The sequence below is a fragment of the Musa acuminata genome, chromosome BXJ1-8 (genome assembly GCF_036884655.1).
Source record: "Musa acuminata AAA Group cultivar baxijiao chromosome BXJ1-8, Cavendish_Baxijiao_AAA, whole genome shotgun sequence".
In the NCBI taxonomy this organism is placed as follows: domain Eukaryota; kingdom Viridiplantae; phylum Streptophyta; class Magnoliopsida; order Zingiberales; family Musaceae; genus Musa; species Musa acuminata.
Genome location: NC_088334.1, coordinates 42009307 through 42284633, shown reverse-complemented (window position 1 = coordinate 42284633; position 275327 = coordinate 42009307). Strand labels below are relative to the sequence as shown.

Sequence of the window (275327 nt, the reverse complement as noted above, 5' to 3'; positions counted from 1 at the left end):
AAATCTTAATAAGTTTATTAAACAAAAATCTAAAATAGACAATGAACTTGAACGAAGGAAGAGGCCAAAGAAGAGGAAGGCAACCAAGGATGAATCAAAAACTTCCAAAGGTGAAACGGCGAATTGGGCTTTGACGGGCTTCGACTACAAGGTAAGTAACTCAACTCTCTTGAATTATTTCGAAATTACATGATGCTCTTCATAATACATTTTCTTTTTAATATAGAATTAATTTTCTTGAAAATTACATGTTAAAAAAAATATGATGAAAATATAAAATTTATGATCATGCTAGTAGTTTTGAAAATAATCATGAAAAATACATATTTTATGATAAACAAACAAAATGATTGAAAATATGAAATCATGCTTGATGATATAATGATGTTTTGATACCATGATTTTATTCTATGCATGAGATTTTAAAAATCATGTTTATTGGTTTTATAATTATGGATGATGAATCTTGCGATTTTCGATTTTCACGTTAATGAAAGTGCCTTATTGATCTTTGTCATAATAAAACTTGCACTTTTGATTTTAAAACATGCTATATGTTTGGCATAGATGAAATAAAATCATATGAACTAAAACAACTAAAAAGAGAAAAGTATTTTTCTTGAAAATTTATTTTTCTCTACCGTATTGACTTTTTCACTAAGAGATCAATAAAATTATCTATGCCATTTTGAATCTCTTGAAAGTAATGTTGAGATTTTGATGATGTGTTCTTATTGAAATTTATTGAAATGAATCGTGATTTCTTGGAATTATAACTTGAGAATTCTTTTTATAAATCAAAATAACTTACTATGATTCTTTCTTTTTGCTATTTCAGTTATCTAAAAAGAATCATAATATGTCTTTTAATATTCATAATTTGTCTACATGATTCGTAAATCTTATTACCAACTCTTCTTGATATTCATTATGTGATGATATGAATACATGAAATATTCATTAATTTATTTTGATGTATACAAATGAAAAGTTATGATCATGGTAAGATATAATTTGACAAAATTGATACCATCATGATATGAAGCATTTATGATTTGCAATGATGCATGCAATACTTGAGCTTTTTAATTATGATGTGATGTATTGCATATGATGTAAATCATGATTTAAAATGCTATGAGTTGTTACTAAAATGATATATGTTGATTTAATGTCATGAATACTCTAAATGATGAATGTTTGGTATCATGATCAAAATATTGATAAATAGTTAAAAATTTAAGTATCATGTATGATATGCTCATAATATTGATTGATTTATTCAGTATCATGCATGAATGAAATATAAGGTTTTTGAAATTGTGCATATTCGAATTTGAAAATATAATGATGCACAAATAAGATTGAAACCTTACCTTTGTCATGATTTAGAAATTGATGTAAAGGGTTTTTCCCTTATTTTTGACAATGACAAAGGGGGAGATAGATTGCTAGCACAATTCAAGAAAAAGGCAAAAATTACAAAAGAGAAGAAATTGCTATCTTGAACATCACCGATAATTGCTAGCTTGAAATGTCGAGAAAATGTAAAAACTTGTTTATTTTATTACACATCTAAAGAGAAGATGCAAATGTAACACTTGTCAAATTGTTTGCTTGCCTCATGTAAAACATTATCTCTTGCTAGTTTGACATTTTGTTAGCTTGCACTTTGCAAAGAAAACAAAAATGACACTTCTCAAAAGAGAAGAAAGAGCTTGTTATCTTGAACATCACAAGCTTGCCAAACAGAAATTGCAAAAGTGTTATCTTGCCTATCTCAAGAAGCAAAACTTGCATATCGTAAACATTTGCTAGCTTGCAACTTGCATATTTCAAGAAGCAAGAGTTGCCTTCTTGAACATCTCTAAATTGCTAGCTTGCAAGTTCTAAAATGTTGCAACATTGCTAGCTTGCATGTTATAAAAGTGCTATCTTGTATACTGTAAAACTTGCATATCTAAAACTTGATAGCTTGAATGTTCTAAGCATGATGTAACATTTGCTAAATTTTCTGGCTTCAAAACTGCATGATGATAAAACTTGATATTATGTTTTTCATGCAATGAGTTGAACCAATATCACAAACACTTGATTGTGGTACTTCTCCTTTTTGTTGATGACAAAGGGGGAGAAGTATGTTGATGACATGACATGTTATGCATAAGTTTATGCATAAGTTCATAATGACGTGTTGCAAGTATTCATGATGAATATTGCAATGACTTGAATTCAGTTTGAATTCAAGATTCTATCAATATGCCATATTGATAGGGGGAGTTTGTTTAAACTCCGGGAGTTAAGTTTAACTTCGTCATCAAGTGGTTGTCATCATCAAAAAAGGGGAGATTGTTGAATCTCGTATTTTGATGATGAAACTACTTGATATATGTTTATGATTTAATCTACGTTTTGAGTGACGCAGGATGCCTCGATCAGGATGAGACAATTAAAGCAGGAAAATCATGTTGTGCCGGAGAAACATGTTAGAAGATTGGACGTCAGGCCGGTGGATCGGTCGACGTATCGACAGAAGGCTTCGGGTCGTGGACTCGGGCATCGGGCCAAGAAGAGCGGGTATTGTGCCAAGGATATCGGAGTTGCGGAGCCAACTGGCCGATTGGGCAATAGGCCGTAGGAAAGGACGATGCGCCGAAGAATCGGACGAAGCGTCGAGGGACCAATGACATGCCGGATAACTTGGTTAATTGCTTAGGATTAATTATCTCGATCGAAGTTTTTGTTTTGAGTGTGCAGGATTAACTACGATGGAAGAAAGACATGCAACAGGAGTTGCGCCGGAGTCAAGACAATGATTACGTTGGGAGTTCGAGAGTTCGACGGAAGTTCGGACTGTCGTTGGAGGTTCTGAGGGAACAAATCCGAGAAGTCCATGAGCTTGCCAAAGAAGCTCATCGGAACTCGCCAAGTGGATCATCGCAAGTCCAGGAGTTTGTCGGAAGTCCGCAGGAGCATCACCGAGGGTTCATCGGATGATCGACGGAAGTTCGCCGGAAGCTCACTAGAAGAAGCGATTGACGCACCGGAGCAAGTTGTAGTAAATGTCTTAGGAAAAATCGTAGTTAGCACAATGATTAAGTTAGAAATGGGAGGTGATCCCATTAACTTAATCTTGGGGCAATTGGGCCCCTGAAAGACCCAAAATTGGGTCGAATGGATCAACCCATTCGGACCCTGATTGCTGTAGGAGGTGCAACCGCCCAAGCCAGGAGGTGCAACCGCCTGGGCTCAGTCTCCAAGCGAGACTAGGTGGTGCAACCTCTCCTGACAGGAGGTAGCACCGCCTGAGCTCGGTCTTCGAGCTCTGGCAGGCGGTGCAACCGCCCTAGTCAGGAGGTGCAACCTCCTGATCCCGAAATTCCGGGAATTGACAGTTTTGAGCTCCAAATTTGAACTGAGTTGGGGTGGTCTATAAATACCCCACCCATTCAGCACTGAAAGGGCACTGACATACACCGAAATCTTGACTTTTTTCTGTGATTCTTAGAGCTCAAAATTATTGTAAAAGCCAAAAGTTCTCTTCTCTCTGTTCTTCAAAGTTTTGAGTTGTAAAGAGAGGAGAGAAAATTTCTGTAAGGGTTGTCTCCTAAGCCCGTCAAAAGGAGTGAAACTGTAAAAGGGTGGTTGGCCTTTGCCTATTGAAGGAAGATCTCTAGTTGACGTCGGTGACCTCGTCGGTGGAGGAAGCCAAAAGTGGAGTAGGTCAAGATTGACCGAACTACTCTAAATCTCGGTTTGCATTTATTTTGAGCATATTATCTTTACTGCAAACCTCCTCTGAAGCTTACTGCCTTCTACGCTTTTACGATCGGGTTTCAAGCCTTTTACTTTCCGAATCAGCGTTTAGACGTAAATCTGCTTTTTTGTACGATCATCATATTGCAGATTGCGTTTACGTTTTAAGCTTTACCATAACTACAAACTGCCTTCATACTCTTGTTTAAACTGCATCTTGCCTAATCAAGTGATTTACGAATCAGCATTTAGACGTAAATCAGTTTCTTCGTACGAACGTCGGATTTCAGTTTGCGCCTATATTCTGGTTTTCATCATAGCTGCAAACTGCCTGCATAGATTAACTTTAATATCATCTTGCTTAGAATCGGATTTTACACAGAAATCATTTTTATCGGTCGAACGCAGCTTTCGATTTTAATCGCAGAAAGTTTTCCGCTGCACTAATTCACCCCCCCCCCCCCTCTTAGTGCTCTCGATCCTAACATATATAAATTTAAATTTAAAGATAAAAAAAGAGTCTACGATGTGACTATAAAAAATATGAGATGTGAGTGTAAAATAAATTTATTTATTTTTATAAGTATGAGATGTGACTATAAAAACGTTTCTCTAAGATGACAGTATGATCAAATTAGTTATAACGTTCCTTTATGTTGATAACATATATCAAAACAATCACAAAGAAGTACTATACTAAATGATAACGTGAGCTAATTGGCTGGGAAGCGCTACGTTACGATGACAACAAGTACATAGAGCTGCTCATTTTGATGATATCATGACTAACTTGGTTGGGAAGCACTATGTAATGGCAACAGCATGGTCGAGTTTAGGCTCCACATGTGACAGTATAATTAAATCCACCAACAAAGACTCCAATTAAAACTTGCATCATATCTCAACTTTATTCTGTGTCAACACAAGTTAGGAGGCAAATGATACAAGAAGTGTCGACACTTCATTGCTATTTGGCCAACACGTCAAATTTACCTCACTAATATGGCATTCCCACATGGTCAAACACATTATCACTTGGTTGACACCCCAATCCCATTCGAATGGCATGTCGCATGCGATCGACAATACTATTTATACAAAGAGCTGACTCAGAATGGAAATTAATTTAAAAATCAAAGAAATCTTATAGGACATATCCCAACGTAGTTTTATAAGATTTTGGCTCCAGATTTTTCTTTATCCGACACAACACTACCACACCATCAATTTTATAAGATTTGATTTAACTCATATGTATGATTTATATTATAATTTAATCTGATGCAAACAAGGTTGAATTAGATAAGTTGACTCGTGTATTAGAGAAAAATATCGTTGACCTTCTGGAGATGAAAAATTCGTCCATCCGGCTTCATAAATTTGCATCCGGCTTCATAAATTTGCAAATTCTTCCTCAGCTAGTTAAAAGAATGAAATTGGCTGATATATACTAGGTAGTATAGATATCATTATAGGAGATCGTTGAAATGATAATTGATACGAGAGAAGTACAAACTATCAATTCTTTTTCTATATCGGAATGCTTAAAAGAAGTATATGGACTCATATGGATCTTTGTACCCATTTTGACCCTTATATTGGGAATTACAATAGAGGTACTAGTAGTGTGGTTAGAAAGAGAAATATCTGCAGCGATACAACAACGTATTGGGCCTGAATATGCCGGCCCCTTAGGAATTCTTCAAGCTCTAGCAGATGGAACTAAACTACTTTTTAAAGAAGACCTTCTCCCATCTAGATACAAGTAATAATCCTTTTTGAGTTTTTTTTCATATAAATAGTAAAATGGGGGAGGTAACATGCAATCGTCTTTATGTTTATAACTCACATAAATTATATGTCGAATGATAATTGATTAATAATAATTTTATTTTAAATTAGATTTTAGGATAAATAATTTATGGAGTAGCCAAATCCTCCATACGTAATTTCAAGTGTGACTCGTGCAATTACCGAGGAAGTTTCTGGACCAAAAACAGCAAAGTAGAAACGGGTCGCGTGTCAGATCCGATCCGACGATCCAATTCCAAACGGATCGGGTGTGGGTCTCTTCCCATTGAAGATTTAGCTTGTTGGGCTAACTCAATTATAAGCCCACTTCTATGATTAAAGACGGCCCACGGGCGCACCGCTTCCTAGGGCTACGGTTTACGTAAAAGCAGTTACCGAACACCTTCTACTCCCTCTCTCTCTCTCTTCTTTTGCGTCGCTGCCCGCCGTGTCGTCGCCACCGATGGGAGCTCGCTTCTTCCGCTGCGAAGAAAGAAGAAAAAATGGCGGACGCGAAGGCGGTCACTATTCGGACGCGGAAGTTTATGACCAATCGCCTTCTCTCCAGGAAGCAATTCGTCAGTTTTGAATCCCGTATACTTCTCCTGTTTTCGTACAACCGTTTTGTTGTCCTTATATTGCTTTGGTTATAGGTCATTGACGTGCTTCACCCGGGAAGAGCCAATGTCTCCAAGGTCAGTTTTTGTGGCTAGGGTTTTGGATTTGGCTGTATTTTGTATGATTTGGTTATTGTGTAGGCGGAGTTGAAGGAGAAGCTGACGAAGCTGTACGAGGTCAACGATCCGAACATGATCTTCGTGTTCAAGTTCAGAACGCACTTCGGAGGAGGGAAATGTTGATGTTGATAGGAAGAGAGGATAGAGATATCAAACAGACGAAGAGTATGACAAGCTTTCAATCTTCTATATTTCTCTCAAGAAAAACTCTTTTACAATTTCAGAAACTCTATTTTAACTCATGGCCCAACATATGGGGTTTATATAGTCCCCAAAATACATTATATTAATTGTATTCAGGATGAATCATTCTCTTTCAAGAAACCCTTTTAAGAACCAATAACCAATTTGACTTATCCTTCTATAGACTTCTAATCCATTTTTTCTTCTTGATGTAATGATTCTCCCACTTGATGCAATGAACCTTGTTATGATACTTGAACAAGTTTAAATCCAACATTCTCCCCTCTTAAACTTGTTCCATCTAGCATGCCAAGTTTTTCTTCGAAGTTGTTGAATATATACCTCTTCTTCAAAAACTCCATTAAGAAATACTGATTTGACATTCATTTGTAAAATCTTTCATTTCATTTGAGCTGCTAGAGAGATAAGTAATCTTACTGTCTCCAATCGAGCAACTGGCGTAAATACTTCTTCATAATCAATCCCATATTGTTGTTTATATCCCTTCGCAACCAATCTGGTCTTGTATTTCTCCATATCTCCTTTTACATTTCTTTTTGTTTTGAAGATCCACCTAACACCGATAGCTTGGTGGTCTTCTGGAAGTGTAGTAAGCTCCCATGTATTATTTTTGTTAATTGCATGAATCTCTTCATTCATAGCTTGTCGCCATTTTTCATCTCTATAAGCTTCTTCGAAGGTTAATGGATCATATCCTGCAAAAAGACAAAATAAAGAAAGTTCATCATTGTTAGTATCAATCCTTCGAGTCACATCATATAGGTCCTGAATAGGTCTTGTCCTTCTTATAATTGGACTTCTTGAATCATGTAACCTAGCTGATCTAGGTGATGATTCCGGCACAGCAACTTCGGTGCTTGCTTGTATTATATCATCTTCTTCTGAAACTACAGCTTTCTTATGCTGCTCATCACTTTTCCAGTTCCAAATCTGTTGTTCATCAAACTCAACATCTCTTGACATCACAACTTTATTTGTGATAGGATTGTAGAGTTTGTAACTACTGGAATTTTCTGGATAACCTAGCAAAATGCATTTTTGACTTTTATCATCCAATTTTGTTCTCTTCTCTTCTGGAATCTTGGCAAATGCAACACTTCCAAAAATCCTCAAATGATCAACTCTTGGTTTCTGTAAGCTCCATGCTTCTTCTGGTGTAACATTACCAATTCGCTTTGTTGGAAACCTGTTAAGCAAATAAACTGCACAAGCAACAGCATCACCCCAAAATTCTTTCGGAATTTTTCTTTCCTTTAACATACATCGGACCATATTAAGGATAGTCCTATTTTTTCTTTCCGAGACACCATTTTGTTGAGGTGTGTATGGCATGGTGAATTGATGTAGAATTCCATTATTTCTACAAAAACTTTCAAATTTATTTGATATATATTCACCACCTCTATCTGTTCTTAAACATTTAATCTTACAACAACTTTGTCTTTCAACCAAATCCTTAAATTCTTTGAATTTGCTTAAAACTTCTTTCTTTTCTTTTAACATGTAAACCCAAGTTTTTCCACTATGATCATCAGTGAAAGTAAGAAAATACCTGCTTCCTCCAAGTGATACTGGATTAATAGGGCCACAAACATCTAAGTGTATCAGATCAAGTCGATTCCATGCTCTTTTTGTCCTTCTCACTTTGAAAGGCTTTCTTTCTTGCTTACCCATGACACATACTTCACACAATTTTGCTGGGCGATCAATTTTTGGCATTCCTGTCACCATATTATACTTCTCTAGAAGTTTCAAAGCCTTAAAATTTAAGTGAGCATATCTAAGATGCCAAAGTGTAGAAATATCCTCAATATCAGCTTTAAAACAATTTGATTGATCAAAAATACTCAAATGTAGAGGAAACATTCTATTCTGTGCTATTTTCACATGTGATATCATTGTTTTATTCTTATCACGAATTGAGAGAGCCATATCTTTCATCTCAATTTTATAACCTTTTTCAAGTAATTGTCCCAAGCTTAGAATATTATTTTTCATATCAGGAACATAATAAACATCTGAAATGCATAATTCCTTGTCATTATTAAGTTCAAGGAGAATTTTACCTTTGCCTCTTACTGGTCTTTGAGACAAATCACCAAATGTAATATTCCCGGAATTACTTGTATCCATTTCTGAAAATAGCTCTTTGATGCCACACATGTGATTTGAGGCTCCTGTATCTAGATACCATGTCATAGACTGATCATTTTTCAAATTTTCATAATTCATTAGCAAAACTTGATTTTCCTTCTTTTCTTCCTCAACAAAATTTGCCTTATCACCTTGATTGTTAGGATTATAATAACATTCATAAGAGTAATGTCCATACCTTTTGCAAACATAGCATTGTATTTCAAACCTTTTAGAGTTTCTGCCACGTCCACGGCCTCGGCCACGTCCTCGACCATAACCTCGGCCTCTTTGGCTATAATTTTCTCCAACATCTTCACTGTTTGGAGATTCTTGATTGGTCTGATTTCTGCCTCCTCTTCCTCTTTGTCCTCGTTCTCTTCCTCTTTGAGAATTTGATTCTCTTTTATTTTCAAGAGCAAACTTAGCTTGTAGTGCTTGCTCCATAGTTTTCTCTTCTCCTCTTTTTGTAATCCTTTGTTCATGAACTTGAAGGGAACCCATAAGTTCTTCTAAAGACATTTTTTCCAAATCTTTAGATTCTTCAATCGCAATAGCAATAAAATCAAATTTCGGATCTAGAGATCTCAATATTTTTTCTATTACTCTCTGATCATTTACTTGTTCACCATTTCGTCTCATTTGATGAACAATAGAAATGATTTTTGAGAAGTAATCAGAAATAGTTTCAGAAGTACCTTGTTGTAGTTTTTCAAACTCGGCTCGTAAAACTTGTAGACGAAGTTTCTTTACCTTATCAACACCACCGAATGCTCTTTGAAGCATTTCCCAAGCCTCCTTTAAAGTATTTGCTGGAGCGATGATCTCGAACATTGTATCATCAAGGCCTTGGTAGATTGTGAACAAAGCCTTTTTCTCCTTTTTCCTTCTTTCTTTGAGTTGTTTTCTTCCTTCTGCATTCATTGCTCCTTCTTCTGCTGGACTTGGTTCAGCAAATCCATCTTCTACAAACTCCCATACATCTTGGGAGCCTAGAAGAACCTTCATTTGGATGCACCATATGTCATAATTTTCTTTTGTCAATCTGGGGATCTGAAGTTGGATGGCACTTGAGGAAGAAGTCATAGCTTAACCTATGCTCTGATACCAAATGTTGATGTTGATAGGAAGAGAGGATAGAGATATCAAACAGAGGAAGAGTATGACAAGCTTTCAATCTTCTATATTTCTCTCAAGAAAAACTCTTTTACAATTTCAGAAACTCTATTTTAACTCATGGCCCAACATATGGGGTTTATATAGTCCCCAAAGATACATTATATTAATTGTATTCAAGATGAATCATTCTCTTTCAAGAAACCCTTTCAAGAACCAATAACCAATTTGACTTATCCTTCTATAGACTTCTAATCCATTTTTTCTTCTTGATGTAATGATTCTCCCACTTGATGCAATGAACCTTGTTATGATACTTGAACAAGTTTAATTCCAACAGGAAATACACGGGTTTTGGTTTGATCTATGATACGGTGGAAAATGCAAAGAAGTATGAGCCCAAGTATCGTCTCGTCAGGGTATGCATTTGTATCAATTCCCCTTCCCATCTTTGCTTATGCCATGTTGGTTTATGTTTTCCTTAGTTTGCTTGATCTTTTCTTTTTTACTATTTAATTTGCTTCAATGCCATCGTTATATATTTTTTACTGTTTAGTTTTTCCTTTTTTTCTCCTACCTTAGCAGTAGCATTCAGTTAATTTTGTTTGCCATCTTAGTACCTTGTGTGGAGATTTGCTTTTGGATATTAAGTGGGTTTGACATGCTAAGTTTGTAGCGGTAGACTCAATGTCGACTAGTGCACGTATGAAATCGATACCAAAATGTTATTCCAACACAACATTCTGATAGCTAGGATTATGATTTGATTTCCACTCAACCCTTTTTATACCGGCAAGTTACAGAAGTTCCAGTTTTTGATTGCATAGGTTTAACTGTATCAGGTTGTGGTAACAAGGTTTCTGTATTGGTGGAATTAGACACAGGATATTCTAGTTGGTTTTGTGGCATTTGCAATTGGTTTGAGTCGATTTGAGATCTACTGAAATTCACCAGGGGATGACAAGTTGTGTTGGAAATCTGATACCCAATGGATCATTCAAACTCAGTCATGCCTCAAATATTCCATCGTCTTATCTTAATTTTGATGCATAACCTTTTTTTTGTCTGACTTTGCTCTCTCACCACCTCTGACTTTCAGTTTGCAAGTTCCTATCTGTACATAGTTTCTCCATCATCTTCAGTTCATTTGGCAATCAGATACATCCTTGGTCTCTCATTCTTTCTGTAGCTACTCTCTCTTTCAGGAGACATGTTTACCTCCCAATCGGAACCTTCATTTTTCTATTACATTCTTCTGGTTCTTTATCTAGGATTTCTTGAATTGATTCTTGGCTTCTGACTACAGTCATGTTTATCTTGAGACTCGAAGTCGTCTTATTACCTGTTCTTCTAGTCAACACAAAAAAAATTAAATTCATGTATATTTTTCATCTTTTTTTGTTAAACATATAAATGCCCAGGTATAGTCTTCTTGCAGTTCTGGGTGAAGAGTTGGCAATTAACATCTACAAAAAATTCTATCTGTTCATGTTGATGTTCCCTTTAAACCTGACATTTGAGCTTCCAGCAATCTACTTCACATGATTGAGGTCACTCTTTTTTAATATTTTACAGGGTACGCATGCTAAATAGTAGCCAAAGCATGTTATGTGCTTTTGCAATGCTCTTGGGGTTTAAACCTGTATGAGACTATAGTACTTCTTGTTACGTTTGTGACCGGGGCATTGAGGCGTACGTACCACGATTAGATGTGGGACTGGCATAATGTGGATATTTCACAAGTCATTTTAGACTTCAATCATAACTAATTTAACCTTGGGACTCGAGTACTTTGATAATCCAGTGTGTCGTGGATTCAACATGTTTATGGAAGAACAAGATGTTCTAAAGTTGAGTTTTGGCCTGGTACTGTCTGGAGGTTGGAAATCATTGTGTTGTGGCCTACTTGATGCACTTAGCGACCAGTAGTATTCATTGATACTGTTGGCAATGGTTTCTAATAGAATCTGAGAGACAACTGATATTCACTGATCTGAGCTGCACCGAGTGGCTGATATTCATTGATACTGTGGTTTTTTTTTTTTTCCCCTTGAGAAGATGACCTGATATCTGTAGTATTTGGTTGGCAGAATGGGCTTGCCACAAAGGTCGAGAAGTCAAGGAAGCAATTAAAGGAAAGAAAGAACAGAGCAAAGAAAGTTTGTGGAGTCAAGAAGGTGAGGCAAACATTTTCACAACTACAACCAAAACAAATGAGTTTGTACTTGGATACATTTGTCCAGTGCAAACTGTCTTGTTTGCTAATTGCATTTGGTAGAAGAACTTGTTGAGCTGATTTTGATGCACTTGAAAAAAATGCTTACAGTTCATTTTTTTTGTTGTGTCCAGACAAAGGCTGGAGATGCTGCCGAGGCTTGGGTTGGCCAGTCGATAATACTTGCTAGCATAGAATCGGGACATTTTGTTCTGCTATGCATGTATTGACGTCAGCTTGCACGTTGCCCATCAACACTTCCACTAGGCATTACAAGGCCCGAACATGAATGGGCGGTTAGGATTCAAAACTTCAAGAAGAGATGGCGTCTTAGCACGAATCACGAAGAACGGGTCCTTCGTTTTCTTGCTTATTATTATGAAGCCCAATTAATTATGCAAGAAAAATCTCAGCGGCAGGAAATGTTGTGCATCAGTGTGTATCACAAGATTCCACAAGCGGTCTCCCTCCGCTCGCTTCATGGGAACGACGGTCGCATATGAGCCAACGATCCCGTTGACAGAAATCCGTAAATCCAGGGAGTATTAATTAGACGACTTAAATCACGGTGATGTCACCCCACGCTTTGTTCGTCCGTCTCTGACTCACCACAAGTAAACGAGTAGTAGTATATTAGGGAGGTTTAGTAGATAGGTGAGACAAAACGTGGAACCCACGAGGGAACCTATTCTAAAAATAATGCTCCTCATAAATGTTTTGCATTGACAATTAAGGAAACTCGAAATTAAATCATTGGACAAGAATCCGGAAAGATTCGCTTTTCAAATCCATAATTCCGTGTATAAATAAACCTTCTTCCACCGCCGACCGATGCCAACTCTCGATGTCGTCGTCCCCGAAAGTTGCCATCTTTCCTCGTTTATCCGCCGAGAGAAGGATGTGATGACCCCACACCTCGCACTTCTTTGGCAAGCTTTTTCCTTTTCCGCACCGAATTCCACGCTTTCGAGCGGAGGAGACAGCGCCCTCGGAGTGGAGCAGCGAGTGAAAGAGTAAGCTTTCTTTTGTTCTTCTTCGCGTCTACAGATTCGAGGTCGTGGCCCGTGTGCCACGGCAGAGAAAGACCGAGCTAGCATCGACGACAGAGGAATGCTCGCTCGGTGTTCTTTCTCTTCCTTCTCCGTCTTAAGGTTCGTTCTGCGGCCTGAGCGGCTCCTTGAAGAATGAGAAAAAACTGTGAACTTGGGAATGGTGGGTAGCAGGAGAGCACGCAAAACAGAAGGGGTCGGAGAGTAATCTGCATGTGTAATAAATGTGAAGGTCTGGGTGACTCACGGGACCGTCAGCATGTAGAGAGAGAGAGAGACGACGGCACAAAAAAGTGTCGATCGCAGGTGGGACTAGTGTCACTGTGGTGACCGTAGCTATAGATTTGGGATGGTTGGACGCTGGTTCGCAAAGCTTTTGTGGGAGCAAAACGCGAGCTTTCGAACCTCCGAGGCCGGTCCGTTTCCTTGTTCCTCTCTCTCTCTCTCTCTCTCTCTCTCTCTTTTCCTTCTTCATGGAGTGACGGCCGTGGTTTTCGGGCATTTCACGTGGTTTATGCACGAGAGATAGAGAGAGAGAGAGAGAGAGTAGTGCGTGGCAGATGAGCGCTCTTGCTCGCTGCGCTCTTCTCGTCTTCTCGGCAAGGTACAGAGAGGAGCAGGGAAAAACCATTCTCTCGCCATGTGGAAGGTTGTCTCCTCTCTTCTTCTTCCTACGATCTCTCCCTGTCTCTTCTGCTGGGGTTTTGGAGTGTAGAGGATATATAAGGAAATACCTGCAGTTTGTTTCCTGCTGTGCTTTCGTTTGTTGCTTCTAAATCAGCTGCAGATATCAAGTAAACGACCAAAGCCTTCGCTTCTGTCTTCATTTGAATCCTGACTTCATTTACCCATCTCCCTCATCTACTTTCTTTTCTCCTTTTTGTTTTGTAATGGGTTTCCGATGTGCGGTCTTCCTCCGATTGCGAATCGATCGACGGGTTTGGGTGGTGGGGAATGCACCTGTGTGTACCCCATCCCTTTGTCTTCTATTGGAGTTGTTCACCGCGGCGGGTCTGAGACTTGTGTTCTTCTTCGAACTCCTCATACATTACGAGCGCCTTCTTTTATCTTTTCATCTCTGCGACTCGTGGCTCCTTTTTCAGTGTTTTTACCACCTCCAAGAGGTTTCTTTCTCTCTACATATCCCCCATTCAATTCGCTCTTGTTCTCTGGTTGTAGGACGTAGAGGGAGGAAGCTTCGTCGCCGGAGACCATTAGTTTCCCAGGAGGAATTCCTTTGATTCCAGCGGCCGGGAGATGGGTCGGGCGGCGCGGTGGCTGCGGAGACTCTGGAGCAGTAGCAAACAGAGCAAGGAGCCGAAGGACTATCCCGGTCATGGCGCCGAGGATAGGACGGAGAAGAAAAGATGGAGCTTTAGAAGGTCGAGGGATTCCGGCGATGTGGCGCCGGGCCAGAATGCTTCCACGGCAGCGGCGATCGAGGCGGCGTGGTTCAAGTCCTTCTACGCTGAAAGCGAGAAGGAGCAGAGCAAGCACGCCATCGCCGTGGCCGCGGCCACGGCTGCTGCGGCCGATGCCGCGGTAGCTGCCGCCGAGGCAGCAGTGGCCATGGTGCGTCTCACCAGCAGCGGAGTGGACGCCGTGTTCGGCGGCGGCGTTGAGCGGCTGGCGGCGGTCAGGATCCAAACAGCATTCCGAGGCTACTTGGTATGGAATCTAACGAGACTCCATGTTGATTTGGTCATCAATTGCGTTCTTTTGATGCTCTGTGCAGTCCTTTACGTTTCGTTTTCCAAAAATCTTTCCTGTCGTTTTTGCCGACTAGTTGTTATCTGCCGAAAGAATGCATAGCTTTTATTGCTCTCTGTCCAAATGAGTCCTATCTAATTCTCTATGATATCTCCGGTTTCATCATTTATCTCGTTTTCCATCCACAACGCTCGATGGTTTCATGTCCCGAATCCAATTCGATGATCCGTGTAAATGTTCTTCCCGTTCTCTGTTCCTCGCAGCACGGAAACAGCCAAAGCTTTCTGTTGTATTAGCTTTCTCGCTCAGTCGTTAATGCCTCCATTTGCTTCTTTGCAAGGCAAGGAAAGCACTCAGAGCGCTCAAAGCATTGGTCAAATTACAAGCCTTAGTCAGAGGATTTCTTGTTCGCAAGCAAGCCGCGGCAACTCTTCACAGCATGCAAGCTCTCGTGAGAGCTCAGGCCGCCGTCCGAGCTCGAAGAGCACGTAACCTTCTGCCTGATGATGGAAATCTTGTGCCGGAGATCCGCCGCCGGAGATCATTAGTATGATACGAATCCTTATTCTAGCTGGATTTCTCACGAAACAATCAGTACTAAGCTTCGGTTTCTGTGTTGCTCTGTCACAGGAAAAGTTTGCTGATCCGCGAGGCTTGCAAACGTCGTCGTTCCAGAACAGGAGGTTCTCGACGAGCATCGATAGTCCTATCCTTGCGAGAAGCCCAAAGATCGTCGAGATCGATACGTGTCGAACTAAGCCGAGATCCGCTCGCCGAGCCAGTCTCCCGGCCGTAGATCCGGCAGATGACCTGCCTCTATATGCATTCTCCTCCCCGCTTCCATGCCAAATTCCAGCGCGGATCTCAATTCCCAGCCGCTGGAACCACCAGGAGAACGACTGGTGCATCAACGGTGAGAAGTGCCGGTTATCAGCCACGGCGCAGAGCACGCCCAGATACATGAATTCGTTCGGCAACGTGGCCGTAACTCCGGCGAAGAGCGTGTGTGGTGCTGAGAGTGTTTTCCGGCCGTACTCGAGCGTGTCAAGCTCCCCCAGCTACATGGCAAACACGCAGTCATCCAAGGCAAAGGTGAGGTCTCAGGGTGCACCGAGACACCCGCCGGAATCAGCAGAGACGAGAAAGAGGCAGCCTTTGGGCGAGGTAAACTTGGAGGCCAGGGCTAATTTTGGTGGTATTGGAATGCCCAAGCCCCGCTCTCAAGTTCAAGATGCTGCTTTCAGCTTCAAGAGAGCGGTGATCGGCAGGCTGGATAGGTCCTCAGAGCCGGGCAAGGAAGCAGAGAGGGAAGTTTACTTGCGGAGAATGTGATGATGCAATGGGGTTCACAAGCTCAGCACAAGAGGAAAGACAAAGCGCTCTCTTCTCCTTCTTCTTCTTCTTCTTTTCCTGTTTGTGCGAACAATTTGGATGAGAACATCGATAGCATGGTGTGGAGTAAATTTTTAGCACATTCACTTCATTTCAGTGGGTGTTCTCAATGTGAATCTGAATCCTTCGAGCGAGCGAGGGGCTAAGAATGTGGTTTTCTTGCTTTCTGGGATCATCTCCACGTTTGGCTCATCAGTCGCAGAAATCAAAGCAAGACTTTTGGTCTGTTTAGATTGGATGTCCCAAGAGATTTAAAGCATACATAGTCTTGATTCCAACCTATACATCCTAATTCAATGGCGAAGCATCAAACATTAACCACGATCACATCTCCACGAAGCAGCCGGCGGACTCTATTCGTAGAGATGCCGCCGAAACATTTTGACTCATATAAAACAAATAGCGTACTCAAGAATCATCATCACGCTGAAGAACTCCAAGTGGTTTGTTTGAACTCGGCAAAAATGTCTGAAAGAAAGCTCTCCCGATGAAGTAGGTATCTCATGAGACAAGGAGACCAGCCCACCTGGGGTCCATGCCGATGTAGCAGCTACCACTGCACATTAGCTGGGCCCAGAATGGAGGTCCCAATCGCTCCGGCGGGGCCCCACCGTCCTTCTCCAATCTCCAGCGGCCACTTCGGTGGCGACACCGAGTAGGTCGGGGGTGTTGGCGATCCTCTGTTCCCCTCTTTGCGTTGCGTGGGTGTGGATCCCCCAGCTGATTTATTTCCATTGGAGCCATCCGGTTGGCGCCCGTCGACGCAGGTTGGCCGAGCATCATTTGAATACGAACAGCCTCATCCAAACTGGATCCGAATCATCATCATAATAATAATTATTATAGCCGGAGAGAATCCATCCAATTGCCTCCGTATGTCGGATCTAAGTACCCAACTCGACGGCTCAACGTGAATCGAGCAAAGATCTGCATGTTCCTCCCCCGTTACGGTGTGTTAGACTGACCCCTTTGGATCATGAAAGAACTGGAAAACATGGAAATGAAGACATCTACTCGATTAACAATCTTTTCTGCGGACTGCTGCTGTATTCGATGTGTTTTGTTGGAGAGGAAAATGGCTGCCTGTCTCGTAAACCTAAGTAGAATAATTTTTGATGAGATTGTATCCCAAGTACACTTCATTCCCGAGAAGATAAGAGCTTCAAACAAGTAATTTCGGCTGCACTCTGTCTCTTGCATACGCATGCATGTCTAGATGTATCGGGATTCTGCATCACCAAGATTATTCTTCGAGTTGGTGTTCCTTCCCTCTGCAGCTCTGCTCGCACAGCAAGCAGTACGTGCATATCAGTTCTGTGGCTCTACGTAGACAACAACAGTACGTCAAAATCGACTCGGACACTCTTGTTTGTATGGACGATCAAAATTGCCTTGGATTTGAAACTTAATTTCAGGCAGATGATCATGTGGGAGGCCAGAGATGGAGCAGTAGGTTGATGCTGATGCATGAAGCTGGTCTGACCCTTCTCCCTCTCCTTCTCAAGTGCCTTTTCAGTAATCATTTGGTCCTTATCTGGAGGGTGTGCACACACAACCTGAAATATTCCGTCTTCTTCATCACGCACCCTTTCCTAAACCTTGTCTGCCCTACTACTACTATCCCCCAAAAGCACGAGGGACCATGGCTTGCACACCGAGCCTCGCTCCTGGTGCGGTTCACATGCATGTCTCGGCCGAGCCATCAGTGACGACTAGGGAAAGCACAGAGAGACAGCGATAACTAGCCTACTATCTCGGAGGCTGAGCCACGAGCTCGGTAGGACCATCGGTGTCACCTTCGGATCGAAAGAACCCCGTAGATGGGAGGTCGAGCGAGCTGAAACTATTTCCCCTCGTTCCGAAAGGAACATGTTTGGCGTCTGCGAGAAGTTTCCTGCCATCTTCCTCCGCCATATGGGTGGCCCTGCATGTGTACCGGCCGAGCAACCTAACACAGGAGGAGGAGCGGCTCCCCTCGTTCACCCGGCCACGGGACTTGTCAGGTACTTGGTCCTTTCGTTCACAGTTTTCCACGTAAGAGAGAGAGAGAGAAAAGAGAGAGAGGTATCATCCATCCGAGGGAGATGTTGTTCTCATGTTCCGTCGCCGGTTCAAGACACACACGCAGCAACCGCAGCGGTATAAACCCACACAACTTTCCGGTCTGTCGATAGGAAGACTACCAGTGGATGAAGTCGAAAGGATTCCGGTTCTGTGTACTGACGGGAGAAGTTGGCCACATCACAATGGATCTGTGGATGCAGCTGAAACATGAAGGGACCAAACGGAGAAGATCCCGTCCTTCCTCTGATCCTTCAATAATTTTATCATGTCCTTCATCAGGACTAGCCATCTGCTTGTTATTGTTGTTGTTGGTGGTGGAAATGCATCTCAAGCCATTTGTATTACCAAAGTAAAACAATGACTCGCTCTTAAAGATGTTCGAATTGATTATATCAATCGATCCTTTGCACTACTAATTTCTTTTTCCGTACTGTATGAATTATTGTGCCGTGTTGGTTTAACCAAAATCGAGGTTAAACCACATGATAACAAAAAGGACTGACATCCCATGCACAGGTTCATGTAAACTACTCCTCCATTAACTCTCGGAGGCAGGCCATTTGTTGCCCGCTAATAATTTACAGCTTCGTCGGCTCGGCAAACGAGGCTTCCCTATCTGTGCTCGTATGATTGGCGATATATTATTTGCATTTCAAACATAAAGCATTAAACTGATCTGATATCAGAGATTAACAATATTAAAGAAGATTTCATCGGTAGGACAGTATTGGATCATCGGAATAGGGGCCATTAAATCCAATCTCCTTCATCAAAACAAATTAGACAAAAAAAAAGGAGCAAGAACATTCAAATCCTATCTGATGGTTGAGATACCGATTTAGTCGTCCGAAATATAAGTTTGGATGAGAGCTCAGTGTTGTGCTGCTCGGCAAGATCTACAAGGAAAGCATCACGGTCATAAATAATGTTCGTTCCGGACAATAATTGATTCACCCAGACGACCGAGCATGCATGCACATGTATTGGATCACGTACGCGCTTGTCTCGCCTCAGAATCATGCGCTGGGATTTGAATCCATCCACCCTCGGCTGTTCGTTTTTCTAGCTGAGGAGCAAATGATGCAAAGAGTTGTATGGCGAGATGGGAGGACGACATAAGCTTCTCGAAAAGAAGCAATCGGACGTGGTTTTGTGTGGTGAAGGGAAAAGGCGACGGGAACATCTTTGACGAGGTTTTGCTACACCGTTGGTGGCTCCGACATGAATGGTGAACTTGGGGTGTGTTCTTTTCACCCTCCGAGAACCGTTTGAAGTTGCAGCGATTTAATCTCAGAAGAGGCTGTGATTACTGGAATCTTCACTTTGCTGCAGTCTATGACTAAGTCTTGTCTGGACTGTCCGTGATTCAGTGGATGGCTACTGGCACTTATAGTTCTTTGGTTCTTAGTCCGGTGGCTCTGCATGCTCTGACAGACACAAGTAATGTCTCTTAGCGATAAGGAAGAAGACAGCAAAAACCCATCATTTTTTCCTTTTTCTTTTTGTTGTTGGAGCAGCGGTAGAGCATTCAGCATGATGCATGAAGCTCATCCGAATCTCCTCCGAGTTTCTTTTTCGGCAATCATTAGGCCTTGATTTGTTGGACGAGGGTGTTTGTGAGGGTTACACACGCGCATCGGAATGATTCCTCTCTCCTCCGCTCTTTTCTAAACCATGTCATGTCCTTCCCCCGAGAGCCGACTGCGCCTGTTGCATCACCCCGTCTCGTCCCTCCGACTGAAACCCTACTTCCTAGGAATATTCTCTCGTCTTCAAGAAAAGTGGAGGGGATTCTTCCCAATATTTAATGCTACATTTGTATGGCCGAACGAAAGGACAAAATGTCGACGACCCAAAACTCCTTTCCAGCTTGCGAAAGCTGATACCGTTCGACGCTTGCAGCTGTCTCCTCCAAAGCAGTGGATCAAGGATCCAAGTTGCTGTAGGGATCATGAGCTTCGAAATCCTATACGATTCATTGTCGCTGTCATAAGCTACAAGGACTACACTGTGGAGAGAAGCTCGACTACAGAAAAATTGCAGACTTGTGGTCTACGCTCCAACCGGTACGGCACCAAGACAGATGCAACACGTAATTCAGTCCCCATTTTCCGATAAACGTAGAGAACACGATCCGATCTTACGGATGTTTTATGTATGATACAGTAGGCGTATGCAGGCAGCGCTTTTGCAATTTTAGGTAAGTCAAATTCCACCTATTTTTCTTGCACCGAAACACACGATTAAATGGAGATGGAGTTGTCTTCTTTAAGCAGGGGGGTCGTTCATGAGCAACCCTGCCACCACTTCACCTAGATTAGAGAGCTTCGGACTCAAACGACGAGGCTTGCGATATTGGTGCTTTTGATGGTCATCGATTAATGAAAATAATAGAAGATAAAAATAATTATTAAAGAAGCCTCCGTAAGATGGTGTTTCTGACAATACCAATCTTGGATTGATGCAAAGCAAACAGTTTACGAGCCAGAGGCTTCGTGAGTAGGGTAAGAACAGATCGTTGCTGTTATTGTTACTGCAGAAAGTTGCAACAATAGAAAAAGCTATAGCAATGCTGTAGCAGAAGAAGAAACTATAGTAGAGGAAGAAGTTGCAGGGATGTTGCAGCGATGCTATAGTAGAAGAGGAAGCTACAGCAGAAGTGTAGTAGAGAAGAAAGCTACAATAGAGGTGCAGCAAAGGAGAAAGTTGCAATAGAGGAGGAAGTTACAGCGATGCTACAATAGAGAAGAAAGCTATAGCAGAAGAGGAAAGGTAGGGCAATATTGGTGAGTGCAACACTAGAGACGTCACAGCGGAAGGGAACGAACGTTGACGCAGAATGATAGTCGAGAAAGCCTTTTCTTTTGCCGCCGGAGGTGGAGAAGCAGAGAAGAAAGCTTGAGTAGAAGAGAGCTTACTCTAAGCAAGTAGCTCTGATACTATAATGAAAAGAATAAAAGATAAGAATAATTATTAAAGAAACTTTATTAAAATAACTTTAGCTTGAATATATTAACATGTCCCTCTCCTATTTATACATTTTAGAAGTGTGTATGTTTCATCTCTTTCCCAAGGACTGCGTGCTTGGTAACGTCGGGCATAGCAATCGAATCCATCATCCATCTTTATCAAGAGATGGAGCAAGGAGCAAAAGCAGCAAACGAAACAAAGGAGAGTTATGTCTGATGCTTTGAAGTCAACAACAATCATTGACTTGATTATTTAAGGGCAAATAGATGGTTAAACAGCCGGCCGGCCGGCCGGCGGGCTTTGGAATTCCGGGATGCAGTACATGTGTCACGTGAATCCAGTGGATGCGATGCGATCCTCGGTTCTCGAGCTCCTCCGATGAGAAATACTGTGACCATATACTTTGTTTTGCATGCTCCTCGCAGGACCAGATCACGTACGATTGACTATTAATGGCTCTGATGTCAATGGTGGGGGAAGGGGGGAGGGGGCACCACCCAAGAAAAAGCCCCATTAATTTCGGATGCAATCATCATGGTGGTGGTGCTCTTTCTCGTGATGCTCTACTTTCAAGGAGTGCACTATTTTATATTTTGAGTTTTTTTTTTTAATCCAAAGAAAACAAATCGAAGCCTCCTCCATTCCCAACCAAGTTTTTGATGTTAGGATAGAATTGGGAGCCAATCCGTGTTCGAGTAGATATCATGCGACTCGTTTTCTTTGACAGAGAGAGAGAGAGAGAGAGAGAGAAAGAGAAAGAGGGGGGATGTGATGCGATTAATGGTAAAAACGTGGATGGATGGATGGATGGAGCAGAGTAGGGGGATTGGATGATGGTCCATGGCCAATACAAATTGAATGAATGGTGTTCTGTGCGCTGAGGGCATGCAGACAATACAATTGAATGAATGGTGTTCCGCGGCCTGCTATTAAATTCAATCTCAGCCTGCGCAGACATTTTCTGAATGCAAAAGGGGGAAATCATGTGACTTTTTTACTTGTAGGATTGCAATTTATATCGGCTACTGCATTAAACCAATAATAATAATAATAATAATAAGGGTGTACAGAAGAAGCCATGAAAGCAGCGGGCAACTGCAAGTTGAAATCTCCCTCTCCCTCGAACGCATGCGATGAACGGTATATGCCTGTCCGTCTGGCGTGACAGAGCCAGCCAGGTACAGTTGTCTACTAGTTTCTTCATATGAAGTCCATGATTCTTTGCCAAATCATACTGCTAGCAATTATTTCTACTGGCCTCGATGATGATGACGACGACGACGATGGGGTAGGTATTCGACAGTCATATTTCCACCTCCGAAAAACACAAGATCAATCAATATCTGGGGCCAGTCGATAGGATACGGCTGGAATGTAGGGCACCAAGTGCAAGATCACCGACCGTCCGAGACTTGTGAGATCATGCTTCTTTCCCCCTAACAATACTTTTTTATGCTCAGATAATAATATATATATATATATATATATATATATATATATATATATATATATATATATATATATATATATATATATATATATATATATATATATATATATATGGGCGACTCTCGTTTCAGTGCTGTTTGTTTGAAGTAATATTTATTATACCTAATATATTTCCAGCGGAGACAAAAGAAAAAAAAAAAACATAATTAAGAAGAATCTGATACAAAAGTTTGGACCCAATCTTTCTATTCCTTGGCTGAGGAGCCGTATGAACAGTCCGTCCCAAAGGAATGGGGAACATGCAATTTTTTGTTTTGTTTTGTTTTGTTTGTGGATCACATCCCCGTAAGACCCAAATTTGAGATGCTGCAGTCGACTATCTTCTTCTCATAGACCCAGTATATAACAATGATCGTTTCAGTTTGACTATCGTATTATACTAACTACAACAACAATCTCTTTTATTATCTATCCTCGGTTGGGCATGGAGAAACCCCTACATTCTCCCGTCCCCTATCGCTCATCCCTTGCCGCTGGCTATTTATTATTCTTCCATGTTAATTTGTTACTTATGATTAATCAGATAGATGCCAATGCCCTCAATTCTTTTATCTTCTTTTTACACTAAGCTATCTCCAAACGAATAGACACTTTGGACCACAGGTAACAAAACTACTTCCTCTGCATCTCTTAACCAAACAACAATGCCAATGGTAGGTATTATTACACCACATTAAACAAATCCAAAGAAACCTGAAACAACTACTTTTCTAGTCAGGTAAATATATATTGTTGCAAGAATTTCAGACAGGAAGGAAGACAGACCACCATGCGCATACGTGTCAAATTTACATCAACTCTCCTCCCCTCCAGGAACCCTCCTTGTCCAAGACTAATTAAATAGAAAAAAAAAAAAAAAAAAAAGTCTTCATGCTGACAAACAAAGACCGACAACACTTGCAATACATTTCCAACATGACATCAAGCAGATTAATTACTCATTTGCACTCGAGGTTGCAAGCCCCATTCCACGAGTTACTGGTAATGCCAACAAAATAAATATACAAGTTTAAAAGCACCAATACCAAATTCAAAACCCCTGATCCCAAAGATAATCACCAAGCCTCTCGACAACCATGTTGCACTGTCCACCAGTCATGGGCTCATCATATACACCAATAATCAATGCCAGATTCGTTTTCTTGACTGTAATCCCACCACTGCCCTGAAAGTCATTTGTTTTGACAAGTCAATCATATAAATCATTAATGCTAACACAACTTCTGGTTGGCCTGTGAACATAACCACTGCCAAGTTTATTTCCATCTGTTATACTACTAATTACACACCAAAGAACCAATTGCTCATCACATCTGTTCATGACTTATTACAATCTCAATTGAGCTATGAAATCACCAAATTAATCTGGTCATGCGTCATCCTATTAGACCTTAAATGACATAAACCATGAGAAACCACGACTGCCAACCATATGGATGCACACATACATATTAGCTATGAGTTTAACCTGCCAATTACCAACTTGGAGAATTTTTTTTTATATGAGCAAGGGAGACATAACTGGTTGTCAACATGTTTGTCCATCTTTAAGCAGGTTATAAGCTGCTATAGTTAACATAATGACGGTCTTCTTATTTGTGCATTTTTCAGAAAAAAAGATAAAGAAATTTTTTTTTTATTATTCACCATAAATTGGTAATACATACATTCAGAAACTTTTCTTAATAGGCCTTTATCGACATATAAGCACAAAGAACAATGTCCATCCATGATAACATTGTCAAACGTCTATCTCTTTCTTCAAGTTCTGATGGTTTTCTGAATTTCGATCTACAGGAAACTTTACTGTAATTTTCTGCAAATTATGCATGCTTTCATTGACTCCTGTTCTTTGTTTTTTATTCCCTTTCTATCACTTAATGCCTTCAGGCCTAGAGCAGGCTATTGGTCTAGGGTGAGAGTTGCAAGGAAAGTAAAATCCTTTACTTTTGCTCTTCAACCACCCAACGTCAACTTATATCTCTGTCATGGCCCAGTGCATAATTCTCCCACTGATACAGTATCAGGTGAGTTCTCATATACATAATCATAAGCAGGATGTTAGACATATTATTCGCAACATGTTAGACAATTCAGATTTTATATAAGCAGGATCAGATTCCTAAAATATACTCGTGGAGGCGAAAAAACAATTAGATAAAGTTTGATGAATAGATTAACATATTCCAAATTTTAGTTTCTGAAAAAAAACCCAAGTTTGTAATTCATTTATTTAAATAATTCATAGTGTATGTTTTTAGCTGAAACAACTAGAACATCCTCAAGGCTGTAAACATCTAGACATTTCAGAAATTAATGTTAATCCATGTTCTTTACTTCTAGACGAATATGGTTAGCCACTAATAAGTTTGCTAGCAAAACAAGTTTGTATTCAATGGCAGCCACCAGGATTCCTAAAAAATGCCCAAAAACTAGGAGTAGAATATTCATGAGGTATGACTACCATAATAATAGATAAAAGCTGCTTAAATAACAAACAATGACATCTTTGAAGATGGAATTATACAGCAGGACTAGTGTTTCTATGTGATTTAGAAGATCAAGTATATATGTTGGAGCTCATACGAAAACAATATACAAATGTAAATTAGACATCAAAGAAACTGCAAATATAATTTAATTCATAAATAACAAATAAATCACTGACCTTCTTCCCTCGAATCACAACACCCGGTTCACCTTGGATGACCATGTACTTTGTTCCACCAAGAAATAATCCAGTTGGTGCAAGAGATCCAGGATCAACAAAGTCGGTCATGATTGCAGCGATCTCCTCCGGTTTGAACTGTAGCATTGAGATGGAAAGTTCACCAATGAATGATGGACATCAAAAGAAAGCAAGACCAGAAAAAAATGCTCTGTGACACAAGACTGGATAAGTGTCCTGTTAGAACATGTTGGCGGTCCAGGATAAGAAGCCGCTCAATGGTGCATATAATTTCAGAAAACTGAGAGCTAAAACAATTGATTATTTCCTTAATATTCATTCCAAAACCCCGACCACGGCCACCCCAACTGAAAGGGGAATCCAACATTTTTTTCTTTCCACATGCACAAAATTTCTAGCAAGTACCAACCACCAAAACAATATTTGCAGCGTAGTGGATCTTCCCTTATCTCACCTGATCGTTTTTCCTTCCCATCCCTTCTGCACATGAACTACAAGAATACTCTGTGTCTGAATACTTTCAATTTCAAGATGACAAACTTGCACGAAGTGACAGCAAGAATACTGTGTCTGAATACTTTCAATTTCAAGATGACAAACTTGCACCAAGTGAGAGCCAAATGTTGTTTATTAAGTGCATAGCATGCTAAGAAAATCATAATGTGACAACTTAATACCAACACAAAATTCAGTTTGGGATATTTTTGGTACGTTATTATCATGCAGAAGCTAGTTTCGTTACATTAAAAATGCCCACATGATTTCATCACCATTCCGTCACCGAATGAAGCTTCCTGGTAACTTGTACAAACAAAGGCATATAAGATGTGAACTGCAAGGCTAAAGTAGCAAAGCTGTAGCTATAGTCTCTTTTCCAGGGAGAAGACACAAGTTACTCATCTATGAACTATTTGACAATTCGAACCAGCCTGAAAATAGCTCCATTATAGATAACAGAATCCGTAATCTAATTAATGAGAAAAGAAAAATAATCGCAGACAATAAGAGACACAAAAAATCGTTCTAATAATGATCGGTAGGGGTTGGCACCATAAGACCAATAACAATGGATTAAAGAACCAAAATGAAAAGGAAAAGGACTAAAAAATTATGCATGTTATGAAGATAAAAATCTATGGACAGCTCATTATACTTTCGTTGCTTTAATCGGGGGAAAATGGAAAGAAAATCCTAATTCTCAAAGAACAGTTTACTAATGGTGTCGCACGTATAAGAGCACGCATTCACCAGCCCATGTAAACCGTCCATCAGGGTAACCTTGGTCATACCACAAACGAAGGCGAGGGAGGATCGCATATATCCATGTGTTAGAAACGTTTCTGCTGCTGCAGCCATACGAGCGTTATCTGTGATTAGCATAAATCGAGGCGATGACAGGCCAACAGGTCCGAACACCGCCGACCAATCAAGAAATCGCTGCGAGCAATCAAAACAAGAAAAAGACACGAGATCAAGAAAGAAAGATTTAGCAGAGCATCCCGGGTCCCATAACATGAGCGCCGCCTTCTTTTTCATGATTCTGATCCCCCTTCTCAAAAGAAAAAGGAATGCGAGAGGTGAGAGATCGCGGGCAGCATATTGATTTCGTTTTCAATTGGTTACAATTTATTCAGACCCTCACAAATAAAACCCTAATCTCCGTCATACTGCACACAAGAAAAGGAAAACCTAAAGAAAATTTAAAAAAGGTGAGTCCATAAATCGAGTAAAACCCCAGTTGTGTATCGGTCGACCGTCAGATCTGTCAGATGCATCAAAAACCGCAGCCAAGAAAGAACCAATCCGATCCCGATCCAACATGCACAAACAAGAAAAAAGGGCAAGACCGAAGGTAGAAGGAGAAAATCAACAAGACACGCAGAGAGTGAGGGGGACAGAAACCTGGGGGAAGGAAGCGCTCACGGCCCAGACGCTACCGTCATGGCCGAGGATGGCGGCGGCGGTGAGACGCTGGCCGTCAATCTCGCACATCAGGTGGTCGTCGACATAAGTTTGCCACGACATCCTCCCTTCCTCTATCAACTTCCTCGAGAAGACACTTGGCTCTCCCGTCTCTCTTCTCTACCGAGAAGGAATCGGACGAGGCGGAGGAGGACTCATAGGACCCAATTAACTTATTGTCACGTGCGCTAGGAAGAAACAATGGCGTGAGGCTTCCGAAATGCCACGTTAAATAAGAAAATCATTAAAAATTGTTTGCTCTTATCCTATTTATTTTTTTTATCAGAAATATATTTTAAGGTAGATTGATGTTATTATTGATTTTTTCACTTAATTAAAATTATTTATTTTTATTTTTTTTTATATTTATATTTATGTATATTATAGTTTGAATGTGATATCAAGATTATCTTAACAAGATAAATTAAAAACATATTATAAATTATATTAGGAATGATGAATAGTAGTGTGATACATAAAAGATAATATAATATTAATATTATATAATTAGTATTGGTAGTTAGACTTAATGTATAAAATATTAGTTTGTTTTAAAATTTATAGTTATTACGTAGCTATAAAATTTTTTTAATTTTTTTAAAATCTAATTAGGTAAAATTATTTTTAAATAAATTTTATTTTATTTATTTTGATTTTAAATTTTTTATATCTTACTAATTAATAGGTTAAGTGAGAGAATATTAGATTATGTAATCTTATCTAATTATGCTCATATTAATCATGATTTTGTATTAGTAATCATCATCAAAATCTAATCATATTTATAATATATTTTATTTAATTAGATAGAATTATATAATCTAATATTTATTGATCATATACTTACTCGTATGTATATTGATTATGTGATCCTATCTAATTATTATGTTCATATTAATTATGATTTTATATATTAATCGTTCTTAAAATTTAATTATATTTATAATATATTTTATCTAATTAGATAGTATCATATGATCTAACATTTGTTGACCACATATTGATCATATACTTATATAATTTGAGCTTATTAATTGTGAATATTAAGATATATATTATGTTTTTAGTATGTTTGTTTGAGCTAAAAAAAAAGGATGTATTGGCACTATTGAATATAATCTTCACCCACCGATGTTGCAATGAACAAAGGAACAATAATTTTTTCCATTTTTTAATGTTTACATGCATGGTTTTCTCTATATCAAAAACATTAGAATGCCGAGATGTTTATGGCATCAATCCGAGTTCAAGTTTACATTCTGACCTCCATCTTGGATCTCCTTCTACCAACGTGAAATCCTTCTACCAACGTGAAAGAATCAGAGATGAGGGTAGAAATATTGGGGACTGAAGAGCAAGGAAAAAACAGAATACTACGATACAAATAAAAAGAATCCTTTCGACTCAAGAAAACTAATATAGTATTTAAAAAATAAGAGGATTAATAAGAATACTTACAAGATACCAAATGCACACAAACTACGATCCTATTTATAGGATCTAATGACAACCACCCTATAACTACTAGATTGAGGTAGTTATTGAAACCACCCTATAACTACTAGATCATGATTGAGGTGGTTATTGAAATCATCATGTAACCACTAAATCATGATAACTATCTAGATAAATAACTATGAATCAAATCTCAACACTCCCCCTTAATTCATAGTTGTATACACCAATTTACGACATAAAATAAATATGCTTTCGAACTGGAAGCGATTTGGTGAGGATATCCGTAACTTGTTCATCCGTTCCACAATACTTCATTGTTATGGCTCCACTTACTATAAGATCTCGGATGAAATGATAGTGTATCTCTATATGCTTCGTTCTTCCATGAAACGTTGGATTCTTCGTCATTGCAATTGTGGCTTTATTGTCACAAAATATTTCCGTTGCTTCTTTTTGTTCTTGATGAAGATCTTCAAGAAGTCTTCTAAGCCATATTTCTTGACAAGCTGCTGATGTTGCGGCTACATATTCTACTTCCGATGTCGACAATGTAGTTGTTGCTTGTTTTTTAGAACTCCAAGATATAGCTCCCGATCCGAGGCTAAAAACATTGCCTGAAGTACTCTTTCGATCATCTAAATCTCCTGCCCAATCAGTGAAACCATATAATTTAAAATTAAAATTATGAGAATACCAAATACCATAATATGTAATTCCAACAATATAACGCATAATTCTTTTAACAGCTCCGAGATGATGTTTGCTTGGGCTATGCATAAACTTGGATACTACACCAATAGAAAATACAATATCTAGTCGAGTATGAGTTAGATAGATCAAACCTCTAACCAAACTTCTATAGTATCTTGCGTTTGTCAAACTTGTACTATCTTCAAATTTCAATTTCTCATTTACATTCATGGTGTTGCTGTAGCTTTGTAATTAATCATGTTAGATTTTTTGAGTAGATCCATTGCATACTTTCTTTGTGAAATAAAAATTTCATCTAATCCTTGCTTTACTTCCAACCCAAGAAAATAGTGCAGTAGACCTAGATCTAACATTTCAAACTTATTCATCATGCATTTTTTAAATTCTGTCACTAAAGAGTTAGATGAACCCATATATATAATATCATCAACATAGAGGCAAACCATTAGAATATTATGTTCACCTTCTTTCTTTAGATAAAGAGTAGGTTCATTATTACTCCTCTTAAATCCATTTTGAAGAAAATAATGATCAATTTTACTATACCATGCCCTTGGAGCTTGTTTAAGCCCATAAAGAGCTTTCCTTAGTTTATACACCTTTTCTTCATGTCCTTTAACTAAAAAACCTTCAGGTTGAGCAACAGAAACCTCTTCATGTAAATCTCCATTAAAAAACATAGATTTTACATCAAATTGATAAACAGGACAACTTAAGTGAGCAACTAAAGCTAAGAAAGTTCTCACGGTTTCGAATCTAGCAACTGGAGAAAAAGTTTCATCAAAATCAATACCTTATTGCTGTGAATATCCTTTTGCTACAAGCCGAGCTTTATGCTTTTGGATACTTCCATCTGCATTAAATTTTGTTTTGAACACCTATTTTAACCCAATCGTTTTCTTTTCTTTCGATAGATCCATTAGCTCCCAAGTTTCATTCTTCTCAATTGACTTGATTTCCTCCTTCATTGCTTTTCTCCATTCCTCTTTTTTAACTGCTTCCTCAAAGGTTGTTTGATCCGAAATAAACAAAGCAAATGTTGAGTTATAAATTTTTGTCGGTGATCTGAAATTTCTTGGAGAAGTTTCATCTGAGGAATCAGAATTTGAACTGCTATTGGGTGAGGTTGATGATGAACTTGTTGGAGCAGGATCTGTCACTTGATTCTGCAGAGTGTCTAGTTCTACTGGAATCTGCATTTGTTTTTCACCTTTATTGGTCTCCCAATTCCAACTTGTCATTTCATCAAACATAACATTTCTGTTAATAATAACTTTACCACTAATAGGGTTATATAATCGATATGCTTTCGATTATAAGGAATAACTAATTAAGATATAATTTTCAGATTTTTCATCAAGCTTGTGATAATTTTATGAATTAACCAAAGCATAAGCAATATAACCAAACATTCTTAGATGTCTAACACTTGGTTTCATACCATACCAAGCCTCAAAAGGAGTTCGATTCATAACAGCCTTTGTTAGTGAAATATTCAACAAATAAACTGTTGTTGTAACTGCTTCTGCCCAAAACTGATTTTGAAGATGTTTTCCTTTAAGCAAACTTCTTGTTATTTCAACGACAGTCCGATTCTTATGTTCAGCTACATCATTTTGCTCTGGTGTATATGGTGCTGTCAATTCTCTATGAATACCATTTTCTTCACAAAAAGAACTAAACTCATTAGATAAAAATTCACCACCTCTATCCGTTCAAAGTGTCTTTATATATCTATCACTTTGTCTTTCTACAAGTGCCTTAAACTTTCGAAAATTATCAAATGTTTCATATTTCAATTTCAAAAAATATACCCAACTCATGCGACTATAATCATCCGTAAACAATAAAAAATATTAATTTTCACTAAATGATTTTGTATTCATAGGCCCACATAAATCAGCATGAATTAATTCAAGACAATTAGACGCTCTCCATGCTTTTCCAATAGGAAATGGTTTTTTACTTTGTTTGCCATAAATACATCCTTCACATACATCAAGTGTATTAATCTTAGGCAATCCGAAAACCATTCCTTTTTGATTTAACAACCTTAAACCTTTAATGTTAAGGTGTCCATATCTTAAATGCCATAAACTAGACTTATTCTTTTGAGTTGTGATAAGCACATGTCTTTCAATATTTGACACGTCAAGTGGAAACATCTTGTTTTGTGTCATGCAAACATTTACTATAATGAAACCAAATTTTTTATCTCTAATAGTGCATGAACCATCATCGAATATTATTAAATATCCATCATCTACTAATTGTCCAACACTCAACAAGTTATGTGATAAAGTAGGAACAAAGAAAACATTATCAAGGTATTTTACCTTCCCTTGATTTATCTTCACCTCAATTGTTCTTTTCCCTTCCACTTGGATTTGCTTGTTATCTCCAAATCTAACATTCAACTTGTGAGCAAATCTCTAAATCTAACATTCAACTTGTGAGTCTCATCAATATCTCTAAATATTGATTTTATGCCTGACATATGATTAGAACATCCACTATCCAAAAACCAAATATCATTTGAGATATTATGAATTTGTGAATGAGTCATAAACAACTTACTATTTTCTTCATTTTTCTCCACATAGCTTACTTGTTTTTCTCTTTTCCAGCAATCTACCTTCATGTGACCAAACTTTTTATAATAGTGACATTAAATTCCACTCTTGCAATTTTTTTGATCATAATTTGATTGCTCTTGTTCATCATGCCCACTAAAGTGTCATCTTCCTCTTCCATTTCCTCTACCACGAAATCCTCCTCTGCCACATCCTCTTTCTACTGATTTTTTATCTGCTTTTGAAGTAGAAGACTCCCCCTTAGCCTGAAATGTTTTTTCTTCACTTTTTTCAAGTGACCTGTTCAACCTTACTTCATGTGGTTGCAAGGAACCCATTAGTTCATCAAATGAATATATAGATAAATCTTTTGATTCCTCAATTGCGGCAACAACATGATCAAATTTCAAAGTTAAACTTCTCAAAACTTTTACAACAATTATATGATCAGGAAGATGTTCACCATAAGATTTCATTTGACTAATAATTTCAGTCACTCGAAAAAGAAAATCTTGCACCGATTCATTGCTTTTCATGAACAAAATTTCAAACTCACGACGGAGGGTTTGAAGTTTTACCGTAATCACTCTTGATGAGCCTTGAAATTCATTTTGAAGTATCAACCAAGCTTGCTTTGAGGTTGTCGCTGCTGTAATTCTTGAGAATATCATCTCATGTACAGCTTGTTGAATGAAGAACAATGCCTTTGAGTCCTTCTTTCTATTATCCCTCAGTCTGATTTTGTCATCTGGATCCGCATATTCATTCTCTATTAACTCCCAAAGATCTTGAGATTTGAATAGAGTCTTCATCTTGATACTCCAAAATTCATAGCTTTTGCCCGAGAAGATGAGGATAAGGGGTTAAGATATGAAATTACTCTCTCTATCTCTATACCTTGTTACATGAACTACGATTCTATTTATAGGACCTAATGACAATCATCCTATAACTACTAGATTAAGGTAGTTATTGAAATCACCCTTTAACTACTAGATCATGATTGAGGTGGTTATTGAAATCATTATGTAACCATTAAATCATGATAACTATCTAGATAAATAACTATGAATCAAATCTCAACAAGAAATAGAACCAAAGCAACTCCTGGTTTCAGTGACAGTCGGTTCCACTCGGCTACATAACACAGCATGCGCAGGCAAGCATATAAGAAGATACTGCTGCAGTTGTGAGTTCTGCAGTTCTTTAGGAACAGAAGCTTTTTCTGTGTTAATGCACCACACATCACCCATAATACCTAAGTTGAGGATTATGTGGAGAATGGGTAGTCAGTCACTCACCATAAAGAAATCTTGTAGGATTGATTGAACTTATGATGTTTTCTTTGTTTGACTATGTGGTGCAACTTCTGCTATTGGTTAATTCATGTGCCTGTGTGTGCCAAAGAACCCATTCTCTTCCTTCCTGTGATGGCCTTCGACGAGAAGGGGAGTCATTCTAAACACATCACTTTCTGTACCGAAAATTCTTATTAACAAGAAAAATAAAAAAGCAAAAAATACGTGAGCTTACCGCTTTTATGGTTGATTAATCTTCAAATGCATGCAGCAAACGTTGAAGTCCCAAAACACAAAGCATCCACCACAACATATCATCGAGGGAAGTCTCGAGGAGATATGACAACTGTGCTGCTGCAAATGTGAATCATAACATGTCAGATTCGATCGGGACCCATGCAAAAGTCAAAATTAAGGCTTTTATAGGTCAACCCAAATTTTAACTTGAATCTCATATGAAGGGTAGTAACACTACTCTACCACGTACCATTCGACCGTATCTTTGATGCCAGTGGTAATAGCATACGTAAATCCAAATAAGATTCGACCTACGCATGCACAACCCAGTTAGTCAAAGTATTTGCACCTCTCTTCGAGCTATAGGCTCGAGCTTCCTTAGTCTAGAGGAAAAGAAGATGTGTTTGCACCTCTCAGGAGATGAACCGTAGTCTCCTCTCACGAGGGAGAACTCCTTTTTACCACTAAACCTCCCATACTTTTATGTATCTAAATCCTCCATACATTTCTCTCTAAAGGAAGAAGATGAAACTGTGCTTTTGTGTCATTACTATGTGATGTTCATGTTGATAAATCTATTGCGTTAAGATGCTAAAAGACATACCTTGGAGATGGCAAGTTTGTCGTAGAAGACGGAATGCAAATTTAAGTTTGGTTTATGAGAGAAGTCTTTGAGAGAGAAAAATTTTGTTCATCATTTAATTTAATGTACTAGATTTATCCATGGGTTCTATATGAGATCAGACATTGCATCATGACTATGAATTGAAGGGAAAAAAAGAACAAACAAGATTGTCTTGTCCAAACCTGTGTTCTAGCTGATGAAGCTACACAATCTTTGTATAAGAAGAGAGAACAGCCTGCAAATACTATTGATTGGTCTGCTAATTTTCCACTTCGAATGAGATCTCCTAAAAGAAGAAGAAGAAGAAAAAGAAACAAAGTTCTCTTTTAGATTTAGCCCATAGAATGCTGCTGCTGTGTACAACCGAAACACATGAGGCTGTAATGCAGAACAAGTTGGATTAAATTAAGCTACCTTTTTGTACCTATAAATCACATACAGAGACGTCCAAATGAGCATAAAACTATCCTACACTTCCACTTTCTAACCTTTTCCCTTGGCATATGGTTCTCTTTTGTTTCAATAATATAAGCTGATCTAAACACCTCACTTCCTTTCAAAGACACTTAATGATTAAGGTTCTGCTAGTATATTTATATAATGTAAGTGATTACACCAAGAAATTGTTGAATATTGATTATAAAACCAGGAAAGGTCTTCTTCTGTCTGGCAAAGAAAAGAGGCAAAGATTACAGGTGGTGGATGCCTTGACTTGATTTCCTTCACTCATTGCGTCCACCAAACCATGCTTTCACAGAGAAGATGTAGAGGAGAACAGCTTGCAGTGTGCAAAAAGGAAGGGAACGCTTTTGAAGAACATCAACCCTAAAACCAGCCTTCACCAATCAATCCCTCGGAGCACTTATTCAAAGAGAACGAAAAAAGCAGCGTGTTGATTCCATTCGCCAATATCTGCATGCACCATAAGAAGCTTTGTCGTGGATCATCGAAGTCGAAGGCCGAAAAGAAGCACGATGAGCTATTGATCTGATTAGTCTAAGGCACATTCGACGGCCATTTTAATTCGCAGAGAAATCTCACCAATGTGCTCCTGCTTTGTAAAAGTTGAGGAGGTTGATTGGGAGTGCAGATGATGCAAAGTGGTAGTCATCATTTGCATTCTTTGTTCGTGGTAACAGAAGCCCGACTTACGTACATCTCATGTAAATGCATGCAGTGTGCACACAACGGAAAAGTGGATGATATATAGCAGCAATCATTTACCATGAATCCTCGTGAACCCAAAGATCTTGTTTTTGCTACTCTAAAGTTGCAGAAAGCTTTGCTGGTTGCTTTCTATTTGATCCTTGTCCTTGGTGACTGAAACCCCACTTACGTAAACCACATGCAAATTGGTGCAACTGCAGTGTGCATATATTCTTTTGCACTCTTCAAATATGATTTTTTATTTCCTTATGCGAGTTCAGAAGACGTGTACCTTAGCTAGCCGTAAATGATTTTTTTAGGTTATTGTATTACATAAGTTATACTTAAAGAGTTTAAAAGAAGAATTTAAGAGCATAAGCAAACAAGCAAGAGATCGAATTAATGCCTTATAAACCTTATATATATATATATATATATATATATATATATATATATATATATATATATATATATATATATTGTGTATGTTATATTGAAATTTGATTGTTCGATTGGAACGATAACTATTCTATGTTGGTCTATTGGTGTCGAGAGATGTTGAGAGTTGAGAGTAATGAGTTGAATGTATATAGAGGGTATGAATATTTTGTTTAGAGGATGTACCTAAGTTAGTCTTTTATAGTATGGCTTTAGTATCGTTACACTCGTAGATTCGTATTGATATTAAGAATGATTATAAACAGCCCTAGTGGAATCAAACTCTACTGATTCTAGTGAACATGTGACATCGATGATGTGATTTTTAACATTCGAGAGATAGGATCATGTCGATCATACGTGGTTAAAATGATAGCGATATATCATCATGATGTCGATCATGTAACATCAAAATATCAATAACGTAGCATCGAAATATCGGGATATTGGCCACCTAGCGACTAAGCCGGTGTTGACCAAAGTCATAATTTTCCTATCAATAAATATACTTCTGCTGCCCTATACATCACAGCAAAGATTCTGATAAAAGTTGAGAAGAGAAAGCTATAAACTATTTAGGAATAAAACAAATCATCCGATCACTTCCTTGCGGCTATAAATTGCAGAGTTGGGTTGCCTCTTTCTCCAAGTCCATAGAGAGAAGAGGAAGTAAATGGGAGGAAAGAGGTACTCCTCCATGTCGTTCTGCACTCTTTGCTTCGGGAGGTCGCCGCGCGGAGACGACGAGGTGGAGTGGGAGTGGGAGAGGGAGAGGGAGAAGAAGCACACGAGAAGAGTGCGTCCAAGTGATGAGGACCGAGGTCGATGGATCGGCGAGCCGGACGTAGACAAGAAGGCGTCCGACTTCATCGCTAGATTCTACGCGTCACGTTTCATGGACTCCGAGCCTCGAGCAATCGTGGTTTAGCTTCCAAGTTCTCTCATTCATGTTTTTATTGATCTGCTATGTAATAAGTCGAACACAATTAACTGCTTTTCAGAAAATAAAATTTGCCATATTCGAATTCTTCTCAAGAATTCTCGAGCCTTTCAAGTGAAGCCGTGAACTGATCATGAACTGCGTTGGACTGCTTGTTTATCTTCTTCTCTCGTTGTAAATAAGATGATAGAACATATACGAACTGCTAGGATTGAAAATTATTACATTGTCTGTCCTAGAAAATGATGAAAATGAAGGATATTATCTTTTCTTTTTCTTTTCTGTACCGTGAGCTTGTGATTGATTCTATCAAATTGAACCCTTCATCGATGGAAAATATAGATTAATGTTATGAAAAGTATATTAATACTAATTACATATTATCTTTTATACTTAGATTTTATTGACATCGTGTTCTCTTCACTTAAGAAATTTACATTGAGATTTTTATAATTCTAAAAATAAAATAAATAATTTTATTTGTCCTAACATGTATTGACGAAAAACAGTGACACTACACGTGATTGTGAACAATCGACGTAAAAGTGATGAGTAAAAATATAATTTTAATATTCTTTTTATTTTCAACATATGAGATGTTAAAATTATCTTTTTATCGATAAAGTCATTAAAAATAAAAAAATATTGAAATTATCTTTTTGCCTATCATTTTTACATCAAGACGTCATATGTTGTGTTTTTCGTCGATGTAACCAATGGTATTAAGGTAAATGAGATTATTTGCATCATTTTTAGAACTATAAGATCTCAGTAAAGATTTTTTGAAGTACATGATCATGATATTAATAGAGTCCAAATACAAAATGTAATCTATAATTAAACCCCTCGACATAAAATATACAACAAAATATATGGTTGGCAAAGATTGGATATATTTTGTACATCAAAAACATCTTCTGATGTTGTTTCGCTTGGACGAACAGAGGCAAATTAATCGATTGTCAAAGCCAGGCTTCTACCTCCTCTTCCACCCTTTCGTCACTCTAATACTCCTCAATCATGCCTGTATCTCATCTTCAACATCAACCCAACCCCCTCTGCTCCGCCACCACCTCATTCTACGAAGCCTCTCTGCTGTCGAGGCCCAAGTCTTGGAAACCTCTCGATGCTCTGCTCCAACCATGGCCGCAAGTGCACCTTCTCTGCGATCAAAAGCTTCGGGTTTCACGCCATTTCTCCACTTGCTTAAGCTGCGAGGTTTCCTATAAATGTTTCGAGGATGACACGATAAATGAGAGTCCATGACACGGATGGAGATTACACTGAATACCTGATCCAATATGTTCATTCTTTAGCTTTCAATTTCAAGTCTTTGATGGATTTGGTGTACTTAATATAATTTTGTTGATGACATATTAAGATCATGCAACAAACATGGCTCAGAAAGTGTTTCTTCAATGGCCAAGTGATGTTTGGCACATCATTAATAACTTGGTAGATGACTTGATCTATGTTGAATGTGCAGGAGACTTTTCATCATTTTAATCTCCTTTTGTTTAAAGGATAGCAGAGGTTTATATTCTCCAATTATCACAGTGCAATCCAACAATTTTGACTGAGGAAGAACAGCATGAAATGACTTGACCTATGTCTTCAGGGATGCTCATTTCATGTTATATTTCATCAACACAAAATTGGTAATATCCTGAAGTCATATAAAAAAAATAAGAATATGAATAATCAAAATACGTTCTAATTCTAGAACACAAAGAAACTTGAAAAGGTGAACCCAATCTCTATTTGAATCGCGGAAGGTAAAAACAATCGATGAATCAAATGGAAAAGGATAAGAGAATTATAGAAGAATTCATGGCATTAAGAATCCACTCTTTAGGAACGAAGAACAACAATCCCTGATTCTTAAAACCAGCACTGTTAAGATCAAAAGAGTAATCAAGCCATCATCACACTTCCATAGTTCTAACCTAATCTAGTTGTTTCATTTTCTGTCACACAACATGCACATCATCCAATCTTGGACTGCTTGTGATTTACATAACACCATCAGTACTAATCCCATTCTCATCATCATCAGCAACAGTTCAATGATTTATATTGCTTCTGGATCATTGTTGATATTTTGACATGAATGTAGCACTTCATTACCCAGCTAAAAGAAAAAAAGAATACGTGCCTGGTCTCTGGGAGCACAGCTCCCAAATGATGACCATATTTGTCAAACCTGTTGATAGCATATCTTGCTGTGAGCTCTGCTCCCAGACTCAAGTATTTTCCAAGACGGTTGATGTATCTGAAAAATCTTTAATCGAATGATAAGCCATCAGTGGTGTCAATGTCACCAAATAAAATAATTTCTGAAGATATGCTGATGACATGATCACTGAAGCAAACAAAGGCCAAGTCATATTCAGATAAGAAAGGGTTTGTCACCCAGAAAACTCTGGGTGGTGTTTCCTCCCACAGGCCACATCAGAACTGTGAGAGACCACATCACCACAAAAAAGTTGATCCGAGTGATTCAAGCAAAATTCAAATGATTGGTCATATAGTCCAAGGTAGCCCAGCAACTTCAGGTCATGCAGTCAAAATGTAAAACCAAGCAGGAGGATCTACCCAGCTTCGCACCAACATACCAATGCCAAATTGAGATACCAAAACTTGCAAATGCTTGACCAGAAAATAATACACAGTATGCCGACAACAATCATCAAATAATTAGGAATATTTACTGTAGTACAGACCCAGGCCTTGCAGCAGCTACATTCAAATTGTCTCATTAGCATGGATGATAAGATATTAAACAGAGAAGACCAACCAATATTGTCAAGGATGAACTAACAGAAGCCTTTCTCAGCAAATATTAGCCTTGCTTTAAAAATATGGAGGATCACTTCTATATGTTCCACAATAAAACAGTGCAACAAAATATACTTAATTTTATACAGGTTCACAGAATTTTTTAGAAAATATTGCCAATTTAGAGAATATAACATGGAAACAAGGATCTAAAACTGCAGCTTTCATGAAAGGTTCCCAACTCTGGCCTTCCCACAAGAGGACCTTTTTAAAGACAACAGGAAATTACCTGTTATAGCTTCCCTATTTATCCTAGTCGACATACATCAACTTTGCCATCCAGAATAAACTCCTCTGGTTCATCGATATCTCCTTTAAACGTCCAATTCTTTCAAAATTTTCCAATATGGTTTTAAAGGCCAAAATTACTCTAAACAAACAGAAACGGCCATAATTAACCTAAAACACAAAAAAAAATGGTATATCTGATTTTAAATAAGATAATAAATAGAGTATAATATCATGATTTAAAATTTTGCTCCAATACCAATTTCAATACCTTATCAGACTGTTACAAGACTAAATACTAGATCATATATTGACTTGCATTGCCTGAAATCATTAAAAGAATAATAATAATTGAATGTTGATTGATACTGAGCCATATCGTGTGATAGTGACCCTTCGGCAGCTGGTACTAACATATTACCTTACATACACTGAACCATGTAATATTACCTTAACAAATAATAAATGTTTACAACATGATGGTACACAATAACTAACAGAAGCCACAAAATGTAAATAAATATTAAATAAAATATAAAATCATGAACTAGAGCATATATGAAACTGAAATTATGTTAAGCAATAATATTATCAAATTTCAAAATTGTGATCAAAATATTTAAATTTTACCTAAACACAGCTTTCACGATTTCAACTCTATAATAATAGATTTATTTACAGATATAAGTTAAAAATATAATTTTTTCTGATAATCCTTCATTCTGCATTGGCTGATTGGGCAGATTTCATCCATCCTGATTTTTCTTTGAATGACATATCTTGCTTGTTGATTCCATTCTTCTTAAGCCTGGCACTCATTCAAATTATCTCAAATGATTTCAGTTATTGTGCTAGTTGGACAACCTACTATCCCTTCTAGTCCCCACCAACACCCTAACAAATTTTGGTCGGGGTAGAAAACTCATTGCCAAGGACTAAACGATAAATAAAAGAATGCTAAAGAATAAGAAGTTTGTATATATTGCATCCAAACTCAATAAATCCCTACTTGCTAAATTTCAGAAAGTGAGATGGTTTCTTAAGTTCTATACATGATAATTTGATCTTGTTAGTTCTCAAAACGTGTCCACTCTGTAAACATTAAATACCATACTAGAAACATAAAGGTAAACAAGAACTCGAGTCTAGCAGAAACAAGGACTTGAAGAAAATTTGAATACACATACAGATTAAGAAATCATAGTCAAGGTCCAAATCAATGTCCACCTATGCAAAATCTGATGCATATAACTTGATGAATTTCTTCTTAATCCAGTAGAAATAAGAACTTGGAGAAAATTTGGACACAATAGCGAGGGCTCATATCAACATCCATGTATGCAAGTCCGATGCATACAACTTGATTGATTTCCTCTAAGTCCAATGGCTAAGAATAACTTGTGCGAATTGCAAAATAAATCTGGAAAATATTGTTGAAATATATGTTTCAGAATTGTAAAACTGAGCATAATGAAACAATTAAAAAGGTTTAGAAGGCCCAGACAAATAAAAAATGCTGAAGAAGGATATAAAAAGTGATACAAGCCAAAAGAAAATTTGAAAAATGGAAAAAATGATGTTGCTAAGTCATAAAGGAAAAAGGTACTGGAGATAGGCTTCCAGGTCCCACTCAAGTGCATTTCTTAACTTCATCACAAAATCTTTTCTGATCATTGGTATTAGGGTTGCTGGGGTTGGACCATTGTCCACTGTCATATTGATACATAAAACTATTTGGCTTTAGTAATTTATATTAACTAAGCTAATGGATTCCTGATTTCACTATGTCAATAATCATACCAATTTAGCATCCAATAGGTGTAAAATATTGACAGAGGGCAGCAGACGTACCTAAAAGAAATCATCCAGTTCACATTTCATATATCATATATCTCATAACACTTTATCAAAACCCTCCACCCTACGCAGATGAAGAGGCAGTAGATTGAATTTTCCTATGTCTGTTGAACAGAATACAGTTTGGATTGTGAAATCTCAAGAGACGATAAAACATTGTGTAGAATAGATGTGTAAACTGGCTAGATCTAGATCTTTACAATCTGTTTGTACTGACAAATCCAATGATGAGTTTGGAAGAGAACAAGGAAGGTTATATAATTTAAAGACCATCTTTGGTGAAAGAAACATGAAAAAAGTAACAAAAGAATATAATTGAGTTTTTCTTTAATAATCTTTCTTTCTCAACACCACGAGTGAAAAAAAAAATTCTCTTGTTATTATCCAAAATGGAAACAAGAAACCTTTTTATAACATTCTCTTCTCTCTTCGCTTGCTTCACTCTTTTTGGCTTTTCCTTTTTACATCTTGCACATGAAAACTCAGAACAGAAAAATGGAAAGATTAGGTACCATTCTAATGTAAGGTGTATGTTGGCCAAAAAGAAAATTCGCCATAAAAAAGATAAAGATATTCTTTGAAAATGTAAAATGTGAGAGATATACTAGTCTCATGTCTTGCATTCATTTGAAATTATAACTACATAGCTGAGCCTCCAGACTTGGAAAGGCAATGACGACAACAAGTTATAGTGCCAAATTATTTGGGGTCACTTCATGTGCAGACTTGGTCAGAAATGTGACTAAATCTGCCTTTATTTGATTCAGAGTAACCAATATGCAAGAGAATCACAGAGGTTCTTATTATTGGGTTGTTCATCAAGCAACATTTCAATGTCAACTTTTGGGCAATCATTCCAACATCACTTGAAAAAAAACAGTAGAAGGCTTAAAATTTGGACGACAAAAGACAAAAGCAACAAGATGACTGCTTTAGATAGCAAAATGTCACAAGCCATGTTCAAGAAAGAGAAATAACTAGCACTAAATGACAGAGCAGGTTCGACTCAATTGTTTAGATGCTTCATATAAAGAAATTTCAAAACCAAGATATTTTGGGTGCTCATCCCAATCAATTTACTTGGAAGTATGTCATGAGAAAATTAGATCTATCTATCCAAGCTCAAATCCTCCCATTGTAATTCTTGACATAACTTTGATAACACAACCTCCCAATTGACTTCAAAATAGTTCATTAAGTTCAAATAAAAAAAAATTCTTTTCTAGCCAAGAGATATTTAAATCTAAGTTACCTAACTTAAGTAACATAAATATGTAATAAAATACAGGAACGACAATTTTAAAATCAACTTTAACTACCAAAAGAGCCCTGAAAAGTCAGTCCTGACACTCAAATGTGAAATAGTGCTCGAGGTTTATACACGTCGACAATGTGGAAAGAGTCGAAGAAAAAGAGTAAATTTTATTTTTAAAACCAAAACAAGCTCACTATACATACATTGTTCTTTCTAAATAAAAAGATAGCAGCCTCACAATATTGGAAAAATGATTGCATACTGACAAACCTAAAAAGACTTTAATAGAAATTATAGATAAAGATTTAAGTACTCTGAACTTAACTAAACATATGACTTTTTATAGATTTCAATGACCACAAAAGATTCATGTAGCTGGTCCCAAATAATTAGGACTTACGATTTTATTGTTGTTGGTTGCATACTGACAAAAGGGGGTTGTTGTAACCAAGCCAGGGTGATTATTTACCAAACTTTGAGGTATGAAGTTTTCAAAATCTCTTTGATTGGCCAACTACTTGATAAAAATTTTCAAACTAACATCAAAGCCTGCAACAAAAAAAACTGAAATACAGAACATTTTTGCTTGTTTAAGAACTGAGAACACAACAAAGTTATTTCCACGTAAATTTAAGAATGCAAAAACCTAGTAATTTCTCAATACTAATTACTAGCCCAAAGTTATCATCCGATCTTGACATTGATCTATTTAAGATAAATGTAAAATGTGCACAGAGAGCTCCATGAATCAGTGGGCTACAAGTGGATGATACAAAAGAAATTAGCAAGACAAGTACTACAATTCTCTCCATCTCGTTCTAATACAACCAAAGATGATAGATAATAACAGACAAGAACTATATTCCGTCGGGTTTACACAGAACCAACAAATACTAGATCATATAAAAGACAAACCTTTAAATGGATATCATATAATTAAATGAATAGCAGTAAATTCTTTTGCAACTAAGGGGTTCACCCTGACCACCAACTGGTATACTGCAAGATCCAACTTTTCTCTTCCTAAACATAACTGTTTTCACTTACTCATCAATGAGACCCATTGGCACTCTCAATTTCGACCACTGGCAACACAACATCTTGATGCTGCTTGGTTTGTTTCGTCTCTGCTGCCTCAATTTCTTCTTCTTCATCTGAATCCAATGTGAAATTGGAAGGGGAAGCATCTGTCATTTGCAACTCCTTGCTCAAGGGTCTGTAACCAGCATTGCCGCCCGTCCTCCCGGCTAAGACCCCGTACGCTACCGCCCCCACCAGCATGAGGAAGGCAAGGTGGCAATTGAACTGGAGTGTAGCGATCGCCCTGCCCCGGTGGTAATCCTCGTGGGTCTTGCACTTGATGGTGTAGTTGGTGGCGCTCCTCTCGTGGACGGAGCACCCGTGGGCGATGAGATTGGTGAAGAAGGAGAACCCCATCTGGATGAGCCAGGTGCCATGGAAGGCGAGGCCGGCCGCACGGGCGACGCAGGGGGCGGGGGATCGGGGGCGAGCGATGGCGAGCAGGGTGGAGATGGCGCAGACGAGGATGGGCACGAGGAGGAGATCGAAGTAGCGGTTCTCGACGCCGTCAAGGTCCTTTCGGCGGAAGTGGAAGAGGAGGAACTCCTGACCGAAGGAGAAGAGGAGGACGAGATCGAGGAGGGATGAAGGAAAGGGATTGACGAGTAGAGAACTGGAGGGGAGGGAAAGGAGGCCGGCGAGGGAGTAGAGGAGGAAGGGAGCAGCGGCGGTGAGGGAGGAGAGGGGGAGGGAGGGGCCAAGGGGATCGGCGGCGGACTCGGCTGAGGAAAGGGAGGAGACGAGGGAAGAGAGGAGGGAGAGGGAGGAGAGGAGGAGCGCGGAAATGAAGCGAAGGCGGAGGAGGAGGGGAGGGGGGAGGAGGGCCGGGGCGGTAGAGATGGAGAGCGACTCAATGGCGCCCAGGAAGAGGAAGCCGAGGCCGGCTAAGGAGAAGGCGAAGAGGCCCGCCATTTCGGGAACGTTTTCCGGATCCGATGCTGCTATGCGACCACGAGAGAGAGAGAGAGATTGGGGGTGGGGGAAGGGGGGGTTTGAACAGCTCTTTTGGTCAGCAGTCGCGGTCGCGGCCGCCGGAGACAGGAGGAGGAGAACACCAAGGCATATATTTAATTTAATTTAATTTTATTTGTTTTGTTTCATAGTGACTAACACATGGGTACTGAAATAATTAATTAACTTTAATCAGGGATGCTTTGGGCTTCACCTTATAGTAAATATCTCAGTTTGATTGATCTTATATATATATATAAGACAATCTAAAATCTTATGCAATGCATATGAACCAAGATATATATATATATATATATATATATATATATATATATATATATATATATATATATATATATATATATATATATATATATATATATATATATATATATATATATATATATATCCATCATAAAAAAAGATTAATCAAAATTTTATAAGAATAAAATAAAAATATTATATTATATTTTTCGGTTGCATATTATTTATTTAATTTTAGAGAAATTATCTTTCCAATACATATTTTTTACAAGTCCTTGTTATGGACTTTTATCTATATTAAAATATACAATAAAACTCTCTAAAACATTTAGATTTTTAGCAGCTGTATAATGTATCTATTTTTGTCTTTTTCTTTAATGTTTTTATTTTTGTGCACAATTGTTCTTACATGGAGCTTATTATTGAGTTTTTTTACCGTTGATAATCTCTTATTATTTATAATTATTTTTATAATTTTTTAATTATTTATAATCTCTTTAATTTTGATTTTCTTTTTTCCTTTTAGCATTTATGATCATTGCCTACATATTTTATTGATGTAAATCTCCTTGTGTTCTTTGTGGACGATTACCGTCCTCCCAACTTGTGTTTTTATTGTTACCCTTTCATATTTCGTTCTTATTTATTGTCCCTTTGATATTATTGTTAGAGTAGAAGTAAAAAGAAAGGAGGAGAAAAAAAAGAAGGCTAGGAGGAGGAAGAAAGAGACGGGCAAACAAATGATAAGGAAGGAGAGGAGGATATTTATCTTTATTTATAATATAGTAATTTTGATGTACTAAAAATATTTAACATGAAATTATAAATATTAAAAAAGGATTATAAATAGTAATTTTCTTCTTTTACATATTGATTCAAGAGACTTACTTTTCCATCCAACTATTTGTATGAGATTTTATTTTCTAGGCCAAACTCTTTTAATATAGTAAAATATTATAGATAATTGACTTTTTTTAAAAAATTTAATTTAATATAATTAATCTATTTATTAATTGTCTTATATTTTATTTTCGGCTATATGACTTAAATTTGCTTATCAATGAGATTTCTTTGACCGTGTATTATGGAATATTTTAGTAATTAATTTCCCAAAAAATTAGGTTTCATATTATGTATAATTACTCCACTTATGTAATTGAAATTAGTTTATAGACAAGATCATATAATATAAGTTTTATAATATTTCTGTAATCAATGGCCATATGGACATTTCCTGTTCATCAATTTAATTCTACACACGTCACATATGTATTTATAGATTTCACTTTGAGATCGGTGCTGCAGCTTGATTTGCACCTTCTAATGGGTTGATTGGGCCTTTGTTTGGCCCAAACAACAGGATTTGAATCGTCGTCACCTGTCGCCTCGCATCAATATGCGTTCAGATGCGAGTCACAAAGGGTTGGATGGTTGAGATGCGTCGAAGTATCTTCCGAAAAAGCTCAGGTATCGGAACTGCTGGGAAAGGGGTAGATCTGATGACACTTTTCTTTCAGCATCCCAAATTATCCATCGATTTTACAGTTAATACTAACCAGTAGTACTTAACACCATCAAGTGATCTTTGCACAAACTATATCCTGAGATTTTGAACCTTTTGCTTAGAATTAGTACTGCTGACTACTGCAAGTATGAAGACATAGTTTAGGATGTCAAAATGGCCAGCTGACATCGATCAAAGTTCTCAAAAATTCACAGGAACTGTGAAGTTGCTCGGCTAAGGAGCTGCTGATGCTGATAGTGACTCAGTTTTCAGCTGCATTCGGATGATTGTAGTATCTACACAAACATGCAAAGATCAGAAAGCTAATGGAGCTTAACAGAGCCAGGAACCAGTAGTAGTTGTCCAGCCTCCCCTCCCTTGTGTCATCGGAGAACCAGTTATGGTGCTTCCCACTTGTGTTGCTGATCGACTCCAGGACTGAAATCAGAAGAGCACTCAGGAAGCTGCCCACACCAAACACACTCAGGTACAGAGCTATTCCAATTGTTCTCATGGTCGTCGGCACCTCCATGTAGAAGAACTCCTGCATGCCGACGACGGTGAACACGTCGGAGATCCCCAGGAGGACGTACTGAGGCAGCAACCAGAAGATGGTCAGCTGCGAGTCGAGTTGCGACCCCTCTGTCCTTAGAATCCCGATCCTTTTCGATTCTACCACTGCGGCCACGACCATCGCGACCACCGACAGGCACATCCCTATCCCGATCCTCTGCAGCACGTTGATGCCCTTCTCCTGCCGAGTGAGCAGGCGCAGCAAGGGAATGATGAGCTTGTCGTACAGCGGCATGATCAGTATGATCGAGATGGTGATGGCGCTCTGAAGCATCGCCGGAGGGATCGTGATGCCGTCCCCGATGCTGCGTCGCATCATCATGCCTTGCCTCGTGAAGAACGTCACAGGCTGTTGGAAGATGACGGCAAACATGAGGAGCGTCGTCCATATCGGGAGGAGCCTCAGGATCGTTTTCCCCACACCAGGTGCTGCTTCATCCGCAGCGCTGTTGCTTCTACCTGAACTCGTCGAGCAATCAGATCCATCCCTGAGAGGCTTTTCCTGCAACCTGCATAGAAGACGAGCAAGCAAGTTATTCAAACAACAATTTAATGTGCATGCTTTGCAGCTCGAACAGTAGCTCACTCGAGCTCCACTGCATCTCTCGAAGGTAAACCGTGGCTTTTGGACTTGATCTTCGTCACAGCGAGCTTCACTGCTTGGATGATGCTCTCCACAGGCCTGTTGGGGATCTTGAGTTGCTTGTGGACGTAAAACCGAGAGCCGCACAGGAAGCAAGCGACCGAGATCGCCATGGCGCCTGTGGGGATGGCGAAGCCCAGTCCCCAACCCAAGGTGTCCTGGATGTAGGACATGATGGAGTTCCCCAAGAGGCTGCCACTGCAGATGCCGAAGTACCACCACTGGAAGAAGAGGCTCTTCTTGTCGCTCTTCCCTTGCTCTGTGCCACATGGCAGACCATCTTCCAACTCCAATTGATCTGCTCCAAACGCCTGTAAGGATGGGTTGTATCCACCTTGTCCAATGGAGATTAAGTAGAGGGGAAGAAACAGGGAGGAGGTTGGCATCCATGCACACAGTAACGCCCATGAGGTCAATCCCACCAGTCCCTGTGAACGAGGAGAACATGAACAACAACTTGTTCTCTGACAACTTCAGAAAATTGAAGCTGGAATTTGTCGAGAAAATTACGACGATGTAGAGCAAGGATGAGGCCATGATCGTAGAGTAACGATCCCAGTAAGAATCAGCGAGGATCGCGCTTGCGAGAGGAAGCATGGAAGTCACCCCACTCCAAGTGCTCACACTCTTGGCCGCCGAGGAGGTGCTCATCTTCACATGGTCAGTGAGGTAGCTCAGCAAGTTGGAGGCCACACCTTTGTATGCAAACCTCTCCACACTGGCCACCGCTGCATCAAGCAGACTGCTATATCAGAAATCATGGCATCCTTCAACGAGTTAACCATCACAAGAATGCAGAAGATGATGATGAATTCTGAGAGAGATGGTACCTATGATGAGAATACATGACTTGCTAAGGCCTGATGAGCTCTTCTCCGAAGCCATGACAAAAAGAGGATTAGAGATCAGATGCTTCTTCCATCTTCTTATTGTGCAAGATTAGAGAGTTTTGGATGCATTCCCCTTCGAAGCAGAAGTGTAACAAACACTTTCCTTCTACTTCATCAATACCATTAATGCAAGGAAAAAGCTCTAAACCAAAAGGCATGAGTTAAAGAAGGGCTAAACCTCTTGCTTTTGAGTTGGTGGTGTCTCCATAACTCTGACGCAGTGGAGGCAGTGTGAGAGCGAAAGACACTGGCACACCCATCGACATTTCCCTTTGCTATATACTCAGCTTCATCATCAATCCACTTGCGAAAAGTATGGCTATCTTCTTGTCTCGTGGCAAACACTTTCGACATGGTCTGGTCGCAGTGTGTTGCTCCTTTCGATGCATTCTTCATGAGGATTAAAGAGTGATTTTAGAAGGGAAAGATTTCTGGTGACACATTGAGGATGAAAACACAGGTTTAACATTTACAAGGATTAAAGTAAAACATCCTTCTAGTCACTATGAGATTCATCATCACTTTCTCTGTTCCTTTCTGTCTTCCTCATTGTCCATTCATCATCCTAAATGGAGCCATGAAAGCATAGTTTTGCATTAATAACACAAATTTTTTTCTATATTTCTTGTGAACTCACTATTTCGGGACAATCTTGAAGATTCAGAATTCATGAAATCAGCTTCCGACAATTCCCATCGCTCCGGTTATACAAAACATCTGATACACTGCACGAAACAGGTCCAATGGTTATCAGGCAATTGATTGTTCAACAGCAAGCACATCATTCATTCACGTTAAAGTTTGAAAGGCTTCATGACAAGCCCCATTGATGGATACCAGAACTTTTGTAGCGGCACACAAAGCACCTTGTCGGTACAACTTCAACAATGTAGGTCTTACTGGTGATTCTACAGCCCCTTGCCTCTTGACAATGAAGGAGAGCTCAGCTGAGCATCATCGCATTCATGGCATGTAAGAACCACTTGAGCAATCATATCATCCTTTCGTCGATCGATCTTTATTCCAGCGTCTTTTCGTGATTTTCTTTACCAAAAACATGTTCTTGTTTCACCATTGCTCATTTGGTGATATCAAGCGAACTCGGGAGTGGAAGAACAAAACGTACAGTGTCGCAGCATCCCCCTGCAAGTGGATGGCTCTGTGGCACCTCCTTTCAAGTAATGGTGGGGCATTCAGGGGCCAATCTAGTGACAATGAAGACTACAAAGTGGACGATGTCAACATAATATTGTAAAGATGATGGTCATGAAGATGTTCTAATAGACACTCTCCACTGTCTCCCAATTATGCACACAAAGTTTCGAGGAGTCCCTTCGATTAGCAGGCAGCAGATTTCTGCTCTCTGTCTTGTAAAACAACATCTATCCTTATGATGTTTGATCACATTTGGAGTCTGCATTCACTTTGAATCAGTAAGGCAATGACATATGCAGCTATGACAAGAAGACAGATGTATCAAATGGCAGTGTGCGTGTGCCCATCAACTCCAACACAGTGCACAAATCTCGTATCTTCATTCAGGGAACAGTTTCCCTGTTCTGAATTAATCTATGATAAATCAACATGGCTTCAAATCTTCTCTTCGTCCGTTCAATGCCAAATAGAAAGTAATACAAAAAAGATAGAAAAAAGGTCAAATATGGATCATAAAAATGAACCAATAAAGATCTAAAAATGACAGTCAAACGTATCTAAAACTGAAGTTTTGAAATCTGATATTATTAATCAGAGAAAGAAAGAGAAATAAAGACCAGCATCTACAACTTGAGCAACCCTTTTGATGGCAGTCCATTACTGGTAACCCCAAGGAACAATCATTTGGTGATATCATTAAACAAAGAGCGAGTCAGATGAGACAACCTCCTCTTTTTCTAAGGTGGAGAAGAAAGCATTTGGAAGCAAACGCAGGTGCGGTAGTGCCGTTCTGGCTTGGAGAGCATTTGAGACATGGACTGGTGAGAGGGGAAGATGGATACAGATTGAGGAGAAGCCATTGCAAAAGCTTCTTTTATCGAACTTTTGTTGCTTTGCCGAGGTGGACTTCACTCATGGTGGAATCAGCTGGTGTCTCTTTCCCCTGGCCAGGATTATTGTACATGATGATGATGCGGACATTGCTTGTGACAAGTGTGATGCCTACTAGGATAAATTGAACCTTATTTGGCTACGCCTTAATTTGAGTTCGAGACAAATTTGATAGGAAATTACGGATCTCGATCCAATTCTTAAATAGGTAGTCGATAGAATAAAATTATTGAATATCAAAATTAATTATCTTTTGATATATTGTTATTGGAGTGCTAATATTATCTTTTTGTTGCCAAACCACCAATGAATTACTTGTAATTAATTCATTTCTTATTGACTTCTAAGAAATTAATTGCTCCAATTTTGATCTGAGCCAGTTATACTATTTTCAAGAAATCTCATAATTGATCATAACTTTACTAAATTGCATCAAAATTTACTCCAATTCTAAAAGGCAGGCAGGTCTTCTTGATAAGAAATTCTAGATAATTGATGAGAGAAAACAACTTCATTCACATTAGTGCTAACCAAAAAGTTTAACTATGGAAAGAAATGAATTCCTCCAAGAATTATCTTTGATCTATGTGTTACTTTGCTAATGGCTATTTACTCATAGAAATGTATTTGAACTTCAAATACTGGACTTGCTTTTGAATTAAAACCGAACTTACTCTGACTGATAATAACTCTTAAAGTGCAATATTATTATTAGTTGCTTGCTGTTAGCTAAAATATAAATATAGAAATACTATGTAGGGAAAAATAATAATTTCAATTTTGCTATCAAAACAGAGAAAAAAAGATTATTTTTAAGCCTGCTACGAGTAAAAAGAGAGTTTCTGGGACTATTTTAAGTGATTTTTTTGCATAAACCCAGGAAAAATCAATGCAAAGTGATTTTGTTTTACTGAAAAGCTGCTAATACCTTGGGAAAAAGGGTTATTTTAGGGTTTCTTTACTCATTTCTACCCCAGTAAATGAACTCAAATTGATTGAAAAGTTGCTAATACCCCAGTAAAAATCTACTACTTCTGCTGAAGATCCTTATAATTCTCCTACTTCTTCTGTTGTCTCGTATCCTATTCTTATTAATGATGTTTCATCTCCTTTCTTCAGAAAGAATCAGGATATTAGATAAGAAGATCATAATTCGTAATAAATTATTATCATAAAATTTTAAGTTTAGATTAAATTCATATAATTCGTAATAGATTTAATTAATAATAATAATAATAATAAATAAAATAAAAAATTTATTATCATAAAAAAATTTTGGGATGAATTTTGAATCAAACATATTTAGATAAAAAAAATTAATTAATGATTATTATAATTGAACTGAATAAACTCAAGTTTCATCTTAATTAAATGACCTAACCAACCATTTAGGTTGAAAAAATATTTTTGATGATAAATTGATTACTTAACATATTTGCTCATATGGAAAATGCATTAGAAATTTTGCAAGAGTACTTTACTTATCTAAAATTATTACATACATATATATATATATATTTTTAACTCAAGAGTAGAGTTTATTGGACCATAGCAAACTTCCCTTCAACGTACTAATTAACACAACACATACTACTATCATGCAAAAGCTGGAATTTGTGACTTGTTCACCCCCCGAAACACAGCATCATCAGGCGCCGTAGAGATGAGCCGGAAGCTTTGGCTCGACCACGGCCTGGAGCCGCACCTTCCGCGGCGTCGTCAGCCCAAAGATCTCATCCATTTTCAGCTCCTCCGCCGTCATCCCCGGCGGTAGCCTCCATTTGAACCCGTGCAGCAGATTGGCCAGGCTCAGATGCACCATCTTCAGGCCGAGGCTGTTCCCGGGGCACATCCGCCGACCCGCCCCGAACGGCAGCAGCTCGAAGTGGTGTCCCTTCACGTCGATCGGGCTGCCCACGAACCGCTCCGGCCGGAACTCCTCCGGAGCGTCCCACACGGCCGGGTCGCGCCCGATGGCCCACACGTTCACCAGCACCCCCGTCCCGGCGGGGATGTCGTAGCCGTCGACGGTGGTGTGCTCGCGGGAGAGCCGAGGCACGAGCAGGGGCCCCACCGGGTGAATCCTCATGGTCTCCTTGACGATGGCCTCGATGTACGGCAGGCGGTGCACGTCCTCCTCCTCCACCCACCGGCCGCGGCCGATCACCCGGTCCAGCTCCTCGGTTGCCTTGTCGAAGGTCTCGGGTCGTTTGAGGATCTCAGAGACGGCCCATTCAATGGTCACGGTGGAGGTGTCGGTGCCGCCGGCGAACATGTCCTGTTCCGTCAGTCCAAGTGGAACAATATATTACCTAAATCGATCTGCGTAAAGACAACCACAACGGAGACAACGGATATATGCAGACCAGAATGAAGGCCTTGAGGCAATGCCGCTCGAGCTTGACTTCCAGACTGTGATCATCGGCCAACTCCAAGAGCACGTCCACCAGGTCCCTGGGGACGAACGCCTTCCCTTCTCGCCGACGCCGCTCGTTGTGCTCGTCGAGCACGTGCTCCAGGAACCTGTCGAACCTCTTGCCCACCATCTTCATCCTCTTCACATAGCCCTGCAGGTCCAGGAAGTTCAGCCAGGGTATCAAGTCGCCCACGTTGATGACGCCGTTGAGCAGCATCAGCTCCTCCATCATCTCCTTGAACTCCTCCTGCGGGACGATCGCCGCGGGCGCCCCCGACGACACCGACTGCTCCTGCGTGTACTTCCTTCCCAACACGATGCGGCTAATGATGTTGAGGTTGACAGTGAAAATGCGGTCCTTGAGGACGATAGGCGTCTCTGTGGACCTGAAGAGGTCCCGGAGGAGGCCGCGCACCTCCTCCACCCGAATGTATTGGTAGGAGTCCAGCCTCTTGGGGGTGAGGAGCTCCATTATGAGGATCCTGCGTGCCTGCCGCCAGTAGGGGCCGTAAGGCGACCAGCTGATGTTGGAGTGGTTGTAGAAGGTGTACTTGCCGGCGACGGTCTTAGGGCGAGAGACGAAGGAGAGGTCATGGGTCTTGAGGAAGAACTTGGCCATGTCAACGGAGGAGCCGACGACGACCGGGAAGGAGCCGAAGCGGAGGTGCATCAGTGGGCCGTGCTTTTGGGAGAGGGCGGCGAGGGAGCGGTAAGGCAGAGGACCAATGAGGTTGAGGTTGCCAATGACAGGCCACGGCCTCGGCCCAGGTGGGAGGTTGAGTTTGTGGCGGCGGCGGCCGCGGTAGAGGCCTGTGAGGAGTGTGAAAACTAGGACAAGGGCCAAGTATATGGCCGACGATGGTATCTCCATTGGTGACGAGGAGGGAGGAAGAGGAGTTAATTACTTGTTGTTGTGATGGAGCTCATTTAGAGGTTTATATATAGATGGCCAAGCAATAATTTAGACATTATTGGTGATGACGAGCAGTCCTTAGCTGTTTGTCGATATATATGGTGATGACATTGATAATCCTTATATATAAGTATGTATAAAATTTAATTTACAAGGATAATTCTGATGTCTTGTCATCTTTTCTTTTCTTTTCTTTTCTTTTAGTGCTGTTCTGAATATTAAATTTAGTTCCACTGAAACGATGAAAACTACAATAAAAATTAATATATGTATGTAAAATTCATCAGATGAATTTGTCATGAGATTTGTTCAATCTTCAAGCCCTAATTTAGTTGTGATTCATCAAACTACTCCTCAGGAGCATGATAAGAAGATCGGCTAATCTTACTCGGCAAGATATAATTGATTGTTATTTGAAGAATTATCATATGTAATTTTGATATTAAAAATAATAATATAGTCTATGAACATAGCTTATGTCAAAACTAGAGATAGTAGGATCTGATTAGAACACGTTACTGAAGCTTATTTTTGGTCTTGCTATTACAATGATATCAACTCCTTCACCATGCAACAATTTACTATAGTTTAAAACGTTATCAGAGAATAAGATATTATCCTTTTCATTGTGTGATGTATGAGCGACATGTTGACAGGATAGAATTGAGTTGACATCTCTTTGGTTCATGTGGTCCTTTCGTACATCTAATCAGCTATCACCGACTAAATGTGTGAGCTAATTAATGTACGGATGCTTAAAAATGACGTAAGCAAATCTCAATTCTAAAGAAACATATCTTCTTCTTTTTTGAATTTATATTTTTGTTTCATCATTACTTTAATTTTTTTTAGTAGTTGTTAAAATATCTTTTAATTGGACATACAAAGTAACTTGTTGCTTCTTTTGCAACAGATCGACTTAATTATAATATTTTTTATATATTTATAATATTTTTTAGAAATATCAAAACATCATAATTGATATAGAAGTCAAATATTTTACATATTCTTATGGTCATTTTACTATGTGAGGTCCCAAAATCTAATAATGAGGGTTTACTACCGTGAGGTCTTTATTTTTTACTTTTTTATTTAAAATTTTAAAAATGTCTTTACAATTGGTTTAATTGTTTACATTGATCTGGTTAACTTAATTCGAACCCAACCGATCTAAGAGTTGTTTTGTCCCATTTTAATCATGGTCTGGGTCGAATTGATATAGGTCAGATTTTACGAAACGGATTATTTTATTCTTCAACTGCTAAGAGATAAAAATTCTTTTTTTTCCATTCTCGATTGAGTAAGCAGAGGAATAAGCAAACAAGCTAGGGTTAGAGTTCTTGACTATAGCTAATGTGAGTTCTGAGAACAAGCAACTAAACAGCTCAAAGAGTATATTATAGGCTTAAATGCATTAGAAGAGCTAAGGCAACATAGTTAATTTGCCATAAGACTCATTGAACATGGTTTAAAGTTAGAGAAATCAGGGTCCACAACAACTCCATAAATGTGATAAGTATTGAGTTCCAAAAGTCAACAAGCAATGGAACAAGCAAATAAAGAACTCACTGATACTTCAACAAACTCCTAAGACATAATAAACAAGCAATAGAACAAGCTTTAGTCAATAATATATAATATAGTACTTGAGTGAGGAATCAATCCTACATACATTACATTCAAGAAGGAGGCAGAGGCATCGCGAAAAACTCAACATTAATACTTGAATGAGGAACCCTATACACATTTAATAATGTGTAAACTGTTTGGTTACCTATTTCCATAAAGTGTCCCTAAACAGTAATATATATTTATTTTCTTAGTGGAGTCTCAATGGGTGCTTATGCTGTTGTGGATAGAATAAAAAATGCTTAGCCCACTATGCTTCTAACACTCACGGAGTTCAACACTTTTGGCAGGACAAACTACTTAGGCGACCTCTCCTATCATTGTTGTTTCGTTTTGTACTGCTTTATATTCGTATCCCGCATTTGCTCATATTGATTCTCTTGCATCACATCTAAGTTCTTCAGATTACCCTATATACTCAACGAGAATGATTGAGACTGGACTATCTTCAAAACTCATTTCATCTTTCGATTAGCGAATCAATATTGAATTTATAACTCCTTACGATTGACGCCATTGAGTCAGATCCTGATCTTACTTTTGTTGAAACTATTTTAGATCTTGCTTTTGTTTATTCTGTTGCTTCTTCTTTCTCGAGATGAACAACTTCTTCTTGAGTTGACTTTCCTATCATTGCTACTAATGACTTAACCTCTGATTCTTGATACCATAATAGTCAACTGAACTCTACTTTTTCAATCAAAAACAAAAGCACCCAAGGCGCCATCCGGATTTGGTTGTAGCCCGTGAACGCGTCTATGAAAGTAAGGAGCTCATAGCCCGTGGTGGCGTTAACTGGCTGGTCGACTCTCGGGAGTGGATAGCAATCTTTGGGGCATGCTCGGTTGAGGTCGGTGTAGTCAACGCACATCCACCAGCTTCCATTAAGTTTTTTTAACGAGGACTACATTCGGCAGCCACCGATGATATTTCACTTCAGTGATGAATGCTGCTTTTTTAAGGCGGTCGACCTCGTCGCTGATCGCCTTCTGCCGGTCGGGAGTGAATCTCCTTGGCCTTTGCCTCACTGGCCGAGCCATTGGGTCGATGTTGAGCTGGTGTTGGGTCATGCCTGGGTCGATCCCGGGTATCTCCTCTGGGGACCATGCAAATACATCGGCATTTTCCCTCAAGAAATCAATGAGCTGGAGCTGATTCGCTTCGGGGAGCGTTGCCCCGACTTTTACGGTCTGATCAGGCCAGTTCCTTTTTAAGGGTACCTCGGTGATCGGCTCGGGTGGTTCCAGATGCTCCGACGCTGCTGCTCCTTCTCGGGCATCCATAACTTGGCGGGGGCACGACTTTCTTGTGAGGGCCACTGCTGTAAGATAACACCGTCTGGATTCTCCCAGATCACTTCGGGACTCCCCGATCCCCATTGGGGTTGGAAATTTAATAGCCCGGTGATAGGTGGACACCACTGCCTTCAGTTTGTTGAGTGTTGGCCGGCCTTGGATGACATTATAGGCCGAGGGTAGATTGACTACCATGAAGGTGGTCATTATCGTTTTGGCCCTCGGCTCTTCCTCGATGGTAACAGGGAGGGTGGTGGTCCCGAGTGGGGAAATAGAGTCGCCCGTGAACCCGGTGAGCGCTGACGCCATGGGTTTAAGGTCCTCGTCGGTTAAGCCGAGTTTCCTGAAGGCGTCGAGGTAGAGCATGTCGGCGGAGCTCCCAGTGTCCATTGTTACCCTTTTGACCTGAGCATTGGCTATCCGGACGGATATTACCAAAGCATCATTGTGATGGGATCGCTCGGCCTCTTCTTGCTCGAAAATAATTTCAGGCTTGAGCTCGATTCAGGGGCGTTTCTCAACCGTGCTCCGAGCGTAGGCCTTCTGTTAGTTTAGTAAGTCCCATAGTCCCACATCGGAAAAATCAGACTTGTTGTCTCGTCTTGGAACTATAAATAAGGGCCTGAGCTTTGAAGTTAGATGCACCACAAGAGGTACCACAAGTGGCACCACAAGAAAAACCTAAGTGTTTGCTTTGGTTTAAGTCCATACTCATTTAAATAGTTTGGACTTATAGTTTGGTTTTTCTTGTTTAGTATTTTCGGGTGTTTTATGGCCTAGGAACATCTTCCTAAGGCATTTGTAATTGTCCCTCTTTTGCAGTAGTAATTTGCTCCTCTTTCGTCCGTGGATGTAGGTCAAAGTCAATTGACCGAACCACGTATATCTGGTGTTCTTGTCTCGCTTTTATTCTTTCCGTTTTATTGTCTTGTTGGGTTGCCAAAATTACCTTGTGGTAAATTTCCTAGGGCTAGCTCTAACAAACTGGTATCAGAGCTTGGTTTCGGGATCTTTTGGCAACAATGACAATAACAAATATCGTTGTCGAGAAATTCGATAGAAATGTCAACTTCGGCTTGTGGCAACTCAAGATGGAGGCCATTCTAGTTCAAGACGGAGTTGATTTGGTGCTATAGGGAGCCGAGAGCATTCCAGATGATATGTCAAAAGAAGAGCTTGCGGGTATGGATAAGAAGGCCCGATCAAGTATCATTCTAAATCTCTCTGACGAGGTTTTACGAGAGGTAGCTACGGAGACTACGGCTAAGAGCATGTGAGACAAGCTTAAAGCCTTGTACATGAAGAGGACAGTGGAGAATCGTCTCTACTTGAAGTAGAGTCTGTATATGCTTCGGATGATTGAAGGTACATCTATACTCTCGCATCTTGATAAGTTTGATTCTTTGGTTATGGATTTGGAGAATATAGATGCAAAAATTGATGATGAGGATAAGGCTTTGTTACTCTTGTGTTCTCTTCCCCAATCTTTTAAGCATTTCCGTGATACTTTGATTTATGGAAAAGAAACAGTTTTGTATCAAGAAATTAAATCTGCACTGAAATCTAAGGAGCAAATAGACAGGAATATCACTAGGGAAAGTAGAGAGAATCAGGATGAGGGTCTGGTTATTAGGGGGAGAATGGAAAAAAGAGAATTTGACAGTAGTAGATCTAAATCTAGATCTAAATCCAGACATAGAAATTTGGAATGCAGATATTGTCATAAAATGGGGCACATTAAATCTGATTGCTTTAAATTGAAAAATAAATTAAAGCAAAAGAAAAAATTTGTTGAAAAAACTACTGAATCCGTTGAAGTTAGTGTAGCAACTGATGAGATTGTTGGAAATATTTTTTCTGCTATTGATGACAGGACGAGGTCTAAAAAATGAATGGATTTTAGATTCAGGTTGTTCTTATCACATGTGTCCCAATAGAGATTTGTTTTCCACATATGAATCTTGTAATGGTGGAATTGTTTTGATGGGCAATAATGCCGCATGTGATGTTGCTGGTAGAGGTACAATCCGAATTAAAATGCATGATGGTATTGTGAGGACGCTCACTAATGTTAGACATGTTCCTAATTTAAAAAAGAATCTCATCTCTTTAGACACCCTAGAGGCCCTTGGGTGTAAATACACAACTGAAGGTGGAGTTATGAAAGTTTCTAGAAGTGCCCTTATTGTTATGAAAGCTTGTAGGTCTGGTAGCTTGTATATTCTGCAGGGAACTACTGTCATAGGTTCGGTTGCAGTTTCGTCATCATCATTGTTTGATTCTGACATCACCAAATTATGACATATGCGTTTGGGTCATATGAGCGAAAAAGGTTTGAGCATATTGAGCAAAAGAGGTCTACTTTACGGACAGAGTACTGGGCCACTTGATTTTTGTGAACACTGCATTTTTGGAAAGCAGAAAAGAGTCAGCTTCACTTCTCCGGCAGTTCACAAAACAAAAGGTACTCTTGACTATATTCATTCAGACCTTTGGGGTCCAGCTCATGTTCAATCTAAGGGTGGTGCCAGGTATATGTTGACTTTCATTGACGATTATTCCAGAAAAGTTTGGGTTTATTTTCTGAAGCATAAAAATGATGTTTTTCTAATATTTAAACAATGGAAGGCTTTGATTGAGAAGCAAATAGGTAAACAGATTAAGCGGCTTCGAATAGATAATGGCATGTAATTTTGTGAAGGTGATTTTGAAGAATTCTGCAAAAATGAAGGAATCGTTCGGCATCGCACTATTAAGATGACGCCTCAGCAAAGTGATGTGGCCGAACGTATGAACAGAACACTCTTGGAGAGAGCAAGGTGTATGATCTCAAATGCAGGGTTGACAAAGGACTTTTGGGCAGAGGCGATTAATATGGCCTGTTACGTTGTCAACTGCGCTCCTTCTACAACACTTAACTTTAAAACTCCGGAGGAAGTTTGGTCAGGTACTCCTGCTGATTATTTTGATTTAAAAATTTTTGGGTGTCCAGCATACATGCATGTAAATGAAGGAAAATTAGAGCCTCGAGCTAAAAAATACATTTTCCTTGGGTATGCTTCTGGGGTGAAAGGTGTTAGGAAATCATTGGGGGGCGACATCATATGCGCAGCGGAAGAACAAGAAAACAAAATCCCCGATTCCCAAAAAGATGTTCGTCGTCGTGCGAAGATTGGTGCGCAAAAAATCCGTAAAACACAAAACTGCGTATAGAGATTGTGTTACATAGGGAGATCGTATATCCCTGTTTCCTTGCAGATCCTTAGGAGAGGGTGAAGGAGGTCAAGCGTCCTCCTCTCTAGCGGTGATTCACACAGTAGGGTTGCGACGACGCTCCTCAAAACTCCAGGCCTACTCTGAGGTGGAGAGGGAGAGGAGAATAGGAAAGGCAAGCAAAGACTCTAGCCTATGAGGCTGTGAATCCCTCCTATTTATAGAGATCCCGTGTCAAACCCTAATGGGTCCTTCCCCAGTGGGTATTGGATCTGCATCCAATAAGACAAGGGCTCCGTCGGATATCTCATATCCGAACCTCTACTCATCGCAATGCCTACCATATGTGTGTGACCCTCTAGGCCCAATATCGAGCTGGCCGTGAGTCATACCTGTCAGAACTCCTTCTAACTCAGTGAATTATTATCTTTATAATAATTCACTCGACTCATCGACTACGGACGTACTAGGCCACTACGCCGTAGTCCCCAGACGATACAGGGGAATCCAATCCATTGGACCTGTCTGTCCTCAGTTACCATGTACCTATAGTCCCTCATCCATCTAATATCCCAGAGATCGTATATCGAGCATGGTGCTGTCAGACCCATACGGTTTCTACTCGAGTCTCGCTCTAATCGGATTCTCCCGGAGAACTCTTTCTCTCTCAACCCGAATGACCCTAGCCAGGGATTTGTTTGAGCAAGAACACATAGGATATTCCTCTCATGACGCCGAGAGTGGATGATCCTCTATTGACACTCAATAGCCCTCGTAAGGTCGACTACCACTCCCAATGACCAGCTGTACTAGATCTGGGGACAGCCAAACCTATAAGTCTGGTATCAAAGAGTGGAGCACTCATACAGGACATCCTTGGTGTCTCAAGTCTAAGGACCAGATACACCACTAGGACTACGGAATCACTGTCTGACAATAAGACATCATCAACCATCCAGCATTCCGTAAGCGGATCAATCAGTGAACTCATTCTCCAATGAGCACCTGTACTGTATCCCTAGTGTCCCTACACGAGCAGCTATGAGACCAGCTGCATCCATCATATGGACGGGTATACAGCACACCAGTCTGTCCGGTTATCACGATATCCCTCTCGAGTAACCTATGACCGGGATTATTTAGGATATGTGTTTAAAGGTGAATCGATCTCATTATCGTGATCTCATCACGATCCGATTCCCATTGCACAAATCCAAGGACATCACAATATATATATGCATTTATGCAATAGTTATAAAGTGATATACGCCAAAATATAATAAGCAAAAAGATTCTGTATCAAGTCACACGTGCCATCACTCACGTGATTGGCTTGCTGGGCACCTATGACTAGCAATCTCCCACTTGACCTAAAGCCAATCACCTATGTGTCTGATCCCCATCAGACTCCTGTGACGCTCATAGACAATTTGAGACAACGGCTTTGTCAGTGGATCTGCAATGTTATCTTCGGATGGAACTCTTTCCACTACTACATCTCCTCGGGTTACGATCTCTCTTATAAGCTGGAACCTCCTCAGAACACTTCTGATGAGACCCGGGTTCCCTTATTTGAGTAATCACCCCATAGTTGTCGCAATATAAGGAAGTTGACTTGTCGCTATTTGTATCGACTCCCAAATCTGTGATGAACTTCTTCACCCAGACTCCCTCCTTTGCTGCATCTAATGCGGCAATGTACTCCGCCTCTGTGGTCGAGTCAGCAGTGGTATCTTACTTGGAACGCTTCCAGCACACTGCTCCTCCATTTAAGGTGTACACATACCCTGAATTCGACTTGCTATCATCGACATCAGACTAAAAACTTGAGTCAGTGTAGCCTTCAACCTTAAGGCTATTACCTCCATATACTAGTAAAAGATCCTTAGTCCTTCTCAAGTACTTAAGGATACACTTTACTGCTTTCCAGTGCTCCAAGCCTGGATCCGCCTGATACCTGCTCGTGACACTCAGAGCATGCACTATGTCAGGCCTAGTACATAGCATGACATACATGATAGACCCTATTACTGAGGCATAAGGTATCATATTCATGTTTGCCCTTTGGAATTTTCCATGCCAAACCTTTTGACAATGGTTTCTATGTACCTGGACTGGGACAAGCCAAGCATCCTCTTGGATCTATCTCTATAGATTCTAATCCCCAAGATATAGGATGCTTCCCCTAAGTCCTTTATGGAGAAGTGTCTAGATAACCAAGTCTTTACTGTGGATTGCATTCTTACATCATTCCCAATGATGAGGATGTCATCCACATATAACACCTAAAAGGTGATAGCGCTCCCACTTACCTTCCTGTATACACAAGGCTCATCTTCGTTCTTAACGAAGTCATAAGATCTGATTGCCTCATCAAATCTTATGTTCCAACTTCGGGAAGCTTGCTTTAGTCCATAAATGGATCTAAGCAACCTACACACCTTATCTGGGCAGTTCTTAGACACGAATCCCTCAGGTTGCATCATATACACCTCCTCCTCGAGGTTCCCGTTGAGGAATGCGGTTTTCACATCTATCTGCCAGATCTCATAATCATAGTGTGCTGCAATAGCCAATAGAATTCTGATGGATTTTAGCATTGCTACGGGTGAGAAAGTTTCGTCGTAGTCAACACCTTGCCTTTGACGATACCCCTTAGCCACTAGCCTTGCTTTATAGGTCTCTACCTTTCCATCTACTCCAATCTTTTTCTTAAAGATCCATTTGCAACCGATGGGTACAATACCTTCGGGCGCATCAACTAGGTTCCAAACCTTATTGGAGTACATAGAATCCATCTCAGAATTCATGGCTTCTTGCCACTTCCTGGAGTCTATACTCATAATAGCCTCCTCGTAGGTCTGAGGATCAATATCCTCAGCATCCTCTCCTCTAATATGTCCCACATATCTCTCAGGAGGATGAGATACTCTATCAGACCTACGTAAAGTTGAAACTTGTGTATTAGGTACCTGAACAGACTCGGGCTGTAGAGTGGTGCTTGAGCTTGGTTCTCTAACTTCGCTCAACTCTATCATTCTCCCACTGTCTCCGCCAAGAATGTGTTCCTTCTCAAGGAACACTGCTCTCTTAGCTACAAAGACCTTTTTGTCCTCGAGATGATAGAAATAATACCCACAAGTTTCCTTGGGGTATCCCACAAATATGCATCGCTCTGTCCTTGATTCTAACTTATCGGGGTTGTGTCTTTTAACGTGGGCTGGGCAGCCCCAAATCTTAACAACCTTAAGATCAGGCTTCTTCCCTTTCCATATCTCATATGGTGTAGACACTACCGACTTAGTTGGAACTCTGTTCAGAAGGTAAGCTGCGGTTTCTAGGGCATATCCCTAGAATAAGATGGGTAGGTCAGCGAAACTCATCATGGACCGTACCATATCTAATAGCGTACGATTCCTCCTTCCAAAGACACCATTGAGCTGAGGTGTATAAGGAGGTGTCCATTGGGATAATATCCCATGGTCCTTGAGGAACTGAGTAAACTCTGTACTTAAGTACTCACATCCTCGATCTGATCGAAGAGTTTTGATACTCTTTCTAGTCTGGTTCTCCACCTCATTCTTATACTTTCTGAATTTCTCAAAGGCCTCGGACTTGTACTTCATTAAGTACACATATCCATACCTTGAGAAATCATCAGTAAATGTAATGAAGTAGGAGTAACCTCCAATGGCATGAGTTGACATGGGTCCACATACATCACTATGTATGAGTTCCAACAAGTCAGTGGCTCTCTCTCCAGTTCCACTAAATGGAGATTTGGTCAGTTTTCCACGAATGCAAGGCTCACAAGTTGCATATGACACATAGTCGAATGGATCTAGATATCCATCATTTAGCAACTTTTGAATCCTTCTTTCATGGATGTGACCGAGCCTACAATGCCACAGGTATGCACTGTTCAACTCATCTCGTTTTCTTTTGGACACATTTACATTCATGATATGTGGAGTGGTGTCTAACATAAATAAACCATTATGCAATGTTCCTTTCGTGATGATCTTATGATCTAATAATATTGAACAACCATTGTTCTCAAAAACAAATTTATATCCACTAACTGTTAAACATGAAATGGAGATAATGTTTTTGATAATAGAAGGAACAAAATAACATGCATCTAATGCAATAAAAGCTCCACTAGGCAGATGTAGGGCGACCTCGCCAACAGCTAATACAGCAACTTTTGCTCCATTACCCATCTTGAGGTCCATCTCGTCTCTCTCTAGTCTCCTAGGCCTTGCCAGAACCTGCAACGAATTGCATATATGATAAGCACTACCGGTATCCAATACCCATATGTTATCATAAGAGTCTGACAAATGGAGACTGATCATGAATGTACCTGAAGCTTCATCAAGCTTTTGTTTTGCCCTTTCTGCAAGGTACTCTTTGCAGTTTCTCTTCCAGTGCCCATCTTTACCATAGTGGAAGCACTGGCCTTTGTCCTTTGTTGGGTCTTTCTTAGCAACCTTTGCTTTACCTTGTTTGCCCTTGCCCTTTCCCTTCTTAAGGGACCTTTCTGCTATCCTTTTCTTTCTGGTCTCACCAGTGTAGAGAACTGGCTTCTCTTTCTTAATAGTACTCTCTGCCTCCCTCAACATATTGAGGAGCTTTGGGAGAGTCACCTCAAGCTTGTTCATATTAAAATTCATTATGAACTGTGAAAAGGAATCTGGTAGAGACTGAAGCACAATGTCCACACACAAGTTATCCTCTAGGACCATTCCTAGACCTGTGAGTTTCTCTATCCACTCAATCATCTTTAGGACATGGTTCTGAACCGGTGTCCCCTCAGTCATCCTAGCGCGGAAAAGGCTCTTGGATATCTCATATCGTTGAGTCCTTCCCTATTCCTCAAACAATTTGCGGACATGTAGGAGAATGGATCTGGCATCCATCTTTTCATGTTGTCTCTGTAACTCTGGAGTCATAGAGCCCAACATATAGCACTGAGCAAGAGTGGAGTCATCAATGTACTTCACGTAGCGAGCGATCTCATCCTCGCTTGCCCCTTCTTCGGGCGTAGGCATCACTGTATCAAGGACGTACATGATTTTCTCCGCTGTGAGAACAATTCTCAAGTTATGGAGACAATCCGTATAATTTGGACCAGTGAGGCGGTTGACATCAAGTATGCCACGTAAGGGATTTGAAAGCGACATTTTCTGAAAATAAAGATGTAGCAGAAATGAATAACATGCAGATTTTGCAAGAAATAAACTATTAAGATATGGACTTCTATCTTAATATGCTCCCACTATTTTACTATCGAGTCACGCGACATCCTCAGCACGTAAAACGGAAGTCTCCGGCAGACTTCTAGTGGGGATCAGGATCCAATCAGCGTCTTAGTGTAACCTCGAGGGACTCGACCAATCACACTAAGCCTAAAAGGTAGGCAACTCTTGCCGATCACAACTCCTTGTGATTCCCGTCCTGTTCGGCCTCCGAATCACCATGGCCTCGAGGGACTCGACCAACTATGATGCTCGGTTAAGTCAACACCTTCGTTACAAGATGAGTCTGATTTGATGATATACCCTCGAGGGACTCGACCAAGCATACCATGCCCTCAGGTCACCGGTGACATCTCTATGTCGTAAGCAAGATAGCGAATCGCGATATAGGTGAGTCTCGAGGGACTCGACCAACTCAACCTACACTGGGAATCGGTTCCTACTCATAACGATGGAAGGCCACGTGGGTCAATCTAATTACCTCACGTTTACCGACTTAATATTATCGAGAGATGTTTCTATAATTTGGTCTCCTAATATGACATGTCACACATATACATATTTAATATATATCTACATCGCATGCAAATATATATACATATCTAGTATGTATATAAGCAATCACACCAGATGATCATGGACCACAACCTAATATGATTAGGCCCGAGCCAGTAGGCCTAATCACTCACATCAAGATCTATGTGTGCAACGGTGCATCTCCATGCCCTGTGATCATCCATCTCGTCCTCGTCGGTTTCGTCGACATCTTGATGCATCTCCATGCAACACGATCGTCCGTTTCGTGGGTCCCGCTATCGCATCCACGCTCCTGCTGTGCCTCCTCATGTGATTACAACTTAATCATAGGCACGCAGGCCCGACAATAAACGAGAAATATAATGGAGGTTCGCAGACCTCAAAAATAAAAATCGCAAGTACACACATCACACGGTCTATGATCATCCGTCCATACATCATACATCACATGTATAAATAATCATCATCATGTAGGACTACTAGATAATAATAAAAATAATAATCAACTAAACCTTTTAATTAATTAATATTTTTCTGAAATCAGGGACATGTAGTGAATTTCTCAATTCCTAAGGGTATTTTCATAATTTAGACAAAAGATAGAAACTGGAATTTCTCAAATTCCGAGGGGCAAAACTATCTTTTTCCCAGAAAACCCTAATTCCCTCTTTCTGCTGCCGCTGCCGCCGCTGCCACCCTGCTGGCGGCGGCCTGTGCGGCGGGGCTAGGGCGCTGCCCTCGCCTGCAGGCGGCACGCCCGCTGGCGGCGCTGCCGTTGCAGGTGGGCTCCCCTTTCGGGCGCCGTTGCCTCCGCAGGCGGTGTTGTCCCGCCGGGCGGCCGCCCCTGTGGGGGGGGTTTCGCCCGCGGGAGCAGCGGCGGCAGGCGCCGCTGCCCGTGGGCTGCCAGCCCCGCCAGCAGCAAGCATGCTGCAAGCAGACCGCCGGCCGGCTGCTGCAGGCACAGCGCTTACGCATGCGCCAGCGCTGTGCTGCCTGGCTGCGGCTGCGGCTGCCGCTGCAGGTGGCTGCAGGCATGCAGATCGAGGGCAGCAACTGTTGCTGCCCTTCCTCGCTTTTGCGTCAACGATTTTGACGTCAAATTCTTCCTAAACACAATACACGCAGTTCAAAACCAATCATTCGCACGAACAACCTGGCTCTGATACCACTGTTGGGAAATCATTGGGGGGCGACATCATATGCGCAGCGGAAGAACAAGAAAACAAAATCCCCGATTCCCAAAAAGATGTTCGTCGTCGTGCGAAGATTGGTGCGCAAAAAATTCGCAAAACACAAAACTGCATATAGAGATTGTGTTACCTAGGGAGATCGTATATCCCTATTTCCTTGCAGATCCTTAGGAGAGGGTGAAGGAGGTCAAGCATCCTCTTCTCTAGCGGTGATCCACACAGCAGGGTTGCGACGACGCTCCTCAAAACTCCAGGCCTACTCTGAGGTGGAGAGGGAGAGGAGAATACGAAAGGCAAGCAAAGACTCTAGCCTATGAGGCTGTGAATCCCTCCTATTTATAGAGATCCCGTGTCAAACCCTAATGGGTCCTTCCCTAGTGGGTATTGGATCTGCATCCAATAAGACAAGGGCTCCGTCGGATATCTCATATCCGAACCTCTACTCATCGCAATGCCTACCATATGTGTGTGACCCTCTAGGCCCAATATCGAGCTGGCCGTGAGTCATACCTGTCAGAACTCCTTCTAACTCAGTGAATTATTATCTCTGTAATAATTCACTCGACTCATCGACTACGGACTTACTAGGCCACTACGCCGTAGTCCCCAGACGATACAGGGGAATCCAATCTATTGGACCTGTCTGTCCTCAGTTACCATGTACCTATAGTCCCTCATCTATCTAATATCCCAGAGATCATATATCGAGCATGGTGCTGTCAGACCCATACTGTTTCTACTCGAGTCTCGCTCTAATCGGATTCTCCCGGAGAACTCTTTCTCTCTCAACCCGAATGACCCTAGCCAGGGATTTGTCTGAGCAAGAACACATAGGATATTCCTCTCATGACGCCGAGAGTGGATGATCCTCTATTGACACTCAATAGCCCTCGTAAGGTCGACTACCACTCCCAATGACCAGCTGTACTAGATCTGGGGACAGCCAAACCTATAAGTCTGGTATCAAAGAGTGGAGCACTCATACAGGACATCCTTGGTGTCTCAAGTCTAAGGACCAGATACACCACTAGGACTACGGAATCACTATCTGACAATAAGGCATCATCAACCATCCAGCATTCCGTAAGCGGATTAATCAGTGAACTCATTCTCCAATGAGCACCTGTACTGTATCCCTAGTGTCCCTACACGAGCAGCTATGAGACCAGCTGCATCCATCATATGGACGAGTATACAGCACACCAGTCTGTCCGGTTATCACGATATCCCTCTCGAGTAACCTATGACCGGGATTATTTAGGATATGTGTTTAAAGGTGAATCGATCTCATTATCGTGATCTCATCACGATCCGATTCCCATTGCACAAATCCAAGGACATCACAATATATATATATGCATTTATGCAATAGTTATAAAGTGATATACGCCAAAATATAATAAGCAAAAAGATTCTGTATCAAGTCACACGTGCCATCACTCATGTGATTGGCTTGCTGGGCACCTATGACTAGCAAAAGGATACAGATTATGGTATTCTGATCCCAAATCCCCAAAATTTATAATCAGTAGAGATGTTACTTTTGATGAATTATCTATGTTATCTTCCAAAGAGAATTCTACTAGTTGTACAAATGATAGTGCGCAGAAGCAGGTGGAGCTTGAGATTGGTAGTTCAGATTCTTTTAAGTTGAACTCTTATACTTAAAGAATGCCAGTTGGTGGTCCTGAGCCTATTGACGCAGTTGATCCAAAAGAAGAGCAATATTTCATAGCCAAGGATAGACCACGAAGAGAAATTCGACCACCACAAAGATATGCAAATTTGGTTGTATATGCTTTGTCTATTGCAGAAGAGACAAGTGAAGTTGGTGAGCCTACTTCCTACTCAGATGCAGTTTCTTATGATAATTCCGTTAAGTGGTTGATTGCGATGAATGAAGAAATTGAATCTCTCAATCGGAATAGAACTTGGGATCTTGTGAAGCCGCATTCGGGTAAGAAAATTGTTGGATGCAAATGGGATACCATTGCTGAGGGAAAGGTCCTTGTTCAGAAATTTCATACAAAGGACAATTCAGCTGATATGTTTACGAAGCCTCTTCCGATTTACAAGTTCAAGCAGTGCTTGGACTTGGTTGGTGTTCATTGTTGGTGATTGCTCGTTGGGGCTGTTATGAAGAAGGTGGAGCAAGTTTTGTTGGGACATGCCAAGGTGGAGATTTGTTAGTTTGGCAAGTCCCATAGTCACACATCGGGAAAATCGGACTTGTTGTCTCGTCTTGGAACTATAAATAAGGGTCTGGGCTTTGAAGTTAGATGCACCACAAGAGGTACCACAAGTGGCACCACAAGAAAAATCTAAGTGTTTACTTTGGTTTAAGTCCATACTCATTTAAATAGTTTGGACTTATAGTTTGGTTTTTCTTGTTTAGAATTTTTGGGTGTTTTATGGCCTAGGAACATCTTCCTAAGACATTTGTAATTGTCCCTCTTTTGCAGTAGTAATTTGCTCCTCTTTCGTCCGTGGATGTAGGTCAAAGTCAATTGACCGAACCACGTGTATCTAGTGTTCTTATCTCACTTTTATTCTTTCTGTTTTATTGTCTTGTTGGGTTGCCAAAATTACCTTGTGGTAAATTTCCTGGGGCTAGCTCTAACACCTTCCTCGCCGCTGAGCTGCTACCGTCGGCTGCTGGTCTCTCGGAGATGACATCGATTTGCCTCTCGATGGGCCCCCTGGGCCGCGGGGTTGCTTCTCGAGGTTCCTTGAGGTAGCGCCCGAGGTGGCCTCTTCGGATCAGGTCCTCGATTTGATTCTGGAGGTCGTAGTAGGTCTCTGTGTCATGGCCGTAGTCTCGGTGGAACCTGCAATATTCAGACTGATTTTTGTGAGTAGCTTTCAAGGGGTTGGGCTGCCGCAAAAGGTATTTTTCCCTGATTTGGAGAAAGATCTCGGTACGAGATGCGTTCAGGGGGAGAGGCGGTGGTCTCGGTAGTGGCAACTCTGGTTGGTCGGGCCTTCTATGTGGTCACACCGGGGCTATCGCGATCGTTCCACAGGATTGTTCCACCCTTGGCCTTTTCCCATCCACGCGTTTTCCCGCCACTAGAGCTTCGACGGTGATGTACTGGTTGGCGCGCTAAAGCATCTCGGGGACGGTTGCAGGTGGCTTCTCGACCAGTGACTAGAAGAGTCTTGAAGGCTTCAATCCCATTAGGAACGCCTGCGTGATTAAAGAGTGGTGAGCATCCGGGAATCCCCGGATTTCAGTGGCAAAGCATGCCACAAATTGGGAGAGCGACTTGTCTTCGCGTTGAGACAACGCGAGTAAAGCAGCCATGGAAGGCCTGGGCCGCATGCTGGTGAGGAAATTCTGTTCGAACTCCCTTGCGAGCTGGACGAAGGATGAGATCAAGGAGGGGCGTAGCTGATTGAACCGCGTTCGGACTGGTCCCTTGAAGGTAGTCGGAAATGCGCGACACATTAGGGCATCAGACGTGCCGTAGAGGGCCATATGAGCTCGGAACGCGGCGACGTGCTTCGCGGGGTCAGAGTCATCGTCATACACCTCCAATGCTGGTAACCTGAGGTTGAGGGGGACAGGCTTGTCCCGTATTTCTTGAATGAAAGGTGATCTGCCCGAGTTGCCTTCGCCCGGCTCGCCCCGCGACTTTTAGAGCTCGCGTTGGAACTCGTCCAGGCGCTGGTTGACCTGGGATAGCTGGGTCCTGAACGAGTCATCCGCTGAGTCAAACGATATGGTTTCAGGCTTGGAGGGGGGTGGAGCAATCCAATTGGGTGTGGGAGTGCCCTGCTTAGGCGGGCCTCTCGGGTTCGTCATGTGCTCAAGGGCTTCTCCTATCCCGACTTGCTCCTTGCTCGGCCCTTGCAGTACTGGATCGACCGAGGGAGCTGCTAGTCGGACAATCTGAAGAATTAGGGGTACGAGCATCTACATCATCTTAGCCATCACTTGCACTTGCTTAGTTAAGCTGAGGAATGCCTCGAGTGTTATGGTCGAGGTTCCCATGGCAAGTCCGGGAGGTGACCACCCTGGATCATTGAATAGGCGCCAATAGCGATTTGGCGTCATGGCCGGGATCCCCCGTCTTTGAGAATGGATAGGGACGGATCTCCGGACCCGACAGAGGGGGGACCCGACAAAGGGGTGACCCGTCGGTGGTTCTCCCTCGGGAAAAGCCTCTGCGGGATGCTCCTGTGACATGGCTCTCCTTCTAGCGCTAAAAGTGTTGGGGAACAAATGTGCCATGGCTGATGAGTCAGCACGGCTTGGTCCACGGGTCAATGTTGGGAGCCTCCTACCGGTTGAGCTGGTTGTCAGAGCCGATTAGATCCTCGAGTCGGGGGGTGGGTTGGTCGATGACTCGCCACGAGGGCGTCGGTCCGCCACTCCCGAGGTTGGGCTGCCTTCCTAAAAAATAGCTTTCGTCGGGTGATCCCTGACTTTGGCCCCTCCGACGAGTGTTGGCTTTGATGAATCGACAACAAAAGCACCCACCGCATTAGCTTCAACGTTAGTACTATCTGTTAGAAATCACTGAAACCAACTTGTGTTTCCAAATCGTTATAATAGAAACACAATAAAAACTTATGCGGAAACGAAATAGCGTACCTCCAGCCATTGTCACTAAGAATTTCTGCAGAGGTTTCTTCTTGAACTTTGGTACTTCTCGGCTCAGAACTCTCGCTTTAGATGGTGTAAGAAAGCCTTTCGCTTCAAAGAGATGATTGAGCCCAGGGACCAAAATCCTCATATATATAGATGTTCTCCCATCAAGAACATTTATTATCACCAAATCATAACGTTCAAGAATTAATTCAGATTTGTAACGTTTGGACCATAATGAAGAACTTTAATGATATTAAATATTTAATTTAATAATAACGGTTTCATGTTAAAGAATAAAAAAACTGAAATCATTTAAACCATAATTAATGAAGAAATTCATGATAATGAATTATGAATCTTAATGATAACAGTTATATTATTATTAAATTAGATATTTAATAATAACAGTTACATTCTCCCACTTAGTCCATACGTTTATCTTAATAATTTGAATTAATTTTTCTTGAACAACATTCTTAAGAAATAAATACACGAATCATAGCGATAAGTCCTCTAAAAGCGAGTATTGTCATCCATGTATCACGATGTATTTAGTTTCTTAATCTTAATATGGTAATATTACTTAATGAATAAACCTTATGTTTATTCTTGGTCCAGTAACAATATATTTTCTCAAAATAATGTGCACATGAATGAGAAAATTGCATAATATATAAGACTTTCAATATCATTACAAAGTGGAACTAAGTCCCATTTTCTCTACACGATCCTTGAATTTCAGAGGTGGCATGCCTTTAGTCAAAGGATCAGCAATCGTCAATTCAGTGCTAATATGCTCAATGACCACTTTCTTTTCCTTTACACGTTCTCTTATGGCTAGATACTTAATGTCGATATGTTTACTTCGACTTCCACTTTTATTGTTTTTAGCCATAAAGACAGCAGCTGAATTGTCACAGAAAATTCTTAATGGCTTAGAAATAGAATCCATGATTCTAAGCCCAGAAATGAAACTCTTAAGCCATACACCATGTGAAGTAGCCTCAAAACAGGAGACAAACTCAGCTTCAATGGTAGAAGTAGAAGTCAAGGTCTGCTTAGCGCTTCTCTAAGAAAATAGCTCCACCGGCCATCATAAAAATATATCCTGATGTTGATTTATGAGAATCAACACAACCGACGAAGTCTGAATCTGAGTAACCAATCACATCCAGATTGTTTGTATGTCTATACATAAGCATGTAATCTTTGGTTCCTTGTAGATACCTCATCACTTTCTTTGCAGCTCTCTAGTGGTCCATACCTGGATTACTCTGATATCGACCTAACATCCCCACAATAAATGCAATATCAGGTCTAGTACAGACCTGAGCATACATAAGGCTTCCTACGACAGAAGCATATGGGATGTTTTTCATTGATTCCCTTTCAAAGTTGTTCTTTGGGCATTGGTTCAAATTGAACCTATCACCTTTCACAATGGGAGCAACACTTGGTGAACAATCCTTCATCCGAAATCTTTCTAAAAGTTTATCAATATAGGTTTCTTATGATAGACCTAAAATGCCTCGAGGTCTATCTCTATGGATCTTAATGCCAATGACATAAGATGCTTCACCCATATCCTTCATGTCAAAATTTTTAGAAAGGAATTGTTTCACCTCATGTAGCAAACCCTTATTGTTGGTTGCAAGCAAAATATTATCTACGTATAAAACAAGGAAACATATTTTACTCCCACTAACCTTCTGGTATATGCATTGATCCATGGGATTTTCAACAAATCCGAATGAAGAAATCACTTCATGAAATTTAAAATACCATTGGCGGGAGGCTTGTTTTAAGCCGTATATAGACTTCCTAAGCTTGCAAACCAAGTGTTCACCAACACTAGAGGAGAAACCTTCAGGTTGTTTCATATAAACCTCTTCCTCTAGATTAAATGCCGTTTTCACATCCATTTGTTGTAATTCAAGGTCAAAATGAGCAACTAATGCCAAAATTATACGTAGAGAATCTTTCTTAGATACAGGAGAAAACGTCTTCGTATAATCGATTCCCTCTTTTTGAGTAAATCTCTTTGCAACAAGTCTTGCCTTGTATCTCTCAATGTTGCCTAACGAATCTTTCTTAGTTTTAAAGACTCATTTGTAACCAATGGCCTTTGCTTCATTAGGCAACTCTACAAGATCCCAAACTCCATTGCTCATCATGGAATTTATCTCCTCTTTCATGGCATCATACCATAAATTTGATTCTTTGCAACTCATGGCTTGTGAAAATGTTTCAGTATCATTTTTGGCTCCAATATTATAATCAGATTCTTGTAGATATACAACAAAATCACTAGGAATTGCTGATCTTTTATTTCTAGTAAATCTTCTTAATGTTGTACCAATGGTTCCTTGAGGAACTTGTGGTTCAACTAGTTGTTCAGGAGCTTGTTGTAATTCCTGAACTGCTTGATCTATTAGAATACTATCAACAACTTGTGGAATTTCAATGATTGGTTGTTCAGCACTAGTTTGTACTTGAGGAGTGCTATGAACTATAACCAATCTATCATTTGATGTGGAAGGTTGAGATTCTATATGATCATGTGCGGAAACTATGTTTTTGAAATGATCGCTCCCACTAATCACATCATCCTCAAGAAATTTAGCATTTCTTGATTCCACAATCCTAGTTGTGTGAGATGGACAATAGAACCTGTAACCTTTGGACTTTTCGGCATATCCAATGAAATACCCACTAACAGTCCTTGGGTCCAGTTTCTTCTCTTGTGGATTATATATCTTGACTTCAGACGGACATCCCCAAATGCGCATATGTCGCAAACTCGGTTTCCAACCTTTCCATAATTCAAATGGTGTCTTTTGGACAGCCTTAGTTGGAACTCGATTTAATATATACACAGCCGTCTTTAGTGCTTCAGTCCACAAGAACTTAGGAAGACTGGAGTTGCTTAGCATACTCCGCACCATGTCTAATAAGGTTCGGTTTCTTTTTTCTGCAACACCATTCTGGTCTAGAGAACCAGGCATAGTGTATTGGGCAATAATCCCATGTTCTTGAAGAAACTTAGCAAAAGGACCAGGTGCTTGTCCATTTTCAGTATATCTACCATAATATTCTTCACCCCGATCTAATCTCACAATTTAATTTGCTTACCACATTGGTTCTCAACTTCAGCCTTAAAGACTTTGAAGGCATCCAATGCTTCATTTTTGTTATGAAGCAAATATATATACATATATCGTGAGTAATCATCTATAAAAGAGATGAAGTATTTCTGACCATGTATGTCCATGTCTGGACAACATATATCAGTATGAATTATCTCTAATAAGTCTGAACTCCTATTAGCACCCTTTTTGGACTTATTGGTCTGCTTTCCCTTAATACAGTCCACACAAGTCTTAAAATTAGTAAAATCAAGAGTACTAAGTACCCCATCTTTAACTAATCTTTTAATTCTCTCTATGGAGATATGTCCTAATCTCCGATGCCATAATATAGAGGAGTCCTCATTAATATTACACCTCTTAATGTCAACGTGAACATGCATTGAACTTTGAGTATTATCATTTTATAATAAAATATGATAAAGACCATCAGACAAAATACCATTCCCAACACAATCAGATTTATGTAATAAACAAAATGATGTGTCTTTAAAATTAAAGGAATACCCAAATGGTACGAGTCTGGAAACATAAATTAAGTTTCTTGAGAAACTTGGTACATAAAAGGTTCTTTCTAATTTTAAAACAAAACCACTACTTAAAGTTAAAATGCATGTTCCAATTGCTTCCACATGTGAGCCCATCTTATTTCCTGATAAGATGCTTTGCTCACTTCCCACTGGCTTCCTTAGGTTTTGCATACCCTGCAAAGAGTTTGCAATATGGATTGTTGATCCAGAATCAATCCACCAGGTGTTAATATTAACATTGACCATATTAGATTCATAACATTCATATGAGGTTGGTTTACCTTTCTTTTCAAGCTATTGTTGGAATTTCGTGCATTCCTTCTTCACGTGTCCCTTTCTTTTACAAAAGAAACACCTTACTTCTTTCTTGATATCAGCTTGGGGTGGTATTTTACATTTTCCCTGCTGATGAGCTTTCTGATTGGCTTGATGTTTGTCGGTTTTGTTTTTCCCTCGAGTGGTTACTACCAATGCACTCTCACCCAATTCCATCACTAGCCTCTCTTCTTCTTGAACACACATGGTCATTAATTCATTGATTGATCATTTATCCTTATGTGTATTGTATGAAATTTTAAAAGGGCTATATTGAGGTGGAAGGGTGTTCAGAATATAGTGCACCAAGAAGGATTTTGACATATTAACCTCAAGTTTTTTAAGTTGAGCCGCAATATCTCGCATTTGCATTATGTGCTCACGCACACCCTTTATGTTGGTGAGTCTAAGGGATAAAAATTTCATAATAAGGGTACTTACTAGTGCCTTATCCGAAGTGACGAATTGTTCATCAATAGCTTTTAGCAAGTCTCGGACATTTTCATGCTGGTCAACAGAACCACGTATGCCAGCAGTCATCTTAGTTTTGATAAACATCATGCTGAGCCGATTGGATCGCTCCCATCGCTCATATAACGTGATCTCAGTTGGAGTGCTGGTATTAGTGACTATAAGTGGTTCGTCTTTCCTGATAGCATAATTGATATCCATCTACCCTAAATGGAGAAGAACCCTCTCCTTCCATATCTTATAGTTATCACCATTAAGTTCAGGAATATCACATCGAATATCAGCGAAATTAACAGTTTGAGAAACTGCATAAAATCAAACATGCTTATGTCAAAATTTGAAGCTTAATAGACTAAATTACATGTTTTACCAATGTGAAACATGCCAAAAATATGAATCTCATGATATAAAAATTGCCTGTGGGCTAAATTCTTAATTCAAATAGATTCACATGGTCTTTATGATAAAACTATCAAATTATATTCCAATTCATAATCCCTGTGGGTAAATTATGAAAATAATCTGATATTTTATCCTGATTAATTATATTAAATATAATAAAAGATCTTGTGGGATAACAATTATTATATGAAATATAATCAGTCACAATATGATGTCTAATTACTTATGTGATCCTTATTTTAACTTTATATATAATTTTAATTAATTAAGGATGCTGTGGCTAATTCTTAATTAATTAAGATTATATGAATCACTAGACATTTTAAACATAAAAATTTGCTCATATGCATAATTTAATATAACTAAATATGCATACATAATATGAGCATTTTATCAACTAAAATGTTGAAAATGATATTTCCTCATTATTTTCAATAAAATATATCAAGAAGTTTCCAAGAAGAAACCAAAATCAGATCATTTTCATGGCATAAAAAATAAAAACTCTTTCGTATCAAGGCAGAGGTCAAAAGGCTCTTATACCAAATGTTAGAAATCACTGAAACCAACTTGTGTTTCCAAATTGTTATAATAGAAACATAATAAAAACTTATGCGGAAACGAAATAGCGTACCTCCAGCCATTGTCGCTAAGAATTTCTGCATAGGTTTCTTCTTGAACTTTGGTACTTCGCGGCTCAGAACTCTCGCTTTAGATGGTGTAGGAAAGTCTTTCGCTTCAAAGAGATGATTGAGCCCAGGGACCAAAATCCTCATATATATAGATGTTCTCCCATCAAGAACATTTATTATCACCAAATCATAACGTTCAAGAATTAATTCAGATTTGTAACGTTTTGGACCATAATGAAGAACTTTAATGATATTAAATATTTAATTTATTAATAACGGTTTCATGTTTAAAGAATAAAAAACTGAAATCATTTAAATCATAATTAATAAAGAAATTCATGATAATGAATTATGAATCTTAATGATAACAGTTATATTATTATTAAATTAGATATTTAATAATAACAGTTACACTTTCCTCTTAACTTTCACGTTAACTTTTGAACAGTTTCTTCTCTTGTAACTATAGATTCTCTTGAAATAGCTTCTGATCTAGATCTTGCTTTTGCTGAAGATCTTTCTTTCACCTTCAGATCCAGATTCAGATTTTTCTTCTTCTCTTATATCTGATCATGATTGCCCAATTCTATTCAATACAATACTTTATTCCCTTCCGTCAAACTCCCCCGGTGCAACTCAAATCAACGTTTCTTCACGGACAAATGAAACTCATTCACTTGGGGCATCAAAGCCAATACTTGATTCTTTCCTGGCCCAAACTCCACTCTAAGTTTAAGCTAAACACCTTTCCTAATATCATTATAATAGCAATACCAAAAATAAGCTTCATTAACGTGTTCTAATCAGATCCTACTATCTCTAGTTTTGACATAAGCTATGTTCATAAGAATAACTCAGTCAGGCAATTTATAGAAAAGATAATGGATAGTTAAATTACACACAATCATCACACATTATTTAATATGCAGGAAAGAATTATTAAATTGTTTCTTATATTAATGAGGAAAGAAATGCCATGTGACATGTTGGGATGAGTAGACATCTATCATAGCATGGAGCTGTTTGATAGATAGTAATGTGATGTAGCATCATATTATCTGTGTACTGGATCTTTTATCAAAGAAAATTAAAATATACATATATATATCTAACAATATCATTATGTTTGCATGAGGACTCAATTTCAAGTGTCTGGAATCCTTCAATCCCATGTTTGATAGTGACCATTTACTTTTTTGATTTGACACAGTCTCATGATTGGACTGTGTTGTTTCTTAGATGCAGAAGTTTACAGTCCATTATCAATTTGTGCTTTTACTCTCCCTCCCCATTTGCAACCGTTAGGAGTATGAGCATCAATTACTCTTCTTCACATTTTGTTACTTGCTTCAAAGCTTGCTACGTTCTCATAATTTGGAGAGTGCTGCTTCTCACAAATAATTTTCTATCATCAGCTGTACTTCCACATTCATCACAATCATGGAGGAAAACGATTGGTGAATAGTGAGAATGCATATCACTTGTCTTTCATTCAATCAACAGCAGGCACAGTTGAGGCGTGTGGCTTCTTGTTGTTTTCATCTCAAATGTTCTTTGCAAATCTATCGAAAATGATTTCTTTTGAGGGTCTTTTCTTCTGTTTAATATCAAAGACTATATTATTATTTTTAATATCAAAATTACATATGATAATTCTTCAAATAACAATCAATTATATCTTGCCGAGTAAGATTAGCCGATCTTCTTATCATGCTCCTGAGGAGTAGTTTGATGAATCACAACTAAATTAGGGCTTGAAGATTGAACAAATCTCATGACAAATTCATCTGATGAATTTTACATATATTAATTTTTATTGTAGTTTTCATCGTTTCAGTGGAACTAATAAACGGAAATTTAATATTCAGAACAGCACTAAAGTAAAAGAAAAGAAAAGAAAAGAAAAGATGACAAGACATCAGTATTATCCTTGTAAATTAAATTTTATACATACTTATATATACAGATTATCAACGTCATCACCATATATATCGACACACAGCTAAGGACTGGACAAAACATGTCTTCATCATGATTACTGTGAAAAAAGGGATCTGGATGACACATCCAACATTGCTGAACTTTGAAATATATATAATGTCTAAATTATTGCTTGGCCATCTATAAATAAACCTCTAAATGAGCTCCATCACAACAACAAGTAATTAACTCGTCTTCCTCCCTCCTTGTCAACAATGGAGATACCATCGTCGGCCATATACTTGGCCCTTGTCCTAGTTTTCACACTCCTCACAGGCCTCTACGGCGGCCGCCGCCGCCAGAAACTCAACCTCCCACCTGGGCCGAGGCCGTGGCCAGTCATTGGCAACCTCAACCTCATTGGTCCTCTGCCTTACCGCTCCCTCGCCGCCCTCTCCCAAAAGCACGGCCCACTGATGCACCTCCGCTTCGGCTCCTTCCCGGTCGTCGTCGGCTCCTCCGTCGACATGGCCAAGTTCTTCCTCAAGACCCATGACCTCTCCTTCGTCTCTCGCCCTAAGTCCGTCGCCGGCGAGTACACCTTCTACAACTACTCCAGCATCGGCTGGTCGCCTTACGGCCCCTACTGGCGGCAGGCACGCAGGATCCTCATAATGGAGCTCCTCACCCCCAAGAGGCTGGACTCCTACCAATACATTCGGGTAGAGGAGGTGCGCGGCCTCCTCCGGGACCTCTTCAGGTCCACAGGGACGCCTGTCCTCCTCAACGACTACATTTTCACTGTCATCCTCAACATCATTAGCCGCATCGTGTTGGGAAGGAAGTACACGCAGGAGCAGTCGGTGTCGTCGGGGGCGCCCGCGGCGATCGTCCCGCAGGAGGAGTTCAAGGAGATGATCGAGGAGCTGATGCTGCTCAACGGCGTCATCAACGTGGGCGACTTGATACCCTGGCTGAACTTCCTGGACCTGCAGGGCTATGTGAAGAGGATGAAGATGGTGGGCAAGAGGTTCGACAGGTTCCTGGAGCACGTGCTCGACGAGCACAATGAGCGGCGTCGGCGAGAAGGGAAGGCGTTCGTCCCCAGGGACCTGGTGGACGTGCTCTTGGAGTTGGCCGATGATCACAGTCTGGAAGTCAAGCTCGAGCGGCATTGCCTCAAGGCCTTCATTCTGGTCTGCATATATCCGTTGTCTCCGTTGTGGTTGTCTTTACGCAGATCGATTTAGGTAATATATTGTTCCACTTGGACTGACGGAACAGGACATGTTCGCCGGCGGCACCGACACCTCCACCGTGACCATTGAATGGGCCGTCTCTGAGATCCTCAAGTTTGTTTAATAATTAAGAGGTGAAGGGGATCCATGAGAAAGAAAACTGTCGGCCTCGGTGTACTCGAGAAAAAGGACATTCTATCAATGTAAGTGCAGTCAACACCGACTGTGAGAGTTTGTGTTTAACGAAGGTATTGGCTAAACATGTTACAAGATACGTACGGTCTACTCTAACCCATGCATACATACCCTATTGTTACATCAAGTAAAGCTCGAACCACTAAATCCCGAATTCTGAAGGCAAAACTTCTAAATCAAATCTTAATAACCTAAACAATAACCAAGATCTCCCCTGATAATAACCTCAACAACAATAGCCAATATCTCCCAAACTACATGATAAGATATCAGAAAGCTGTTAAGTAAAAGCCTCCTCTGTTGAAGAAAATTTTTCCTTCTAAACATGTATAATGATGAGGATAGTAATTACGATAAGACTCGACTGACGTCAGCCGACGCCTCACGCCTCGATCGGCGTGACAACACCCGGTCAAACGAACCAGAACACCGGCCGAGACGCATTAACGCCTACTCAGGCTCGGTTCTTCATGCCACGCAATGCTAGTGTTAGACGCCACCATCTGCCCCTGCAAGCGGGCACATCAAACAACAACATGCTTCCCTATAAAAGCTCTGGCTTCCGAACAGGAAAAGGGGCCTAGCGGATGAGAAAAAACTCTTCTTCTTCCGAAATCCCCTCCACTATCTTCTGATTCGATCGTCGGAGGGGTCGGGTCGAGCTTCCCGACCCGACCTTTGTGCAGGAGCGAAGCCGAAGGCCTCCGCTGGACGCGCGGGCGAGGAGTTCCTGCCCGGAGGAAAAGGCGATCCCGTCCCGATCGGACACCGAGTGCGACCACCTCGGCGGACTCGAAACCCGTCATGGGAAGATCCTCCGTCATCCGGACCCGGACCGAGCCGCGTAGGCCCCGAGGCCACGGCTCCAGGTTGTTTACCACAATATTTTGGCGCTAGAAGGAGGGCCCGGAATGTCGGGTGATCACCCGAGCGGCTCAGACGAGCCCACGACTGACAGGTCGCACCCGATTGAAGCCCTAGGGGAACATCCCCCACATGGAGGCCATCGTGACGAACACCCCGCCTCGACCTCCGAACGATACTGGAAAATATTCAACGACCCGGGTTTATCGCCGCCCGACGGCACCCCCGCCGACTCGAGGCCCGTGTCACCCAAGGCCTTTCAGGACCTCGCCCGTCAAGTCCGAGCTCTGATGGATGTGGTGCAAACCATCATCCCGCTCATTCCTCATCCGGCGCACCCACCCGCAGTCCAACCACTGCGACAATACGAACCGCTCGTTTGGGCCCACACAACACTTCCGGAGCCCCCCACTTCACCTCGGGTCCGACCGACCCCATTCGGGGATCCAGTGATGGCAAACCCGAGCGGCCGCCTGGAACCCGAGGCACTCTCTTTGGACTCCCTGCGGGCCCAGTTGCGCTTCGTCAGTCAGTGACTCGACGAGGTGCAGAAAGAGGTTCGCAGGTCCAAGGGAGAGCTCAAGGAGGACGCACACCAAGGGTCTCCCTTCACGCTTGAGATACGGGATCAGATAGTCCCCACGGACTTCCAGCTCCCCTCTTTGGACGCTTATGATGACTCCACCGACCTGGCGGACCATGTAGCTGCTTTTCGCACCCAAATGGTGCTATGCGAAACCTCTGATGCCTTGATGTGCAAAGCGTTCCCTACCACTCTGAGAGGGCCGACCCACGCGTGGTACGACGCCTTAAAGATCGGAACGATCGCTTCCTTCGACCAGCTCGTCAAGGACTTCGAGCTCCACTTCGTGGCCTATGCACGACCGAAGCCTTCCGCGGCACTCCTCCTCGGACTCAAACAAAGGGAGGACGAGCCCCTCTCCCATTTTGTGGATCGTTTTGTCACGCAAATCTGGGGCCTACCGGGCACTCACCCCTCTCTGTTAGTGCAGGCGTTTATGATAGGCCTGCGACCTTCCAGATTCCTCTGGTCCCTCGCGGAGCAACCTCCCACCACGGTGCCAGAGATGCTCCAGCGCGCTAACCGGCATATCGCGGCGGAGGCCTGGGTGGCCATGAGGAGAAGCGATGGCCCCCGACCGCGGGCTCAATAAGAGAGGTCAAGCACCCGCGGTGGCTACCCGATGTAGTCCTCATGAAAAGAAATCTAAGCCCTGCCTTAGCCTCTTTTGAGCCAAGGTCCAGTATCTACCTGACCCCCTCTCGGCTCGTGGTTAGCCCCGGTTTAAAATCTTCTAAATCTGCATCTCTCGGCCATAGACTGCCGAGCAAACCTCAGGGTGGCCTGCCCACCTGAGTTGCATTCCTCGGCCGTAGATTGCCGAGCCCCCCCCCCCCCCCCCCCCCCCCCCCAAGGCGACCTCTCAACCCGAGTCATGTCCGTTGGCCATAGACCAGCCAAGCCCACCTCAGGGCGGCCTTCCCGCCTGAGCTGCACCCCCTCGGCCATAGACTACCGAGTCCATCTCAGGGCAGCCTGCCCACCTGAGCTGCATCTTTCGGCCACAGACCGACCGAGGCCACCTCAGCGTGGTCTGCTCGCCTAAGTCATGCCCCTCGGCCCGAGACCACACCTGCGCGGCCTGCCCGCCTACGTCGTGCTACTCGGCCGCATGTTGCCCGAGACCACACCTGCACGGCATGCCCACCTGTGTCGTGCTACTCGGCCGCATGATGCCCGAGACCACACCTGTGCGGCCTGCCCGCCTGCGTCGTGCTCCTCGAATCATGCCCCCGAGACACACCTGCGCGGCCAGCTCGCTTGCGTCGTGCTCCTCGGCTTCATGCCCCCGAGACACACCCGCGCTGCCAGCTCGCCTGCGTCGTGCTCCTCGGCTTCATGCCCCGAGACACACATGCGTGGCCAGCCTGCCTCGTCGTGCTCCTCGGATCCTACTCCTCGGCTTCATGCCCCCGAGACACACCTGCGCGGCCAGCCCGCCTGCGTCATGCTCCTCGGATCCTGCTCCTCGGCTTCATGCCCCTGAGACACACTTGCGCGGCCAGCCCGCCTGCGTCGTTCTCCTCGGATCCTGCTCCTCGGCTTCATGCCCCCGAGACACACCTGCGCGGCCAGCCCGCCTGCGTCGTGCTCCTCGGATCATGCCCCCGGCTCCATGCCCCCTGGGACACACCTGCGCGGCCTGCCCGCCTGCGTCGTGCTCCTCGGATCATGCCCCCGAGACATACCTACGCGGCCAGCCCGCCTGCGTCGTGCTCCTATGCTTCATGCCCCCGAGACACACCCGCGCGACCAACCCACCTACGTCGTGCTCCTCGGCTTCATGCCCCCGAGACACACCTGCGCGGCCAGCCCGCCTGCGTCGTGCTCCTCGGATCATGCCCCCGGCTTCATGCCCCCGAGACACACTTGCGCGGCCAGTCTGCCTACGTCGTGCTTCTCGACTACATGCCCCCCGAGACTGCGCCTGTGCGGCCAGCCCGTCTGAAAGCTAAAGCCATGCCTTGGACTCCCGTTACAACGACCGATGCATAGCTTCTTTCCGGGGGGGGGGGATATGATGAGGATAGTAATTACGATAAGACTCGACTGTCGTCAATCGACGCCTCACGCCTCGATCGACGCGACAACACCCGGTCAAACGGACCAGAACACCGGCCGAGGCGCATTAACGCCTACTCAGGCTCGATTCTTCACGCCACGCAACGCCAGTGTCAAACGCCACCATCTGCCCTGCAAGCGGGCACATCAAACAACAGCAAGCTTCCTTATAAAAGCCCTGGCTTCCGAACAGGAAAAGGGGCCTGGCGGATGAGAAAAAACTCTTCTTCTTCTGAAATCCCCTCCACTATCTTCTGACTCGATCGTCGAAGGGGTCGGGTCAAGCTTCCCGACCCGACCTTTGTGCAGGAGCGAAGTGAAGGCCTCCGCTGGACGCGCGGGCGAGGAGTTCCTGCCCGGAGGAAAAGGCGACCCCGTCCCGATCGGACACCGAGTGCGACCACCTCGGCGGACTTGAAACCCGTCACGGGAAGATCCCCCGTCATCCGGACCCGGACCGAGCCGCGTCGGCCCCGAGGCCACGGCTCCAGGTTGTTTACCACAACATATAAAATGGAGTATTATGTATTATTTCAATCAATATAATCTTCTTATTTCTATTTTATTTCTATCATGGTATCACGAATCAGCACTCTCGTCGTGAAGGCCACTTCTAAACATCTCGAAGTAGACCCGTCTCCCCGCCGGACTCTACCGAATCTCGGCTCCTTCTCCAACTATCTCATGGACCACGACAGCTAGTCATAGGTGCCCAGCAAGCCAATCACGTGAGTGATGACACATGTGACTTGATATAGAATCTTTTTACTTATTATATTTTGGCGTATATCACTTTATAACTATTGCATAAATGCATATATATATTGTGATGTCCTTGGATTTGTGCAATGGGAATCGGATCGTGATGAGATCACGATAATGAGATCGATTCACCTTTAAACACATATCCTAAATAATCCCGGTCATAGGTTACTCGAGAGGGACATCGTGATAACCAGATAGACTGGTATGCTGTATACCCGTCCATATGATGGATGCAGCTGGTCTCATAGCTGCTTGTGTAGGGACACTAGGGATACAGTACAGGTGCTCATTGGAGAATGAGTTTACTGATTGATCCGCTTACGGAATGCTGGATGGTTGATGATGCCTTATTGTCAGACAGCGATTCCGTAGTCCTAGTGGTGTATCTGGTCCTTAGACTTGAGACACCAAGGATGTCCTGTATGAGTGCTCCACTCTTTGATACCAGACTTATAGGTTTGGCTGTCCCCAGATCTAGTACAGCTGGTCATTGGGATTGGTAGTCGACCTTACGAGGGCTATTGAGTGTCAATAGAGGATCATCCACTCTCGGCGTCATGAGAGGAATATCCTATGTGTTCTTGCTCAGACAAATCCCTGGCCAGGGTCATTCGGGTTGAGAGAGAAAGAGTTCTCCGAGAGAATCCGATTAGAGCGAGACTCGAGTAGAAACCGTATGGGTCTGACAGCACCATGCTCGATATACGGTCTCTAGGATATTAGATGGATGAGGGACTATAGGTACATGGTAACTGAGGACAGACAGGTCCAATGGATTGGATTCCCCTGTATCGTCTGGGGACTACGGCGTAGTGGCCTAGTACGTCCATAGTCGATGAGTCGAGTGAATTATTACAGAGATAATAATTCACTGAGTTAGAAGGAGTTCTGACAGGTATGACTCACGGCCAGCTCGATATTGGGCCTAGAGGGTCACACACATATGGTAGGCATTGCGATGAGTAGAGGTTCGGATATGAGATATCCGACGGAGCCCTTGTCTTATTGGATGCAGATCCAATACCCACTAGGGAAGAACCCATTAGGGTTTGACACGGGATCTCTATAAATAGGAGGTATTCACAGCCTCATAGGCTAGAGTCTTTGCTTGCCTTTCCTATTCTCCTCTCCCTCTCCACCTCAAAGTAGGCCTGGAGTTTTGAGGAGCGTCGTCGCAACCCTGCTGTGTGGATCACCGCTAGAGAGGAGGACGCTTGACCTCCTTCACCCTCTCCCTAAGGATCTGCAAGGAAACAGCGATATACGATCTCCCTAGGTAACACAATCTCTATATGCAGTTTTGTGTTTTACGGATTTTTTGCGCACCAATCTTCGCACGACGACGAACAACTTTCTGGGAATCGGGAATTTTTGTTTTCTTGTTCTTCCGCTGCGCATATGATGTCGCCCACCATGATTTCCCAACAGTGGTATCAGAGCGAGGTTGTTCGTGCTAATGATTGGTTTTGAACTGCGTGTATTGTGTTTAGGAAGAATTTTGACGTCAAAATCGTTGACGCAAAAGCGAGGAAGGGCAGCAACAGTTGCTGCCCTCGATCTGCATGCCTGCAGCCACCTGCAGCGGCAGCCGCAGCCGCAGCCAGGCAGCACAGCGCCGGCGCATGCGCAAGTGCTGTGCCTGCAGCAGCCGACCGGCGGTCTGCTTGCAGCAGGCTTGCTGCTGGCGGGGCTGGCAACCCACGGGCAGAGGCGCCGCAGGGCAGCGGCGCCTGCCGCCGAAAGGAAGCGGCGCCTGCCGCCGCAGGGCAGCGACATGCGACGCCTGCCGCCGCTGCTCCCGTGGGCGAAAGCCCCCCCCCACAGGGGCGACCGCCCGGCGGGACAGCACCGCCTGCGGAGGCAGCGAAGCTCGAAAGGGGAGCCCACCTACAGCGGCAACGCCGCCAGCGAGCGTGCCGCCTGCAGGCGAGGGCAGCGCCCTCGCCCCGCCGCACAGGCCGCCGCCAGCAGGGTGGCGGCGGCGGCAGCGGTAGCAGAAAGAGGGAATTAGGGTTTTCTGGGAAAAAGACAGTTTTGCCCCTCGGAATTTGAGAAATTCCAGTTTCTGTCTTTTGTCCAAATTACGAAAATACCCTTAGGAATTGAGAAATTCCCTACATGTCCCTGATTTCAGAAAAATATTAATTAATTAAAAGATTTAGTTGATTATTATTTTTATTATTATCTAGTAGTCCTACATGATGATGATCATTTCTACATGTGATGTATGATGTGTGGACGGATGATCATGGTCTGTGTGATGTGTGTACTTGTGATTATTATTATTGAGGTCTGCGAACCTCCATTATATTTCTCGTTTATTGTCGGGCCTGCGTGCCTATGATTAAGTTGTAATCACATGAGGAGGCGCAGTGGGAGCGTGGATGTGATAGCGGGACCCACGAGACGGACGATCGTGATGCATGGAGATGCATCAAGATGTCGACGAAACCGATGAGGACGAGATGGACGATCACAGGGCATGGAGATGCACCGTTGCACACATAGATCTTGATGTGAGTGATTAGGCCTACTGGCTCGGGCCTAATCATATTAGGTTGTGGTCCATGATCATCTGGTGTGATTGCTTATACACATACTAGATATGTATATATATTTGCATGCGATGTAGATATATATTAAATATGTATATGTGTGACATGTTATATTAGGAGACCAAATTATAGAAACATCTCTCGATAATATTAAGTCGGTAAACGTGAGGCAATTAGATTGACCCACGTGGCCTTCCATCGTTATGAGTAGGAACCGATTCCCGGTGTAGGTTGAGTTGGTCGAGTCCCTCGAGACTCACCTATATCGCGATTCGCTATCTTGCTTACGACATAGAGATGTCACCGGTGACCTGAGGGCATGGTATGCTTGGTCGAGTCCCTCGAGGGTATATCATCAAATCAGACTCATCTTGTAACGAAGGTGTTGACTTAACCGAGCATCATGGTTGGTCGAGTCCCTCGAGGCCATGGTGATTCGGAGGCCGAACAGGACGGGAATCACAAGGAGTTGTGATCGGCAAGAGTTGCCTACCTTTTAGGCTTAGTGTGATTGGTCGAGTCCCTCGAGGTTACACTAAGACACTGATTGGATCCTGATCCCCACTAGAAGTCTGCCGGAGACTTCCGTTTCACATGCTGAGGGTGTCGCGTGACTCGTTAGTAAAATAGTGGGAGCATATTAAGATAGAAGTCCATATCTTGATAGTTTATTTCTTGCAAAATCTGCATGTTATTCATTTCTGCTACATCTTTATTTTCAGAAAATGTCGCTTTCAAATCCCTTACGTGGCATACTTGATGTCAACCGCCTCACTGGTCCAAATTATACGGATTGGCTCCGTAACTTGAGAATTGTTCTCACAGCGGAGAAAATAGTGTACGTCCTTGATACAGTGATGCCTACGCCCGAAGAAGGGGCAAGCGAGGATGAAATCGCTGGCTACGTGAAGTACATTGATGACTCCACTCTTGCTCAGTGCTATATGTTGGGCTCTATGACTCCAGAGTTACAGAGACAACATGAAAAGATGGATGCCAGATCCATTCTCCTACATGTCCGCAAATTGTTTGAGGAATAGGGAAAGACTTAACGATATGAGATATCCAAGAGCCTTTTCCGCGCTAGGATGACTGAGGAGACACCGGTTCAGAACCATGTCCTAAAGATGATTGAGTGGATAGAGAAACTCACAGGTCTAGGAATGGTCCTAGAGGATAACTTGTGTGTGGACATTGTGCTTCAGTCCCTACCAGATTCCTTTTCACAGTTCATAATGAATTTTAATATGAACAAGCTTGAGGTGACTCTCCCAGAGCTCCTCAATATGTTGAGGGAGGCAGAGAGTACTATTAAGAAAGAGAAGCCAGTTCTCTACACTGGTGAGACCAGAAAGAAAAGGAAAGCAGAAAGGTCCCTTAAGAAGGGAAAGGGCAAGGGCAAACAAGGTAAAACAAAGGTTGCTAAGAAAGACCCAGCAAAGGACAAAGGCCAGTGCTTCCACTGTGGTAAAGATGGGCATTGGAAGAGAAACTGCAAAGAGTACCTTACAGAAAGGGCGAAACAAAAGCTTGATGAAGCTTCAGGTACATTCATGATCAGTCTCCATTTGTCAGACTCTTATGATAACACATGGGTATTGGATACCGGTAGTGCTTATCATATATGCAATTCGTTGCAGGTTCTGGCAAGACCTAGGAGACTAGAGAGAGGCGAGATGGACCTCAAGATGGGTAATGGAGCAAAAGTTGCTGTATTAGCTGTTGGCAAGGTCGCCCTACATCTGCCTAGTGGAGCTTTTATTGCATTAGATGCATGTTATTTTGTTCCTTCTATTATCAAAAACATTATCTCCATTTCATGTTTAACAGTTAGTGGATATAAATTTGTTTTTGAGAACAATGGTTGTTCGATATTATTAGATGATAAGATCATTACGAAAGGAACATTGCATAATGGTTTATTTATGTTAGACACCACTCCACATATCATGAATGTAAATGTGTCCAAAAGGAAACGAGATGAGTTGAACAGTGCATACCTGTGGCATTGTAGGCTAGGTCACATCCATGAAAGAAGGATTCAAAAGTTGCTAAATGATGGATATCTAGATCTATTCGACTATATGTCATATGCAACTTGTGAGCCTTGCATTCGTGGAAAACTGACCAAATCTCCATTTAGTAGAACTGGAGAGAGAGCCACTGAGTTGTTGGAACTCATACATAGTGATGTATGTGGACCCATGTCAACTCATGCCATTGGAGGTTACTCCTACTTCATTACATTTACTGATGATTTCTCAAGGTATGGATATGTGTACTTAATGAAGTACAAGTCCGAGGCCTTTGAGAAATTCAGAGAGTATAAGAATGAGGTGGAGAACCAGACTGGAAAGAGTATCAAAACTCTTCGATCAGATCGAGGATGTGAGTACTTAAGTACAGAGTTTACTCAGTTCCTCAAGGACCATGGGATATTATCCCAATGGACACCTCCTTATACACCTCAGCTCAATGGTGTCTTTGGAAGGAGGAATCGTACGCTATTAGATATGGTACGGTCCATGATGAGTTTCGCTGACCTACCCATCTTATTCTAGGGATATGCCCTAGAAACCGCAGCTTACCTTCTAAACAGAGTTCCAACTAAGTCGGTAGTGTCTACACCATATGAGATATGGAAAGGGAAGAAGCCTGATCTTAAGGTAGTTAAGATTTGGGGCTGCCCAGCCCACGTTAAAAGACACAACCCCGATAAGTTAGAATCAAGGACAGAGCGATGCATATTTGTGGGATACCCCAAGGAAACTTATGGGTATTATTTCTATCATCTCGAGGATAAAAAGGCCTTTGTAGCTAAGAGAGCAGTGTTCCTTGAGAAGGAACACATTCTTGGCGGAGACAGTGGGAGAATGATAGAGTTGAGCGAAGTTAGAGAACTAAGCTCAAGCACCACTCTACAGCCCGAGTTTGTTCAGGTACCTAATACACAAGTTTCAACTTTACGCAGGTCTGATAGAGTATCTCATATGTGGGACATATTAGAGCAGAGGATGTAGAGGATATTGATCCTCAGACCTACGAGGAGGCTATTATGAGTATAGACTCCGGGAAGTGGCAAGAAGCCATGAATTCTGAGATGGATTCTATGTACTCCAATAAGGTTTGGAACCTAGTTGATGCGCCCGAAGGTATTGTACCCATCAGTTGCAAATGGATCTTTAAGAAAAAGATCGGAGTAGATGGAAAGGTAGAGACCTATAAAGCAAGGCTAGTGGCTAAGGGGTATCGTCAAAGGCAAGGTGTTGACTACGACGAAACTTTCTCACCCGTAGCAATGCTAAAATCCATCATAATTCTATTGGCTATTGCAGCACACTATGATTATGAGATCTGGCAGATGGATGTGAAAACCGCATTCCTCAACGGGAACCTCGAGGAGGAGATGTATATGATGCAACCTGAGGGATTCGTGTCCAAGAACTGCCCAGATAAGGTGTGTAGGTTGCTTAGATCCATTTATGGACTAAAGCAAGCTTCCCGAAGTTGGAACATAAGATTTGATAAGGCAATCAGATCTTATGACTTCGTTAAGAATGAAGATGAGCCTTGTGTATACAGGAAGGTAAGTGGGAGCGCTATCACCTTTTTGGTATTATATGTGGATGACATCCTCATCATTGGGAATAATGTAGGAATGCAATCCACAGTAAAGACTTGGTTATCTAGACACTTCTCTATAAAGGACTTAGGGGAAGCATCCTATATCTTGGGGATTAGAATCTATAGGGATAGATCCAAGAGGATGCTTGGCTTGTCCCAGTCCAGGTATATAGAAACCATTGTCAAAAAGGTTTGGCATGAAAAATTCCAAAGGGCAAACATGAATATGATACCTTATGCCTCAGCAATAGGGTCTATCATGTATGCCATGTTATGTACTAGGCCTGATATAGCGCATGCTCTGAGTGTCACGAGCAGGTATCAGGCGGATCCAGGCTTGGAGCACTGGAAAACAGTAAAGTGTATCCTTAAGTACTTGAGAAGGACTAAGGATCTTTTACTAGTATATGGAGGTAATAGCCTTAAGGTTAAAGGCTACACTGACTCAAATTTTCAGTCTGATGTCGATGATAGCAAGTCGAATTCAGGGTATGTGTACACCTTGAATGGAGGAGCAGTGTGCTGGAAGAGTTCCAAGCAAGATACCACTGCTAACTCGACCACAGAGGCGGAGTACATTGCTACATCGGATGCAGCAAAGGAGGGAGTCTGGGTGAAGAAGTTCATCACAGATTTGGGAGTCGATACAGATAGCGACAAGTCGACTTCCTTATATTGCGACAACTATGGGGTGATTACTCAAATAAGGGAACCCGGGTCTCATCAGAAGTGTTCTGAGGAGGTTCCAACTTATCAGAGAGATCGTAACCCGAGGAGATGTAGTAGTGGAAAGAGTTCCATCCGAAGATAACATTGCAGATCCACTGATAAAGTCGTTGTCTCATTTTGTCTTTGAGCGTCACAGGGGTCTGATGGGGATCAGACACATAGGTGATTGGCTTTAGGTCAAGTGGGAGATTGCTAGTCATAGGTGCCCAGCAAGCCAATCACGTGAGTGATGACACATGTGACTTGATACAGAATCTTTTTGCTTATTATATTTTGGCGTATATCACTTTATAACTATTGCATAAATGCATATATATATTGTGATGTCCTTGGATTTGTGCAATGGGAATCGGATCGTGATGAGATCACGATAATGAGATCGATTCACCTTTAAACACATATCCTAAATAATCCCGGTCATAGGTTACTCGAGAGGGACATCGTGATAACCAGATAGACTGGTGTACTGTATACCCGTCCATATGATGGATGCAGCTGGTCTCATAGCTGCTCGTGTAGGGACACTAGGGATACAGTACAGGTGCTCATTGGAGAATGAGTTCACTGATTGATCCGCTTACGGAATGCTGGATGGTTGATGATGCCTTATTGTCAGACAGTGATTCCGTAGTCCTAGTGGTGTATCTGGTCCTTAGACTTGAGACACCAAGGATGTCCTGTATGAATGCTCCACTCTTTGATACCATACTTATAGATTTGGTTGTCCCCAGATCTAGTACAGCTGGTCATTGGGATTGGTAGTCGACCTTACGAGGGCTATTGAGTGACAATAGAGGATCATCCACTCTCGGCGTCATGAGAGGAATATCCTATGTGTTCTTGCTCAGACAAATCCTTGGCCAGGGTCATTCGGGTTGAGAGAGAAAGAGTTCTCCGAGAGAATTCGATTAGAGCGAGACTCGAGTAGAAACCGTATGGGTCTGACAGCACCATGCTCGATATACGGTCTCTGGGATATTAGATGGATGAGGGACTATAGGTACATGGTAACTGAGGACAGACAGGTCCAATGGATTGGATTCCCCTGTATCGTCTGGGGACTACGGCGTAGTGGCCTAGTACGTCCGTAGTCGATGAGTCGAGTGAATTATTACAGAGATAATAATTCACTGAGTTAGAAGGAGTTCTGACAGGTATGACTCACGGCCAGCTCGATATTGGGCCTAGAGGGTCACACACATATGGTAGGCATTGCGATGAGTAGAGGTTCGGATATGAGATATCCGACGGAGCCCTTGTCTTATTGGATGCAAATCCAATACCCACTAGGGAAGAACCCATTAGGGTTTGACACGGGATCTCTATAAATAGGAGGGATTCACAGCCTCATAGGCTAGAGTCTTTGCTTGCCTTTCCTATTCTCCTCTCCCTCTCCACCTCAGAGTAGGCCTGGAGTTTTGAGGAGCGTCGTCGCAACCCTGCTGTGTGGATCATCGCTAGAGAGGAGGACGCTTGACCTCCTTCACCCTCTCCTAAGGATCTGCAAGGAAACAGGGATATACGATCTCCCTAGGTAACACAATCTCTATATGCAGTTTTGTGTTTTGCGGATTTTTTGCGCACCAATCTTCGCACGACGACGAACATCTTTTTGGGAATCGGGAATTTTTGTTTTCTTGTTCTTCCGCTGCACATATGATGTCGCCCCCCATGATTTCCCAACAACGACTCCATCTTAAAGTAGTGCAACATTTTCCACGGACGTCCTCCAGGATTGTTGTGTCGGCCTCCTTCGAAGTTGAACAAGGGCCACCACGCCACGCCCTCTTCTCTTCCCTGCGCCAGCGGCATTCTTTACTGTCGCCCTTCCTCTGTCTCTTCCTGCAGAAGCAGAGCCGACGTAGTCTTGCAACTAAAGAATTGCTGTAAAGAGACTGCAACACTACTGCACAGAGATCTACAGTTTTATACAATATTGATCATTGTCAATATTGATTAACAACCCACAGACTGAGTGCGCCTGGGATGTTAAGCATCGCCGGTGGACAACGAAGAGAGCCATCAACATAGCCTAAAAGATTATAGCCAAATAGTAGTTTAGAGAATTGAGCATGCCAGGATGCGCAGTTGCCACCTTTGGGTAATTTGAAGGGAATGAGGGTTACTGCATTTATGGAGATAAAGCTTGTATATGGGAAAATACTGTGGTTCCTTGCAGGAACAGTAATGGGAGCATCAGAGATAGATGGTGAGGACATATCTAAGATATGCACCAATATGTCGGAGCAACTAGAAGTCTGCAGCGAGACAATGATCAGGGAGGAAGAGGTGTTAGTGGCAAATGGTGGTAATCTCATCCTTCAAGCTATTCAAGCCTCGGTCGCTAGATCCCTCGCCCCACTCATTTCTTCATGTGATACTATTGCCGAAGCTTAGTGCAAGTTACAAACCACCCTAGCCAATCATTCCCGCACTCGCATGCTTCGTCTCCTATTCGGTCTCATGATGATAAAACAAGAGGAAAGTATTGTTGCTGATTATCTACATAACATAAGGATTATCATCGATAATTTGGCCTTGATAGGTCATTCCCTCAGTGATGAAGAAGTTACTATCCATATCCTCAACGGCTTAAGAGACGAATATAAGGAATTGGCAGCAGCAATACACGCACGTGATTCGCCAGTATCATTTGAAGAACTCTATGACAAGTTGATTAACTATGAGATATATCTCAAGAATGAGGACAAGTTGCCAGGACCATCCATCAGTCAAAAATCTAATAAGAAGAGCACCCGGCATAACAAATCTATCAACAAAGGTTTGGCTAGCATGCCTGCACTTGTGGGCTCCAAACAAACCTCTCATCCTCAACATTTCAATTACAACCATCAAGGTGGCTACTTTAATTATCCTCAACCTTGGCGTCTTGATCACATAAATCAACAAAGAATTGTCTGCCAACTATGTGACAAAGTTGGCCCCTCTACAAAAGTCTGTAGAACTCGACCCAGACTTCCTCCTCCGTCGCATTGACCTCGCGCAAATCTTATAGCTACTCCGACTACTGATCATCAAAATTGGATTGTGGACTCTGGTGCATCTCATCACATCACCTCTGATTTACAAAACTTGTCCATCCACAACGACTATGGTAGAAACAAAGACATCATTATCGGTGATGGTAACGGACTCCCCATTACTCATACTGGTTCTATAATGCTTAATTCACATAGCATTTCGTTTACGCTAGATGATGTTTCGTGTGCACCCCACATCAAACAAAACCTCATTTCTGTTTCTCAATTATGCAAACAGAATCATACCTCAATTGAATTCTTTCCTAACTCCTTTCTTGTCAAGGATTTGAGCACGGGAGCACCCTTGGTCTAAGGCCAGAGTAAATACAACATTTACGAATGGCCGTCAGTTCCACAAATCACCCAACCCACTGCCTACTCTTCGATCGTAACTCCAACTAATGTGTGGCATCGTTGTCTTGGTCATCCCTCAACTTTTATTCAGCAAAAAGTACTTTCCCGTTATTCTCTTCCTACGCTTACAACCAATAACATCATAACTCATTGTGATACTTGTTTAAGTAATAAAAGTCATAGACTTCCCTTTGAAAAATCCTTCATATCTTGCTCTAAACCCCTTGAGGTCATTTACACTGATGTTTGGGGCCCTGCTCCAATCACTTCCTTTGACAAATTCAGATTTTATGTTATTTTCGTAGACTACATTACCAAATACACATGGTTATACCCTCTTCACCATAAATCTAAAGTTTTCACAATCTTTACCAACTTTCGAAGATTGATCGAGAACTTCTTTCAATCTAAAATTAAAACTGTTTACTCCGATGGTGGCAGTGAATATCAACCCCTCACATCCTGCCTATCTGCTTGTGGTATACAACACCTCAAGTTGCCTCCACACACTCCTCAACTCGTCAGTTCTACTGAATGCAAACATCGACATATTTGAAATTGGTCTCACACTTCTACAAAGCCCCTATGCCACCAACTTTTTGAACTGTAGTATTTCAAACTGCCATCTACCTTATTAATCGTATGCTCACTCCTGTCCTTGAGTACGAGTCACCATTTGAAAAATTATTTTACAAATCCCCAAACCTTCAAAAACTCAAAGTGTTTGGATGTTTATGTTATCCATGGTTCCATCCCTTTACCTCACATAAGTTAACATCAAAATCTAAACCTTGTGTTTTCACTGGATACTCCCTTGACCATAATGCTTTTTGATACTATGAACCCCAATCTCGAAAAGTCTTTACGTCTCGTCATATTATTTTTATAGAAACTACCTTTCTGTTTCACAACCCTAAGTCTCCTACTGTGCGACCTACTCCATCACATATACATCATTGGAGTACACCATCAATCCCGTCAACCGAGTCTCCCATAATATCATCCAGTCCTTCTCCTCATGATCCACACTCTCTCCTTCTCCCGGTGTAACAGCTCCTCACCCCCTCCATTGTGCCTCTCCTTTCTTCATAAGGTTCCCCTACGACTGAAGGTATTCCCTCGGAATCATATTCACTACCTTTATCCTCTTCTGAGACCAATGACACTGAAGTCTCTCAGCCTACCCTAATTTGTGCCCCTCCACAGCCCATACCTACAACACCCTCTATAGCTCCTGGACATCCAATGATAACACGCTCCAAAAGTGGTGTCTTTAAACCATGACAAATCCTTGACCTACATACCATCACAACATCCTCATTAAAGACCATTGAACCTACCATAATTACTCAACCCCAAAAATATTCATACTGGCGTAAAGCCATGTGTGAAGAATATGATGCACTCCTCCATAATTCTACATGGACCCTTATACCCTCTCATCCCACACAAAACATCATCGGGTGTAAGTGGGTCTTTCGAATTAATCGGAACCCAGATGGATCCTTAGCTAGATATAAAGTGCGTCTAGTGGCCAGAGGGTTTCATCAACGACCTGGTGTTGACTTCACAGAGACATTCAGCCTTGTTGTTAAACCCACAACAATCCGACTTATTCTGAGTTTAGCCATCTCAAAAGGCTAGCATTTATGTCAACTCAATGTTAACAATGCCTTTCTACAGGAGACCCTAACTGATGATGTCTTTATGCAGTAGCCTCCTAGCTTCATCCACCCTCAATATCCAAAGCATGTTTGTAAACTACAAAAAGCTATTTATAGACTTCGTCAGGCTCCAAGAGCTTGGTACACCGAACTTGGTTCATTTTTGGCATAAATTGGCTTCATCAACTCTAAGTCTGATACCTCCTTATTTCTTCATCACCAAAGTGGCAATATATTATATCTTCTGGTATATGTAGATGATATTATTGTCACAGGCAACAATCCTATGGAAATCAAGGCATTCCTCAAGCATTTAGCAGATCGATTCTCCCTTAAAGATCTAGGAACCTTGAGTTATTTTTTGGGAGTGGAAGCAACATACACATCTTCCAAGCTCTTTCTATCACAACGAAAGTATATTCAAGATCTATTATCTAAAACGAACATGCAAGATGCAAAGGCAGTTACAACACCTCTGTCTACTGGCGAGTCACTCAAACTATGTGATGGAAGCCCTGCTACAGACCCAACTCAATACCGTCAAGTCCTTGGCTCCTTACAGTACTTATCTCTCACCCGTCCAGATATCTCATTTGCGGTCAATAAATTGTCCTAATTTATGCATCGACCATCTACTATGCATTGGTCTGCAGTCAAACGAATACTATGATATCTTCACGAGACTATCAATCATGACCTCTTTTTTCGTAAACACTCCCTCATTCATCTCCATGCCTTTGCTGATGTTGATTGGGTAGAAAATTTTGATGACAGAACATCCACATCGGGGTATATTCTTTTCCTTGGACCTAATCCAATCAGTTGAAGTTCCAAGAAGCAAAAGACAATTGCACGTTCTATAACTGAAGCTGAATACCGTGTCATTGCCACCGTTGCTGCAGAACTCAATTGGGTCATGAATCTCCTTAAGGAACTTGGCATCAATATCAACTCTACCCCTATAATATATTATGACAATGTCGGAGCCACTTATCTATGCACCAATCTGGTATTCCACTCCCGCACGAAACACATCGCCATTAACTTTCACTTTGTACGAGAACAAGTTGTCAGACATCAACTACGTGTTTCTCACGTACATACTGCTAATCAACTAGCGGACTCCCTCACGAAGCCTCTCACCCGCAAATCGCTTTTATCACATCGGTCCAAGATCAACGTCCTTGACACAAGCACCGTCTTATGGGGGCATGATAACAATGAAGATCTCTCATGATAACAACCTCAATAATAACCAAGATCTCCCATAATCCATAATAATAACCTCAATAATAACCAATATCTCCCCAACTACATGATAAGATATCAGAAAGCTGTTAAGGAAAATCCTCCTCTGTTGAGAAAAATTCTCCCTTCTAAATATGTATAAATATGAAGTATTGTGTATTATTTCAATCAATACAATCTTCTTCTTTCTATTTCATTTCTATCGGTCCGAACCAAAATATTAGCAGAAAAAACATAAAACCACCATTTTTATCTCCTCAGGAGGTCGAACTATAAATGAGTTCTGAAAGAGTATTCCAAAACTAAGTTGTGCTACACGAGAGATGCGTTAGCATAGACATGAGAAAGAAGCCACGGCATCTCATTTTCATTCCCAAAATGCAAGTCTTGCATAAGACGTTGGGTGACTTCAAAGAATCCCTGTCAAAGTTATGTGTTCTTTACCGAACCGTAGGTGGTCTGTCTTTGTTCAAACTCAACTCATATTATCTTCCAACTTCATTTCTAAGTGATTTGTGACTAGTGCTTTCGGATTTTTAGATTCAAAAATATTTAGAAAGCATATTGATAAGAAACGTCTACTCAAGCTCATCAAATTAACCATTCTTTTCATTATTCTGTTAAAAAAATTATCAAGTATTAGCAAAATTTATTTCCAATTGTGAGTACCTTTCTTTCAATTTTGGTCAAAATTTGGGGTTTGTGGATTATTGTCAAAATATATTTAAATCCTACTCGTTGTTCATATACTTAATAAAATAAGTTACAAATTTTATTTTTATAATTGATGGATTTTATATATATATATATATATATATATATATATATATATATATATATATATATATATATATATATATATATATATATATATATATATATTTGGAGTGATCATTGGTAAATATACTCGAATCACATATCATTAGATCGATACTGATTGGACCATGTAAAAAAAAATTATTACATTTATAATTTTTAATAAATGACATACTATTGATAATATCTATATAATCATAAAAACTATTTTCAAATAGTATCATTTGTTTTTTAAATTTTTTTAATTAATTTTGATGATGAGTTTGTAAATACTACATCTATTTAGCTTTTGGTGGTGTTCTTTTTCATATAAGATGTCCATGTCATGTTTTAAATTTTTAACATTTTTTTTCTCTCAGTAAATCAGCTATTTCTAATTCTTGTGGACTCATATTATGTAAGTAATAAAAGAGCATGCTAGATTTTAATAAATTAATTGATAATAAAATAAAATAAAATAAAATAAAATTCTTGAGATGTACCTACCTGATGGAATTCAATTTATGAACTGTTTAATAAGAGCTTGAATATAAAGAATTATTATTATAAAATTTTATTGCAATAAGTTTATACGCATGACGACATTGGAATGTTTGTAAAAAGAATTAAAAATCATTAATAAAATTATATATTAATATTATTAGAACATTAGAAGAATATGACTAATATGGAAATGAAAATTAAATAGTTACATTATTATCTCGAGTAGATGATTTACTTTATTGATTGTTTTCTTAATCCTCGTTGTAGAGTAGCTGATTTGCATGATTATTTAACTATGATTGTTTATATTTCGATGTTAATATTAGTAAAAAAATAATTATTATTAACTTATATGATCATTATAATAGTGCAACTTATAATATATATAACAAGCTACCTCCCAATCTTTGAATCAAGTTAGTGATCAGAGTATTAGAACTAATAGATGGGAGAAATTATTTATTGCAGAGATAAAAGAAACCTAAGCGATTGTTAGGCTTGAATTCTGAGCTTGACGTTAATCTAATGACTTCTTTTAAGTTTGATTATAATATTCAAATTTATAATTCTTTAATAGTGGTCACATCATTCAATAATATTTTTAATTTTAATCATAAATAAATAAATATTATAGAAAGAGTGATTGACAATAACTTTAAAGCAATTCACATTAATATTAATCATATTAAATCTCAAACCAATATAACATCATCAAGCAAATTCTAAAATCAAACAATTTAATTTATTCAAATGTTTCAGTCTTGCCACACAAATAACAACAGTCATCCATCCAATATAACATTAACAATAGCATCTCTTGTTGGCTAAATTTCATATCTTTGCCAATCAACAAATGATCCATATATTTATTTCATCATAAACATCATACAATCATTGTTACAAAAATAAGGATAAAATGGATTAATATAATAATCACACGAGTTGACCAATGTGAATAGCATGATTCATTTAGATTCATCTTGTTGAAGACATTTGTCCAACTTTATCTTTCATATTGTCTAAATAAATCAATTGTGGACATATCCTTGAATTTCTTTACATGTTTCTCAACAAATAAACACCTAATATAAGATAAAATATTTTGATAGCATAATTAGTCTAATTGGAACACTCACAATTAATCTAAATATATTTGAATATAATATTTTTAAGAAAGAATTGTAATACAAGTAGATCTTCTCCGGAAGATGATCTATCACCATGAGATACCAATGGTTATCGCTATATAGTAGAACCAAAATATATTGAGCAGAGTTATCTATCTAAGATGATCCTTAGAATAGAGTTTGTAATTCTTCGTCCCAACATGATGATGATGTGTCACCTACAATTGAAAAAGGATAAAAATATTAGTTGATCTATCACAAAGTAAAATAAATTAAGGAACAAAAATCAAGTATATTAGTTTTCCTTAAAGTATATTAGATATGACCATAATTTTTATCCCAATTGTGTAATTTCATAACAAAGAATAAAATGATAGACGTTTATAACTTCATCAGTAAATTCTCCCATGGCTGCTAAAAACTAAAATAATTTATATTCAGTTCCATCTTTCTAAAATTAACAATGGCTACAATTAATTAATATGAGTGTTATGAATGATTATTAGGGATAAATATATTATTTCAAAAATTTTCAAAAGATAGATATGTAAAACCATCAACAAAAAAGATTATATGATCACATGAAAACTTTAGATAACTATATATGGAATATTATCCATAATGCAACCTTAAATTCAAGAATAATGTTGTCATGACATGATGAACAAGTCACAGTAAAATAATCATTAACCGTAACAAAGAATTGAATACGAATCCATACTTTGTCACCATGTAGAGAGAGGGGCTAAGACAGGGACAGAAAGCACGCTTCCGCCTCTCACAGGGACAGTGAGAGGATAGAGCGTGTATCTTCTTGCTTCGGCCCACACAGATGATCTCCATCCGGATTTGTAGTTGACTAAGCTCCACTGTCTAAGCCATACTAGATTATATTATATGAACTATATATATATATATAGTTGGTTTATATGTATCCTTTAGATTATGATGAACATATTGACTATTAATGACAATGACCATACTATTAGATAATTGATGTTTGCATTCGTTGCCTTTTGACTATATATATATATATTTTTTAGATGACATTGTCTTCTTTAGCTGAATATATATATATATATATATATATATATATATATATACGTCAACTTGCACCTCCGAAAGCTGATGGGATGACTATTTGATGTATCTCTGTTTGACTTCTGCACATACAACCAATCACATTAGACTACCAATAGTGTCTCAGCAATCCCTCCGACTGCAACCATCTCCAGTTTTTTATGGGGCGGATCTTCCCACGTCCTTCTCAATGCCACTCCATCCTCGCTGTCGCCTGAGAACCATTCGCGCAAGCATCTCCGCCCTTGAAATGGCGGTCGCCGCCAATGGAAACGCAGCAGCACCCCCGCGCCCCCCCACAGTTGACTTTCTCCCATCGACCGCTAGATATTTCACCTCGGCTTGGCGAGTACAGAGAGATCAAGTCAGAATCTACCTGCTGTTGGCTTGAGCCCATGGAACCTCGCGTCCAAGGGCCTGCACCGCCTCCGGTGGTCGACGAGGAGTCGCGCAGGATACAGAAGAACAAGCGGAAGCCGGTCGTCATCTACACGGTGTCGCCCGAGGTGATCCACGCTGAGGCCAGCGAGTTCATGGCGTTGGTGCAGCGCCTGACCGGGCCTGGCTCGTCGCGACCCGGCGCGGCGCCCGCGAGGGCTCGGCCGTTCCCCAAAACTCGAGACCAGCAGCTGCCGGTGAGGGTCAAAGCTCGTGCACTGAACGGGTCGGGATCGGAAGGAGCGGCGTCGGCTCCTGATGTACCCTCGCCTTCGGTTGCTGCCTCTGACACGCTCTTCTTCCATGGCTCGAGTCCTCCGTCGCGTGCTGTGCGTAAAGATGAGCCGCCCATGGCATCTCATAGCTGGCTGCTTCATGGAGAATACTTGGATCAGAGCCCTCGCCATCAACCTGGATTCCCGTAGGCCTTGCCATAACTAGATATCTTCCGCCAAGGTTCAGACCGGTAGGGTTTGATCGCTTACAAGAGTTGATTAGCGTGCGTCTCCACAAGGCATTTGCGTTCATCACCTAGCTGGCTTTTCTGAGGTTTAGCAACACGTCAAGTTTACCTGCAGCAAATGTTCAGAATGAGATGATGGCAAAGCTTTCCTCACTGTCAATCTCATCATTGTTCAAACCTAATCCATTTATGTTCCTGTTCTGTAACAAGGTTTGTGATTATGCTGGTTGTCTTCTTCAACATGTAAATATGGAATCAGATGCTGGCATGTACAACTCTGCTTTCAATGGGAATTTGGTTTCATGTTCCATAGCTTTGGCCCTTTTTTATCACCAATATATTATATAAAGAAAGGCATGGATGGAGAATTTCCTGAATTAGAACATTTCCAGATGAAAAGTATTACCAGCCAAACTTAACATCTGCCGCAGACACAGTGATCAAAAGTATCATCCAACTCTGCAACCACAACAGGGAAATCGAGAGAGCTTCAATGGTATCAGAGTATGTAACATCCAGAAGCCAAAATAGAATTGGTGTGGAGAACTATTATGGAGGGTTGCTAAGTCCCCGACTGTTGACAGATCAACGAAGACTATCGTGGTGAGGAAGCTGAGGATTGGCCGTGAAGCCTCTTAGGAATTTGGCTGCGAGGATTTTCCTCAACAGAATGAAGCTAGCATGCGAGACTGGTGTGAGGCGCGAGCTGATGTGGAGAGCTGGCCTACGAGGGCAAGTGTGAGGTGCCGACGTAGAGAGCTAGCCTACGGGGAGCTAACGTGAGACACTGATGTAGAGGGCTAGCATGGAGAACCGACCTATTACGGTTAGTGTGAGGTGCCGACATAGAGAGTTGGTGTAGAGAGCTTCCTACTTATGATAAAGTCGCCTCACAGTATCTCATTTTCTACGTCAGAGATCCTGCACGATAGGTCAATACCGAGAGTTATCTCGACGTGACCCCTTCAATGCTTACGTCAGAAGGATAGGGGTAGAGAGAGTTAACAGTATTCAAGAAAGTATAGTGTTCACCTGCCTGTTCTTGTTTGGCCTGAGACTTAATTTTTATACCTGGACACCTAACGAGGATTAGTGAGAGTCCCTCTTACCTTATTTATCATGGGCAATTAATGGAGGCAGCTAACTGATGTGCCATTCTAAGGCCAGTATTGACGCTGCTTCAATCATCCAAAAGGAGATATCGAGGAGGCAAATCATATTGTCGGCCATTAATGTGTCAACTAGAAATGGTCTTGCAAGCTCTTTTTGGGAAGCCGGGACCGAGTGGGCTGATGCCTTATAACAACTGCATTGAGTTGGCGAGGGTTTCTATACTTTTGCTTGTGTGACTTGCTCAGTCCGGGCGACAAAATGAGTTAGTAGAGCTGACGCTTTCCCTGGCAGTCGACTTGCAGCATTATTAAGCAAGACATGATGACATGAACTAAACTTGATCTTAACATCCTCTAATTTTGGAATCCGGATGTCATCAGGAGTAACAACAAGCTGACAAGTTCTGTGATTTCTTCCAGATAAGAGTAGACAAACTGTAGCTGTCATATCACCAGGATATATTGGAAGGGTGCTAAGGTTTTCCTTGCTAAAATAGCTCAATCTCATATCTTCTCTCGTGAGTTACATAGACACAGTGACAACAATTACTGTAACACCCTTATCAACGAAGGTTTCATTGATCTTCAACCTCAACCTTTGTCAAGAATTGTGTTAGGACCGAGAAACAAAGAAACAATTGAATACTACGATATAAGTAAAAAGAATCCTTTCGATTCAAAAAAACTGGCGTAGTATTTAAAATAAAATAATTGATATAAAACACTTACAAGATATTCTTAAGTGTATTCTGGTTCTATTCATAGAACCTAGTAGTAATTATCTCACTCATGGTTGAGATAATTATTGAAACTATCCTATAATATTTAGATCATGATAATTATCTAGATAACTATTAAATTATAGTAACTATCTAGATAATTACTATTAATCAATTATTTGTTTGATGACCTCGATCAGCAGACCGGTTCGGACAGGCCGAAGAACCCGTGCTGCTGCCCCTCGACCTCCACCACCTCCACCGGTTTCCCCACTCCTTCAGCCACCTCGCGTACTCCAGCGTCCAGTCCCTCAGCAAGCCCCTCTCTGCCGCCACCACCAGCATCGGACCCAGCTCCGCTATCTCCAGGCTCGGCGCGCCCAACCCGAACGGGTTCGACGCCGGGTGATCCGCCTTCGCCCCCGCCGGAACCGCCAGTACGGTCGCTCAGCTCCTGGCTCAGCATTGCGTCCTGGGGACACTCCGCCTCCGACCTTGTCTGCTGCGCTCCGCCAAAAAGGGGCAGCAATAGGACGAACCCGCGCACCAGTACCGGTCCCAGCTTGGCGCGGCCTTCGGGCGAGCTGAGCCGGATGGCGAGGTGGTGGGCGATGTTCCTGCCGGCCGACTAGCCAGAGACGAAGACCCGGCCGAGGTCAGCCAATTCAGCGAGCCAGGGGTCGGCGGCGCCGGCCTGGGAGCGGAGCCAAAGGAGGGCGGCGGCAGGGAGGCGGTGTTCAGGGGCGAAGGCAGCAGTTGTGGAAGCCGGCCAATCGCGGGCGCCGAGGCAGTAGCCGCCGCCGTGGAAGTAGTAGAAGACGGGAAACTTGGTGGCGGGGCCCAGGGGGAGATTTCGGGGCTTGTACAGGCGAAGGTGGAGGTCGTAGGAGGAGAACCGGACGTCCTTCCAATCGACGGGGACAGCACCATCCTCGCGAGAGGGGGGGGTGGTGGGTGGGGTTCGGCGAGCGGAGGATGGAGCCATCGCTGAGGACACGGAGGATGCCGCGGCAGTCCTCTACGACGTGAGGAGAAGGAATAGCAGGGGAGTCGGAGGGGGCCATGGCGGCGGAAGCAGTGGTGGCGGTGGTAAGAATGAGGCAGGGAAGGAGCCCACGCGAGGAACCACGCTACGACCAATTATTATGGTATGATTCCGGCAGCTGCGGTTTGGGAATTTAATCTTTCTGTTACATAAAGAAACACAGAGAACAAGCTCGACCAGCGTTTGTAGTCCAAAGGTTAGGATAATTGCCTTCCAAGCAATAGATCCGGGTTCGATTCCCGGCAAACGCAGTTTCTTTCTACAATAATTTTTGTTAAATGTTCTCCGATCATACAGATACAACCAACCAATCACATGATGAATCGGATTGAACAACCCACCATTAAATTCTTCTGCCGTTTATGATATGTTTAATTATTTTTTAATCAAACACAAGGAAACATTGGAGTGAGTCACTGTGAACCCCATTTAGAAATGAAGCTACGATTAACACAAATCAAAATGCAAGAATTAGCAAGTATCAGCCAGAGAGAGGATGATGAGGCGAACACCTTAGACGACTCTCCTTTGCCATGGTCTCAGATATCGAGAACTTTTTGTACTCCCAGATGGTGGCTCTCATTCAGAGCATGTCTTCGATTCAGGCAACCTTGTTTCGACATTCTCCAACAGGGAAAAGTGATAGCAAGGAATAAAGCCTAAAATATGAGCTCTTACGGGCTTCTTTTTGAAAACTAAACACCACCACGCTGAAAACACAGCAACAATAAATTATAATGGATCCCATAAAGCTTTGGTTTCTGTTAGTTAAACATTTCGAAAAAGGACAATTCCTACAGCAACGAGCAAAATCCTAAGCTAGACTTTGGCAGATGAAATGTGCTGAGAACTTGTCCATCAAACAATCTTCGGATAATCTTGGTTGTTTCCGGCAGCATCATCCACCAGCAAAATCCTTACATCTGCATGCTTCGCCTTCCTTGCAATATCAACGAAGTCTCATTCTTTTGACATGTACATGTCTTGAATGTGGCCTGCCATAAAATAGTTCATACACGAACCTCTTACTTCCCCATTTCCACCACACTGGTCCAACCAGATGCCTCCTCTTCTTCATCTGGTCTCCTAACAACAGCAAAAAAATGTTTGATCCGAGAGAAAGGAACTTCAATCAACAATCAAACTTTAAAGTAATGTAAGAATAATAATGGTTAATATAATGATCAACATGGATAGTTCTAGTGTTGCAGCAACATACAGAAGTGAAAACCATCCACTGTAACCATACTTAGCATCTCTTATCAGATCTTAATTTTTGTCCCATGGGCAACATTAATTTTGAGCCCAAAATGTCTGACTCAAAGATATAGATAGCAACTTCTGGAGAAGATATTTCGGTTGTAACTCAAGGAGAGGAGCAAAAATGCCTCCACATTTTGACAAAAGAAGGATAAAAATCCATATATTACAAGTTCATGAAAATGCTATAACCTTGATAGTAACAACATTTGAGTTTATCCAAACATTTTAAAAAAAGGAAAAAAGATATATATAGACATGTTTAAGCAACCGATCAAACTCCATGTTCTAACATGATAGTGACTAATATAACTACAGACACTGACAAGTAATCATAAACCACTCATATGATGGATCTGCAGATTTTTGCAGGAACTATTTATATATTAGCGACAGAAAGATCTAAAGTTTAAACGGTACTAGTAGCAAAGAGCACAAAGTAAGAAAAGATGTTTTCCTACTACACTGTTGAACATCTCAGACAATATCCAAACAATGAATCCTCATATTGTAGAAATCACTCCTAGATCTTAGCTCATCCAAAAAAGGGCCTACATAAGTTACTTGGTCCTCATGTTCTATAATTTCTTCCCACTAGTAATTCATCATCCACTAAAAATCACATGTTTCTCTTAAATTTCTCAGGAAGAATAATGCCTAAAAGAAGCATTTAGACTTTACACTATGCATCAAACGCTTACAAATTTAATCCTTCAACTTAATCCAACAGCTCTTTGATGCCCTCAACTTTTCGTACACATTGCTACTTAATCACCCTTATATTAAAATCCGAATTGTTACTAACTTATAAAAATTCTCCAATCTAAAGGACACTCGTTGATCACACAAATTTCCCAATGTCCATCTCCACCTTAACCATCTAGTTTTTCTTCTGTTGCACTTAACATGTTCTTTTTCAGTAGTACATGTTCTTTGACATCGTATAAAAGTAGCACATAACTTCAATCCTGTGCACCAACAACCACTCTTTCTTCTACCAAATCCTTAATTTCTACTATCTAGATGCATCCCAGCAATCAGTTTGTCACCATTTTCCGTGGGATCTCAATAGAAAATACTTTAATCATATAATTGGTCATGATGCACAGATGAAATATCAAAATAAACAATGCTAACATCATTCAGATCACCATCAACTCTGCTGTTTCCCAACATTATAAATCAGGTATATAGTATAAATTAAGCTCAAGTGGTATACATCAACAATTCAAAATTTTCTCATGACCAACTCACTAGTGTAAACCCTCAACATCGAGTAGTGTGATCAAAGTTAAAGATTAAAAGCTAGATAAGGAAACATATTTATCATCAAATAAGTATTCACAATTAGTCCTAATATTGTTGGAAAGGCCTCCACGAAATTCAACATGAGTATGGGTAGTTGCAAGCATAACATGCACATAAAAGTTGAGCGCTAGAAGATGTATGCTTCAAGCCTATGAGAAGAAAGTCTGCAGATCATGACAGAGGTAAAGACCTCCAAAGATGTTAGCATAAATAACATGAAACTAAGCAAGAGGCAAAGGTCTATAGAAACAGAGAATTCCTTCAAGAAGAAAAAGGAGGAGATGGCTCCATTCTTCTCCTTTGAGCTTCCAGAAATATAAGTTATAGAAAAGAGAGAATCTGTGTCCATTGTCGTCCGCCCAACTCAAAGTTTTAGTAGAGATAAATTTTGGTGGAAATACAAATCAACTTCGCTAAATTGTATCCTCATAATTCGATCCTACTCCTTTGAGCAAGCATATTATACATGGTTATTGAATCACAAATGTAATATTGAACATAGCCACTCACTGTTATCAGAAGCAACGAGGCCCCATTGTGACTGTAGCACCAGATAGGTTGCTTTTAAAATTGGCCAATACTTCAACTGAACTTTCAAGACTTGAAGAATAGTTTGCAGGCCTGCTCTTGAAGGCACGATGTCACTCATCTCACAATAAGGATCGTCACCAAGTAACACCTGTTAAGTTAGAAAGATAATGAAGTATGAAGCACATGAATCTAATGCCAAATTTGCAAACCAAAAGTCATTTGTATGCTTGATGTCATAACTTGCAAGATTAAAAATAAACTGTCACTTCTCGGTGGCAGATGCAGATCACAAGTGAAACAACCAAGTAATCTTTTAAACTATGGCAAACAGAAAAAATTAGAACAATCATGCTATCATCACATAAGATACACTTTTTGTCAGAAAGGTGCTGAAATGTTACATGTAGGAAGTCTCCTGTAAGTAAAGATAATATTTTTCCAGTTTTTGTTCAAAGAATAATATTATCAATGCATGACTGCATTAGCTAACATAATTTCTGCAATGATAATACTTGAGAAAGAGTTCATTGTCATCCATTCTCTATTAAACTGACTGTACTTTGTCTATGTATTATCTCGGCGAGCTGTTGGACATAGATCCAAAATCCACCTTATCTCAAGATATACCGAAACACAGAGTGGCCAAGTGTAAGTTACTATATTATCACCATGTGAGGGAGAATCAAGCTTTCAACTTAAAGCCAGTAATAACTTAGTCATCAATAATCACATTTCGAACAGGAGGATACCTTGTGGTTGGCAGCAGAACCAAGATTTCTATGAATGGCTTCAAAGATTTGTTTATAGTAATTGTTCTACATTTGATATAAGGAACAAAAGCACGCATCCCTTAAATGAAATAAAAGAATGCACAAAATAGATCTCATGTAATTTGCGTCATGTATGACAGACACTTCTATTTAGCTGCTGTTTGATTTTTTTAGCTTTAATGCATACTAACGGCACACTCATTATCAATGATACAAATTCATTAATCATATCAACAGAAAATTAAAAAATGATATTTAAAAATATTACTGTGGTCAATCATAATCACAAGAAAGCCAAGAGTTACTCTAACTGCAATGTATAAGATATTACTTGTACTGTTAACCAGTTGAATGTACCTTAACCACTGCTGTAGCTGAAGTGGATATTGAACGGAGATTGTAGCTGTGAATGGAAAAATAAAATAAGTTCACTAACAGTTAAAAATGAAAAGAAAAACATTAATACAACCCAACCAAGTGAATGAGGTACAAACCCTCCTTCAAGTATGACCAGCAATTTTCCTTCAGAGATAGAAGTAAGCAAGTGTGTCATCTGAGCATATCCAGCAGGTGTTACCTAATACCAAAAAATGCATAAATAAATGTAGAGAAATGAAGTGGAACATGTAGTAGCAAAATTGTAACAAGTAAACACTCGAAAAACATAATCAGGGTAATCATACCTCCTAATCATACAGTAATTAGTAGTCGATAATCAATTGCTAAATAATTGAAGAAACGCATAGATGAACAAGATCTTAACAATCTGATAATATGACTAAGATTTCTAATATGTTTTAGTTAAGAAGCTGTAAAACACCACTTGCAAAAACCTAGGGGAACCATCATTAGTTCAGAATGAGGAAAATGAATGGAACCAATTTTTGAGATAAACAGGATGACATGCAAGATACAAAGCAGAGGTTGCACAAAAAATTGCTCGAGTGTAAAATGCTGTTAGGTCATTCATGAAACCAAAGCCCAAAGTCATCACCTAATTGAAATAAGTAGATCTCTCCATCCTTATGGACAAAAAAATTATGATAATTGTTAATGTAATAGGCACTTTAGTGTAGTTCGCAAACCATTGTTCACCCAAAAATTTTGAAGGTGGGCTCTTCTCTTACTTGATCATGACCTACGAAAGTACAAAATCGTCAAAAATTCAATAATATCCATTTTACAAACAAATGATATAGTTCCCTGGTTTGATCAGAACATCCCAACTTTACATTTTGTGCATGCGCCAACAACACGAGGCATTTCATGGAGTTTCTTAACACAGTGAAGCATGTATTAATGCAAATAGGTGTTTAGTGGATCAGGTTAAGAACCTCAAAGACTAATGTTTGCAGGATTTTGGGTACCAGGTAAACAGTAAATCCAACCCAATATTAAAGTTTTGACTCAGTTTACATGACAAAACTATAAGATTATTTGGAGAAAATTATTAATCTGCAGATAAATTGTTAAAAGAAGTGTCAAACACATAATAACACAGTCAGTTAAAGATTGGTTTAGACAATAAAACAAAAAGAAGCATTCAACGATTAAGAAATTGATAGAATAAAAAAGAAAACCGATGAGAAAATGAGAATAAATAAGAAAAAAATAAATCAAGAAACTGGGGGCTAACAGCATTCTCATTTGGCTAAGTTTTCATATGTTGATTATAAGCATCTGATGATTTTAAGTCAACATGCCATAAGTTAGACTACTCATTCAAGTTTCTACTCTTCAACCTAATTTTTAATTGGCTAGTTCTCAAAAAGACCAGGAGACTTTCCTAGTGATGCATAAATATGAACTGTAACCATGATCAGGTTGAAAAGTCCTTACATCACAACAACCAAGGGGATCACCCCTTGCTGCATCAAATCCTGCTGACACAATTGTAATATCAGGGGCAAATTCTAAAGCTGCAATTAAGCATGATCAATATGTCAGACATGGGACCAACTCCTTGTAAATATAGCAAACAAAAAAATCCACGATAAAGAAATTTTATGAAACCTGCTGCTCAGTTCAGACAAGGTTCAAGCATGAAATGTAGACCACATTACAAAAAAGATGGATATGCATGAGCTGCTAACACAAAATCATGTTGTCCACAAATATTTTCATTTACAACTCACAAAATCAAGAAAGAAAATATTTTTAATTAAACAGAGGGGGAACATTCCTTCACAACCTGAGTGGATAAGGTTCAGATCAAAAAAATCTATTAGTAAGGATATGGTTGCATGTTTTGGCAGTCCCTAGGATTCCAAAATATTTAGACCTCGTATAATGGGCCATTCCCATTTATCTTTTGATGGAACCATTTGACCCTGCTTAAACATACTGGGGCAATTTGCAAAATACCAGTCATGACCTGTTCACTCATGCTTACACCAACTGATAATAACTCTATATTACGGACTGTTACAAGTGCCAAATAATAAAAAAGGCTTTAGATCTATAGTGAGAGCAGATGTGATTGAACAATAACTTTCTTTTTACTTTATACATGCAAATATATCATCGGAAAGCAAAAAAGAAGAAAGTAAGAACAATGACCTATAGGAAGTACAACATGTTGAAAGGCATAAATGTAATCATTATCTCCCACACCCCCACAGCTCCAAGGAATGTTAACTGAGAATCCTTCAGCATCCATAATTCCAACCTGCAGGTTCGAGCAACAAGAATTAGCCATCCAAATAATACGACTGAATTCTTCACAATCAGATATAAAAGAAAAACTTAAACACAAAACAGTTAGTCATACAAAATATAGCAGAGAGTTGGCATATGCGGTAAGCCTGAATATGTAACTGCAAACAAAATATGTTTTACCAGCAACAAAAATTGGGGACAGGTGTTCTATCACAGTATCACTAAAGCACTTTAATTACAGATTATCAATCTAAACTCAGATTACTAATGGACCAAAAGCACAAGTAGCAACAGACAATTGACAGATAGAGCAAAACATAGTGTTCAAACCCTTGAAATTCATCTTAAAATTTCCAATCAACTTCTTTTTGTTTGTGGTTAAATATAACCATCTATCTTTTCACAAAAATTTAAGACTTCTAGGAGAACTTAACGACTTAGGCAGTGGCTCTCAATTGAGTAAATAAAGAATAATACTTTTTTTTAATCATTATTGGGCCGTCTCAAAAAAAAATTCTTGAAATAAAGAATAATACAAGCATCACCCAAACACACTCAAAAATAATGTTCACAATAGTCAAAATGCTTGATAAACAACAAGAGTTAAAGAGCTTAAAAGACCATTTTCAAAAGCACGCATCTAGCTATGGCACACAGCACGTACCATGCTAGCACATTATTGGCATGGATTCATATGTTGTAAAATAGCAATCCATGACTTGGTCTAAAATGAAACAAACATCACAACACAACAATCACCTGAACTGATTTAATCATCTTCTAAAACTGTATGCATTTCCACAAGTGAATGATACTACAAACTGGACCGAGTCCCAGTGTATTGTAATAAAGAAAGTACCTCGTCAACTGCTCCAGTTCCAGGATAGAATCTTCCATTTTCATGCCTATGCAAAGATATATATAAAACCTAAAAAGCATAGAGAAGCAATTAGCACTCAATCACAACATTGGATAAACAAAGTTCAAGTACAGAAAGTCGTCTAAGAAACTAGTGAGAAGACAATCTCAATATCAGCAACAATTATGTAATGTAGCTAAGAATTAACTATATATTTGATCGCATCTGCCCTCATTGTGACCGACACTGAAATCTGCTTCTATGTTGTTCCGTCTCTCTCTAACTTTGTGACAGCGCTGCATACACAACTTTGCCTCTGCTTTCAGTTTGCAGTTGCTAATGCCTATTAGACAGCAAGCAACCGAAACGCCGACACCTCAGCCCCGCTTGACTATGACAGTCAAAAGATCACCAATCTGCTTGTTTGAACTAAAGAAAATATCAAACAAGACTTCGGACATACTTCCAATGCCTTATTTGGCAAGGACTCTTGGATGACTTGCATAGATCAGGAGTTCTCGGACATGCAGAGAAGTTTTGGGACCCACATTTCACATAGCATAAGCACAACAAGATAATAGGATCTCTATTTCACAACTACTCGGTAGTTTTAACCGACATATTATATGTAGATCAAGTGATCATTCTAGAGACAAAGTAGGTTCAGAAATAGGAACTTGGGGCAAACCGACTTTTTAAGATAGAAGTTTGTAAGGCTTTAAGATGATGCTGAGACTACCGATTTATCACTATTTGCATTATAGAAAAAAAAAATAGGCAATGGTTGATAGTTCTCAACATCTACCTCTCCTTTAATTGAGGTAATTTAAAAAGTGCAAGGTTGGTACATCAGTTCTAGACCTTCTTTGAGCAGCAGGAGACAGTAAAGCTGACATCAACTTTTATGATGACTAAACCAACCAAAGAACAGTACTTATTGTATTTATATCGATAGTTGTTGCATTAAACACTAACAGAAAATAGTTATACATCATACATGAGCATGATTTATCATTAAATTCATTTTGAGACATCATGACCATTTAGTTATGATAACTGTGTCTGTTGTCCTATTTCTTAACATAGTGATAAGATCTAACAGACAATGGTACTAAGGAGACTTTATGCTTTTACCTTTGTCTGAATAACCAAGAAATCATATTGAGGAAAGAGATATTAAAATGCAAACATAACTAGTTTCTGTCACAACATGAATTCCAGTGTGTATTACCATACAAACAATCTTTAACAAGTGACACCTGATGTTGCCTCCAAAAGAGAAAAAAGAACAATCGATGCATTATCAAAGATGAGAGAGATGGAGTTACTCATATTAAAGGCTCACCGATTTGTTCCCCTCAAATATCTCTTGTGTGCCATTGCCATGGTGGACATCCTGCAACAACAAACAAAAGACAAGTTTCTTAATTAATGGCAGAAGCATCTTCTTCTCATGTGACTCAAAGCCATCATGTTATTCATTAATCTCAACAAAATGATAAGCACAGAACTCATAATAAAAGAAAGATTGTCTACCCAGTCAACAATTAAGACTTTCTTAGCACCAGCACTTTGGGCTGCCAATGCTGCAACTGCAGCATTGTTATGGAGGCAAAAGCCCATTGCTTGTCTTACACCTGCATGATGCCCAGGAGGCCTAACCTGACATAGGAGCATATAATCAGCACATATGAAAGACTAGCAGATCTGCTTGCAATTTGCAAATTTTAACATAAATGAGATATTAGTGCAAAACCTCAGCCAGATTATAGACTTATCCTTGAAATTTTCAATTTGCAAATTAATGGTAACGTACAACATACCAAAGCAAAACCATTCTTGGCACTACCAGACACTATTGTGCGAGCAAGATCTGAACAGAGTCCAGCTGCAACCCTTGCAGCACACGCTGAATGTTCATTGGCATAAGTGTCGGACGTGAAGTAGCTATCAGTTCAAAAGAGGAAGAAAATATCACGTCATAGTAATTTACAGCTTAATTAAGAAATACAGAAAAATGAGTGTAGCATTGAACATGCATCATTTAAATCATCATTATTATTGTTGTCATCAAATAATCAAAAATCAAAATTTCCTTTTCTTTCATGTTGATTTGCTTTAGGATCTTTCCTTTGAAAAAACAAGGGCTGGTCAAGTATTGATGTCAGATATTCATACTTCCTTTGCGGTTTAAGGTCATCAAATAATAAACAAATAATTAGACTTGAAAAATGAGTTGCCAGCAGTAACAAGTAACTTGGTTCAAAGGATATCACAGAAAAAAAAGGAGAAAAGGGCAAGCAACAACTAGATCTTTTTGGCTGATGCTTTCATTATGAAGAATAAAGAAATTAAACATTATAATAGAGATGATAGGTGATAAAAATGAATGTTGTAACCATGGTTTGCAATACTGTACCATACTGCTACGTACGGGCTGTACATCGGTACACCTTAGTATACCATGTGTCGGTAAACTCAATACAGCTCGATACATACTGTACTAACAACTGATTGGTACACTAGTACAATACAGTATTCAGAACCTTGGTTGTAACAAAAGTGAATAAAGAAAAGAGTAAGCACCTTGCAAGCATATGGCTTGTGTGTTGAACTGCTTCAACGTGATCCAGAGAGTGTACCTGCAAGGTGTCAACTTTACTTTAATGAGGGTTATTCTACAAAACAAAAAAGGCAATTAGTTATTTCAATTTCAAAAGGAACTGGTCTACATGATCATTTGACCTAGAAAATGGGCAAGTAAAATTATCAGATTTGGAATATGATCTCACAGGAAGTAAAATTTATTTCCTTTGTTGTCTCATTCTCGACAAACTATTGCTTATTAAGAGCCTTGTACACCTCAACCAGACCTTCACTACCAGGTAAATTACAAATTTTAACCTAAGATTATCATCAATGAAATATTAAATTGCCTACAGAAGCTACTAGAAGGTAAATGACCATAAAAGCAAAATCATAATTGTCATCAAAGAAGCAATGACTTACTCTAAGAAGCTCTTCTTGTGTTATTTCTCTAGCCGGTATCAGAGAGCACTTTCCTGGAAATATCCCTGAATTTCAAAGAAAAATTAACCCGGCAGAAACTTTAAGGAGTAAACACAATCTGAAAGCCATCCAGCTCAAAAGATTTAGCAGCAATACCAACTAGAAATGATCACCACATAAAATTAAATCACATAAATCACCTGCAGCAGCAAGGCTAGATGCAATTGCTCTAAGACGATCAGGCCTCTCTGGGTGTGGGTGCGACTTCATTTCAACCTAATTACAGTAGCACAGATAAAAGCATTTGTTACTACATGTGTCCATCAGCATGACAGCAACAAATTAGAAAGCAAACATGCAAATTTGTGTGTTCTGTACTAAAACACAGAAAGAGTAGCATAAGATAAGGATGCAAAATGTGTACACTCAATGTACTACCATCCATGTTGGTCCATGTCCGGCCACATAGTTGGATAAGCTGATAGAAGTATCTCCAACTGATAAAATAGGCCTCCTCAGCACACCAAACCCATCAAATAATTTGCAGCACACCCCATTGACTCTCAAGCTCATTGTAAATGATCCTCTCAGTGATTTAAATAGGTGCTTGGGTGAGGCAAGGCGAGGCGAGGCCCAAGCGCCTCTACAGTGAACCAGGCGACACACTTCAATGATGCACCCCCTGGGCGCTCACCCGAACCCAGGTGTTGGGTGCCTCGAGCGAGCGCCCGATTAAAATAGTTGAACCAAACCAGATTTTAAGGCCTGGTTTGACCCCGAGTGATCCCCTTTCTTACCTGCAAAAGCCACCCCCACACACACGCGCAACCTCAAGCAATCAACCCTAGCAAGCGCTCCTGCCTCCGTCACTGACGCTTTCTGCCATAGACACAGCGGATCGAGGCCTCCTCTGTCGCCGACAAACAGGTCCGACGACTTAGCCTTCGTTCGTACCATCCTTTCGTTGTTGCTGGCAGTTCCTTCTATCGTCGAGGGAGAGGACAGCAGCTTCCTTCGCGACTGACGTACACTTCGAAAGCTTCCTCCGTCCACAACATCGCCGTTCGCAGCTTCCGTCAGTGTCGTCGATGCTGATGCTGCTGCTGCTGCTGTCCACAGCTTCTGCTGTTGTCCGCAGCTTCATCTACCGCTGCTGCTGTCGTCCGCAGCTTCCTCTGTCACCACTGCCTTCTCCTTCCCCACCATCAACCATCGATGACACTTTTCTCTTGTTTTTTCTCCCTCTGCTACTGTTAACAGTTTTTTCCCCCTCTTAACTAATGTTAAGAGTAGATTGTTAAATCTCTAATCTTTGTTATTTTGAAATTATATATTAGGTTTTAGAATTAATGACAAGTGTACAAAGCAGTTTAATTCTAATATAGGTCTTCATAAACATGTTTAGCATATTTCTATTTAGTTGTATATTATTTTAATTATAATATTCAGGAGCGCCTCGCTTCACTCAGAATGGCGCCTAGCGCCTCAAGCATTGTGAGACTTTGGCGCCTAACGCTTTTTAAATCACTAGATCCTCTACTAAAATATACAACACTGATCCATCAAACAATTCCAAACCAGCCTATCAAACAGTAGCCCGCTGTTTAGCTCACAAACAAAAAAAAAAGTAATAATAGTAGCCTCTGACTTTCAGAGGCCTTTAAATAACTGGTTCATTTTCTGAACCTGATTAAAGAAAAAAAAATCTTTCTTGTTTTTCTCTTCTTTCAACATGCCATCTATTCCAATAAGTATGTTTGGGATCAAGACAAATCATCATCGAATAAACCTAGTCTCCTCTTATAATCCCCTCTAATATATGATAGTAGGGCTGGGGCCATTTGCTTTCCCAAATAGTAGATGGTTGGGACTGACAAGAGGGGACTCCACCATTCACACCCACGACAATGATCTTGAGGACCACCCATTACCGGTCAAGAATAATGCAGTAACCTTCCTTAGCAACAACATAGATTTGTTAGCTAATAGCAGCATAATAAGGTTGCAAAATAATCACGAGAAAGATTGGTCCAGATGCATTAATATGTACAACAACTCAGTTATCTATAAAAAAGATATACTAATTCAAAAATACTACTCATAAGCGTCAACCAACCTCCGCATGGAGCAACATTTTCTCATCAAAACCAATAGCTGTCCTCGTTTTCAAGGACAAATCTGTGTAACAAATTGAGAACACATTAGGAAATGTTTGAATGTTTTGGAAAAGCAGAGTGCAATCTTTTTAGACATAACCTACTACAATGTTACACCACACCTAAAGCAACAAAAGCTGAATCAAAGAAAAGTAAATTTGTAACGACATCAGCAAACTCAAGGAAGAATTTTGTAACAGGTTCATCGAATGAAATAGCTACTAGATTAGAGTAAAGCAAGAAGATCCACAAAATGGTTCAGAAAAAGACCACTTAATGAAACTAGTAATGCTGTTAACAAGAAGACCTACTCCATAACCAAGTCCATTTCCTCAAATATCCTTGCCTATTGATGAAACACTTCACTAGATTCTTTTTGCACAAAGTATAACACTTAAAGACCTTTTTGCACACCAACAAGTTTACAGGCATAGAATCTTGCAGAAAAATGATCCAGTAAGTGGTTAAGCAAACAGTAACAAATGATGAAAAAAAATTAACTTGAAATCTTGCTCAGCCTTCCTTTTGGAGGAGCTCCTGAACAAGTTGAGTTATTATCATTAGATTCATGCCTTCAACTGATGGGATAATTGATACGATAAAATTGTTAAAAGCCCATCCGACCTAACCCTTTTTTTGATTCCTAGTTAAAAGACCCAAAGAAATCAAAAGGTGATACTAAATGGAAAATAAGGAAAACAAATGTTTGGGGTGCCTTAACCTTTCAGATGAAGCAGTACCACCAACACAATATCATGGAACAAACACATAGTCAAAGCTTCTTAATCACTAGATACCATTCTTGCTGCTTAGGCTTATTAAGAAATAGAGGGAAGTGAGAACAGTTTCCAACCCTGCAAATAATGTAATTTGCACCTGTAGTCCACATAACCTAAAAAAAGAATACTCTTTTACCGGTGCACTAGTTTGCATTAAATAAGCAATATCACAGGCCACAAAAGGGGACCAGCAATTTTCCTTTTTTTTTGTTGGAACAACTTCTGCAATTCTAAAGTAATAAAGTATTCAAATATTGCCAATTCAAAGTCCATCAGGAGAATTGACACAAGACAATGTATTTACTGACCATATATAGATGTGTTCATTTTAAACTACATACCAATTGATCTCTGACTGACAATTTACTGTCTCAAATAACTATGTCCAAAATGGAAGATTAATAAAACATCAAGGTCATGACCATCAACAAAATTCTCAAAAGCTTGCAAGAAAAGTCAATCTATAAATAAAAAAATTTCACCAAAAAATAAATAGGAGCTGTGAAAGGATAAATAGACTAGAAGTAGCACATACCTGAGCTTCCTGCATCTGTCTCATTAGACATCTGAGCTTCCTGCCCAATAAGAGAATCGATAGGATCAAATCTAAAGAACTCGCACTCCCTATCCTCTCCGCATACCTTCAAGATGAAGTTACAAGGCTCAGAGGAAAGATTGTTGGAACCAACTAAACTGAATATCATCCCAGATGGGAGGTCATCATATCAATGGTCAAGCATGCACTTTCGTGAACAGAAAATGAGAACAAAGAAAAAGTGAACATACTTCACAATGACAAACATCATCAAAGTTTGGCATTGTACAATTAGCACAAAACCATTTTTTGATGACAAAGGGACTGACTGGTTCCCAGTCGCTGTCATCATCATCATCATCATCGTACTCTTCTTGAAAATACAGATCTTGTAATGTATTGTTCCTTTGCTGCTTCATATATTGTTGCAGTTGTATAGAATTGCATGCAACACAGCTTTCATGCTTTTCATGCAGACAAGCCTTTTCAGAAGCATTGGTAACAGTTCTCACATCTGATAATGATACACCCACTAACCTTTCTGAACCAACATCTGTTTGGTTGGACTTCTCATTTAACAAGCCACCACTATGATCACCCAAATGATCTTTGTGAAATCTTTCACCAAAACTCACAGAGCCATTCCTGGCCTGAGAAGCTGATTTTCCATGGCATTCACATGAGCAAGAGAAGCTCTTTTGAGATTCTCCTGGATTAATTTCATTATGTCCTTTACTTTCTCTGCAAAAATTTCCACCCCTTTGATCACTTGCACAAAGTGTCTCAGAAGCCATAAAAATGTCGGAAGAATTTTATCTCTTTAAGTGGTAAGTAGAGTGTTCATTTACCATAGCATCCTGAAAGCTAGAATACAACTAATATGTTAGAAACTGAAGAGCAAAAGAAACAAAAAACCACTAAAAATAAATATGTTTTAAAAAGATTAGATGGCAGCAGTGTGAACCATTAAAAAATATTTTCACAATAAGAATGGCAAGCTTTTGGGAACTAACAAAGAATTTACTTCTTTTCATACAATGAAGAAATTTATAAAATTTATTTAAATCATCATTGTTAACAATGAGTAAAAGAAACACAAATAACAATTCCAGCTTGTGATGGGAAGAGGAACAACTACATGTATAGACTAGTACCAACGATTTAACCATACTAGTAGTACACTTGCAAACTTAGCTACAAGATGCAAACTGCAAGAAGACAGGCATAAGAAAACAGATAACAGAATGACCTTGGTGCTGTAAGTGCAAACAACTGAATCAGGCTCCTAGGACCTATATCCACATCAAATTCCGTTTCTTGTGCAATGGCTCCATCAGAATTGGAAGCAATTTGCATTGTATGATGCTTACTTGTTTTTGGTGTACATCTGTCAACTGTTTTTTTATTAACACTGTCTCGATGAGTCCAGATACTTTCTTTTTATTAACACCTACACTTGATGAAACTTTCTTTTTCTTCCTTGAAAAAAGGCAAGAGTTCAGAGATGGAATTATGGACTATCCCGATCCACGTCCCTCTCTGATGATATTATGCTATAGCAAAGAGGAAAGAAAAAAGGCAACCCTACTTCGATTTTCAGCCGTGCCATCTTCTTCATTGTGAAAAAGAATCTAACAGTCCTCGCTATTCTTGCATATTCGAATCAGCAATTAGTGTTTGTGAAGTTGGTCTAGGAAGATCGTTAGACCAACTCTGGGTATCATACAAGAAAAGGCATGGGTTGCTGAGGAGGGTTTGCAACAAACCAAGAAAACCAAAATGATCACTTCATCTGAGTAAAACTTATATTTCTCTCGCATATCTTCCGCTTAACTCCAAAAAAGATTGATTACGTCTTTAAAAAATTTAGAGTAACCCGAAGGTGTCAATCTTCTATTACGCAACTTTTGAATTCGAAATTAAGATCACAGATCAAGAAAACTTCAATGACGATGCATCAAGAAACAACGGAGCAGTTTCTACTTTCTAGGCAGAACGTTAGACCAACTTCCATTGCTACACAAAAAGATTCATGGGTCGACGAAGAAGCCTTTGACAGGTTCGCGACAAAATCAAGAAAGCTAAAACGACTTCCTTGTCTGATCAAAACACCTATGTCTTTCTCCTATTTTTCCCTTAGTCCTAAAGAGATGGATTGCGCTTTTAAAAGAGTAAGGGTAACACAAGCGCGTTGATCTTTATCTTACAACTTTTGGATCCGAAAGCAAGATCACGGATCAAAAAAACTTCACTCGCAATCCCAGTTTCATATATCAGCACCAAGAAACATCGGATTTCTTGAAACCAAACATCGATACACGATCTTCGTCAACGATGACCGAAAAGGATTCGCGAAGACGAAGAGGAAAGAAAATATCAGTAGATCACGAAGCGATCGAACCTGCGGTGTCGAGATCGAGCTCCAGAAGAAGGAAAAGGTCTTTGGGCCAACGGATCAGCGACCGGGATGGCAGCCGGCGACGGTAGAGGACGGGAGGACCAGACCGAGGCGATTAGGGTTTTGGGGGCGTCGCCGGGCGTGGTGGGATCCTGAGTTAGGGCAGGACGGCGAGAGAGGGCTCTTTCGTTTCAGAGCTTTCGGATCGTTCATACTCGATCCAATGGTCCAAGATCATCGAAGATTTGGTGAGACGGATCCACCCTAAACGCGAATCCGACCCGAACGGCTGTCGGCCAAGGAACTAAAAAGAACAAGATATTAGGGATATTATCGGATCAAATCCACGTAGGATCCGACCCGAAAATATTGGATCCTAACTAATGTTATGAAATGAAGCTGATAAAGATCGATATCAATAATTTTGGGTTAAGGTTAAAAAAAAATGTAACATATAAATTATTTCCGTTAAATTTAAGTTAACAAATGATAAAGTTTACTTACACGATATATTTATTCATAATAAATTATTAATATAATAATATATATAATTTAAGTAAAAAATATTTATTTTATACCTTATGGTTTTGGTTATGAACCACTTAGTTATTTTGTGCCTAAAATAATTCTTATATTTTTAAAAACATAGTATTTAAGTCTCTCTCGTCAAGTCTGAGTTTACAAACGTAAGAATCTACTTAATGCTGACTCATAATAAATCATTAATATAATAATATGTATAATTTAAATTTAAAAAATTGAGACCACTCTTAATAATGGGACGAGGAATCGTTGTGGAAACGACCAGCAACAGCACATCAAATCGTATAATTTACACTTAGCCTTTATCGTGTTAATGAGAAACTCAAAAGTTTATGGTCCTACCTCATGTAGATATGCAACGACTAGTCCAACACTAGACATGCAATTGTCTCATAATCCTTCTTCCTCCTTCTAGGTGTATTTATCCCCATCGTCTTCGACTTTGTCCTTTCCTACACTTTCACCCGTCGCGCTTATGATACGATGGTCCAGCTCTTCCTTACTACCACCTCCGCCCTCTACTACTTTTGCCTCTCCACCTTCGTATGTGGCTAAAGCCTCTATCGCTTCCTCGATAAAATAGATTTTTTTAAAACTTCAATTACATAATATTATATTAATAATTTATTTTGAGTCAAATATATTATATAAATAAATTTTAACGTTTATTAACTCATACTTGACGAGATAAGCTTATATGTTATGTTTTTAAAAATATAATGGTTATTTTAGATGTAAATAAAAGCATAAGGGCCTAAGTGGTCAATGATCAAAATCAAAAGAGATAAAATATTTTTTTTTAATTTAAATTATATATATTATTATATTAATAATTTATTATGAATGAATATGTGAGATAAATAGACTCTAATGTCTATTAACTTATATTTAATAAAAGAGATTTGTATGTTATATTCTTAAAAATATAAAAATAATTTTAGATACTAATAAAAAATTATTATATTTTAAAAATATGTTATATTTTTAAAATATAACTGATTATTTTAGACATAAATAAAAATATAAGTGGGTCCGTCAAAAATTAGACCGGTTCATCATCAAAATCACGCTAAAATGAATATTAATCCATAACTCTTTTTCTCAGTTTTACTGTAATTGATGAACCAAAAATGAGAACCAGTCAGTGTTGATGAAAGCACAAATCTTGAAGTCCTAGTTGGCTATTTCTTAGACCCTCGAAGGGTCTTTCTTAGACCCGAAGGTTGCCCGAAGGATCCGGCACCATCTTTACTCTTTCTCACTCTCTCTCCATTATAATACCAGAGTAGAAGTTGAAGAAGATGGAAGTCTCAAGGTCGGATCAGTAGTGGAGGACAGTGGGTGTTGAGGATTATTGCTAAGCTAAGGTGAGTTCTCTTTGGACATGTGAGGACTTCTTCCCTGGCTCTTCAGCGGTTTTCTTTTCCTGTTTTCAGTAGAAACATAAGATCTCTGTCTTTTAGGTGTTGTATGAGTTCTTCTGACTTGATTGGATCTCCAAAGTTTGGGACATAGCCGGATTTTTGCGTCATTAAGTTGGATCATAGAGATAAAGACTTCATTTTATGCTTTGTCATTAGTCTGGGAGTCACCTGATGCAGATCTATTGCATAAATCTGCCAAGATTTTTGAGCTATATATGTTGGATATTTTCCTAGTGGAGAAATCGACCATAACTAGCTGTGATTTCACATGTTCTTTTGAAAGGTAAGCTCTGATTCAAGCATAGACAGGGTTGAACATTTCAGAGGCATCAGTCCGTCAGAAACAGCACAATGCTTTTGGTGTTCATCACTGGGATTCCAAGATGAGCAATTTTTACTGCATATGGATCATAGTTGTAATCACCTCACATTTTTCTCCTCTTAGCATTAATCAAAATTACCATAATTAATGATTTACTTTATTTGAACCCTTCAATTTTCTTATAATATGATTAAGAAAATAATTAAAATTGGTGATGTGAATTTGAGGATAATAATATTCTTATAAAATTTTGATTTATATTTTGAAATCTTTGATATTATAATTGTTACATTTTTATGATGCATAATAATAATTCAAATTTAAAATCTTATTATTAGTAAATATTAATTGTTGAATTTTGACATTAAAATAATTATTTAATTTCATGATGATGATGCATGAGTTATGATGTTATTTTAAGCTTATATCATAAATTGATAAGTTTTACAAAATCTCTATCATTTTATCTTAAACCAAATTATTTTGATATCGATTTAATTGTAAACATTATAGTTTTGAATTAAAATGATAATTATAATTCATTTAATTAGACAGGATTTATGTGTGAAGTTCTATAATTTAATTAGTTTTAAATCTGAGATCATGAATTTATTAGATTGTTTTACTGAATTAATATTGTATTACTAAAAGTTTTAATATATTATCGCTCATATGTTCTTATTTTATATTTATTTTCAAAGAAACCTATTAATTTATATTAGATCTGAGGCTTGGGAAGAGACTTTTTAGTCGCTTATAGCATGTTAATCTTTTTCAAGTTGAAAATGTTTAGTAATGTGAAGACAAGAATATTGAATGAAAAATATAAATTATGGATTTTGAAGTGGTGATTTATATTTATTATATTGGGATGTGATAATAGCAGCAATTGATAGTAAAGAATGTGAAAAGATACTTAAAAATATTTTGTTGCTACAGTACACTTTGACAAAGCAGGACTTTGAAAAGATATATCCAAAAAGCTCCTGTATAAATATCTCAAACATATCAGATGCAATAGGAAACTTGATTATGCTAGTGTTTGTTGGAAGAAATACTTGTGTAAAATCTTCAACATGTGGTATGTGGTACTCGAAACTAAATGTCTTGCTACTTTTTGTTATTTTCAGGTCTTATTTCAAGCAGAAAAAAGGCATTTTAGCTGCAGAGACCCATCAATCACCAATCCACAAATGGAGGAGAAATGTGACTCTGCCGGCAACGCTGAGGTAAAGAATGCAAAGGAGGAGTTTCATCTCAAGCTCAAAACAAAAGAAAAGGGTACAATGACAGAAAAAGAAGAGAATGAAGAGATCAAGGTCGAAGTAAACACAAAAACTGTGAAGAAAGAGAAGGGCAAGTTCAAGCATGAAGACGACGATGATAAATGCAGAAGTGAGAGTGAGGAGAAAACACAGAAAGAAGTGAATGATAGAGATGTAGAAGCTGGAGAAGTTAATACAAAGGATAAGGGGAAAGCCAAGAAGAAAGACAAGGGGTCAAAGGATAAAGAAGAGAAGATGAAAAAAGGTAAATCAAAGGACAAGAAGGAAGAAGATGGAGAGTTGGTAGAAAAGGATAAATCAACAGTGAAAAAGAAAGATGAGGATTGTGACCAAAAGAACAAGGATGGGGAGATGAAGAAAGTTGAGAAGAAGGAAAAAGAGAAAGCAAAAAAGGACGAAGATAGTGAGCGCGGGGAGAAGAGGAAACACAAAGAGAAGGATGGAGAACCGAAGAAAGATAAGAAAAAGGATGAGGAGGTGGATGAGATTAGCGAGTCAAAGAAAGACAAGAAAAAGGAGAAGGATGAGAAGAAAGATAAGAAAAAGGATGAGGAGGTGGATGAGATTAACGAGTTGAAGAAAGATGAGGAAAAGGAGAAGAAGGATGAGAAGAAAAAGGACGAAGATAAAAAATCAAAGGAAGACAAGAAAAAGGAGAAAAAGAAGGACAAACACGATGAGTCCAAAGTAGACAAAAGTGATGCCAAGGAAGTCTCACAAAAAGAACTAAAGAATGGTGACAAACCTTGTGAACACAAAGATACTGAGGAGAAGAATAAACATGGAGATTCGGAGGGTGAAGAGATGGAATGCAAGCAAGAGCTCAAGGAAAAAAAGAAACTGAAAGAGAAAAATAGTGAAGAAAAGGAAAAGACGAAAAAGAAAACCAAGGATGGTGAACATGAATTGAAGGTAGAAAAAGAGGACGATACAGAAAACAAGAAAAGCAAGAAGGAAAAGAAGGGAATAGTGACGGTAGCAGACCAAATGACACATGAAGATCTTCAAAACAAGCTTGAGAAAGATTTGGAGCACAAAACGGAGTCGGCACATGCTGAAGCCAAATGCAAGGTTGGGGGTGATTCAAATGAAGATGAACACAAGGTCAGAGAGGCAGAAGCTATGAAAGAGGAAGCAGATGAAGATGGTAAGAAGAAAAAGGATAAAAAAGACAAGAAAAAGAAGGAAAAAAGCGAAGGTGAAGCAACTGAGAAGGAGGACAAGGGAGAGAAGAAGGAGAAGCTTGATGGAAGGGAGAAGAAGAATGTTGGGAAGCTCAAACAGAAGTTAGAAAAGATTGAAGCCAAGATGGAAGATCTACAAGCCAAAAAGGCCGACATCTTGAAACTGATACAAGAAGCAGAAGGGGGAGGTCGAGAGGTGGAAATACCCAAGGAAGAGTAAATGGCTATGCAACTTAGCTTTCTGATGTGTTCCGAGGGTGGCTTTTGTTAGCTTATATCACTTTTCGGTCTATAGTGTGTGTCTATGTAAGCATTAATACAAGATCATAGTAATCAAGTTGAATGTGATATCCTGGCTTTGTTGCACATATATATATAAAAGTCGGAAGATAGTTTCTTCCTGCACACTGGGTTGTACAAACGTTAAACATGTAATCTTTGGAGCCATGGCATGGAAGCTGAGCTTTCCTTTTCCTTCATTTGAGGAGAGACTGGTGCCCAGGTCTCCTGATGTACAAATGTTTATTCTTGCACGAGTACTTGCAATCACACGCAATGTGTACTTTCAGCAGGAGAAGAAGAGTTTTAAGGCAAATAATAAAAGAATTGGGACTTAAACCACAAAATATAGCGCAAAATGCCGATACAACCCGGCCCACACTAGTGCGACCAAGCCACCTCCACCGCCGCCCTGGCCCTGTGGAACCGACCGCCGTTCCTCACCGCCACTCTGCCGCCGTCGCTGCCACCGATCTCACTCTTCTTCCTCCGCCCCTCCCTCTCTTTTCCCTTCTTTGCTCCCACGTCTCCGCCCCTTCGCTTTTCCACCAACGGCGCGGTGCTTCCGCGGGCCAGGATCCTCACGATGCCGTCGTATCCGTGGGAGGCGGCGATCTCTGCCGCCGTCGCTCCCTTCGCAGTGCGTGCCCCGATGTCGGCCCCCCGCCTCAGAAGCGCCTCCACCGCCTCCGCGTACCCAGCCTCGGCTGCGCAGTGAAGCGCCGTGTAGCCGTCCTCGTCTCTGGCCTCCACCTCCGCCCCCTTGTCCGTCAGCACCCGTATCGCCTCCACTCTCCCCTTGAACGCCGCCCTCATCAGCGCCGTCCACCCGTGCTGGTCCCTCCCGTTCACCGCTGCGCCTCTATCCACCAGGCGCGCCGCCGCTTGCACCTCCCCCTTCCTCGCCGCCGTCGCCAGCGCGTCCCCCAGCCTCAACGCGTCCAGCATCCTCACGTGGCCTCCCTCCGCCGCGAGGTCGTACGCCGTCAGCCCCGCTGCGTTCCGCACCTCCTTAACCCCCGCTACACCCCTGGTCAGCAGCAGTTTGACTATGGCTTCGTCCCCGCCGGCCGCAGCCGCGTGTAGCGGCATCCCACCGTCGGCACCGCCACGGGCGTCCACCCTCGCTCCCGCCTTCAGCAGCAGCTTCGCGCAGTCATGCCGCCGCCCCTCCGCCGCTAGGCGAAGCGCCGTCCGCCCGTCCGCCGCCGGCGCGTCCACGGCCGCGCCATTGAGCAGGAGGAGACGGACGACTTCGGCGTGGCCGGCGGCGGCGGCGAGGTGCAGCGGGCCTAGGTCCGACCCCCGCGACCGCTCCACCGACGCCCGCCGCGCGATGAGGATCTCTGCGATCAGGGCCTCCCCGGCGGCCGCAGCCGCCTCCAGCGGCGTCCGGCCGTTCCGGTCCGCGGCCTCCACGTCGGGTTCGAACTCGAGGAGCAACTGAACCAATTCCGGCCGGCACTGGGTGATGGCCAAATGGAGCAGCGTCCGACCCTCCGAGTCGACCGAGTCGACGGCCCGCCACTCCGGCTCGCTCCGTTCCAGCACCTCCCTGACCGAGTCCATCAACCCGTCCTCCACAAGCCGAGTCAGCACGGCCGATCCAACGAAGAAAATCCTGATGCCGCTATCTATGAACACTTGCTTCTTCTTGTTGGTGAACCACTCACCGGGGATCGAGTCGGAGATGGAGGCGGGGACCTTGAGGGAAGCGCTGGGGACGACGACGCTGTGGAGGAGGAACCGGTCGTCGCAGCGCGGGAGCGAGTCGGGGAGGGGCGAGTCGAGGGGGAGGAGGTAGGTGAACTCCACGAGGAGAGTAGCCAAGGGGGCGATGATGCCCGACCGGGGCCGGATCGCGTAGCGAAGCCGGTTGACGGGGTCGAGCCGGAAGGCGACCGGCATGGTGTACATGACATTGCGCAGGGTGAGCTCACCGCAGCATTTCTGGGTGGGTTCGATGCGGATGACGACCTGGCTGGACGGCTCCAGGTTTATCAGCCTATCCATGGGTGGAAGCCTCCTTTCTATCGAACACGAATCGATGGGCAACTGCAGCCCATCACCGAATGTGGTACGATTGAGGAAGGAGAAGAGAGGCGGCTTTAAGAGCTGTGAAAGAGAGCTCAAGGAACAGCCGGCGACAAGAAGAGGATGCCTGCCATATGGTGGGTGAGAAGAACAAGGCTGACCAGTTCATCAATCATACCAAAGTCTTGCCATGACCTCTTCTTGGCAAACCAAGGGGTACGTCAGCTGAAAAGTTCCATTGCTCTACTAATAGCTTATTCGAGAATAAGCATCTCACTGTTGACAATGTCCATGGAGCATGATGCAGCTTAAGAGTCATTTCCGTCGAAGAAACACCATTTTCTGTGATAGCCGTTCAAGGACAAGAAGCAAACCGGCCTTTTCCTCATAGCAAACGTCAGAGTTTTGTCTTAAGCTGTATTATTGTGGAATAAGGAAGCTATGAAAACTCAGCCTCATTTGAGGCCATCTACTTCATAGTTGTGTCTTCCTAGAAAACAAATCTTCTTTGTGCTTAGTAATATCATGTGGTTTTCGTTTGTCTGCACTTGCTCTGTGCAAATTGGACACCGGAGTCTTCTTTATTATGGATACTGTTCTTAGTATCCTTGGTTGTACGCCCAGCCTCCGCTCATTGCAAGAAGGAAGGGTTTCTTTATACACTTGCTGCTGTTCCTAGTGCAAAATCTTCGTCGATTGGATCATCGGGGCCCGATGATCCAAGGTACACATAACCACATAAACAGTAGGCGAAAAGAAAAGGAGGCGAATGTCTCCGATCAAAGGAAAATAGTTGCATTAGGTTAAAGATCCGATGAAGAACTTCCAATCGACAAGAACAATGATCGAGCAGAACATCAAGATTGGGAACAAGAACAAACCATTGAGAATTTATTCATAATAATTATCTAGATAGTTATAGATATGTTTTAAGAAGTGACCAATGATCTAAAAGTTATAGGATAGTTCCTACACCTAACTCAATCATGGTGACATGATAAAGTTATGTAGTTACCTCTAGGTCATATAAATAGGATCATTGTGTCTCAAGCAAGATAAAGAATATACAATTGGAAATATTTTGTAAGTGTTTTATGTTAATCCTTTTGTTTAAATACTACATTGATTGAAATGATTCTTTTTTAATTGCATGTATTCCGTTTTTATCATTTCCTTGCTCCTTTATCTTCAACATTTATGGTACTCGAGCCAGGTTTCAATTTGAACTATGCATTATAATTTTCAATGGCAATTTCATGTTTCAACCCCTTATTCCTATATTCTCAGGCAAATGCTATGAATTTTGGAATATCAAGATGAATACTCTATTCAAGTCTCAAGATCTTTGAGACTTAATAGAAAATGGATATATAGATCCAGATGACGAAATCAGACTGAAGGAAGAATAGAAAGAATGACTGAAAGGCATTGTTCTTCATTCAACAAGTTGTACATGAGACAATCTTCTCTAGAATTGCAGCAGCGACGACCTCAAAGCAAACTTGGTTTATATTTCAAAATGAATTTCAAGGCTCATCAAGGGTGATTACGGTAAAACTTCAAATCCTTCATCGTGAGTTTGAAATTTTATTCATGAAAGACAATTAATCGGTGTAAGATTTTCTTTCTTGAGTTACTGAAATTGTTAGTCAAATGAAGTAGTATGGTAAACATCTTCCTGATCATATAATTATTATAAAAAATTTGAGAAGTTTAACTCTGAAATTTGATCATGTTGTTGTCACAATTGAGGAGTCAAAAGATTCATCTACATTTTTATTTGATGGACTAATGAGTTCCTTGCAAGCACATGAAGCAAGGTTAAATATGTCACTTGAAAAAAGTAAAGAAAAAATATTTCAGATTAAGGGGGAGTCTTCTACTTCAAAAGAAGATAAAAAATTAACAGGAAAAGAATGTGGCATTGGAGGATTTCGTAGTAGAGGAAATGGAAGAGGAAGAGGACACTTTAATGGGCATGATAAACAAAAGCAATCAAATTATAATAAAAAAAACTACAAGAATGGAATTCAATGTCATTATTATAAAAAGTTTAATCACGTGAAGGCAGATTGTTAGAAAAGAGAAAAACAAACAAACTATGTGGAGGAAAATGAAGAAAATAGTAAGTAGTTTATAACTTATTTATAAGTTAATGATATCTCAAATAATTATTTGGTTTCACTGATAGTGATTAAGCAGGAGCTTTAGATGATAGAAAGAGTACTTCAGATAATATTTTTAACCTCGGATCAAGAGCTATATCTTGGAGTTCAAAAAAACAAGTAACAACTATTATCGACATCGGAAGCAAAATATGTAGTCGCAACATCAGTAACTTGTCTAGCAATATGGCTTAGAAGACTTCTTGAAGATCTTTATTAGAACGAAAGGAAGCAACGAAAATATTTTGTGACAACAAAGTCACAATTACAATGATGAAGAATTCAATATTTCATGGAAAAATGAAATATATAGAGATACGTTATCATTTTATCTGAGATCTTATGACAAATAGAGCCATAGTAATAAAATATTATGTAATAGATGAACAAGTTACATATATCCTCACCAAGTCGCTTCTAGTTCAAAAGCATGTTTATTTCATGTTACAAATCGGTATATGTAACTATGAATCATGGAGGAGTATTCAGAATTGATTCATAGTAGTTATCTAGGTAGTTATCATTTTTTAGGTAGTTATCGACATATTTTAAGAAGTGACCCATAATCTATAAGTTATAAGGTAGTTCCTATACGTAACTCAATAATAAGTGACATGATGGAGTAAGGTAGTTGCCTCTAGGTCCTATAAATAGGACCATAGTTTATGAAGCAAGATAAGGAGTATACACTTGAGAATATCTTGTAAGTGTTCTATGTCAATCCTCTTGTTTAAATACTATATCATTTTTTTTATCAAAATTATTCTTTTTAATTGCATCGTAGTATTATGTTTTTATCGTTTCTTTGCTCCTCCATCCCCAACACAAGCAAGAAGGGAGAACCACTACTAAGACATAGTTGGTAAAGATATGAAAAGCACTTAAAATTTACCTAACCTTCTTACGCAAAAAAACCAAGAATGACGACATAGTAGATGATTACTAAAGTGCTTAATCGGGGAGCAGATTTGTTGGATAATCAATCGACGAGTAGAGGACATTCGATCAACGTAACATTGTTGAGCAAAAACCCATATCGGGAACAATGAAGTCGAGGATTAGTATAGAGGGGATCGAACGACTGGCCTTACATCGTGAGAGCATCGTTCCATGAGAAAGAGAAATGAATCTTGTCGTAGTTGGTATCACAAGTCGCGAGACTTGTATGCTCCTAATTTAAAAATTATATAAATTATTTTTCAAATATGCTCGCCTATTATAGCATTTTAGTTATCACAATAAAAATATTATAAGATTTACTTAAAAATATTTTAAATAAATTAGATAGAATCAAAATATACTAGAAATCATTTTATATATCATTCAAATATATATTAATAATGACTTAAAAGAATAATATTACCTAAATGAAAATTAAAAATTAATTTATTACAATATTTTGACTATCATAATAAAAACACTATAAAGACTACTCGAAAACATTATAAATGATCTAAATAGACTTTTAATTTTAATCAAACTAATTACAAGCCTAAAAATATAATATACAAGTAATGATAATCAAAGGAAAAAATATGATATGTTGTCGTTTATAGTTAATAACATTTATAGTATTTTCAGTACATCAATAAAGCATTATAAACACTATTGAATAATATTATAGTAATTTAAAATTGATAAAAATGGATAAAAATGGTGACAAATTTTTTTAAAGGGGTACTTAAGATATTTTTAAGTTAGAAGCATTGTTTGAAAAAAATAAAAAAGGGTACCAATTAGAAAATACTCAAAATATAAGTATTTTTAAAAGATCATCATTTTGTAAAATTACCAATTGCTACATAAATTTTTTTGGAAATAACCAAAATAAAATATTTAGAATGCTCATACATGTTCAATAACTTTTTTTTATGATTATAATAAAATTTGAGAATAAAACCATAATAACCATTTTAATAAGGTTATGTAGCCATTGAACGTCAATGAGAAGCCACCTAATCTAAAATCAAGAAGAAAATTTGAATTTATGATCACTGTGCTATTGTAATGATATGGCAAAATAACATAAACTATGCTTAATTTTACTTCATCCAACAATTCTAAACGACAATGAGAAGCCACCTAATCTAAAACCAAAAAGAAAATTTGAATTTATGATCACAGTGTTATTGTAAGATTATGGCAAAATAACATAAGTGGATGTGCATAAAGCAACAAAGTATATACGATATATATATTTCTTAAAAAATAAAAATGTAAATTTTCGGATTAAAAACATACAATAAACTATCCCAATCTTTACTAATTAAGATAGTTAATATTTTTTTAAAAAAATATATTTAAAAAACATCATTGTTAGATTAATATTCAAGATGTAAAATATATCAGGTAAGATTTTGAACCCTAGTTTTTAGTAAAAATATATGGTACATTATCACTAAAAAAATATTTAAGAGGTAAAATATATAAGATGAGATATTGAATCCTTAATCTTTAATAAATTAATTTAATATACTATCATCAAATTAATAAATAACGTCTAATCGATGATAATACTGTAACCATTATAACAATCTTAATCATAAGTGATTATATATATATATATATATATGTGATATTGACAATTAAAATATTATTTTAATGACGTGGACTGCACTTTTCGTGAGTTGTCCCACCCAGCCTTGGCCACAGCCATGCAATGGCTTCCTCAAAACAACATCACGCTAATAGCTGATTGGAAGAGAGACATTCTCACAGCAACACATTTGTCCCACACTATGCCCGAACTCTGAACGATGCTCTCATCTCGTGTATCACACATGCGAAAAGATGGTCCAGCGACAGGATCTGTGCTGCAATGTACGAAATACCCAAGCCTGCCGAAACATTCCATGTGTCAATGGAACCAACAGAAAGCAGCAGTAGACGATGACTATAAATGCAGGAATGGACCGCATCCCTGACAAGTTATTGTGCGTCGGGCAGGAATGGTAATGGACTAAATCGATCCACCACCGAAGCGATTGGTTAATGCGGAATTATTATGTCGGGAGACCGGTCTGGTTGGACCGACTTACCAATCGAACCGAGTGGGATGCTGGTTTGCTTTTGAACCGGCATCGGGATTCCTATCATATCATACATTTGCAACGTTTTAATGGCCATATACGCGTGTGTATCCAAAATTATGCGTGCTCACATATATTTATGAAGCAGCGCGATCCAGCACGTGATGCTCACGAGCGTACATGTGGCATACGATGGCGTCGGCCGTGGTGGGTCAGGATATGAAAGGGCGCTCCCACCAGACTCCGTATAAGACAGAACGACGTAGCAAACATAGTCTCATCTACGTCAATTTTTGTACACCCAGAGGATGACGCGTGTCAAAATCACACGCAGAAAGCATTTTTTGCATGGTGGACATGGCACGTGGACGGGAGGGGACTCCTTGGCGACCGGCGTGCCCCTTCTTTTTGACAGCAGTGACTCTTGCGAAGTTACCAAACTGGTCCGGCGACGTGGCAACCTCGACGAGGGTATTTCGGTCCTTTCACCGAGACAATGAGACACGACGTCCTGCATCGATGAGAGCATTTGGGTCATTTCACCGATGACACTGAGACACTAAAAAAGGACGAGGTGGGTGCTCAGCAATCTGTGTACGGTCGGGGAGAGCTGTTTCGGGATGGCAAATAGGCTGGTGGAGGCGGGGAGGGAGCCGAAAGGGGCCAAGAACTCGAGCAGTTTCGTGGTCTTCGCTTCATGAAACCATGGAGATTTCGTAAGCCAAAGCCATGCGATGGCCCATGGTTTTGTTCCCCCCCGCCCCTCCTTTATATAACCCCACCTGTCCAATCCTCCCTTGCGCAAGTTCCATTTTTTCCACTGTTCTTCGTGGATCCCGATCCTTAGTTCGAGCTTATCCGCTCCATGTCTGGTCTTTTCCCACTTCTCCGCCGATATTAGATCTCCGGTGCGTGTAAAGCCCGGACCTTGAGACGTCTCGACAATCGCCAACGGCGAAACATTACGTCTTGCAGGCGAGACGGGATGAAGGTGGAGGCGAGCAATGGGGAGGAGGGAAAGCGAGTGGGGGCGAAGCGGAACGGCGAGAGGCTGGTGAGGAAGCAGGGTTGCAGCCGGAGGACCCGGCGGAGGGTGCACGCGGCCTCCACCGCCATTCAGCGGCTGTTCGTGGCCTGCAAGTCGGTATTCAAGGGCCCCGGGACCGTGCCGGAGCCCGCCGACGTCGAGATGCTGAAGCTCCTCTTAGGTATCGTCTCCGAACCTCCTGCTAGCGTTGCTTTGCGCGAATCCGAACCATAGTCGTATCTTTCTTGGTCTTTAATACTTGTAGATTCGTTCTTTGATTGCGCTGATACCAACTTGAAGTAAGATTTGATGCATCGACCCATGCTCTGTGTTTGAAGGCACGAACTCCAATCCATAAATAATATTTTACTTAACTAGGTTTTTCTATTGGCTTCATGCTTCGGATAGAACTCGATTTATACCCATTTCATACTTTTATGCACACAAAATTTCCCAGTAATCTTCTAGTTTGTATTCATCATCAACATTGAACGCATGCTCTTGCTAAAGTTTGAACGCCGTGCTTACTGGAAGTTCTAACCATGTGAGATTCTATCCATCTCCAGATAAAATGAGACCAGAAGATGTTGGGCTAAGCACGGACATACTCTTCTTTAAGTCCAAAAGTTCTTCCAGTGGAACTCCAAGGATCACATATGCCACCATACATCAATGCGACAACTTTTCGGTAAGACTTGCCCCCTTGATGGCACCATGCTTTGCTTACCATGAGAAATTGCACTCTTAGCAAGATGCATTTGTTGGACATGATGACATATAGATTCCTAAACAAGCAGTAAGAATTTATCGGGAAGTTCCCTTTCTTTGATGAAGGTGCCTTTAGCATGCGGGGTAGAATGTTCTTGTTTTTTGATACATTCATTCATGTTTCCTTGCAGATGTGTATATTCTTCTTGCCCCCAACAGCAGTTATTCCTCTTCATAATCACCCTGAGATGACTGTTTTCAGCAAGCTACTATTGGGATCGATGCATATAAAATCATACGATTGGATCGATCCCGATAAATCAAGTATCTCCGCATCCTCAGCTAAAAGTGAGCTCCCATTCGCTCTCTCTGATTCCATCTTACCAAATTCTCAATCCATGGCAATATGTGGTATAATTTGCAGTGAGGCCGGCACAGCTGGTGGTCGATTCCGATTTCACTGCACCTTGCAACACCTCCATTCTTTATCCAACAACTGGGGGAAACATCCATACCTTCACAGCCATCACACCCTGTGCTGTGCTCGATGTTCTTGGACCCCCTTACTCAAAGGAAGACAATCGCGACATAACGTATTATCGCGATCATCCGTACACGAAATATTTAGGTAAGCAATGATCAGCTCCTACGAATAGATGCATGTTGCTCGACTTTGTTCTTTGCTTGTGGATTCTGATTCCTACTGCCCAATATATGCATCTTAGTTGACACTACAATGGACTTGTAATAAATAACAGTATCCATGTTTTGCAAACAGTATCAATGTTTGCAAACATTGCAAACATCTTTTCCTTTAGAATTTGTTTCTCCTATTGTTTGAAAACCATGTGGTTCTTTGACTTCACCAGTGTCATAATGCTGACTATGTATGATTCCTGTCTTTAATGCTAATGTTTTATTTTGGACTTCACCCAACTATTTTGCCAGGCTATTACTGCCATGCATAATGTCACTGATTAATCTGTTTGTTTGGTGCTGATTGAACAAGACAGATGATTTCTGTTCGTTTATAAAGTCTTATGGACCTTGTGCAGATGATGCCACTGACCAAAGTGGAGAGGAGAAACATGATCTGGGATGGCTGGAAGAGATTGACATTTCCAAGGATTTAGAGATGGATGGCGTAAAATATCTGGGCCCACCTGTCATTGATGGTTGACCAAAGTTCCAACCAGGATTTAGTTGCCATCCTCCATAGGTTTTTCCTGGTGCGAGTTTGATGTCAGGGTGTGTAAAGGCAGAACTTTTTTTTTAGGTGATTGCGTCAATTTTATTCCTCTTTCTGGTCTGTCACTTGTCGATTCTCGTTAACTCAGTGTCGTGAACAATTTTTTTCTTGGTTTTGATGAGATTCACTCCATATGGAATTTGTGACGAACATATGTTCATCGTCATCATAAAAAAATAATCTCAGTTCATGGAATCAACCCAAACAATGAGGAAAGAGATTGTGAACCAAATCTAAATTTGGCTACAGTCAACAGTCAGCAGAACCATGAGAAACGTAATCATCCACCGGAGTTCATGTTTCTTCTGACGGCAGCCTGCCGACACAGCAGGAGCTTCCACAGAAGCAAGGTAGACCCTGCTTTGTAAGATCAGCAACTCCGTAGCTGAAGGTGAGTTCTTCACCATCAACCACATCCTTGGCAGCAAAGAAACAGAGTCGCGGAAGCAATGACCCAGAGTTCCTGACCAGGACTGTCGAGAGATTGCCACCATCGCACGAGTGATTGACGAAACGAGCTATGTTTCCCACCTTAGTAGCATCGATGTTGACTCTCAAGCATGCTTTGCCTGATGGAAGATGCTCTCTTACAACCAGAAGGGCAGGATGAAGCCTACCACCACATGCAAGCTCATCGTAAGTTCGCTGCCTCCTCCTTGCTTCTTCTGTCGTCAAGAACTCACCTACACAGAGCAAAATCATTGTCCAATGACAGAGAAGCAGCGAAAATAGGATAAGAAGCCCATACCGGCATATTCACAAACAAATTGCCCTCTATGGATGAACTGAGCAGCGTGCAATCCCCAACCCTTATTCCTATCTTTAATGATCCTCAATTTAACCGAAACCCCTCTCTGAGTCAATCGATTCACGCACTCAACTCCACAAGAACAGTTTGTCCCGCACTCTGTCATCAGATCTGTTCCGTTTCCGGCATTGGAACTTGAGAAAGATCCCATCTTGGGGCTCGAACACGGGCAGCGACCGTAATCCCCGACTGCCAGAGGAGCGCACACGTTGCAGCCGCAACCGGCGCCGCTTCCCGTGATCGGGGACTCGAAGACCGCCAGAGAAGAAGCATCCAAGATTCGATTTTTATCGGGGTCTCCGCCCCACGGCTGGGCGGAGGGAGCCGGTGAGGACAAGGCGAGGACGGGGAATCGGGTGTAAAGGAAATACGAGTAGGGTTGACCATCGCCCGTGGGGTCGAGGAAAGGGATGGAGTGGCGCTCTAGGCCGCGGGTGGCATCGGACGCGCGTCGGGAGGAGACGGATTTAGCTACGCGGCTGAGGGCCTTACAGGTGGAGGCGGCGGCAGCTAGGTCCGGCGGCGGAAGCCACGGTAGGACGAGCTCCGCCCATTGCCGAAGGTCCGCTCCCCCGCGGGTTCTCCTCATGGATCTTAAAATGTTACCGGCTGTGAATAGAGATAGAAGTATTGGCCCTAATATTACACTTATTTATGCGTCCATACGCTCAATAAATGTATATTTTGTGCATCAAACATTGGGAAAATCATCCGATCCTGACCCGAGTTGGATTTGAGTCGCTCGCAAACTCAAACCCGGTCCGAGTCAAGCTCACGAGTCGGTGCGTCACGAGTAAGCAAATCGACCGTCGCGAATGCCTATAGGGGGCGGTCACCTCCACGCTTTCGTCTCTCGTCTGTCTAGGAAGAGAGGAGACGATCTCGGAGAAGAGGGCGATGAAGGGTTCCACCACCTTTCCTTCCCCTTTTTTTGTCCTCCACCTCCTTCTCTCCCTTCTCTCTCACGACTCTCTGCTGGTCCTCGCTTCGAGCGATGAAGCGCCTCTCCAAGGTACGTACGCCTCCATCCCCTTCAGTAAGCGATAAAAGTTGTTCGCCCGCCTTAGAAACCTCGCGGATGGACGATTCGAATGGTGTCCTCCTTGTTAGGCGGATCTTTCGAGTGGTTTTATGCATTCTAGGGTTTTCTGTTTCCTGATATTTGCATTTGTTTGAGTACTATATCAAACACCCGAAATCCAAAATGGTCTCTCCCATTTTTTGAATTCTGCCTGCGGATTCTCATCAAAGAAGTGCTCTTTGTTGGAAGTTTGGTAACGTGTCATTCAATGTCGTTGCCATCGGTAAGCATTCAACCGGATCGCTCTAGTGTTTCGTTCACTTAGCTTTCTGTTCTCATAAATGTGCATGTTCTTCTTTTTCTTCGAACTACTGATGGAAAGATAAACATTCTTCTGGAGTATTTACAAGAACCTAAGGGAAGGTTGTCTTGTGATGGCAATTACAATTTCATTATGCTACTTATGTTTCCTTGAACTATCCTGTTTGTTATTTTAGCAGCATTTTGGTTGGAGTCATTATTTACATACATATGTCCTTTTTGATGCAGACATTAATTTGGAAAATCCAGTTTTAGAATTCAGTTCATTGCCATACGCTGGACATTCATGTCAGCGGGTTCGTGTGACTGGCATGTCAAGGTTGAACCTCAAGTCATATGCCAGTTCTGTACGTGTTGCTTTGAAGGTTTCAGAATCCATTCCTGAAAGACTTGGAGGAAAGATACGAGTTTGCTTCCATTGGTTAGCATCTGACATTTCCATCTCGGATGAAATCCAGAGTTAAAACAATTTGTTAGAAAAATATTGTTTTCATGTTTTGGAACTCATTGCAGGAATGCTTCTACTAGTTTATGTCAATGTGAGGAGGAGGAGAAGTGGGAATCTCTTCGAGACAACCAATGGAGTTCAGTGATATCACCCTATGATGACAGATATATTGATGTTAAAATTCTTGATAAAATATCTACTTCCTTGGCAGTTTCTCTCGAGGAAGGTAAATCATTCTTTTCCTAGTTGTATTGTCACTTTCTGTGATGAAATGCATATAATACATTTGAACTTGTTTTTGTTTTATCATCAAATAACATAAGCTTCAGAGCCCACCCTTTTTTTTTGGTACTTGCAGAGCTTCAACAGTGGCGCCTGGTTTGCCTTGGTTTTGGATTTCTCTTGCTGCTCATGGCACCTACTGTCAGCAATTGGGTGCCTTTCTATTACAGCAGTTCAATGGCCTTAGGAGTTCTTCTTGTTGTTTTGATCATTCTGTTTCAGGTACTTTGCTGTTAATATTTGAATGTGATTCCTCCAACTTGGAAATTGGACATCTCTAGATTTGTAGGCCATGAATCTAAATTGTGAAACTAATAGAATAGATTTTTACATGTTAAGTTGCGCTATGGAATCTTGTTGGCAGATCATTATAAAGAATTAATCATAAGTTTCATATGCTTTTTTGCTGCATGTATGGGTAAGTTTGGACTTGGTTTCAGTCAAGAACAAATGCAGTAAACTGATAGATAGTAATCTTTAGCTAGATTGGAGATATCAATGGATCCATTGTATCTTAGAAAATGTGAACTTATGGCCACAAAGATGGAGAAAATTGAGGGATAGGTTTGAAAATGGATTTTGGTAATCTTGGTGAAATATCCAAGGGATGTTTAAAATGGAAATTGGAACTGAGTTTATTGTTGCAAGTGGTTAATTCTGCATAATTTGATGTTTGTATAAGAGATGTTTGTTATAAAGCTTTTGACAGGAAAGATGCTGTATTTACTGACTTTTCATGTTCCTGATCCTATAAATATCATTTTAGAATCATTCAATTACACATATGATGTGTCTTTTGGTTATAACCTATACTATTATTGGTATCTTAATATAATAAGCTAGTTGTAAAAGTTTTAGTGGTATGATCCTGGTTTATTCTTGGATTGGTTGGACTATAGCTGTTTCAGGAAACAATGCTTGTCTGTTTTTCACCTTTGCTACCTGTTTTCTTCTTCAAGAGTCTTGTGTTAAAAACAATACATACTCACCATGATCCTTATTGGATATTTTATGTGAGTAAGCAGGGTTGTGTAGTTTTTATTTGTAGAATTTGTAAGTTCTTATTTGCTTGCAAAGGTAATTTATATATCTTAGGTCATCCTGAAGGTGGTGGTTCTCACTAATTTCTTGTCTTACATTATATTTTACTTATGATACTGATTAATAGAGTGACAATTTTACATTTTGCTCTCTGTTGTTTAAAATATGTTGACCCATTTTTTGCATGCATGATATAGGGGATGAAGTTACTACCCACAGGCAGGAAAAACATCCTATACTTCACAATCTGTGGATCTATTGTAAGGGTTTCCTTCCATGCTATTGCCCAATTTTGCTTTTACATGCTTTAGATATTTACTACGGCAAACTTTCTTTATTCCAAAATATTTTCCTCTGGATAAAGCCCTGCTTACTTTTGTGTTTCTTGCAGCTGGGTGTTGGTTCATTTATTGCACACTACTTCTCCACATTTGTCAATTCTGTTCTTGTTACTTTTGGCTTGAGTGAAGAGTTGCATAATCCTGTAAGCATTTATTTTCATGATACTGTTAATATGGAGTTTTACTACTATGCTTTGGGGAATATTCTGTATGACTGTCTTGCCCTTTGTTGATTCATTTTTCATTTTAGTGCTGCTTGTGTACTAGTGTATGAAAGATTGTAACACAGATATTTCAAATTGCTTTTCTTATTAATATCATGTATGTCTCAGTTAGGGCACTTGCAGGATACATCTTGATATATATATATATATATATATATATATATATATATATATATATATATATATATATATATATGATATCAGGTATTTTAGGATACTTAGGTATATTTGGTGGACATTTTCGGGAACTCATGTGTTTTGTTAATAATGATCTTTTTACTATAGATGAGACAATTATATGTTTGTATCAATTATTTATATTTTGAACATAATAAAATATTGACCATAGTTCATTTATTTGCTTTTGTACTCGGAATCCATGCTGAACCTTTACAATAGCAATTTTCAGTAGAAGTGATCATACCAACATCTCAGTGATCTTAGCAATGGAAGTGATTACACCAACATTTTCAGTAGAAGTGATCACAACAACCTTTACAATAGCAATGGAAGAGTCAAAGAGGATGAGATGAGAGAAGAGAAGAAGAGAGAAAGAGGAATGGAGAAGACTTGAGGAGAAGGGACTGGAAAGGAAAAGAGAAAACAGAAGAGAAGATGAAGGGAAAAAATAATATTTTCAATAGTATTATAAAAATTTAACATGTTTCAAATTATGATAAATGCATCTTAGATCATATTAATATATAAATGTTTATCTCCAAACATTTTGTTTATCCCTGTACTGTATTTTAGACTTGATTTCCTTTAAATTGTATCTAAATATATTAAATTAGAGTTTAAGCCATGTCAACCTTTGGGGTCTGTATCACATCCAACATTTCATATGCAAGTCCGAGCAACATAGTTGATTTCTGATCGAAGCTCACATGTGCTTGATTATTTTAACAGCAAATTTTTAGTTGACGCCAGCCTTTATGGTAGTAGAAGTTGTTTGATATCTGCTTACATTATCATGAATGTTATTAGTTTTAACACCTCTTAGAATGTCTTTGGCCTTGAACTTTTATTTGCTAACACCTCTTACAATGTTTTTGGCCTTGAAGTTTTATTTGCTAATTTCTCTCAATTACAGGTTTCAGTTTTTATAGTAGTGGGAGTAATCTTGTCAGGAGCAGCTTTGGGCTACTGGATAGTGCGAAAATTTGTCCTTTCTGAAGATGGAACTGTAGATGCTGGCATAGCACAGTTTGTGAAGTGGGCAATGCGTTTTACTGGGGTTGTATTTATCCTCCAGGTATGTTCTTCATGATCAATTCATGCATCATGCCTTAAGCTCTATGTTATTTCTTGAAATGGTTCATTTATGTAGTAAGCTAACTTTTGCAGTATCTTTATGTGTTAGTTGCTTCAGATTGTTCATTAAAAATGTGCATTTTTTTGTAACAACAAGTTTGTTCGAAAATAGACTTTACCATTTGGTAGTATTAAGGGTGAACATGTCATCACAATCTAATGTAAGATTTGATGCCCCACAATCCAATTGCCATGGTGGATTCAGTATATTAGCAACCACTATAATTATGATATACTAGGTATTCTTATTTGAGGATGGTGTCAAGTGAGTCTTGTTGGACTAGCAAGGAGAGACATGATACAACCATGTGGCAAGTGGCATGCCAAAAAGAGGCTAGCACATTTTTGGCATGCAATGTGGCATGGTCTTATTCAATTGGAGGATTTTATATATGCAGCCTCCAGAATCTTTTTTCTTGGCCTATTGTTGTGGGGCATGAAATTGATCTCCTTTTGAGAGTTCAAAGCTCTGATCTCTCTTTTCTATTTTGCTAAGTGCTCAAGAACATGCTTGGCTGCTTGATTATATGATGAGTTGCTTGATTGGTGTTCATTCAGTAAGCTTTCCTACTCTTTGATCATCTGATTCCTTTTTGTTTTTTTTACCCTTGAATTTGTGAAATGTTCATCATCAACTACTTGTCCTGTAATCTAGAACTATGAAGACATGAATTCTTTTTGTCAGTATTACTGGTAAACTAAAACCTAAGCATTCTGAAGAAGTTTTGAGTGCGGAACTATCCCTATCTTGAAAGTGCTGACCTTGTATGTTGTTGGAACAATATTGAATGTTGAGTGCGGACTTATTGACCAATAATTCATGTGAAGGTTCATCTTTTAAGTGTATCAAGCTTTACTTGTGTTCTCTCTCATTTCTATCATTGCTAATGTTTTTCTGACGTGAGAGGCTTGCCTTAAACTATTGAATAGGAAAACATGCAGTTCATATAATAGGAAAAAGATGGAGGAATTGTTGTAAAATAATCCTACCATGATCAAACATCCCATCAGCAATGCATGTTTTCATCATCACCATTCTCTTACTAGCTATTTCCTTTATCTAATTGTCTGCTAAACATTTACCTTTGTTACTTTTCTTTCTAGAGCACTCTTGATGTCCCTTTGGCATTGGCTGCGTTGGCTGTTTGTTGGAACTTCAGTTCTCTTATTAATTCGAAGAAGTGGTAAGTACAATTACAAATAGTTTTGTCAAGATTATGCTGTGTTCAACACACTGAAAAACATGGTTTTCCTTCAGGCGGCAAGCACCGGTGAAGAATCGTAGTCTATGGCAGCAAAAGGCTAGGCAGTCACCTTATAATAGGCAGGCTGAATTCTTGAGTCCTATATCTAAGAAAGAGCCCGGAAGGGCATTTTGGGGAAGCTCAAGCCCATTTTCTATGTCTCTGTCACCGTATCAAGGTACAATTAGATATAAGCATTGCTGGGGTGTTCTTATTCATACATGTTCTGCACGTCTGCAAGAACATCTTTCTCAATGCAGTAATACATGGTTGGAAGGACTTTCATTTTGCGGTTGGATCACTGCACCTTCTTTGTTTACAGAGTTGAGACTTCAAGATGCTTGTTCACTACACATATCAAAGCATCTTGCCCGAGCATGTCTGCATTTAGTTGATACTAGCATGTTTTGACTATCGCAAAATTGATGGCACTTGGAAGCCCTCTTTTATTTGCATGTAATAATCCAGGGTCCATGAGTTCTGAAGTTGGATTGTTTTCATATTTGTTACAGCAGGAAAGAGCTACTCATCCTCCAGGCAAGGGAGACAGCAGAACAAGGACTACTACTCAACCTATCATAATCTGCCAGTAAGAAAGTTCTCCAAGAAAGACTGGGATAACTTCACACGTGAGTCGACCAACACAGCCCTAACAGAATGGGCGTCGACCCCCGACGTTGCCAAATGGATTGCTGAGAATGCTCACCGCATGCGGCTTGATCAAGGCAGCAGCTCCGGGGAGACCATGGAGAGCTCATCGGGTTCATCCGAAGAAACTGTCTTGGAGAATGGGAGTGGGCTAAGTTTCTTCAAGTGGTTATGATTATGAATTCAGCTGGGCGCAGTATCCTAAATGTCATTATGACATATGGATGAAACCTGACTTCCTACTCATGTTAGTGCTGATAGACTTAGGTTAGACTAACCATCTTATTTTGCAAAAAAAATGATTTGCATGTCAAAAGCCAGAGGATCAGTGTAGGATCATTGTTGTGAAATATACCGTTTATTAAACGGCTGTGGTTGATTTAATGATCAGTGTAGGAGAACATGATGCTTTTTGGGATGTCAGAAAAGAGGGAAGAAAACAAAGAAATTTTAGGTATTTGACTTTGCACTCTAATCTCTGTGTAATGTGAATTTTCTGTAAGTCTTTTTGTCTCTAAAAATTTTAGGTGAAAATAATTAATTTCTCCCACTTTTTTTGCAAGTCTCGATGGATTTTTTTATTCTTTTGGGGTGTGTCGTATCATCATCTAATCTTTTCTATGGTAAGGCCCTCTTCTTGTGAAACATTTATGTCTCTTGGTATGTACTTGGAATCTTTCTATTTCATTCTTTATATGTATAATATGTGGATTTCCTTAAAAGTCAAGAAAAATGCAAGATTAAAAATATAAGATGACATGTTCACACATGTCCTCTTCTTTCTTTATCCTTTTTTAGTGGAATAAACAATTTCTTGCACCTCACATGTCCAAAATGTTCTCCAATAGGCTGATGCTTCAGATGCCCACATGACAAAGAAGGGGATCAAGAAAACAGTAACGCTGGATTTGATTCCTCGAGCTTCATGCACAAGAAATCAAGGCATGTGTTCTCTCTTAAATGCAGACAAACCACAAGATTCTAAGCATTTACCACTGCTCCCTCTTGATGTGGCCTGCCCACTGAATCTTAAAGATAAAAAAGGGAACTGATGGAATTGTAAATTTCGGAAGGATATATCTCTAATTCAACACAAAAAAGTATGGACTCGAAAGGTCTAAATCTAGAATTCAAACCAAAGTGGGAGTTGAAACCTTTCTTCTTTCCTTCCTTCTTGCGTGCTTTACCCTTTCATCTATTGTGTTGAATCTTCTTGCATTTACGTGGCAGCTTCCGGTGGTTGGCCGCAAAATCCCCCAAATCAATTAAATTAACTAGTAGTAGTAGTAGTAGTTCATGCCTTCCTGCCTCGGTACTTTTGCTCTTAAATAAATCTTGCAGATTGACTTGGACTCCTCCAAGGAAACTTCCTAAACGATATACGCTTCTTACGCCATCAAATGAACCCACATGATCCCAACCATTGATTACTCTCGCAACTTGTCCTGTTTAGGGTATCTCTTTGGGGTTTTCGCAGTTCGAGTCCTCGAATCATTACTCAAACTTGGAACTCTCTTCACAGAAACAGGTCTTCTTTGACCATGGAGCCTTTTCCCACCTCCTCTCCTTCATCCATCTTAGCATCCACGGTTCACCTCTCTCTCTCTCTCTCTCTATCTATCTCGCTCCCTCTCTCTCATAGTTGCATACCAGCCTATGTTGGTGCCATGTAGAATTCGAGCCATGGCCTTCAATGTTCTCTACCTCAACTGTTCCTTCCTGCTGCTTCTGACACTCCTTGTTCTCGCAGCTCATCTCGGTTCCTCCCCTCGAAGCCTTCGCCAACCCATCAAACAAGATGGTTGCGAAGGCCTGCGCAGGATCAACGACCATGAAGCCATTTGCTCCTACCTCAAGACACATGAGCAGGCCTGTGTGCCCCAAGGCTTCATAGATTACCTCCGAATCTTTTACTGCGCTTCCGGCGGCTGCCCTCCTCTGGGTTACGCTCTTCTCCTCCTGTGGCTGTTGCTGCTCTTCTACTTGCTGGGGAACACCGCTTCCCATTACTTCTGCTCGTCCTTAGAGGGCCTGTCGGGGGTGCTGAGGCTGCCTCCTACCATTGCCGGCGTCACGCTGTTGTCCCTCGGCAACGGCGCGCCGGACGTCTTCTCGAGCATCGTGTCCTTCGCGGGCTCTGGCGTCGGCGACGTCGGCCTCAGCAGCGTGCTCGGCGGCGCATTCTTCGTTTCGAGCGTGGTGGCGGGGATCATCAGCATCGCCGTGGGCTCTCGGTCCGTCGCCATCGACCGGTCCAGCTTCATACGTGACCTCTGCTTCTTCCTCCTGGTGCTGAGCTCCCTGCTCGCCATATTGATCGTTGGCAAGATCGGTGTTTGGGGCTCCATGGCCTTCGCGTCCCTCTACATTGCGTATGTTGTTCTAGTGTGGGCAGGGCATTACTGCAAGGAGAAACAGAGCGAACTGGTGGTGCCGATTCTTGATGGCCTTATGGTGGAAGAAGAAGAAGACACCGTAGCGAAAGATGTCGAAGAAGGTGTTCGACCAAATGCGAAGTCCCCGGTCTCACAGTACCTGAGCTGGTTTCTGTATCTGCTAGAGATGCCACTAAATCTGCCAAGAAGACTCACAATACCAGATGTGTCCGAGGAGAGATGGTCAAAGCCATTTGCAGTTGCTTCAGTGAGCCTATCCCCACTCTTCTTGGCAACTCTTTGGATCTCCCAAAGAGGAGAAGTAGGCTCAGAAGAGAGGATTACAACCTATGTTCTTGGTAGCGTGGCGGGGATGGTGCTGGGGATCATTGCAATTGAGACCACCGAGAAGTCTGCACCTCCAAAGACATGCCTGCTGCCTTGGCTTGCAGGTGGGTTCCTGATGAGTGTGATCTGGTCTTACATGATAGCAGGGGAACTAGTGGCACTGCTGGTGGCCATTGGTGACATAGCTGGGATCAGCCCTCTGGTTCTGGGATTCACTGTCTTGGCATGGGGCAACTCACTGGGGGACCTGATTGCCAATGTTGCATTGGCAGTCAGTGGTCGAGGGGATGGAGTTCAGATTGCCATCTCTGGGTGCTATGCAGGTCCAATCTTCAACACATTGGTAGGCCTGGGTGTGTCCCTTGTGCTGGCTTCTGGGGCTTCACACCCCTCTCCCTTTGTAGTCCCTCAGGATAGAGCTATCTTTGAGACACTAGGGTTCCTGATAGGAGGTCTGCTGTGGGCTCTTCTCATGCTGCCAAGGAGGAAGATGAAGCCAGACAGGGTGCTGGGCATTGGACTGTTGGCTTTCTACTTGACATTTCTGTGTTGGAGGCTCTTTGAGAGCCTTCAGCTGGTGAAACTTGGAATGCCTCTCAACGTGTAACAAGCCATTCTGATGCTCTTAATTGGAGGATGTGTGCTGATTGATATAGGATATACAAATGTATACTGTTGCTATACTAATTTAAATATCTGATTCTGCTGAGTTTGGGAGTCCAACAATGACAATGATGCTCATTTCATGTTCTAGTCCTCTGCAGTGGAAATATATCAAGGAGAACATTCCTTAGCTTATAGTCTGTTGAGCTTGGACATGTTAGAGTAATAACTCATCCATGCTTCTGGAGAGGAAGGAGAAGTGTTAGGTGATAAGGCAGCTATTGTTTCAGTCAATCAGAAAAAGATGGAGTCTATTGAGGAATGCTACTGTGTTTCTCCATGTTTTTGGTGTGATGGTGGTTATGGTCCAGCAGAGTAAAGGCATCATCAAGTGCATCATATTTTAGCCTTGAAAGAAAGCTGTCATTTTGTTTAGCATTTGAATATGTGATGATTAAAAATCAGTGAATCAAGAAATAAGATCACTTATTGTAGTCATAGGTCACAGCTGGCCTACAATTTCTTCTGGTGAAGGCATTTACTGTCATCCTCATCCATGCTTTCCCACTCATGGGAGACTCTCCTACACTGCTTCGCTTGGAACTTTCCTCCCCAAGAGCAGTTTGAGGTCCACAAGCAAAGGATGACGCTTACTCTGATGCATCCACCAGTGTCTGTCAGTCTGAGGGACTGCATGAATTGAATGGATCCAAAAGAGATAACCATGTCTGACCTCCTCCCATTGAAACTAGTGGAAACTCTTGTGGACTGGTTGTGGCCTCTCCTCAGATACATCTAACAGAGAGGGTTGGACAAGATTGGGTAGCTTTGGCTTTAAGGCTCTGTTGACAGCCTCATCTGCAGATTTATATATGCCAAGTTCATGAATGCCACATCTTTGATGCCACCCCCTCCGAATTTGCTATCAAGCTGCTAATAATTGCAGGTGACTGCTATTATTTTGTATTGTCAAATGTCAGTCTTTAGCATCAGTTTGACATGATGATGAGATTGAGGCTATCAGTGGAGAATGGAGAGCCAAGGCGAGGCCATGTCTATGTTCATGACCTGCAAGTTTGGCCATGGTCTAAAATGTTACCAACTCAAGTCTGGTTATTTAACTCCCATTGTTTTCCTATAAAGTTAGACAAAGAAGAAGACAAAAGAGAGTAGGTGTAACTGTCAAATCACAACATTCTGTGTGAACTGTGATCAAACTATGGACAAGGAAGAAGTACTTGAAGTCGCATTGATGCCAGGAGGTAAGAAGGCCCAGGAAAGATGAAAGATCAACAAAAGACCAAGAAGCATTGTTGTAGCCAGATCGTATGTCAGTGAGATCAAGATTACATTAACATGATTGAAGCCTTGAGGAGCATGGAAGTGGAGCTGTTCCACAGCAATTGCCTTGACATGGTTACACATGCACAACAAGGCATTTATGTCTAAATGATAGCTTTTTGTTGACAGGGAAATGAAAGAAAGCAGTCAACTGATCATACCACCAGATCAGAGAAGATTGAGCACTCACTGGGCTCTGAATCTGAGCTTGTAGCTTTATACGTCGATAACATTTCAGTCTCCTGTAACACAGCTGAAACACCATATGGAATACATAGGGTTTCAGTTGTAGCAAATGTGATCGATCTCAAGCATCCAAGACTGTTCACTTCCGCAACTTCTGTCGTCAATGTAATCAGGTGGCCTACGACTCGGCTGCCGACGACCAAATCCTACTCTCCACGTGAACTCCCTCCACCCCGAGCCATGCACATCGCGAGGCGAACTTGCTTCGCTCTCTTCCACCTCTCTCTCTCTCTCTCTCTCTCTCTCTCTCTCCCCTCAACTCTATAAATATCCGCTTCGCCATGCACATTGCATCTCACATCTCCCGCAAAGACCAGAAGCCAAAGCGAAATGGCCACCAGCAGAGTCGTCGCCTTCCTCTTCCCACTTCTCCTCTTGCTCCTCTCCTCCAGCTTCCTCTTGGCTTCATCCTCCAAATCTGATCCAGAGAAGAAGCGTTGCGTCATGGAGTGCAGAGGCATCCCGGAGCAGCAGCAGAGGAAGCTATGCGTGCACCGGTGCTTAGACCATTCCGGCGAGCAAGAAGCTGGAAAAGAGCACAACCCTTACCACTTCGGCCGGCGGAGCTACCAGCAGTGGAGCAGAACGGAGCACGGCCGTTTGGAGGTGCTGGAGAGGTTTGCTCGGAGATCCGACCACTTGCTGGGCGTCGACAACTACCGCCTGGCGGTGTTGGAGGCGGAGCCGCAGACTTTTATCATGCCCTGCCATTGGGACGCCGAACAGGTGGTTTACGTAATGCAAGGTATACCAGTCGATGCATGCAAGCTTTGATCTAAGCCCACTGGTCTCTACGTACGTAATGTCATGGCCGTCACGTGCAGGGCGTGGGACGATAACACTGCTGCACGAGGAGAGGCGAGAGTCACACGATATCAAGAGAGGAGACATCATGAGGGTTCCGGCGGGGGTGATCGTGTATGCCATCAACAAAGCCAGTAATGAGAGGCTCCGAGTCGCCATGCTCCTCCACCCCATCTCGACTCCCGGGCACATTGAGGTAGATTGGATTCAGTGCGCACCTTTGGATTAGATCCTCGGTGCAATGTGAAGGACTCATGGTTTCTTTGACGTAGGAGTACCATGGTGCAGCCGGGAGGAATCCACAGACCTTCTACACCAGTTTTAGCAACGAAGTACTGGAAGCTGCCTTCAATGTCGGTTCCGATCTGCTTCCATCCCCATTTTCTCATCGACTCTTCCCACTTTAGGACTTTAACCGTACTGTGTTTGATCTGTAGACTCCGTGGGATAAACTAGAGAGGATGTTTAGGAGCCAGCGGAAGGGGGAAATCATAAAGATAACCGAGGATCAGATCAGAGCATTGAGTGAATCCAATACTGAGAGTGGACTCTCAAATGAGCCATACAATCTGCTGGAGAACAGCCCTTCTCATTCGAATGAGCATGGTCAACTACACGAGGCCACAGGTAACGAGTGCGAGATGCTCCAGGATCTGAATGTGGACGTATCCATTGCTAACATCAGCGAGGTGATCTCACTCCTCTCTTTTTGTGCACTGTTATATGCACACTGTAAGAGTCGTTCTCATCATTCATCCTCTGCGGTTGTTATGTGTAGAGATCAATGATGGCTCCAAACTACGACACCCGGTCGACCAAGTTGGCCATGGTGGTGGAAGGAAGAGGCTACATCGAGATGGCTTGTCCCCACCGCTCCGCCGAGCGACGCAGAACCCAGGAGGAGACGGGATCCCAAGGAGAGCAGCGCGTCCACTATCGGACCGTGAGATCGCGAGTCTCCCGTGGGTCGGTGTTCGTGATCCCCGCAGGGCACCCGGCGGCAGCCGTGGCCGCTGCGAACGAAAACCTTCAGGTTCTCTGCTTCGGGATACACTCGGAGAACAACCGGAGGTACTACCTCGCGGGGAGGAACAACGTGCTGAACAGACTCGACAGGGCGGCGAAGGCGATGGCCTTCGGCGTCCCGGCGGAGGAAGTGGAAGAGGTGCTCAATGCGCAGGCGGACAGCGTGTTCATGCCCGGTCCGGAGCGCCGGCGGGAAGAAGAAGAGAAGGGATGGCAGCTTGTCTTCAAATTTGCCGGGTTTTGAGTGAGTTGTTGAGCTTGTCGGTAGGGAATCCTGTTTAGGTGAACGAGGATGGGAGCGAGAAGGATAAATTAGCTCACCCACAAGTGCTTCTACAGTTCGAATAAAGAAGGCACTTACTTTGCGTTGTTGCAACAGGCTGCTTGTTTCCGCTGCTCCTCCTATTTCAGCTACATGTGTTTGATGTCCCTTCGAATGCGTTGAAGATTTGATCATCAGCCGCCAGTGGCATCTTCCAACAAGAGTAAAATGTCTCGAGAATATAATAAATTCTTGTCTGAGTCACACTAAACAGCATTATTATAAATACAACCATTAAAATGATATAAATTTCAAACTATATAAAGTATAATGTATCAAAAAAATATAAGTCAAAGTTTTAAGATAACCTTTATATATATATATATATATATATATATATATATATATAAAAGAATTTTTGAGAAAACACTTTTGTTTTAAAATTTTATCACACAATATTTTTTTTCATAAATAATCATTTTACCTTGGTCCCGCACGACCCGCGATTGCCTTCGCCCTGCAAAGTCCCTACGTTGCCCTTGTAATGCTCATAGCATCTTCCAAGAAGAAGAGTAAGGTTGCAAGAATATGATAAATTCTTGTGGAAGTCGTCCTAAACAGCAGTATAATAAACACAACCATGAAAATGACATAAATTTCAGACCATATACAGTATTACGTATCAAAACAATATAAGCAAAAGTTGAGACTGTGCTAGCTTATTTCAATAAAAAAAAAATTATGCTATCCTTTTACACAATTAAAAGATATTGGGTTAAGATCCATTTTAACCCATGTGGTTTTGATCATGAACCTCTTAAGTCTTTATGATTTACTTGTATATAAAATGATCTTTACATTTTAAACAAAGTATCATATAAACTCGTCCCATCAAGTTAATAGATATTAGAGTTTAGTGTAGATTCATAATAAATTATTAATATAATGATATATATAATTTAAGATTAAGATTAATTTTAGCTTAGGCTTTATATCTTTAAATCCTTATGATTTACTCATGTTTAAAATAATCTTTATATTTTTAAAAATATAATATATAAGTTCCTTTCGTCATACATCTGTTAACTCAAAATTGATGAAAAATTAATAGGAGAAGCTTATATGCTATATTTTTTAAAATATAAGTTTATGATCAAAACCACATGAGCTAAAATGAATCTTAATCATAAATTATATATATATTATTATATTAATAATTTATTATAAATCAATATGTCACGTAAACCAATTTTAACATATGTTAACTCAAATTTGATGAAAAAAATGTACTTTAAAAATATATGAATTATTTTGGATATGAATAAATCATATTGACTTAAAAGGTCCATCCCAAAATCATATGAGTTAAAATGAAATTAAATTTAGCCAAACCTACCACCAGATTTGATCATTGCCAAATCTAATAGATTTCAATTTCAATTTTGTAACAAGACTTGTGTTATACCCTTTGTGTGTTTGCATATCACGGCACAACTATTAAACCGATTAACTGCAGTGACATTTTATCATCGGATCTAAACCGTGATGTGTAGACAATTCGCAATCTAATAAACGAACCATACTGCATTGAGCTACAAGCTTTCTTTGTGATTTGTACTACTGTTCGAGAATCTTGTTTAATAGATGATGATGGATTATTCATTTGGTAGTAGAAAGAAAAAAAAAAGAAAAACCTCCCGAGAAAGAATAAAGTCTTGATTGAGAAATAAAATTTCAGGAAAAGAACAAGAAACCTTCCTCACGAATGAAAGGACTCGCGTCAAGTGTGGCTTAAAAATCCACATAAAATTTCAAGAAACCACTAAATTAATAAGAGGAAAGAATTCAGAGAGAAGATCGAGATGTCATCTACTTCACTGAGATCAAGTGAGACGTAGAGGAACAAAAATCAAACAGAAAATATCAAGAAGAAAGGATCTAAGAACTGCAAATCGACTAAGGAAAAGGAACCAAGAGACTAATCTATATGTAATTGTCGAGTAGGGGAACATCAAGAACGAACCAGTAAAAAGGACAGAGAACAATGTGGGGGAAAAGATGAATCCGAAAGTAGGGACATAACTGAAGAAAAGGATCCAAGAAAGATTCATTACGATTGAAGATCGAGTAAAAAGGAAAAGCAAGAACGAATCAATCAATAATGTAGCTTAGAATCACATAAAAATACCAATAAATTACTAAATTGGTAGTAAGAAAGGATTTAGGGAGAAGATCAAGGCACCGTTACTATCATGCAACTTACTAATGTGAAAGAAATAAGATCGAGAATAAAGGATTCGAAAGCACCGAGACGATTAAAGAAGTGGATCCGAGAAACTAACCTTAACATATAGTCGAATAGAGGAACAACATCAAGATCAAACCAACCAAAAGAGTAAAGAATTGTCTCAGAAAATAAGATAAGAGCATAGGAAAAAAGGACCCCAAAAGAGAAGGAACTTAAGGATCTAGGAAAGTGGCATATTAAAATCAAAATGGGGCAAAGAATCCCCAAGAACGAATCAACCAATAAGCAAAGAAACAACCAAAGAAATTAGCATCTGAGAAAAATAAGATCGAGGGGACAAACGCCAAGAAGGAAACCGAGGATCCAAGAAATAAGGAAAATAGAATAAAAAACGATGGAAAGAGACACCAAGAACGAAGAAGTCCAAAAGCATAGAGGTATCCGATAAACAATCCAAGAAATTAGCATCCAAGAATCAGGACCGATAATGAATCCAAAAGAAAAAGAGAAAATTAGCAGACAAAGAGGCGACGGTGTTGCCTGGTTTCCCACAAGAGGGACAACAGAGGAGGGGGAAGAAACAATGAGAGATCTGACAATCGCGTAGACAAAGAGGTGACGGTGTTTCCCGATTTCTCACAGGATGGAAAACAGAGGAGGAGGGAAGACACGATGAGAAATTTGACGATCGTACTCTCACCAACCAAGGGAAAGATTAAAGAGGAAAGCGGGCTTCATTCTTATCGTCTTTGAAAGCAAGTGATGGCCAGGGACATGGCATAAGGGACGACATGGATACTGATGCCCATCATCATGATCGCAATGCAGTGCATAGTATGATTGGATGAGCTTCGGATCCACATAATTTTTGTACTTTCAATGATTCAACATATCCATGACATACCATAAACTTATGAGATTTAGGTATTCAAACCGGTTCGAAGCGAACCGATTTGAATATCGTTAAAGGTTGAATCGAATTAAATTATTATTTTTAATTTAATTTGATTAAAATAAGATAATCGAAAGGAATCGATTCCAATTTACCTAACTGAATCGATTCAAAATCGATAAATCCAATTCATTTAACCAATTAATTAATTTATGATTTTAATAATTTTAAATATATATATATTTAAAATAAACCAATTCAATTCAATTAAACAAAAATAAAATCTTAATCCAATTGAATGACATAATAAGATTTATAAAATTAAACTCATATCATTTATAAAATTAAATCTTTAGACTGGTTTGATTAATCAATTTGAACCGAATAAAAATTTAAAATATAAATTCAACCGATTGATATTTTTAAATTAAAACAGATTCGATTTAGTTTGGTTCGATTTGAACCAATTAACCAAACTAAAATAATTTATAGTCTTCAAAACTGAATTATTAATGTATCAATTCAGATCAAACCAGTTTTAAATCAGTCTGCTTTTTGATTGAACACCACTATTGGGATTTATTAAAGTATGTGGAAGCAGATGCCAATAAAAATCTTCCCTATAAAGAACAAATCATACAATACATACACAGTTTGTGGGTCATATCAGGATCACCTCCACAGGATCCACAATCATATTATTGCTTTAATGAAATGGTTCCATCTGCTTCATGGTTTAGTAATTTACTGTTGCCTTGATTGCATCCAGGATCTGGAAAACAAAATATGAAGAATTGAATTGACATACAAATATATGCATGGATCGATGTGTTTTGCTTCAGATTATATACTCACCTTGTTCTTTGTAGGCATGTAAAATTGTTCATAAACAAGGGGGAAAGGTGTATCAAGGCCACAAATTCTTGCTACAGGAGCTTCCAACTGCAAAACACATTCAAGTCATGGTGAGAAAACTTCAAGAGAACCGAAGACAGAACAAGACAATAAATTATTGCTAGATCCATCTGGTTTATTTTACCTACTAGATAGTTTAACTAAGCAACCATAATGAATCTGACCTAACATATCGTTAATGGCGTAATGATCCCAATGGCCATTAGTTCACATCAAGAGCTTAGTCTCTAATCAAAATTCTGCGAATTTCATTTAGCAAGCTCTTACTGAGATTCACAAATTCATGTGTCTGTGTTTCCTGATCCTTATGCACGACTTGTACAAAAGGGAAATCCATATGCCTTATAAAGTCCCAGCCCACAAAATTGCCCGAGCTAATCTTCTAAACTTGCAGTAGATGTCTGGAACAGTTATTCAGTAATGCATTGATTCTAGACTATTTACTTGTCCATACCCATCTCTGAGTTATCCTCTATGATGGGCCAAGACAAAAAGATAATAGCCTTCTATTTTCTCCTGGCTTTTTGTCATATAAGTTTGTGTCACAGGCTATTATGTTTTATTTTCCACTGATGTTTAATCTAACTGACCCGATTATGTGAGGTTACCAATCTGCAAAAGTAGAGGCAAGATATGTGCACTCTTGAGTTAAGCAGCAAGCATTTTACAAGTAATGGAACTTTTAAACAATCCTGTACCCTCAAGAAGCAGCTCTCAGCAATGGAAGCAGATATCTCTGCACCAAATCCTCCAGTCACTGGAGCTTCATGACTAATCTGTGAGATGAGAACAGAGTTATAATTGTCAATGCCATGAGATGATAAATTAACCATGTACATTCAATAGAGAACATATCTTACAAGAAGCTTCCCAGTCTTTCTAACAGAGGCTTCTACAGTTTCCTTGTCCCAGGGAATTAATGTTCTCAGATCGATCAGCTCGCAAGAAATTCCCTCCTGTACATATGCTATGTCAGTGGAATCAAGAAGCTTCTAAGCCATGTTGAGATACTACTGATATAGTGGTCTTTAAATGTATATAATCTCAGCTCATATTTAAGACTTTTATATAATTTATACTATCTTATCAAAAGTTCTTTTAGAACATAATGTGGTCATAGAAGTGCACATATGATCTTTGGTTCAAGTACTTTCTTGTTAAGAAGCTTAATAATGAGTGTGTTTTTTACGATTACTGAGCTTATGAATCTTAGATAAGTACTCACTACCAGAACGCAAACTCAGATTACTGGAAGCACAAAATTAGAAAGCCATTGATGAACAACGGACCTTTGCAGCTTCAACACATGCTTGTTCTAATACAGAAAGCTGAGCTCCCCATCCAACAAGTGTGATGTCAGTCCCTTGACGAATCACCTGGTGGTAGGCATTGACAACTTAAGGTTCCTTTGCAATGATCTTTAGTGAGAGGGCATGCTTTACCTCAGCCTCCGATAAAGGCAACATGTAGTCATGTTCAGGAACCTCTTCAACAGCCAACCTGTACAACCACTAAACAAGTAGCAGATGCGACAATATCCTAAATCAACCATTTTTGGGATGACAGAGTAAAGATCTCTAGACATTTAGAGAAAGCAAAATTCATGTTAAAGATATTCATACTTTTGGTTCAAAAAATATACTTGGATTTGGATCGCGTATGCAGGATAACAACAATCCCTTCGCTTGCTGTGGGCTTCGAGGAATCACCACCTAAAAGAAATTTACTTGAGATCATATATTTTGTAATTGAGATGTGGTATTTTCTAACCTTGGCGAGGAACTTAAGTTCTGAAATGGGAAAGATGACTAGCACACAAGTTAGCTAGTCACTATATCTTTAGACAACATATTTATTTAACATTGAATTTATTTTAAATCAAAGAAATGAAGAGGAATCAGGATCTAAACCTTTAGACCAGGTACATGACAAAAGAAAGACTCTGGTGACTGTGAATGATAATGACCACCATGTCCAACAGCTCCATATGGAGTTCTTATTGTTAACCCTGGGGTAAAACAGTAGGAGAATATGAAAGAACTAAAACCCAATAAAAAATAAAAAAAAAGGAGAGGTACCTCCACAATTGAACTCATTCCCGCTTCGATATCTAAATTTTGCTGCCTCATTGACAATCTACAAGTTGGAATAAAAATGTCAAAAATTTGCAAACAATTGCAAGGTGAAAAGAAATATGACATGGTGGTGTCCCTGAGATTCATTTTGAATCAGAAGTCCTGAGAGACATTGATGTGACTGGTGCATGTAGTGCCTAATAATATTTTGGATGTCAAAAATCATAGTCAATAATCAACAATCTGACTTAATACTATATACCCTAGAGCTTTTACATGGTCAATGAGATATTTATGTAGAGTCCACTTTTAAAACTTAATAATACATATGTGTCATGGTATTCCCTAAACAACAGGAATACAAATAATAACTGAGTCCTTGGTTTTAGTGGAGTAAGCCATTGGAGCAGCAGTGACTAGCGGAGTTGGATTTTTAAGGTTATGCATGATATAAGATTGTATGGTACAGGGTGAAGCACAATAGGGCAACAGTAGCAATATTCAATGACGGTGATATAGCATAGTAACTCAAGGGATGGCAACCAAGTCAGAAATAACAGGCCCTCACCCAAATGAATACAGATCGATACCAAGTATATGATCCAATACTGGTCCTGATCAAATTGATGTCTGATTGGTATTTAAAGCCTTGCCCTCAGCCCAATCCACTTCAAACACTAAGAAATGCAAAGTATGATTATAAGCTGAAGCGCAAAGTATTTTCTGCTTCAGGCTTATGGTGGTGGGAATCATGGATGTTGCGATTTGCATGTGGTGGAACAGTAAACAACTATATGTTGTAGCTATATTAATTATACCTGGTAGATAATGAACCAATTAAATAATATATAAAAAAGGTACAGCTAATTTTATTTCTGCAAAATGATTTCAATTGTTGAATTATTTTAGGGTATGACTATTTCTATGTTATTATTTACCACATACTTTTGTTGAGCAAGTCATGCTTCAATATCAATATAACAATTCCAATTCTAGATTAGCATCTTCCTCAAGTATTTTGTTTAAATGAAACATATAAGTTAGATATCAATCGTCCTATGAAGGATAAGTGGTTAGGAAAAACATAAAACATATCCATTGATAGCTATAAACACCCTTGATTACAAGCAAAAATCAATCTTCAACTTCCATTTCTGTACAGAGGATATGATTAAGTTTATGATATTCTCCAGATTTCTTTTTATTTATTGATAAAATTAAAACAGGCACTTTTGATCAAGCAAATAAACAGTTGACCTGCTTGAACTTACCACATTCTTAGAAACTATCAAACTGAACTTTATCTTACAAATGAAAAACAGAGTCAGATAGACAAATACATTCTTAGTGCAAAGGACATGCCTGGTCAAAAGCAGGATAAATGTAATCTGCAAACTGGATCTCTGCGATAGCTCGATTCCCCTTATCAGACACACACAAAAAGAAAATGGCCAACGTCACAAACAACAAACTTTGTATTGATTTCTAATTAACAGAAAAGAAGTAAATTCAAAAATGTATATATAGGTGAAAATATTAAAACAAGACATCGTACCATTGCTGCAAGGCCTATTGCAAATCCAACAATACCCTGTGAAAACAAGGTTAAAATGAGAAGAATTATGCAACAATAAAAAAAATCTAATCTTTCAGCCATGATTCCACTGGAAAGAGACAAGGAGCATTTAGCCAAAGAACACATAGAACACTCATTTTGTAAAATCAATGAATCATCATAATTTCTGGGTTCAGTACTAAATCTGCCAATTTCCATCATCTATGTGTAAACATTTCACAGATAAAAAAATCAAGATAGTACCTGTTCACACAAGGGAGTATTGAAAACTCTACTTCTACCAAATCTATCAGCCAGTCCTGTTGTACAGCGAAAGACCCCGCCAAATCTGACATCTTCTCCAAAGACATACGCACTGCAAATAATTTATTTTTTGAGATTAATAACCATCAAGAAGTGGAAATAACATGGTTGGGCAGCAGCAAACAAAGAAAACATTCTTTCATCTAAAGCTGTGGTAATAGTGTTACTGACACGATGAAAATTTGATTCCTCAGCAAAATGCATATGCATTTGATAGCTACATAAAAGTAAACAGCTGAATTACATCAAGAATCAGTGCTGCCACCTAAAAAATAGCATTAGAATGAACCAAAGTCCTAGTGAATTTCTTAATACTCCAAATACATATTGGTAAAACATAATACGATGCACGTCTAATCTGTCACATATGAACATACCAATGGTAAAAAATTAATTGTGGATCATGAGTGGTCCATGTAGTACCTAAATGATCTCCCATCAAAAGAATATTATCTTTAATGAAAGGTAGAGGCTTCTGTAGTTTGTTGTTGCAACATTTATTTCAACAAAAATAAACAGCTATACAGTGTCATTCATGTTTCAATTCTATGGAATTCCTTCTAATGCCTCAAGTGTGCTGCTTATGGATAAGGTTAACAGTTTAGAGAGGTAATGGAAACATATTGCAGATGCTTTACTCACTAGTTGTGACTTGACAGTTGCTTTTAGGTTACTGGTTATGGATGTAACAATGGGATTTAATTATATAGAAACTGCAGTGAACAATGTTATTTTCACATATGCACCAACACATGGCGATGAAAATTTTTCATTGATAATAGTATTCATATTTACACTTAAGGTTATTTAAGGCAACTTTGCAATTCTCTTAGGGAAACTTATGGGAATTGTGGCATTGTACCCAAACCCAAAGAGGTTATAAAGTTCAGTCACCCTCAACTATTTTCTGATTTAGGTACGTCAAATTTAGAGAACTAAACTTTTTCTTTGGGGAAGAAAGTAATCCTCATAAGATTTATTTTATTTGAGATAAGGAAAAAATGCAAAATTTCTGGAACCAGAAGGAAGAATCACTCTTTAATACAAACAAGCATGAAATAACTGATAAATTTTCTCCAAATAAAGCAGCTGGGGCTTGTTGGATAACAGAACAAAAACAAAAGCAAAGCAATTGGTGTAGCACCAAACTTTGAAGGTGTAAAGGAGGAAAATTATACGAACAGCAGCAGATAAAGATATTAAATCATTCAGGAAGTGTTGTAACACACTATAAAGGGACTTGGTCAATTAAAAAATCCAAGTGCAAACTTGATTTGGTCATAGTCATACCAGCCCCAGGGTCTTCCAGGTGTTCCCCATAGTTTTGTTCTTCAGTACGCCAAACTAATGGTTCAAATCTAAAACTAGCATATCGAATGTTTCGACATTCATTGCAAAGTAGGATTAATCTCTTTTTCTTAGCAACTTTAATCGGATTAAATAGACGATATGAGAAATAACCAGTATCGTTCTTCTTAAATCCATATCAATTCATTCATCCAAGAACTGTAGTTCGAACATGCTTTTTGCGACCACCAATAGTTTCATTATTTTCAAGAACGAAATTCGAAAAAGAATCACATGCATCGGTAGATCAAATCTATGCAACTTTTAAGAAACTACATAAACATATGAAATCCTTCCCAAATAACCAAAATATCATCAATGATCCAATGCATCATAAAAAAACAATACATTTCAAGAATCCAACACAACAAATTCCGAAACATTAGGTTGGCTCAGAAATGGCTTCTTTCACATACCAAAACAAGGAACCAACACGATTTATGATCAAGCGAAAACGGAAAAGAAAATAGCCGACGAGAGGATCAAGGACCGACCGTGGATCAGTGTCTAGCGCGATGTGGAGGGCCTGGTTAATCGCCGAGAAGAGATTGATGGGCTTCCCGTCCTTCGCGGCCTTCTCCGTCTCACACGAACTGGAGAAACCCCTCGCCGCTATCGAAGTCCTTCTTCCGAACGACCGTAGGGCCATAGTCGTTGCCATCGGCCGATGCCTTGATCTGCAACCGATTCCGGTCGAAGAGGAGCACCGATGGTGGTAGGTACGAATGCCGTCTCCGAAGTGCCAACGGGAGCGCTGCGGGATAATGTTGGGCGTCCCCGAGCAGAGAAGACGTTCTTATCCCCGAAAGCCCCACGCGTGCCCGAAGTGCCACGAGGGATGAGAAAGTTACGGGCAGATATATACTATTCTGTCCGATTTGCACAGTCCAACGCCGCGTCAGCGAAGAGTCAGCATAAGCCGTCGGGAATACGCCCCGTCACTCACCGACGATGATCCCCAATCAGAACCCGTGAATGGGCTTAGCGCATTAACGGGTCCCACATCAACGGCGATACGGAACATCTCTCCGGGTCCCGCATGGATCATCGTCGTGGGAGACAACTGCGCGTTGCCTGTCCCGTCACCCGCACCATATATTTTTTTCCCAAAAAATAAATATAAATTAATTTAGGACAATTTACCCATGAAAATCTTTTTCCTAATAATTTAAGGCTGAATTTTTTAATAAATAAATATATATACAATCTTTCAGGTTTACCGCATGCTATGATTTTTTTTATAAATGAATAAATATACAATAAGTGTTTTCCTGACCTAAGAAAAAAAAATTACCACGAACAGAGTACCTCTCATGATATTTAAAATTTGTCTAATATTCGAATTATCAGTTCAATTTCAAGAAAAAGACATAATCCCTCCTCTTTAATAGTAGCCATTCATTGTAGGAAGTCTCCTAACCTTCAATGAATTCACATACACCAAATCTAATAAGCAAGATGCATGTGTATTAAGCCTAGATCACGATTTATCTCATAATTAATCCCCTCAAACAACTGCGAAACCCTTATCATTTGAAATGTAGGTCAAGTTATTATTCTAATTGACTTTACGGACCAAATTTAGGGTTTTTTTTACGTGATTTTACCGACCAATTTTTTTTACCGATCGTATTTGTTTTGTGAAACTGTGATGATTCAAGATGGTTTGAAAGAAGCTTTACTAAATGATATTCGACACATTATTATAGAATCAAATTCAAAAAGCATCACACAAATAATTCAAAACAATTTTACTACTGAAATGTGAAGAGTATAAATTTCTTTTGGCTGACAAATCGTTACAGAGTTTATAAATAATATTTTCTTTGGAAAGATGGAGAATTCTGTAATATAATATATAAATAATAATATTTTTTTTTACTTTTTTACTTTAAGAAAAAAGACATGTAGTTCATTGCTAGCTTCATATAAAATAGAAGAAAGAGTAGTTTTCATTCCATCTATGGAGTTTGACTTGGCCTATTTGACTGAGTACAACTATATAAAAGATATCTTCTTATCCTATGTTGTTGATCAACATGCAATATATCAATGTACTCCTACGTATACTTGGTGGTATAAACCTTGCATCACAGACTATAACATGTGAAAGATTCCATGGACTCTTTAGGGTCAAGAAATAATTTTCTATATGGTGCAATGCACTTCATCATCCACAGTATGTATAAGAAGAAAAAATGAACACTGCACTTGTGTAGTGTAGCATTCTCATCCACATAAAAAAAAGTCATACACATTTGAAGGAGAAGTTGGATAACCCTTATCGTCCAGCTTAAGTTGCTGCCATGGATCATAGTGACGAGCACTGTCAACTTTATTGTAAGAGTTTGAGGGAATCAAATCATGCTTTACATGCCACTGCAGTCAATAGCGTTGCTTTGGAAGGTAGCCAACTTTGAAGTACTTTTACACACCCCCACGGAAGAACATTTGATCATATCAAATGCCTAGTTCGCATTGTAATAAAATTTACCCTCTACAATCTTCGACGATCCATCAAATCCCATGTTGTTTCGAGCAAAGATCATTCTTGTACATGTGATTTACCTTCTTTCTTGTCATCACTCCCTTTGTTGGTGCTCCTATGGTCAATGAAAGAATCAGGAGATAAGAATGGTTGGGAATATTTTGAAGGACAAACTCTCTATTTCCGTGATATTTCCTATGGTTAATGAAAGAATTAGGGACAAAATTTTTATTTTTATATAAAGACTTAGCAGATGAATATCCACACGACGACGATTGATGCTAAGATCTATCATTTAAATATAAATCAAGATAAAAAAATAATATCTTAATTTTTTTTACTCAAGAAATATTTTTTCGACTATAAAAAATCTCTTCATATGTCGATTTTTTATTTCTCTTTTCTCCTTATCTCTTATTTTATATTTAGAGAATAAGATGACTTGGGTATCATATAGGATAGAGTGAATTTATTAATTCTCCTTCTTTTCTTAAAATTTGTGTTGACGGTGGTTCTAATAATATATTAAGATGTAGGATCCACATCGAGTCTAAGTTATATTTTAAATTTGGATTGATAATTAAATTTGGGACTAATAGTGATAAAATTTATTTAGGAGATAAATTTGTATGTATCACTCGGATGCATAGAATTATTCGCATACTAACAAGTAAAAGATTATAAATGTAATGATATAAATTTATTCGATAAAATTGGTCCTACTTAAGCTTTGTCAAATCTATAAATGTGGCTCAAATTAACCAAAATGTGGTCAACCTCTACTTAAACTAGAGATCTTGACTCCAAGATTGATGTCTTTATCGTTAGCAAAGACACAATCTATCTACAGCTGTGCTAATAAAGCCACACTGAAAGTTGCAATCAATGTACTGTGCTAATAAGAAATCTTTTTCAAGTGAGCACATCTTTATGAAAGATACATTTCTAGTGGTAGACAAATGTTACATGAATGTCCCATCCTAGGAGTTTTCAACTCCTTATTTCTGGTGGCACTAATTCATTGGAATACCTTCCTACTATTATTGTTGTGATCTATACTTCCAGGCTTTGAAGGAGATAAAATAGATAGGTTATGCATTACTATTGTTATTATCATCATTATTATGATTATTATTATCATCATTATCATTATCATTATATTATTATTATTATTATTATTATTATTATTATTATTTAGTGCTCTCGTAATGACTAGAAACCCTCAAACACAATTATTTTGTGTTTAAGTTTTTTCTCAGATTTGTTGGTTAATTTCTTTTGTCATATAGAGTGGTCAAAGTGCATGAGCCTTCAATGGTATTGATAGGGATTCTTGAACCAAGGAGAGGAGAACTTGGAAACCTTTCTTCTGGAGTTGCTTCTAACAACAATTATAAGGAGACAAGGATACAAAAATACTAGTATAAGGTTGTGGAAAGAGTCTTCAACAGCAATTTTTTGATTAATCATGATGCATTATCGATGATGTTACCTCAAATTTAATGATGCAAAGCTACATTTTGTCTTCAAATTCTGATAAAATCAAAACTACCATTGGCAATAATTATATCTGTAGCTAAATATTTTTATTATTATTTTTATACATCAGATGGATGTCTATGAACATTTATTAAGTATCTTTTAACATTTAATTTAGCAATGAATATAAACATTCAAATGTCTTATATGGCATTGTAGCATATGCAAACTATGGAAAGAAGCATTGTTTGTATCAAATAACAAATTTGTTTTGACCAAGCTTAACTAGGTCAAAGGTGCGTTTTGACTTCAACCACATAGATCGAAGATACTGTGGGATCATATAAATTTGATTTAGATTATGGATATAATGCAATCATGTAAATTGTGCTTGTGGTCTATTATGATCCAGAGGTAGGTCTAATGCAATGTTGCATTCCCTCTTTTTTTCTTTTTCTTTTTTTGTCAAACAATACTAAAATTGTTTTTTTATAAGGAGCCACACAACTTAAAAAAAAAGAAAATGCAATAATTTAAACATTCTCACCCTTCTTCATGTTTTAGTTAGTTTTATCAGTAATTATGATGATTATCTTTTCAATCGATTTATTAGTATTATTTCAAATAATGATAATATATTAGCTATATATCTAATATTATGTTGAATATGTGATGATGAAATCAATTGATGAAGTTAAGATGTAATCAACATTTGAGTGATGTAGGATTAACTTCTATCGTGAAAAGATAAATCAATTAAAGCAGGAAGAATCATATTTTGGGCGGGAGTGGAACATATCAGAAGATTGGACATCGGGCCGGAGGACCAATCGACATGTCGAAAGGATTTTGTTCAATGAGTTCGGGCATCGGGCCAAAAGGATCAGGCATTGCACTAAGGAGATCGAATGTTATGGGAAGTCAACATGCCGATGGTTGAGTAATACATCGAAGGAGAAGGCGATGCACCGAAGAATCGAATGAAGCGCTGGATGAACCAATGATATGCTTGTAATCATTTGTGTCTAGATCGAAATAGTCTAGGTCTAATTAAGTTAGTTTCGGGTGTAACCGGACTAATTTAATTAGGAGTCCATTGGGCCTGATTTAGAGCTGAGTTGGGCTCATTAAGAAGCCTATTTAGTGACCCATATATGGGTCAAGCAATGGTACCCCCCATACACAGTCTCCCAGACTATGTCAAGTGATGGTATCGTCAATGTCAGACGGTGGTATCACCCAGACACAGTCTCCCAAACTATGTCAAGCAATGATATCATCCAATGTCAGTCCGGCAAGTGGTAGTACGGACCAGACTAGACAATACTGCCAATTGTCAAGGGTGTAGGCGATGAAACCGCTTGTACCTCGGAAATCCCAAATAAGACCTTTTTTTGGCTCTATTTTTGAAGTCATTTAGGCTTATAAATTCTTACTCTTTCCTACTTATTAAAGTATAAAAAAGAACAAAAAGCCTTGTGATTTTGAGTTGTAAAATTATGTAAAGTGGTAAGTGTTCCTCTCCTCTTTAAGTTTTGAGCTTATTCTAAGAGAGATATGCGACTTGTAAATGTTGTCTCCTAAACCTATGAAAATGAAAAAATAGTTGTAAGAGGGTAGTTGGTCTATGCCCATCGAAAGAAGATCGTTAGTAAAAGTCGGTGATCTCGACGGAAGAGGAATCGAGAGTAGACGTAGGTTGCGATGACCGAACTACTATAAACTCAACTTGTAATTTATGTTATGCTTTTCATTACTATTACTTTCGGAGTTAATTACTTAATTCACTTACTTTAAGTCAAACATATTTTTGATATAATGTTTCATCGAATGAATTTTTTTTAAAATATTAAAATTTTATGAAAGCACTAATTCACCCATCATCCTTTTAGTGCCGAAACGATCTTTAACACATTACACTAAGAGAATTAATAGTATGTCATCTTTTATTGCATTGACCCCAAAATATAGCTACATATTTTTTTAAATATAAAAATATTATTTTTGTTATCATTTATCCATGATAACATCGCCGTTTCCTTGATTTCAAATCCTTCAAGATTTTCCTATACTTATTAACTTAAATTTTTTTCTCTTCTTATAAAAAAATTTCCTATACAACGATTTCAACATAAACATATCATTTTCACAAAAAAAATATAAATTATTCTTTTAAAAAACAAGCATCATTTTTTTTTATCATCTCCTTAACAATAATATTTTTTATATAATGATTTAGTTTAAAGCAAACAAAAATTTGAATCGACCTATAAGAGTATGATAATTGTATAATTATCAATTTAAATTTAAACAGACACACGAAAAGCGAGAGTCACCATTGGATTAACCCAATATTCTCTTAATTTTATCCAACTACCTAATAAGCTCGTTGGCCTAAAACAACACTCGAATGATGAACTATGTATATATACATACATGTCTTAAAAAGTATAATTTAAGATGGTGACCTAATTAACACTAGATTAGTTTGACCTTCTTAACATTACCAAAGGATACGAGGGATGAAGGAGAAGAAAATAAAAACGCGCATCTACCTCGAAGAGGTAGGTTTTAAAGCCATTGCAAGCCCAAGTAGGTGGTCAGGTCAATCTTGTAAATTCAACCCCTATCATAATATCCATGCCAATTCGAAATCACTGATGTGATGGAAGGGCGAAGTCGATCACCGCCGCTACGTCAATCCCCGCTTCCCATCCGACGGTGGACGCGTGAGCCACGTCTGCTATACTCACCTCCTCCCTATGCATGCATGAATCGTGTACATAACACAAATAAGATTTCGGACAGCGCAAAGAAAGGGAGAGAGAGACAGAGGAAGTCCGCCGTAGCGCACACAGCCCGTCCTCCTCTTCCTCTTCCCCATCCCCATCCTCTCTTCCCCTCTTTGGCGTTGCTCCGACAATCCGATCTTTCCTCCCCCTTCCCGATTCCCGAGGAAACCCTAACCGCTTATCAACCGCCGCCACCGCCACCGCCACCGCGCCGTCGCCGTCGTTGGAGATCCCATCTCGATCGGGCACGAGGGACTAGGGTTCGATCGTAAGGACGTCGATCTTTCTGGTTCCGGTCCCCGATCGTGTTTCCGTCGCCGCATTTCGGGTCGATCTTCGGGTTTCTTTGAAAATCTTTTGAATTTTTCTGATGCGTTTTTGTCATCCGATGGTGGTCTCCGATCGTGGTCTTGGGCTGGGTGATCGGGCGTGCGTCGGTTGGAGTTGGTCTGCTTCAGAAAGATTCCGTTTTGCTCTTGTTTTTATCGGATGTGTCGACGGTTGATGGTTGATTGAAGATAAGGTGGACAACCGATCGTTTTCCTTTTATCTCGTTGTTCTTTTGATTCATCTATTCATGCCTGATATAGGAGCAAGATCGGATTTTTTATTGGGTATTGGGAAGGGAAGATATCGATAACCGATTTAAACATGGATAGATGGCCTGATTACTTTTGATGGATGATGTTTTAGGGAAAAGGTAGATTTTTTCGCTTCAAAATACTCGCATCGGACAATAGATATACCTCTGCGGTTTGGCTGCGTTCGATTCCTTTCAAAAGGCTATGGTGCTGGAAAATTAGGCCTCCTTTATAGTTATTGCTGAGAAAATCTTCAATATGATTCTGATATATATTCTGATGATTTGTTCATCAAGAAGACGATTCACTGTGATCATCCTATCTCAGCCAAGAGACAAATTTGTTCTTATTACCACTTGTGCATCATGTTTCTCCGGTCGACATGGTGTTATCTGATTCTAGAGAGCTGGGTTATTGGCCTATACTCAGAATTGTGGTTTTTACTTATTTCCCTTTGCTGGAGATTGCTTGCTGTATTTTCTTTGACTTGCATTTCTGACCTGAATTGGATCGTTTTCATTCTTGTTAGTTCAAGTTTCTTGTGCAATCTAACATGTTCCTTTTCTTTCCATGCCATTGCCCTTCGGATGAGAAGACCGAAGAGGAATTCCTGGAACTTAATGTGGGCGTGACGTGCATGGGGAGAGGATGCCAGAGTTGCGCAGTGGAGCACGGCAAGGTCGTCTGAGATCAAAGAAACTCGAAGATATTCCAGTGCCACCTCAACCCTTTGGTCAAGCAGAAAATCCCATATTGCCTGCACCAAACAGAAGGCGTGGTGGTGCAGGGAGAGGGAGAGGCTCAAAGGCCGCAGCAGTAGCTAAAGGTCCTTCAGTAGCACCAGCTAGGCCGACATTTGGTGGTAGAGGAAGAGGCATTGCTCTGATTGACTTGGACCCCGATCAACCTTGCGAGATACTTCCCAGAGCTGCTGCAGGTGGAGCTGTTGCTGGTGGTGCCCAAGACTTCATTCTGAACCAAGCAGCTGAGGGAGTTGCTGTCAAGGCAATGGATGGTGCAAGTGCTGAAAAGGTTTTGGGAGCTGAGGATGAATCTACTACAGCTCCTGTCCCTGAGCGGGTATCAAGACTTGCCCCCCAGTAAATGATTATTTAAAATTTTGTAATTTACCCACGTGTATTTCTGCATATCATGTATTCATGGAAATAGGATGTTATAAAATAGTTTATTGTGTTTATTCATATTTAAATGGAAAATCACCAGTTTCTGAATCAAGTTGATTTACTTGCTGAATTTTGAACTTAGACTTTGCTCTTTAAAATTATGGTCAACACTAGTATTAGGAAGTTAAGATTATATAAAGAAGATTATATGAAGCTATCTTGGTTAGGAAGATCTCCTGTATAACCTTGATTAAGAACCTTTTGAATTTGTTTGTTAGTCTTCACTATATTAGTGAAAAATGCCATGAGAATGGAATTCTCCTTTAGATATACCTGTTGTGTGAATCAATGCTGTCTACTTGGTATGATATGATGATATCTAGGTACTGCATTTTAGTAGTTAAAATTGACACATCATTATTATTCTTGATTAAGTTGTCCATTTAGTAAAAGTATGAGGCCATACTCTGAGTCAACAATTATGTCATTGTCAGAACTTTAGGATGAATTTTGACATTATTCATTGTGTAACTTGCCAATATTTTATTTTTGGAATTAGGTAGACCTGCTCTATAGATATGAATGCATTATGTTAATTTTGAGGTTAGTAATCATTGTTTAGATTTTTTATGTCTTTGCTACTATATTGGAATATAACTCCAATACACTGGCTTAGATGGAATTTTATCATCCTTACACAAACATCTATCTTCTTTACTGGCTGCTCTTTTCATGTAATATACTCTAATCTTTCTGGTTAGTGCTCCATGCTCAATATTGTCATGTCTGGGATTATTTTGCATCTCTTGTACAGGTTCAAGTAGGTAACTCGCCTGTATATAAGATAGAGAGGAAATTGGGAAAAGGTGGTTTTGGTCAGGTCTATGTTGGCCGAAGACTATCGGGTGGAAGCGAGCGAACAGGTCCAGATGCTTTTGAGGTGAATTCGATAACTTTCTTAATTTTTCATGCTTGGAATAAGATTAACAGGTACATAATGGGTATTAATGCTTGCTTATTTTAGGTGGCTCTTAAATTTGAACATCGAAATAGCAAGGGTTGCAACTATGGCCCACCATATGAGTGGCAAGTTTACAAGTAAGCAACTTTTTTTCTATGAAATGCATGTACGAAACATATCTTGGCATTGCTAGTCATTAATCTAATCTTTTGATTCTGGTCACAAGCACTCTTAATGGATGTTATGGAATTCCATGGGTTCACTACAAGGGCCGTCAGGGAGATTACTACATTCTGGTGAGTGAAATAATTTTCATGTACATTTAGCTGAATTGCCCCCAAGCTTATGATAACCACTTAGAAAAATGAAAACTTTTAGGTTATGGATATGCTTGGTCCTAGTCTTTGGGATGTGTGGAATTCTGTTGGCCAAACGTAAGAAACATGCTATTCTTCTATCATTTACTCTGTAATATTTTTTCTTTGCCATTCTGTGACTAGTGTGTCTATCAGGATGCCTCCAAATATGGCTGCATGTATTGCTGTAGAGGCTGTATCGATTCTCGAGAAGCTTCATGCGAAAGGGTATTTTAGTTGATGCATTTCTGGTTATCTCTTATGGGATTATGTTCTGATTTCCATTTACTTTGGCTGATCAGCTTTGTGTTAAAATTTACATGCTTTCATGGTTAGGTTTGTGCATGGTGATGTTAAGCCAGAAAACTTTTTACTGGGACAGCCTGGAACTGCTGATGAGAAGAAACTTTTCCTTATTGATCTTGGTTTGGGTATGCTTCTACTGACCATTTGTCTTTTGCCCAGTTATGTTGGAGGCTTACTTTTTAGGAGGGGGTATCTTCTTCTAGGCAGCTCAATTGCTTGCCTATTATATTGCTGTTATGGATAGATACATTTGATGGATTCATTAATGAGTCTTTTTGGTGCAGCCTCTAAATGGAAAGAAGCGTCATCTGGCCAACATGTTGAATATGATCAAAGACCAGATATATTTAGGTGTGTACACATGTAGATCTATATCTAGCTATGGTATCCATTGTATTAAGTAATCTTCTTTTTCAGGGGAACAATTAGATATGCAAGTGTACATGCTCATCTAGGTCGCACTGGTAGTCGGAGGGATGATCTGGAATCATTAGCCTACACTTTGATATTCCTCATTAGAGGAAGGTTACCCTGGCAAGGTTATCAGGTATTTTATTATTTTCACATACTCATAAAATGATTTCTGTTATTTTATTAACAGTGTTGACTTTAATGCAGGGAGATAACAAGAGTTTTCTTGTTTGTAAGAAGAAAATGGCTACTTCCCCTGATATATTATGCTGTTACTGTCCTCCTCCATTCAAACAATTTCTCGAGATTGTGACAAATATGAAATTTGATGAAGAACCAAATTATTCCAAGCTTATTTCTCTTTTTGACAGTTTGATTGAACCATGCACTTCTCTGAGACCTATCAGGATTGATGGGGCTCTAAAGGTTGCTAGAGTTATCCATATTAGAGTTTTCCACATTACATGAACTGTTATCTTTTGATATGATTCCTTTTTTGAGTCTATGACTTTATTAATCGTTAAGGTATCTAGGTGGGGCAGAAACGTGGTAGATTGCTTGTAAACCTTGAAGAGGACGAGCAGCCCAAGAAGAAAGTTCGATTGGGAAGCCCAGCAACTCAGTGGATTTCAGTTTATAATGCTAGGAGACCCATGAAACAGAGGTATGAAAAACAATTTCAAGTAGTTTTGTTCTTATACTATTCCTTATACCCTGTTATCAGTTCATGGTGTGCCTTTAAATGTTATTTCTTTAGTTGGATGATGCTTTTGTAGGTGGAATTGTTTCCCAATGCACTTTCTTCAGAGCAAAAACAAACAAGTGCTGAAATTCCAACAAAGTTCACTTTCTATAATGAGTTAAAGCAATAACCAATTTTTCATATTTAATGCACTCATGATCTATTCTCTTCATGCTCAAGGGTGAGCAGTAACAAGAGTTATGAACCAACAAAAAGCAATGTCCAATTATTTCTGTTCCTGCACTATCATTTTAAGTTCTACTTTGCTACTAACTCTTAGAGTTGGTAGTCTCCTAATTAATTTGACTATGACTTGGTAATATTTCAGAATGGATAGAAATGGCCTATCTCTTGTTCCTGCATCAGCATTTGAAGTTTTTACTTTTACTACAAATCCAGAGTATCAATCCTCTGAATTGGTAACGCCTCAGATAAAAGACCAATTCCCTTGAACATGTCAATGGACACATGAGAACTTTGAGTTTTAAGTAGAGTATCATATGTTTTTTGCATTTCAGCAAGTTGTTGAAGCCATGCTTTAGAATCCAACCTGGGCAATGGCCCCTTGGACTTAGTCTCAGGTTACAATTCATCCTGTGGTTGGTATGGGAATATTAAAATAAAGGGAGAGGGTGTTGTGTTTGAAATAGAGTGGGAGTGAGAAGGTGAGAAAGAGATGGATAGAAGTGTATGTTGCACACGCAGGATTGATGACTCTCATTTCTGTCTGATGCTGTAATATGGCTTTATTAAGATTTGTGTAGGATTCCAGATATTACTGAAAAACTGGGTGCCTGCAAACTGACCAGTTGAAGCAGTTGATCTGCCATTTTTGAAGGAAATTTTAAGGTCTAAGGTTCACCGAATGATAAAAGCTGATGGATGAGCGGGACAACTGTGTCCCAACCAGTTAGAAAAACACTGGTCTCAAGCATGTCAAACATTCTGTTACTTATTATGTTTATTAATTGTTATCTGTTACACACACAGTTTCTATATCTTGGTGCAAGGAAAATTAATCTCACTGAGAAATAAACCCATCCCACCACGTGACAATAGGATTGGGCATGAGCCTTATGATCCTTACCTGGCATACTGCTGTATCAACAGCAGAAAACTACAATTAAGTTACTCCTATTGGACTAGCACAGCAGAAAACTAGATTTAACTAGATCAGTGGAAGCCTGGTTTCTCTACGCTGGATGTTGGACCTGTTGTACCTTATCCAACCATCCGTTACAGGGAACTACCACTACACATGTTTCTATATCTTGTACATCCAAATTAACGGTATAATTATGCATTTCAGTCAGCATTTTTTATGGGCCTTTTCTCAGATATCACTACAATGTAGCGGATATAAGACTTCAACAACATATAGAAAAGGGAATGGAAGATGGTTTATATATCAGTTGTGTGGCATCTTCAGCAAATCTCTGGGCCCTGATTATGGATGCAGGAACAGGATTCTGTTCCCAGGTTTATGAATTATCACCAATCTTCTTGCATAAGGTATTTAATATGCAAATATGCAACTACTTATTTTGTCTGAGTTGTTAATTCCTAGGTTTGATCACTGGCAGCTCTATTCTGTCTGTATTCTGTTATGTCCTTTTCATAGGATTGGATTATGGAGCAGTGGGAGAAAAATTACTACATTAGCGCAATAGCTGGTACAACAAATGGGAGTTCATTAGTTGTAATGTCTAAAGGTTTGTGAACAATGTTATCATGCAAAAGCATAATTTAGATTACAAATTTATTATTATCCTACAAATGCCTACTCTGAATGCATCTTTATTTTTTGCAAAAATATTTTTAGTTTTCCTTTTCAAGACTGATGCTTAATGAAATTATCTTCATTGCAGTTTATTCTAGTTGTGATAATCCCAATGAATATTTGTCATAGAGTAGCAATTTTGTCTATATTGTGATTTGCTTTTATTAATCCGGTTCAACCAATTTGACATGGTTGACTAGAAAATTAAAATGAATAATCTGTTATTTATTTTGCCCTTCTGCTTGAAGGATTTTCAGTGGAATGTGATTTGTTGGATGAGCCATGGGTCTTTTTTTTGTGATGCTTTATCTGCCATATCACTTTCTTTCAATGTTGTAAACTTTTAGGCCTGCATGCTTGCTTAATCATGTTAGATTCTCAACTAGTCTTAGATCAAATTGCTTATTGCTGTCTTGGGAGGCAATCTTTCAAATTTGTCAGCTACATGGTTCGACTGATTTTTAAGAACACTTCTTAAGTAATTGAAGTAATTTTACACAAGTAGGGATAGCAAATTAAAGTTTTTTATGTGGCTCCACATTCTCAAAAAGAAATGGGAAAGCACATTGGAGAGAGAAACTAACTTATGGTTTCTCTTTGGATAGTAAATTGTTTTCCTTTGTGTGACATATATTTTTGGCTGGATTATGTCCATCAGGGAGAGGTTGCTGTGGAGTCTATGCATATCACAAGGAATTTGGAACAATATGAACCGTGTATGCATATTGATATAACCCTTCAAATTCACTATCTGATTTGGTCAACGCCACCCATAGATTGAGCTGATCCTAAATTCTATGACAGATCCCACTCTAGTGAACCTTGCTTCTGTGATCCAAATCACTTTGGGCTTTATCAATTTATCCTCTATTGGTACTCTTGTATTTTAGAGAATGCAAATATTTCTTTCTGTTTTCATTTGTATACAGCAGAAACTTTGTGTATGTTGCATTCTGGCTGCCCAACACTGTAACTCTTACATTATAACTCGACTTTTGCAGTTGTCATGTACAAGATTTATCATCTTGGGGGCACTTTTTATTTGTTCAAATGCATTCCTCCACTTATTTATACTGCTGCAGTCTATGAGCTATACATGTTTAATATCTAGATTTAAATTATAAAAAGCTTTTGCCTGTCTTGTAAGGATCCTCATCTTGCAAACTTTGCTTATTGGTTGGTGCCTCTCAGTTTTCATGGACACAGTTTGCAGAACAGTGTTTAATGAAGTAAAAACTTTGAACCTTTTGGTTTGCTATTTTGGTTCTTTTTCTAATGTTGGAATGGTTCAATAGGTGAGCCCATCTGGCTTGTACTAATCAGTTAACCTATATTAGTTTTTACCTTAGGCTTTAGAGTGCCAATCATTCCTTGAAATCACTCAAAACAGTACATTTAATTTGACACTGCATCAAACAAAGACTTCTAATGCAAGGGAGTATAGGTTGGGTTCCACGGAGGCAGGGGATAAGAGTCATGTACCTTTTATTATTTATGAAAATTGATCGATACTAATCGTATTTGAATTTAAGTGTCGGTAAAGAGCTATAGTGCCAGCTCTGTGAAATGATTGGCAGATGAAAGTTTTTTGAGAAATGGGCATACATTAGGCAGTTATAAATAAAACTTGGATCTAGCTTGTGAACTTGGTTGATCTTTCATCTATATAACAGTTCTCTTTACCTCATTTTTCCACTCATTATGTCTAAGTTGTATTTCTTGGTTAATCAGCTAGAAGGGTGATTCTGTTTGTTTAGAACCTTTTGCATGGCAATGAACTGTTGTCTGATATAACTGCAGGAACTCCTTATACGCAACAATCCTATAAAGTTAGCGAATCATTTCCTTTTAAGTGGATCAATAAAAAATGGAAAGAAGGGTTTCATGTTACATCCATGACCACTGCTGGCGGCCGCTGGGGGGTAGTCATGTCAAGGAACTCTGGCTATTCTGATCAGGTAAATCCATTCTTGTTTTTCCTTCTGTTGACAGGAGACTCCGTGCGAATGAACTTGATCTTTTCATAAAGTTCAAACCTTCTATTAGCAAATTATATATTTCATTCTTGGTCTATATTTTCATAAAAATATTGAATTAATCAGTAGAATATCCTGATTAATCTGACATTGGAAGTGTATTATATTATGGTGGTATATAAAGTTGGATAGAGTTACTACTCATAACTTAAAACTCACCTGATTTAGTATTTCCAAATTACAAAGCCAGTGGGCCTATGAAGTTGGATTGTAACAATAATGTAACTGAATGAATAAACTGATATCTGATTATGTAAATTATTGTGATTTTTTTTTCGAATGTAGGTTGTAGAGTTAGATTTTCTTTATCCAAGTGAAGGGATCCACCGAAGATGGGAGAGTGGTTACAGAATAACTTCGACTGCAGCTACTCCTGATCAAGCTGCTTTTATTTTGAGCATACCAAAAAGAAAATTGATGGATGAGACACAGGAAACTCTTCGAACTTCTGCATTCCCTAGCAACCATGTAAAGGTAATCTTATCATGATTAACTCGCTACCTAGAATTTTAGATCTTACTCTGGTCATAGGAACCCTGTTTGCTTTCCAGATAATCTAGTCTTGATCAGTGTATGATCATAGAACACTTGGTTGTTTTTTGCTTTTTGTCTATATTGTGCTGAATGATACTTTCTTCCTGCTAAAATGGTTGAGTCTAGGGCTTGCACTTTTCTGCTAAGAAAGTACCTTTTCATCTATGCTCTTTGTCTCATGAATTCATCATGCTATGCATTCTTTTCTAGGTCACCGTATGCCTACTTTGCTTGGTACTGCAATCTATATAACTTTATAGTGGGCCATTATTTGTTTATTTCATTCAATATTAGTCATCGATGTCAAAGATGGCTTGCAATCATCATGGAGCTGGGTCCCCCTTAGAGTTGTCACTGAATTAAATCTCCTTCATAGGTCACCTCTCAAACTGGTACAAGCCCATAAAAGTACAGTGAACTACATTTTTATGACCCAAAAGTAAAAAAATTTGAGTGTGGGTATTATGGTAAGGTATATAGCTTCAGTACGGTGGATAAGTTTCGGTATCAAAAGGCAAACATTCTGAGCCAACCTAATCAAGTTAAGTCTTTTTACAGGAAAAATGGGCGAAGAATCTTTACATCGCCTCGATCTGCTATGGTCGGACAGTGTGCTGATACTTGCACTGACTACATATCTGGGAGGGAGCCAAATCGTCCAAGACATTCAAATCGTGGATATGCATCATATAATGTAAGTCTGGTTGCAGTTTTCCTTCCCATGAGTTGTACGCCCGATGAAACAGGGCCTTATCTGGGTAAATCCAGACCCTGTAAGATATTGTGTACTGATCACAAGATCCATATACCCTACACGTTTTGCTGCACTATCTTTTTTTGGCAATTCATAGCAAAGATCTGGCTCAGTGTTTGTACTTCTTTTTCTCATGCACATGAGAAGTAGTAGCAGAAGAAGAGAAGCTATTTTGTTCTCAGCTTTCAAGAAAAAGATGGCGTGAGAAAATGCTTGATAAGTAGTGACATGTCAAAGTTGTTTTGGACATGAATCAGAACAAAGCTGTATGAAGTGATTTGTTATATGACCAATGGAGACGCAGCATAAAAAAATGATTGCTTCTTTTCGCTGCATAAGATCGATCATTTTAATCAGATATATCCAAATTGGATATGAACTCCATTAATCATTTTGATATTTCGAATCGGTTATCTATTTTTCTATCTGTATTTTCAAAGCCACATATCCAAATTCAACTTAATTGAATCAAATAAATCCAAATATTCAAAAAATCGGATACTCACCTAATTTACTCACCTAAGTAACCTTATATCCAATATATATACGCACCCACTGCGGGCAACCTTGTCCTCGTCCCGAAATTTCGGCTAATCTGCGCCGTCCAATTCAAAATAGACGGCTCCTGCGCACTTTTCGCTTGCCCCAATCGACACCGCTTCGTCATAAAGCCGCCGCGCTCTTCCTACTTCGTTGACCTCTTTCGATCCCAACCTCGATTCCCTCGACGTGAAAAGGAGACGCTTGCAGGTAACTACTACTACTCCTACTACTAGTTTGTAAAGATAAATCATTCGGGATTTCTTTCTTCTTGCCTTCTACATGTATGACAAAATGCCTTTAGTTCGGAATTCGTTTCCAGTGTGATTTCAGAGTTGGTGCTTATCAATTGTTTGATGGAATGACTGAGAGAAGCTTGGTCATAATACTTGTCCTTTACTTGTTCAAGTAACAACTGGTGTCTTCTCGATTCAGAATTCTTTACTATATTCACACTAATGCGAGAAAAGAAAAGATACAAGTAGGAAATGGTGCTGCATGCCTTTCTGCGATAAGGGATATTGTCACGTTCTGTTTAGTTTCTCTTCAGCTCAGATATGAAGGTGGGCTTATTGAGATGGGGAGTCCTTAAGCATCTGAAGGAAGGTTTAGGGCAACCGAGCTTTCCACTAGGTAATCTGATTCTAGTAAAAGTATGTTTTGCAATTTTCATTTCTGTGTTTCAATGCCTATCGATGAAAGTTACTATTCGTTGCAATTTTGTTCCCTAGCTTACGAAACTTATTAGCGATTATGCTCTAGTTGGAAGTGCATTGTTCAAGCACCTGAAAAAGAAATTATAACAAGAATCCTCACATACATATTTTGTGTTTGGGAAGCAGTCTTGAACTTTTTATACTTACAGGCCTCTATAGAGGTTCCCAGGCATGTTTTTCAACCATATCATCTGATGAGAATGAGGAGAAGATTGGAATTGAGGATGATGAATTTATCGAAGACAAGAAAGAGTTGGAACCACAAGGTGTAGACCCCATGAGGGGCTGGGGCTTCAGAGGTGTGCATAAGGTATCATTGGCAACTTTAGAATTTTGCTACATTTTTATCACATGTAAAATGCGATTTTTTTAATTTTAATTCTTCTTAACATCTATGTTTCTCCATATAGGCAATTATTTGTGGAAAAATTGGTCAAGCTCCTGTACAAAAGATACTAAGGAATGGCAAGACAGTGACCATATTTACGGTTGGAACAGGTGGTATGTTTGACCAAAGAATCACTGGTGCTGAGCATTTGCCAAGACCAGCTCAGTGGCACCGAATTGCTGTTCATAATGACCAGCTTGGGGCATATGCTGTTCAACAGTTGGTGAAGAAGTATGCAATTTTTTCACACTAAGCAAATCAATTTTTCTGTGATTCTATTTTCTTGTGGAAGTTCTTCAACATGAACATGATTTCATGCTTCCCAATCAGTATTATAGTTGTTAACCTTTGGTATTCATGAGTTGTATCTATATTTGCTACTTTGTTTCAGCTCTGCTGTTTTTGTTGAGGGTGATATTGAGACCAGAGTCTACAATGACAACATCACTGGCCAAGTGAAAAATATACCTGAAATCTGTGTGCGCCGTGATGGTACGTCAATCATCCTTTTATGTACTGTTGTTTAATTTGGTTGTTCCATTGATGGACCTATTTCATTTTTCTTTTAACTTGAGTCTGTCAGAAAGTGAACTTAATAAACAATTGTTTGAGCTTGGATTATTTCATAAAAATAAATTGGACTCAGCAGGGATTTCTCTGAGATAGAATATCAGATGAATTTCAAAATTCACATGCGGTCATAATCCATCTGGTTATGTAGTATCTTGTATGCTGTAATATCAGTATCATTTTATATGACAAATATAATAAGTTTAGATTTTCAGGTCATGATAATGATATCAGTATGATTTCTGATGGAATAACATAGATTTTATTTATGTCAAGGTAAGGTTGCTTTCTGTAACTTATATGACCAATGTTCAAGTCATGGTAACAACTTGTCCCTTGCAGAGGTAATGTTCTGTCCATTGACCCTCCCCAAAAGTCCAAAACTTATGCTTTTTGGGATCCTCATGCACTAGGCTGCCTTTTTTGAGGGATTGTATTTTTTTCCTTGATTTGCAATTTTTTTTCCTTGAATTGTGAGTTTGAGGATAATTCGTACAGTTCTCTAAATGTTAGTTTTTCATATATTCTTGTGCTGATCAATATGTTTCACGGTGGTTCATCTTAATAACCAATATCAGTCATGCATTTTGGTTGCAGGAAAGGTTTGCTTGATTAAGTCGGGGGATAGCACTGCTAGAATATCTTTGGAAGGACTGCGTAAGTATTTCTGTGCCTTGTTTTTGATTGGAATAGTCTGCCTTTGGCCTCTTTCTAAATTGACATTTCATGACATAGTAGCTAATTTTAGTAGCTAAGTAAAACATGTAATGGCTGAGTACATTATGTGGATATATCTATGTGAACACATCTGATTATATTGTTAATATTTGTTATTTTCCTTACAAAACAATGCCTTAGATGTTCTCAAGATTTTGAGGGCTGACAAGGTCCACTACTACTTTAATGAAAATGTCTCATTCAGTCTCAATGTAGAATGCATTAACTAGAAATTTTAGGAAGACGAGGCACGAAGAGAAGTATTGGTTTTCAAGTAAAGCATCCGCACAATTTAGAAGTTGATCTAAAAATGTACTTAATGATCATCGTAACTAGAGAGAGGTTCTTAAATCAATGTTCTTTTCCTACCACCAACTAAATATTCACTAATTGTTGCCAATTTCATCTTTGGTTGCAGGGGATGGATTGTTTTGAGCGTGTTACTTGAGATGCGTTTTACCTGCTCGTAGCTTCAGACCAAGTGTGTTGCAGTCATACACTTGTAGTGATCGCCAAACAATGCAAGTTCTAACTTTGTTATTTTCTTTATTGCTAAGAAGGATCGTCCAAGGTGTGTTCTTGAGCATGTCTATTCACTAAAATGATGTAGAACTTTTTAGTGTGGTTTTGATATCTTTGATTTTAGAAGTCTTCTTCAAGCAGCCTTTTCTCAATTATTTATTTTACACCTTGAAGTTTATGTTGGTAATAAGAGTCTTCCATTTGATTACGAAGAAAAAGAGGTTTTATTTTGGCTCAATGTGTAGTAAATCTTAAAACATTGTTAGAACGACAAAATCCTTTTTCAACCTGACATATAGACATCAACATAATACAAAATGATAATATTTGTTACACTTCAACAGTTGTTTCAATAGATAATATTCTTTCGGTCGTCTCTAATTCAAAAAATATTTTTTAATTATAAATTACCAGGATTTTGACTATCAATATTTTCTCTTTTTCTTCTATCTAAACTCGATCACTTTGACTTCACGTCAGGAGATCGAAAGCATCGCTTCGGGGATATATATTTGTATAAATATATAAATAAATAAATATATATATATATAAATAAATAAATAAATAAATAAATATATATATATATATATATATATATATATATATATATATATATATATATATATATATATATATATATATATATATATATATATATATATATATATATAAGCAGAATCCACAAGAAACAGAAACAGTCGGCGATGATGCTGCGGACTCCGCCGGCAGCCGACCTCCTCCTCAGCATCTGCCTCATGCCATCAGCCACCCTGATCGCTGGGCTCGTCTTCATCTTGCTGCAGAAGGACATGTGAGCCTAATTGCCCTCCTCCACCACGCCATTACTGCTTACCTCCTCCTCACCGCTTCGCAGCAGAGCCCGCGCAGAGCCATTCGCCGTCAAAGCTCGCCTTCACGCTGCTTATGTAGTCCTCGGTGCAGTCCTCTCGTAGCCCACAGCACGCCCACTTCACTGATTCGAACCTACATTCCTTCTATTGCTATCCTCTGCACCAGTGACGTGTGAGGTGGTGCTGTGAGTGGTGGGCTTGGAAGGGAAGGACGAGCTTTTATGGATGGAGGAACAGTGTGCTCCTCCATGTTCTGCGGTGGGACATGAGACAAGGTTTGGTTGGCCTTTTCCTTGCATCAAATTGAAATAGGGGATGAGTTTTCTTTGCAATTTTTTGATCTTGAAGGTGCTGTTTTGTTTAGGTGGTAAAGTTTTTGACAATTTATCGTAAGACCGTGTACTCAGAATTTCACTTTCGAATCTTACCCTTTGCAATAATAATGATAATAATAATAATAATAATAACAACAACAAAAAAACAAACAATGGAGAGGTTGGGAAATATAGTTCTCTCTTTTACCCAAAATCACTTGTCTTCTTCCCACTTTAGTAACAACATAAACATCAGAAGATTGCTGATAATAAGTATCATATGTTATTCACAGCAATCTGCAAGTATATTGCTCTATTCTGGCTCTTCTTTAAAGAAGAAACTCCTATTAAGTATGCAATTTTTTTACATTCTGCATGAAGTTTGAACCATATTTGCCACATCTTCTACTAGAAATCAAGACAAAAATTTATCAGATAGAAACTAGAGAAAGAAAACATATAAGTTAACCTTATGAGCTAAAACAGCATTGTCACCAAGTTAACCCCATATGCTTTATTTGTGTGTTCATCTCCAAACACATCCCTTCTTTGTGTCTGTTTTCATGGTGGTCTTGTTTCATAGCATGCCTTTTTAAGGAACAACAGTGTGTGTGCCATTAGGAGAACCTCCCTCATTATCATATCATGCTTGCCTCCTCTTTGGAGAGTCATGACCTGAGAAGTCACCAACTTGAGAGAAGAAGTAATGGCTGAGCTTCATCAAATCTTTTGTTTTCTTCCTAAATTATGGATTAGTTATCTCCTAACTCTTCTAGTTTTTTCCATGGATGGATGATTGCTCACATGGATGTTTGTTTGGATTTCCTCATCAATGTACAGGACATTGGTAGATATATTGGTTGGCATTGATTGTGGGATACCATCCATATGCTCCTGCTCTTCCAAACATGGGACTACTTTACTAACTCAACCAAACCTCGATTGATTTCTCACTTCCAATCATTTGCCTGATTACACTAGGATCTGCCATATGATCCATATCATTGTAATAACATCTACCTCTCTCACATCCACATGCATGTTTTTGATGGCGCAATCCTTTTTATCCACATGAAATAGCACTTCATGCTTTTTTAAGAAGAGTGCAATTCATACTTGGAACCTTCAAATTTATTTATGATAGTCAAAAGATTATGATCCTTAAAATGTCTTTGTGGCACTGATGCCAAATTATTATGATCTGAATAGCCTACTAGCCCAGTAAGCTATTTGGATGAGGCCTTAATTATGTTCTTCTGGCACCAAAAATTGCTTAATAAGCTCATCTAATCTAATAATATATTACTTGACTGTGGAAGACTAATCTTCATGTCATAGTCATGAAATCTATTGTTGATGCCATGCAGAGAAAATGTATAGTTTAAAGCTTATGCATTTTGGTGGTCCGTGTTATGGTGCTGAGGCTATTTAATATGTTTTCTTCTTCCCAAAAGAATAGTTTAAAGCTTTAAATTTAACTGCAATTCTTGGTCCCATTTCTATAATTACTTGTGGTTTATCTACATGCTTCAGATTAACTGTTATTAGCTTCACAAAGCTTTTCCATAAAGCTGCAAGTGATTAAAAGAATTCATGCACCAAACACAAGTATATCACGAAGTGTTTTAAAAAGGCGAATGATATCTTTGATGACTGTTTCAAAGAAGTAGAAATCCAATTCCGTTATAGTGCTCACTTAGCATATGGTGGTATGTCGTTCTATACCAGTGATGACATTTTCTGTTCTTGCTTGACATGATCACAACGATGGATATGCTCGGCAGAGTAGTTGTTGCAGGGAACCAGAGCAAATGCAGCATAAAGTTTTTGGCTCATAATTTCAATTATTATGATATTAGACAGCTGCAGAAAGCTCAACCAAGTGGTCTTCTTCAGCAAATTGATTTGTGTGGTCCCTAATTCACAATTGTATGTAGAAAAAGACCACTACACTTGATTACTGCTACATTTTCCATCAAGATTGTTCTTCTGAAAAATGAAACGAAAACAATACAAAGGAACTGAATGAGTGATGAAGATGAGAGAAAAGAACCAGTTGCTGTTTTTTAATGTTCCATTTCAATTCATGCAATCCCTATTTCCTCTAGTGTAGTGGAAGAAGGATGAGAGTAACTTGGAAAAGCATAACCACAACCTCATCAAATTTAAAATGGTGTAGGTCAGTAGGGATTGAAAATGACATCAAACTGCATACCTATTTTATCTCAAGTTTCTTTTCAGTCATCATATCTCACTTTTGTTATTCTAATAGGGCATTCAATAGTAATGTCTTGACTGTGGGCTGCAATTTAATTCTGGTATACGAGTTGAAGACTGCATGCCAACTTTAGGATTCAATGGGTTAATCCCTTGGTTTAAACTTTCTCATATCTTTGTTTATGGATGTGATACTGCACTTTCCTGCAAGTTGAACTTAATAATTGAATTAACTGTCTTTATCTGATTACATGAGTCAGTACCTGAGGTCTCAGAATTTGATCTCATGAAGTTTGCATTTTGATATAATAATTAAATTAACAACATGCTGATCCTTCGAAGATCGGTCTAAAACCTGTGTCCAGAGAGAAAAAAGAAGGAAGTTCAGAACTGATTGCATTCTACTATAGCTTTCTGCAAAAGACTTAGTACATACTATATTTAGATATGTTTCATTGATTAGAAGATCATCAAGAAGATGCTAGTGATCTTATTCATCACATAGTATTGCCTAAAGTTCAGTTCAATATTTTGGAGTTATTTTTATGAAGGTCTTTTCTCATGCAAAATGCTCTGTTTGGTAGACTCCAGCAGGGACTTGATTTTGTCTTTTTCTCATGCAATCCTAAATAGTTTACATGGTCAGATTCCATGATGTCTTTGCAATTTTTAATCATCCTAATTGTTTAACAATCTTTATATCAATCTTTATTTACTCTCAAGAAGTATCTTATCTGACCTATGCTTCAAGAATCTTTTGGAGGCAAGCCATTTGCATGGGCTTCAGCCACAAATACGGAGTGCAATAGTGAAGGTTGGTTAATGATATTTCCACTTCAGAATAGCTGAAAACATGAAAACAGGACTTTCTCCTCAAACTATTAATGAGACCAATTGCACATTAAGCAAGTTTTTGGTTAAAATTTATCTGAAGTTATCCATGGAGTAAGTAAGTAAACTTTGTGTTCAGGAAGAATTTTTTTTCTTTTTCTTTCATTGTTCATATTGAAATGTTTGAGATGAATCTGTTGGGGATGAAGAAGTAAGGAAAAAAATAAAATACCACGATACGAGTAAAAAGAATTCTTTCGATTCAAGAAAACTGATGTAATATTTAAAATAAGAGGATTGACATAAAATACTTACAAGATATTCTCAAGTGTATTCTACCTTCTATCTTGCTTTATAAACTACGGTCCTATTTATAAGACCTAGTGATAACTATCCATATCACCATGTCACCCATGATTGAGGTAGTTATTGAAACTATCCTATAATATCTAGATCATGGTAACTACCTAAATAACTACTATGAATCAATTCTTAACACTCCCCTTTGAATCATAGTTACATACACTGGTTTTTGACATGAAATAAACATGCTTTTGAACTGGAAGTGACTTGGTGAGGATATCTGCAACTTGCTCATCTGTTCCACAATACTTTATTGCTATGGCTCCACTTGCAATAAGATTCCGAATGAAATGATAGTGTATCTCTATATACTTCGTTCTTCCATGAAATGTTGGATTCTTCGTCATTGCAATTGTGACTTTGTTGTCATAAAATATTTCTGTTGCTTCTTTTTATTCTTGATGAAAATATTTAAAAAGTCTTCTAAGTTATATTGCTTGACAAGCTGCTGATTTTGCGACTACATATTCTGCTTCCGATGTCGATAACGTAGTTGTTGCTTGTTTTTTTGAACTCCAAGATATAGCTCCCGATTCGAGGCTAAAAATATTGCCTGAAGTACTCTTTCTATTATCTAAAGCTCATACCCAATTACTATTAGTGAAACCAAATAATTTACATTTAAAATTATGAGAATACCAAATACCATAATCTATAGTTTCAGCAATATAACGCAGAATTATTTTAACAGCTCCGAGATGATGCTTGCTTGGGCTATGCATAAACCTGGATACTACACCAACAGAGAAGGTAATATCTGGTCGAGTATGAGTTAGATAAATCAAACCTCCAACCAAACTTCTATAATATCTTACATTTGTCAGACATGTACCATCTTCAAGTTTTAGTTTCTCATTTACATTCATGGATGTTGCTGTAATTTTGTAATTAATCATATTAGATTTTTTGAGTAGATCCATTATATACTTTTTTTATAAAATAAAAATTTCATCTGATCCTTGCTTCACTTCCAACCCAAGAAAATAGTACAGTAGACCTAGATCTGACATTTCAAACTTGTTCATAATATATTTTTTAAATTATATCACAAAAGAGTTAGATGAACCCATATATATAATATCATCAATATAGAGGCAAACCATTAGAATATTATGTTCACCTTCCTTCTTTAGATAAAGAGTAGATTCCTTATTGCTCCTTTTAAATCCATTTTGATAAAAATAATAATCAATTTTATTATACCATGCATTTGGAGCTTGTTTAAGCCCATAAAGAGCTTTTCTTAGCTTATACACATTTTCTTCATGTCCTTGAACCAAAAAACCTTCAGGTTAAGTAACAAAAATCTCTTCGTATAAATCTCCATTTAAAAACATAGATTTCATATCAAATTGATAAATAGGCCAACTCAAGTGAGCAACTAAAGCCAAGAAAGTTCTCACGGTTTCGAATTTAGTAACCGGAGAAAAAGTATTATCAAAATCAATACCTTATTGCTGTGAATATCCTTTTGCTACAAGTAGAGCCTTATGCTTTTGGATACTTCTATCTACATTAAACTTTGTTTTGAACACCCATTTTAATCCAATAGCTTTCTTTTCTTTCGGTAGATCCATTAGCTTTCAAGTTTCATTCTTTTCAATTGACTTGATTTCCTCCTTCATTGCTTTTCTCTATTCCTCTTTTTCAACTGCTTCCTTAAAAGTTGTTGGATCTGAAATAAACAAAACAAATGTTGAGTCATAAATTTCTGTCAGTGATATGAAATTTTTTAGAGGGGTTTAATTCGAGGAATCAGAATTTGAACTACTATTAGGTGAGGTTGACGTTGAACTTGTTGGAGCGGGATCAGTCATTTGATTCTGCGGAGTGTCTAGTTTTGTTGGAATCTGAATTTGTGTTCCACCTTTATTGGTCTCTCAATTTCAACTTGCCCTTTCATCAAACACAATAATTTTATTAATAATAACTTTGCCAGTAATAGGATTATATAATCGATATGCTTTTGATTGTAAGGAATAACCAATTAAAATATATTTTTTAAAATTTTCATCAAGCTTATGATGATTTTGTGAATTCACAAAAGCATAAGCAATACAGCCAAAAATTCTTAGATGGCTTACACTTGGTTTTATACCATACCAAGCCTCAAAAGGAGTTTGATTCATAACAACCTTTGTTGGTGAAATATTCAACAAATAAACTGTTTTTGCAACTACTTCTTCCCAAAACTGATTTGGAAGATGTTTTCCTTTAAGCAAACTTCTTGCCATTTCAACGATAGTTTGATTCTTACGTTCAACTACACTATTTTGCTCCGGTGTATATGGTGCCGTCAATTCTCTATGAATACCATTTTCTTCATAAAAAAATTAAATTCATTAGATAAAAATTCACCATATCTATCTGTCCGAAGTATATTTATATGTCTACCACTTTGCTTTTCTACAAGTGCCTTGAACTTTCAAAAATTATCAAATGTTTCAGATTTTAATTTCAGAAAATATACCCAACTCATGCGGCTATAATCATCAGTAAACAATAAAAAATATTGACTTCCACCAAATGATTTTGTATTCATAGGTCCACATAAGTCAGCATGAATTAATTCAAGACAATTAGATGCTCTCTATGCTTTTTCAATATGAAATGGTTTTTTACTTTGTTTGCCATAAATGCATCATTCACATAAATCAAGTGCATTAATCTTGGGCAATCCAAAAACTATTCCTTTTTTACTTAACTACCAGAAACCCTTAATGTTAAGGTGTTTGTATCTTAAATGTCATAAATTAGACTCATTCTTTTGAGTTGCGATAAGCGCATACCTTTCAATATTTGAAACATCAAGTGGAAACATCTTGTTTTGCGTTATGCAAATATTTACTGTAATCAAATCAGATTTTTTATCTTTAATAGTGCATAAACCATCATAAAATATAACTGAATATCCATCATCTATCAATTATCTAGTACTCAACAAGTTATGTGATAAAATAGGAACAAAGAAAACATTATCAAGGTATTTTACCTTCTCTTGATTTGTCTTCACCTCAATTGTTCCTTTCCCTTCCACTTGGATTTGCTTGTTATCTCCAAGTCTAATTTTCAACTTGTGAGTTTTATCAATATCTTTAAATATTGATTTTATGCCTGACATATGATTAGAACATCCACTATCCATAAACCAAATATCATTTGAGATATCATAAACTTGTGAATGAGTCATAAACAACTTACTATTTTCTTCATTTTCCTTCACATAACTTGCTTGCTTTTCTCTTTTCCAGCAATCTGCTTTCATGTGACCAAACTTTTTATAATAGTGACATTGAATTCCACTCTTGTAATTTTTTTTTATCATAATTTGATTGCTTTTGTTCATCATGCCCATCAAAGTGTCCTCTTCCTCTTTCATTTCCTCTACCATGAAATCCTCCTCTGCCATGTCCTCTTCCTGCTAATTTTTTATATTCTTTTGAAGTAGAAGACTCCCTCTTAACTTGAAATACTTTCTCTTCGCCTTTTTTAAGTAATCTGTTCAACCTTGCTTCATGTGCTTGCAAGGAACCCATTAGTTCATCAAATAAAAATGTAAATAAATCTTTTGACTCCTCAATTACGGTAACAACATGATCAAATTTCGGAGTTAAACTTCTCAAAACTTTTACATCAATTATATAATCAGAAAGATGTTTACCATAAGATTTCACTTGACTAATAATTTCAATCACTCGAGAAAGAAAATCTTGCACCGATTCATTGTTTTTCATGAACAAAATTTTAAACTCACGATGGAGGGTTTGAAGTTTTACCGTAATCACCCTTGATGAGCTTTAAAATTCATTTTGAAGTATCAACCAAGCTTGCTTTGAGGTTGTCGCTGCTGCAATTCTCGAGAAGATTGTCTTATGTATAGCTTGTTGAATGAAGAACAATGCCTTTGAGTCTTTTTTTCTATTTTCCCTCAACCTGATTTCGTCATCTGGATCCGCATATCCATTTTCTATTAAGTCTCAAAGATCTTAAGACTTGAATAGAGTCTTAATCTTGATACTTCAAAATTCATAGCATTTGCCTGAGAAGATGGGAATAAGGGGTTGAGACATGGAATTGTGATTAAAAGCCATAATGCCCGGTTCAGATTGAAACTAGGCTTTGATACCACAAATGTTGGAGATAGAAGAGCAAGAAAAAAAAACAGAATACTACGATACGAATAAAAAGAATCCTTTTGATTCAAGAAAACTGATGTAATATTTAAAACAAGAGGATTGACATAGTACACTTACAAGATATTTTTAAGTATATTTATGATATTTTTAAGTGTATTTATTGAGGTAGTTATTGAAATTACCCTATAACATCTAGATCATGATAACTACTATGAATCAATTCTCAACAAAATCCTTATGGAATTTTCCTCAAGTTTATTTTGAGGGAAAACAAAATTACCAAATGCAATAATTTTTCACTTGGTCTTTTTTTTTTTTTTCTGTATCCATGTCACTTTTAGATCTCTTTACAGCGCAGCAGATTAGCCTCTATAAATATAAAAAAGTTAGAGAGTTTGAAGCACCGGAAGAAAGAGTACAATAAGTGATTTTTTTTTAGCTTAATAGTTTGTGATAAGAGGATAGTGATACGTGCAGATTATAATTATCAATGCTTGAAACATTTTTATTATATCAAAGCTGGAAATTAGATTCATTTTAGTGGATGAACTAAAGGCTTGTATGTTATTATATGATCATGTTGTACATAGCCCAAGTTTTTAGCTTGATTTTGTTGCAAGCGGCTAAATATTATACAAAATCATGGGCTATTCATTTTGTAAACTAACGCAAATTTGATTCTTATTGCAGAAGTCACAATTGGTTAATGGCGATCTAAGTTCAAAGCTATAAAATGTTAGATTTTGTGATTATGTTTGAGTAAGATATATTATATATCTGATTGGATTTTGATTATGATTATCAACTTCTCAAATTTAGTTGAGATTGCCTAAGTCATAAGATGCCCTTACGATAAATGTGTCCGCAAAGGGTCAGCCTAGTTACAACCTCGTTCAGGTCTTAAATGATCTATAAAATAACAAGTTGATTAGTTTGAAAACAAGCGACAGACAAGTCCCGACATCTCGCGAAGAGGGAAGCTTTACGAGTAATTCAACGAGCTCCTTGAGTGCAAGAGAGAAAAAGAGAGAAAGGAGAAAATAATAACTTTAGAAGGTTGAATGAACAATTGCAAGTTCGACAACTGCTTATCGGGTGTCGGGCGTGAAGGTAAGTTCCCGTCAAGTTAATTTGAGCACTATTTTAATAATTATTGATGCATTTATTAAGACTTTATAGTATAAAATATTTAAAGAATATATTCTTAAAATGAGATATATATATATATATATATATATATATATATATATATATTCATAAGATAAATTACATAAGTCATTATTAACTAATTAGGAAAGATCAATAATATTATAGTATATATAAAGAAGTATGACATTTATGATATATAACCGTTGTGGTTCGTATTGATAATTATATTTAATTTAGAATTATTATATTTATTAATTTATTTTATAAAATTTAAATGCACATGTAAAATTCTCTTTAAAAACTTTCAAATCTAGTTAAATTTATAATATATTTTACCCAAATACATATGATCACATAATCTAATAATCTCTCACTTCATCCATTAATTTATAAAATTTATTCTATTATTCGATCAATTATTTTATCAATTAATATAAATTTGATTCTTATTGCAGAAGTCACAGCTGGTTAATGATGATCAAATTCGGAACCTCATAAACCTTAAAATATTCTGGTCTGAAACCATGGCTCCCATCTTACAACCTTTCCTCCATTTCTTCCTTAAACCATATCCTGTCAAGTGGTCCACAAATGGCAATCAGCATCCAGAGATTACATCTGCCTGTCCACATGTGAGCTTTGTGAAGTAATAGCTAAAGAGAGAGAGAAACTTTGTTGTGACCAAACATATTATCTGTAGTATTCAAATTGAAGTGCAAGAGAATCCAATACTAGTCGACCTCCATTGAAAGGAACCATCACTTGGGTGATTAAAGTGCAGAGAGAGAGAGAGAGAGAGATGGCACAATCCATCAGCCCACAGATGCAGACATTAGGGTGGACCGATCCACCAATGGTCACTTGACACATGGTAAGTTGATGTGTGACAAAGGACCAACTTTACATGGTAGCACAGGCTAGTTCAAGAAGCAAGCATGCCATGATTGGACAAGCAATGTTGGGTAAAGAAGACAGAACTTTTGGATTGAGGTTTGATTGGCATGATGAATAAAAACTCCACCAATCTTTCATGTTTCGATTTCCAGCAAATAAGACTTCGACAGGAAGTAGATTATAGAAAACATGGAGATGGAAGCTAGTGGTCTTTGGACTTTACCTTGACAAGAACAAGGGTAATCCTATCACAAATATGTATGCATTATAAATCTATAATGGCATTTTTTTGCAGCCTGTATATTGATTTTTTTTGTTGTCGTTTTCAAGTGAAAATATCGGAAGAAGACAGGTACTTGTAATATTTAATGGGAATATTTATGATGAGGAAGAAATAAACATTGAGTTCAAAAATTCCCTATAGGTCTTTCCTTTCATGATGGAAAATCCAAAATCAGACAAGCCACAATCCCTTTTTTTGCTCTTTTAACCGAGTATGATTATGGTTAATTTAATTTCATAAGTGTCTCTTATGTTTTATTAAATAATATTTAACAATCACAAAAAAAAAGAAAAACAGAAAAAATAATTAGGTTTCAATAAGTGAATATCATATCTAAACAATTAGATGAATGGTCCTCCGCAGAAATAAATTGCAATTCTCATACAAAAGAAAATGAATTAATTATTTGTGATATGAATTTTTTTTCTCCATGGAACTAATAATTCCTAATTATTTCATTTCAAAAGTGTTAGATATGTTTTAGTGTGATATATCTTTAGATATTCAAAATTTTATTCTCAAGATATACATAAAGCAAATTACAAACTAGTCCTAAGATAAACCAAGACACAGAACAATATGGTGTCCAAAGTACTCATGGCTGCAGTGTCTCTTTGTCCAAATCCAGCTTATCTATTCTCATAGGGACTCATCAACCATCCTCCAATATTGATGCTGATGTGGCAGGTAACAATCAATCATTTTAGTGTGGGCCACCATGGGCCCCATTTTTGGTTTGTTTATCACCTCATTATCTCTTTTTTTAGTACAATTTATATTTTTTAGCAAGAAAGGCCAGAGAGAGAGAGAGAGAGAAGAACTCAGCCAATTACATCCTCAAGAAGAGATTAGAGAAAGAGAGATTAGAGAGAGAGAGAGAGAGAGAGAGAAAAGAGAGGAACTCAACCCATTACACCCTAAAGAAGAGCTTGATATGATCCACTTGATTATTTTGAACTTTTTACTCAACAAAAAGATTCTTGCCAAAATTTACTTCTATGCACTCAGGATAGCATAAGACAAATTTCTAGGATAGTGACAATGACATCTCACTGAATCAACATGGTGTCATGGATATCACAAGTTGCATCTAAATAACCCACTTAACTCCTTTCCACTTTATCCTTAAGACATAGTCATGTCAATCTAATTTGGATAAGTTACACCAATAGCCTAATTTATCTATCCAGTTTGATCTTCTTTGACTGCACTTCTTTTTTTCATGTGTGTCTAAAGAGAATGATAAAGCAATGAATCCTTTCATTAATATAATTACCAATAGTGCACCATCATGAGAGCTAAAAATTGTTCACTCTTTTTCATCAACTGAATTCCAAGATGTTGAAATTTAAATATAAAATTGATTGCTTTCTTAAGATATTAACTCTTTTAACTCATTATGATTTGCTTAAAATATTATCAATGGTATGAGTTATTCTTTATGTTTTATCATCAACTTGCACTTGAATCCATAAATTTTTGGGATCAGTGGTAATTCAACTAATGGGTGATGATTAGTTCCAAATGTCACTTTGTTATTCATCAGTTATAATCAACTTCATTTATTCATATCCAAAATTTCTTTCTTTCTATTCATAATAACCACATACAATTATACTTGTTTTATACTTGACATGTTGTGATGCTCATGTTATACTCACTCAATCCACCAAAGCACTTATCCACTTCGCCAAAGGACAAATAAATTATTTAGAATCAACTCCAATTGGATGTGGTCATCTTTGGCCCCTCCAAATAGATACAGATTTCTCACTTGCCTCAACACTCAAGCAAGGAATAAGAACAAGCCAATAGCATCTTGTTTTTGTCTGGATTTGATACATCATTTCATCTCTTCAGCTTCTTCCACTCTCCTCAACACTCCACTTCCTACACTGGCAGGCTGTTGCTTGCACTAAACCATCACATTGATAGTGAAACATGCTTCCTCTGATCTCAATTGCATGTAATTCTTGTCATCATCCCTTATGGATTGTGCCTACTATATTAAATTAGAATAAACATACAAAACAAGAAAATTAATTGGCCACAGGGAGAGCCTTACATTATCACATATCAACCAAGTCAAGTTGGTTGAGTTCTTATGTGGACTTTATGATGTGGTTGAGTGCCTCCATGTCATAGATCTAGCTAGACTTGACTCATAATTGAACACAATAGCTATCCAAATTGAACTAAAATTACACATCATGAAGAGATAATGTGTAGGTTAAGATAGCACAAAGAACAAAAATGTCATTTCCAAGGTTGTTTATTGGTTTCTAACTTTCAACACTATATTCCACCAAACCTTGGAATGTCACAATTTACTATGTATCAAGTTACTTATGTTATGTATATTATTTATTTTATTAAATAATTTTTTTAAAACTATGTCTCTACCCCTTGATCATGTAATATTTCTCCTATGTTTTTTGAGCAAAGGTGGATTCACCTCCCTCCATTTGACCATGGTTAAAGTTATTGAATATTCCGAACAACAGCTCTTCTCATCATTCTTTCTCCATCTCTATTTGGCTCCAATAATTACAACAAAGCATAGGGATTTGTCATTCATGACTGACATAAAATATCATGGTCCTCATCCTACCCCTAGTGCCCTCTCTATCCCTACAAACATGCTTTATTCAAATGGAGGAATCATCACCCTCCCACTTCAGGACAATCAATAATTGTGACCAGGTAACAAGTCAGATGTGGCCTAAAAAATACCCACCAATTAGGTCTCATCTCCCAAACATTTTATCACCAATTACCCACCCACAATTGCGTTATCTCCTCCTTGGAGAAGATCTTCCATCATTTTTTTTTACTGACTTGTCTCGTTCTGATGCGATGTTTTGAGTGTTTGGACCGACTAAGATAGTACAAGATCTTAATTTAGCCCTCAACATGCATTTGTTTACGTAAATTAGTATCTTCGAAATAGTTTATATTTTTTATGCATATACTTGTGCAATATTTTGTAGTCACAATGTTGAAATTATTATTATATCTAGCAAAATATTGAAACTTTATAAGCATTCAATTGGTATAGAGTAACATCCCATGTTATCTATCTTTAGCAACAAAAAATTAATTTCATTAATTCCTTATTTAATGAAGACTCTTTTCATAACATCCCATATTGCAGAGTAATCATCATTTCATGAACACTCTTTTCTATTTCTTTTGAATGCAAATCCATATTTTTATAACAATAATTTTTTTAATTATAAAAAATAACATCTTCTTATTAGGGTTAAAATGATAAAAAAATCTCCTTCAACCAAGTCCCAAATTCATTACAAAATAGTTTATTATTTTAAAAATAAATATAAAATAAAAATACATTAGTGCAATACTTGTGAAATTTTTTATAATATAAAATAAAAATACATTTAAAAATAAATATTTTATAATATATTTAATATAAAAATAAAAATACATTTAAAAATACTTGTGAAATTTTTTATAATATAAAAAAAATAAAAATACATTTAAAAATACATTTAAAATATATTTTAAAAATAAATATAAAATAAAAATACATTAGTGCAATACATTAGTGCAATTTTTTATAATATAAAATAAAAATTCATTACAAAATAGTTTATTATTTAAAAATAAATAGGAATTTCTAAAAAATCATAAGATTAATCTTCAATACTTGTGAAACAAATATAAATATTAATAATTAATATAAAATAATAACATATCAATTCATTATAAAACTTATGTATAAAAAAAATAATGATGATTCTTATATTATAAAAAAAATTATGTATTTGTCATATACAACACATCACCATAATATACATAATAGTCAAATAATAAAGATATACATCAATGTACTCTTCTAATAATAGATAAACATGCATACTGCACAGGATGATTCCTTCAATAGTGTATAGAGAGAACTCATATCGCTTTCCCAATAATGGATATAGTGATATTTTTTACCTATCCAAGTAGGTGTTGAATCTCGGATTTTGATGATGAAGTCAATTGTCATTTGTTGTCTAATCTATGTGTTGAGATAAGTGTGCAGGATTAACTACGATGAAAGATAGACAAGCAGCAGGAGTTGCGCCGGAGTCAAGTTCATGATCACGTTGGGAGTTCGAGAGTTCGACGGAAGTACGGACGGTCGTCGGAGGTTCTGCGGGAACAGATCCGAGAAGTCCAGAAGCTTGCCAAGCGAAGCTCGTCGGAACTCGCCAAGTGGATCGTCGCAAAGTCCAGGAGTTTGCCGGAAGTCCGCAGAAGCATCACCGAGGGTTCATCGGATGATCGACGGAAGTTCGCCGGAAACTCGCCGGAAAAAGCAATTGACGTACCGAAGCAAAGCTGCAGAAATTGTCTTAGATTTAATCGTAGTTAGCACGGTGATTAAGTTAGAAATGGGAGGTGATCCCATTAGCTTAATCCTGGGGCAATTGGGCCCCTGAAGAACTCAAGTTGGGTCGAATGGTTCAACCCATTCGAACCCAAGAAGCTGTGGGAGGTGCAACCGCCCAGGCAGGGAGGTGCCACCGCCCAGGCTAAGTCTCCCAGCGAGACTGGGAGGTGCAACCGCTCCAGCCAGGCGGTGCAACCGCCCAGGGCTCAGTCTCCAAGCGAGACTGGGCGGTGCAACCTCCTCTGTCAAGCGGTAGCACCGCCTGAGCTCAAGTTTCGAGCTCTGCCTGGTGATGCAATCACCGAGCTCAGTCTTCGAGCTCTGGAAGAGAAGTACGACCTCTCTGGCCAGGAGATGCACAGCCTAAGCTCAGTCTTCGAGCTCTGGCAGAGAGGTGCAACCACCTCTGGCAGAGAGGTGCAACCACCTCTGGCAGAAAGGGGCGATCACCTCTGGCAGAGAAGAGAAACTTCTCTGGTCAGGAGATGCACCGCCTGAGCTCGGTCTTCGAGCTCTGGCAGGAAGGTGCAACCACCCCTGACAGAGAAGGTGCAACCGTCTGAGCTCAGTCTTCGAGCTCTGCCAGGCGGTGCCACCTCTCCAGTCGAGAGGTGCAACCGCCTGAGCTCAGACTTCGAGCTCTGCCAGGCGGTGCCACCTCTCCAGTCAAGAGGTGCAACCGCCTGATCCCGGAATTTCGGGATTTGATCGTTTTGAGCTAGAAATTTGAATTGGGTTGGGGCCTATAAATACCCCACCCATTCAGCACTGAAAAGACATAGACCCACACCGAAATCTTGATCTTTTCTGTGATTCTAAGAGCTCAAAAGTGTTGTAAAGCCTTTAAGTCTCCTCCTTCTGTTCTTCAAGTTTTCAGTTGTAAAGTGAGGAGAGAAAGGTCTGTAAAGGTTGTCTCCTGAGCCTGTTAAAAGGAGAGAAACTGTAAAAGGGCAGTTTGGCCTTCGCCCATTGAAGGAAGGCCCCTAGTTGACGTCGGCAACCTCGTCGGTGGAGGAAGCCAAAAGTGGAGTAGGTCAAGGCTGACTGAACCACTCTAAATCTCTGGTTTGCATTTATTTTTGAGCACTTTATCATTACTGCAAACCTCCTCCATTACTACTGCTCTCTGCGCTTTCACGAACAAGTTCTAAGTGCTGTTCTTCCGAATCTGCATTCAGACGTAAATTCGTATTTTCGTACATTACAGTTTACGTTTACGTTTGATTCTGCAGAACTGTCTTCGGTGCTTTTACGAAAGAGTTTCTTTGCAGTTTACACTTACATTTTGATCCTATTGATAACTGCAAACTGTCCTCTACAATTTTACGAACGAGTTTCAACATTTAGACGTAAAACTGCATTTAGACGTAAATCGGCTTTCCTCTCACAATCATCAGTTCTCAGTTCACGTTTACGTCTTGATTTCAACTGCATACTGCTTTCTGCGAGTATACAAACGAGTTTCAAAGTTTAGACGTAAATCTGCGTCTAGACGTAAAACAGCGTTTAGACGTAAATCTGAGTTTAGACGTAAAACTGCGTTTAGACGTAAATCTGAGTTTAGACGTAAACTGCGCTTAGACGTAAAACTGCGCTTAGACGCAAACTGTGTTTAGACGCAAACTGCGCTTAGACGCAAACTGTGTTTAGACGCAAACTGCGCTTAGACGCAATCTGCGCTTAGACGCAAACTGCACTTAGATACAAACTGAGAATTAGCTTTTGCATCATAATAGTTTTTTTTTTATTGAACGAACGCAGCTTTTGGTTTTTAATCGCTGTAAGATTTCCGCTGCACTAATTCACCCCCCCCCTCTTAGTGCTCTCGATCCTAACAGTAGGGGCATATTCTTCCCAATAACAAATGGAGGGATTATCTAATTGTCACATCTAACGGCTCGTTAATCTCCAAAAAAAATCACCTTATTTGTCCTTGACAAGGATATATAAACAATTATGATCATTCATTTATATTTATCTATTCATTTGCATATGCATCCAAAAATATAGCATAAGTTACACTATTAGATTATGAGAAATCATGGTTGATGTATGATCTATTATACTATATCTATTAGTAGCTTCGTATTATGATGGACTTGTAACTCTTTACGTAGCTTGCACTTCCAATATGCAGAATTCAACATAGTTATATATACTACATAGTAATAATTACATCAATATTATCAATTTAATCTAAAAAATAATAAAAATTATCAATCATTTTCAAATGATACATTCAGATAAAATTTTTAAATTTATTGAATTATAAAAACGTGAGGCATCAATCTCTTAATAGTCTTGAATCAACGAGAACCCTACTTGGAGTGGCCCAAATAATTTAAACCAAACTCAATTAAATTGATACTTAATAGAACTAATCTTAAATCCTTATAGAACTAGTTGAAATCATCGTAGACGAGTCTAATTTGGATATGATTAGTTTTAATGAGGTCAAGTGGACTTAAACCAATCAATTTGTTTTGGAATCACCTTGGATTGACTTGAATCGATCAAACATATTTGATTCAATCAACTAATATGATCAAACCAATAAAAGAAAAGGAAAGGACTACGTTGCATAGTGCTAGTCTAGACGACCCACTTGAGTATTGAATAGGTCATGTGCATCGTATATGCTTACCCTAGGTAATAGGTTGAGTTGAGATATAATGGGTTAGATAGAAGGATGACAATGTGTCTAGCACCGGTAGAATAATCGGGCGAGCCTAGCTTCACGGATTGGGTTAAATCTCACTCACAATTTGAGTTGAGCTTTAGTGTTGAACTAACCTATACTTGGCTCATGGGTTGCATTATGATTGGCCACATGAGTTACATCATATCTGACTACATGGGTTGAGTCGTATCATGATTACATGGGTTAGTCATGCTTATCTACATGGGTTAAGTCGAACATGGTCATAAGAGTTGAGTTGTGTTTAGCCACATGGGCAAAATCATAACTGACCACATCAGCTGAGACATTCTTAACCACATTGGCTAGTTTAGCTAATCAACCTAACTCAGTTCAAATCCCAATTTGACTCATCTTATTAAATTAAATTTTAATATTTTAAAATTATTTAAAATATTATAAAATAATAATTAATCTCAAATCTTTTTTAATAAAATAATAATTTAAATTCATGATTCTAAATCTAAAATTAATTAAATCATAAAAATTCACATATAATTCTTTGAAACATAAATATGTCTAAGTAAATAAATTAAAATTATTTATTAATGTTATATTAACTAATCATTCTAACATCATAATTCAATGATCATTATTTATTAATCATAAAATTTTAAAATTAAAATATTATTATGCATCATATAAATTGTAATAACTCTAATATCAAAGATTTTAAAATATAAATAAAAGTTGATAAAAAAATAATGTATGATCCTATCTCTCTTCGACGAAATCCTCTCCTTAATCCTCTTACCGTCAAGCTCCATAAGAAATGAGGAAAAAAGAACTCCTTTATATTATAGGAGAAGATAAGCTCTCATAAAAAAATAAGTAATTTTTTATGGTTCACATATAAAAATAAAATTAAACCTATTTACTTTCTAAAAATCATATCAATAATTATAAAATAAATAAATTAATAATTTAATTAGTTGATAAAATTTTTAACTTATCCACATATTAAGAAAATCAATTTAATCATTTTTTAATCATACTATAAAATTAATAATTTAAATAAAGGAACATATTATTTATGATAATTTGATTTATGTTAAGGAAAAAAATCAATGATTATGATAAAACTGGTTTATGCTTATCTATAATTATTTTTTAAAAATTTCTCAAAATTCCTTTTTTTATTTTAAATTTAGAGGAAGAAATTAAAAATGAAAGTCTTTCTCACCAACCTTTTATCTAATTTATATATGTACCATTTTATTATTTATCCCTTCCAAAGCCTAACAATTTATATACATATATATCATTATAATTAACTTTATTATGCATTAGCTCATTTTAAAAACTCATAATGGTGTTTAAAATGTTAGGAATATGTAGAATTTTTATTTCAAATAAATTAAAATTTGTTTTCTAGATGCTTTTTGACCATAGTTGGCATGTGTGAAGAAATTAGTATTCGGAAGAATAAGTAAATCATATTAAATAATATAATAATAAATATATAAATTTTAAACTTTTGAGGTGTCTATATAAAATAAAGCCTCGAGATTGCTATTATTTCTTTTAATTTCCCAATGCGGAGTCAAAGAAATAGAAGCACTGGGACCCACGTAATCCCTTCGATTAGAAAATTACCCTCACTTTATCATGCTATTTACAAAGAAAACCACTGAGCACCGCACCGAAACGTTGGGTGGACGACAGTAGCAACCAACGGGAATAGAGATCGGGCGGGGCCCAAAGTAAAAAGAGTCGGTTTAGAGAGGACGGGTCGGGCGGGACCCGTAGCGAAGTCCGTGAAAATATGGTGTGCCCCTTCGACTCGGCTTCCAAGCCAACTCCACTTTGGGGTCAGTGGGGCGAAGTACTTGGAGAGCAGTGCCATCAGCAGTAATCTTGATGTAAGATCCTTTCAATTGCTCATCTTTGATGTTATATTAATAGTTGGGTTTGATTTAAAGTAGAACTGTATTTTTAGGGCAAATTATTAACCTTAAACCAAAACCAGATATGGTATATTCCTAAATATATAAAAAATAATAAGTAAATATTAATAATTTATTATCAAAATTATTATATATAAAAGGATGATTTATCTAAAAATATCTATCTTTTAAGATTTTTTTAGAAGATATACTTATCTTTTTTTTTTTCGATATAGTATCTCTATTTTCTATAATCATGTACATGTCTCTTATTGTTGCCTATCGTAGAGGTTTCGTCGTTGTCCTCTCAAGTTCTATGAGATCTCGTGATATTATCATTGTTATTATCGAAGTACCCCTCGATCACTTCTATCCTCGTCATTCATTTTTTATTCTCAATACCTATGTTGTACTTATGCCCTCAAGAAAAAAAAAAAAAAGACGAGGTGAAGGCAACCATATGGAGGTGGCTAGGCCTCACTATCGGTGGAGGTAACAATAGCAACAGATAATCACGAGAGGCATTACAAGATGATAGGAAATAGAGATATCATATGGAAAAATGAAGGGCATTTTAAAAAAAAAAAATACCCTTCATTTTTGTGCTCTTAAGAAAAGAATCAAAGAAGGAGGGATAAAGATGATTCACAATGATGAGTGATATTATGAGATTATAAGAAATAGAAGTATAATTAAAAAAAACAAAGCACCTTTCATGAAAAATATAATTTTTTTAAAATCATATATATATATATATATATGTGTGTGTGTGTTAATTGGATGATAATATAGAGAGACATTATCAAATTATTATAAAATTCTGAAACTAAGAACCAAAATTGTTCGACTATTTATTAAATCTAAGCCTCTAACCACCAGTATTAATCCTCTTACGTCATGACACCAAGCATTATCCAAAATTGTTGAGTAAGTGGTCTGCATCACAACACTGCATCAAGCAACGGAGGGAGTGTCTTCCCAGCACTATTTCCTCCCTCGTCATTCCAAAACACCACCACTGTTCATGGCCAGCCAAGCTTAAAGCCAAGCCAAGACCAGCCAGAATGCCTGCCTCGTTCCCTGAGACTAAACTATTCATTCGTACAAGCCTCAAACAGTAAAAATTGAACTTTCCGTACTGTCCATGGATCAAAAGCGTCGTGCCATCATCCCTCGCTCCCTAATAATTCTGCCATCTGTTTCGGAGTAATTGTGATGAACACCAGCAGTCATAAAAAATACTAATAACTGTCGCATTTGATTGCGGGTCGCAGTCAGTCGTCGATAAGAAAGAAAGAGAGAGAGCGAGCGAGAGAGAGAGAGAGAAGAAAAATTTTTAGCCGGATATGGTGGTTTTGGCGGAGGCAGATGCAATCCTGGAACCTTTTTCTCTGTTCTGGCGTGGCTATCTGATCCCAACGCACGGCACGACACCGGTTTCCTGTTTAAATAACCCCTCCCCCATTTGTATCTTGCTTCCCCTGGGCAGAGCACCACACCCCTCCTCTGTCCCTGCCACCCCCAGTAGGAGTGCCCTCCTCCCCTCCTCCCCTCCTCCTCTGTGCAGTGATCGCTCTTGGAGCCAGGGAAGAAGCCGAAAGGAGCGATCTTGTTTAGTATTTTGCTGTCAAAATCGGATTTTTTAGCTTCAGGTCGTGGATGATCTTTTTATTTGTTTCCTTTTTTGCCTTTGGTGATGGCTTGGTGAGTGAGGAGAAATGACTTCGGTGATTGTTCTGATGGAGACTGCGTCTACAGACATGATCTGCTTTCGTTTTTGTTCTGAAGCAATCTTGGAGATTTGATCTTTCCACTCCATTGAGGTTGAAGAGAAGAGAATCTAACAGCCAGGTGTGGTGAGTTCGACAGTTGTTCTACTGTATTTGTTTGCCTTTTTGTTCTGTTCATTTCGTTTTCGTCTCAGAGCAAAGGAGCAAGATAGTATGCTGAGGAGGAGATCGAAGGCAGTTGGTGGCAAACAGGGCTTGATGTCTGATCCCTACTCCCTCTCATCTTCCTCTGGTAACAGCCACAATAAGCCCACAGCTTCCTCCCTCTTCCCCTCTCCAAGTCTCTTCCGGAGCTTCTCTTCGAAGAGCTTCTCAGACCATGAGGCGGCCATGATGAGCCCGACCTCCATACTCGAAACTAAGCACTTGTCTTCCTTCGGCAACCTCTTACACTCCGATACGCTGCCAAAGAATCCTCCTTTGGAGAATGCTTCAGCTGCTGCGACTGACACTGTTACAGAGAGCAAACACCACCCTTGGGACAGCAGCGGACAAGAGCCCATCGGCCTCGGTATCGTTGACGCTCTCACCGATGACAAAGCCATGCAGTCCTCCAATCCGCAGCGTCGAATGGTTCTGTTTGGATCGCAGTTAAAGATCCAAATCCCGTCCGTGTGCTCGAGCTCCGGTTCGCCGCCGGCCAGGTCCATGGAGTTGCCCAGTTCCCCAATCGAATTCGGCATCAAGAACAAGGATTCCCAGTTGGCTCTCTTCTCCCCCGTACTCAGATCCCTGGGCCACGAAGCGCCCGCCGCCTCCTCTTCCCCATGGGCTTTCACCACCGGGAGCATCTCCGTGAGCGAGATGGAGCTCTCGGAGGACTACACCTGCGTGATCTCCCACGGGCCGAATCCGAAGACCACGCACATCTTTGACAATTGCATTGTGGAGAGCTGCGGCGACGAATTCACCGCTGTGATGGAGAGTAGTCCTCTTCCAAGCCATGAAGGCTGCTCTGCGGATGACTTCCTCTGCTGTGCATGCAAGAAGAATCTTGGAGAAGAAATGGATATCCCTGTGAATAGGTTAGCTTTCTTGAATCAATCTTTTTACTCAATTCAAAGTTTGATTTGAATTGGACATCACATAGATTGCAACATCAACACCTTTTGCTGCAGATGTACTAGTCTTTGCTCATCATTAGCATTGCAGGTTCTTGTGGTCATGTTTAGGGTCTTCTAGCTTGAGAATTCATAGCTGCAATCGCCAACCTGATCAAACTCGGAATACTTTTCTGCATGATGCCACTATTTTACAGAATTCGTTGATGAATCTATTCGATCAACTTCTGTGCAAGAAATCGCAATGTCGTTTGCCTACTGAACGTGACGTTTTGATTCCTTGTCACTTTCATAACCAAGATCAGACACCAGTGCTTAATTTCGTAGAAATGTGGCTTCTGTCCAAAGCTGTACACGCCTGGGGTCGCCATGTCTCCTGTGGTTGCTGTTGGGGTCCCCCAATTCCTCTTTAGAGGTTACCTTCGCCATCAATTAAAAGCTCTCAGCAGTCAATTCAGGATATGATAAGCTTCAACCCCTGTGTTTTGGCATAGAAAGTGACCTAACCATGGCTGTGCTTTTCTTACTGGACCATTTCAACCACTGATGCATAAAATGTCTCCTTGATGTGTGATGTAATTTACTCTCCTTTATGCAGCAAAATTTGACTGTTTGTTCTGTTTTTCTCTTCATGAACACTATAGTTTAGTCTGAGCTTACCGAAATCTGTTTCGGAATGATACAGCAGGACTGATCATGTACAATAATTTTGCTGCAGGGAGTGTCAAAGCCATGAGAAGCACGTCAATGAAGAGTTGGAAAAGCAGTAGTTGATTCATCACCAACAATTTAGCACAAGCATCTCTTCACCTTGTTTGCAGACGATGGCGACGATGATTGAGCATGTCTTGTTTCTTGTTAATTGAATTTGATTGCCATGGATTGATGTCAAAAAATGATGGAAAATGATCAGAAAAAGGTCCTTGTGGGGTGTTCTTTTTGTTGTTTTAGGCTGCTGAGGGCTTGTGTCACAGCCTTTTTCCTTGGATGAGAGAGTGATGTCAATGTAAAACTAGGAAACCTGATCAATCTTATGTGCATCTGTCTCCTTTTTGGCTCATAATTGTCAAGTTGTTGCTTCCAGATTTTGCTGATCATTTTCTAGATGCTCATTATGAGATGAGTTCAAGTAGTGCGTGGAAGAACTGTCATGAACAAGAAAAAGAAGGCTGCATGGTGGATAGAGAATCTCCACCCCTTTATGCAGCCTGATACATCATGAGCCCTAAAAGTCAGCAGACCTGTTTCCTGGGTGGACTTGTTATCATGACTATGATATATATGTTTCTGTATCATTTGCAAACATTATTTAGGTTGAATGAGATAAGGCTTGCTAATTCAAGGCAGATACAATGCTTGCCAGGTTCTAGTCTTTGAGAGAACTGTCAATTGTATGTGGCATTTCTCTAATGTTGTGTAAGTTCTCACAGAATAATTCACAGACAAAAAGAATTATTTTGTTAATGTTTATTCCCTCTTGCCTGTGCAGAAGGAATATGCTCCAACTGTATGTTCTACTAAAGGTGATGATGCAGAATAATATGATATTTCCATGTTGGTATAAGATAATACCTTCACCAAATGCTTCAAGCCTTAAACACAAAATTATATATCCTTCAATCCTTAAAGGACATGTACAAATATAAAAAGATGAGAAAGATGAAAATAGATGGGATGGCAAGTAACACAAAGCAATTAATTTTTAATAGGCATAAAAGGCTTTTGAAAATGGGCTAAATGGTTTATACAAAGATGGTTTAAAGATAGATATAGATCCAATATTCACTTAGCATTTTCGTCAAGAAGAAAGCATAAATATTAAAGACGTTGCACTATCCCTTAAACATATAACTAAGGTCCCATTTAACCTGATGCTACTTAAGGGTTCTAGGATATTGAAACAATTTATATTTCACACCTTAAAGTGATTAGCTAGAATCAATTCATGATATATGAGAACGAGACTATTTTGGCTATGTTTCTCTTTGGTGTTATCATGAACTTAGCTGAAATTACTGAAATCATGAGACACCCTTATATTATCCATCCACAAAAGGTCAGTTTAAGAGTAACCTTATACAAAACCTGAAGGATTTACAAAAGAAAGTTGATTAGCTTAAGAAAATAAGTAGTAGATAAATCTCGATGTTTTACAAAAAAAAAGAGCACTTTATAAACAATTCAACATGCAAGAGAAGAGAAAAAAGAGAAACAAAAATTTTATAAGATTAAAGAAAAGTCATAAGTTCACAAATAACCACTCAATTAGGTGTTGGGTACATACAGCAAGTTTTTAAAGATACTTGAACACTTTATGTGCTAATTTGTATATCCAAACAACACTAACACCATTCTAAAGTCTCATATAGTTAGTCATATGCTGTTTTAGTGAACAATCATTTTAAGAACTAAGATGATTGACATTTTGCATTACACAATGTCTTATAGAAAACTAAACTATTTTGGAATAGCTTTACCTATTCTAATGAGCAATTGTTGTACAGTTTCGTAAACTACTTTTGTTTATACAAACCAACTAAAAATACATAAAAATAAAATAAAACATATTGTCAAACAACTGTAAAAGCAAATATAAGCAATAAATGATATATTAATAAAGATATGAAAGATGCAAAACGATCATTCGTGATAACACAATATCATATAACTAGAAACATTTTTGAGTCTTGCAAAAGAAAAACAAAAGTACCAACAATAATAGTATTTTCTACCTCATACATGCTACCTATGAGAAAACACTCAAAAATAGTAAAAATTAATGAAATAAAAATAAAAAACGTCATAAATAAGCCTCGATGACTTTGACTGCATTGGTCGATAACATTAGATGCGGAGAAAATTATAATTATATTATTGGTTTGCATATGGATGATCTCACGAGCAATTTCTACCAACTCAATAGTGAAACCTAAAGGAAATGTAAATGCACATAATAAGCATTATAAAATCCAACATCTATCCACTAAGCTTTCTCTTGTAAACCAAGAGATGGTGTTACATTAGAGATGATATATAATAACCCACCCTTAAGGTGTTGAAGTTAACTGTGATCCAATCCAGTGGAGAACTTGCTCATTATAATATGTTTCTAAAATGCTAAAATAAATAAATACTTACTAAAATCAATCTTTTATTGAACAGTTTTTGATATTATATTTTATTAGAATTTGTATTAACTGATTAAAAAATATGAACACAGTTTCATCCTGCAATAATTTGGAAGAAGGCGGATCGGATCAAGGATTCATCCAACATCCGCAACCCAGCATCCCTCCTGCCTTACCGAATAATTGACACGAGCGGATCGGGTCAAGAATCCTGAGATCCGACATCCATAACCCACTCTTCCTCTTCTTCCTCCAATCGGTAGACAAAGGCAACCCCTCACAAAGCCCCTTCCTTGAGTGCCCTTCGATCGGCGTCCAATTCACGGGGAGATGGACCCCCTCTCGGTGCTTCGGGAGTACGCGATCCGAGGGGAGTTGGACCGGGTGGTCCAGTCCGGCGACGAGCTCCGGTTCGGCTCCGAGTACGCCTTCCCTTGCTCCGCCGTCACTGCCTACCGCTCCAAGCAGGGCGGCTTCTACACCCTCGACGCCCTCCTCTTCTTCGCTCGCCACCACCACCTCAAGCACACCGAATACCTCCAGTCCGCCCGCCAATACCGCCTCCCCACCGTCACCTTCCCCGACCGCAAGCCCCTCCTCGATTACCTCCTCGGCCGCATCGCCTCCTCTGACGCTGTCTCCTTCCTCCCCCCTCCCCCCTCTGCCACCGTCGAGGAGTACCGCCCTGATGACCCCTCCCTCCCTCTCGACGAGCCCCCTTCCTCTGCCCCCGCTACAGCCGCCGATGAGGCCGCTGCGGATCTCGCTCCCGCCGCCCCCGTCGACTACGTCACGATGATCCACGCTCTGGAGCGCCCCCTGAAAGACCGGGAGTCCCTCCTCGAGTGCCGCAACCGCGACTTCCACGCCGTGCTCCTGGCGTCCACCAAGCGCGAGGAGGAGCGGCAGCGCCTCGAGTCCCAACAGCGGAAGGACGGCCTCGTCGCCAAGACCCGCCTCATCGGGTCGGACGATCACCATCGGCCCGTCGTGGCGGCGTACGGCGGTGCCGGTGACGACGCTGCCGACGCCGCCGCGCCCAAACCCAAGATACACCTCAAGGGGAGCAAGATCGGAGAGGGGGTGCCCATCATCCTGGTGCCCAGCGCGTTCCAGACTCTGATCACCATTTACAACGTTAAGGAGTTCTTGGAGGACGGGGTGTTCGTGCCGACGGATGTAAAGGTGAAGGCAATGCGGGGGCCAAAGCCCGACTGCGTGACCGTGCAGAAGAAGCTGAGCCGGGACCGTGCGGTGGCCGCCTATGAGGTGAGGGATAAGCCCTCGGCGTTCAAGCCCGAGGACTGGGACCGCGTTGTGGCCGTGTTTGTGCTCGGAAAGGAGTGGCAGTTCAAGGACTGGCCATTCAAAGACCATGTCGAGATCTTCAACAAGAGTGAGTGCCATGCAGACCAAGTGTTTGTTTATTTGTCTCCTATCTTTAGAAATACGAAGGAATTACATATTAGAAACTGTTTGGCTTAAAAGTCGTGTCAGAGAACTGTTTTTATTCAATTTAGAATTATTTTTGGACATGGACTATTGTTTCGCCTCTCTAAACTGTTTTCAAGTAAATCTAAAGTTGAACCATGTAACAGTTAACATCATGTTTCATGTTAAATTGCTTCCTTCACTGTATAAACTAAATTCATGTTTAGTCAATTATCTTTGCAGTTGTCTGCTATTCATCCAGTAACCTGCGACTGCAAAAGTACGTGTGTGGTGTGCCTCTTTGCAGAAATTCTTTTTAGCGTGCACACATCAATTAGGCACATCATGTAATCAGTTTTAGTATCCATAGGAATTATTGGTCCCACAAACACACACACACACACATACATACATATGTATGTATGTATGTATGTATACATACATGATTCTTTTTCTGATTGATGCTATATTTTTATTATGTTTCATTTGGGAATAGGCAGTATGCCATTTTTTTTTCTGATTGAAATGTATTATTGTATCTCATTTGTTTATTTAAACTTCAGGCTTTTTTTCTGATTGAAATGTATTATTGTATCTCATTTGTTTATTTAAACTTCAGGCTTTTTAACATATTCAACTCCAATTCTTTAAATATGAATGTGAAGAAAATATGATAATTCTAGTATAATTGAAATTTAGTTTTTCATTTTGTGCATTCATATAAGAATTCATCAGTACTTAATATAAGGTTTATTAACTACGGACTACTAGATTTTACAGTGTAAGATGCCCAAGGTTCTGTTGTGTTGATGATTGTGAAGTTTTGTAGTTGTTTGTAAGCCTTGTTAAGTATTAAATTTATATGGTTGTTTATTATTTAAATAAAATTTGATTACTTGTACTGCCTTTTGATCTGTGTTTTTGTCTGATACAATTGGTACTAGGATCTTGCCAAATGCTTCAATACTTACATCCCTATTGTTGTGAATTATTTATTCTGGTGCTTGGTAGGGATGTCATTTGCATATGGAATGTAAAGGAATTACATAATAGAAAATGCATTGTTTGTCTTATAGATGTACTACTGTTTTATCTCTTTAATTTTATACTTACAGTTTGTTTCGAAATTTGAACCATCTAATTATGCCATGTAGCATAGATTGCATTTTCACTTAAATAATTTGTGTAATTTATTGGCAGTTTTCTTCTTTTTCATCCGGTAACTTTATTGATAATTCAAAAGTTGTTTGTGTGGCGAATCTCTGAGTTATTATTCTTTTAATTTGGAAGCATCATGCTACAGTTTCTCAGAAAATGATATCTAAACTTAAGTTTCTTGAAAATAAATTAATTTCCATTACTACTTTTCTACACAACCAAAATTTGGATAGGTTGCCCACTGGATAGTTCTTAATAGCTGATCCTTCACCCATCAGGCACAAAGGTAATGCATTTAGCTTGTTATGAATAATGTACATTGCTTCATTTATGTGGCGATAAAGCATGATTGACTTTGTCCTATGGATGCACTTGATCTCTTCCGCTGATTTGATGAATAATATAGTCTGTTATGAATAATATAATGTCATGGTCGTTTGATTTGATCCCTTCCTTTGTATTCCTATCTTTGGGCACCGCATTCATCTGTAGTTACTCATTTGGAAACTAGTTCATGAAAATGGCAGTATATGTACCATGTGACTGATTTGCTTGCTCTTAGATGAGTTGGTTCTTGTCATGATCATTGGATGTGATTCCTTTTATTGTATCTTCGACTATGCAGTGGACAAATACTTGAGCTGTAAATGTTCAAGTTTCAGTTGTTGCAGTTTGAATCATTTTTATTTTACAGTGGCATGGAATCTTTATTTTATGCACCAATCATTATCTATTCCTAGCCTCCCTTAGATTTGTTGAGTAGCTTATAAGCTTAAGTGATTAAGAAATTTCTTTCCTTGCTTGATAACCTCTATCTTTTTTTATATAACTTTCATGACTAGTTTTGGTTTGCCTCTTCCATGTGTGAGCTTAAACTTCAACTGTAAAGACCTTTGGACCAACTAACAGCTTTCTAGGTTTCAAAGTAAAACTTGCCATTGTTGGGCACTAGGCACCGTTATAGGGTTGACAGCAGGTTGATGACTTATTCTATTCTGACAAACTTGCCCTGGAGCCTGCTCAATTAATTATGATGATGCTTTGATCACAATGCGTTGTTACTTCATGTGCAAATTTTCTTATTACATCTATGCTTTTATGCTTTTTGGATTATAGAATTATCTCAAAGTGGAGACATCAGATCATGCATCAAATGCTTTGCCATCAATTTATAGTTGCTCTAAGTTTTCTTAGTCATTTGTGGTTCTAAAATTTGTCACGCCCTCTTAACTGAAGACCATGAAATGATAACTGGCAAATGCTGAAATCTGATTTAATGTTGTGCAGTTATTGGGTTTTTTGTGCGTTTCGAGGATGACAGTGTGGAATCCGCGAAAACTGTGAAACAGTGGAATGTAAAGATTATTTCGGTGAGTTAATCCCATAGTCTTTTAAATTTCCGATATAGCAGGTGGCTCTTGCCACTTTTTCTTTAACTCTTTTTTGTTTTTTTATAAAAAAAATTGCTTTTGCAGATTAGTAAACATAAAAGACATCAAGACAGGGCTGCTGCTCTGGAGGTGTGGGACCGGTTAGAAGAGTTCATGCGATCGCGGTCACATAACTAAGTGCTTTTTAGTTCCATGGAACAGTAACCTCTGTACTTTATTTCTTAGTACACTTGTTTCTGAGTCTCGAGTCCGAGTCCTTTGTTGTAGACGTAATCCCAAACAAAGCAACTAATGTTTGTATATGATAATCAAGTGTATTACAATCTCAGTCTGCATTATTGTCTTTTGTTCATTCGCTTTGAGGAGTCATGTCACGCAGGTGGTTAAGATTTTGTGTCGCTAATTTAATACGTGCACAGGATGTGGGTCCCGCTCAAACCTCGAGTACCGTCCGTTCATCACTCATCAGATGGCTGTCTGTCTTTAAACACGGAGCTTCTCTTTTTCTTTCTTGACCAGCTAACGATTGTACGGTGTGGATTGCACTATATAGAACCGGCACGACTCTCCAACCATCAAGCCGTTCCCTATATAAGCTGGGTAACGGGCCGTCGTTGCTCTTTTGGAGACGTTCGAGAATGAAGCCCGCTCTCCTCTCCTGCCTGATACTACTACTCCAGTCGCAAGCGCCCGCGGAGGCGGGCGCAGCGCCGCCTCCTCCTGCCCACTGTGCGAAGGTGACGGAGGCGATGTTGACCTGCATGACCCACCTGGCGGCGGCGGCGTCCATGTACGCCTCTTCCCCACAGCCCCTCCTCGTTGACGATTGCTGCGCGGCATTCTCCGCTGAGATCGGAGGCGAAAACGCCTCTTGTCTCTGCCAACTGATGCTCGAGAGCGCGGTCGCCGGATCTCCCATCAGCGCCTCTCGCCTCCTCTTTCTCGCCTCCTCCTGCTGGAAATCGGCCAACGCCCCCGATGCCTCTCCCTTCGACCAGATCTGCCGAGGTCGCACCTATCTTCTCCGCCTCTCGTTCTCTGCGCTTGTGCTCCTTTCTTTAGTTGCTTCTCTGCTTTTGCATTCGTTCTTGGTGATCCTCAGCTCGATCTTGATTCTCGGGTAAAAGTTTCTTGGACCCTTCTGTTTAGTTGCTTCTCTGGGTTTGGATTCATTCTACTTGGTGTTCATCTGCTCGATCGTGTTTCCCTGGACAAGCGTTTGCTAAAGCAATGCGTTCCGGAAGCAATGAAGCTATCTTACCACTCCTTTGGTGTCCCCTTTTAGTGACTGATTTGCTCTCTACATCCCTAAACGATCTTGTTTCTGTGGACTCTGAACTACCTTTTCTTTTCTTGGGTTCTTTCTTCCACTCGGCTACTTTCTTGGTTTGGATTCTTCTTATTTCAAATACCTGAGTTCCTTGTTGCCTTACCGATCGAGTAAAGCTATATCATCAAGTAAATTTGCTTTTCCTTTATACTGAATAAATCCATCACTAACTTTTTCTTGCACACGAAAATTTAATGTATATCGTCAAGGTTTATACAGGTTTCTCATTATGTCTATTCTATGGTTGTGTTTCTTATCTAATACGGAACAAAATATTTCCTTCTTTCTTTCGAATCGCGCGCCAGATTATGCCATCAGCAGTCCAAGTAATTTCCGTCCTTGACGTCAGGCGTAGTTACTTAGAACGACCCCGAGTGGAGACACGACTAACGTTTGGTAAGGTCTCTTCCTTTCTTGTTGCAGGCACTGATGTTGTTGCCACCATTGTCACAGCCACCACGTTGCCTCCACCGCCCGTTCCTCGAAACGGGAGTGGTGGCCTTCGCCATCCAGTTGCAACAGGTATATGCAATGGTCCATTTAATATACCAATCCATATTCCTTTTCTCTGTTACTTTTCTAATTCCAGGGTAAATATGTATTGTAGGCACTCCACACGCCAATGCGGTCCGGCCGCCGCTTCCGCCTCCAAGGCGACCAGTTGCAGGTCCGTGCTTCCCACTTGCACCAAGCCTAGAATACATATGCATGCATAGAACCACTTCAACACGTCTCCCTTGGGTTAATTTGCAGGACCTCCTCTTCCTGCCACCGTGGTCCCCTCGCCGCCACCGCCGCCAGCACTGGTGTTGTCCACCCCGCCAATCCCCAGAGCGCCACCCACGCCACCATTAGAGCAAAGCAATGGCAATGGCACAAAGGTGCTGATCATCGCTCAATCCTTCTTATTCCTGCTCTTACACCACCTTATCATCTAATCTGATTGGTAGTTATAGCGAGGCCAACCCACAGTTATGAGACAATTAGTAGTGACGTAGTCACAAAGGATACTGTTCCCTGTAGGTCGAGCAGTCTTGCTTGCTTGATCCCTTCGGCTGTTGTCGCACAATATTAGACTGCATGAGGTTGCAACAGAGTTTCTACGTGCATGGTTGGTTGATGATGCCCACCATATCTGTCCTATGAGGACGCAGGGCCTCAAGATGGGTGGCAAAAGGCTAAAAAATGTCTCCGGTAGAAAAATATCCAAGTAATACGAGGGCAAATAATTACTATTAGCTAAAACAACATAAAAATGTACCAAATTTTCAAGATAAAGTTCGACTGAGCTTCCCACAGGAAATCAAATAGTTCGTACAGCCTAATTTGCTTTGGAAAAGAACCCTTAAAATATTACATTGTGACCAAGTGAAGGAAAACGAAATCAGAAACATATAGATGAGCATTTGCAATGTGACTAACATCAAATTATGTCCAGACCGACAAATTGCATACCCAATTTTGGCGCACTAACAGTGCTGGAGTTTCACTGAAAGAAGAAAATAGAACATGAGAATTATCTCATGCTGCAGAAACTCCAGCATCTTTGATTGATTCACGCCAAGCATACTCCCTAGCTCCATCCTTGTCCACAATCTTAATCACAAAGTTCGGTGGAGCAACAACCAGTCGAGATCTAATTTCGATAATACACTTGTCAACCAAGTCAATTGCTTCCTCCAGTGACATGCCACTGTGGTAGTGTCGGTCCATCATTGATAGGGCGAAATAGGATCCATAACCAAATGCACCCTTGTCAACCTTGTGCAGAGTAGCAATGTAGTCGATGTAGTAGAGAGATGGACCAATATCCTTGTCATATCCAGCCAGCAAAATGTTGACAAAATATGGGTTCTGAGAAAGCAAGCAAGTTTAGAACTGATCAGACTTGTTAAACCAAGTTCTAAGATAGCTAGCATCCAACATTGTGAATTCAAAAAACCTCCCAGGAGAATAAAGCTGATTAACCAACATCGGACATTATTACAAAAGATGACACACATACAGCAGATCATTTAAATTAAATATAATGTTCATTAGTACCTATTAAAGATAAGAACCTAGGTAACTACCAATCTATGAAGAACTTCATAAATGGTTGAGTAGAAGTATTCTAAGCCAAAAGAGGATTAAACAGCTAGAAAGCAAAGAAAATAAAGATACTTGTCAGAAACTCAAAGGCCTTTGTGGAAATGATGGCTTAATGAAATCAGTGACTTTGTGCTGATTCAGAAGAAAAATCTCTCAGCAGCTTCCGCATGTGACCCAGGTGCTTTGCAACTACCAAAGCTAAAAAGAGAGAAGGCAGTTGAGATTACTCAAAGCTAGCAAGCACCCATGGGTTCAATTTTAAGCTAGAGGCAGAATCAATTTAAGACTTCATACCATCATCGAGACCAGTATGTATAAAGGGTCTTTGGAAGATCAATAGGCAGCATTTGGACAAAACATATTGCAGTAAAAAATTATGGACAGTATAGAAGCAATCATTAGCTGCATCTGTCAGGTGACTCAGGTCCTAACATTCATCAGGTTAAGAACAAGATATCTTGTTGACTTGTGGTTCTGCACTAAATCAAATGTCTAAGCAGCCGTGAACTGATTTTTGAATTTTTGACATAAAGAATCTTCTTGGCAGTGTTTTCTGAATCTACGACACTACACTTGCACTTTACTATGGTTTTATGGTCAGCCTTACGCTTATCCTAATAGAACTTTATTTACATACAAGCAAGCCTAATTTTGACATCAACCAGAGTAGAACAAAGTGACTCATAAAAAGCTAGTTAAATATAGAAACTCCATACCCCTTACCTCATTTCAGTGCCCCCAAACCAGCCACTCATACATGCAACTTTTATGGAGAACTGATAACAGTAGCTATACCTCATCTTGAGACATGAAAGTTAGTTTGAAGTTTTGGAACAAATAATTAGGGTAATTTTAAACATACAGATATTAAATCACTTAAAGGACATTATCTAGAGCTCATGAGATGATTAATTCTCATATGAACTTAGAGTCTCATCACTGATTGGATCCCATTACTGGCTTTGTCCTCTTTAATTTCAAAATACCAACTACCACTCTTTACCAATCAACAACATAATTCACCAAACCAACAAAAAGAAGTAAGACAAAAACCCTATAGTCAAGTTTAAAGATAAGAGGAGGAGAATGTCACAAATGCAACAAGCATAGTAGAAACGGAAAAACCATCCTTATCCTCCTTCCGTAGATCGAAGGGAAACCCTAGAAGGAGAGCAAGGGGTAAGAGGAACGGACCTTGCGGAGGGCGAGGGCGAGCTCGCCACGGGTGAAGTTTGCGGCGGCGGCGGTGGCGAGAGGGATGCCGTTGCGGAACTCGTAGAGGTGGACGTTCTTCTGGATGTACTCGGTGAATTGCACCCTGCCGCACACAGATCACAGACGTCGTCGACCAGCAAATCATCAAGAACAGATCAAAGAAGAGATATAGAGAGAGAGAGAGGAGGAGGGAGATTGTGGGACGTACCGGTCGCCGGCCTCACCGGAGGCGCCGAGGAGCTTGTGGGAGTCGAGGATCATGACCTTGTCCTCGTTGGACTTGTGGACAAGGATGCTATGGACGGCGGAGGTGTCGGCCGCCACCAGCGCGAAGCCATCGCCCACCAGCCCGAACACGCACTCCATCTCTTCGATCCGGGAAGAAGGCTGCGGCGTCGGAGGAGCGGAGATGGGGAAAGCAAGGACGATTGGTAGTTCTCCAAACTCCCAAAGTATATGATAGAAGCGGAAGGCGACAGACCTCTGCGACTTGGAACACAAGGCAATGGGGGGATCCGTTCGGGTTCAGGGTTCAATTAGTTGGATCCGATTCATGTAGTGACGGTCAGCAATTTGACCAGAATCCACCGATTCGTTCAAACCGGACACATTCGGATTGGGGTCACTTCGGGACCGAATTGGATTCTGGACCAGAAAAATATACTTTTTCAAAGATAAAAAATACTACATTAATTCAGAAAACGGATGCAGGTTGTGCTATGAAGAGCACCATATGCAAAAAATAGAAGAATCCGGAGATCGGTCCCTCTTTCAAACAAAATACAAATTATGAAGTTTAACATAATTAGTCAGGTAGTCTATGCATTGGTTAACATCGCAATATACGTGAGAGACTATTACATCAGTAAAGGATAGTATCAATTGAAATATATCGTGTAGAAGATTTGTAACTAATCATGGTGGATCAACCTCCTTTCGTAGAATAGAAACAGCCACCTATAGCCTCTGTATCCCTCATTCACAGCAGTAATTCATTATAAAAGTTTTCTTTTCCACTTACAAGGATACAGTCATCAATATTAGTCCTTAAGATAAATCCAATATCACCCTCTATAATATTAGTCCTTAAGATAAATCTAATATCATCCTCTATTGGGTTCTCCTTAAAAGAGTCATCCAATTTCAATTTATATCCAGGGCTTGCTCTATTTAACTGGTTAATTGTATTCATGTTCCCTATGCACATTTGCACTTAGGTCAAAAAGAAAACAAATGCCTTAAGAAATATTTCATTAAGGGTAATTTTTTAAAATCCAAACGTTATTTCATCATGGGCTTTTCATTCTAACAAAAAAATATATGCAATCAAGGCTATGAGGATATTGTAATCTACCTTCATCCATGTCTTATCATGCAATAAGTCCAAAAATTTTAATTCAATTCCCAACTTAATCCAGAAAGTCTCAAAACTATATATATATATATATATATATATATATATATATATATATATATATATATATATATATATATATATATATATATATATATATATATATATATATAGTTTGCCCGATTTTGATTTTAATATGCTACTTTCCTAGTTCCTTTTCTTAAGTTCCGAGGTATTTTTTTTTTTTTTTCTGTGCTATTATCTTGTTTTTTAGATAATTCTTAGCTCTTTTGGTTGGTTTGTTCTTAATTTTGTTTCTCTATTTGACTATTAGTTAAGGTTAGTTTCTCGAATCAACTTCTTTAATCACCTTGTTACTTCCTTTATTCTCGATCTTATTTCTTTCAATATTATCAAGTTGAATGATAGTAATGGTGCCTCAATTTTCTTCCTAAATCCTTTTTTACTTCAATTTAATAATTTATTAATATTTTATTATGATTCTGGTTAGATTATGTGATCTTTTATAATTACATAAGATATATAATATAATTAATTGGATTCTGATGACAGATATTAATCAATTGAAAAGAAATCTATATTATAATATGATTCATATCGAGGAATTCTTCTAATAAGTTATCCTAAATCCTCTATTCTCGTATATAAAGAGACAAGATATTTATGGACTAAATAACGTATGTTATAGAAAACACAGTTGAGAGATTACAGTTTCTCTCTTAATCTCTATAAACCATTAATAATAATGGTCCTATGAAAAGATAGGAAGGGAGGAGGAGTATCTAGTACTTCTTGTAGATTGATGTTACTATGATATTCAGATCTGAAGATAAGTACCTTTACAAATCAGATAGAGATCTTTTTCAGATAGCATCGGAAGGTACGCATCATAAATCCGATCTAATGTCATTTTTTTTTAATGTTGGCATGAAAGTTTTTCATGTAACTTATAGCATATTATATATTATATATTTATAATTAATATTAAAGCCTAGGTTCTTGAGATCAAATACGTTAGATTTATCATTTTTGTTTATGATCCTTCAATGATCCATATATTTTGTTGATCTAAATTCCTATCTACTCCATCTTCTCGCCTACTTACGGGTGATGTTAGATTTTTTATAATGCAATCTTCGATGATCACAAAGCGGTCGTTGTATAGTACTGTTGCCGATGGCAATCGTAGCATCATCGCTGTGTATGATCGCTATGATGGATTCGTTGGTAGCAACGGTTGTGCTAGGCAATGCATGCGCACCGCAATAGCAACAGTGGTCGCAGGCGGTCGCTAGGTGGTGAGCCGTACATCGTGATTGACCACAAATCACGACGATCACTCTACGATGGTCGTGGGTCATGCGTCGGGTTGGACACGCATCGCGACAACCACGTGCAGGCATGTAGGCAAAAGCGTGTGCACGCAACGATCGCATAGCGGCAATTGTGTGCGGTCAGAGGCCGCATCTAGGCTTCAACAATATGAGGGCAAAGGTCGTGCCGACGGTTGCACATGTGGTAACTTCCCATAGGCAGTGGCCACACTAGCAACGCCCACCCGCGCATAGGGGCGACAACCGCCCCTTAGGGTTTTGAAAGAAAATTTCATCTTTACCCCTATAATTTTTATTAATTCTATTTTAATCTTTTAACAATTCTACCCTTTACAAATCTCGTAATTTCAGTTTATGTCATATCAATAAATTTACTATTTTACCCTTATAAAATTAAATTTTTTTTATTTCTATCCTTAATTATAAAATTGATCAACATAATTTAATTGAATTTGATCATGATTATATTTTGACTTGTTATTAATTGAATTTAGTTTCAATCAAATTTAGAAAGGATTAAATTTTGATCAATTTTTGGTTTTGATCAACCTATTTAATTGGGATGATATTTAGCCCAATTTTGGACTTGCCCAAATTAAATATAATCGATTGTTTTAATTTAAAATTTTATGTGAAAATAAAAAAATATAAATTACTATTTATTTTATAGTTTTCTTATATGATTTATTGATTGTATGTAGTAAATAAAATTTAATTATTGTTCTTGTATATTTATTTAGTTATTCACATATATATGTTTGAAATTATGAAATAATATTTATTTTTCACATAAAGGCCCATCATTCATCATGATTATAGTTATCATATGAGTTTTTCTTTTTATTGATTAATATTCAATAATTATTATAATTATTATTTTATTATTAAACTATTTTAGTATAAATTAAATTAAAATTTTTGATGAATATTATTTGTAACTCATCTTCTTAAGTTTTATTTCATCGGTAACTATCAAAGTGGCCTAGGATAATAGACTTAGGAGACGTGAATTACAATAAAAGTTATCATTTATAGAATATTTTAAACTATATTTTATATTAGTGTATTGATCTTGTAGCCACCAAAGTGACATAGACTAATAACTTATAAAATAACATTAAGGAATTAGTCCTAAATGACATCAAGAAATTATATTCACAATGACACATATAATTAGGAGATTTAGATAATCCCAAAGGAGAATCTACTTCAAATAGTTATATGATGGGGTAGGATGATATTGTTTTGGATATTCTTATAGTTTATGATTGTATACTCAAAGATAATAATACTATTCCACAAGAATAGTATAAATCCTCTATAGATAATCTTGAGTAAAAATCGGATATGTTAATATTTTACCAAAATATGAAATAGGGATGATATCAATAGTTCATCATATTTTGGAAACTTAAAGCATTAATATTATTTTATATTTTTATAATGGTGCTTCCTTTGATATATTCTCATGCTTCCGATATCCTTGTACTCTCTAGATCAAATTATTTAGAATGGATAGAGCATATGTAATTTACACTATGCGTATTAGATTTTGACTTAATATTGCTTGTCGAAAAGCCTATAGACTTGATTGACGAAAGTACTATGGAATAAGTTAATGAAATAAAGGTTTGAGAAAGATATGATAAGCTTAGTTTAATATTTATAAGAATGATGATTACAAATAACAAAGACTTTATTACTGATTGTAATTAGTGTATGGGAATATTTAAAGGTTATTGAAGATAGATTTAAATTTGCTGATAAGTCATTGGTTGGCATACTAATGAAAGAACTAACTATGGCTTAGTATGATAGTACTCGAGAAATTCAGGATCGTATCCTCAATATGGCTGATAAAGCTGTAAAACTTAAAGTATTAGGCATTAATGTTGATGAGTCTTTCCTCATGTAATTCATTCTTATTTTTTTTCCTTCTCAATTTGGCCAATTTAAGATTCACTACAATATAAATAATGATAAGTGAGACTTGAATGAGTTAGCTAGTATATGTGTACAGGAAGAATTGAGATTAAGATAGGAAAGTTCATATAATATCATGACTACTATCAAGGAGCTGGTAACAAGAAAAGAAAATTGAAGCATCATCTATCAAAGAAATTTGTTAGGTTTGGAAATGTTAAATAGACTAATGAAAGAAAGCTATTATAATAAAACACTTCTTTTATGACAAGAAAGAACATATAAATAATGATAAGTGGGACTTGAATGAGTTAGCTAATATATGTGTACAGGAAGAATTGAGATTAAGGTAGGAAAGTTCATATAATATCATGACTACTATCAAGGAGCTGGTAACAAGAAAAGAAAATTGAAGTATCATCTATCAAAGAAATTTGTTAGGTTTGGAAATGTTAAATAGACTAATGAAAGAAAGCTATTATAATAAAACACTTCTTTTATGACAAGAAAGAACATATAAAGAAGTACTACATTAAACACAAAACTTAGGTTTGAAAATAAAGGTATGAACTCAACCTTTATATGTTTCGAATCAAATATTACAATAGTTCCTTGTAATACTTGGTGGATTGATTATAGTATTTTAACTCATGTTACTAATAATATACAAGGATTTCTTTCAATTTGAAAACAAAAAAAACATGAAAGATTTATCATTATGGGAAATCGTCTCAAAGTAAAAGTGATATTAGTGGAGACTTATCGCTTACGCCTAGAGAAAGGTTATTTGATGGATCTTGCTGACACATGTTTTGTTCCTATTATTTCTAGAAATTTAGTTTCTCTATCTAGAATTGATTAGTTAGGATATTGATTTTCTTTTGGTAATGGTAAACTCAATATATTTTATAATTTAATAAAAATTGGTTATAAAATTCTGTGTAATGGTTTATATAGAATTAATTTGAATATTAAGTTTGTAAAGACATTATTGATCCGCAATCAAGTGTTAGATTGAAACATAATTTCAATAATAAAAGATCTTTTATACTATGACACAAACGATTATGGCATATCTCCAAGGAAAGAATTGAAATATTAGTGAATATTTTGAAAGATTTAAACTTTACTGATTTTGATTTTGATGTTTGTATATATTACATTAAGAGAAAGTAAACTAAACATACAAAGAAAAATACCACAAGAAGTAAAGAACTCCTTGAGATTATTCATACTGATATGGACCACTCCGTATTCCCTGTTTTAATGGATAAAGGTATTTCATCACATTTATAGATGTCATATTCAGATATGGTTATATTTATCTAATATATGAAAAGTTTCAAGCCATTGACACTCTTGAAGTGTACATAAATGAGATCGAGTAATAACTAGATAGAAAAGTTAAAATTATCAAATCTGATAGGGGTGATGAATTTTATGATAGATATGATGAATTTGATTAGAATGTTGGTTTTTTTGCTAGATTTATAGAACAATGAGATATTTGTGCTCAATATACCTTACCAGGTGTGCCACAATATAATATTATAGTTGAAAAGCGAAATCATACTTTTATAAATATGGTTAGGAGCATGATGAGTTATTTCTTTGTTCTAGAGTCAATATGGGGTGAAGTTCTTAAGACAATTATGTACATCTTAAATATAATTCCTAGTAAGTCGGTTCCATCAACTCCATTTGAGTTATGGACTAGTAAGAAGCCTAGTCTAAGATATTTACATATTTGAGGGTGTCCAGATAAGAGTATTTAATCCACATGAAAAGAAATTGGATTCAAAAATTATTTCTGAATATTTTATTAGTTATCCAAAAAAGTCCAAGGGATACATATTTTATTACCTTAATCATAGTACGATGATAGTAAAATATGATAATGTAAGATTCCTAAAAAATAAAAAAATCAATGGGAGTAAAAATCCTCGAAGGATCAATTTTGATACTGAGAAGATTCAGATTAATTCTCTAGTATCATCTCCTATTTGATAAATTGTTATTCCTCAAATCAATGAGAGAATTGATGAGGGTGAACAATAAAATAATATCAATGAACTCTCACATGATGTTAGTGTCACCATTGATGATCTTGTAGAACAATCACAATTGGTAGCTTTAAGAAGATATCAAAGAAAAAGGAAATATATCATTTCTAATAATTATATGGTATATCTATAAGAATCAGATTATGATATAGGAATAAAAAGAGATCCCTTATCATTTTCATAAGCCATAGAAAATAACGATTCTAAAAAATGGTATGATGCAATGAAAGAAGAGTTAAAATTAATAGGCTAAAATGGTGTCTAGAAACTCATTGAATTGCCCAGTAATTATAAAAGAGTTGGTTGTAAATGAGTTTATAAGACAAAACATAATTCAATAGACAATATCGAACGATATAAAGCCAGACTTGTGATCAAATATTTTTCTCAAAAAGAAGTCATAGACTATAATGAGACAATTTTTTCGGTTTCTAGGAAGGACTCATTGAGAATCATTATGATATTAGTAGCTCATTATGATATTGAATTACACTAGATAAATATGAAAATAGTATTTCTGAATAGGGATCTAGATGAGAAAATTTATATTAAATAACTTGAAGGATTTATAGAAGAGGAAAAAGAAAGTTGGGCTTATATACTTAAGAAATCCATTTATAACTTTAAACAAGCTTCCAAATAATGGTATTTAAAATTTTATGATATCATTACTTCTTTCACATTTAATGAAAACACTATTGATTAGTGGTAAGTGAGCCAAGTTTATTATATTGGTCTTATATGTAGATGATATTTTGTTTGCTAATAGTGATCTTGGTTTATTATATGAAACCAAGATATTTCTCAGCAAGAACTTTAAGATGGTTAATATGAATGAGGTAGCCTATGTTATTGGTATTGAGACATTTAGGGATAGATCTTAATGATTATTAAGACTATCTCAAAAAGGATATATTAATCATATCTTAGAGAGATTTAATATTCAATTTTACTCAACCAATGATACACGTATTACTAGATATAAAAAATTCAACTAAAACTAGTACCCAAAAAATGATTTAAAAAGGAATCAAATAAAAAATATTCTTTATGAGTGTGCAGTTGAAAGTCTATTATATGCTTAAACCTGAACAAGCAATGCTGAGTAGATACCAAAGTAACCCAAGAATGGAATATTAAGAAGTTACAAAGAAAATATTGAAATATCTATAAGGGATGAAAAATTATCTGCTCACATATAAGAGATCAAATCAGTTTGAAATAACGGGATCTTTAGATACTGATTTTGTAAATTATCTTAATAGTAGGAAGTCCACTTCAGGATTTATATTCATGTTAACTAGTGGGGCAATTTATTAGAAAAGTGTAAAACAATCGCTTATTGTATCATCAATAATGAAAGCTGAATTTGTGATATGCTGAGGTCACAAATTAAGCTTTATAGCTACAATATTTCATCTTCGAACTTGGTATCGTTTGACTCAATTACTAGGCCGCTAAAGATATTTTGTGATAATACTATAGCAGTTTTCTTCTCTAAGAATAACAAATACTCTAGTAGTTCCAAGCACATCAAGATAAGGTAATTGGTGGTTAGAGAAAGAGTCCAAAAATAAAGTATCAATTGAGAACCTGAACACCATTATGATAATTATTAATCAATTTACTAAAGCTTTACAGTGTAAAATATTTAAAGAACATATTATTAGAATAGGGCTTTTGAGAAAACCATAAAAGATAGGGTGATGCATGATGGATGCTATTATTAATATTTATTTTATATAATTAAAGTTATTTATTTTTGCTATCATATTTATATTTATGTTTATGTATGTTATGGTTGAATATAATAACATAATTGTCTTCACAAAACAAATTATATAAGAAAAGACTAACAATGTTATGGTACATAGAAGGAAGTGCGAGATTGATGGCATACAACCGCTATGACTCATGTTGATACTTAGATTGACTATAGTATTATTGTGCTTTTTGGATTTATTAGCTTGTTTTTAAAATTTATGACTATGCATAAAATGCTTTTCAAAATTTTTCAAAATCAAATTAGGTAAAATTATTTTCAAACAAATTTTATTTTATTTATTTTGATTTTGAATATTTTTTAATATTTTATCAATTAATTGGCCAAGTGGAAGAATGTTAGATTATGTGGCTCTTTATAATTGGATAAGATATATAATAGAATTAATTGGATTCTGATGACAGATATTGGCTAATCGAAAGAAGTCCATATTAATGTAAGATTCCTTAGGGGATGCCCTTGATAGAAGGAACTCTCATAATAATTTATTCTAGACTCTCTGCTCTTGCAAATAAGACTTCTAGGGAGTAAACAACGTATGTCATAGAGGACGTAGTTGAGAGATTATAATTTCTCTCTTCTCCTTGTAGATCGACGTTAGTGTGACATTTAGATTTAGAGGATAGTACCTTTGTAGATCAGAGATATTTTTTTTTTTATGGCATCGAAAGATACACGATATAAACCTGATTTAAAATTATTTGATTTCAATCCTGAAAATTTTTTGTGTAACTTATAACATATTACATATTTTATGTTTACAATTCTAAACTATATTATCGATTGATTCATTCTTGCTTTTCCTTTTTACTCGATCTTGAATTATAGTGAATATTTCATAGACCCTTTTCTTCGGTTACGTCCCTACTTTCAGATTCCTCTTTCCCCATATTATTCTTTCCATTTTAATGGTTCATTCTTGATGTTCCTTTGCTCGACAAATAGGTTAGTGTCTTGAGTCCTTTTCCTTGATTGCTTCGTTGTTCTTGGATCCTTTCTTCTAGATATTTTTTGTTTCTCTGTGTCTTACTCGATCTCGGTGAAGTAGATGGCACCTCGATCTTCTATCTAAATTCTTTCCCCATATTAATTCAATACTTTATTGATATTTTATATGAATATTTAGGCCACATTTTACGCGGATCCTTTCATCTGCGAGGAAACTTTCTTGTTCTCTTCCTAAAATTTTATTTTTCAATCAAAACTTTATTCTTTCTAGGGAGTTCTTTTATCTTCTTTCTTTTTTTTTTTCCTACTCTCGAATGAATAATCCATCATCATCTATTAATCAAGTTCTCGAATAGTAGTACAAATCACAAAGAAAGCTAGTAGCTCATTACAATATGTTTCGTTTATTAGATTACAGATTGTCTACACATCATGTTTTAGATCCGATGATAAAATGTCACTGCTGGTTCACTAGTTGTGCCGTGATATGCAAACATATAAAGGGTATAAAAGAAGTCTTTTGTTACAAAATTAAAATTGAAATCCATTAGATTTGGAAATGATCAAATCTTGTGGTAGGTTCGGCTTAATTAATTGCCACGTTGTATTTAATTTGCATCAATTAAAACATCCTTTTATTGTGTAATAAGAGAGCACAATCCTTTTATTGAAATAAGGCGATGAATTAAGAGCGAGGACAACATGAAGAAGCCGAAGCCGGTCTCAAATGAATCCATCGTTGACCTGAACGACCTGCTCGTTGACCCACTCGGTGGCGTCGATGCACTGGAACCCCACCAACGCGGCCACATCCTCCGATTGCCCCAGCCGCCCCAGTGGACTCGTCTCCGCTATCCGCTTCACGTCCTCCTCGCTCTTCCCCATGAAGAAGAAGTCCATGGCCATTGGCCCCGGCGCAACGCAGTTGGCCGTAACCCCCGTCCCCCACAGCTCCGTCGTCAGCACTTTCGTCATTGCCTCCACCGCCGCCTTCGACGCCGAGTCGCAACGCAGTTGGCCGTAACCCCCGTCCCCCACAGCTCCTTCGTCAGCACTTTCGTCATTGCCTCCACCGCCGCCTTCGACGCCGAGTACGCTATGTATCCCCCCAGCAGCACTGCCACCAATGACGGTGACATTGTCACGATCCTCCCGCGGCCCTCGTGCATCAGCCGTGCCGCCACCTCCTAGTAGCAGAGGAATGCGCCGTGGGTGTTGACGTTGAAGGCGGAGTTCCAATCTTCGGGGGTCATGTCGACGAGGGGTGGATACTTGGGGTCATGGATGCTGGCGCAGGCGATGAGGATGTGGGGCACAGAGTCGCCGAAGGTGGGCTCAGCACGGTCGAATAGTGATTTGACATCAGCGGGGTCAGAGACATTAGTGCGGAGGACGATGGCATGCGCTTGATGGTAACTTTACGATAAATGATAGTTAAGTTAAACACATTTTCGATACGGGTTTGATTGAATGAGTTTTTAAATCATCGTAATTTTACAAAAGTACTAATTCACCTCTCATCCCAACCCTCTCTTAGTGTCATTTTGATCCTAATAGTTAGTATCAGAGTAAGTTTTTCTCAATTGATTTAACACCCAAGAGAGATTAAATAGTTTTTATCGGTAATCTAGAGGGTCACTCTATCCCTCGTCCTCCTATGTTCAATGGGACGGACTACACATATTATAAACCACATATGAGAATTTTCTTGTATTATATGGATTTCAATTTGTGGAATGTCATTGAATTTGGTTTTCAAACACCCTCTAAACCTACAAATGAATAGAGTGATTTTAAGAAAAAATTATTTTCGTTAAATGCTAAAGCTATAAATATTTTGTTTTGTACTTTGGACAAAAATGAGTTTAATCATATTTCGATTTGTGAAACTTCACATTGACACATACTTAAAATTACTTATGAAGGCACAAGTAGAGTAAAAGTATTTAAGATAAATCTTTTGACGCATAGTTTTGAATTATTTCGAATGAAGCTAAGCGAAACCACTAGTGATATGTACACCCATTTTACAGATGTTATCAATGGTTTGAAAGTACTTGGTAAAAGTTTTATTAACCTTGAATTTATTAATAAAATTTTATGATCTTTTGCTTGGGATTCAAAAGTAATTGCTATTCAAGAAGCAAAGGACTTGAATGGTTTTCCTCTTGAAAAACTTATAGAGTCATTAATGACTTATCAAAATAACTTGTATAACACATGATGAACATAAGAATAATCTTCCAAAGAAAAGGAAGGATATGACCCTTAGAACAATAGAAGACCACTTGAGTGAAAGCTCAAGTGATGATAATGACTTTGAACTTCTCATAAAAAAAATTTAAAAATTTCATAAAACAAGATATTAAAAAAAAGTAAACTTAAAAAGGACACAATAACTTACTATGAATGCAAAAGGTCGGGACACTTTAAAAACGAATATCCACAACTAAAGAAAAAGATGCTTACACTTCAAAAGAAGAAGAAAGCACTCAATGTGACTTGAGATGAATTAAGTGCATCAGAAGATGAAGAGCAAACCAATGAAAACGAAATAGCGAACTATGCTTTGATGACTCTCGACGAAGAGTTAAGTGACTCAACCGAAGCTCATTTATCTTATGATGAATTACTTAATGCCTTTCATGATTTATATGATGATTTTAAATTAGTTGGTAAAAAATATAAATTATTAAAAAAAGATTATGCTTCTCTTTAGTAAATTTAAAAAATTTAAAAATAAACATGATAATTGCTTGTTAACATCTTGCACTAAATGTAAAGTGTTAGATTCATACAAAAAAGAAAATATGTTATTACAACAAACTTTGAAAAAAATTAAAATTGGTGACAAATCATTAAACATAATTCTTGCTAATAAATGTCATGTAGGTAGAAAAGAAAGAATTTGCTTTGTGAGTAACACTCAATAAAAGCCAACTATATTTGTTAAAGGACCCACATTACATGTTATCCCTAAATTTAAATATAATTTTTGTGGTAGATATGGTCATTTTGCTTATAAATGTTCATTTAAAAAATATAGCTCACACAAGTTAGTTTGGATTCCTAAAGGGACCATGAATAACTTATTATCGAAAAGCAAGATAGATAGATTTAACCATAAGGGGCCTAAAGTTAAATGTGTACCTAGAACAAACCTATCTTTTTTGTAAACATATCTACAATTGAAAGTTAGGACCAAAAGATAAAATCTTGATGGTGGATGCTCAATACATATGACCAGAGATTCAAAACACTTCATAAAGCTCACTACCCGAAACAACAACAATAAAAAAAAGATCGCTGGAAGTAGAATTATTGGTAATAAATCTTTTGATTGAAGATGGTTTATTAATGGTTATATTATTAATCTTGATGAGTTTTATGACAAAACTTATTTTTTGATTTTAAACGTTGATGCATGGTTTTTGACATAAAAGAAAAGACTTGGGCATGCTTGTATGAAATCAATCGCTTAAACTAAAAAAAAAAATATATATATATTTTTCTTGAAAATTTTTCAATCTCTATCTTATCAAGTTTTCGTCGTAGAGATTCTTAGTGATGAATCTATTTATGTTATTTATTAATCTCTTGAACTATGAAAGTGATTTTGATGATTTGACAAATTAAATTTGAATGAGTTTTATCCAAATCTTTAACTTGATACTTAAGATTTAGTATTTGTTCTCCTATGTCTCTTTTTGCTATTTACAATAGAGAAGTTTTTATCCAAATTATGGCCTTGATTTCTCGATATTTATAACGAGATTTTTTTATGAATCAAGATCTCATATTATTTGTTCTCATATTTTACTAAAGAAGACACTTTGTCAAAATGAATGATAATCTTTTGGTATTCATGACTTGATCTTTCATGATATTTGATATTAATATCTTTTATATCATGATTTATTTATTTCATATGACTTCTTTGTATTTATCTATACCCCATCACCAAATTGATTTTTCATGATATCTTTTATATGATGATTGGAACATTGATGTACATTTTTTCACAATTGTATCATTTCCTTCTTTTTGATAATGACAAAGGGGAAGAAAAAATTGCTAGCTTGCATATCTCAAAAGAAAAGAAAAATTTGCTAGCTTGCATATTTCAAGAAGAAGAAAAAACTTATAAACTTACACATCTTAAGCAAAGCAAATAATTGCTAGCTTGCACATTTAAAAAGAGAAACAAAAATTGCTAGCTTGCCAATCTCACAAAGCAAAATTGCTATCTTGCACATATCAAGAGAAGTAAAAATTTTAATAACTTTTACATCTTAAAAACTTGTTAGCTTATATGTTCTAAAGTGACGTAAAACTTACTAAATTACTAGCTTGCATGTTTCAAAAACTTGCTAATTGCATTTTTCTCCCTTTTTTAATGACAAGGGAGAGAAGTAATGATGAATATTTTGAAAATATTAAATGTTTTAGTATGATGATTTTATATTTTAAAATTATGCATCATGATTTGAAGTAATGATGATTTAAAAATATTAATGTTTTGGTATCATATATGTTATGCCTAAAGTAATGATGATTTTATATTTTAAAAGTATGTATGATGATTTGGAATTATGTATGTAATACTTTAACTTATTATACAAGTAATGATTATGTTGATATGATGTGTTGTATATGATCACTATGATTCATGATTGAAATTATTTCGACTTGAATTCTAAGGTTATCATTTTTTAAAGTTTGCTTATTTCAATATTACATATGGATAGAGGGAGTTTAATTCAAACTCAATCATCAATTGGTTGTCATTATCAAAAAGGGAAAGATTGTTGAATCTCGGATTTTGATGATGAAATCAATTGATAAAGTTATGATCTAATCAGTGTTTGAGTGACGCAAGACTAACTTCGATCATGGAAAGACAAATCAATTGAAGCAGGAAAATCAGACATTGTGCCGCAGTGGATCATGTTAGAAGATTGGACATCGGGTTGAAGGACTGATCGACAAATTTGAAGGACTTTGTGCCATGAGTTCGGGCATCGAGCCAAAAGGATTAGACATTGCGCCAAGAAGATCGGATGTTACGAGAACGATGCATCGAAGGATCGGATGAAGTGCTAGATGAACCAATGACATACCGGACAATATATGATTCATGTTTGTAATCAATTGTCTAAATGGAAGTAGTTTAGGTCTAATTGAGTTAGTTTCAAGTGTAACCATACAAACTCAATTAGGATCTCATTGTGTCACGAACGGTTATCGCGCACCTACAACAACTTCGTTCAATGAACTATTCGTCGCTTTTGCATGCTTGTACTGAGACATGGCAGTATATTTTATCTTATTTTTGTGTATTTTGCTTGTAAAAATGCATGTTCAAATAAGGTGCAGCACTTTAGTGCGACCGCTCACCGCGTCAGGCTGAACTGCCCAAAATAGCTCCATTTTCGCATGTCACGGCTTGTTTTCTGCAAGCCGTAGCTAAATACGAAATGTTAATCATCTCAGGACCCTAGAAACCCCCGAGTGGTATAGGGTTGGATGGGGCTATAGCATATTGTCGGACATTGAAAAACTCTTCACAAGTTCACATATTAACTTAATGGGAACTTGCCTTCGTGCCCGGCACCCGATGAGCAGTTATTTGTGGACTTGCAACTGTTCATTCTATCTTCTGAAGTCCTTGTTTTCCTCCTTTCTCTCTTTTCTCTTGTGCACACAAGGTGCTCGCTGAATTGCTTGTAAATTTTTCCCTTATGTCGGGACTTGTTCGTCGCTTGTTCTTCGAACTAATCAACTTTCTTTTTTACAGGTCCTTTGGGACCTGAGTGAGGTTGCAAATTGGTTGACCCTTTACAGACGTATATCGCAAGGGTGCGTCATGACTTAGGCAATCCCATCTAAGTCCAAAGAGTTGGCACAATGGTGCTTCGTGACTTAGGTAACTCAAGCTAAGTTCGTGTCTTGGCCGCAAGGGTGCTTCACAACTTAGGCAATTTTAGCTAAGTCCATGACATTATGGTATCAAAGCGGGCAAGCAATTTGAGCAAGCATTGAAGGAACTTCGTAAAGTTGCTCCAAGCAGCCACAAGTGGCGAATCAAGTAAGACGGGGCAAGCCGGACCCTTGCCCCAAGCAGCCACAGGTGGGCTGCAAGTGCATACTCGCTCTTATGCTTTTAGAGCTGCTCTAGAGGAGCGCGATAGCAAACATGATGAGCAAGAAGTTGGCTACTCTCCGCGAGTGGAGGAGGCACAATTGGGAGCACCAATCGGGAAAAAGAGCCACAAGGAGAGACTCATAGCGGTGGAAACCCACGTGGATGTTCTTGAAGCGAGCTTAGAGGAACTCTACCATGGCTAATGAAGGCTTCTTAGGGTAGAGAGCTTGCAAGAAGAAGCTGAATCTCGGATCGACAAGGTTGAGGCCCTAGTTGATCGACTATCAAATGACACCAAAGACTACGTGCAACATCTACAAGAAGTCGTGGCAGAACTCACTTCCAAGGTGACCATGCTCACAAGGGCACTGAATGTAGGAGGAAGCAACACCCATGTTGCGCCACCACAAAACTTGAGGGCACCCGAGCCGCATTATTATGGAGGTCCAGAGATGCTAAGGAGCTCAAGAATTTTCTTTTCAATATGAAACAATACTTTCGAGCTACAAGGCCTAATTTTGAAGAAACCAAAATTTCAATAGCAATCATGTATTTGAATGGGGATGCAAAGCTTTGGTGGTGAACCCATTGGGAGGAGATCCAACAAGGTCGGTGTCAGGTGTGTTAGGATCGGAGCGGCATTAAGAGGGGGGGGGGGTGAATTAGTGCAGCGGATTAAAACTTCGGTTTTAGAAAAATCTTTCGTATGATAAGAACGGAACTTGAAAAACTTAACTTGAAAGCGTATTCTTAAAGTTGCGCAGCAAAGGTAATAAGGAACTAAAGCATGTAAGAAGGTTTGCAGTAATGTAAACAACAATAATGAAATGCAAACCAGAGATTACGCCGATTTTAGAGTGGTTCGGTCAAATGACCTACATCCACTTGCGAGGCCCCTCTTCGATGAGGCTCCCACCTTCCACTAGCAAATCTCTTGAAATGGAAGGGTAAATACCCCTCTTACAACCTTTTACAAACAGTTCAACCTCTTACAAATTTTCAATAAGAAAGAAGGAGGAGAACTCTCTAGCAAATTGAAAACAAGACTTGCTAAGACTTTCTAAGACTTTTCTCTCAATCAAAATGCTTCTCAAAAGTTGTGATCTCAGCTGAGATTTGAAGGGTATTTATAGGCCTCAAGAGGATTCAAATTTGGGCTCCAAAATTTGAATTCTCTTTGGGTTCTCGATGCTGGCGGTGCCACCGCCCAGCCAAGCGGTGCCACCGCCCAGCGCTCGGGTGCTGGACGGTGCAACCGCCCAGCCCAGGAGGTGTTACCGCCCAGCTCTCGGGTGCTGGGCGGTGCCACCGCCTGGCTCTCCGGTTCGCTGGTTTGGCTTAATTTTAGCCCAAACCAAATATGACTTTAGGCCCAGTTGGCCCCTAACCAGGATATAGGATTATCTCTTAATCCTAATCCTAATTACAAGTGAACTACATAACCAAAACACATCCTAAGTAATTTTTCAACTGCGAACGTCGAGTCTTGTTCCAGCGAGCTTTCCGACGAACTTTCTTCCGACGGACTCCCATCAAGCTCCCGAACTTGTGATGACTTTAACGAGTAGCCGAGCCTTCTCGGTGATCTCCGTGAACCTCCGACAATCTCTTCGGCGAACTTCCGAAAATTCCGACAGGTTCCCGATTTCTTCTTGGTTGGTTCCGGCAGCATCTCCGACGATTCTTCGGACTCTTAAACGTCCATCGAACTTGACTTCGGTATCCTTGCTTTATGTTTTCTGGTTATCGTAGTTAATCCTGCACACTTAACTCAATAATATGGATTAGATCAATTAACCCACCAATTGATTATATCATCAAAATCCGAGATTCAACAATCTCCCCCTTTTTGATGATGACAATCAATTGATAACGGAGTTAAACATAACTCCCGCTATCTATATGCCATATTATGAGAAGATAAAAAAACACTTGAATTCCATCCCATTGGTTTCAAGCATAACCCGATAAGTTCTAACCGTAGAGCTTATCGTGATCCTCATTAAACAATAGTAAGTACGAAACTTCGATGAAAATCATAAGTTAAATGAAAAGGGATGAATTTTACTACGACAGAAGATAAAGATTTTCAATATAAATTTCATGATATAGATGTAAGGCATGCTTTCAATATGATCAATCAATCTTGTGATATTTTCAAGGATTTTGCAAGGCATGTAAGACATTCATATCATACAAGTTTTTGTAATCCATATAAGTCATGCTATCATTATGGTGTAAGTCATCACTTCTCCCCCTTTGTCATCAACAAAAAGAGACAAGCCAGCTAATTGATGATCATAAAAAAAAGGTTTAGCATTTAATAGTAAACAAAGTTCATCATTCAAATTTGCCAGAAATAGTTTATCCAAAAGAAATCATCATTTATGCAGATCAAAACAGTAGTTATCTAAAAGGAAGGATCAGTTATCGTTCAATCGATGACAAACTTTGAACTTGTTGTTAAAAGCAAACAGAACAGAATAAAAAGATATATCAATTTAATCCTTAGGAGGTAATCCACAGTGCTGATACATGATATCTATTTTTTCATTCATTTGTCGTAGTGTCTTCAAAATTTCAACTTGTTGATTTTGAATTTGTTCTTGCTGTGATTTGATCTGAGACAGTTCCGCCATAATGAGATCTTCAGAGGAGGAAACAGGAGCTGAAGGTGCTGCGCCAAAAGGACTAGGAGGAGATTCATTTCCCATAAGAATTGGTGTTTCGAGGTGTTCTATTGGTGGAGGAATTGGATCCGTCCTTCTAGGCTGCCTAACCCATATGCCATTGCTAAAAGTGCACCTAAGTCTTTTCAGTAGGTTTTTATTTATTATGTTATATCGATCATTTTGAATAGATTCTTCATCGGGTGGGATGCAAATGTCATAGGCATGAAGAAATCTAGTGATTAACCTCCCATATGGCAACATAGTATCTTTAGCCATAATATCCTGCATGTGTTGTCGAATTGAATACCCAAAACAATTATGCTGACCGGTCATAATCTAGTACATGGTACTTATCTCTATTTGACTTATTTCGTCAAGATGAAATTGTTTGGGGAATATGATGCTTGTGATAATGTGATGAAGAATTTTAGAGTTGAAAGGCAGTAAGTGTTCACAGCTCTTGGGTAGGAAGTCAAGGTTTGGATTTGCAAAAATTGTTTCTACGGCTTCGGTATAGGTTGCTCCTATTGTGTTGACGTCCCATTTACCTTTAAAATAGCATCCCCTATCTTTTTCAGTTATGCCAATTAGCTCACAAATAGTGCTGTCAAATATTCTAATGGGTGTTCCTAGAAGGTAAGTGCTTAGGCTATTGTTGTCCTTATATAGGTTGGCATAGAACAATTTAACTAATCGCGGATAGATTGGTTCATCTATTTGTAGTAGAGGTAGAGCTTCTAGGTGTGCAAACCACCTAATGGGTTCTAAGTCCTCTAGTTCATCCAGATCAACGTATTTTCCCTTATGGATATATCGTGTTTCAAATTTTGGAAAGCTAAGGGCTACCTCTTTTGATCTAAAAAGATCATGGTCAAATGAATCTCCTTCAATCCTTTTTCCTTTTGATCTCTTAGGAGCCATTATCTAGACAAGATGATGATGAAATTGTGAAAAATAAGCAAGGGAAAGAGAAAAGAAAAGAGGGAATGGGATACCAAAAAGAGGGATTTCAAGTGTTACCTTATGGAGATTATGTTGAGAGATGGAAAGCTTGGACCACCAAGAATCCTTCTCCAATGCTTCTAAGAGTTAGAATGAGGGTTAGAGGGAATGGGAGAGGGTTTTGAGAGCTTTTTCTTCAGGTTGGGGGCAGTGTCATCGCCGGCCCTAGCCCCTCGGGTTAATAAGGGTTGCTCGGTCGGTGCCACCGCCAAACCGAGCGGTGTCATCGCCTGGCGCCCGAGCGCTCAGGCGGTGCCACCGCTGGCATCCTGCGGAGGAAAGAAAAAAAAAGTTTTCTTCCTCCCTTTTGTTTAGCTTCTTCCCTCAAGATAATAAGTTATACTTTAATAGATCATTTTGAATTGAAGAAGAAGGAAGAAATCAAATCCACAAAAGAAAGGAAAAGGACGAGTCATTTTTCGTGAAGCTCATTTTAGGGACAATTTAACATGCCTAATTCCCTTCTAATGAATTCAAATTGATCTTCGTTCAAAGCTTTTGTAAATATATCTGCTAATTGATACTTTGTGTCAATGAATTCTAGAACAACATCATTGTTAAGGACATGATCACGTATGAAATGATGCCTAACGTCGATGTGCTTAGTTCTAGAGTGCAGAATTGGATTTTTAGTAAGACATATGACATTAGTATTATCACATTTTATGGGAATGTTTTTAAAGTGAATTTCATAGTCTTCTAATGTATTTTTCATCCAAATGACTTGTGCACAACATGCACTTGCAGCAATGTATTCGGCTTCCGCCGTAGATAGTGCAACTGAATTTTGTTTCTTGGAAGTCCAAGAAACAAGTGCATGTCCTAAAAATTGGCATGTTCCGGATGTACTTTTTCTATCTATCCTGCATCTGCCAAAATCGGCATCTGCATAAGCTATTAGATCGAATTTTTCAGATTTTGGATACCACAATCCTAAATTTGGAGTTCCTTTAAGATACCTAAATATTCTTTTAACACTCTTCAGATGAGATAATTTAGGATTAGATTGAAACCTAGCGCAAAGTCCTACACTAAACATAATATCTGGTCTAGTCGCGGTGAGGTAGAGTAGACTACCTATCATTCCCCTATATGTTTTTTGATCGAAATTTTTACTATTTTCATCCATATCTAACTTAGTCGTAGTACTCATAGGGGTGTTTATTGCTTTTGAATTATCAATGTTAAATCGTTTTAACAATTCTAATGTATATTTGGATTGGTTAAGAAATATACCATCACTAAGTTGTTTGATTTGTAATCCTAAAAAGAAAGTTAATTCACCCATTAAACTCATTTCAAATTCATGACTCATACATTTGGCAAATGATTCACATAGTGATTCATCCGAAGAGCCAAAAATAATATTGTCAACATAAATTTGCACAATAAGAAAATTATTTTCAAAATATTTAATAAACAATGTAGTATCAACCTTGCCTTTGGTAAAATTATTTAAAATAAGAAAGGAACTAAGCCTTTCATACCAAGCTCTAGGAGCTTGTTTCAAGCCATAGAGAGCTTTAGTCAATTTGAATATATGATTAGGAAGAAGAGAATTTTCAAATCCGGGAGGTTGTTCGACATATACTTCTTCGGAAATAAAACCATTCAAGAAAGCACTTTTGACATCCATTTGAAATAGTTTAAAATTATTACTACTAGCATAGGCAAGGAGCATCCTTATGGCTTCTAATCGAGCCACGGGAGCGAAGGTTTCTTCGTAATCGATACCTTCTTCTTGGTTGAAACCTTTGGCCACTAATCTAGCCTTGTTTCTAACCACGATACCATTTTCGTCTTGCTTGTTTCTAAAGACCCACTTAGTACCTATGACTAAGTGGTCACTTGGTCTAGGAACAAGCTTCCATACCTCATTCCTCTCAAATTGGTTCAATTCTTCTTGCATTGCAATGACCCAAAAATCATCTTTTAAGGCTTCGTCAATGCATTTAGGTTCAATTTGAGAAAGGAAAGCGGCGTTAGCACAAAAATTCTTAAAAGAAGAACGAGTTTGAACCCCTTTTGTTGTATCTCCTATAATTAGCTCCTTTGGATGAGCATCTACATACTTCCATTCTTTGGGTAAAGAAATTTCAGAAGAAGATGCATTCAAATGGCTATTTTGAGGAGGGGGTTCGTTTAAATTCAAATTATCAAAACCAAGATCATCATCAAAATCATTTTTCTTTAAATCAGAAATTTCATTAAAAACTACATGAATAGACTCTTCTATTACTAAGGTCCTTTTGTTAAAGACACGAAAGGCCTTAGAAACGGAGGAGTAACCAAGAAAAATGCCTTCATCGGATTTAGTATCAAATTTACCTCGGGCATCCTTTTCATTTAAAATGAAGCATTTACAACAAAAAACTTTAAAATAAGAAATAGTTGGTTTTTTGTCATTCCATAATTCATAGGGAGTTTTTAATAGAGATGGTCTTATTAGGACCCTATTCATGATGTAACAAGCTGTATTTACGGCTTCAGCCCAAAAATATTTCGGTAAACTATGTTCATTTAACATAGTTCTTACCATTTCTTGTAGGTTTCTATTTTTTCTTTCAACTACTCCATTTTGTTGAGGATTTCTTGGAGTTGAGAAGTTGTGATTGTACCTATTAACTTCGCAAAAATTTTGAAAGTCACGGTTTTAGAATTCACCACCATGATCACTCCGAATTGATGAAATCATGAAGCCTTTTTTGTTTTGAGTGAGTTTACAAAATTTAGAGAAACACTTGAAGCAATCACTTTTGTGAGCTAAGAAATAGGTCCAAGTATATCTAGAGTAGTCATCCACAATCACAAAAGCATATTTGCTTCCACCTAGACTTGTTGTATCAATTGGTCCAAATAAGTCCAAATGGATCAATTGTAATGGTCTAGTGGTGCTAATTTGATTTTTTGGTTTGAAGCTTGTTTTTATTTGTTTGCCTAGTTGACATGCATCGCATACCTTATCCTTAATAAACTTCATATTCGGAATCCCTCGTATTAATTCTTGAGATGAGATTTTAGATATTGTTTTCATGCTTGCATGACCTAATCTCCTATGCCAAAGCCAAGCATCATCATTTACGGCGGAGAAACACATTTCATTACTTAGTTCATCAAGATTGATGGTATAGACATTATTTTGTTTTAAAGCAATCATAGTCATGTTATGATTTGGTTTTTCAATAATGCACATATTTGATTCAAATCTAACGATGTAACCTTTATCGCATAGTTGACTAATACTCAAGAGATTGTGTTTCAATCCATCAACTAGTAAAACATCATCAATGGAAAAACTAAATTTGTTACCAATAGTTCCCTTGCCAATGATTTTGCCTTTGTTGTTGTCTCCGAAGGTGACGTACCCTTCTTCTTTGCTAGTGAGCATAGAGAAATGAGATGGATCTTCAGTCATATGTCTTGAGCATCCACTATCGAGATACCATCTCTTGCTCCTAGCTTGTGGGTTTGTCTACAAAAGAGGATGATTTTTAGGTACCCATTTGATTTTGGGTGCCTCGAAAATTGACCCACTAACTTTGTTATTTATTATTGAATCCTTTATAGTTCCTTTAGGAACCCATATTAATTTTTGTGAACTAATTTTCCTAAATGGACATTTGTAGGCAATATGTTCGGATTTGCAACAGAAGTTGCATTTCATATAAGAGGAAATATGTAATGTAGGTCCTTTTATGAAAGTGGTAGGATTTTGATGTAATCCTTTTACAAATCCAATTCCATTTCTATTTGCGATGTGACCCTTGTGTGCAAGGATCATGTCTAAACCTTTGCTACCAACCTTAAACTTGTTTAAGGTTTCTTTAAGAAGCAAATTTTCATTTTTTATTGCTTCTAAATGCTTACACTTAGAGCATGGAGGAGTTTGGAGACTATCAAACTTATCTTGTAGCAAAGCATGCTCTTTCTTTAAGATACTTAACTTCTTGCTAACAGTTCTACATTCATCAAATAATTCATGAAAAGCGATAGAGAGTTCTTCAAAAGATAAATTTTCATTAAATAAATCACATACCTCTTCTCCTAAAGCTATTAGCGCGTAATGAGCAACTTGCTCGGTGTTGGACTCCTCTTCTTCGGACGCACTTGAATCATCCCACGTTGCCTTGAGCGCCTTCTTCTTTGATGTTCTCTTTTTGGCTTGAGGACAATCATTCTTGTAGTGTCTCGGTTTTTTGCATTCATAGCAAATCACTTGGTCCTTCTTTTGTTCAAATTTGTTTTTTGTATTATTTTTAAATTTGTTCTTTCTTAAGTATTTTTTAAATTTTTGAGTTAAAAGTGCAATATCATTGTCACTGTCCTCATCACTTGATGTTCCTTTCAAGTGGTCTTCTTGTGATTTGAGTGCCATATCCTTCCTGTTATTTGGAAGGGGGTTCTCGAGCTCGTCATGAGCTTGACATGTCATTTCGTAGGTCATTAGAGACCTAATGAGTTCTTCAAGAGGGAATGCTTTAAGGTCTTTGGCCTCTTGAATGGCCGTAACTTTTGGATTCCAACTTTTAGGGAGAGATCTTAAGATTTTAGTTACTAGTTCAAAGTTAGTAAAATCTTTACCAAAAGCTTTGAGTCCATTGATGACATCCGTAAACCGGGTGTACATGTCTCCGATGGACTCACTTGGTTTCATTCGGAAAAGTTCATAAGAGTGCACAAGGATGTTGATTTTGGACTCTTTCACTCGGCTAGTGCCTTCATGAGTGACCTCAAGAGTTCTCCAAATATCAAATGCCGAATCACAAATTGAAACACGATTAAATTCATTTTTGTCTAGTGCACAAAACAAGGCATTCATAGCCTTTGCATTTAAAGCAAAAACCTTCTTCTCCGATTCATTCCATTCGCTCATCGGAAGAGAAGATTTTTGAAATCCGTTTTCAACAATAGACCAAAGCTCAAAGTCCATAGAAATGAGGAAGATCCTCATGCGAGTCTTCCAATATGTGTAATCCGACCCATTAAACAAAGGTGGTCGTGCAATAGAATGGCCCTCTTGCATGCCGGATTAAGCCATCTCTCTTGGGTATTAAACCAAATATGAGAGATAACCTCGCTCTGATACCACTTGTTAGGATCGGAGCGGCACTAAGAGGGGGGGGGGTGAATTAGTGCAGCGGATTAAAACTTCGGTTTTAGAAAAATCTTTCGTATGATAAGAACGGAATTTGAAAAACTTAACTTGAAAGCGTATTCTTAAAGTTGCGCAGTAAAGGTAATAAGGAACTAAAGCATGTAAGAAGGTTTGCAGTAATGTAAACAGCAATAATGAAATGCAAACCAGAGATTACGCCGATTTTAGAGTGGTTCGGTCAAATGACCTACATCCACTTGCGAGGCCCCTCTTCGATGAGGCTCCCACCTTCCACTAGCAAATCTCTTGAAATGGAAGGGTAAATACCCCTCTTACAACCTTTTACAAACAGTTCAACCTCTTACAAATTTTCAATAAGAAAGAAGGAGGAGAACTCTCTAGCAAATTGAAAACAAGACTTGCTAAGACTTTCTAAGACTTTTCTCTCAATCAAAATGCTTCTCAAAAGTTGTGATCTCAGCTGAGATTTGAGGGGTATTTATAGGCCTCAAGAGGATTCAAATTTGGGCTGCAAAATTTAGGCTCCAAAATTTGAATTCTCTTTGGGTTCCCAATGCTGGCGGTGCCACCGCCTAGCCAAGCGGTGCCACCGCCCAGCGCTCGGGTGCTGGACGGTGCAACCGCCCAGCCCAGGAGGTGTCACGGCCCAGCTCTCGGGTGCTGGGCGGTGCCACCGCCCAGCCAGGCGGTGCCACCGCTTGGCTCTCCAGTTCGCTGGTTTGGCTTAATTTTAGCCCAAACCAAATCTGACTTTAGGCCCAGTGGGCCCCTAACCAGGATATAGGATTATCTCTTAATCCTAATCCTAATTACAAGTGAACTACATAACCAAAACACATCCTAAGTAAGTTTTCAACTGTGAACGTCGAGTCTTGTTCCGGCGAGCTTTCCGACGAATTTTCTTCCGACGGACTCCCATCAAGCTCCCGAACTTGTGATGACTTTAACGAGTAGCCGAGCCTTCTCGGTGATCTCCGTGAACCTCCGACAATCTCTTCGGCGAACTTCCGAAAATTCCGACAGGTTCCCGATTTCTTCTCGGTTGGTTCCGGCAGCATCTCCGACGATTCTTCGGACTCTTAAACGTCCATCGAACTTGACTCTGGTATCCTTGCTTTATGTTTTCTGGTTATCATAGTTAATCCTGCACACTTAACTCAATAGTATGGATTAGATCAATTAACCCACCAATTGATTATATCATCAAAATCCGAGATTCAACAAGATGGACATATGGGAGGACTTAAAGTGAGAGTTGAGAACTCAGTTTCTACTTGAGAACACAGAGTTTGTCGCAAGGAGAAAACAAAGACAACTTTGCCAAAGTACTTCCATTCGAGACTACGTGAAAAAATTTTCTGCATTAATACTAGACATACAGGACATGTTTGAGAAAGATAAGCTGTTCGGCTTCCTTGATGGTTTAAATCCATGGGCGCAACAAGAACTACATCGAAGGAATGTCACCGATGTGATCGGGGCAATTGCTGCCACAGAAAGACTCACGAACTTTGTTTCCTTTGAGGACCTGGGAAAAAGGAAACAATCTTTAGGAAATCGCCCTCCAAATTATTCTTGTGGGAAGGAACCCAAGGGCGAATAGAGGAAGAAGAATTCCCACAAAGGGCCAAGTTCAAAAGGCAAGGCCCCAAAACCTAACGGATGCTTCTTGTGCAGAGGGCTGCATATGGTGAGAGAGTGCCCACAGAAGCAATCACTAAATGCCTTAACAACTTCTATTTATCCCCCCAAATCGGACAAGGGCAAGGCTATCGCTCTTAGTTCGAGTAGTTCAAAATCTAGTAGTGACGATGAGGAGTCATAAGGACCCCGGATGAGAGCAATGCATTTGTTGAATGCTATGCGGGGTCAAATGGGGGAGAATATAAAGGCAAGGTCACAGAAAGCAGGAAGTAGCGAGCTGATGTACGTAGATATTCAGCTCAATGGCCAAACAACCAGTGCAATGATGGACACGAGCACTACCCACAACTTTATTGCCGATCGAGAAGTAAAGCGACTTGGGCTAATCTTGGAGAAGAACCCAAGTCGGATGAAGGTGATGAACTCGGAAGCCAAGCAAATCTCCGGGTTAGTAAAGGAAGTTTCCATCAAGATCGGAACATGGAGTAAGAGCATAAATATGATGGTGGTGCCATTGGATGACTTCCAAGTGATTCTTGGAATGGAGTTCATGCACGTGGCGAAGTTGGTACTAATGCCATAAACTCCCTATATATGATGGGAGGTGACGACCCCTATGTGGTTCCCATCTCTCGGAGAGGAACTAGGGACCCCCAAACAGTTATCAGTCTTACAACTAAAGAAAGGGGTACGAAAATGTGAATTAACATTCGTAGCTGCTATGAAGCTAGAGCCACTCGATGAGAAGGCCATTCATGAACCTGTTGTGGTGGCAAACGTCATGAAGGAGTTCACAGACGTTATGCTACCCGAGTTGCCAAAGACTCTACCGCCACGTAGAGGCGTGGATCATTATATCGAGCTGGAGCTAGGAGTGAAGCCTCCAACAAGACCACCATACCGTATGCCCCCTCCAGAGTTAGCAGAGCTCAGAAAGCAGTTAGGTGAACTGCTAAGCGGTGGTCTCATCTATAGTTCTAAAGCATATTTTGGAGCTCCAGTTCTCTTCCACAAGAAACAAGATGGGAACCTTCGACTATATGTCGATTATTGAACCCTCAATAAAGTGATGGTGAAGAACAAGTATCCCATCCCACTCATCGCGGACTTATTCGACCAAGTATTTCTCCAAACTTGACCTCCGGTTGGGGTACTTGCAGGTGCGCCTTACTGAAGGCGACGAAGCGAAAATTACCTGTATGACTAGGTATGAAGCGTTTGAGTTCTTGGTGATGCCTTTTAGCTTAACCAATGCTCCGACCATGTTCTGCACTCTTATAAACCAACTAATTAAAGAGTATTTGGATAAGTTCGTGATCGTCTATTTGGACGATATCATCATCTACAGCCAAACGCTCGAGGAGCATGTCGAGCACTTTCAGACAATTTTCAAGGTTCTCAAGGAGAACACTTTGTTCGTGAAAAGGGAGAAGTACTACTTTGCTTAAATGGTGATCTTATTATTGGGGCATCGAATCGGTGATGACTCCATTCAAATGGACAAATCGAAGGTGCAAGCTATTGCAGAATGGTGAACTCCAAAGAAGGTGCCAGAGCTGAGATCCTTCCTTAGTTTCATTAACTATAGCGGGTTATTCGAAGCGTGCAACTCTACTAATGGAGTTGCTGAAGAAGGAGCAACCTTAGAGGTGGTTTGACAAATGCGAAGCTGCATTCCAAGATCTGAAGGCTGTTGTGTTGGAAGAACCGGTGCTCAAATTACTGGATTATGTGGAGCCCTTCGAAGTTCATATAGATGCTTCAGACTTCACTATTGGAGGAGTACTCATGAAGGAGGGTAATTCGTGGCCTATGAGAGCTGCAAGTTCAATGAGACTGAGCTGTGGTATCCAATGCTCGAGAAAGAGATGACAATGGTGGTCCACTATCTATGAGTTTGGCAGCACTACCTTCTCGGGTCACGATTTGTGTTGAGGACATATAACATCGCTTTGAGCTATTTCCAAACTCAATAGAAACTCTCCCCAAAGCAAGCACGATGGTAGGACTTCTTGACTGAGTTTGATATGGCCATGGAGTACAAGCTCAGAAAAGCAAATATCATGGCCAATGTATTGAGCCGGAAAGTGGAGCAAGTGAATGCTATATAGTTGGAGGGCAGAGGCCAAGCAAGTAAGTTACACTCCAACTTCCTTTCCAAGATCAGGGATGGACTGTACAGTGATCCCCAGGCACTAACCCTGATGTAACTCATTAAAGAAGGCAAGGCATGACGATTTTGAGTCCAGAAGGGACTCATTTACATAAAAAAGAATATGGTTTTATGTTCCTTGAGTGGACAATTTGAGGTGTGAACTCTTAAGAGATTGTCATACATCCGTTTGGGCTGGACATCCAGGTATTCACAGAACCTTGGCTCTCGTGGAGAGAGCCTTCTACTGGCCGAAGATGGGGACTAATGTGGAAGAATATGTTCAAACGTGCTAGTCATAAGTGCCCAGCAAGCCAATCACGTGAGTGATGGCACTTGTGACTTGATACAGAATCTTTTTGCTTATTATATTTTGGCATATATCACTTTATAACTATTGCATAAATGCATATATATTGTGATGTCCTTGGATTTGTGCAATGGGAATCGGATCGTGATGAGATCACGATAATGAGATCGATTCACCTTTAAACACATATCCTAAATAATCCCGGTCATAGGTTACTCGAGAGGGACATCGTGATAACCGGATAGACTGGTGTGCTGTATACCCGTCCATATGATGGATGCAGCTGGTCTCATAACTGCTCGTGTAGGGACACTAGGGATACAGTACAGGTGCTCATTGGAGAATGAGTTCACTGATTGATCCGCTTACGGAATGCTGGATGGTTGATGATGCCTTATTGTCAGACAACGATTCCGTAGTCCTAGTGGTGTATCTGGTTCTTAGACTTGAGACACCAAGGATGTCCTGTATGAGTGCTCCACTCTTTGATACCAGACTTATAGGTTTGGCTGTTCCCAGATCTAGTACAGCTGGTCATTGGGAGTGGTAGTCGACCTTACGAGGGCTATTGAGTGTCGATAGAGGATCATCCACTCTCGGTATCATGAGAGGAATATCCCATGTGTTCTTGCTCAGACAAATCCCTGGCCAGGGTCATTCGGGTTGAGAGAGAAAGAGTTCTCCGGGAGAATCCGATTAGAGCGAGACTCGAGTAGAAACCGTATGGGTCTGACAGCACCATGCTCGATATACGGTCTCTGGGATATTAGATGGATGAGGGACTATAGGTACATGGTAACTGAGGACAGACAGGTCCAATGGATTGGATTCCCCTGTATCGTCTGGGGACTACGGCGTAGTGGCCTAGTACTTCCGTAGTCGATGAGTCGAGTGAATTATTACAGAGATAATAATTCACTGAGTTAGAAGGAGTTCTGACAGGTATGACTCACGGCCAGCTCGATATTGGGCCTAGAGGGTCACACACATATGGTAGGCATTGCGATGAGTAGAGGTTCGGATATGAGATATCCGACGGAGCCCTTGTCTTATTGGATGCAGATCCAATACCCACTAGGGAAAGGACCCATTAGGGTTTTGACACGGGATCTCTATAAATAGGAGGGATTCACAGCCTCATAGGCTAGAGTCTTTGCTTGCCCTTCCTATTCTCCTCTCCCTCTCCACCTCAGAGTAGGCCTGGAGTTTTGAGGAGCGTCGTCGCAACCCTGCTGTGTGGATCACCGCTAGAGAGGAGGACGCTTGACCTCCTTCACCCTCTCCTGAGGATCTGCAAGGAAACAGGGATATACGATCTCCCTAGGTAACACAATCTCTATACGCAGTTTTGTGTTTTGCGGATTTTGCGCACCAATCTTCGCACGACGACGAACATCTTTTTGGGAATCGGGGATTTTTGTTTTCTTGTTCTTCCGCTGCGCATATGATGTCGCCCCCCATGATTTCCCAATAGTGGTATCAGAGCCAGGTTGTTCGTGCGAATGATTGGTTTTTGAACTGCGTGTGTTGTGTTTAGGAAGAATATTGACGTCAAAATCGTTGACGCAAAAAAAACAAGGGCAGCAACAGTTGCTGCCCTCGATCTGCATGCCTGCAGCGGTAGCCGCAGCCGCAGCTAGGCAGCACAACGCCGGCGCATGCGCAAGCGCTGTGCTTGCAGCAGCCGGCCGGCGGTCTGCTTGCAGCAGGCTTGCGGCCGGCGGGGCTGGCAGCCCGCGGGTAGAGGCGCCTGCGGCCGCTGAGCCCGCGGGCAGAGGCGCCTGTGGCCGCTGCTCCCACGGGCAAAAACCCCGCAGGGGCGGCCGCCAGCGAGGCAGCACCGCCTGCGGGCGCTGCCTCGCCGGCAGAACTGTCCGCGGAGGCGGCGACGCCCGCGGGGGCGCCCACCTGCAGCGGCAGCGCCGCCAGCGGGCGTGCCGCCCGCAGGCGAGGGCAGCGCCCCGCCCCTCGCCGCACAGGCCGCCGCCAGCAGGGTGGCGGCGGCGGCGGCAGCAGCAAAGGGCAGTAGGAAATTAGGGTTTTCTGCGCAAAAGACAGTTTTGCCCCTCGGAATTTAAGAAATTCCAGTTTCTATCTTTTGTCCAAATTACGAAAATACCCTTAGGAATTGAGAAATTCCTTACATGTCCCTGATTTCAGAAAATATTAATTAATTAAAAGGTTTAGTTGATTATTATTTTTATTATTATCTAGTAGTCCTACATGTGATGATTATTTATACATGTGATGTATGATGTGTGGACGGATGATCATGGACCGTGTGATGTGTGTACTTGTGATTATTATTATTAAGGTCTACGAACCTCCATTATATTTCTCGTTTATTGTCGGGCCTGCGTGCCTATGATTAAGTTGTAATCACATGAGGAGGCGCAGCGGGAGCGTGGATGCGATAGCGGGACCCACGAGACGGACGATCGTGATGCATGGAGATGCATCAAGATGTCGACGAAACCGACGAGGACGAGATGGACGATCACAGGGCATGGAGATGCACCGTTGCACACATAGATCTTGATGTGAGTGATTAGGCCTACTGGCTCGGGCCTAATCATATTAGGTTGTGGTCCATGATCATCTGGTGTGATTGCTTATACACATACTAGATATGTATATATATTTGCATGCGATGTAGATATATATTAAATATGTACATGTGTGACATGTCATAATAGGAGACCAAATCATAGAAACATCTCTCGATAATATTAAGTCGGTAAACGTGAGGCAATTAGATTGACCCACGTGGCCTTCCATCGTTATGAGTAGGAACCGAATCCCGGTGTAGGTTGAGTTGGTCGAGTCCCTCGAGACTCACCTATATCGCGATTCGCTATCTTGCTTACGACATAGAGATGTCACCGGTGACCTGAGGGCATGATATGCTTGGTCGAGTCCCTCGAGGGTATATCATCAAATCAGACTCATCTTGTAACGAAGGTGTTGACTTAACCGAGCATCATGGTTGGTCGAGTCCCTCGAGGCCATGGTGATTCGGAGGCTGAACAGGACGGGAATCACAAGGAGTTGTGATCGGCAAGAGTTGTCTACCTTTTAGGCTTAGTGTGATTGGTCGAGTCCCTCGAGGTTACACTAAGACGCTGATTGGATCCTGATCCCCACTAGAAGTCTGTCGGAGACTTCCGTTTCACGTGCTGAGGGTGTCGCGTGACTCGTTAGTAAAATAGTGGGAGCATATTAAGATAGAAGTCCATATCTTGATAGTTTATTTCTTGCAAAATCTGCATGTTATTCATTTTTGCTACATCTTTATTTTCAGAAAATGTCGCTTTCAAATCCCTTACGTGGCATACTTGATGTCAACCGCCTCACTGGTCCAAATTATACGGATTGGCTCCGTAACTTGAGAATTGTTCTCACAGCGGAGAAAATCGTGTACGTCCTTGATACAGTGATGCCTACGCCCGAAGAAGGGGCAAGCGAGGATGAGATCGCTCGCTACGTGAAGTACATTGATGACTCCACTCTTGCTCAGTGCTATATGTTGGGCTCTATGACTCCAGAGTTACAGAGACAACATGAAAAGATGGATGCCAGATCCATTCTCCTACATGTCCGTAAATTGTTTGAGGAACAGGGAAGGACTCAACGATATGAGATATCCAAGAGCCTTTTCCGCGCTAGGATGACTGAGGGGACACCGGTTCAGAACCATGTCCTAAAGATGATTGAGTGGATAGAGAAACTCACAGGTCTAGGAATGGTCCTAGAGGATAACTTGTGTGTGGACATTGTGCTTCAGTCCCTACCAGATTCCTTTTCACAGTTCATAATGAACTTTAATATGAACAAGCTTGAGGTGACTCTCCCAGAGCTCCTCAATATGTTGAGGGAGGCAGAGAGTACTATTAAGAAAGAGAAGCCAGTTCTCTACACTGGTGAGACCAGAAAGAAAAGGAAAGCAGAAAGATCCCTTAAGAAGGGAAAGGGCAAGGGCAAACAAGGTAAAGCAAAGGTTGCTAAGAAAGACCCAACAAAGGACAAAGGCCAGTGCTTCCACTGTGGTAAAGATGGGCACTGGAAGAGAAACTGCAAAGAGTACCTTGCAGAAAGGGCGAAACAAAAGCTTGATGAAGCTTCAGGTACATTCATGATCAGTCTCCATTTGTCAGACTCTTATGATAACACATGGGTATTAGATACCGGTAGTGCTTATCATATATGTAATTCGTTGCAGGTTCTGGCAAGGCCTAGGAGACTAGAGAGAGGCGAGATGGACCTCAAGATGGGTAATAGAGTAAAAGTTGCTGTATTAGCTGTTAGCGAGGTCGCCCTACATCTGCCTAGTGGAGCTTTTATTGCATTAGATGCATGTTATTTTGTTCCTTCTATTATCAAAAACATTATCTCCATTTCATGTTTAACAGTTAGTGGATATAAATTTGTTTTTGAGAACAATGGTTGTTCGATATTATTAGATGATAAGATCATCACGAAAGGAACATTGCATAATGGTTTATTTATGTTAGACACCACTCCACATATCATGAATATAAATGTGTCCAAAAGGAAACGAGATGAGTTGAACAGTGCATACCTGTGGCATTGTAGGCTAGGTCACATCCATGAAAGAAGGATTCAAAAGTTGCTAAATGATGGATATCTAGATCCATTCGACTATGTGTCATATGCAACTTGTGAGCCTTGCATTCGTGGAAAACTGACCAACTCTCCATTTAGTGGAACTGGAGAGAGAGCCACTGAGTTGTTGGAACTCATACATAGTGATGTATGTGGACCCATGTCAACTCATGCCATTGGAGGTTACTCCTACTTCATTACATTTACTGATGATTTCTCAAGGTATGGATATGTGTACTTAATGAAGTACAAGTCCGAGGCCTTTGAGAAATTCAGAGAGTATAAGAATGAGGTGGAGAACCAGACTGGAAAGAGTATCAAAACTCTTCGATCAGATCGAGGAGGTGAGTACTTAAGTACAGAGTTTACTCACTTCCTCAAGGACCATGGGATATTATCCCAATGGACACCTCCTTATACACCTCAGCTCAATGGTGTCTCTGAAAGGAGAAATCGTACATTATTAGATATGGTACGGTCCATGATGAGTTTCGCTGACCTACCCATCTCATTCTGGGGATATGCCCTAGAAACCGCAGCTTACCTTCTGAACAGAGTTCCAACTAAGTCGGTGGTGTCTACACCATATGAGATATGGAAAGGGAAGAAGCCTGATCTTAAAGTAGTTAAGATTTGGGGCTGCTCTGCCCATGTTAAAAGACACAACCCCGATAAGTTAGAATCAAGGACAGGGCGATGTAAATTTGTGGGATACCCCAAGGAAACTTGTGGGTATTACTTCTATCATCTCGAGGACCAAAAGGTCTTTGTAGCTAAGAGAGCAGTGTTCCTTGAGAGGGAACACATTCTTGACGGAGACAGTGGGAGAATGATAGAATTGAGCGAGGTTGGAGAACCAAGCTCAAGCACCACTCTACAGCCCGAGTCTGTTCAGGTATCTAATACACAAGTTTCAACTTTACGCAGGTCTGATAGAGTATCCCATCCTCCTGAGAGATATGTGGGACATATTAGAGCAGAGGATGTAGAGGATATTGATCCTCAGACCTACGAGGAGGCTATTATGAGTATAGACTCCGGGAAGTGGAAAGAAGCCATGAATTCTGAGATGGATTCTATGTACTCCAATAAGGTTTAGAACCTAGTTGATGCACCCGAAGGTATTGTACCCATCGGTTGCAAGTGGATCTTTAAGAAAAAGATCGGAGTAGATGGAAAGGTAGAGACCTATAAAGCAAGGCTAGTGGCTAAGGGGTATCGTCAAAGGCAAGGTGTTGACTACGACGAAACTTTCTCACCCGTAGCAATGCTAAAATCCATCAGAATTCTATTGGCTATTGCAGCACACTATGATTATGAGATCTGGCAGATGGATGTGAAAACCGCATTCCTCAACGGGAACCTGGAGGAGGAGGTGTATATGATGCAACCTGAGGGATTCGTGTCCAAGAACTGCCCAGATAAGGTGTGTAGGTTGCTTAGATCCATTTATGGACTAAAGCAAGCTTCCCGAAGTTGGAACATAAGATTTGATGAGGCAATCAGATCTTATGACTTCGTTAAGAACGAAGATGAGCCTTGTGTATACAGAAAGGTAAGTGGGAGCGCTATTAGCTTTTTGGTGTTATATGTGGATGACATCCTCATCATTGGGAATGACATAGGAATGCTATCCACAATAAAGGCTTGGTTATCTAGACACTTCTCCATGAAGGACTTAGGAGAAGCATCTTATATCTTGGGGATTAGAATCTATAGAGATAGATCCAAAAGGATGCTTGGCTTGTCCCAGTCCAGGTACATAGAAACTATTGTCAAAAGGTTTGGCATGGAAAATTCCAAAAAGAGGTCTCATACCGATGAGACATGGGATATCGCTTTCTACGAGTATGTCCCCAAAGACTCCAGAAGAAAGGGCGAACATGGATATGATACCTTATGCCTCAGCAATAGGGTCTATCATGTATGCCATGCTATGTACTAGGCCTGATATAGCGCATGCTCTGAGTGTCACGAGCAGGTATCAGGCGGATCTAGGCTTGGAGCACTGGAAAGCAGTAAAGTGTATCCTTAAGTACTTGAGAAGGACTAAGGATCTTTTACTAGTATATGGAGGTAATAGCCTTAAGGTTGAAGGCTACACTGACTCAAGTTTTTCAGTCTGATGTCGATGATAGCAAGTCGAATTCAGGGTATGTGTACACCTTGAATGGAGGAGCAGTGTGCTGGAAGAGTTCCAAGCAAGATACCACTGCTGACTCGACCACAGAGGCGGAGTACATTGCTGCATCAGATGCAGCAAAGGAGGGAGTCTGGTTGAAGAAGTTCATCACAGATTTGGGAGTCGTGCCGGATAGTGAGGAGCCGATTTCCCTATATTGCGACAACAACGGGGCAATTGCTCAAGCGAAGGAACCTAGGTCTCATCAGAAATCTAAGCATGTTCTGAGGAGGTTCCACCTTATCAGAGAGATCGTGACCCGAGGAGATGTAGCAGTGGAAAGAGTTCCATCCGAAGATAACATTGCAGATCCACTAACAAAGCCATTGTCTCAGATTGTCTTTGAGCGTCACAGGGGTCTGATGGGGATCAGACACATAGGTGATTGGCTTTAGGTCAAGTGGGAGATTGCTAGTCATAAGTGCCCAGCAAGCCAATCACGTGAGTGATGGCACTTGTGACTTGATACAGAATCTTTTTGCTTATTATATTTTGGCATATATCACTTTATAACTATTGCATAAATGCATATATATTGTGATGTCCTTGGATTTGTGCAATGGGAATCGGATCGTGATGAGATCACGATAATGAGATCGATTCACCTTTAAACACATATCCTAAATAATCCCGGTCATAGGTTACTCGAGAGGGACATCGTGATAACCGGATAGACTGGTGTGCTGTATACCCGTCCATATGATGGATGCAGCTGGTCTCATAGCTGCTCGTGTAGGGACACTAGGGATACAGTACAGGTGCTCATTGGAGAATGAGTTCACTGATTGATCCGCTTACGGAATGCTGGATGGTTGATGATGCCTTATTGTCAGACAACGATTCCGTAGTCCTAGTGGTGTATCTGGTTCTTAGACTTGAGACACCAAGGATGTCCTGTATGAGTGCTCCACTCTTTGATACCAGACTTATAGGTTTGGCTGTTCCCAGATCTAGTACAGCTGGTCATTGGGAGTGGTAGTCGACCTTACGAGGGCTATTGAGTGTCGATAGAGGATCATCCACTCTCGGTATCATGAGAGGAATATCCCATGTGTTCTTGCTCAGACAAATCCCTGGCCAGGGTCATTCGGGTTGAGAGAGAAAGAGTTCTCCGGGAGAATCCGATTAGAGCGAGACTCGAGTAGAAACCGTATGGGTCTGACAGCACCATGCTCGATATACGGTCTCTGGGATATTAGATGGATGAGGGACTATAGGTACATGGTAACTGAGGACAGACAGGTCCAATGGATTGGATTCCCCTGTATCGTCTGGGGACTACGGCGTAGTGGCCTAGTACTTCCGTAGTCGATGAGTCGAGTGAATTATTACAGAGATAATAATTCACTGAGTTAGAAGGAGTTCTGACAGGTATGACTCACGGCCAGCTCGATATTGGGCCTAGAGGGTCACACACATATGGTAGGCATTGCGATGAGTAGAGGTTCGGATATGAGATATCCGACGGAGCCCTTGTCTTATTGGATGCAGATCCAATACCCACTAGGGAAAGGACCCATTAGGGTTTTGACACGGGATCTCTATAAATAGGAGGGATTCACAGCCTCATAGGCTAGAGTCTTTGCTTGCCCTTCCTATTCTCCTCTCCCTCTCCACCTCAGAGTAGGCCTGGAGTTTTGAGGAGCGTCGTCGCAACCCTGCTGTGTGGATCACCGCTAGAGAGGAGGACGCTTGACCTCCTTCACCCTCTCCTGAGGATCTGCAAGGAAACAGGGATATACGATCTCCCTAGGTAACACAATCTCTATACGCAGTTTTGTGTTTTGCGGATTTTGCGCACCAATCTTCGCACGACGACGAACATCTTTTTGGGAATCGGGGATTTTTGTTTTCTTGTTCTTCCGCTGCGCATATGATGTCGCCCCCCATGATTTCCCAACAAAACGTGCCTCACTTGTTAGCAAGACAAGGTGGAGCAACGGAAGTCGATGGGACTTTTGGAGCCATTGCCCATACCAGAAAGGCCATGGGAGAGCATTTCCTTAGACTTTATATCAAACTTGCTGGCAGTAGGGGGACTCGGATCGATACTCATGGTGGTCGATTGATTTTCAAAACATACAACTTTCATTGTTGCACCCTTACATTGTTCAGTAGAGGAGGCGACCAAGCTAATGATGAAGAATGTGGTGAAGTATTAAGGAGTCTCACACAATATCATCAGTGATCAAGACGCTCGGTTCCTGGGACGATTTTGGATCGAGCTATTCAAATTGTTGGGGTCTAAGTTATACTTATCCACAAGCCTCCACCCCCAAACGAATTGCTAAATTGAAAGGATAAACTCACTCCTTGAGCAATATCTTCGGCACTATGTGAGTGCTAACCAACGAGATTGAGTGAAGCTATTGGACATAACCCAATTCTTCTACAACTTGTAGGGGAGCTCTGCGTCCAATAAGAGCCCCTTCAAGATCATTATAGGACAACAACCATCAACTCCTCACACCTTGGCTATTGTGTATATTAGGAGTAGTCTATCAGCATATCACTTTGCAAAAGAATGGCATTGAAATACAAATATTGCGTGAGCTTACTTGGAGAAGACGACCAAAAAGATGAAGAAGTGGGCAGACTTGAGAAGGCGACCATAGGAGTTCAAAATCAGCGATTTAGTGTTGGTAAAGCTCTAGCCAGCATCATTCCAATTTTTTAAGAATAAAATACATAAAGGTTCGGTGCGCAAGTATGAAGGGGCCATCCCAATTATCAGTGGAGTGGGCAACGTCTCCTACAAGTTGCAGCTGCCGGCGTGGCTCAAAATTCATAATGTTTTCCATGCCAGCGACTTGAAAGCCTACCACTCAGATCTGCAAGATGCTTCTCGAAGTATTCCAACTCGGCCATCCCCCACCAAAGCCTCCTACGAAAAGCGAGTTGAAATCATTTTAGTGGATTGCAAGATAAAGCTACCCAATGGTATTGTGTAAATCGAGTACTTGGTGAAGTGGTGAAAGCTTCCCCAAACCTAAGCCAGTTGGGAGCCTGAAGATGTCCTATGACATGAAGAAGCAGTCATCAACAATGACCAATAAGTGTCAATGAGGGCGTCGATAGTTTAAGTGGGGGAGAATGTCATGAACAGTTATTGCGCACCCACAACAACTTTGTTCAACGAACCATTCATCACTTTTGCATGCTTGTACTAAGATATGGTAGCATGTTTTGCCTTAGTTTTTGTATACTTTTCTTATAAAAATGTATATTCGAATAGGTTGTGGCGTTATAGTGCAACTATTCACCGCGCTGGGTCGAACTGCCCAAAATAGCTCCATTTTTACGTGTCACAGCTTATTTTCTACAAGCCGTAGTAGCACATAAAACATCAGTCATCTCAGCACCTTGGAACCCCCCAAGTGGCACAGGGTTGGATGGGATTTCGGTATATTATTGGGCATTGAAAAACTCTTCACAAGTTCGTACATTAACTTGACAGGAACTTGCCTTCATGCTTGGCACCCGGTGAGCAGTTGTTTATGGACTTGCAACTATTCGTTCTACCTTCTAAAGTCCTTGTGTTTCTCGTTCCTCTCTTTTCTCCTGTGCACATAAGGTGGTCACTGAATTGGTTGTAAAGCTTTCCCTTTTGCGAGATATCGGGACTTGTCCGTCGCCCGTTCTTTGAACTAATCAACTTTCTCTTTTACAGGTCCTTCGGGACCTGAGTAAGGTTGCAAATTGGCTGACCCTTTGCAGAAGCATATCGCAAGGGTGCTTCATGACTTAAGCAATCCTAGCTAAGTATGGAGAGTTAGCATAAGGGTGCTTTGCGACTTAGGAAACTCAAGCTAAGTTTGCATCTTGGTCGTAAGGGTACCTCATGACTTAGGCAATTTTAGATAAGTCCGTGACAATTGGGCCTAAGTAGGGGTTGATTTGGGCCTATTGGGAGGCCCATTTAGTGACCCAAAAGTTGGGTTAGGCAGTGGCACCGCCAGACCATATGGTGGAACTGCCTATGAGTTAGAATGTATGAAGTGAACATTTTTTGGAAGACTTGACGATGGTATAGCTAGTGTCAGGCGATGGTATCGCCCAGACTAGGTAACGGTACCACTAGTACACTAGGCTACAAGCGATGGTACCACGCAGTACTAGCGGTGGTATCGCCAACACCTCAAAATCCCAAGGATTTGAAATTTGGCTCTATTTTTTGAAATCATTTGGGGTCTATAAATACCCCAATTATTTCTGCTTGGGTTAAGTAAGAAAAAGAGTAAAAAAGGAGAAAGAATTCTTGTAAAAAAAGAGTTATAATCTCTCTTGAAATGTAGAGTCTCTCTCTTCCTCCTAGAGTTAGAAGTCTTTTAAGGGAGGAGTGAGGTCTTAGAGTAAAAGAAAGAGGTGTAAATGTTCTCTCCTAAGGTTGTGAAAAGAAGAAAGAGTTATAAAGAGGTTAATTAGTCTTTGCTTATTGAAAGAAGATCATTAGTGAATGTTGGTAGCTTCGATGGAAGAGAAATCAGGAGTGGACGTAGATCACGACGATTGAATCACTGTAAAATTGGTTTGCATTAACTTTATGCTTTTCATTTATATTATAAATTGATTTACTTACTCACTATTCTTATGAATATTTTTAAGTTAAACACATTTCTGATACAAGTTTTATCGAATAAGTTTTCAAATCATCGTAACTTTATGATAGCACTAATTCACCCCCCCCTCTCTTAGTGTCATTTCAGTCCTAACATAGTACATCAGTTTGTCCAGTTATCTCAATGTCCTTCTCGAGTAACCTATGACCAGGAATATTTAGGATTATGTTTAAAGGCAAATTGGTCTCATCATCATGATCTCATCATGATCCAATTCCCATTGCACAGATTCAAGGATATTACAATATATATTCATCACATAATATAAAATAAAAAATATCATTATTAATATTAATTAAAAGAGATTATGCATGCAGTATATCACATATGCTATCACTCATGTAATTGGCTTACAAGGGACCTATAACTAGTAGGCTGAACGTGCCCGAGACATGTGAGTTGGGAAAACCCGATCTACGTCACTAATATCGACCAAGGGGGATACTTTGGGCCGAACATGCTCGAGATGTACGAGTCGGGAAAATTTGACCTATGGCACCAATGTTCGCCACGATGGAGACTATGGGCCAAGCATGCCCTAGATGTGTGAGTTGAGAAAACTTGACCCATGCTATTGTTGGTAAATCTTGGGGGTGACATCATATGCGTAGCGAAAGAACAAGAAAATAAAATCCCCAATTTCCCAAAAAGATGTTTATTGTCATGCGAAGATTGGTGCACAAAAATCCGTGAAACAAACTGCGTATAGAATAGATTATGTTACCTAAGGAGATCGTATATCCCTGTTTCCTTGCAGATCTCTAGGAGAGGGTGAAGGAGGTTAAGCGTCCTCCTCTCTAGTGGTGATCCACACAGCAGGGCTGCGATGACACTCGTCAAAACTCCAGGCCTGCTTTGAGGTGGAGAAGGAGAGGAGAATAGAAGAGGCAAACAAAGGCACTAGTCTATGAACCATTGAATCCCTCCTATTTATAGAGGTCCCCTGTCAAACCCTAATGAATCCTCCCCTAGTGGGTATTAGATCTGCATCCAATTACCCAAATCTTTTAAATTAGTGGATCTCTATCCAATAATCTCTTATGGGCTCTTATTGGATCTCGTCCATAGGATCTAATAATTCAGGGGCTTATTGGATATCCAATAAGATAGGGGCTCCGACGGATATCTCATATCCGAACCTCTACTTATCGAAATGCCTATCATATGTGTGTGACTCTCTAGGCCCAATATCAAGTTGGCCGTGAGTCATACTTATCAGAACTCCTTCTAACTTAGTGAATTATTATCTCTATAATAATTCACTCGACTCATCGACTACGGACATACTAGGCCACTATGCCATAGTCCCCAGACAATAAAAGGGAATCCAATTCATTAGACATGTTTGTCCTCAGTTACTGTATACCTATAGTCCCTCATCCATCTAATATCCTAGAGACCATATATCGGGTATGGTGCTGTCAGACCCATACGATTTCTTCTCGAGTCTCGCTCTAATCGGATTCTCCTAAAGAACTCTTTCTCTTTCAATCCGAATGACCCTGGCCAGGGATTTATCTGAACAAGAACACATGAGATATTTCTCTCATAATGCTGAGAGTGGATGATCCTCTATCGAAACTCAATAGCCCTCGTAAAGTCGATTGCCACTCCCAATAACTAATTGTACTAGATCTGGGACATCCAAACCTATAAGTCTGGTATCAAAGAGTGAAGCACTCATATAGGATATCCTTGGTGTCTCAAGTCTAAGGACCAGATACACCACTAGGACTACGGAATCACTGTTTGATAATAAGGCATCATCAACCATCCAGCATTCCGTAAGCAGATCAATCAGTGAACTCATTCTCTAATGAGCACCTGTATTGTATCCCTATTGTCCCCACACGAGCAGCTATGAGACCAGTTGCATCCATCATATGGACGGGTATACAGCACACTAGTATGTCTGGTTATCACGATGTCCCTCTCGAGTAGCCTATGACCAGGATTATTCAGGATCTGTGTTTAAAGGTGAATCGATCTCATTATCGTGATCTCATCATGATCCAATTCTTATTGCATAGAACCAAGGGCATCACAATATATACATGCATATATGCAATAGTTAATATAAAGTGATAAATTCTAAAATATAATAAGCAAAAAGATTTTGTGTCAAGTCACACGTGCCATCACTCATGTGATTGGCTTGTTGGGCACCTATAACTAGCAATCTCCCATTTGACCTAAAGCCAATCACCTATGTGTCTGATCCCCATCAAACCCTTGTGACGCTCGAAGACAATTTGAGGCAACGACTTTGTTAGTGGATCTGCAATGTTATCTTTGGATGGAACTCTTTCCCCTACTACATCTCCTCAGGTCATGATCTCTCTAATAAGTTGGAACCTCCTCAGAACACTTCTGATGAGACCCGAGTTCCCTTATTTGAGTAATCTTCCCGTAGTTGTCGTATTATAAGGAATTAGCTCCTTGCTACTTAGCACAACTCCCAGATCTGTGATGAACTTCTTCACCCAGACTCCCTCCTTTACTGCATTTATTGCAGCAATGTACTTTGCCTCTATGGTCGAGTCAGTAGTAGTATCTTGCTTGGAACTCTTCCAGCACACTGCTCCTCCATTCAAGGTGTACACATACCTCGAATTTGACTTGCTATCATCGACATCAGACTGAAAACTTGAGTTTGTGTAGCCTTCAACCCTAAGGCTATTACCTCCATATACTAGTAAAAGATCCTTAATCCTTCTCAAGTACTTAAGGATACACTTTACTGCTTTCCAATGCTCCAATCCTGGATCCGCCTGATATCTGTTCGTGACACTCAAAGCATGTGCTATATCAGGCCTAGTACATAGCATGACATACATAATAGACCCTATCGCTGAGGCATAAGGTATCAGATCCATGTTCGCCTTTTCTTCTGGAGTCTTTGGGGACATACTCTTAGAAAGTGATATCCCATGTCTCATTAGTATGAAATCTCTCTTGGAATTTTTCATGCCAAACCTTTTGACAATGGTTCTATGAACCTAGACTGGGACAAACCAAGCATCCTTTTGGATCTGTCTCTATAGATCCGAATCCCCAAGATATAGGATGCTTCCCCTAAGTCATTCATGGAGAAGTGTCTAGATAACCAAGCCTTTACTGTGGATAGCATTCCTATATCATTCCCAATGATCAGGATGTCATCCACATATAATACCAAAAAGGTGATAGCGCTCCCACTTACCTTCCTGTACACACAAGACTCACCTTCATTCTTAACGAAGTCATAAGATATGATTGCCTCATCAAATCTTATGTTCCAACTTCGAAAAGCTTGCTTTAGTCCATAAATGGATCTAAGCAACTCGCACACCTTATCTAGGCAGTTCTTGGACACAAATCTCTCAGATTGTATCATATACACCTCATCCTCGATGTTCCTATTGAGGAATGCAGTTTTCACATCCATCTGGCAGATCTCATAATTATAGTGTGCTACAATAGCCAATAGAATTCGAATGGATTTTAGCATTGCTACGGGTGAGAAGGTTTCATCATAGTCAACACCTTGCCTTTGACGATACCCCTTAGCTACTAGCCTTACTTTATAGGTCTCTACCTTTCCATCTACTTTGATATTTTTCTTAAAGATCCACTTGCAACCGATGGGTACAATACCTTCGAGTGCATCAACTAGGTTCCAAACCTTGTTGGAGTACGTAGAATCCATCTCAGAATTCATGGCTTCTTGCCACTTCCCAGAGTCTATACTCATAATAGCCTCCTCGTAGGTTTGAGGATCAATGTCCTCAACATCCTCTCCTCTAATATATCCCACATATCTCTCAGGAGAATGGGATACTTTGCCAGACCTACGTAAAGTTGAAACTTATGTGTTAGGTACCTGAATAGACTCGCGCTATAGAGTGGTGCTTGAGCTTGGTTCTCCAACCTCGCTCAACTCTATCATGCTCCCACTATCTCCACCAAGAATGTGTTCCTTCTCAAGGAACACTGCTCTCTTGGCTACAAAGACCTTTTGGTCCTCGAGATGATAGAAATAATACTCACAAGTTTCCTTGGGGTATCCCACGAATTTGCACCGCTCTATCCTCGATTCTAACTTATCGGGGTTGTGTCTTTTAACGTGTGCAGGGTTGCCCCAAATCTTAACAACCTTAAGATTGAGCTTCTTCTCTTTCCATATCTCATATGGTGTAGACACTACCAACTTAGTTTGAACTCTATTCAGAAGGTAAGTTGCAATCTCTAGGGCATATCCCCAGAATGAGATGGGTAGGTCAACGAAACTCATCATGGACCGTACCATATCTAATAGCATACAATTTCTCCTTTCAGAGACACCATTGAGTTGAGGTGTATAAGGAGGTGTCCATTGGGATAATATCCCATGGTCCTTAAGGAACTGAGTAAACTCTGTACTTAATTACTCATGTCTTTGATCTGATCGAAGAGTCTTGATATTCTTTCTAGTTGGTTCTCTACTTCATTCTTATACTCTCTGAATTTCTCAAAGGCCTCGGACTTGTACTTCATTAAGTACACATGTTTATACCTTGAGAAATCACCAGTAAAGGTAATGAAGTAGGAGTAACCACCAATGACATGAGTTAACATGGGTCCACATACATCACTATGTATGATTTTCAGTAGCTTAGTGGCTCTCTCTCTAGTTCCATTGAATGGAGAGTTGGTTAGTTTTCCATGAAGGCAAGGCTCGCAAGTTGCATATGACTCATAGTCGAATGGATCTAAATATCCATCATTTAGTAACTTTTGAATCCTTCCCTTATGGATGTGACCTAGCCTACAATGCCACAGGTATGCACTATTCATCTCATATCGTTTCCTCTTAAACACATTTACATTCATTATATGTGGAGTAATGTCTAGCATAAATAAACCATTATGCAATGTTCCTTTCGTGATGATCTCATCATCTAATAATATCGAACAACTATTATTCTCAAAAACTAATTTATACCCACTAATTGGCAAACATGAAATGGAGATAATGTTTTTGATAATAGAAGGAATAAAATAACATGCATCTAATGCAATAAAAGCTCCACCAGGCAGATGTAGGACGACCTCGCCAATAGCTACTATAGTAACTTTTGCTCTATTGCCCATCTTGAGGTCCATCTCACCTCTCTCTAGTCTCCTAGGCCTTGCCAGAACTTGCAATGAATTGTATATATGATAAGCACTACCGGTATCCAATACTCATGTGTTATCATAAGAGTTTGACAAATGGAGACTGATCATGAATGTACTTGAAACTTCTCCAAGTTTTTGTTTCGCCCTCTCTGCAAGGTACTCTTTGCAGTTCCTCTTCCAGTGCCCATCTTTGCCACAGTGGAAGCATTGGCCTTTGCCCTTTGTTGGGTCTTTCTTAACAAACTTTGCTTTACTTGGTCTGCCCTTGCCCTTGCCCTTCTTAAGAGACTGTTCTACTTTCATTTTCTTTCTGGTCTCACCAATGTAGAGAACTGAATTCTCTTTCTTAATAGTACTCTCTTCCTCCCTCAACATATTGAGGAGTTCTGGGAGAGTCACCTCAAGCTTGTTCATATTAAAATTCATTATGAACTATGAAAAGGAATCTAGTAGGGATTGAAGCACAATGTCCACACATAAGTTATCCTCTAGAACCACTCCTAGTCCTATGAGTTTCTCTATCCACTCAATCATCTTTAAGACATGGTTCTAAACCAGTGTCCCCTCAGTCATCCTAGCGTGGAAGAGGCTCTTGGATATCTCATATCGCTGAGTCCTTCCCTATTCCTCAAACAATTTGCAGACATATAGAAGAATGTATCTAGCATCCATCTTTTCATGTTGTCTTTGTAACTCATGAGTCATAAAGCCTAACATGTAGCACTAAGCAAGAGTGGAGTCATTAATGTACTTCATATAGCGAGCGATCTCATCCTCGCTTGCCCCTTCCTCGGGCGTAGGCATCACTATATCAAGGACGTATGCGATTTTCTCCATCGTGAGAACAGTTCTCAAGTTGCGGAGCCAATCCATATAATTTGGACTAGTGAGGCGATTGACATCAAGTATGCCACGTAAGGGATTTGAAAGCGACATTTTCTGAAAATAAAGATGCAGTAGAAATGAATAACATGAAGATTTTGCAAGAAATAAACAATAAAGATATGGGCTTCTATCTTAATATGCTCGTACTATTTTACTAGCGAGTCACACGACACCCTCAGCACGTGAAATGGAAGTCTCCGACAGACTTCTAGTGGGGATCAAGATCCAATCAATATCTTAGTGTAACCTCGAGGGACTCGACCAATCACAATAATCCTAAAAGGTAGACAACTCTTGCTGATCACAACTCCTTGTGATTCCTGTCCTGTTCACTCTCCGAATCACCATGGTCTCGAGGGACTCGACCAACCATGATGCTCGGTTAAGTCAACACCATCATTACAAGATGAGTCTGATTTGATGATATACCCTCGAGGGACTCGACCAACTCAACCTACATAGGGAATTGGTTCCTACCTATAACAATGGAAGGCCACGTGGATCAATCTAATTGCCTCACGTTTACCGACTTAATATTATCGAGAGAGATGTTTCTATGATTTGGTCTCCTAATATGACATGTCACACATATACATATTTAATATATATCTACATCGCATGCAAATATATATACATATCTAGTATGTGTATAAGCAATCACACCAGATGATCATGGACGACAACCTAATGTGATCAGGCCCGAGCTAGTAGGCCTAATCACTCACATCAAGATCTATGTGTGCAATGGTGCATCTCCATGCCCTATGATCGTCCATCTCATCCTCGTCGGTTTCGTCGACATCTTGATGCATCTTCGCGATCGTCCGTCTCATAGGTCCCGCTATCGCATCCACGCTCCCGCTGTGCCTCCTCATATGATTACAACTTAATCATTGGCACACAGGCCTGACAATAAATGAGAAATATAATAGAGGCTCGCAGACCCCAACAATAATAATCACAAGTACACACATCACACGGTCAATGATCATCCATCCACACATCAAACATCACATGTATAAATCATTATCATGTAAGACTACTAGATAATAATAAATAATAATAATCAACTAAACCTTTTAATTAATTAATATTTTTTGAAATTAGGGACATGTATGGAATTTTTAAATTCCTAGGGGTATTTTCATAATTTGGACAAAAGACAGAAACTGAAATTTCTCAAATTCCGAGGGGCAAAACTATCTTTTTGCCCAAAACCCTAACCCCCTTTCTCCCTTTCCCCTACTGTAGCCATCGTCACCGCCACCCTACTGGCGGCAAGTTGTATGGTGGAGGGTGGGGCGTTGCCCTCGCTTGCGGGCGGCATGCTCGCTAGCAGTGTTGTCCCGCCGGGCGGTGACCTTTGCGGGGCGGAGGCGCCGCTGCCCCGCGGTGCCTTTGCTCACGGGTCCAACACCCTCATGTCACGGACTTAGCTGGTTTTGTCTAAGTCATGCGGCACCCTTGCGTGTTCGTCCGCAAAGGTCAGCCTCTCATTGTCCCTTAGGACCAACAAAAGAGAGAACGGGTTAGAGAGAATGCCTCAATCGGGATCCACAAGCAAACATCTCTGAAAAACACTTCATAGACAATGCAAATTACAAACAAACTTTACAAGCTTTGAACAGTGGCACAACAAAGGGTAAAATGGTCCATTATAGATCGAAAATCTCTCGCACGTGTCCACATGACACAACCTTTATTTACAAGCCTAAAGAGGCCACCAACCCAACTAAAATGGGACTATTAAGCCTTCGGCCGCCCCTCTACATGTTGTACAAGGCATGAACATGCCAAAAGACATAGACATACATGAGCATTACATCAAACATCTTGTTTAGAAGTTTGCCCGTGACATTCTCCCCCACTTATTCCTTCGACGTCCTCGTTGAAGCCTTTGCCGACACTGCAACTCCTCGCCTTTGCTGAGTCTTCAATCTTCTGCTCTAGCTACAATGCACCTCTTGGCTCTTAGCTGCTCTCCGCTGCTGTTTTTGAGTAGTCGAACCGTTGATCCGCCATGCTGCTTCAACTCACCAATGACTCTGACTCTGGTGTGGGGTTGGCTGAGTTATGTTGATCCTTGTTGATTCCTGCGGATCCCCCAGATGAAGGAAAAGACCATCCTTACTGCGCTAGTCTCTCAAATTCCTCATACTGCTTGAACTGGGTGGATGCATGTTGGAGCTTTAACGAGCATCGTCTCGCAAACTTCTGAAGTTTTGGGTCCTTCCTCCACAAAATTTGCTCATTGACTCTTCCTTCACTTAGTTGTCACATCCAAGTAGGTTCGCATCACTTCCGCTTTCGATTGGCATTTCGTTGGGAAATGAGGCGGACAATATACTCTCAGTAGCACTAATCACCGTTGGTGAGGATTTGACAACTATTGTCTTCCATTATCTTCGAAGGGTCTTTGAACATATGCAGAGCTCCTCTGTTGGATAGATAAGAGAATTGGGGTACTCAGTTTCGCCCATTCTCTTAAGAGTTGAGAAGGCAAAGGTTACTTGACTTCGCCCGCCTCCTCGAGGTTGTACTTCATGCATCGAGCTGGTTACTGGCCTTCGCCTGCTCTTTGCTCACACTTCTGAAGCACTTGAAGTGTTTGCACTCCTTGCGTTGAGTTAGTTATTGTGATTCACCTTCTCAATACCATTGAACTTCTGGAATGCAGGAAGTTTTCACCCCGACTTGGAGTAATTCTCTCATAGGTTTGGTCGCCTCTGGGATTGTACCGTCTTCTCCATCAACCCTGCCACTTACTCCACTGAGTAGCAAAGGTACAGCACCGCATACTGCCTGCTTCGTTCCTTGGTTATGCACTCTTGCATGACCTGAAGTCCTTCACTTTCGGCTATCTTGATGAGAAGCACATTGACACCGGTCTTACGAAGTTCTTCGGCCTCTGCCCTTCAGCCTTGTCTCGGTACTTGGAGATTGCCTCTGCATTCTCCACCTCCTCGGCCCCTTTCATGACCAAGTGCTCTCCCTCCATGAGAGCAAGGGATCAATGACTTTCACGGAAGTCCCTGTGATTCACCTTTTCAATGCCATTGAACTTTTGGAATGCAGGAAGTTTTCACCCCGACTTGGAGTAATTCTCTCATAGGTTTGGTCGCCTCTGGGATTGTACCATCTTCTCCATCAACCCTGCCGCTTACTCCACTGAGTAGCAAAGGTACAGCACCGCGTACTGCCTGCTTCGTTCCTTGGTTATGCACTCTTACATGACCCGAAGTCCTTCACTTTTGACTATCTTGATGAGAAGCACATTGACACCGGTCTTACGAAGTTCTTCGGCCTCTGCCCTTCAGCCTTGTCTCAGTACTTGGAGATTGCCTCTGCATTCTCCACCTCCTCAGCCCCTTTCACGACCAAGCTCTCTCCCTCCATGAGAGCAAGGGATCAATGACTTTCACGGAAGTCCCGCCTCTGCGGTACCATGGTGCTGCCATGCCCATGGCCCTACTATCCGTCACCTCGCATCTACATCCCTTTTCTTCACGATCAGTAGATATGTCTCCGTGGCACTCCTCTGAGTCCACCTCCATACTAACTGATGCTTGATTTTGGGTAGCTAAGTCCCTCTGGACTCGTCGTCGCTTCCTTGCCCCTTTCGACCCCCTACTTCAACACCTATGTGTTCTCCAAGCAGTCCATTTGGTCGATGGAAAGACAGACTACAACTCCCATGCATGGCCTCTGCCATCACGTTGTAGGGTTTGCACCGATTCTGTTCTCCTTAGCTTCCTTGGTAGCAACGTTCGCTTACTCGACCTTATCCTCTGACTTGCCGGGCTCCCTTAAGCGAATATGAGCTCTGGAGCAGTCCAACTCTCCAGCTGGTTCGATCATACCTCTGCATGATCAAGTCCCTCCCATGGAACTCACTAGTACTTGCATTCGAACTTTTCCCTTGGTGGAACATAGCCCCCATATGCTGATGACCAAGGTTTTCATCCGATGCAAAATTCGATGCACGCCCGGAAGACCCGCCTCTACGGTACCATGGCCTTCACTCCTTGAATCCATAGCCCTTCTTGCCGTCGTGTTGTTCACTGAAGTGGAGCTTCCAGTAGCTCCCGATCATACCTCCGTATGATCTAGTTCCTCACGGGACCATGTCGTGTGTATCGCATTGCCACGAACTGTTCCACCACGATCCGCTGCACCATGTCGCCTCCTGGTGACATCTCCATTGCATTCTGATCCTTGTGGAATAAACTCGAATTGTGAACCCTCCATGTGTGGCCTCTGCCAATACATCGCAGGGTCTCTTCCACCTTCGATTTTGTTCGCTCCTTTGGCAATCGACCTTCATCCACCCACTCTTGGGTCACACCTAGATGAAGCACCGCTCTAGGATAGTCCGTCGCCTAGTAGCTCCCGAAGTCCACTGACTTCACTGTAATTTGTGCACCATTGTCTGGATCCTGGGCCTCTGCCCCTACCAGCACAATCTCCGCTACGCACCGCTTCCTTCATAGCAAATTGAATGACAACACTGTGGCATATTCTTCAAGAGTACCCGCCTTTACGTCCTCTTGCCCTATGCTAAGGCCTTCTGAACCCAACTTCGTCTTCGCAAATTGAGTCGCCTTAGTTTCTCCATCAAATGCTTTTCCGAGATAAGGTACATGTGCCCAGAAGCTCTCTTCTTCCTCGGCACCATGCAAGATGAGTCCGCTCCGTCAGAATGAAGGACCCATGGAACAACATGATCCTACTCTTGCCTCTGCAAGAGTTCATGTCCTTGACCTCTGTATAAGGAAAGCACTGTGCCTCTGCTCCATGTTCCAACTTCTATGCTGGCTCCCTTCATGCGGCTTGAATACTTCGCCAAGTTACACCCAAGTTGCTCCGCTCCTCGTTTTTGCATTGTGTCGATGGTGGCCCTCGTGCCCACCATTCCACGAGTCAGCCCTCCTTTGAGTCCGATCTCCATATCGACTCCAAGTGTACTTTCATTTAAGTTGCTTTTGGGTCTCTCCCCCACTTGATCTTGCAATGCATCCACCAATGCATTCTCTCAAGCGAGATCATGCGACGACTCCTCGCCGCTTGCTCAGTCCATCGAGCTTCGTGGAGTTATTGTTTGTTGAGGTACTCCTCCTCAACATGTGAGGTCCATCTCACATGATTCTCCCTCTGGAGAGCCGGGACTTATCCCTCCTGGATAACTGTTCCATTGGAGCAACATCTCTCTTCGTTTCGGAGACCACCATCCCCTTGGACTACTCCGATCTACTGAACAAACTGTGCATTGTTCTGCCTCCTGCAAACGCACTTGCTAGATTGTGACTCCCCGTCAATACAGTCCCCGCTGCACCCCTCAAGGCCTAGCAACATGCTGAACTCATTGCACACTTCAGCCTCCTACGGACATATCCTTCACATGCCGAAGAGAAAGTTTCAATGCTCCATGGCGCCGAGTTTCGGTCGCCTTGGGATGGCCACGAACATTCCATCGTCCGCATACAAGCCCATGCATGAGTATTGAATTCTTTAAGTTAGCAATTCCCCTCACCTCTGTGAGCTTTGCACAACTCTTTCGATCGCTGAACAACTCATTCCACCTTGCATGGTCTCATCCTTTACCAAACACCTCGCTTGCCTTGAGCACCATCAAGTATGGTTGTCAACGTTGAGCCGTAGCTCAAACTCAGCCATCCCAACCTTTGTGCGCTCCACATTCTTCCAAGCTTACCTGTTCTCGTGGTGCCTCTTGCGCGAAGGGTTGGCCATTCCTCTGAATGCCAATCTCGGATGTCCGCTCCTTTGAGCGACTCCTTTTCCCTACATCTCCATGCCCGTTTTCCCCCAAACGGTCGCACGTGTGCTGACTGCCCTCAACGCAGCCCCGCTAGGTCCCCCACATTTGCATTCTAAGTGTTTCTATGAGTGCTTGTCCCGCTCTGATACCATCTGTCATGGACTTAGCTGGTTTTGCCTAAGTCGTGCGGCACCCTTGCGTGTCCGTCCGCAAAGGTCAGCCTCCCCGAAGCCTCCCATTGTCCCTTAGGACCAACAAAAGAGAGAACGGGTTAGAGAGAATGCCTCAATCGGGATCCACAAGCAAACATCTCCAAAAAACACTTTATAGACAATGCAAAATACAAACAGACTTTACAAGCTCTGAACAGTGGCACAACAAAGGGTAAAATGGTCCATTACAGATCGAAAATCTCTCGCACGTGTCCACATGACACAACCTTTATTTACAAGCCTAAAGAGGCCACCAACCCAACTAAAATGAGACTATTAAGCCTTCGGCCGCCCCTCTACGTGCTGTACAAGGCATGAACATGCCAAAAGACACGGACATACATGAGCATTACATCAAACATCTTGTTTAGAAGTTTGTCCGTGACACTCAGGCACCACCCTTGTGCGCCACCGTTGTAGACGGCCTACCTGCATGAAGATGGCATGAACAGGTAGCCATCCTTGAGCACAGCAAGGGCAGCAGCAATTGCTGCCCTTCCTCATCTATTGTGTCAATAATTTGACATCAAAATTCTTCCTAAACATAACACACGCAGTTCAAAACCAATCATTCGCACAAACAACCTGGCTCTGATACCACTATTGGTAAATCTTGTGGCAACATCACATGCGCAGCGGAAGAATAAGAAAACAAAATTCCCAATTTCCTAAAATAATGTTCGTTGTCGTGCGAAGATTGGTGTGCAAAAATCCGTGAAACAAACTACGCATAGAATAGATTGTGTTACTTAGGGAGATCGTATATCCCTATTTCCTTGTAGATCTCTAGGAGAGGGTGAAGGAGGTCAAGCGTCCTCATCTCTAGCGGTGATCCACACAGTAGGGCTGCGATGACGCTCGTCAAAACTTCAGGCCTGCTCTGTGGTGGAGAAGGAGAGGAGAATAGGAGAGGCAAGCAAAGGCTCTAGCCTATGAACCACTGAATCCCTCATATTTATAGAGGTCTCCTGTCAAACCCTAATGGATCCTCCCCTAGTGGGTATTGGATCTGCATTCAATTACCCAAGCCTTTTAGATTAGTGGATCTCTATCCAATAATCTCTCATGGGCTCTTATTGGATCTCGTCCATGGGATCCAATAATTCAGGGGCTTATTGGATATCCAATAAGATAGGGGCTCCGGCGAATATCTCATATTTGAATTTCTACTCATCGCAATGCCTACTATATGTGTGTGACCCTCTAGGCCTAATATCAAGCCGGTCGTGAGTTATACCTGTTAGAACTCCTTCTAACTTAGTGAATTATTATCTCTATAATAATCCACTTGACTTATCGACTGTAGACGTACTAGGCCACTACGCCGTAGTCCCCAAACGATATAGGAGAATCCAATCTATTGGACTTGTCTATCCTCAATTACCGTATACCTATAGTCCCTCATCCATCTAATATCCTAGAGACCGTATATCGGGTATGGTGCTGTCAGACCTATACGGTTTCTTCTCGAGTCTCGCTCTAATCGGATTCTCTCGGAGAACTTTTTCTCTCTTAATCTGAATGACCCTGGCCAGGGATTTGTTTGAGTAAGAATACATGGGATATTCCTTTTATTATGTCGAGAGTGGATAATCCTCTATCGATACTCAATAGCCCTCGTAAGGTCGACTGTCACTCCCAATGACCAACTGTACTAGATCTGGGACATCCAAACCTATAAGTCTGGTATCAAAGAGTGAAGCACTCATACAGGATATCATTGGTGTCTCAAGTCTAAGGACCAGATACATCACTAGGACTACGGAATCGCTATCTAACAATAAGGCATCATCAACCATCCAACATTCTGTAAGCGGATCAATTAGTGAACTCATTCTTCAATGAGCACCTGTACTGTATCCATATTGTCCCACACGAGTAGCTATGAGACTAGTTACATCCATCATATAGACGGGTATATAACACATCAGTCTGTCTAGTTATCACGATGTCCCTCTTGAGTAACCTATGACCGGGATTATTCAAGATCTGTGTTTAAAGGTGAATCGATCTCATTATCGTGATCTCATCACGATCTGATTCCCATTGCACAGATCCAAGGACGTTACAATATATACATGCATATATGCAATAGTTAATATAAAGTGATAAATGCCAAAATATAATAAGCAAAAGGATTCTGTGTCAAGTCACACGTGTCATCACTCACATGATTGGCTTGTTGGGCACCTATGACTAGCAGCTATTAGATTTGCCACGGCGAAGACCTCGGGCCAAATGTGTCCGAGGCATGTGAGTTGGGAAAGCTCGATCCACATCACTAGGCTCACAATAACGGAGACCCTGGGCCAAATGTGCACAAGACATGAGGATTGAGAAGGCTCAACTCATATAGAGGAAAGGAAAATGAGTTTAATGCCACACTTCGAACCTCCCAGATCGGAATCCCAGAGCATGCTTTTAGGGGGGACAATTGATAGGGAATATTTTAATAACAAATCTCCACTTGCCAACTAATGAAGATGTGGAAGAAAAGGGTCGATCGTCCTTCCCTTATCGTTAACATGGTGGTGGTTATAGCTTGTCGACCTTCATGGACAAGAGTCCATAGGAGGTTGTTTGGGCTTGTCTCTCTTTTGTCGCCTCCATAGACAAAACGCCAATGGGAGATATTGAGGTCATTATAGAAGGGTCCCTCGACCAATTAGGTATCAAAATCGATTCTCGGTGTTTGCCCTAGGGGTCAGACCCTTTTCAAAGGATCTTTCACATCTTATATAAACCTCAAGACTTACTTAAGTGTCAGAGATATCGGGTCGAAAAACTCCTCTTAACATTGGTTTTTGTGCAAGGACCCCCTGAGAAATCAAACCCCACCTTAGACATCTCAAAACTATACAAAGATGACCTTAGAGCCACCTTAGCCATTTTGGGGCTGTCTCGAGAGATCCATAGATGTCCCTATGCCTTCGGATCAAGACCAAGTCGTATTGACTCATTCGTCAATTTATATATTTTTTCTATTATTTGGTACTTATGTTATTTAAATTTGTGTATGCTTGTAATATTCTTTATATTATGTTGCTTACCGCTTATATTCTTTTTAGTATTTTATAGTTTAATTTATATATTTTCTAAACAAATACTTGTTTAGAATTTTTTTATTAAACTAGAGTGAATTTTAAGAAAGATCTCTTAGTCTTGAAAATTTTCTATAAAGCACCCATTCTTATATAAAAAGATTATCTTATCCCTATCTTCATTGAACAAACCATTGGCTTCGCCTTGCATCATCGCTTCTTCCTCTTGGATCCATCATGCCGTAGCCCTTGTATCAACCCTCATATCACCTCCTTCTTAGCATGAGAGCTATAGGCAAGACGCAAATGGGAGGGGTTGGTGGGGTTCGCGGAGATGATGGCGATCCTCGCACCTCCTCCTTCCTCACAAAAGAGCTACGGGCGATGGGTCCGATGAGAAATACTGGAGTTTGCAGAGGTGGTAACAACCCTTGCAACTACTCTTCCCTCATGCGAGGGCCGTAGACAAAGCGTGCAGGGGTAGGCCAATGAGGTTTGTGGGGGCAATGACAACTCTCACACCCTCTCCTTCATCATGCAAGAGTTGCAAGAGATGGTAGCCCTCATGCCCCCTCCTTTCTCACAGAGCAAGGGCATTGCAGGGTGATGTAAGGTGGCACAAAGTTGTAGGTGAGCAGGGTAACACAAGGGTTATGTAAGGCGAGAGACAAAAATGGTTATTTATAAAAAAAAATATATTTTGGGATAAATTTTTCACACACACATAATTATTTTTTTGATACGTTATACTTAATATGGTTTGAAATTTATATCATTTTTGTTTATTATACTGCTGTTTAGTGTGACTTCGACAAGAATTTATCATATTCTAGCAACATTCATACTCTTCTTGGAGGATGCCACTGGCCGCAGATGATCAAATCTTCAAACTTTGGCATTCCAAGGGACGTCAAACGTGAACACACGATCTGTTCGCAACCAGTGAAAACCACATGTAGCTGAAGTGGGAAGAGCAGCGGAAACTGTAGAAGTGGATTTGATCACCAAAACAACATGTAGAAACACATGTTGGAGCACGCAAAGTATGTGACTTCTTTATTCGAACTGTAGAAGCACTTGTCCGTGCCCCAATTTATCCTTTTCGCACTAATCCTCGTTCACCTAAGCAGGATTCCCTACCCACAAGCTCAACAGCTCACTCACAACCCGGCATATTTGAAGATAAGCTGCCGCCACTTCTCTTCTTCTTCCCGCCGGCGCTCCGGACCGGGCATGAACACGCTCTCCGGCTGCGCATTGAGCACCTCTTCCACTTCCTCCGCCGGGACGCCGAAGGCCATCGCCTTCGCCGCCCTGTCGAGTCTGTTCAGCACGTTGTTCCTCCCCGCGAGGTAGTACCTCCGGTTGTTCTCCGACCGTGTCCCGAAGCAGAGGACCTGAAGGTTTTCGTTAGCAGCGGCCACGACTGCCGCCGGGTGCCCTGCGGGGATCACGAACACCGACCCACGGGAGACTCGCGATCTCACGGTCCGATAGCGGACGCGCTGCTCTCCTTGGGATCCCGTCTCCTCCTGGGTTCTGCGTCGCTCGGCGGAGCGGTGGGGACAAGCCATCTCGATGTAGCCTCTTCCTTCCACCACCATGGCCAACTTGGTCGACCGGGTGTCGTAGTTTGGAGCCATCATTGATCTCTACACATAACAACCGCAGAGGATGAATGATGAGAACGACTCTTACAGTGTGCATATAACAGTGCAAAAAAAGAGAGGAGTGAGATCACCTCGCTGATGTTAGCAATGGATACGTCCACATTCAGATCCTGGAGCATCTCGCAGTCGTTACCTGTGGCCTCGTGTAGTTGACCATGCTCATTCGAATGAGAAGGGCTGTTCTCCAGCAGATTGTATGGCTCATTTGAGAGTCCAAAAGGCCAACTCTCGGTTTTGGATTCATTCAATGCTCTGATCTGATCCTCGGTTATCTTTATGATTTCCCCCTTCCTCTGGCTCCTAAATACCCTCCCTAGTTTATCCCACGGAGTCTACAGATCAAACACAGTACGGTTAAAGTCCTAAAGGGGGAAGAGTCGATGAGAAAATGGAGATGGAAGCAGATCGGAACCGACATTGAAGGCAGCTTCCAGTACTTCGTTGCTAAAACTGGTGTAGAAGGTCTGTGGATTCCTCCCGGCTGCACCATGGTACTCCTACGTCAAAGAAACCATGAGTCCTTCACATTGCCATTGCGCCGAGGACCTAATCCAAAGGAGTACACTGAATCCAATCTACCTCAATCTGCCCGGGAGTCGAGATGGGGTGGAGGAGCATGGCGACTCGGAGCCTCTCATTACTGGCTTTGTTGATGGCATACACGATCACCCCCGCCGGAACCCTCATGATGTCTCCTCTCTTGATATCGTGTGACTCTCGCCTCTCCTCGTGCAGCAGTGTTATCGTCCCACGCCCTGCACGTGACGGCCATGACATTACGTACGTAGAGACCAGTGGGCTTAGATCAAAGCTTGCATGCATCGACTGGTATACCTTGCATTACGTAAACCACCTGTTCGGCGTCCCAATGGCAGGGCATGATAAAAGTCTGTGGCTCCGCCTCCAACACCGCCAGGCGGTAGTTGTCGACGCCCAGCAAGTGGTCGGATCTCCGAGCAAACCTCTCCAGCACCTCCAAACGGCCGTGCTCCGTTCTGCTCCACTGCTGGTAGCTCCGCCGGCCGAAGTAGTAAGGGTTGTGCTCTCTTCCAGATTCTTGCTCGCCGGAATGGTCTAAGCACCGGTGCACGCATAGCTTCCTCTGCTGCTGCTCCGGAATGCCTCTGCACTCCATGGCGCAACGCTTTTTCTCTGGATCAGATCTGGAGGATGAAGCCAAGAGGCAGCTGGAGGAGAGTAACAGGAGGAGAAGTGGGAAGAGGAAGGCTTCGACTCTTCTGGTGGCCATTTCGCTTTGGCTTCTGGTCTTTGAGGGAGATGTGTGATGCAATGTGAATGGCTAAGCGGATATTTATAGAGTTGAGAGAGAGAGAGAGAGAGAGAGAGAGAGAACGAAGCGGGTTCGCCTCAGGACGCTCGGCCGCGTGCAATGTGCATGGCTCGGCGTGGAAGAAAGGGAGCTCACGTGGAGCGTATGATTTGGTCGTCGGCCACCGAGTCGTAGGCCACCTAGTTCTATCGATGCCAAGGACCCTCGAAACTAAATCGACGCTTCTCGGGGGCTACTCATTAATGATCAACTTTTACTGCCATAGACCCTTGTAGGGTCCATGCAGTTGGGTTTCCAAACACGAGCAGGAAAGCAAATGGGTGGTTTACGAAAGCTATTTCCGTTTTGTGATCGTCATGTTGAAAGATTGCTCTCAATAGACAGACGATTGCAGCGATGACCAGCAGATGACTACAGAAGTATAGTTACTCCTGAATTTGGGACCGTTAATTTAGAATTTAATATTTTGGATCATTGGAGTTTAATGATATTATCGTTCATTTGAGATAAAATATTTCATGTCAATAGTTCAAACACAACGAAAATACTATCGACGCTAATCCAAAGCTTGTACGAAAAAAATATAGAGAATTACTTTATGAATTTCAAGTAGCTGCAATAAGTTTCAAAAACGGATTGTCACTAAAAAATGAGGTATAGATAATAAAAAGCCAACTTTGAGTGACTTTGGCTGAAATTAACATTTTGGCCTTGACATGTTAAATGCTGTTTAGACTGCATATAACAGGAATAATTTAATTTTTCTTGCAATCAACAACTGTGGCTCTCCTGTGATCTCACTTGATTTAAGATGAAATTTAAAGGTCCAAACAAAGAAAATGGGATGATTTTTCTATAAAAAAACCTTTTTAAAGATTTTTTTAATACACTAAATGTTTTTTTTATTTTAGTAATTAATGTCCCATTTTTCTCTAATACGCTAAATGCTTCTCATCATTGTCACCACCTTCTTAGCATGGCCATTGTCAACTATCATCTTCACCCATCGTGACCAACCTTTCATCTCGCCGTGATTACCTTCACCCTTTGCTTTGATCCCTGTAATATCTCTCATTTTTTAAAATTTATTAATAAGAGTTTATATATAAATTGGAGGACTATATGTAAATATAAAAATTTTAAGGATTAAACTGTTAAGTTGCAAAATAAAATAAAAAAAATCAAAAATTTCGGTTTTATCCCACCGCCCCCACGCTCTCTGCGAGAGAGGAGCTGTGGGGCGTGGGGAGAAGAAGAAGAGAAGTAGAGGGAGAAGACAAAAAAGGAAGAAGAAGAGGGAAAAGAAGAGAGGAAGAAGAGGGAGAAGAGAAGAAAAGAAGAAGAAGAAGAGAGGGAAGAGGGAGAGGAAAGAGAGATAGTTGCTGCAGCTAGGACTGCAGCACCTCTGTTTCGTGTAGGAGGAAACAGAGGAGTTCATGTGGGGGGCGTCGGGGAGGAGAAGGGAAGAATAAGAAGAAGAAGAAAAGAGGAGGTGGCTGCGGTAAGGGCAGCAGCGAGGAGCTGTGGGGCGTTGGGGAGGAGAAAGGAAGAAGAGGAGAAGAAGAAAAGAAGAAGAAGAGGGAAAAGAAGAGAGGAGAAAGAAAGGGAGAAGAGAAGAATAGAAGAAGAAGAAAAAGAGAGAGAAGTGGGAGAGGAGCGAGAGATAGCAGCAGCTAGGGCTGCAGCACCTCTGTTTCCTGCAGGCGGAAACAGAGGAGACGAGGTGTGGGGCGTTGGGGAGGAGAAGAAGAAGAGGAAAAAGAAGAAGAGAAAAAGGAAAAAAAGAAGGATGGCTGCGGCATGGGCTGCAGTGAGAAGGTGTGGGGTGTCGGGTAGGAGAAGGGAAGAAGAGGATAAGAAGAAGGAGAAGAAGGAGAAGAAGAAGAAGAGGAAGAGAAGAAGTAGAAGCGGGTGAAGAGG

At 39.6% G+C, this 275327-nt stretch overlaps 23 protein-coding genes, 2 long non-coding RNA genes, 1 other non-coding gene and 2 pseudogenes across 45 annotated transcripts in view; 16 read left to right on the top strand and 12 right to left on the bottom strand.

The window, feature by feature from the left end:
• The first annotated feature begins 5956 nt into the window (after positions 1-5956).
• On the top strand, positions 5957-12384 carry LOC103995140 (small ribosomal subunit protein eS24z-like). Of its 2 annotated transcripts, XM_065079753.1 has the most exons (6): positions 5957-6125; positions 6201-6242; positions 6306-6449; positions 10078-10156; positions 11828-11914; positions 12087-12384. In XM_065079753.1, the coding sequence occupies exons 1-3, from the start codon at positions 6051-6053 to the stop codon at positions 6405-6407; spliced, it is 219 nt and encodes a 72-aa protein (XP_064935825.1). In that variant the 5' UTR covers positions 5957-6050; the 3' UTR covers positions 6408-6449; positions 10078-10156; positions 11828-11914; positions 12087-12384. The 2 variants fall into 2 exon arrangements, with proteins under 2 accessions (XP_064935825.1, XP_064935826.1); XM_065079754.1 differs by lacking the exon at positions 10078-10156.
• A 434-nt stretch (positions 12385-12818) lies between these two features.
• LOC103995082 (protein IQ-domain 26-like) lies at positions 12819-16194 on the top strand. 4 transcript variants are annotated; one of them, XM_009415583.3, is made up of 4 exons: positions 12819-12965; positions 14181-14669; positions 15052-15258; positions 15342-16194. In XM_009415583.3, the coding sequence occupies exons 2-4, from the start codon at positions 14259-14261 to the stop codon at positions 16041-16043; spliced, it is 1320 nt and encodes a 439-aa protein (XP_009413858.2). In that variant the 5' UTR covers positions 12819-12965; positions 14181-14258; the 3' UTR covers positions 16044-16194. The 4 variants fall into 4 exon arrangements, with proteins under 4 accessions (XP_009413858.2, XP_018685454.2, XP_009413859.2 ...); XM_018829909.2 differs by lacking the exon at positions 12819-12965 and adding an exon at positions 13300-13417; XM_009415584.3 differs by lacking the exon at positions 12819-12965 and adding an exon at positions 13517-13650.
• A 7141-nt stretch (positions 16195-23335) lies between these two features.
• LOC135587901 (profilin-like) lies at positions 23336-27449 on the bottom strand. Its single transcript, XM_065079750.1, has 3 exons — positions 27238-27449; positions 25315-25452; positions 23336-23811 (listed from the first exon to the last, which is right to left on the bottom strand). The coding sequence occupies exons 1-3, from the start codon at positions 27358-27360 to the stop codon at positions 23677-23679; spliced, it is 396 nt and encodes a 131-aa protein (XP_064935822.1). The 5' UTR covers positions 27361-27449; the 3' UTR covers positions 23336-23676.
• Positions 27450-43668: 16219 nt separating this feature from the next.
• Positions 43669-44974, bottom strand: LOC135587900 (uncharacterized). The gene has a single exon (XM_065079749.1). It carries the CDS (start codon positions 44891-44893, stop codon positions 43952-43954), a length of 942 nt encoding a protein of 313 aa, XP_064935821.1. The 5' UTR covers positions 44894-44974; the 3' UTR covers positions 43669-43951.
• Positions 44975-46795: 1821 nt separating this feature from the next.
• LOC103995086 (protein NRT1/ PTR FAMILY 5.8) lies at positions 46796-49095 on the bottom strand. The gene is made up of 5 exons (XM_009415588.3): positions 48985-49095; positions 48747-48786; positions 48427-48644; positions 47860-48344; positions 46796-47782 (listed from the first exon to the last, which is right to left on the bottom strand). The coding sequence occupies exons 1-5, from the start codon at positions 49012-49014 to the stop codon at positions 46963-46965; spliced, it is 1593 nt and encodes a 530-aa protein (XP_009413863.2). The 5' UTR covers positions 49015-49095; the 3' UTR covers positions 46796-46962.
• A 3208-nt stretch (positions 49096-52303) lies between these two features.
• On the bottom strand, positions 52304-54190 carry LOC103995087 (trimethyltridecatetraene synthase). Its single transcript, XM_009415591.3, has 2 exons — positions 53219-54190; positions 52304-53130 (listed from the first exon to the last, which is right to left on the bottom strand). The coding sequence occupies exons 1-2, from the start codon at positions 54137-54139 to the stop codon at positions 52501-52503; spliced, it is 1551 nt and encodes a 516-aa protein (XP_009413866.2). The 5' UTR covers positions 54140-54190; the 3' UTR covers positions 52304-52500.
• Positions 54191-79565: 25375 nt separating this feature from the next.
• LOC135589123 (trimethyltridecatetraene synthase-like) lies at positions 79566-80783 on the top strand. Its single transcript, XM_065081428.1, has 2 exons — positions 79566-80512; positions 80601-80783. The coding sequence occupies exons 1-2, from the start codon at positions 79592-79594 to the stop codon at positions 80676-80678; spliced, it is 999 nt and encodes a 332-aa protein (XP_064937500.1). The 5' UTR covers positions 79566-79591; the 3' UTR covers positions 80679-80783.
• Positions 80784-102138: 21355 nt separating this feature from the next.
• On the top strand, positions 102139-102606 carry LOC135680348 (protein MKS1-like). The gene has a single exon (XM_065194228.1). The coding sequence runs from the start codon at positions 102139-102141 to the stop codon at positions 102604-102606; it is 468 nt and encodes a 155-aa protein (XP_065050300.1).
• Positions 102607-104425: 1819 nt separating this feature from the next.
• Positions 104426-105621, bottom strand: LOC135587898 (carboxylesterase 15-like; annotated as a pseudogene).
• A 78-nt stretch (positions 105622-105699) lies between these two features.
• TRNAG-UCC (transfer RNA glycine (anticodon UCC)) lies at positions 105700-105771 on the top strand. The gene has a single exon. It is a non-coding gene; the product is annotated as a tRNA-Gly (tRNA).
• Positions 105772-106231: 460 nt separating this feature from the next.
• On the bottom strand, positions 106232-121986 carry LOC135587897 (histone deacetylase 15-like). 5 transcript variants are annotated; one of them, XM_065079748.1, is made up of 18 exons: positions 121787-121978; positions 120234-120249; positions 119923-120126; positions 119386-119491; positions 118032-118093; positions 116116-116191; positions 115916-115980; positions 115493-115548; positions 114730-114853; positions 114443-114568; positions 114252-114302; positions 112907-112975; positions 111949-112057; positions 111229-111308; positions 109884-109966; positions 109747-109792; positions 108599-108767; positions 106232-106606 (listed from the first exon to the last, which is right to left on the bottom strand). In XM_065079748.1, the coding sequence occupies exons 4-18, from the start codon at positions 119414-119416 to the stop codon at positions 106470-106472; spliced, it is 1284 nt and encodes a 427-aa protein (XP_064935820.1). In that variant the 5' UTR covers positions 119417-119491; positions 119923-120126; positions 120234-120249; positions 121787-121978; the 3' UTR covers positions 106232-106469. The 5 variants fall into 5 exon arrangements, with proteins under 5 accessions (XP_064935820.1, XP_064935816.1, XP_064935819.1 ...); XM_065079744.1 differs by having other exon boundaries at positions 119637-120249; positions 121787-121986; XM_065079747.1 differs by having other exon boundaries at positions 106232-106598; positions 119637-120249; positions 121787-121983.
• A 1555-nt stretch (positions 121987-123541) lies between these two features.
• LOC135587896 (uncharacterized) lies at positions 123542-127021 on the top strand. 3 transcript variants are annotated; one of them, XM_065079741.1, is made up of 3 exons: positions 123579-123693; positions 124034-124166; positions 125203-127021. In XM_065079741.1, exons 2-3 carry the CDS (start codon positions 124134-124136, stop codon positions 126760-126762), a joined length of 1593 nt encoding a protein of 530 aa, XP_064935813.1. In that variant the 5' UTR covers positions 123579-123693; positions 124034-124133; the 3' UTR covers positions 126763-127021. The 3 variants fall into 3 exon arrangements, with proteins under 3 accessions (XP_064935814.1, XP_064935815.1, XP_064935813.1); XM_065079742.1 differs by lacking the exon at positions 124034-124166 and having other exon boundaries at positions 123542-123693; XM_065079743.1 differs by lacking the exon at positions 124034-124166 and having other exon boundaries at positions 123572-123712.
• Positions 126966-129070, bottom strand: LOC135587895 (protein VAPYRIN-like). Its single transcript, XM_065079740.1, has one exon. It carries the CDS (start codon positions 128832-128834, stop codon positions 127203-127205), a length of 1632 nt encoding a protein of 543 aa, XP_064935812.1. The 5' UTR covers positions 128835-129070; the 3' UTR covers positions 126966-127202.
• A 5568-nt stretch (positions 129071-134638) lies between these two features.
• Positions 134639-137093, top strand: LOC135587894 (plant cysteine oxidase 2-like). The gene is made up of 5 exons (XM_065079739.1): positions 134639-135257; positions 135643-135764; positions 135976-136132; positions 136209-136412; positions 136840-137093. The coding sequence occupies exons 1-5, from the start codon at positions 135035-135037 to the stop codon at positions 136962-136964; spliced, it is 831 nt and encodes a 276-aa protein (XP_064935811.1). The 5' UTR covers positions 134639-135034; the 3' UTR covers positions 136965-137093.
• A 103-nt stretch (positions 137094-137196) lies between these two features.
• On the bottom strand, positions 137197-138480 carry LOC103995094 (histone-lysine N-methyltransferase SUVR3). Its single transcript, XM_009415603.3, has 2 exons — positions 137782-138480; positions 137197-137716 (listed from the first exon to the last, which is right to left on the bottom strand). The coding sequence occupies exons 1-2, from the start codon at positions 138428-138430 to the stop codon at positions 137328-137330; spliced, it is 1038 nt and encodes a 345-aa protein (XP_009413878.2). The 5' UTR covers positions 138431-138480; the 3' UTR covers positions 137197-137327.
• A 97-nt stretch (positions 138481-138577) lies between these two features.
• On the top strand, positions 138578-145275 carry LOC135584530 (uncharacterized). Of its 2 annotated transcripts, none has more exons than XM_065079738.1 (10): positions 138578-138853; positions 139412-139604; positions 139697-139857; positions 139990-140135; positions 141152-141214; positions 141346-141438; positions 142613-142774; positions 143938-144017; positions 144092-144255; positions 144593-145275. In XM_065079738.1, exons 1-10 carry the CDS (start codon positions 138739-138741, stop codon positions 144898-144900), a joined length of 1485 nt encoding a protein of 494 aa, XP_064935810.1. In that variant the 5' UTR covers positions 138578-138738; the 3' UTR covers positions 144901-145275. The 2 variants fall into 2 exon arrangements, with proteins under 2 accessions (XP_064935810.1, XP_064935809.1); XM_065079737.1 differs by having other exon boundaries at positions 144590-145275.
• Positions 145276-146237: 962 nt separating this feature from the next.
• LOC135587892 (cation/calcium exchanger 1-like) lies at positions 146238-148157 on the top strand. Its single transcript, XM_065079735.1, has one exon. It carries the CDS (start codon positions 146382-146384, stop codon positions 148053-148055), a length of 1674 nt encoding a protein of 557 aa, XP_064935807.1. The 5' UTR covers positions 146238-146381; the 3' UTR covers positions 148056-148157.
• Positions 148158-149953: 1796 nt separating this feature from the next.
• LOC135587893 (vicilin Cor a 11.0101-like) lies at positions 149954-151833 on the top strand. The gene is made up of 5 exons (XM_065079736.1): positions 149954-150383; positions 150463-150638; positions 150715-150795; positions 150880-151131; positions 151221-151833. Exons 1-5 carry the CDS (start codon positions 149969-149971, stop codon positions 151710-151712), a joined length of 1416 nt encoding a protein of 471 aa, XP_064935808.1. The 5' UTR covers positions 149954-149968; the 3' UTR covers positions 151713-151833.
• Positions 151834-155472: 3639 nt separating this feature from the next.
• LOC135587891 (2-oxoisovalerate dehydrogenase subunit beta 1, mitochondrial-like) lies at positions 155473-161890 on the bottom strand. The gene is made up of 13 exons (XM_065079734.1): positions 161581-161890; positions 159680-159791; positions 159416-159451; positions 159223-159282; positions 157864-157921; positions 157696-157793; positions 157408-157497; positions 157228-157296; positions 157075-157161; positions 156646-156741; positions 156484-156561; positions 155726-155812; positions 155473-155642 (listed from the first exon to the last, which is right to left on the bottom strand). The coding sequence occupies exons 1-13, from the start codon at positions 161745-161747 to the stop codon at positions 155607-155609; spliced, it is 1074 nt and encodes a 357-aa protein (XP_064935806.1). The 5' UTR covers positions 161748-161890; the 3' UTR covers positions 155473-155606.
• A 5969-nt stretch (positions 161891-167859) lies between these two features.
• LOC103995100 (casein kinase 1-like protein HD16) lies at positions 167860-177542 on the top strand. 2 transcript variants are annotated; one of them, XM_009415608.3, is made up of 17 exons: positions 167860-168113; positions 169022-169506; positions 170365-170490; positions 170575-170648; positions 170738-170807; positions 170890-170945; positions 171024-171095; positions 171204-171298; positions 171458-171524; positions 171591-171720; positions 171792-172010; positions 172118-172248; positions 173664-173838; positions 173948-174038; positions 175907-176064; positions 176428-176616; positions 177235-177542. In XM_009415608.3, exons 2-17 carry the CDS (start codon positions 169075-169077, stop codon positions 177292-177294), a joined length of 2145 nt encoding a protein of 714 aa, XP_009413883.1. In that variant the 5' UTR covers positions 167860-168113; positions 169022-169074; the 3' UTR covers positions 177295-177542. The 2 variants fall into 2 exon arrangements, with proteins under 2 accessions (XP_009413883.1, XP_009413884.1); XM_009415609.3 differs by lacking the exon at positions 167860-168113 and adding an exon at positions 168122-168368.
• A 441-nt stretch (positions 177543-177983) lies between these two features.
• On the top strand, positions 177984-181020 carry LOC135584540 (single-stranded DNA-binding protein, mitochondrial-like). 5 transcript variants are annotated; one of them, XM_065081427.1, is made up of 7 exons: positions 177984-178180; positions 178526-178603; positions 178836-178996; positions 179097-179305; positions 179466-179566; positions 180242-180301; positions 180780-181020. In XM_065081427.1, exons 2-7 carry the CDS (start codon positions 178528-178530, stop codon positions 180794-180796), a joined length of 624 nt encoding a protein of 207 aa, XP_064937499.1. In that variant the 5' UTR covers positions 177984-178180; positions 178526-178527; the 3' UTR covers positions 180797-181020. The 5 variants fall into 5 exon arrangements, with proteins under 5 accessions (XP_064937499.1, XP_064937498.1, XP_064937496.1 ...); XM_065081426.1 differs by having other exon boundaries at positions 178020-178180; positions 178510-178603; XM_065081424.1 differs by having other exon boundaries at positions 178020-178180; positions 178293-178603.
• Positions 181021-202245: 21225 nt separating this feature from the next.
• Positions 202246-204821, top strand: LOC135587033 (FCS-Like Zinc finger 8-like). 3 transcript variants are annotated; one of them, XR_010475993.1, is made up of 4 exons: positions 202246-202758; positions 202832-203722; positions 203850-204333; positions 204477-204821. XR_010475993.1 is itself a non-coding variant. In XM_065079733.1 (2 exons), exons 1-2 carry the CDS (start codon positions 202851-202853, stop codon positions 204526-204528), a joined length of 924 nt encoding a protein of 307 aa, XP_064935805.1. In that variant the 5' UTR covers positions 202257-202850; the 3' UTR covers positions 204529-204821. The 3 variants fall into 3 exon arrangements, 1 of the variants encoding a protein (XP_064935805.1); XR_010475992.1 differs by having other exon boundaries at positions 202246-202763; XM_065079733.1 differs by lacking the exon at positions 203850-204333 and having other exon boundaries at positions 202257-203722.
• A 2345-nt stretch (positions 204822-207166) lies between these two features.
• LOC135587889 (protein CDC73 homolog) lies at positions 207167-211194 on the top strand. The gene is made up of 3 exons (XM_065079732.1): positions 207167-208282; positions 210763-210845; positions 210951-211194. The coding sequence occupies exons 1-3, from the start codon at positions 207217-207219 to the stop codon at positions 211041-211043; spliced, it is 1242 nt and encodes a 413-aa protein (XP_064935804.1). The 5' UTR covers positions 207167-207216; the 3' UTR covers positions 211044-211194.
• A 734-nt stretch (positions 211195-211928) lies between these two features.
• On the top strand, positions 211929-213347 carry LOC135587890 (uncharacterized). The gene is made up of 3 exons (XR_010475991.1): positions 211929-212718; positions 212804-212863; positions 212950-213347. It is a non-coding gene; the product is annotated as an uncharacterized LOC135587890 (long non-coding RNA).
• Positions 213348-213452: 105 nt separating this feature from the next.
• On the bottom strand, positions 213453-215987 carry LOC103995105 (proteasome subunit beta type-2-B). The gene is made up of 3 exons (XM_009415617.3): positions 215711-215987; positions 215482-215605; positions 213453-214050 (listed from the first exon to the last, which is right to left on the bottom strand). The coding sequence occupies exons 1-3, from the start codon at positions 215866-215868 to the stop codon at positions 213718-213720; spliced, it is 615 nt and encodes a 204-aa protein (XP_009413892.1). The 5' UTR covers positions 215869-215987; the 3' UTR covers positions 213453-213717.
• Positions 215988-225645: 9658 nt separating this feature from the next.
• Positions 225646-226471, bottom strand: LOC135680347 (NADPH-dependent aldehyde reductase-like protein, chloroplastic; annotated as a pseudogene).
• A 45113-nt stretch (positions 226472-271584) lies between these two features.
• On the bottom strand, positions 271585-273382 carry LOC103995145 (vicilin Cor a 11.0101-like). The gene is made up of 5 exons (XM_065081422.1): positions 272951-273382; positions 272696-272871; positions 272533-272613; positions 272188-272448; positions 271585-272098 (listed from the first exon to the last, which is right to left on the bottom strand). Exons 1-5 carry the CDS (start codon positions 273363-273365, stop codon positions 271607-271609), a joined length of 1425 nt encoding a protein of 474 aa, XP_064937494.1. The 5' UTR covers positions 273366-273382; the 3' UTR covers positions 271585-271606.
• Positions 273383-274657: 1275 nt separating this feature from the next.
• The window catches only part of LOC135587888 (uncharacterized), a 9147-nt gene continuing 8477 nt past the window's right edge, over positions 274658-275327 (top strand). Inside the window, exon 1 of one of the 2 annotated variants that reach the window (XR_010475989.1) lies at positions 274658-275327. This exon is cut by the window's right edge and continues 7570 nt beyond it. This is a non-coding gene — a long non-coding RNA (uncharacterized LOC135587888). The other variant, XR_010475990.1, reaches the window with a different exon arrangement.

Excerpts from the sequence above, each read along its gene's own strand:
- LOC135587900 (XM_065079749.1), bottom strand. The coding sequence starts at position 44,893 with ATGGCGGGCCTCTTCGCCTTCTCCTTAGCCGGCCTCGGCTTCCTCTTC.
- LOC135584530 (XM_065079737.1), top strand. The coding sequence starts at position 138,739 with ATGAAGGGTTCCACCACCTTTCCTTCCCCTTTTTTTGTCCTCCACCTC. Across the intron at positions 138,854-139,411 it reads CGATGAAGCGCCTCTCCAAG|ACATTAATTTGGAAAATCCA; the intron begins GTACGTACGCCT and ends TTTTTGATGCAG. Across the intron at positions 144,256-144,589 it reads GTCTCTGTCACCGTATCAAG|CAGGAAAGAGCTACTCATCC; the intron begins GTACAATTAGAT and ends TATTTGTTACAG.
- LOC135587895 (XM_065079740.1), bottom strand. The coding sequence starts at position 128,834 with ATGGATAGGCTGATAAACCTGGAGCCGTCCAGCCAGGTCGTCATCCGC.
- LOC135587889 (XM_065079732.1), top strand. The coding sequence starts at position 207,217 with ATGGACCCCCTCTCGGTGCTTCGGGAGTACGCGATCCGAGGGGAGTTG. Across the intron at positions 208,283-210,762 it reads TGTCGAGATCTTCAACAAGA|TTATTGGGTTTTTTGTGCGT; the intron begins GTGAGTGCCATG and ends AATGTTGTGCAG. Across the intron at positions 210,846-210,950 it reads GGAATGTAAAGATTATTTCG|ATTAGTAAACATAAAAGACA; the intron begins GTGAGTTAATCC and ends TTGCTTTTGCAG.
- LOC135587033 (XM_065079733.1), top strand. The coding sequence starts at position 202,851 with ATGCTGAGGAGGAGATCGAAGGCAGTTGGTGGCAAACAGGGCTTGATG. Across the intron at positions 203,723-204,476 it reads ATGGATATCCCTGTGAATAG|GGAGTGTCAAAGCCATGAGA; the intron begins GTTAGCTTTCTT and ends ATTTTGCTGCAG.
- LOC135680348 (XM_065194228.1), top strand. The coding sequence starts at position 102,139 with ATGGAACCTCGCGTCCAAGGGCCTGCACCGCCTCCGGTGGTCGACGAG.
- LOC103995094 (XM_009415603.3), bottom strand. The coding sequence starts at position 138,430 with ATGAGGAGAACCCGCGGGGGAGCGGACCTTCGGCAATGGGCGGAGCTC. Across the intron at positions 137,717-137,781 it reads ATTTGTTTGTGAATATGCCG|GTGAGTTCTTGACGACAGAA; the intron begins GTATGGGCTTCT and ends TGCTCTGTGTAG.
- LOC135589123 (XM_065081428.1), top strand. The coding sequence starts at position 79,592 with ATGGAGATACCATCGTCGGCCATATACTTGGCCCTTGTCCTAGTTTTC. Across the intron at positions 80,513-80,600 it reads GCCTCAAGGCCTTCATTCTG|GACATGTTCGCCGGCGGCAC; the intron begins GTCTGCATATAT and ends CTGACGGAACAG.
- LOC135587892 (XM_065079735.1), top strand. The coding sequence starts at position 146,382 with ATGTTGGTGCCATGTAGAATTCGAGCCATGGCCTTCAATGTTCTCTAC.
- LOC103995086 (XM_009415588.3), bottom strand. The coding sequence starts at position 49,014 with ATGGAGACACCACCAACTCAAAAGCAAGAG. Across the intron at positions 48,787-48,984 it reads CACCAACTCAAAAGCAAGAG|AGCTCATCAGGCCTTAGCAA; the intron begins GTTTAGCCCTTC and ends GCTTCGGAGAAG. Across the intron at positions 48,345-48,426 it reads CATCCTTGCTCTACATCGTC|GGACTGGTGGGATTGACCTC; the intron begins GTAATTTTCTCG and ends CCTCGTTCACAG.
- LOC135584540 (XM_065081427.1), top strand. The coding sequence starts at position 178,528 with ATGAAGGTGGGCTTATTGAGATGGGGAGTCCTTAAGCATCTGAAGGAA. Across the intron at positions 178,604-178,835 it reads GCAACCGAGCTTTCCACTAG|GCCTCTATAGAGGTTCCCAG; the intron begins GTAATCTGATTC and ends TTATACTTACAG. Across the intron at positions 179,306-179,465 it reads GTTCAACAGTTGGTGAAGAA|CTCTGCTGTTTTTGTTGAGG; the intron begins GTATGCAATTTT and ends ACTTTGTTTCAG.
- LOC103995140 (XM_065079754.1), top strand. The coding sequence starts at position 6,051 with ATGGCGGACGCGAAGGCGGTCACTATTCGGACGCGGAAGTTTATGACC. Across the intron at positions 6,126-6,200 it reads TTCTCTCCAGGAAGCAATTC|GTCATTGACGTGCTTCACCC; the intron begins GTCAGTTTTGAA and ends CTTTGGTTATAG. Across the intron at positions 6,243-6,305 it reads GAAGAGCCAATGTCTCCAAG|GCGGAGTTGAAGGAGAAGCT; the intron begins GTCAGTTTTTGT and ends GTTATTGTGTAG.
- LOC103995100 (XM_009415608.3), top strand. The coding sequence starts at position 169,075 with ATGCCAGAGTTGCGCAGTGGAGCACGGCAAGGTCGTCTGAGATCAAAG. Across the intron at positions 169,507-170,364 it reads CAGCTCCTGTCCCTGAGCGG|GTTCAAGTAGGTAACTCGCC; the intron begins GTATCAAGACTT and ends TCTCTTGTACAG. Across the intron at positions 176,617-177,234 it reads TCCCTAGCAACCATGTAAAG|GAAAAATGGGCGAAGAATCT; the intron begins GTAATCTTATCA and ends GTCTTTTTACAG.
- LOC135587893 (XM_065079736.1), top strand. The coding sequence starts at position 149,969 with ATGGCCACCAGCAGAGTCGTCGCCTTCCTCTTCCCACTTCTCCTCTTG. Across the intron at positions 150,384-150,462 it reads GGTGGTTTACGTAATGCAAG|GGCGTGGGACGATAACACTG; the intron begins GTATACCAGTCG and ends CGTCACGTGCAG. Across the intron at positions 150,796-150,879 it reads TACTGGAAGCTGCCTTCAAT|ACTCCGTGGGATAAACTAGA; the intron begins GTCGGTTCCGAT and ends TTTGATCTGTAG.
- LOC103995105 (XM_009415617.3), bottom strand. The coding sequence starts at position 215,868 with ATGGAGTGCGTGTTCGGGCTGGTGGGCGATGGCTTCGCGCTGGTGGCG. Across the intron at positions 215,606-215,710 it reads TCCGGTGAGGCCGGCGACCG|GGTGCAATTCACCGAGTACA; the intron begins GTACGTCCCACA and ends TGTGTGCGGCAG. Across the intron at positions 214,051-215,481 it reads TCGCCCTCGCCCTCCGCAAG|AACCCATATTTTGTCAACAT; the intron begins GTCCGTTCCTCT and ends TTGCTTTCTCAG.
- LOC135587896 (XM_065079741.1), top strand. The coding sequence starts at position 124,134 with ATGAGCAATTTTTACTGCATATGGATCATAGTT. Across the intron at positions 124,167-125,202 it reads ACTGCATATGGATCATAGTT|GTCTTATTTCAAGCAGAAAA; the intron begins GTAATCACCTCA and ends TGTTATTTTCAG.
- LOC103995145 (XM_065081422.1), bottom strand. The coding sequence starts at position 273,365 with ATGGCCACCAGAAGAGTCGAAGCCTTCCTCTTCCCACTTCTCCTCCTG. Across the intron at positions 272,872-272,950 it reads GGTGGTTTACGTAATGCAAG|GGCGTGGGACGATAACACTG; the intron begins GTATACCAGTCG and ends CGTCACGTGCAG. Across the intron at positions 272,614-272,695 it reads CGACTCCCGGGCAGATTGAG|GAGTACCATGGTGCAGCCGG; the intron begins GTAGATTGGATT and ends TCTTTGACGTAG.
- LOC135587897 (XM_065079744.1), bottom strand. The coding sequence starts at position 120,179 with ATGGCTTCTGAGACACTTTGTGCAAGTGATCAAAGGGGTGGAAATTTT. Across the intron at positions 118,094-119,385 it reads GACAGATGCAGGAAGCTCAG|ATTTGTCCTTGAAAACGAGG; the intron begins GTATGTGCTACT and ends TTTGTTACACAG. Across the intron at positions 112,058-112,906 it reads GAACTGGAGCAGTTGACGAG|GTTGGAATTATGGATGCTGA; the intron begins GTACTTTCTTTA and ends TCGAACCTGCAG.
- LOC103995087 (XM_009415591.3), bottom strand. The coding sequence starts at position 54,139 with ATGGAGATACCATCGTCGGCCATATACTTGGCCCTTGTCCTAGTTTTC. Across the intron at positions 53,131-53,218 it reads GCCTCAAGGCCTTCATTCTG|GACATGTTCGCCGGCGGCAC; the intron begins GTCTGCATATAT and ends CTGACGGAACAG.
- LOC135587891 (XM_065079734.1), bottom strand. The coding sequence starts at position 161,747 with ATGGCAACGACTATGGCCCTACGGTCGTTCGGAAGAAGGACTTCGATA. Across the intron at positions 159,792-161,580 it reads GCGCTAGACACTGATCCACG|TGCGTATGTCTTTGGAGAAG; the intron begins GTCGGTCCTTGA and ends AATTATTTGCAG. Across the intron at positions 156,562-156,645 it reads GAAAGACTGGGAAGCTTCTT|ATTAGTCATGAAGCTCCAGT; the intron begins GTAAGATATGTT and ends CTCATCTCACAG.
- LOC135587901 (XM_065079750.1), bottom strand. The coding sequence starts at position 27,360 with ATGTCGTGGCAAACTTATGTCGACGACCACCTGATGTGCGAGATTGAC. Across the intron at positions 25,453-27,237 it reads TGAGCGCTTCCTTCCCCCAG|TTCAAACCGGAGGAGATCGC; the intron begins GTTTCTGTCCCC and ends TCAATGCTACAG. Across the intron at positions 23,812-25,314 it reads TTGTGATTCGAGGGAAGAAG|GGCAGTGGTGGGATTACAGT; the intron begins GTCAGTGATTTA and ends AATGACTTTCAG.
- LOC135587894 (XM_065079739.1), top strand. The coding sequence starts at position 135,035 with ATGAAGGTGGAGGCGAGCAATGGGGAGGAGGGAAAGCGAGTGGGGGCG. Across the intron at positions 135,765-135,975 it reads ATCAATGCGACAACTTTTCG|ATGTGTATATTCTTCTTGCC; the intron begins GTAAGACTTGCC and ends GTTTCCTTGCAG. Across the intron at positions 136,133-136,208 it reads CTCCGCATCCTCAGCTAAAA|TGAGGCCGGCACAGCTGGTG; the intron begins GTGAGCTCCCAT and ends TATAATTTGCAG.
- LOC103995082 (XM_009415583.3), top strand. The coding sequence starts at position 14,259 with ATGGGTCGGGCGGCGCGGTGGCTGCGGAGACTCTGGAGCAGTAGCAAA. Across the intron at positions 14,670-15,051 it reads CAGCATTCCGAGGCTACTTG|GCAAGGAAAGCACTCAGAGC; the intron begins GTATGGAATCTA and ends CTTCTTTGCAAG. Across the intron at positions 15,259-15,341 it reads TCCGCCGCCGGAGATCATTA|GAAAAGTTTGCTGATCCGCG; the intron begins GTATGATACGAA and ends GCTCTGTCACAG.